The sequence below is a fragment of the Jaculus jaculus genome, chromosome 12 (genome assembly GCF_020740685.1).
Source record: "Jaculus jaculus isolate mJacJac1 chromosome 12, mJacJac1.mat.Y.cur, whole genome shotgun sequence".
Taxonomy (NCBI): domain Eukaryota; kingdom Metazoa; phylum Chordata; class Mammalia; order Rodentia; family Dipodidae; genus Jaculus; species Jaculus jaculus.
Genome location: NC_059113.1, coordinates 18,376,239 through 18,664,596, shown reverse-complemented (window position 1 = coordinate 18,664,596; position 288,358 = coordinate 18,376,239). Strand labels below are relative to the sequence as shown.

General features: G+C 45.2%; 2 protein-coding genes across 2 annotated transcripts; one reads left to right on the top strand and one right to left on the bottom strand.

The window, feature by feature from the left end:
- Positions 1 to 134,786: 134,786 nt before the first annotated feature.
- Positions 134,787 to 211,010, bottom strand: Elp3 (elongator acetyltransferase complex subunit 3). The gene is made up of 15 exons (XM_045131243.1): positions 210,896 to 211,010; positions 206,515 to 206,614; positions 202,869 to 203,007; positions 199,756 to 199,826; positions 198,458 to 198,521; positions 196,990 to 197,058; positions 193,374 to 193,528; positions 181,663 to 181,824; positions 177,907 to 178,033; positions 172,620 to 172,813; positions 163,319 to 163,409; positions 160,959 to 161,024; positions 159,282 to 159,509; positions 158,485 to 158,566; positions 134,787 to 137,726 (listed from the first exon to the last, which is right to left on the bottom strand). The coding sequence occupies exons 1-15, from the start codon at positions 210,912 to 210,914 to the stop codon at positions 137,650 to 137,652; spliced, it is 1,644 nt and encodes a 547-aa protein (XP_044987178.1). The 5' UTR covers positions 210,915 to 211,010; the 3' UTR covers positions 134,787 to 137,649.
- Positions 211,011 to 226,289: 15,279 nt separating this feature from the next.
- Positions 226,290 to 280,864, top strand: Nuggc (nuclear GTPase, germinal center associated). The gene is made up of 20 exons (XM_045130544.1): positions 226,290 to 226,401; positions 227,717 to 227,804; positions 232,143 to 232,247; positions 233,075 to 233,183; positions 234,739 to 234,961; positions 235,325 to 235,555; positions 239,953 to 240,162; positions 248,629 to 248,804; positions 250,249 to 250,267; positions 250,817 to 250,906; positions 256,545 to 256,650; positions 258,660 to 258,793; positions 265,273 to 265,437; positions 270,951 to 271,108; positions 271,414 to 271,419; positions 273,378 to 273,510; positions 274,352 to 274,460; positions 275,171 to 275,307; positions 277,174 to 277,264; positions 280,692 to 280,864. The coding sequence occupies exons 1-20, from the start codon at positions 226,345 to 226,347 to the stop codon at positions 280,862 to 280,864; spliced, it is 2,520 nt and encodes an 839-aa protein (XP_044986479.1). The 5' UTR covers positions 226,290 to 226,344.
- Positions 280,865 to 288,358: the final 7,494 nt, after the last annotated feature.

Below are 288,358 nucleotides of genomic sequence, written 5' to 3'. Positions count from 1 at the left end.
GAACCTGGGTCCTTAGTTTTTGCAGGCAAGCACCTTAACCACTAAGCCATCACTCCAGCCTCAATATGGAATAGTTACAAGTGGCTGGGACAGAAGAGAGCAAACAGGTGTGCCTCTGTATGGGGTTGGCTCCATGGGGCTGCCTGGAGCCTCAGAGACCACTAGAAATGGGCAAATAGTCACACAATGATACTGAAAGATTTCTATTCCCCCCCAGCAAATAGTATTGCATGGAAGTCTCTTAATGTCTTGACATTTCCTATTTCTAGATCAGGAAAGGGCTCTCATCTCCAATCTCCTCTTCACCACCACGGGAGGCGTGACAGCCAGCTTCAGTGGAAACGAGCCCCTTGCCTTCCCTCTCCCCTGCCTCACATCAAACAGTGGTTGCCTTAGAGCTTGTAGCATGCCATTTCACGAAATTGTGTTGTTCATGTGAGATGACTATCTTCCCAAAGCTATTTCCTGGTTCTGAAGAAGAAAATAAATACATTTTCTTTGGGAGAAATAGAGTGGTTTTAGTCCTTTGCAAAATAAAACAATGGATCTCCAAGTCCATTTTATTTTCACCAATTAAAACTATGACGTCAGCATCTTATTGTGACGTTCTTGTGGCTCCATGGTCTCTCTCTTACTCGGGGCATCTGCTGACTCTACAAACACAGAGACCCAGACACACAGACATATAGACCCGTCATTTCAGTTACAGAGCATTTGTCACACATTGGAATTATCCATGAAACCTAATGGAAACATGCAAGCCCAGAACCATCTGAAACCAAATGGCTGGCTAAGACAACAAGGTTGTCCTCTGAGGAAAAGGAGGGTCACTACGTCTTGTGTCCTATGCAACACAGCTCAGTGCCAGCTCCGGGCCAGAACTTTCCCAGAAGCCCTGGGGGCTCGTCAAAACTCAGTGTTGCCTTTCCAGTGTCTTCGCCCTCCAAGAGAGTCGAGTTCCCCAGGTCTGGCCCTGGGGGACCAGGCTCCTACCGAACTACAGAGAGGACTCACTGAGAGCAACGTTTCCTCCTGAGGAAGTGCATCTGTATTCCCGGCTGTCACATAGCCTCCAATGGGGCTGCATCCAGGACCCGAATGAATGTTTGATTGAACCATTAATAGTGAATTTTCTGCTTGAATTCCCCGCTGCTTAGAGACAAAAGGCACCAGAGGGCTCTGGGCCTGGGCTCCGGGTTGGGGTGGGAATATTCTGATTTGCATTTCATAGCTTCCTGTGCGTGTATACTCTCAGTAAGACACAAGCCGGCCCGTCTTCCCAGTACAGCTCTGCATGATCTCATAGTCCTGATATGCATATGTGGAGAAGGCATGCCTGGTGCCAGGCACGGTGCCCAGGACTGTACACACAGACCGAACGAGACAGGACCCCGTCTGTGACACCCCGGAGTCCTCCGAGTTTGAACGATGCACTTTGTATGAACACAAAGCAGGACACACCCAAGTACGAATAGGGTGCAGATGGTCTTAAATGAATCAAGCACAGATTCAGAGGAGGCCAGTAAAAGCAAGGTCAGCTGCTAACAGCTGGGTGCAAATTTACAGATGTGCACTGGTGGGTGGCAACAGAGAAAGCATCTGTGTGGTGGTCTTGTCAAAACTGTAGTTCATATCACTGGAGTAATATTTATGCCATAAAACAGGGGGAAATGGCAAGGGCAGCTGAAAGGACTTTCCAAATACAGCCAGTGTTTATGAGCAACACAGTATTTTCTCATACTGAAACATTTGCTGAATGAGTAAGTGACCTAATAGTGTCCTGAGCTGGAAAGATCACTTACAGAGCAGCAACTGGTATTTTCTCCCCCAACTGAGAATTTTCTTCCCCTCACTATAGAGACAGTAAGAAAGGAATTCAGAGTATACAAAACTTATAAAACGGGGCTGGAGAGATGGCTTAGTGGTTAAGGCATTTGCCCTCAAGGCTTAAGGATCCATGTTCTACCCTCCAGGTCCCATGAAGGCCAGATGCAAGTGCACAAGGTGGCACATGTGTGTGGAGTTTGATTACGGTGGTTAGAGGCCTTGGCACTCTGCTCTCTCTTTCTGTCTCACTCTCTTGCATAAAAGCAAACAAACAAAAAGGCCAGTTTGTTGGGCTTGCTTCAAAAAAAAAAAAAAAAGTATAGGGTGGTGTGTGGGTGGGAATAAAAAAATAAAAAAGTTATAAAAAATGAAAATAAAATCATATGGACCTTTATCTCAGAGGTCGCTGCCATTACTATTTGGCCATATTGAGTCAAAAGTTTAAAAATACTGTATCTCTATTTCAAATTCTACCACCATGGTCACAGCAGCGCTTTTCACAATGGCCAAAGGCTGATCACAGCTCAGGTGTCTGATGTGGGCTAGATGGAGAAACAGAATGATGTCTATCAACACAATGAGGTGGTATGAAGCCTTAACAAGGAAGGGACACTGTGTCAGTTACCTTCTTGTTGCAAGGGAAAAACACCTGGCCAGGGCTATCTTGAGGAAAGAAGGGATTATTTCGGCTTGCGCTATCACGGTGGCGAATGGCGGTGGGTGGAGCTTGAGTGAGGCAGCTGGTCACATTCCGTCGACAGTGAGGAAGCAGAGTGATGAGCAGTGATGCTCAGCCAGTTCTCCATTTTTATTTATTCATTTGCAAGGAGAAAGAGGGAGAAGGAGAGATAGAGAATGCTAGGGCCTCTTGCCACTGCGAACGAACTCCAGATGCATGCACTACTTTGTGCATCTGGTTTCACGTGGGTACAGGGGAATTGGACCCCGGCTGGCAGGCTTTGCAAGAAGGTGCCTTTAACCTCTGAGCCATCTCCCCAGCTGTTCCCCTTCTTTTATGTAGTCCAGAACCCCAGCCCACAGAATGGTGCTGCCCACAGTTAGGTGGGTCTTCCCATTTCAATTAACTTGATCAAAATAATCTCTCATAGACATTCCCAGAAGCTAGTTTTCTTTATTTAAAAATACTTCTTAATATTTTATTTATTTATTTATTCAGAAAGAGAGAGAGAGAGAGAGAGAGAGAGAGAGAATGGGCATGGCAGGGCCTCGAGCCATTGCAAATGAACTCCAGACACATGTGCCACCTTGTGCATCCGGCTTACTGGGTACTGGGGAATCAAATCTGGGTCCTCAGGCTTCCCAGGCAAACGCCTTAACTGCTAAGCCATCTCTCTAGCCCAGTTTTCTTTATTTTTTTTCAAATATTTTTCTTTGTTTATTTGTAAGCACACACACACACACACACACACAGAGAGAGAGAGAGAGAGAGAGAGAGAACGAGCGTGAGCACTTCAGGGCCTCCAGCCACTGCAAACAAACTCCAGACGCATGCACTACTTTGTGCATCTGGCTTTAGGTGAGTACTGGGGAACTGAACCCTGGTCATTAGGCTTTGAAGGCAAGTGCTTTAACTGGTAAGCCATCTCTCCAACCCTAGAAGCTAGTTTTACAGGTGATTCTTGGTCCTGTCAAAATCAGTCAATATAAACCATCACAGATGCTGACACATGCTACTGTATGAATGATATTTGAGTGAAATAAGCCAGTCATGTGAGGACATGTGCTTACCTGAGGTCAAATCCATGGAGTTAGCAGGTAGATGAAGGTTTCCAGATATGGGGAGGGGGGAGAGGAAGTGTTTAATGGCTGCTGAGTTTCAGTTGGGGAAGATGAGAAGGTTCTGGAGAGAGTTGGAGGTGATGATTGTATAATGATGTGACTATACATATATACATATATTGTATTTGATATGCTAGTGAGCTCTGTACACTTGAAGACAGTTGACATGGTTTATGTGTGTGTGTGTGTGTGTGTGTATTTGTCACAATGAAACAAATGTACAATTATTTCTAAAAAACAAACAAACAAACCAGGGACAGGAGAGATGGCTCAGTGGGTAAAGTGATTGGCATGTAAGCACGAAGACCCAAGTTCAGATCCCCAGCACCCATGTAAAATGTTGGGTGTGGTGATGTGTGCCTGGAATTCCAGGGCTGTGGGTGGAGATCTGGCTAGTTTAGCCTAATCAGTGAGCTCTGGGTTCAGTGAGAAAACATTTCGACCAACTAAGATTGAGTAAGACACCTGACATGTCTTACTTACCCCTGACCTCCACGTGCACACATGTATGAATGCATCTGCACCACGCAGAGGGGCACAACACACACCCAAGTACACCACACACACGGACACATGCAAAGAAACAATCCCTCAGCCAACCAAACCCTGCCATCTTTCCCTCAACACACTTTCATAACTTGGTTGTAAGAAACAGAACAATTCATACAAACTAACTTGAGCTAAAAGGGGGCTTTTTATCCCCCTGTAAACTCTTTGTTTCATTTTTTCAAATTTTTATTCACAACTTCCATTATTACAAGAAATACTCCATGGTAATACCCTCCCCCCCACCCCCCACTCTCCTCTTTGAAACTCCATTCTCCATCATATCCCCTCCCCCTGTCAATCAGTCTCTCTTTTATTTTGATGTCATCATCTTTTCCTCCTCTTATGATGGTCTTGTGTAAGTAGTGTTAGGCACTGTGAGGTCATGGATATCCAGGCCATTTAGTGTCTGGAGGGAGCACAATGTAAGGAGTCCTACCCTTCCTTTGGCTCTTACATTCTTTCCGCCACCACTTCTGCATTAGGTCCTGAGCCTTGGAAGGTGATTGAGATATTACAATACTGAGCACTCCTCTGTCACTTCTTTGCAGCACCATGATACCTTCTGAGTCATCCCAAGGTCACTGCCATCTGAAAAGAGAAGATTCTCTACCAAAAGTGAGAGTTGCATTAATGTAAGGGTACGGACATTAAGAGAAGTGCTTACTGGGCTGTTTGGTGTGCATAGTATATACATTTAGCCAGACAACAGCAGATGTTACACTCCTAGGGCTCATGACTACCCCTGTTTTAAATTTTCAGTATCAGGGATGTATTCTCTCCCATGGAGCAGGCCTCCAGTCTAATTAGAGCGCAGTTGGTTTCCACCATGATAAAAGGGGGATTTTAAATCTAGGAGCATCTAGAACCTGGCCTGACATGCTTCCCACAGGTTGACTGGATCCATCTCTGCTCTGTCTCCTGCTTTGCGGCTTGGCAGCGTTCTGTGTGTCTGTCTCCCAGTCCTGGTTGCATTTCTTGGCTTTTCCAGGCATATGGAGGGAGGGGGCTGCTCATTGTGCTAAGCTGGAATGGCTTTTGTCCCCAATTGCCAACGTTCAGGCAAGGGATTAGAAAGAAATGCTCCTACGTGATGTCCAGTCCATAGGAGAATGGATGGGACGGTGAGCCTCAATGGACTCACCAGTTGCTGGCACCTAGACATACTCACATGTTCTCCCCCATTCCGCCTCCTACACTTGCTTTCTGGTGGGATCGTGAAAGTTGAGTTAGACCTAACATTTCCTTGGTATGAGTCAACTTAAACTAAGGGTGGGCTTCTTCTCACTTCCATATCCTTATCATTTTTAGGAAAGTTAATCACGATTCAACATTATCTAATAGCCAGCATGTATTCACAACTTCCCAAGGATCTCCAAATTTTTAAAAAAGTTTTTTAAAATATTTTACTTTTATTTATTTATTTATTTGACAGAGAAAGAGGGAGAGAGAGAGAATGGGTGCACCAGGGCCTCTAGCCACTGCAAAAGAACTCCAGACACATGTGCTTTTAGCTTACTTGGATCCTGGGGAATCGAACCTGGCTCCTTTGGCTTTGCAGGCAAGTACCTTAACGGCTAAGCCATCTCTCTAGGCCCCACATAATTTTCTTAATCCAGGATCTAATCAAGGTTTACATATTGCCCTTTGGGGCCATGTGTTTAATCATCTAAACCCTGGGCAACACCCCATGCTCTGTGTGTGTGTGTGTGTGTGTGTGTGTGTGTGTGTGTGTGTGTGTGCGCGCGCGCATATGTGTGTATGCGTGGTGCCACGGTGTTCATGTGAAGGTCAATTCTCCCTTCTCCCCTTTCTCCCTCATTTGATGTAGTTTTTCTCTCCGTTGTTGTTATTCTTTGGCATGCTTGCCACAAGCTTCTGGGAGACTCTCCTGTCTCCATCTCCCGTGTTCCTGACAGGTGCTGAGGCCCAGAGGCTGCCGTGACTTCCCGTTTTCTATTCTGGCTCTGCCTGGGGTCCGAGGATTGAACTCCAGGACTCTGGCTTGAGCGGGGAGTGCATTATCCCCTGAGCCATCCCCCCCAGCCTCTTCTGTGTTTCTTGATAGAAACTTTTTTGATGCCTCCTACCTGGGTTGCCTTGTAGAATGCTCATTACTCTGGGTCTCTCTAGTGTTACTTTATGACTAGATTCCGATTAATTTTTTTTCCTTTGGCAAAGCAATTATGGGAGTGACGCTGTGCGTTTCTGTATACCAGCACATCAGGAAGCAGCTGCCAGTGAGACTAGGTTTGATTACTCGGTAGAGATGGTAGCTGACACATCTTTCCATTGTGATGAAACACTGCCTTTGTAGTCAATTAGAAATCTGTGAGGTGTTAACTTTGAGGCTATGCACACGTTCTGTTTTCCTATAACTCTGTACCCAGTGTTTTACCTTACCTCAATCAATGGTTATTCTGGAGTTGCAACATGGTGATTTTCTATCACTCTTTTTTTTTTTTTTCAATTTTTATTGATTTCTTCCCCTCTCCCCTCTTTCTATTTTTCTCTCTCTTACAAGCACTCATGTATTTATTTTGCTTGATTGTTTTGCAGTGTTGGGAATAGAGGCCAATGTGATGCCCAGATCACGGAGTCCCCAGAGACCACCAAGAGAGGTGGACACGCATGCAGCAGCAAAGAGCTTTATTTTGGGTTTAAGCTCAGGTTCCAGACTTTACCAACGCAGTGGGTCTGTCCGAGAGCCCTGAATGGCATCCGGGAGGAGCTTTTATTAGGTTCAAACAAAGAAAAGGGGAATTTCCAACGTAGCAGTTACGTGATTGGTTGACATTTAGCAAGAGTATACATGTTGCAAGCTGATTGGTTACATAGTAGTTGAGGACCGTTAAGCAAACTTATCTATAGTCACAAGAGCCAAGTAATGTATAACATCACTTGGCCCTTTTTGACTGGCCCATTACAGGGATTATTTTGGGTCCTGAGCAGTTTGTGGTTGTTTCTCCCAGTAATTGCAAAGTACTGTGTCAGTAATTTGGGCCCTGCAGGGAAACAGAAATTTAGGCCGATTACTACCTTTGAAGCCTGTCATGGCGTTACTTTGGTTTGGGCTCTTCAGCCAAGACCTTGCACATGCTGTGAAGCACTTGACCACTGAGCTACATCTCCAGCCCTTGATGAGCACTACAGATGAATAGATAATAGGTGGAGGAAATTACTCAACAGAAGCAGGTGTGAAGCCCTGGGCTTGGTCTCTACAGCAAACAACCAACCAACCCACATCCTTAACAAGTCATAAACACTTTACTACGAGTATTCTCTTTTGATATTCAAATTGTTCCAAATGTGGCCAATGTCTCCTGTGTCCTGATGCATCACTGTTGGTTAGCTAGGGACCCTCTGGTCTCTGCTTCTATAGCGCTGGGATTACGGGCACATGCTGCTACGCCCAGCTCTTCCAGGGGTGCTGGCCATCTGAACTCGGGACCTCACGTTTATGCCACAAGCACTTTACTCATTGAACAATCTCCTCAGCCTCTGGGCTGACTTTTGTCTTCCCACCAATTCACATGCTGAAGCTCCAGCCTCCAATATGATTGTATTGGAGATGGGGCATTTCAAGGAAGAAGGGAGGTAAAAAGAGGTCACATAGGCAGACCGCAATATAATAGAACAGGGAATACACAGAGGAAGGTCATGAAGACATACCAAGAGGGCCTGTAAGCCCAAAAGAGATGTTGGGAAAAACCAGGCCCACTGACACTTCGATCTTGGATATCCAGCCTTCTCAATGATAAGAAAATGAGTAAATGTCTGTTGTTTCAGCTGCCCAGTTTGAAGTACTGTTGTGGTGACCCTCGCAAACTAATGCACATCCTCCAGAAGAGGAAACAGCACAGGTATTTCTCAGGAAAGGGCTCAACTCACCCAGCTGAAGAACATTTCCAAGATCTACAGACAGGAAGTGGCATTGGTACAATGCAGACTCGGGTCTAGTCACACTAAAGTCCTGACAGCTTTTTTTTTAAAAAAAATTAATTTGTGGTGTATGTGTGTGTGTGTGTGTGTGTGTGTGTGTGTGTGTGTGCGCGCGCGCGCACGTGTACATGTGTGCATGCTGTGGCATGTGTGTGAAGGTCAGAGAGCAACTTCGAGTGTCTATGCTCCACCTTTCTTTGAGAAAGTCTCTTGCTGCTGCAAATGCATTGCTAGATTGCATAGGCATGTCAAACTACTGGTGGATTCTCCTGGCTCTGCCTCCCATTCCCATAGGTGTGCTGGGATCACAGATGCATGGGTAACTTTGCATCTGGCTTTACGTGAGTGATGGGGAATTGAACCCAGGCCAGCAGGCTTTGCAAGCAAGTGTCTTTAACTGCTAAGCCATCTCCCCAGCCATGAGTTATTATTATTATTTTAAAAATATTATTTAATTACTTTTTATTTATTTATGAGAGCAAGAAAGAGGCAGATAGAGAGAGAATGGGTGCTCCGGGGCCTCTTAGCCATTGCAAACGAACTTCAGACACATGCGCCAACTTGTGCATCTGGCTTACGTGGGTACTGGGGAATCAAACCTAGGACCTTTGGCTTTGCAGGCAAGCACCTTATCCACCAACATCCAGCCCCTATTATTGATTTTTTTAAAAAATTATTTATTTATTTATTTGAGAGCGACAGACACAGAGAGAAAGACAGATAGAGGGAGAGAGAGAGAATGGGCACGCCAGGGCTTCCAGCTTCTGCAAACGAACTCCAGACACGTGAGCCCCCTTGTGCATCTGGCTAACGTGGGACCTGGGGAACCGAGCCTCGAACCAGGGCCCTTAGGCTTCACAGGCAAGCGCTTAACCGCTAAGCCATCTCTCCAGCCCTATTATTGATTTTTTTGATGGGCCTCCTTTGATCTGCTTCTGCCACTGCCACCAGTGAGGTTCTTGATAAACACTTCCTGGGTCGGGATGAGGTCTTTTTTTGTTTTTTGCAATCCTCCTATCTCTGCCTATCTCTCCCGAGAGCTGGGATTAAAGGTGTGTGCCACCATGCCCGCCTGTGGGATGATGTCTTTTTTCCCACCGTTGTGTCACCGTCTCAGCAGTGCCTAATGTTTGTTGAATGACAATCTTTGCCCCCCAAGAGCCTTATTATTTGGTTTAGATGAGAAACCAAGCAAATACATAGCCTACCTTACCGGGCTGTTCTTAAAAATCAAGGAGGGAAAGTTCTAGGTAGATCAGAACAGCGAGATAAAATAGCAGCACTCCACCTGGACTTTACCTCTCGAGGTACTGCCATTTGCCATCAGGGCTCACTGGATTATTTGCTTACTTTTCTACTTTATGTCATTCTATGAACATTTAAAAATACACTTATTTATTCATTTGAGAGAGAGAGAGAGAGAGACAGAGAAGCCGAGATAAAGAGAGTGTCTTGACAGTTCCTATTTCTTACAGACACAGAGTCTGGTGTATTCATGACCTCACAGCAGATTCCATTACCTGCAACAAGACTCCCATATTATTTGGCCATCGACAGATTGTCACAGATGATGGAGAAGTGGGGAAGAAAAGACATTTAAAAAGAAGAGGAGGGGGCTGGAGAGATGGCTTAGCGGTTATGTGCTTGCCTGTGAAGCCTAAGGAACCCGGTTCGAGGCTCGGTTCCCCAGGTCCCACATTAGCCAGATGCACAAGGGGGCGCACGCGTCTGGAGTTCGTTTGCAGAGGCTGGAAGCCTTGGCATGCCCATTCTCTCTCTCTCCCTCTATCTGTCTTTCTCTCTGTGTCTGTTGCTCTCAAATAAATAAATAAAAAATTAAAAAAAAAAAAGAGGAGGGCCTGGAGAGATGGCTTAGTGGTTAAGGCACTTGCCAGCAAAGCCAAAGGACCCAGGTTTCATTCCCCAGTGCCCACATAATGCCAGATGCACAAGTTGGCACAAGCATCTGGAGTTAAAAAAAAAAGAGGAAATAGTAGGAAAGAAGAGAGAGTTCAGTGGAGGGAGAGGTGAGATACAAGAGGATGGTAGGGAAGAATTATGTAAATTATTGAATAAAGTTATTTTAATTTTTTAAAAATAATTTTTTGGGGGCTGGAGAGATAGTTAAGTGCTTGCCTGTGAAGCCTAAGGACCCTGGTTTGAGGCTCGATTCCCCAGGACCCATGTAAGCCTGACACACAAGGGGGCGTATGCATCTGGAGTCCGTTTGCAGTGGCTGGAAGCCCTGGTGCGCCCATTCTCTCTGTCTCTGTCTCTCTATCTGCCTCTTTCTCTCTCTGTCTGTTGCTCTCAAACAAACAAAAATAAATTTTAAAAAATGTTTCATAGCACCTTCTTGAAACTCACACTCCCTTTCTTCCACATTAGCAAAAGAGAAAGGAAGGGAGAGCAAAAAAGACATTTTGATAAAATCCAAGTATATCAAGTCTCATAGGATCAAGTGAATTTTTTTGTTTGTTTGTTTGTTTGTTTTTCGAGGTAGGGTCTCACTCTAGCTCAGGCTGACCTGGAATTCACTATGGAGTCTCAGGGTGGCCTCAAACTCACGGCGATCCTCCTACCTCTGCCTCTGGGGTGCTGGGATTAAAGGCGTGCGCCACCACGCCCAGTCTTTCAAGTGAATTTTGATCTGCCAATAGCACCTAAAATGAAACAGTGTTGTCACATGGACTTTTAGGAAGGTGAAGTGGTTTAGGTTCTTGTCCCAAATTATGGTGCAATGAAGCCCTTCCTGTTGTTTGACTAACGGGGAGAAAAACAGCATAATTCCCCCTTTCTCCTCAGACATGCATTGTTCCCACACTAATTCTTAAGTCGGAGAGAATTCACTCCGGGTGGTGTCATCTGAGGCCTGAAGTCTGAGATCTCACTTGCCGAGTGAGTGCCTTTTTGCCGTCATGATTAGGATCCAGAGTGCTGCACCCCGTTTCTCTTCCTCTCGCCTGAGAATTTGAAAGGTATCTCTCTGTCCATTTTCTTTCCCTCACCTTCTTTCAAGGTGGAAAAAAATGAAAAAATTCGGAATTGTTAATTATTCAGTGAGGGATAAAAGCAGGCTGCAAAGGCGGTATTTCCTGCCTGCTTTCAACCCCCCCTGGACGATGATGTCATTCTCCTGTCTATAAGAGACCGGATGCCGGATGCTTCCCCAACTATTTTACCACCTTCCCAGGTAATGCTATCATCTTTCCATTCTCCCATCTGATTTTTTTTTTTTTTTTTTTTTGCTGTTTGGCATAGTTGGGAACAATCAGTGAGTAACCACGAAGAACACCGATTCCCAGGGTAACAAAATAGTAAGATGTTCCAAGACACAGGAACAATAAGCTCCCCATGATTTCTTAGGTATATTGTCCTGGAATAAAATGGGTTACAATGCAATGTTAGGATAATTGCAAGATAAAATAAGTTCTATTAAAAACTGCCTGGGTAAATGTTGTTTTCTTTGGAGAAAAAAAAAAAAATCTCTAAGAAAGGAGAAAAGTAAAAATTATGAGTCCTTATGACAAATTAGAGTTCAAAATAAGAAACACATCAGGGGTTGTACAGGAGTGGGTGGACAGATGGGCACACAGATGTGTGGGGCAGGGTGGGCAAGCGTGTGTGGCATGGAAAGGCAATGAGGCACACCTGTATGGGAGTTAAAGGTGACTCTGATTTCTCCTTTTTTTTTTTTTTGCAGGGAGGTAGGGACTGATGAGGTTAGGGGTGTGATAATGATTATCTGTCGACCTGAGCAGCACGAACTCTCTCCCGGAGGACTCTTCAGCCTTTCTGGAAGGTTCTGAGCAGGGGTGGTGTGATGCATTGATGTACGTAAACATGTTGTCTCCTATGATTGTGGTGCTTTATTTCCAAGGGGGGGGGGAGAGAAATAGCTCTTAATGTGTCACAGAAATAATGCATAAAAATCTTACTGCTCAATTCAAAGCATTTTGTATTTATTCAAAAAGACTTCAGAAGGTCCTACGTTCAGGGGAACAAATAAAGCCCACACGCTGTTATCAAAGCCGATTAAGATGCACCATGTTAACACACAGGAGATTTGGTTAAATCCCACGGCCCTGGAAGTTCACACTTGAAGCTCTTGGGTGGCACTCTGTTCCTCCATCATGGGTGAGATGTCTCAGTCAGCAGAGGCGGCACTGAGGCACAAATGCCATCACTGTGTCGGAACTGGCAAGTGAAGGGATACAGTGGATAGATGTTTATTTGCTTTTCAAGTTCTGGAAGGATTTTGTGGAGAGGGAGCCGAGAGAAGCTTTATTTCAAGAGGTCGGTGGTTTCTGAATAACCGATTTTCCAGATTAAGATGAAGGTGGAGATGACAGTTATTAATTGGATATTATGCGCTGTGGGTGGCCTGCTCGTAGAGGCCATGGTCAGGGCCACTCACTTCCAGCTTCCTGGGTGCAGAGGCACACCCACCGTGGTCCTTCCTACATTCTCGGGAGGCTGTGTGCTCCAAGAGGAGCCTCTTGTTTTCAGAACACATCCCACTGGCTGGCTTGCTTTCCTTCCTTCATTCCTTCCTTCCTTCATTGGTCCGTTCCTTCCTTTCTCTTTCTGGTGAAGATACCTTTCTTTTTTATTTTTAAGACAGAGAGAGGGAGGAGGCAGAGACACACACACACAGAGAAAGAGATAGAGAGAGAGAGACAGAATTGGCATGCCAGGGCTTCCAGCCACTGCAAAATGAACTCCAGATGCATGTACCACCTTGTGCAGCTGGCTTATGTGGGTACTGAGGAATTGAACGTGGGTCCTTAGGCTTTGCAGGCAAATGCCTTAACCACTAAGCCACGTCTCCATCCCTATTTTATTTTTTTTTAACTTTTATTTTTGTTTTATTTTATTTTTGAGACACAGCGAGGGAGTAGAGGGCAGAGACAGAGAGAGAATGGGCCCGCCAGGGCCTTTCAGCCGCAGTGAACGAACTCCAGATGAGTGCGCCCCCTTGGGCCCATGTGTGACATTGCATGCTTGAGTCACTTTTGCGTCTGGCTATGCATGGGACCCAGAGATTCGAAGGAGCTGAGCGTTCTTAAGCTTCACAGGCAAGCACCTTAACGGCTAACGCATCTCTCCAGCCTGTCTACTGGCTTGCTTTGTTTGTTGCTGGTTGGGTTTGATGAGCACCTCGTCCCCTGGCTTCTTTGAGATAGCTGCTGTCATCCCAGTCTCCATCTCGGTGGATTCTATTTGTGTCAGCCTCCTTGGGGGTGGGGACCAGATACTTAACCCTTGGCCTGTCCCTTGTGACATGGGCTTCATCACAACATGGCAACTGGAACTGAAGGACCAGCATCCCAGGAGAGAGTGCCAAACTAAATTACTTTTCATCATTATGCCATGGAGGTCACATGATGCCATTCATGCTATTATTCTGTCAAAATCATGTCCTTAAACATAACCCAATTCAAAAGGGCTGAAGGGATGGCTTACCAGTTAAGGCACTTGCCTGCAAAGCCAAAGGACCCAGGTTCGATCCCCCAGGACCCACATAAGCCTGATGCACAAGGTGGCACATGCATCTGGAGTTTGTTTGCAGTGGTGGAAGGCCCTGGCGTGCCCATTCTCTGTCCCTCTATCTGCCTCTCTCTTTAAAATAAATAAATAAAGTTCCTTAAAAATAAAAAATTAGGGCTGGAGAGATGGCCTAGCGGTTAAGCGCTTGCCTGTGAAGCCTAAGGACCCCGGTTCAAGGCTCGGTTCCCCAGGTCCCACGTTAGCCAGATACACAAGGGGGCGCACGCATCTGGAGTCGTTTGCAGAGGCTGGAAGCCCTGGCGCGCCTGTTCTCTCTCTCTCCCTCTATCTGTCTTTCTCTCTGTGTCTGTTGCTCTCAAATAAATAAATAAATAATAAAAAAAATTAAAAATATTTATTTATTTGCAAGGAAAGAGAGAAAAAGAGAGACAGAGAGAGAATGAATGGGTACATCAAAGCCTTTAGCCACTGCAAACAAACTCCAGATGCATGCATCACTTCGTGCATCTGTCTTTGGAATCATACTTGGGTTGTGAGGCATTGCAGGCAAGTGTCTTAGCCACTGAGCCATCGCTCCAGCTCCCCCTAAAAAAACTTAAAAAAATTTTTTTTTTTTGGTTTATTTTTATTTATTTATTTGAGAGTGACAGACAGAGAGAGAAAGAGGCAGATAGAAAGAGAGAGAATGGGTGCGCCAGGGCCTCCAGCCACTGCAAATGAACTCCAGACGCGTGCGCCCCCTTGTGCATCTGGCTAACGTGGGTCCTGGGGAATCGAGCCTCGAACCGGGGTCCTTAGGCTTCACAGGCAAGTGCTTAACCTCTAAGCCATCTCTCCAGCCCCTAAAAAAGTTTTTATTGACAACATCCATCCATATGTATGTATGTATGTGTGTGTGTGTATATATATATATATACACACACACACACACACACACACACACACACACACACACACACACCTCTTTTGTCCTCTCTCCTGTCCCTCCTTCACTGAATCCTTTCTGTTCTGTTACTCTTCTGTTTTGTTGTAATTGTTTTCCTCCTCATGTGGGTTGGGGTTGAGGTCCTGAATGCCATGGGCACTTTACTTTTGAGAAAGAGTATTCCAAAACCCTCCTCCCCTTCTTTTGGCTCTGACATTATTTCCACCCCATTTCCCATAATGGTCACTGAGCCTTGGAGGCGGTGTGTGATAGAGATAGCTCTCAGTGCTGAACACTCCACTGTCACTTCTGAGCACTTTGATGAGTTTTGAGTCTCCTCAGTGGTCACTGCTATCTGAAAAGGACAAGCTTTTCTACCTGAAAGCAAGAGTAGGATTAATATATAGACATAAACATAAATATTTAGAGGGCAATTTGCTGGGCATCATATATCAATTTAGTCAAACAGCTATGATAGATTTCCCCCAGGGCTTATAACTTCCCTAGCTATAGGTGTTTCAATAGGTTTTCAGTATCCAGCATGAATTCCCTCGATGGAATGGGTCTTAGATCCAATCAGAGAGTACTTGGCTTTCTCATAACATACATGCCACCATTGCACCAGTTACCACATTTTGTCTGGCTGGCCAGGCTTGCAGGATCCACTGCTGGTTAAGACCTTTGATTTTTCTCCCTCAACAGTCTGCAGAGTTCTTTCCAGCAGCATGACATCTATTCAACAGTGAGGAGGCTTCCAGCTTGATTTCTCAGTGTCCTGCAGCCCAAGCATGTGGTTAGGCTCTGTCTTTTGACGAGAGAACCACAAAGTTCAAAAAAAAAGAATACCAGGTATGTAGCATAACCACATATTGATAAGCATAGCTAATGTCTATTCCATGCCACTCATTCAATAATCTAGCTGATATTAACTAGGTTAGGCATCCTGTCCCTGCTAACATTTGGATAAGGCATTACAGTTTCAACATATTTTCATATCCACTTTTTTGTTTTTTTACTTGGTATTCTCAACAACTATTCCCAAAAGGCTGGTATAGAAATTTCCTTCTTCAAAAAGGAAACGAAGAAGAAAAAAAAAGAAATTACCTTCTTGTTGCTGGGTGACTACAGGCAGCGTATGGAAGGGAAGGGTTTGTTTAGACGTAAAGTCTTGAGGGGAATTTTCTTCCTGCCATGGCAGAGCAGAGTTTGGGCATGACATCTTGCCACAGCAGCTGCGAGGTAGCAGCAAGTGTGGGCTATCTCAGGCAAAGGGAGTTTGGGTAACAGCACCCCAAAGCCTATCTTTAGCAGCATACTTCCTTCAGCAAGGCTTCAACTCCCAAATTACCATCAGCTGGGTACCAAGTATTCAAAATACATAAGGCTATGGGTGACATTCTCATTCAAACCACCACAGCTGGGCATATTTTATTACTTCCATTTTCTGATAAAGCAGTAAGATGCTAAAATGCTCACCCACACTCCTGGAGCTGGTGGCTGGAGCATCAGTCATTCAAATTTAGGCTGGCCTGGGATTGTGTGTCCTCCACTCATTACCCAGAGCTTCTTATTATATGCAAGATGGGGGATTGACAACCAGGCCCATTCTGAGTCAAGGTGGCCCCCAGGGAACAGTTGAGACACTCAGGAGCAAAGGGTGGTGCTATTATATGATATGAGGTGACAAGAACCAATTGAGGTCACCCTAGGTGTTCTCAACCTATGGTCATACTCTCCACATACTTAAATTTGTCTCAAATCCAAGTATTTGGTGTTTTTCCAGAAAATCAGGTCTTTATTTGTTAAAGTCTTTTTTTTTTTTTTTTTAATATTGTATGTATCTATTTGCGAGCAGTCAGAAAGGGAGAGATTGGATGTGCCAGGGCCTCTAGCCATTGCAAATGAGCTCTAGATGTATGCATCACTTTGTGCATCTGCCTTTACAGACTGAGAAATCAAACCTGGGTGGTTAGGCTTTGCAGACAAGCACCTTCACCACTGAGCCATCTCTACAGCCCCAGATCTTCATTTTAAAATTTCTCCTCTCTACTTTATTTATTAATTATCTTTTTTTTTAAAGGCAAGCCCAACAGGCTGGTCTTTTTCTTTTAATGCCAAAGAGCAAGAGCGAGAGCAAGCAAAAGTGAGCAAGTGAGCGAGAGAGAATTGGCACATTTGGGCCTCTAGTCAGTGCAATTAAACTTCAGACCCATGTACCACCTTATTCACATGAGCAACCTTGCACGCTTATGTCATTTTGTGCATCTGGCTTATATGGGACCTGGCGAGTCAAACATGGGTCCTTAGGCTTCACAGGCAAGTGCCCTAACTGCTAAGCCATTTCTCCAGCCTTCTACATTACTTATTATTGGTGCTGGAAATGGAGCCTAGGGCCTTATACATGTTAGGCAAGTGCTCCACTACTGAGCTATGATATTTCAGCCCCTTCCCACCTCTTTAGGAAAAAACAGAAAGTGTTAACAGAACCATAGCACACGAGTGGGCCACTCCTTGCCAGGGGAAAGCACCAGGGCAAATGTGCTCTCACATCCAACTGCGTAATGGCTTCTGAAACCCAGCTGATTCCAGGGGGACTGGAGCCTCCGTAGGGCCATGGGGTGAAGGGACAGAGGACAGTGAGGAGATGGTCCACTGTCCTAGGCATCCCAGCCCTCCTCCCCGATGGGCTGGAGCATGGGTTAAAAGATAGGAAGCTCCACTCTAGGGAAGGAGGCCGCGGAGAACACTGCAGTGCCTTTAGGGAAGAGGTGGCTGGGCCCGCCTCACTGTCCCTAAAAGGTGTGACTTTAGGTCTCTAACTGAGGCAGACCCCAGAGGAACTGAGAGCTGGTAGCTGCCCACTGCTGAGACAGCAGTCCTTCCTCAATGGGGTGGAAGAGAGCTAGATGTTACATCTCCTGTTCAGCCAGGCTGTTCTAGAAGGAGCTGGAAGATAGAAAAAGGATCATTTAAATTAGATGTGTTCTGAGCTTTAAGGGATCCAGACTTATATAGATTCTGTCTTGAGTGAGTGTGTGTGACCTGGGCTTGGGGCTCCCTTGCTGGTCTATGAGAAAGAAGGAATTGGGGGGCTGAGCTGGGGGCTGAAGAGATGGCTCAATCAGCGTAGGGCTTGCTGCACATGCATAGGCAGACCTGAGTTCCTATCCCCAACACCTAGCAGGGCATGGTGGTGTGTGCCTGTAACCCCAGTGCCGGGAGGGACAGGGACAGAGGATCCCTAGGGCTTGCTGGCTAGCCAGTCTACACCAATTGTTGAGCTACAATTTTAGCGAGGGACCCTGTGTCAAAGAACATGGTGAAGCCTGGTGTGGCAGTGCACACCTTCAATGCTAGCACTGTGGAGGCTGAGGTTTAAGGCCAGCCTGGGACTACAGAGTGAGTTCCAGGTCAGCCCGGGCTGGAGTGAGACCCCTACCTCAACAACAACCACCCCCACAACAAAAATAAGGCGGAGAGTGATGGAGAAAGACAGCCCTGGTACACACACACACACACACACACACACACACACACACACAGAGAAAGAGAGAGAGAGAGAGAGAGAGAGAGAGAGAGAGAGAGAGAGAGAGAGAGCTGTGTGAAAACTGGAGCTGGACTAGCTTGCTGCTCCATTCTGGGCTGGGTAGATCTTCTGTCTGTCAGTGTGGGCTGACAATTTCTGCTCTTGGCTGGAGACATTCATCATGGTCTGCTAGAAGGAAACCAGACCAGCCCCTAGGGAACAAGGTTTTAAAATGGAACTCCAGAGACATTTATCGTGACTGTTAAGTGGTCAAAGCACAGAACATCTCTAGGGAGGGATGGCTGTCACTTGAGCCTTTCCATTAAGGGAGAGCCCGAGCTCAGAGTTGTGGCTAATCACTGCCTCCTTAGCGTTTATGGAGAACTGTATTGCGTCTTTCCTGTTCTTGGGACTTTGTCACTTCCTTTCTAAAAACCCTTCCCTGGCCTCCTTGTGCCTTGTAAACTTGGAATGGCACATTTGATATGTGAAGTTTATTTATTTTTTTCTAAAGAAAGGGATTATCTGTAGCTTTCTATTCCTCTTATCTGCTGTTCCCAAGGTCATTAAGAGATGGCTGCCACTGAGTATAGTTTCACAGTTCAGTTATCTACAGTATTCATCATGCTCTGCATTGCTCAACATCCTCTCTTAGGTGCTGAAATCTTGGTGGCTCCCCTCTTTCTGTCAGGTGGCTGGCATCAATGACAATAGGCCAGTCTGAAATCCTCTTACCCTCTCCCCCCCACCCCCGGGGCAACTAGATCTTAGTGAGTTTGGGGTGGGAGCCCCAGTGACACGCCAGCCTATCAGAACATTCTGCCGGACTCCTCAGAACATGGGTAGAAGATAAGGGGAAGTCAGAGGCTTGGGGAGGTGGGAATCTCTCCAATAGGCAGAGTTCTGTCTTCCTGCTGTCTGCATGGAGTGACCCAGGGAGCCAGGCGCACACTAAGTAGACAGGGAAGACAGCCTTTTGGGTAGTTGGTACAACTTGAGGGTTTCCAGCTTGCAGCATTGAGACGGAAAACAGGGGAACAAGATTGAGAGGCTTGTTTGTTGGCTCATAAGTGTCAGTGAGTGTGGTAGTTATGGTAGTTTGAATTTATGTCCCCCAATAGACTCGAATGTTATTAAAAAATTAATTTTGGGCTGGAGAAATGGCTTAGTGGTTAAGGCATTTGCCTATGAAGCCAAAGGACTCAGGTTCAATTCCCCAGGACCCACGTAAGCCAGATGCACAAGGGGCACACGCATCTGGAGTTCGTTTGCGGTGGCTAGAGACCCTGGCATGCTCATTCTCTCTCTGTCTGTCTCTCCCCTCTCTCCTTGCACATAAATAAATAAAATTTAGAAAAATTAATTAATTTTTTTGAGGCAAGCCCAACAGACTGGCCCCCCTTTTTTTAATGTGAGAGTGAGAAAGAGAGAGAGAATTGGCATGCCAGGGCCTCCAGCCACTGTAATTGAACTCTGGACGCATGCGCCCCTTTGTGCACATGTGCAACCGTGCATGCTTGTGTCACTGTGCATCTGGCTTACATGGGACCTGGAGAGTAGAACATGAGTCCTTAGGCTTTACAGGCAAGCACCTTAACTGCTGAGCAATCTCTCCAGCCCTGTTTTTTTAAAAATGTATTTATTTGAGAGAGAAAGAAAGAGGAGGGAGAAAGAGAATGGGAGTATCAGGGCCTCTAGTGACTACAAACAAACTCCAGACACATGTGCAACCATGTTCATCTTGCTTACGTGGGTCCTGGAGAATTGAACATAAGTCCTTAGGCTTCGCAGGTAAGCACCTGAACCACTAAGCCATCTCTCAAATTTATTAAAAATTATTTTATTTACTTGAAAGACAGAAAAAGGAAGAGGCAGAGAGAAAGAGAGAATGGGTGAGCCATGGCCTCTAGCCACGGCAAATGAACTTCAGATGCATGCACCCCCTTGTGCATCTGGCTTATGTGGGTCCTGGGGAATTGAAGCCGGGTCCTTAGGCTTTGCAGGCAAATGCCTTAACCACTAAGCCATTTCCCCAGCCCTCAAATGTTTTCTTAAAGCTTGTAAGTTAGATTTCCAGCCACTTGGCTGGAAGAGGTGTCACTGTGGATGGTCCAGCCTAAAGGTGTTCCTGGGGGTGGATCTGATTCCAGCCTAAGGTGTACAGAGTTCTTGAGCTGTGCCTGGGGTTCCCTTCTGTTTGGCTTCCAGAGTTTTGCTCTTGCTTTTTGTGGTGCTGGTGGGGGTTGCTTTTCTCTCTGTATAGATCTGTGTAAAGATGCACCCATACTCTCTCTCTCTCTCTCTCTCTCTCTCCCTCTTTGTCTCAAATTAAAAAACAAAATAAAGCAAGAAAGAGGAGAAAATGAACTGAGCACAGGCATTCATCTCTCTGCTTCAGGACTGCTTCACGCTCCTGCTGCGGTTCCTTCTCCACCAGGATGGACTGCCTCCCCTCAAACTGTAAGTCGAACGAAAGCCTTCCTTGCTAAGTTGACTCATCTGGTCTTTAGTCACAGTGATGAGAAGAGCAGTTCATACAATGGTGACATCCCAAACAGCTCTGCCAACCTCATTGCCAGGTTTCCTGCCCTTCCTCAGTTGAGCCCCTAATGTGAACGTGGACTATCGTAGAGAGTTTCCCACCTGCTCTCATCATCATCATCTCTTCTTTTTAAAAAAATATATTTTATTTATTTATTTGAGAGATAGAAAGAGGCAGAGAGAGAGAGAGTGGGTGCGCCAGGGCCTCCAGCCACTGCAAACAACCTACAGATGCATGCGCCACCTTGTGCATCTGGCTTATGTGGATCCTGGAGAACTGAACCAGGATCCTTTGGCTTTTCAGGCAAATGCCTTAATGGCTAAGCCATCTCTGCAGCCTCTCCTTATCTTCTTATATCCTCATAACTGCTATTGGAACCTCCTGCTCTGCATGAAGGACTCTCCAAACACCCATATAAGAAAATTCCCTGGCAAGCGCTTATGCCCGTCAACTTGCTTTGCCGTTCTGATCGCTTGCATCCAATCCTATCGAAAGTCAGTTTGACTTTTGGTACTTCTGGGCCTTTATGTATAAGTTGTCCTCCAGGATTCAGATCTGCTCTTTTCTTTTTTTCCCCTCCCTTCCCTGTGGCCTTGCCATCTTGAAGGCTGACTCTAAGAAGCCTACCCAGACTTCTGGGAGCAGAATCCATCTCTTTGTAATGCTGTTCCATCAAAATTGTTTTCCCCCCACCTTCCCCATATACCTCTGGCAATGGAATGGTGAGATGGGATCTCGTGGGTCTGATAGTGCCACATAGAATCTAAATGTTCTACTACAAGTTATTAAGCCCCTGACCATAGCCTCCCTTGGAACTGGGCCGTCATCTTTTTTTTTTCATCATGTCTCTTGCTGACCCGAAACCTTTCCTCTGAGGTCCTGAGGGTGGTTCTCGAGAGAACCAATGCTGTCCGGCCTTCACCTGCTCAAATAGTTAGTGTCATCAGCAGGTAGCAGATGTTGCCACACAGGGTTGGTTCCTCTCTGCCAAGGCTCAGGGTCATGACTCACCAGTATCCTAAGGGTGGATAGCTGGGTAAATCTCAGCGTCCCATTTTTCAGATCTTCAAAATGGAGGTGAACACATAACTTGTATGGAATCCAGAGCCTTCGGCTCTATCTTGGTCAGTCAGAACGGAACACTTAGCCTCAGGAGTTGCTGGAACTTTTTGGTATAAGTATTTTAATCCATGATGGGCCTTTGCCCATTTAAGAATATTTTTGTCCATTTATTTGCAAAGGGAGAGAGAGGATGGGTGTATGGGTGTCCCAGGGCCTCTTGCCACTGCAAATAAACTCCAGACACATGCGTCACTTTGTGCACCTGGCTTTATGTGAGTGCTGAGGAACTGAACCCAGGCCAGCAGGCTTTGCAAGCAAGTGCCTTTAACTGCTGAGCCATCTCTCTAGTCTGTAATGACTCTTCTTAATTGAAGTTTAACTGAACTACGGAAGCAATTTCTTATCTTGTGGGCATAGGAGGAGCCTAGCAAGGCCTCCAGTAGCTCCTTGGTTTCTAAATTCCCTTCCAGGGTCAAAGAGATTAAATTTGATACCTTGCCATGTCTCAGTTGTCATTCATACCTGGAAGGAAATTATTTTTTTCTCCTCTTTTTCTTCCTCCTCCTTCTTCTTCTTCTTCTTCTTTTTTTTTTTTTTAGGTATGGTCTCACTCTAGCCCAGGCTGACCTGGAATTCACTATGTAGTCTCAGGCTGGCCTCAAATTCACATCGATCCTTCCACCTCTGCCTCCCTAGTCCTGGGATCAAAGGTGTGTGCCACCAAGCCTGGCTATTTTCTTCTTATTCTGACTTTAACATGTGCCCAGAGGAACCATTCTGGGTGCAGAATTTACCTTTTTTTTTTTTGGTTTTTCAAGGTAGGGTCTCTCTCTAGCCCAGGCTGACCTGGAATTCACTATGGAGTCTCAGGGTGGCCTCGAACTCACAGGAGTCATCCTACTTCTGCCTCCCGAGTGCTGGGATTAAAGGCGTGTGCCACCACACCTGGCCAGAATTTACCTTCTTGTTGCTGGGTTGAAACATCCAACCAGAAGCAGTTGATAGAAGGAAAGGGTTGATTTGGGATTTCATTTTCAAGGGGAAACTTTATCGTGGAAGCAGGACAGAGTAGGAAGCTGGCTCACATCATCACGTATCAGCAAGGAGGGACTAGAGGGAGTGGGTTGAGTTTGCTCTGGCAAAGGAGAGTTGAACTCAGCTATTCAGGTGTGAGCAGCAAGTGTTTCATCCATTGAGCCATCTCCCAAGGTCCCACAGCTAGAACTTACTTATTAAGTATTATTTATTGGATAGAGTTGGATACAGAGAGAGAGAAAGAGTTGAACCAGGGCCTGTAGCTCTGCAAATGAATGCATGCACCACCTTGTGCATCTGACTTTATGTGGATACTGGGAAAACAAACCCAGGTCCTTAGGTTTTGCAGGAGAGCATCTTAACCACCAAACCAATCTCCCCAGGCCCGTGTGCTGGAATTTTTTAAAGTGTAACCTTGACTAGCTGCACCCACTGTTTATCCTGTATGCTTAGTCTATTAATTAAAGCTTGTTAATTTAAAAAGTAGATGTCAAGAACCACTTCTCGGGGGGTTATTAAGGATAAAAATAAAGCTGCCAGTGTGAAGGAGATTTGAAAGCTCATTTTGAAACACTTGAATGATCATTACCTCATTGTTTTTCGAGGTAGGGTCTCACTCTGGCTGTGGCTCAGGCTGACCTGGAATTCACTATGGAGTCTCAGGGTGGCCTTGAACTCTTGGCGATCCTTGTACCCCTGCCTCCCGAGCACTGGGATTAGAGGTGTGCGCCACCACGCTCGGCTTCATTGTTTGATTTTTTTAATTAATTAATTAATTTATTTATTTGAGAGTGACAGACACAGAGAGAAGGACAGATTGAGGGAGAGAGAGAGAATGGGCGCGCCAGGGCTTCCAGCCTCTGCAAACGAACTCCAGATGCGTGCGCCCCCTTGTGCATCTGGCTAACGTGGGACCTGGGGAACCGAGCCTCAAACCGGGGTCCTTAGGCTTCACAGGCAAGCGTTTAACTGCTAAGCCATCTCTCCAGCCCCATTGTTTGATTTTTGGATGTTGTTGAAATATAAGTTCAACTCCATTGTGATTGATGATGTTAGAACCATGAGTTCTCAGAAACACCTGTCTGGGGGCTACAGAGATAGCTCAGTGGATCAAGTGTTTGTCTCATAAGTGTGAGGACCTGAGTTTGATCCCTAGTTCCTGTGCAAAAGGCTAGGTGTGGCAGTGTGTTTCTGTAACCCCAGTGCTGGGGAGGCAGAGACAGGCGGATCCCTGGAGCTCACAGGCAGCTGATCTAATCAAACTGGTAAGTTCCAGGCCAATGAGAGAGCCTGTCTCAGACGAGGTGGATGGTGTTCCTGGGGACCAGTATCCAAGGTTGTCCTCTAGTATACACATGCAAACATGTGCACACACACCTACACACATATGTACACCCCCACACACCTGAACATGCAACGTCATGATTTATATGGGTTGTCAACTGGACATGACCAAGAATCACCTGTAAGGAGTAAGCTAACCTTGGGATTATGTTGATTAGGTTAACTGAGGTGGGAAGACCCACCTTAACTGTGGGTGACACTATTCCATGGGCTGGCGTCCTGGACTGTGTAAAAAAGGGGAGAGCTGGCTGAGCCCCAGCATTCACCTCTCTGCTTCCTCACTGTGAGCTGGATGGGACCAGTCCCCTCAGGCGTCTGCTCCCATGCCTTCCTGCCATAGAGGACCGGACCCCGCAACTGTAAGGTGAAATAATAAGCACTTCCTTCCTTGAGCTGATTTTCATCAGGAATTTTGTCCCAGCCATGACAAAGTAACATGCACACCATGTACCATGCCAAAAAAAAAGAAAAGAAAAGAAAAAAGAAAACAGCGTATTTGTCTAACTTCATGAAGAGTGTGCAGGGCAGACAAGTAACTGGCCCAAGGTCACACGGTCAGGGGGCACCGTGTGGTGGCATTGTGCACATGGCACACTGTTAGCCCACAGACAGAAAGGAGGAAGCTCTGCTGAAAGCTTGGGATGCTGCTGCAAGTTGGGACAGACAGATCTGGCATCTTCTAAACCCATCATAAGCGAGTTGCTAAGGCCACGGCTATTGGCTAAGTGGGTCACCTGGCTCAGTCACCCATAGCTCTCTCTAAATCAACATCAGCAAGTGTCCCAGGCTCCCCCTCGGGGACGTCAGGTGACAGCCAGCTGACAAGCACTGTCACAGGAGACAAGAGCAGTGGAAACAAGATGGCCTGGAGGGCAGAAACTTTCCCGCGGGGCCAACTCAAGAGCTGCTGGGAGAACGGGAAGAGGTCACCACTGTGGAGGCCATTATACTGCACCTGAGGGGACTGTGTGTTTTATTTAATCACTGACATGGGAGCTACTTTGGCATGATCTCAGAATTTACAACTGCAAGAAGGTGTGGAAATGTTCTAGCTTAACCCCTTCAAGAAGCACTTCCTGCAAGATGGTCTAACCTTTACCACTCCACCCATGGGCTTTGGCCAGTGGGTCCAGCAGCACACGGGGATCCTGCTCAGAGGACCTAAACACACCTCGGGCATCTCTGAGCTTGGTAAAATTCTACCTTTTCCCTGGGCAAAGTGTCTTTCCCCTGATGTGCACCTCTCATTCAGGACGTGGCCTTTGGGGGCAGCATGGAGCAAGCCTTTCCTGCTTTCTCAAGGGCAGTGTTCATCCTTCAGAAGATAACCATCTTCCCTCCCCTGAGTCATCCCTCTGCCCAAGAGAGCCTGACTCCTTCAGCCACGCCCACACATCGTGACCCACGGTTTCCTGAGACTCCACGTTCCCACTTCCCTGCCTTTGGACAATTTTCAGGCTATAATTAATGCAGCCTCGCTCTAAAAGGATTAGAGTTGGTTCATGACAACAGCAAAAAATGTAGCAAGGTGAGGTTTTGTTTCTGATAAAATAGGCAGATAAGGATCAAGAAAAGAGAGGAAGCAAGTATGATAACCCTGAGGGTTAATTAATAAACTTGGTGTGATTCAGCATAGAATTTGGCTCTGAGCATCCAGAGCAGCAAAGGGAAAAAAGAGAGTCAACCATGGGTATTTCCTGTTAAAAAGGAAAGTGTGTAAAAGGCTCTAAGAAGATGTTTTTTATTCTTAGGAGGTAGAGACTTCAAAGTTCTCATGTAAAATTTTTTAGAAACAACCTTTTTTTTTTTGGTTTTGTTTTGGTTTTTCAAGGTAGGATCTTACTCTAGCCCAGGCTGACCTGGAATTCACTATGTCTCAGGGTGGCCTTGAACTCAAGGCGATCCTCCCACCTCTGCCTCCTGAGTGTTGGGATTAAAGGCGTGTGCCACCATGCCCAGCAGAAACAGCCTTTTGATCTTGTAATAATCTTAAATTTACAGAAATGTCGTAATAAGCCAGGCATGGTGGCACCCAATAATTACAGAGGATTCTACGTTCCCCACCCAATTTGCCTAATGTCGACATCTTGCATATGTAAGAAATTGACATTGATACATAATTATTAACTAAACTCCAGACTTCATTTGGCTGCCAAGATCCTTGCTGAATTTAGTTCTGTGGTCTTCCTGGTTTGTAAGTTTCTGAAGGCTTTTCCTTCACTTCGGAGTTTTATCATTATCAATAATGTTGAATAATTTCTCTTTTTTTGGGTGGTTTTTGGTGCTGGGGATCAAAGTCCGGGCCTTGGACATGCTAGGACCACTGACTCATGACCCCAGTGGAGGACGAGACCCTTGCAGTGCTGTTCAATGGCAGCTGATGCTAAACATCCCAGTGCAGGTCCAAGAAAGACGCTTCCTTGGGCACATCAGGAGAATGGAAGCCAAGTATGTAGAGCCTTCTGTGGTTTAATCTGAGCAATGAGTAGGAGAGAAGCCAGAAGTGAGGCCTTTAGGCCTTTATTCTTGAACATCTCTTCTGTTATCAGGGCTTTCAAAAGGAGCCCAATTAGGGCCTGGAGAGATGACTTAGCGGTTAAGGCACATGCCTGTGAAGCCTGAGGACCCAGGCTTGATTCTCCAGGTCTTACATAAGCCAAATGCACATGGTGGTGCACACTGTCTGGAGTTTGTTTGCAGTGGCCAGACGTCCTGGCATACTCATTTTCTCTCTCCCTCTCCCTCTTTCTCTGTCTCAAGTAAATAAATGAATAAATAAATAAATAAATAAACCTTAGAGAAAAAAAAAAGGAGCCCAGAGAGGGAGATTCAAGGTCATATTCTCAATGTCATGAAGTGGTGACATCTATATGGGCAAACAGATATCTGTTAAGGACCAATCTATCTTTTCTTAAAATTTAATTAATTAATTAATTATTATTATTATTGGTTTTTCGAGGTAGGAGTTCACTCTAGCCCAGGCTGACCTGGAATTCGTTATGTAGTCTTAGGGTGACCTTAAACTCATGGCGATCCTCTTATCTCTGCCTCCCAAGCGCTAGGGTTAAAGGTGTGCGCCACCATACCTGGCCTTTAATTAAATTTTTAAAGTTAACATACAGAGATTCAGGTATCATCCATTCTGACATTTTAAAACAGATTATTTATTTATTTATTTATTTATTATTTATGAGAGAAAGAGAGAATGGTTGTGTCAGGCCCTCTAGCCACTGCAAGCAAACTCCAGATGCATGTGCCACCTTGTGCATATGACTTTATGTGGGTACTAGGGAATTGAGCTTGGGTCCTTAAGTTTTACAGGCAAGTGCCTTAACCGCTGAGCCATCTTTCCAGCCCTCATTCTGGAATTTTAAAGTATACAACTTGTTTTAGTTCATTCTTATTCTCTTCTCCTCTCCTTAAAGCCTCTGTCCTCTCCTAGTAACCCACATGTCCTTTTGCTCTTTCCCAACCCCTCTTCCTACTTACCTCTTGATAGCCACTCTTGGTCAACATTCTGTCTTTATAGGTTTTAGGTTTTACTCAATATATATATTGATAGACATTATGAACTAGGAGCCGCATACCAGAGGGCACATGTGGTTTTCATCCTTGTGAGTTTGGGTCACTTTACTTAAGATAATTCTTTCCAAGTCTATCCAGTTTCTTGCAGATTTCATAATTTTGTTTTTCTGTACTGCTGAATAGAATTCCATTGCACACACTCCAGTCCTCACCTTTTAGGAAACAGTGATATCAGGATCTCCGAATTCCATTGTCATGCTAAAAGAAACATCCATCCTCTTTTAAAAATTTTTTTAAACATTTTGTTTATTTTTATTTATTTGAGAGTGACAGAGAGAGAAAGAGGCAGTTAGAAAGAGAGAGAGAATGGATGCGCCAGGGTCTCCAGCCACTGCAAACAAACTCCAGACGCGTGCGCCCCCTTGTGCATCTGGCTAACGTGGGTCCTGGGGAACTGAGCCTCGAACCCGGGTCCTTAGGCTTCACAGGCAAGCGCTTAACCGCTAAGCCATCTCTCCAGCCCCATCCTCTTTGTTAAGTTTGAAGATTTGCTCTGCACAAATCCTCAATCCCTCTGTGTTCTCATTTCCTTAAACTTAGTAATTGGGTCTTCTCTCAAAAAGTTACTTTATTTTTTTTCTAAAGTTGTTTTCACCTGAGTGTCTGGGAACCATGAGAACTGGGGCTAAGGGCACGGTGGCAATTACACGGTGGTGGTGATGCGACAGTTAATCAGGCCAGGTGAGAAGGGGCTGGGAAGGAAGGCTTTGTAACGGACGGGGAAATAGCATTCCTCAGAGCGACACGGTGGGTCTGGTTGAATGGATCCTCCTGGCAAAGCAGCCGCGTCTGCTGCCAGCGCAGGCTCCATCTTCTGCTAATGGCAGGGCACTGGCCAACTGCAGCGGCTGTGTTACAGGACTTTGCCACCCTGAGGACCAGCCTTCCGAACACGGAGTGAACCAGCTCTCCTGGCCTAGATCAGCAAGGGTTTTGGCTAGCGTATAATCAGCACAGTATCTTTTTTAGTTTTTCAAGGTAAGGTCTCACTTTAGCTCAGCCTGACCTAGAATTCACTATGTACTCTCAGAGTGGCCTTGAACTTATGGAGATCCTCCTACCTCTGCCTCCTGAGTGCTGGGATTAAAGGCGTGCGCCACCATGGCTGGCCAGTACAGGATCTTTTGATTGAGGTATTCCCTTTGCAGAAGCCTGAAACCAGCTGATATTCTAATCTCCAATGGCATGTGTGTGTGCATGCGTGCGTGCGTGCGTGCGTGTGTGACAAAGTCTTGTTATGTTACCAAGCCTTGTCTCAAACTCACCCTCCTCTTGCGTCAACGTCCTGAGTGCCAGGATGACAGCATCCAAGGGCTCTTGAAACCCGATATTACACGCTAAATAATGGAGCATTCTTTCTCATGTAAATTATTTTGATTTAAGTTATTAAGTAATCTTGGAACATTTGTGATGTGTGTAGAAAGACTAGCCATGCCCTATGTCTGGCAATCACACCGGAGCACAAAATTGAAGGGGAAGGGGCCAGGGCATGGATGAGCCTAACAATGGCACCAACTTGACTGTATTCATTGAGCACAAAACTAATTAAAAAAATGAATTAATAAAAGAATGAGTAAGGCAGGATCCCCAGTAACAAGCCCTACAGGCTTAGGAGGAGGGACAGCAGAAGAGAAGTTTAGTATTATGTTATTATGCGTGGTGGACATTGTGAGAGACACTCACAGAGCCCAGGGGGGAGGCCAAGGGGGCGGGTATTCAAGCAAGCTTGGGGGTTAGGGGACGGCTCCCTAAGGGAGGCTATCCCTGAGCTACGTGAAAGCATATCCGAAGAGAGACAGCTACATGAGTAAGAGGCCACCCATGTGTGACAACGATGCTGGACCCCAAGCAAGGGCGTCTATGTGGCTGAGAAGTGTGTGTTGAAGGGTGGAGCCATGAAGCGGGAAGCCAGGCTATATATGTCTAGTGTTTTCTCTTCAGGTGTCGCAGAGCACAGAGTTCTCATCAGGATGCGCCGCTTTCCTGTTTTAGGGAAATCTCTCTAGTGAGTCCTGGAAGGATTCAGTGGGAACCAGCCTGGATGCCAGAGACGCTGGGAAGACATTAGCTGGAGCGGACCGTGGGACTACACTACCATTCCCAACTTGCTAACTCTTCTCTCTGCTGGGATCATGGCTCAGGGCGACAGTGTGGCTCTGGGTGGGAGCTTGGGTCACTGAGTGTGAGACCAAGCACAGGTGCAGGCTGCAAATGGCTACACTTCTGCTTTTCTTTCTTTTCTGTACGGAGAGAAAGAAATACCATGGCCCTGGGAGGGAGGCAAGCTGTAATTTTTGTCTACTGATCCCAGGCTACTGACTATCGCCACTGGTGTTGTTGCCCTGTGGGGGAATGTTCTTGCAGGCTTGCCTTCTCTTGGAAGTGACTTAGTGGTTAAGGCATTTGCCTGCAACGTCTAAGGACCCTGGTTCGATTCCCCAGGACCCACATAACCCAGATGCACAAGGCGGGGCGCACGTGTCTGAAGTTCATTTGCAGTGGCTGGGGGCCCTGGCATGCCCAGTCTCTCTTTCTCTCTATCTGCCTCTTTCTCTCCCTCTCAAATAAATAAATAAAATATTTTTTTTAAAAAAAGAGTCCTCCATCCTGACCTGTATGAAGGGAGACAGATAAGCCAAGAAGTCCCTAAATCATTTCATGGGCTCAGTAGCTTAAAAGGAATCCTAACTGAAACCAGAAAAGGGAGTTCTAATTCAGAATTAAGAGGAAACAAGTATGAGAATACAAGAGTATTATACCAAGAGAATGGTCAAAGAACAAAAATATATAGTTCTGAAAAAAAAAGTCCACATTACAACAATGAAATATACTACCAGACAAAATGAAACAAGCATTATTGACTCGGGAACCTGGGAGATAAAAAGAGGGAGCAGATTGCTTGTGGTCTTGGTTCAGCTGCCAAGTGATTCACAGGCATTGTCAAAAGAACCACGACATTCATGTACAGATCACCCATTTGTAAGTCTAATTGTGTTGAACTGAGTTCTCCCTGTGTTGCTCTTCTCAAAGGTGGAGTGTCTGTTAGAAGAAAGGCTGTGGATATGAATTGCATTTTTCACAATGTCATCATCTGTAACATCTCAGTGAACAGAGTTCAGTTCTTCAGGACGGTGCATTTATGTCGCACCTGCAAGTCATTTGCATGGGTTGAATTTTGTACCCATCACGGTCACCTCTGCCCTGTGACTTCTGCAAAACCAGAGACAAGGAGGAGAGAACATTTCACAGGCAAGGCTACTGGAAACGTTGAAAGCAACTTTCACGGGAATATTTCCAGCTGGAAATGTGCTGTATTTTGCCAGTTTAGAAAGAAGGATAGATGGCTCAGAAGCAGTTTCTGAAGCATAAAAATAAATGCGAAAACAATGACATAGACTTTACAATTGGAACATGAAATGTGCAAGCCTGGAATGTGACTGTGTGTGGGACAAGTATAACTGCGTGGATAATAAATTGAAATTGGATGATATTGGAGACAATTCATTTTCCCCCTGGTCCATAATAGGCTTGAACATATGTCCAGTGGTGATATGGAGCCCTCCAAGTTTGTGTGCTATTCCTGCATCAGCCCACCAGCTTACCTAGAAAACCTCTACTGGACTAATTTTGATGCTAAGAATGAAGGAGCCACGGAACTCCAGAAGTGTCATTTAGAACTTCAGTCCTCATAGCAAAAGGCGGAATTGGTTATGCTACCAATGGGAATCCAAACACTGATGATGAAGGCACTGAAAGCCCAAGCAGAAAGAAAGGTCCTGAACGATCCACTGACAGATGATACTGTAACAAATGCTGATGGACATCACAGGCAACATGAGGGGCAATTACCATCATTTACTGTGTGCAGAGGTTGGATTAGCTAGTGGGATCTATGGGATGCATACACGAGGGAGGGGAATTTAGAGACATTTTGTCTTGTCTGTGTCTGCATGTATAGAGAGGCGCTGAGGAGTTGCATTAGAAGCAACTCAAAGGCAGACGGATTTACTTTGGATCGAGGTTTAAGGGGTTGCAGTCCATAATGGTGCAGAAGGGTGGCAGCTGGGACCGGCCTGGGTGGAGGCAGTGGGAACTAGTCACAGGGCTTCCTCACATCTCCCTGGATGAGGAAACAGAGAAGAGTGCTGGTACTCCTCTGGATTTCTCCTTTCCCCCCATTTCTATTCGTTCTGAGACCCAGCCTGTGGGATGACACTGACCACCTTCAGGGTGAGTCTTTCCCCCCTGCAGCAATCTCCTTTTCACTGCTGGAATAGAACACCCACAAGCAGTTTATGGGAGGAGAGGGTTTATTTTGACTTACACTTATGAGAGCCAGGGCAAGTATGGCAGAACAGGGAGCCAGGGCATCCCGTCTTACCCCAGCCACAGGAGAAAGGAGACTGAGTGAGCCAGCTCTGAACACCCAGTGGGCTGGACTATCAAATCTCAGTGTCTAGGCTGGAGAGATGGCTTAGTGGTTATTCTGCTTGCCTGCAAAGCCTAAGAACCCATGTTCAAATCTCCAGGTCCCATGGAAGCCAGACACACGGTGATGCAAGTGTGCAATATTTCACATGCACACTAGGGGGCGCACACTTCTGGAGTTCGTTCTCAGCGGCTGAAAGCCTCGGAACACCCATTCTCCCTCTCTCTGCCTCTTTTTGTCTCTCTCTCCCAAAATAAATAATTTAAAAAAAGATACATAAAATCCCAATGTCTGTCCCCAGTAAGGCTCCACTTCCCAAACACTCCACCCGCTGGTAACAAAGTACGAGGCTTAATCACAAGCACTTGAGGATCTGGGGAGGGGCATTTTTCATGCAAACCACAACATCCCCTCACTGGAAATGCCCTCACACTAATGTCCCAGGAAGTTCCTAATCCAATTAAGTTGACAATCAAGATTAATCATTGTACAGGTGCTTTGACTGGTGTTTGCTCTACACAGGGTAAGAACAATGGTAGCCAATATTAGGCATTCTAATTTTAATTCAAGTTCAGTGGAAACAGTGAAAACTGAATCCATTCCAGCTCTATACACTAGAGTTATATCCTTTTTAAATTTATTTATTTTTTTGAGGTAATGTCTCCCTCTAGCCCAGGCTGACCTGGAACTCAGTATGTAGTCTCAGACTGGCCTCAAACTCACAGCAATTCTCCTATCTCTGCCTCCCAAGTGCTGGGACTAAAGATGTGCATCAACACGCCCAGCAAGTCATACGCTTTTAACAGGATAAGTCATGAAATGGGCCCTCGTGTTAAGACTCTTCCCATTCTGAAGGGCTCTAGCTAGGAAAGAGGAAGTAGTTCTCAAGAGGTTTTGAGTCAGGGATGAAATAATAACATTTCTCTTGACACTGGAAATGTCACAAGCTCTGCTTTTGAGATGGCATGTGTTTTTCTCGGCTCGCATCTCTAGCAATGTGTTTGTTGTCTTTACAGCCTGAACCCATGGCCTCGGGGCTGAACAATCACTTGTTTTAATACCAAGGACGAGACACCAGTATTTCTGTAAGGTGCAAAATAGCCTCAGTTTCAGAAAGTTGGTCTTTTCTCCAACATTTGATCATTTTCTTCTTGGGGAGAAGGAAATCAATGATGCATTATTGGGCATATTTTTAAAATCACCTCAAAGGGCTGCAATGGAGCGTGGAAATCTACTTTCCTCAGAGTTGATTAGGACTCCATTCGGGGCTGATTCTTGAGCTCAGAGTCATTTCTCCAGCTTTTAAGTGACACACTTACTCACTTGACATCTGATGGAGGGCTGACAGATGTCTTCAGTGAGTCACTGTGACTTCCTTGTCCCTTTGCAGCCCAAATATCCAGCAGAGCCCAGGTCTTGCTGCCAAACTCAACAATTGATCACTGGGACTTCGGACCAAAGAAACCAATCAGATATTTACACAGTCTTTGATAACAACTGTGGTGGTTGGAATGTGAAATGTTACCCATAGCCTCCTGTGTTTGTGGTTAAGCCTCGTACTCAATCCCCAGCCGATGGCGGCTTGGGAACTGGAACCTTGCTGGAGGAGGCGTGTCACTCGAGGTGGGTCTTGGGGTATTACAGCCCAGCTTTCTGTTGCCCCCGCTGTCTCACTTGGACGACTTCCTTCTTGCTGCTCTGGAGATGTGACCCAGAGTTCCTGCTCAAGATTGTAGGCTGAAATAAAACACTTTACTTCTATATGCTGTTTCTGGTCAGTTGATTTGTCCCAGAAATGAGTCAGTAATTGCAATACCAACTGTGTCATCAGCCCGAGTATAAAATAGTACAAACCATCCTGATGTGGTTCACATTTAAAAATGTCCCCACCAAGCCAGGTGTGGTGGTGCATGCCTCTAATCCCAGCACTTGGGAGGCAGAGGTAGGAGGACCACCATGAGTTTGAGGCCATCCTGAGAATACAGAGTGAATTCCAGGTCAGTCTGTGCTAGAGTGAGACCCTACCTCAAAAAAAGGTGGGGGGGCTGGAGAGATGACTTAGCAGTTAAGGCATTTGCCTATAAGCCTAAGGACCCAGGTTCAATTCCCCAGTACCGACATAAGCTAGATGCACAGGGGACACATGCATCTGGAGTTCGTTTGGCTAAAGGCTAAAGGCCCTGGCGCACCATTCTCTATCTGCCTCTTTCTCGCTCTCTCACTTATACAAATTAAAATAAGTGTCTCTAACATAGGATGGAGAATGACAGAAGCAGTGAGGCAACAAAACAGAGGAACAGCTACTTTGAAAGAGGAGTCCTCAGTGAAATAGGGGTGGAGGAACAGGCAGAAGAGTATAATGTGATGGGAACATGACCAAATTACAGCATATGCACATATTAAAGTCCCTAATAACTTTTTAAAAAAATATTTTTATTTATTTATTTGAGAGTAACAGACAGAGAGAGAAAGAGGCAGAGAGAGAGAGAGACAGAGAATGGGCGCGCCAGGGGCCTCCAGCCACTGCAGACGAACTCCAGACACGTGCGCCCCCTTGTGCATCTGGCTAACGTGGGTCCTGGGGAATTGAGCCTTGAACCGAGGTCCTTAGGCTTCTCAGGAAGCGCTTAACTGCTAAGCCATCTCTCCAGCCCCCTAATAATTTTTTAAATGTCCCCTTTAACTTCATGTGCTAAGGGCTGGTGGCCAGATGGAGAGCTTTCGAGAGGTGATTGGATCATCAGGGTTAACCCATTGATGAATGCATGATTGAAGCGTCTAGAATAAGGTGAGACTTGGTTGGAGGAAGTGCATCACTGGAGGTTTGCCTTTGAAAGGGGGTGAAAGGTTTTCATCCTGGGGTTCCTTCCACTAGCTTTCTCTCTCCCCCCCCTCTCTTTCTCTCTCCTCTCTCTGCCGTGAGATGAGAAGTTTTCCTTAGCTATGATGTTTGACTCGCCTGAAAACATGAAGCAAGGTGTCCATGGACTGAAGCCTCTTTCTTTCTTTAAACTCTTCCAGCTATTTTCCATGGTGACAAAAAGTCTTACACATTGTCACTTTCATTGATACAAATTAGCATTATTTATTTGTTGTATTTTGTTAGTGTCAAAATTATGATGAATCTCTTTATAAATGACCTAATACCTTTACTTGAAATGCTCATTAACTCAGTGGGCATGAGCTGGTACAGGTAGTATTTGCCTGGTTTCTTTACTCTATGGTTATGTTTTTGCCCCTATTTTCTTTTCTTTTCTTTTCTTTTCTTTTCTTTTCTTTTCTTTTCTTTTCTTTTCTTTTCTTTTCTTTTCTTTTCTTTTCTTTTCTTTTCTTTTCTTTTCTTTCCTTTCCTTTTCTTTTCTTTTTCTTTCTTTAAAAGTTTTTTGGTAATTTTTTTATGAGAGAGAGAAAACTGGTGCACCAGGGCCTCCAGCCACCGCAATTGAACACCAAACGTGTGTGCCACCTGGTGCACATGTGTGACCTTGTGTGCTTCGGTCTCCTTGTGCATCTGGCTTACATGGGACCTGCAGAGTTGAACATGGGTCCTTAGGCTTCACAGGCAAGTGCCATAGCCACTAAGCCATCCCTCCAGCCCTAAACGTTTTTATTGGCAACTTCCATAATTATAGACAATAAACCATGATAATTCCCTCCCCTCCCCCACTTTCCCCTTCACAACTCCACTCTCCATCATATCCCCTCCCCCTCCCAATCAGTCTCCTTTTTATTTTGATGTCATCATCTTTTCCTCCTATTATGAGGGTCTCGTGTAGGTAATGCCAGGCACTGCAAGGATATAAATTTTCAGATCATTTTCTTTTTTTTAAAAAAAAATTATTTTTATTTGTTTATTATATATAGAGAGATCCAGAAAGAGAATGGACATGCCAGGGCCTCTAGCCACTGCACATGAACTTCAGATGCATGTGCCACCATGTGCATCTGGCTTAAGTAGGATCCGGGGAATTGAACCTGGGTCCTTAGGCTTCAAAAGCAAGTGCCTTAACCACTAAGCCATCTCTCCAGCCCTCCACACCACTTTCTGTCTGGAAGATTGCACTGTCAGCAGTCCTACCCTTCCTTTGGCTCTTACATTCTTTCCACCCCCTCTTCTGCAATGAACCCTGAGCCTTGAAGGTGTGATAGAGATGTTTCAGTGCTGAGCACTCCTCTGTCACTTCATTTTTTTTTTTCCGAGACAGGGTCTCACTCTGGCTCAGGCTGACCTGGAATTCACTATGTAGTCTCAGGGTGGCCTCGAACTCACAGTGATCCTCCTACCTCTGCCTCCCAAGTGTTGGGATTAAAGGCGTGCGCCACCACGCCTGGCTCCCTCTGTCACTTCTTCTTAGCATTATAGTTGGTGTCTTTTGGGTCACCCAGTGGTCACCACCATCTGAAAAGAGAAGATTCTCCAACAAAAAGTGAGAAATAGCATTAATATATGGGTATGGACATTAAGAGACATGCTTACCAGGCACTTTGATGAGCATAATATATGCGTTTAGCCAGACACCAGCAGGCGTTACACCCCTAGGGATCATGACCTTTCCTGCCATAGGCTTTTGACTATGTTTTCAATACCAGGTCCTTCCCATGGGGTGGACCTCCTGTCCAATTAGAGAATGGTTGGTTTCCCTCATAATAGACATGCCACTGTTACACCTGTTTGGTCATTTGGCCTGGATAGCCAAACTTAAGGCTTTCAGTGTCCACTGTTGTTTATCATTGCTGATGCTTTCTCTCTCTCATAGGGCTGCATGCAGTGTAGCTTTTTCCAGCTTTCTGTCAGCTGGTCTACATGGAGGATTTTTCAGCTCAGATCCAGCTGGATTTCTCAGTGACCTGCAGCCCAAGCATGTGGAGTCTTCAGCAACAGGGTCTTACCATCTATTCCTGGTGGGAAACCAAGAGCCTTGGCAATGGCCTATAATGTTTTAGAGGCATAAAGGAACTCCCTGGCGAACAGGTCACTTGAAGGTATCCCATCCCTGGCATTGAAATGTTTCTAGTAACAGTCTATGGCTTATGGATACGCCATTGTCCAAAAAAGTAGGTTTCCATACGGCTTATTCATAACATCTTAAAAAAACTTTTTTTTTTTTTTTTGGTTTTCTGAGATACGGTCTCACTCTAGCTCAGGCTGACCTGGAATTCACTGTGTAGACTCAGGGTGGCCTTGAACTCATGATGATCCTCCTACCTCTGCCTCCGGAGTACACCTGATTCCATATCTTAATTTTTAGAAAGAGAGAGAGAGAGAATGGGCACGCCAATATCTTCAGTCACTGTAAACGAACTATAGATACATGCATTTGGCTTAAGTAGGTCCTGGGGAATTGAACTTAAGTCCTTTGCTTTTGTAGGCAAGCACCTTAAACGCTAAGCCATCTCTCCAGCCCAACATCTTAAATTTTGATTAACCCTCCCCCTACACTTTACTTAATCTCTTCCCCTGACCTCACTTAGGCCATTTCACTCCCAGTTCATCTACCTACATATATACAACACCATCTCCTAAAGTCCTCCCTTCTCCTCCCTCCCTTATAGCCTCTTTCTACCTTACTGGCCTCTGGTACTGAGTTTTATTCCAACTCACATAAAAATCTATACATTTGTCCTGGGCTAAAGTGAGACCCTTGAAAAAATAAATTTTAGCCGGGCATGGTTTCACATGTCTTTAATCCCAGCTCTTGGGAGGTAGAAGTAAGAGGATCGCTGTGAGTTCAAGGCCAGCCTGGAAGTACAGAGTGGTGAGTTGCAGGTCAGCTTGGGCTAAACTGAGACCCTGCCTCAAAAAAATAAATTGTAGCTAGGATCCACATATGAAAGAGAACATGTGGCATTTGGTTTTCTGGACTTGGGTTACCTCGGTGTAATCCTTTCCAGATCCATCCATTTCTTACAAAATTTCACAATTTTATTTTCCTTTACCACTGAATAAAATTCTATTGTATAAATGTACCACATTTTAATTATCCATTCATTGGTTGAGGGACATCTAGACTGGTTCCATTTCCTAGTTATTGTGAATAGAGTGGTATTAAACATGGATGAGCAAGTATCTCTAAGGTAGTGAGAAGAGTCCTTAGAATATATGCCTATGGACTGGAGATATGGCTTAGCAGTTAAGGCATTTGCCTGCAAAGCCAAAGGACCTGGGTTCAATTCCCCAGGACCCATGTAAGCCAGATGCATAAGGTGCATGTGTCTGGAGTTCGTTTGCAGTGGCTGGAGGCCCTGGCGTGCCCATTCTCTCTCTCTGTCTCTCCCTTTCTCTCTTGCTCTGTCAGAAAATAAATAAAATATTTAAATATCAAAATATATACCTACAAGTGCCATACTGGGTTATATGGTAAATCTAGTTTTAGCTGTCTCAGGAACCTCTGCACTGATTTCCACAATAGCTATACCAGTTTACCTTCCCCCCAACACTGTAGAAGGGTTCCTTTTTGTCTGCGTCCCTGCCAGCATTTATTATTGTTTGTTTTCTTGATAACAGACATTCTGACAGAAGTGAGATAGAATCTCAAAGTAGTTTTAATTTGCATTTCCCTGATGGCTAAGGATGTAGAACATTTTTTTAGATGTTTACATGCCACCTGTATTTTTTTTTTTTTACAAATACAGGCCATGTGTACATCTTTTTACCTAAACATCGTACTTCCATTTCTCCTTTAGGGCATGGAAGACCACCCAGCAGCACAGCAAAGCAGAGCAAGCACCTTTGAGTATCCAGGCTGGTCGACTAAAGTTAAGGCCACACCTGGCTTCAGACATGAGCCAGTCAACCTCACAGGAAACCTTTACCCTTAACACTGGCCATCAGCCTTGCAATCAGAAGGCAGTGGCCCGCAGACCTTGAGTTGTGGCTCAGTTTAGGCTCTTACGACTTTCTCTAGGTGAGGAAGACCTTGCACAGAAAACATCCTTGTTCTTCAATCTTAGAACCACCTGTAATTTTTCTTTTCTTTTTTTTTTTTAAAAAAATATTTATTTAGGAGAGAAAGAGGGAGATAAATACAGAGGGAAAAAAAGAGAGAGAATGGGCACACCAGGGCCTTTAGCCACTGCAAATTAACTTCAGACACATGTGCCACCCATGTATCTGGTTCATGTGGGTACTGGAGAATTGAACCTGGGTCCTTAGGCTTCGCAGGCAAGCACCTTAACTGCTAAGCCATCTCTCCAGCCTGACATCTGTATTTTTTCTTTTGAGAACTCTATTTAGTTCCATAGCTTCCCCCTCCCCACCACTTTTTTTATTTTTGTTTTGTTTTTCAAGGTAGGGTCTTGTTCTGGCTCAGGCTGACCTGGAATTCACTATGTAGTATTCTCAGGGTGGCCTCGAATTCACAGTGATCCTGATCCTTTTATCTCTGCCTCCCAAGTGCTGGGATTACAGGCATGCACCACCAAGCCCAGCTCCATAGCCCATTTTTAATTGGGTTGTTTGATTTCTTATTATTTAGTTTTTTAAGTTCTTTCCATATCTCCAATTCTGTAGGTTGCCTCTTTGCTCTATTCACAGTGTCCTTTGTTGTACAAAAGCTTTGTAATTTCATGAGGTTCCAGTGGTTTTATTCCTTGAACAACTGGGGTTATATTCAGAAAACTGTTGCCTTTGCCAATATGTTTAAGTGTTTCCCCCTATTTTTCTCCCTAGCAATTTCAGAGTTTCAGGTCTGATGTTAAGATCTTTGATCCATTTAGACTTGATTCTTGTGCATGGTGAGAGATAAGGATCTATTTTTATCCTTCCACATATAGTATCCAGTTTTCCTAGCACCATTTGTTAAGGAGGCTGTTGTATTTTTTCAGAGCATGCATTTTATTATTTTAATTTTTATTTATTTATGAGAGAGAGAGGATGAGAATGAGAATGGGTACACTAGGGCCTCCAGCCACTGCAAACAAACTCCAGACACATATGCCACCATGTGCATCTGGCTTATGTGGGTTCTGGGGAATCAAACCTAGGTCCTTAGGCTTCACAGGCAAGTGCCTTAACTGCTAAGCCATCTCTATAGCCCCAAGCATTTGCTTCCCCCCTGTTTTTTTTTTTATTAACAACTTCCATGATTATAAAAAATATCCCATATCCCGTGGTATTGCCCTCCTGCCTCCCACTTTCCCCTTTGGAACTCCATTCTCCATCATATCTCCTCCTCCTCTCAATCAATCTCTCTTTTATTTTGATGTCATGATCTTTTCCCCCTCTTATGATGGTCTTGTGTAGGTAGTGTCAGGCACTGTGAGGTCATGCATATCCAGGCCATTTAGTGTCTGGAGGAGCCCATTGTAAGGAGTCCTACTCTTCCTTTGGTTCTTACATTCTCTCCACCACCTCTTCTGCAGTGGACCCTGAGCCTTGGAAGGTACGATAGAGATATTGCAGTGCTGAGCACTCCTGCCATTTTTTCCCAGCAACATGGTGCTTTCTGAGTCATCCCAAAGTCACTGCCATCTAAAAAGAGAAGCTTCTCTACCAAAAGTGAGAGTAGCATTAATATGTGGGCATGAACATTAAGAAAAGTGCTTACTCAGTTTACTGAACATAGTATATACATTTAGCCAGACAGCAACAGACGTTACAGCCCTAGGGCTCATGATTACCCCTGTTTTTTTTAGGTTTTCAGCATCAGAGATGTTTTCTCTCCCATGGAGTGGGCTTCCAGTCCAATTAGAGGGCAGCTGGTTTCCACCATGACAGATGTGCCACTATTGCACCTGTTGGCTCATTTGCCCTGGCTGGCAAAATATAAGGCTTGCAGTGTCCGCTGGTGATTGCTCTCTCTCTCATTGAACTGCATGCAGAATGGCTTCTTCCAGCTTTCTGTCAGCTGGTCTCCAAACATTTGCTTTTTGAGATACTGTTTTGCTATGTAACCTAGGTGGCCTCAAATTCATGATCCTCATGCCTCAGCCTCTTGAGTACTGGTATTTCAGGTATTTTCCACCATCCCCACTCTAGCACTTTGTATAAGTCTGGATTTTCTGACGGTATGTAAGATGGAAATGGTGACAGAAGTATTTTCCACACATAGCACATTTTTATGTTTTTTCTCCAGTGTGGGCTCTCTGGTGAGCCTGAAGATGTGCACTCTGACTGAACCCTTCCCACACTCTTTACATTTAAAGCATTTTTCTCTCATGTGAACACTCTGATGTATTCAAAGATATGGAGGGGGACTGAAGGCCTTCCCACACTCCTCACACTTGTGAGGTTTCTCCCCGGTGTGCACGCTGTGGTGAGGGCGAAGGTCCAGGCTCCTGCCAAAGCCTTTTCCACACTGCTCACACCTGTCAGGTTTCTCTCCACTGTGGCCCCTCTGGTGCTGTAGGAACTGTGAACTATACCTAAAGCCCTTTCCACACACTTCACAACTGTGTGGCTTCTCCCCAGTGTGGACTCTGATGAGACTGGTGGCCGGAGGACTGACTGAAGCCTTTCCCACACATGTCACATCTGTGTGGCTTCTCCCCGGTGTGGACTCTGATGAGACTGGTGGCCGGAGGACTGACTGAAGCCTTTCCCACACACGTCACATCTCTGTGACTTCTCCCCAGTGTGGACTCTGATGAGACTGGTGGCCGGAGGACTGACTGAAGCCTTTCCCACACACGTCACATCTCTGTGACTTCTCCCCAGTGTGGACTCTGATGAGACTGGTGGCCGGAGGACTGACTGAAGCCTTTCCCACACACGTCACATCTCTGTGACTTCTCCCCAGTGTGGACTCTGATGAGACTGGTGGCCGGAGGACTGACTGAAGCCTTTCCCACACACGTCACATCTCTGTGACTTCTCCCCAGTGTGGACTCTGATGAGACTGGTGGCCAGAGGACTGACTGAAGCCTTTCCCACACACGTCACATCTGTGTGGCTTCTCCCCAGTGTGGACTGTGATGAGACTGGTGGCCGGAGGACTGACTGAAGCCTTTCCCACACACGTCACATCTCTGTGGCTTCTCCCCAGTGTGGATCCTCTGATGAATCTGAAAGCCAATCACTTGAGTGAAGCTCTTGTCACACTCCTTACGTTGATAGGGTTTCTCTCCCGAGTGGACTCTCTGACGAGTGTGAAGACTTGACCTCCGACTGAAGCCCTTCCTGCACTGCTCACATTTACGTGGTTTCTCTTCTCTCCAGTATGGATTACTTGGTGACATTTAAGGTTTGAACTATAACAGAGCTCCTTAACACACACATCACACCTGTATGCTTCCTCCCACATTTCTTTGTCAGGTATTTCATCTGAATCAGTCTCAGTGGAGGTCATTTCTGATGGATTTATAATTTTTGGTAGAATTACATTATCTTGATTTTTGTGTGTTTTTCTTGTATTATAATATAGAGATTTTTTGCATCTTGGGTGCGTTTTCTAATTATCTGCAGTATTCTTAGACATGTAAATCTGATGGGTAGCTCAATGATAACTATGTTCAAAGAAATCAAAGGAATCAAAGAAGAAAACAAACTCCTGAAGGAAAAGACAGGAAACCAACTTAATGAAATAAGGAGGTCAATACAAGATGTGAGAAAGGAAATAGAAATACTGAAGAAAAACCAACCAGAAAATACTAAAAATGAAAAACATAGTAAGTCAAATAAAAAAAAAACTACAGAACATCTCACCAAGAGAATGGGTCAAGGTGAGGACAGAATATCTAAACCATAAGGCAAGTTGGCAGATCTAATACAGTCCAACAAAGAGAAAGAGAGGGAGAGGGAGGTAGGGAGAGAGAAGGAGAGACAAAGAGAGAGAGAGAGAGAATGGGTACACCAGGGACTCTAGCCACTACAAACTCCAGATGCATGTATCACCTTCTGCATCTGGCTTATGTGGGTTCTGGAAAATCGAACCTGCGTCCTTAGGCTTCACAGGCAAGTACCTTAACCACTAAGCCATCTCTCCCTGCCCTTATTTTCATGCATTGTTAGCAGGTCTTTAACCTAACCTTGGGGGATAGAGCAAAAATGTGCTAGATTAAGTTTCACCTCCTGGAGGGCAGGCAGGGGCTGGGGATCATCTACATAAATGACTTGGAATTTTTCTGTGAGGGATATTTATTTCGTCTTCCCCATTTATTTATTTATTTATGGAATCAGTTACTTGGATTATAATCCAGTTCTGGTGTTTATTGATTATTCATTTTTCTGCTTAAAAAATCGTTCCAACTTTGAGCATGTAGAACTTGCTGGGATATCGAACCCAAGTCCTTAGGCTTCTCAGGTAAGTGTCTTAATTTCTAAGCCATCTCTCCTGCCAAAAATAAAAAAATATTAAATAATGTATTCATTTACTATAAATGCAAAAGAAATATTGGAAAATCTCTCTCTTGACCATAGCCATCCACTGTCATCCTAGTACCTTTTGTATCCACATCCTTTATTTATTTTTTGCTTCTTTTATGTCCATCCAAAGATACATAGCTGCCCTTTCTGACACAGATGATATTTAGTGTCCTCCATACACTGGTATTTCACCTGCTTTAAGTCCTTTTAAATTTAACAATGTTCTTCAGAAATCTAAATTAAGAGCATTTTTAAAAATTTAATTTATTTATTTTGTTTTTTTGAAGTAGAGTCTCACTCTAGGCTGACTAGGAATTCACTATGTATTCTCAGTGTGGCCTTGAACACACAGCGATCCTCCTACTTCTGCCTCCGGAGTGCTGGAATTAAAGTTGTGTGCCACCATGCCTGTTCCAATATTTCTCTTTTATTTCCTTTTTTTTTGGTTTGTTTGTTTGTTGAGGTAGGGTCTCACTCTAGTCCAGGCTGACCTGGAATTCATTATGTAGTCTCAGCGAGGCTTCAAACACACAGTGATTCTCCTACCTCTGCATCCTGAGTGCTGGCATTAAAGGCATGTGCCACCATGCCTGGCTTTAATTCTTTTTTTATTTTAAAAAATTAATTATTTTATTAACAACTGCTATGATTGTAAACAATATCCCATGGTAATACCCTCCTGCCCTCCCCCAACTTTCCCCTTTGAAACTCCACTCTCCATAATATCCCTTCCCTGTCTCAACCAGTCTCTCTTTTATTTTGATGTCATGATCTTTTTCCTCCTATTATGATGGTCTTGTGTAGGTAGTATCAGGCACTGTGAGGTCATGGATATCCAGGCCATTTTTGTGTCTGGAGGAGCACATTTTAAGGAGTTCTACCCTTCCTTTGGCTCTTATGTTCTTTCTGCCACCTCTTCCACAATGGACCCTGAGCCTTGGAAGGTGTGATAGAGATATTGCAGTGCTGAGCACTCCTCTGTCACTTCTTCCCAGCACCATGCTGCTTTCTGAATCATCCCAAGGTCACTGCCATCTGAAGAGAAGGTTCTCTACCAAAAGTGAGAGTAGCATTAATATAAGGGTATGAACATTAAGTGAAGTGCTTACTGGGCAGTTTGATGAGCATAGTATATACCTTTAGCCAGACAGCAGCAGACGTTATAACCCTAGGGCTCATGAAGAGCATTATTTATTTATTTATTTATTTTGGTTTTTTGAGGTAGGGTCTCACTCTGGTCCAAGCTGACCTGGAATTAACTCTATAGTCTCAGGGTGGCCTTGAACTCACGGCGATCCTCCTACCTCTGCCTCCTGAGTGCTGGGATTAAAGGTGTGCACCACCATGCCCAGCATAAAGAGCATTTTTTAATAGCTCTATCAGCTATCATTGTATGGATGTACCATGCTTTATTTAACCCTCCTCATACGAATTGTCATTGAGGTGATTTCTGATCCTGAGCTTCAGAAGCACAGCTGCAGTAACACATAATTAATCTTGTAGAAACGTCATCTTTGTGTATGAATACATTCCTAGAAGTGGAGCTAGTCAAAGATACACTGCATGAGTAATGTGCATGTATATAGCCAAGTATATATAGATAGATATCTATATATACACACCTCAAAATTACTCATATATCCATGAGTAATATATTTAGCAAATTGTCCTCCATGGAAGTAGCTCCAATTATGCTTCCCTCAGCAATGCATAAGAAAGTCTGCCTGCAAACCTTGTCAGAAAGTTTTTGATCTTTTCTACTCGGATGGTGAAATATGGAGCCTGGCATTCACAAGCCTAAGAATGCACACAGTGGCCTGAGTAATGATAATGTCATTGTGTCAATAAAGCAGAAGCCATGAACACTGCTATCCTCTTTAAAAGATTTTTTATTTATCTATTTATTTATTAGAGAAAGAGAGAGGGAAAGAGAGAGAAAGATAGAGTGAGAATGGGTGCACCAGGGCCTCCAGCCATTGCAAATAAACTCCAGACGCATGCACCACCATGTGCATCTGGCTTACATGGGACCTGGAGAATCAAACCCACGTCCTTAGGCTTCATAGGCAAATGCCTTAACCTCTAAGCCATCTCTCCAGCCCTGCCATCCTCTTCAGTGTCCACCTTACAGGGGTTATGCGCATGGTGGAAAATGAAGCTCCTCCTCCCAGAGGCCAGGATGGGAGGTGAGGAGAGGCTCATTCCAAGAGCAGATCCAAGAACTACCAGGCTGGCCAACAGAGTCACTGCTGTGCCAGCCAGACCCTGCTCATTTCCCGTGGGATGTGCCCTGTGTGATATAGACTGGCTATGGCCTTGTTTTTCCTTTTCCATGTTTCTCTCTAAATATATATATATTTGGTTTTTCAAGGTAGGGTCTCACTCTAGCCCAGGCTGACCTGGAATTCACTATGGAGTCTCAGGGTGGCCTCGAACTCACGGCAATCCTCCTACCTCTGCCTCCCGAGTGCTGGGATTAAAGGCGTGTGCCACCACGCCCGGCTCTAAATATTTTTTAATATTTTATTTTTATTTATATTTGAGAGAGAAAGAGGCAGAGAGGGAGAAAATGGGCATGCCAGGGCCTTCAGCTACTGCAAACGAACTCCAGAAGCATGCCACCTTGTGCAGCTGGCTTACGTGGGTCCTGGACAATCGAACCTGGGTCTTTTAGCTTTGCAGGCCAGGGTCTTAAGCACTAAGCCATCCCTCCAGCCCTCTTTCTTCACATTTCTGAAAAACATTAGTTCTTGTAAGGTATTTTACTATTGAGTGAGTCCAGTCACGTGTTATCTTAGCTGATCCATCAGCAAATCTGAGGAAGGCACATTCGGGCCCACTATCTTGGATCTCAAATTGGATGTGGTAACTGGATGAGAGATTAGAATGTTGAGTGATCTCATGGGAAGATTGTAGCCAACACTGTTGGCTCCTTGATGAAAATTTACTCTTCTATGCCCTAGTTTTGCTGGGCAGGTGAGAATTTGTCCAGGTGCAAGGAATGAATCAGGATGGATTTAGCCCAATCTAGAAGCCACTGTGGACATGTCTTGGTTTCCTGATTAAAAACCATAGATGAAGTTAATGCCATCATTTTTTTTTGGGGGGGGGTTTGAGGTAGGGTCTCACTGTGGCTCAGTCTGTCCTAGAATTCACTATGTAGTCTCAGTGTGGCCTCGAACTCTCAGCAATCCTCCTACCTCTGCCTCCCGAGTATGGGATTAAAGGCGTGCGCCACCATGCCCAGGTTCACAACCATTTTAGAGAACATGACAGGATTTAATCAACTTGGAAATGATCATGATTGGGACTCAGTAATTCTGTTTCTCAGAATGTAACCTTCAGGGACTCTTGTACCTGCAAACCAGGAGACAGGTACAAAGAGATGCATAGTAAGTAATATTTATGTTAATGTAACATTAAAAATAATTCATACATCTGCCTACAGGCAGATGTACAAGTTGTGGTGCATTCTTTCAGTAGAATTCCATAGCACCACAGCAGCGAAAATGAATGAATGGTCACATAGATCATCCAAAAGAATCCCATAATCATAATCGTAATGCTGAATGAGAAAAGCCAGAAAGATATGTATAGCATGTCACCATTTATATGAAGTATAAGATTCTACAAGACAATTACCATCTAGTGCTTAAGGTTTCATGCATATGTAGTGAAGCATTAGAGATCTCTGGAAATGATGAAATCTGTTCAGAGCCAAGTGTTGCCTGTCTGGGGAGAGGGAGGTAGGATTTAACTAACTGACTTGTCTGTTTTGCTTCTGAGCTTTTTTTTATCTCATACACCCTCTAGGCCTTACTTTTTGCTCACGAAATTCAAACTTAAAAAAAAAATGATACTGCAGGAACACATCCCTGATACTGAAAACTTAAAACAGGAGTAGTCATGAGCCCTAGGGGTGTAACGTCTGCTGATGTTTGGAAAAATGTATATACTATGCTTATCAAACTGCCCAGTAAGCACTTCTCTTAATATTCATACCCTTATATTAACGCTACTCTCACTTTGGGTAGAGAATCTTCTCTTTTCAGATGGCAGTGACCTTGGGATGACTCAGAAGGTATCATAGTGCTGGAAAGAAGTGACTGGAGTACTGAGTAACATCTCGATCACACCACCTTCCAAGGCTCAGGGTCTAATGCGGAAGAGGTGGCGGAAAGCATGTAAGAGCCAAAGGAAGGGTAGGACTCCTTACAACAGGCTTCCTCCAGACACAAAATGGCCTGGATATCCATGACCTCACAGTGCCTGACACTACCTACACAAGACCATCCTAAGAGGAGGAAAATATCATGACATCAAAATAAAAGAGAGACTGATTGAGATGGGGAGGGGATCTGATGGAGAATGGAATTTTAAAGGGGAAAGTGGGGGGAGGGAGGGTATTACCATGGGATATTTTTTATAACATGGAAAATGTTAATAAAAATTGAGAGGGTTGGAGAGATGGCTTAGCGGTTAAGCGCTTGTCTGTGAAGCCTAAGGACCCTGGTTCAAGGCTCGATTCCCCAGGACCCACGTTAGCCAGATGCACAAAGGGGCACACGCGTCTGGAGTTTGTTTGCACTGGCTGGAGGCCCTGGCACGCCCATTCTCTCTCTCTCTGCTTCTTTCTCTCTCTCTCTGTCGCTCTCAAATAAATAAATAAAAATGAACAAAAAATTAAATTTAAAAAAAATTGAGAAAAAAAATGATACTGCAGCAGGGTAGGGAGATGACTTGGCACCATGCATGCATGAGGATCTGATTTCATATCCCTTCAACTCGTGTGAAATGTGGGCTATGGTGGCGTGCCCCTGTGGTCCAGGGCTGGGGAGGAGAGACAAGGAAGCGCTGGAGACAGCTAGCAAACTTGTCTAGCCAAATTCATAAGCTCCGGGTTCAGCAAGAAACCTGTCTCGAAGAAAACAATGGAGTACAACTGGGGAGGATTCCCAATGTCCAGCTCTGACCTCCACGTGTACACAGATGTGCCTACACATTTGTACACACATATGCACCCGTGCACATGCAAACATGCACACACAACATGCCAGTAAAAGGAAACGGATATTGCATGACAGAGGCATGGAGACCTGGGCTCTGAGGTCACCAAGCTGGGACCAACCATCGCCCCACTGAGCACTGAGTCTGCCCTGGTGGAACCGGGACCTCTGGCTCTGGACGCAGGCTGCTGTTTCCAGCGCTGACTTCTCTCTCCCTTGCTCAGTCCCTTGCTCTTAATAAGCTCCTGGCAGCATCACTTGCGCTTGCTTCATCCGCTGCCTTGTTTGCTCCTGTTTCAAAGGGAAGGTGAGTGTGTTTGGCCATCAGTACTTGGGCTGCTGGATCGTGGTCTACCTGCAGGGGATTGGGGAAAGGTGACCAGTTGCACTTTCAGCCTCTTTACTGGGAGACACACTCTGCCCCTCACTAAAATGTGTAAGACTGGAAGCACCCTAAATGTCGGTAAAAGGTTCCACATCTGTGTGTGATCTTAAGTAATAAATATGCCCATGACAAACCTCTATTACATGTGGCCAGAAAGAAGGTGTCTGGGTGCCGGGTATGGTGGTGCACGCCTTTAATCTCAGTGCTCGGGAGGCAGAGGTAGGAGGATCGCTGTGAGTCTGAGGCCACCCTGAGACTACAGAGTGAATTCCAGGTTGGCCTGGGCTAGAATGAGACACTACCTTGAAAAACCAAAGGAGGGGTGGAAGAAAAGAAGGTGTCTGGGGTAGAAAAATAGAAGATATGAAAACACTGAAGTGATGTTTTGTGAGAACACAAGAAGAAAAATGTAGATGAAATGTAGATAATGTAGATAAAAATTAAATTAAATTAAAAATTTAAATAGGGTTAACTTTTCCTGGTTAGAAAGAGTACTAAAATTTTAGTCTGTGTTCACCATTATTTCCAAATTGTTTACTACTATTTTATTATACCAAAATATTTCTTTTATTGGACCATTAGCTTCTCAGAGTTCATGACGGCCCCTTTCTTTTGAAAGATGCTGTTTGCTATGAAAATCCAGGGCACTTGGGTCAGAGGGAAGGAGCCTGACCCCTGGTCCATTACTGATCAGCTCAGTTGTGTGTGTTTGTGGTGGCATCAAGGGTTGACCTGGCACTTTTTGTTTTGTTTTGTTTTGTTTTCTGAGGTCGGGTCTCACTCTAGCTCAGGCTGACCTGGAATTCACTCTGTAGTCTCAGGGTGGCCTTGAACCTGGCACTTAAAAAAAAAACTTTTTTTTTTGTTGTTCATTTTTATTTATTTGAATGTGACAGAGAAAGAAAGAGACACAGAGAGAGAATGGGCACGCCAGGGCTTCCAGCCACTGCTAACAAATTTCAGATGCGTGTGCCCCTTGTGCATCTGGCTAACATGGGTCCTGGGGAATCAAGCCTCGAACCGGGGTCCTTAGGCTTTATAGGCAAGTGCTTAACCACTAAGCCATCTCTCCAGCCCTGACCCCAGCTCTTTGAGCATGAAAGGGATTTTATCATTGAGCTACCCACCAGTCTGATCAGCTCATCCCCAGTGGCTTTTCAGGAGGTGGAGATCACACCTGTTTCTCTGTGTGCTAAAGGCAAAAATCCAAAACCAACAAAATGAGGCAGAGACAGTCAGTAATATTTCCTTTTCTTCCTTTTCTGTTCTTTAGGCCCTAGTATTGGGCTCAGAAAGCATCTGTGGTATTTGCCCAGTGACTATACTTGGCCTCAGCATGACATTTCGCCAGACGTTGCGTTCATTTTCGTCCTTTCAAAGGGCTCTGGAACTGCCACATGTGAGCTTACTGTGTGGCAATTCTGGAAGCCAGATGCCCCTTTTCACAGACAGCCTCTAGGAGACTTTATGTGCCAGTTGGATTTCACGGTCACTGCTTTTCCACTGATGAAACATTTCGTTGAACAAATGGAACATCAGATATGAGCTCGGTTCCAGGGACAACTGACATGGATCCCACTGTCATGGCCCTGGCAGTTGCAATGGGAGGGAGAGGGTCTGTAACCCTACCTGGAAAAGTGAGGTCTACAGTGCAGGTAAGCACGGGCACTGAGCATCACTCACACAATCTGTCCCCACAGTCTAACGTCTGCCACTATCTCCTTACGCCATAGAACTCCCCAGGTCTTCTCATCAAATGAATATTCAGGCATTGATTCATTATCTTATCAGAATACTTTGAGGAAGTGACATCTCTGCCTGTATTTCCCAATATGCTCAGACCATAATTTTCCTTTGACTTCTACTCACCTCATCCCAGTGGTTTGGAGTTAGGAAATTAGTCAGGTCTCATTTCAAATTTCCGGTTTCATGTTGTTTTGAAAGCTCCATTTCCACTTTTCTCTCCCTTTCTTCCTACTGAGAAGGATCTCGACTAAAACAACTTGCACGGAGAACTCATTATGAGGATGGCAGTGAGATGATTCTATCAACAGTATCATTAATCCAACCGCTGGGGACCAACCCTGGTGGAAATTAGTCAAGGCTGTAATGGTGGAGAGCATGGGTCCACCGGAGCGCAGGAGGGATGGATGGGCCCATCTGGCTGCGGGAGCTGAGGAAGAGCTCGGGCAGGAAAAGGCGTGGGCTTCTGACTGCTGCTGGAAGGAACATGTCACAGTCAGGTTCGCTTTGCTGGTAGAAATCACCCAACCAAGAGCAGCTTGGGGGAAAGAGACGTTTGTTTTGGCTTACAGGTTCAAGGGGAAGCTCCATGATGGCAGGGGAAAATGATGGCATGAGCAGAAGGTGGACTTCACCCCCTGGCCAACATAAGGTAGACAACATGAACAGGAGAGTGTACCAGACACTGGCTATAACACCCACAAGCCTGCCTCTAGGAGGCGTTAATCCCCAAATCTCCATCAGCTGGGAACTGTTCAGAACACCTAAGTTTATGGGGGACACCTGAATCAAACCACTACAGGGGGCCATTGAATCGAGTAACTGTGAAGTAGAGCTCAAGTGTGAACAAAACCAATGTGGAGAGACCATAAAGCCATTTCCAGAGTGATTGGACTCTTGTAAGGCTCTGGTCAGGCTCAGAACAGTTCTTTATGGTATGGTTTTATGTACACACCAGAGCACTAAGACCAGAACTGCATACACATGGCCAAGTCGGAAGTTCTGGGATAGTGGCTCTCTGGGAGGCAGGTGGGGACTTGGGTATTGCAATGTTAATTCAAAGCAGGAAGATCTGAAGCCCAGGGGCTTTGGTGGGGGCGGGGGTGGGAGATGAGCAAAGACAGAAGCGCTGATGCCCACCAGCACAGCCAATGTGGCGTTGTTGGGGGGCCTTGGGTCCTTGGATGAGTTTCTTCAAACCCTTCTGGGCTTCTTCCGTAGAGCAGAGAAAAATCACATTTTGCTCTACTGTCGTGCAAGCATTTCTGTGAGAACCCTTTACTTGATGTGTGTGTCTCAATACTTCCTCATGTTGAGCATTTGCCAATAATGCTTTTTTTTTTTTTTTTTTTTTTTTTTTTTTTGAGGCAGGATCTCACTCTAGCTCAGGCTAACCTGGAATTCACTGTGTAGTCTCAGGGTGGCCTTGAACTCACGGCGATCCTACAACCTCTGCCTCCTGAGTGCTGGGATTGAAGGCATGTGCCACCATGTCCTGCTCTGATGATTTTTTAAAAATTTTTATTTATTTGAGAGAGAGAGATACAGAAATAGGTAAGGAGAGAGAAAAAGAGAGACTGTGAGAGAGAATGGGCACGCCAGGGCTTCCAGCCACTGCAAATGAACTCCAGATGCATGTGCCCACTTATGCACCTGGCTTACATGGATCCTAAGGAGTCGAACCTGGGTCCTTGGGCTTTGAAGGCAAGCGCCTTAATCACTAAGCTATCTCTCCAGCCCCCCAATGATTCTTTTCGATGAGAAACTGCTAAGCTTTAGGAGGCATGGCTGAACTTTAAAGGAGTAGGGTTAAGGTTTAGCGTGTTCAAAGTTGAAGTTAGCAGGTGTTGTTGAACATAGTTGGTATGGTTGAGCTTAGTAGGTACAGGCTTAACATAGTAGGTATGACTGAGCAAGGGAAAGAGTTAGCTGAGTTACTAGCAAGAAGGTTTCTGTGTGCATCAATACAGAGCTTAGATGAGGAAAACAAAATTGTTTAAAATAACAGGAGGGCTGGAGAGATGGCTCAGCAGTTAAGGTGCTTGCTTGCAATGCCTGATGGCCTGGGTTTGATTTCCCCAGTACCCACCTAAAGCCAGATGCATAAAGCGGAAATATATCTGGAGTTCGTTTGCAGCAGCTAGAGGCCCTGTACACCCATTATTTTCTCTCTCTCTCTCTGTACATTTGCAAATAAATAAATATTTAAAACATGTGAGTAAATATCTGGCAAACACTGTAGGAGTGTCTATAAAATGCTTCCACCAATTTCCACATTCCTCACCTTTAGGGTGCATGCATCCCTGATAGCTTTGGGTTATTTAAGGATGTGAGGATGTGTGTGCAGGTGCGTGTGGGTATACAAGTGCACATGCACGCATCTGAGTGTAGATGCAGAGGACAACCTCAGGTGTGAACCTCAGGAGTGTTCTCCACTTCTTCGGTGCGCTTCTCACTGGCCTGGGGCTCATCAGTTAGGCTAGACAGGGGCAGCCACTGAGCCCCAGGGAGCCTCCTGTCTGTGCCTTCCCAGCACTGGAAGTACAGGCAGGTGCCATCATGCTGGCATTTGACGCAAGCCAAAACTGTGGCTCAAACTCGGGTCCTCGTTGCTTGAAAGGCAAGTACTTTTCAGACTGAGCTGTCTCCCTAAGCAGCTCCTACTCCATAGCTCTTTGATTTCCCTTTGTTTAAAGAATATTTTATGTATTTGAGAGAAAGAGGCAGATAGAGCAAATGGACGCACCAGGGCTTCCAGCTACCGCAAACAAACTCCACACGCATGCACCACCTTGTGCATCTGGCTTATGTGGGTACTGGGGAATCTAACCTGGGTCCGTAGGCTTCACAGGCAAGTGCCTTAACTGTTAAGCCATCTCTCCAGCTCTCCTTTTTTTCCTTGAGGTATGGTCTTGCTCTAGCCCAGGTTGACCTGGAATTCACTATGTAGTCTCAAGCTGGCCTCAAACTCACAGCAATTCTCCCAGGATGCTGGGATTGAAGGCATGTGCCACCATACCCAGCAGAGAAGCAATGACATGCTAGGGCCTTCAGCCCCTGCGAAGGTTCTCCAGGTGCACTTGCCACTTTGTGCATTCACGTGGGTCCCAAGGAATTGAACTCAGGTCATTAGGCTTTAGGGGCAAGCACCTTAACTGCTGAGCTATCTCTTCAGTCCAAGGCTCTTACTGGAACCTTCCCAAGCGTGGTACAAGGAGGTTCCCTGGGCCAGGGGATAAAGGCAGGAGGGAGATGCCTGATGTCACCTGTGGCAAGATGGTGCCTGTCACTTATTGGCCAACTGTACCTTGAGGGCAGGAAGGATGGTGCCACATTGACTTGGCTGCAGGGCCAGAGAGCTCTGATCTTTGCCAATGGGCCTGGCTTGCTGGGAATACCCAGTGAGCTCACTCCTTAGTGACTCTTTCCTCACAACCTTCCCTTCATTGAACCTCATGCTTGTCACTGACGGTTTTGGCTAACCATTTGAGTTATTTTAAGGCAAAAAATGAAAACAAAAAGCCTCTGACATTGATTCCTTGTCTATTGAGTTTTGTGGTCTTTACTGTCTGTCTCCATTTTCTGCTTGGGATTTTTATTTTTTGCTTTTCGAGGTAGGGTTTCGCTCTAGTCCAGGCTGACCTGTAACTCACTATGCAGTCTTGGGATGGCTTTGAATTTTATTTTATTTATTTGAGAGAGCTAGAAGGAAAGAGGGAGGGGGAGAAAGAGAGAGAAAGAATGGGTGCACCAGGGCCTCCAGCCACTGCAAATAAACTCCAGATGCATGCTACCTTGTGCATCTGGCTTACATGGGTCCTGGGGAATCGAACCAAGGTCCTTTGGCGTTGCAGGAAAATTCCTTAACCACTAGGCCATCTCTCCAGCCCTCTGTTTGGGACTTTTATTCTTCTTTATATTCCTTTTTATTTTTTTGGAGACAAGGACTCAGTATGTAGCCTAGGTTGTGCTTGAACTTGCTATGTCTCCCAGGCTGCCCCTGAACTCATGATCTTCCTGTCCCCACCTCGAGTCTTGAGATGACAGATATGTGCCACCAAGCCCAGCTGTCTTAGACTTTAACTGTCTCTACTTTTTCCTTCCACGTTTTGTTTCATTTCTTCTTCTCCCCTTCATTCTCCTCCAAGCCCTACGCTGCTGTTGTCTATACAATCTCTGTCTTTCTTGGGGGGCTTTCTTCTCTCTTTTTCACGGGGGTGTATCTCTATCTGTTCCTACTTTATGTTTCTCTGGATGTTAGTTACCTGATACCTGTGGGTTGGGAACCAACAGGAAGTTTCTCTCTGTTGGGAAGGCGCCTCACCCTCACCCAAATACGTCTTCCATCTTTGTCCACAGAAACCAGTTTTGGCTTGAGCAGAGCGTGGTAGGAGAAAGGAAAAGCCAGTGAGCCAGTCTTTATTTTCCTCACGCAGGCCAGTTCTTCTGACTTCAGTGACAGCAGGCCAGTACTGATTTTCCTGGGCCACAGTTGAGAGAGTTCCTTTCGCAAAGCAAATCCCTGAGCAGGAGGTGTTGGGTGAGCGACATGACCTTGAAGCTCAGATACGCTCATACAGCGGCTTTCCGGAGAGCAATTCAGCAGAGAGAAAAACCCTCAGGTCAGGCAGTCCTCATTGCTCATGGTAGCATGTTTCTGTGGATGGTATCAAAAAGAAAAATAAACAGCAGGGGAAGAAACAACAATGGGATTTTCTCCAAAGTCTGTGTGGTCACTTTCCCAACCTGGACCCCCACTCTGAGATTGTGGAACCAGGACTGGATTTACTTAAGCTAATGGAACCTCCTGAACAACGGGTGCTACAGCAGTAAGTAGGGGTGTCCTAAGGCAGCTCTAAGTTTGCAGAGGGCACTGGGGGTGGCCAGGAAGGGTGGCTGCCTCACCTCTGGGTGTCTATGGTAACAAACACTGTGGACTCAGGACTGAGACGCTTCACCTATTGGCTCACAGCTAGGCAGGATTCTCTGGTTAGATATTCACAGCACAGCTGTGTCTGAGACCCGCTAACCTTGATTTTGAGTCAACCGTGCAGGAATTCTCCCTCCCTCCCCCCCTCTGTCTCTCTGTCTCTCTCTCTCTCTCTCTCTCTGTGTCTCTCTCACACACAAATATCCCTTATGCATGCTAACATGTAATAGTTACTTTCTTGTTGCTGGGACAAAACAATGGGAGGTGAGGGTTTATTCTGGCTTACAGTCTCGAGGGGACGTTTCATCATGGCAGAAAAGCTGGGCAGCGCAGAGGCTGGGCATCGTATAGCAGCTGGCAAGAAACAGCAAGAGGGTAGCTTAGTTGCACTGGCAAGCTGGGCTCACAGAACTCGAGGCTCGCCCCTCCTCAACAACTTTCCACCGGTCAAATTGCCCTCAGCTGGGGACTCAGTGTGAGGCTTAATCACAAACACATGAGGTATGGGGGGCGTTTTTACATTTAGACTTCCACATAACATATGCACAATGGGTGCCGTCAAGAGTGCAGACCCGTTCCACTTTCTCTTTGGAATGCCTCACCCTCAGCCCATGTCCAGGGGATTTGATTTGGTGAATGTTGCTCTTTTTTTTTTTTTTTGGTCCAATGGCCTCATACTGCCAGGTCCTGTTCCAGAGCTCCTGCTCCACCGTTTTGCTAAAAGTGCATGTGAGCTGAATCTCGAATGTGATCAGCAGTGAGTCCAGTTAGTCAAGGTCATAGAGTAATGGGATTGCGACAAAAACACATTCTAGAAAGAAGAAACATGGGTCCCATATGGAAATATCTGAAAGCTCATAGTGTGTAGGCTTCTGTGATTGAGATCAGGTCCCGGAAAGAAGGGGATAAGGTAATGAAAGTATTTTAGGCCACATTTAAGCAGCTGTATCCACATCACCTGGACATGCATTAGAAGCACAGATTGTCAGGGACCAGATAAAATGACTGAATCAGAGGCTAAGGAAGCCTTTCAGGTGATACTCATGCATTTAAAATTCAGAGAAAATTTAAAATTCAGAGAAAGGGGGAGGTAGAAAGGAGAAATCTGAAATCTTGTCACTGGGAGATAACCACTTAAATGTTTTTTATGTGTGTGTATGAGAGAGACAGAGAGAGAGAGAGAGAGAATTGGCATGCCAGGGCCTCTAGCCATTGAAATTAAACTCCAGACACATGTGCTACCTGGTGTGCATGTGTGATCTTGTGTGTTCTGGGGAGTCTAACCTGGGTCCTCAGGCTTCATGGGCAAGGGCCTTAATCATTAAGCCATCTCTAGAGATTAGCACTTTTTGTTTGTTTGTTTTTTTGAGGTAGGGTCTCACTCTAGCACAGGCTGGCCTGGAATTCACCATGTAGTCTCAGGGTGGCCTCGAACTCACAGCAATCCTAACTCTGCCTCCCGAGTGCTGCAGTTAAAGGCATGTGCCACCATGCCCAGTGAGTTAAGCACTTTTCAATCGATTATGTATATCAAGCTGTAAAATGGTGGGCTGATGTTAGTACTAAAAGCAGAAACTCTCTTGGTGATGGTGAATCCTATTTACTTGATTAGCTAGAGAAGCCCCTAGGAGATGGGTAAGGCACACCTCTAGTGAATCTGTGAAGGCATCTCAGAGAGGATTAGATTATGAGGATTCTGAGCTGATGAATGGATGGTCTCCTGATGGATTCATAATCCGATGGCATTATTGAGAGGTAGTGAAAAGTTGGTGGTGAGGCTTAGATGGAGGAAATATGTCACCAGGGGGGTGTCCTTAGGAGAAGCTGTGTCTTGCCCTGGCCCCTTCCTGTCTTCCTTCTCTACTTCTTGTCTGCCATGTGTTGAAGAGCCCCGTTCCACACCACACCCTCCCCATTGACTCATGATGGACTGACCAGGATGGACTGACCCTCTGAAGCTGTGAGCAAATGAATCCTTCCTCCTTTAAGTTGTTCTGTCAAGTATTTTTTCCACGGTAAATAGAAAAGTAATGACTGTAGTTAGTATCATTACAGGTGAAAAAATATATATATATAAAATACAGGATAATAATAGGATAATACAGGAGATGGAGGTGAGGTCAAAGGGGGCCTTCTCAGAGGAGGTCTTGAATCATTCTAGATCGCTTCCTCATCCCTCTTCCTACCATCCCAGTTCCATATCTTCCACCCCAGCTCTCCTGGTCCCTTCTCTACTACTTATATTATTCCTGCTTAGAAAAATAAGCTTCAACCAAAGAGCGACTTTATTGAGTCAAGCTTACAGATATGAAAAAAGAATCATAGGATGCACATCGCCCACAGACAATTACCCAGTTTCATCAAATCTCAATATGGAGCCTCACTGGCCTTAACATTCTTTAAAAGAATCTACTTAGAACCAATATGACTGAGGCCTCCTGTGTGCCCTTCACAGATCTTTTCCTCTCCCTGCATCTCCCCAGGGTGAGGGGCATGCTCACGAAGTCTGCTTTTATCAGTCCCACGCACGTCTGTACATTTTTATGTTGCATGTGCTGTGTTTCCATAAAAAATGTAATGCATTGTTTTGCCCGTCTTAAGTTTTATGCCAATGGTATTCTGTTGTAAATGTCCCACTGCATCTTCATTCTCCCACTCAGCATTGTTTTGGAGCGTTACTCACAGTTGATAAATGCAGGTCCAGTGCTTTCAGGTTTGAATGCCACCTGGCGTTCCAGAGTCTGACAATGGTACAGTTTACTGACCCACTCTCTTGGGGATGGGTATCAGGTTACTTGCATGCTGTTTGTGGGAGACTTGTGTTTTGCTTTTATTATATATGATCAACATTCTTTGTGTGTGTGTGAGGGGGGTTGCATGTATGTAGGCGCCTGTGCATGGGTATGCACACATGTGGGAGCCAGAGGACAAGCTTGGGTGTCATAACTATGGACCCTGTCCGCCTCCTTTGAGACAGGATCTCTCATTGGCTGGAGTTTGCCAATTAGGATAGATTAGTTGGCCCACAAGCCCTGGGGAGGCTGCTGTGTCAGCCTCCCTAGTGTTGAGATTATAGGCACACATCACCATGACGAGTATTTTATGTGGGTTCTGGGGACAATTCAGTCTCTCATACTTTCAAAGCAAGCACTTTACCAACTGAGCTATCTCTTCAATCCCCAGTGTGCATGTCTTTTGGTGTATGTGCGTAAGCATTTCTTTAGGGAATTTGTAGGTTTTGAACTGACAGGTCAGAGGCAGCACAATTTTCAGCTGAACTACAGGCGACCACAACATTTTCCCATTATAGCTGCTTACATCTCTGTGGGATTTCCCGTTTCCCTTCATCTCTGCTGACCTTTCCTTGTTCAGATTCCCAGTGTTGGCCACCCCATGGGTGTGAGAGTGCCGCATTGCTGATTTCCTCTGTATTTCTTCATTACTAGAGACATGGCCCATCTTTTCACAGTTCTATTGGCTTCTTCAGTTTTTGCTCCTGGAAAAGGTTCATATTTATCAATTTTCCCTCTTGAATGTCACTACTATCTTGCCAGTGAGAAAGAGAGGAGGTAACCATGGCACTCAGGAGCTGTCTGGGCACTACCAGGGAGGCCTGGTACTTTCCTGGTGATCATTTAAATTTGGTATGGCATCAGAGTCCGAGAAGGCCACTGTGTAGCGTTGGAAGATTGAGATCTGGATTAGTTATTATTATTTTTTTCAATTGCTGGAACAAAATCCTGACAAAAGCAATTTAAGGAAAGAAGGGCTCTTTCTGGCTCACAGTTCTAGGGGATACAGTCCATGGTGGTGGCAGAAGCTTGAGATGAGGGGTCACGTGGAGTCCACAGTGAGGAAGCAGAACGTGATGAATGCTGGGCCTCACCCAGCTCTCTCCTGCTATACAGTGCAGGACCCCAAGGACAGTGACACCCATAGTTGCGGGGGAGGTGGTTCTTTCCATCTCAGTTAACCTAGAGGACCCTGGCAACCAGCTCGGACAGGCATCTCAGGCCCAGAGGACAAAGTGCTGAGCTGGAGGCCTGAGCTCTGAAAGTGGCTTAAGCAAACACCTGCCAGGTGATGCAACTGCTTCTGGGCATCTTAGTGTTTTCATCAGTGGAATGTGAAGGTGGGTGCAGGACCTCTGGGTGGCTGTATGATGAGGAGAACTCTGGTGTCGGGCAGCCCTCGGTTTAATCTCCACTCTTTCCTAACGAGCCACGGGTAGAGTTAATTCCTATCTTCCTAGACTTTGATTGCTTGGTGTCTAACATGGAACTAGCAATTAAAACAGGTTTGGTGTGAGGATTCAATCAAAGATAAATCTCTTGAACTACACAGGTCTCAATATTATGTATAATTGAAAGGTATACACAATTTATAGCAGTAAAAAGGTATTTTGATTGTAGAGAGTACTCATATTAACTAACACTTGTCTTGAACACCTGAACAGTCAGCTGATAAAAATACCTCCCAGCAACTCGATGCCACTGTGGTCCAGTGACTTTCAAGCATCATTACCACCCAAAAGTCACTATGTATTATTCTACCAGGAAATTCTGGCTGAAATTCCCAGAAAACATTCCTTCTTCATTTACTCCTCCTACTAGGATTTTTGGCTTACGTCCTAAGAGATAGACTTGTAACCTTTGTTCATGCGAATGAAAGTGGCTCATATTTCGCATCACTGGCTTCCCGCACACACACACCTGTGGAATCTCACCTGCTTTGGACCTCTGGGAGCCTTCATATCTATAGCTCATTAAGCCCTTCTGATTCATTTCTGCGGCAGGAGGCCCTTCCCTTCTGTCTCCTAGGGACTGTCTGGAGGACACGGGCACAACTGAATTGGATCATGGCTCACAGAACCATGGCTTTACTCTGGATTCTGCTCACATGCTTGGAGCCCTGCCAGAGGGGGCTGCTCCCCACACCATCTCACACCAAGGAGAGGTTTCTTTTAGAGCCTTGGCTCTGTCTGTGAAGTAAGAAGAGTCTCAGAGCAGTGCACTCACTTATCGTGGACCCTCTGCGGAATGTCCACCATAGTCTCATGGGGTTGTGAGTACGCCTCATACTTAATCCTCAGCTGGTGCCGTCTGCGGGAGGTGGAGCCTTGTTGGAGGAGGTGTGTCACTGGAGGTGAACTTTGAGGTTTGTTAGTTCAGCCACACTGGGTAGATCTTCCCTCTTGACTGATGTTGATTTTCATTGGTCTGCTCTACCACGCTGCCTCCTCCTCCATGATGAAGCTTCCTCTCAAAACTGTAAGCCCAAACAAATCTCCTTCCACCGGCTGTTTCTGGTCAGCTGTTTTGTCCCAGCCATGAGAAGCTGAATGCAGCATTCTTCCAAAAGATTGCCACCGAGATGCCCAGGCTCAGGTGACTTGGATGAAATGCCACCTGTTCCAAGTTCAGCTCACTTGTCTAAACTTGTATTTGGTTCCGCCAGAGAAGCATAACCGATAGATAGATTGATTGATTGGAATTAGCTCATGTCTTTATGGAAGCTAAGGAAGCAGAAAGCCAGAGGTCTGGGAGGCAGTAAATTAGCTCTGGTCTGAGTCTGAGAGTCTGAGACCCAGGAAGGCCAATGGTGTGGGTCCCACCCGAGGCAGAAGGGACTAACATCCCGACCCATGCAGTCAGGCAGAGATAACAAGGAGTGGAAAAGAGAGAAGAGGAGAGCATGAATTTTTTTTTTCTTTTTCTTACCCTGTGTGGTCCCATATACTCAGGTCTGAAACTGGAGTCTCCAGTGAGCTGAGCCCTGCTAGAGAAGGGAGATGGTTCTATTAGGTGTGTTCAGTGCAATTTGAGCTCTAGCTCTTTTTGTGTTGTATGTTTGCTGGTCTTGCTCCCCCATCCCCCCCCCCGTGTGTGTGTGTGTGTGTGTTGTGATGTGTACTGGAGCAAGCCAGCTTCTTCTGCCATGATGGAGCTTCCCCTGGATTCTGTAAGCCTGACATAAACCCTTTCCTCCCATAAGCTGTGTCTGGTTGGAAGTGTGTCCCAGCAATGAGGAGCTGACTGCAACACGCTGCCTTTGCTCTATTCAGGCCCTCAAGGGATTGTGTGACACCCAACTACACTGGGGAGGAAAAGCTGCTTTACTCAGTCTCATCCAGAAAAGCCTTGTTTCAGTTCATTTGTGCTGCTATAACAACATATCCCAAACTGGGTAAACTTACAAAGAACAGAAATTCATTTCATTACAGTTTTGGAGACTGGGAAGCTCAAAATCAAGGCACCGGCAAGTTCAGTGTCTGGTGAGGGATTTTGTTTTTCCTTCTAAAATGGCACCTTGCTATTGCGCCCTCACACGGCAGAAAGGCACACAGGGGCTAGAATGTTCCCTTCAACATCCTTTATCAGAGCATAAATCCATGACTTAATCATTCCTTAAAGACCTTACCTCATAATACCATCATCTTGGGGTTTAAGTCCTGACATGAATTTTGGAGGGACACATTGCAACCTTCACAGACAAATGAGATGATGATTAATGAAATATCTGGATTCCTGGTGGCCCAGTCAAGCTGACACACAAAATCAACCACCACAAACCTGTCCTTTGTCCGTCTCGATAATCTCTCCACTTCCCTGAAAATTGTCTTCTGTTGAATAATTCTGAGTCTTCAGACCTATGCTTGAATCTCAGTCACTAACAATTTATTATATTGAAACCTGAGCATCTCTATGCATCAGGCATTAGGTTAGGTGCTTGGGAAAAGAGATCACGTTACTGTTGCCTGGAGGCCTCCACGGCAATAGGGAGAATCTCAATGAGTGAGTACAAGAATTAGCAATGTGGGCTGGAGAGATGGCTTAGCGGTTAAGCGCTTGCCTGTGAAGCCTAAGGACCCCAGTTCGAGGCTTGATTCCCCAGGACCCATGTTAGCCAGATGCACAAGGGGGCACACGCGTCTGGAGTTCGTTTGTAGTGGCTAGAAGCCCTGGCATGCCCATTCTCTCTCTCCCCCTCTTTCTCTCTCTGTCTGTTGCTCTCAAATAAAAAAAAAAAAAGAATTAGCAATGTAATTACAGAATGCGCTTGATACCAAGGATGAAATAACCGGGGGAGGGAGCTACAGGGAATGAGGTAATCACTGGAGAGCTAGTAACTAGGTGTGAACTTCCTGGGGCCATACAGAGAGGGTGGATATGATAGGGTGCCTATGATAGGGTGCCATGCTTGCAGGCAGGGGAGGTGCCAGATCATGCAAGGTCCACATATGAGTCAGCTAGGGCTGTCACCCAGTGCCGCAGGTCTGGTGGCTTGAACAGCAGTCATTTTACTTCCTCATTGATATGGAAGCTGGACATCCAAGAGCAAAGTATTGGCGAGTTTGATCTTGGCTGAGACCTGTGTTCTTGGCTAAGGAAGGGCCATTTTCTCCCCATGTCTACTGTGTTCTGACCTTGCCGTGTAGACTATTTCAAACCTCTTATTGCCATGGCACAGTCATTTTGGATTAGGACTTACCTTAACAGCCTTATTCTAATTTAATGAGCCTGTATTTAAAGCCCTATCTCTAAACATAGTCCATACAAAGCACTTGCAGTACAATGTCTGCTAAAGGACTTTAAGGCCCGTAGGCTTTGACCAAAGAAGTGCTTGGATTTTGCTGCACGCATATCTGGAAGATGCTAGAAGAATCTGTCTAGCTGTCCAGTCAAAGAAGGGAAAGTTTTGAGGGCAAGGGACTGGTCTGGTAGTCTCCACATTTTATTCTTTCTTGATGCTTTAGAGAAAAACACACCTTTTTTTAAGTTTTATAAGACTTCTTTAAAAAAAAAAACAACTTATTAAAAGTTTAATTTGTGAGCTAGGGGAAAAAATACTTTACCTGCCAACTTGAGTAGCTGAGGTTAGATCCCCAGACCCCACGACTTCTGTAATGCTACTATGGTAGCAAAATGGAAGGCAGAAGCAGGAGAATTTCCCAATAGCTCACGGACCCAGCTGTGAAAATATGGTGACAAGAGACCTTGCCTCAAACAAGATGGAAAGTGAGGATGGATCCCAAATGTTGTCCTCTGACCTTCACGTGTGGGTTGTGGCATGTGGGTGCCCCCCCCCCACCACATGCACACACCTGGAAAAAAAAGTATTTGTTCTCAGGAGTCACTGATGACCAGAAAGTATATCCCATTCTTGAAGTAAAGGCTTAGACTAAGATTTGGGGAGATTTGATGATGAGAGGGAACTTGTCAGGAGACCTGAGCTCAGAATTCTGGCTCAGCTACCAAGGACTGTAAGTTAATTGAGCGGAAACAATGACTTAGTCAATTGTCATTCGAGTCAGACCATACGTCTGCCACACTATATCATCAAAGCCAAGGCATTCTGGGAAAGAATGATTATCCTTGTTCATTATGCGCAGAGTCTAAAGACACTTGAAAAACGCTAGATTACAAAGTCGCTGGGGCAGAACCTGGAAAAGATAAAGTTATAATTGAAAGCTACTTCCGTGATATATTTTCAATGTGTTCCACTCTTCTACTTCCAGGCACGTTAAGAAATCTCAAATAATTGTTTTTGGCCGGAGCTAAATTTAGAGCCTTGGAGATGGATGGCACTGTCAGGCTCTTGCTGACGTTGTGTTAATGGTTTCCTGTTGCTTAATACATGCCACCACTGAGCCACTGCGCACCTACTGTGTGCATGCCGCTGACAGCCTCTTTTCAGCGTCTTCCTTAGTCCGGGCTTATGGCTGCCAAACTTAGGGGGGAAAAAAATTCCAGCGTGCCCAACTACATTTGAACCTCATATAAATAATAAAAATTGAAAAGTAGAAAGATTTTCAGATAGTGTATCAGACAAATGTATACTAAAAAGATTGTTGATATGTGTCTGGAGAGATGGCTTAGCGGTTAAGGTGTTTGCCTGCCAAGCCAGAGGATCCCGGTTTGATTCTCCATGACCCATGTAAGCCAGATGCACAAAGGGGTGTATGCATCTGGAGTTTGTTTGCAGTGGCTGGGGGCCCTGGTATGTCCATTCTTTCTCTCTCTCTCTCTACCTCTTTCTCTCTCTTTCAAATAAATAAATAAAATATTTAAAAAATTTTAAAAAAGATTGTTGATCTGAACTCTGAATGCAAATGAGTACTTTGTTCTCTCTGCTAACCCACCTGAGAAGGAGGCGGCACCATTCCCAATTTTTAGACTCTAGGGAGTCTTTCATGGGTTTTGCTGCTAGGAAGGACTCAGGGTTAGTATGCCATCTTCCATAGTTCAAAGTTCCGGGAGCTGGGGACATAGCTGAGTGGGTGAAATGCTTGTCTTGCAAGCATGAGGACCTGAGTTCAACCCCCAGAATTTCAAGCTGGGTGTGGTGGTGCAAGTTTGTAATTCTAGCACTGGGGAGGCTGTGATATGGAGAATTCCTGGGATTTGCTAACCAAACAACTTAGTCTAGGTCAATGTGAGACCCTTCCTTCTTGAAAAAAAGAAAAAAAAAAGAAAAGAAAAGAAAAGAAAAAGAAAGAAAGAAAAAGAAAAAAAAAAGGTGGATGGTGTGTCTGAGGAATGATCCCTGGAGGGATGGCTTAGCTGTTAAGGCCTTTGCCTACAAAGCCAAAGGACCCAGGTTCAATTCCCCAGGACGCACGTTAGCCAGATGCTCAAGGAGGTGCACATGTCTGGAGTTCGTTTGCAGTGGCTGGAGGCCTGGCGTGCCCATTTTCTCTCCCTCCCCTTTTCTTTGTCAAATAAATAAATTAAATTAAAAGAAAAATCTTAAAAAAAAAAAAAAGTATCAAAGTTCCTGTCTTGCCAGCGTGGGGTACTGCCGCATGCTTCCTCCTGTTCTCTAGAAGCTCCTGGCTAACAGAACCACAGACTGGGTCATCTATTTTGGGTCTGTAGATAATGAGGCTCTTCTTGCTGTGCATAGTAGGATGGAAGGTATCACGTGGCAATTAGTCATTTAAAAGTGACTTTTCTGTTTGTTTGTTTTTTGTTTTTCAAGGTAGGGTTTCACTTAAGTCCAGGTTGACCTGGAATTCACTATGTAGTCTCAGGGTGGTCTCAAACTCAAGGTGATCCTCCTACCTCTGCCTCCTGAGTGCTGGGATTAAAAGCATGCACCACCATGCCTGGCTGTTTTTTTTGTTTTGTTTGAGATAGGGTCTTGCTCTAGCCCAGGCTGACCTGGCATTCACTATGTAGTCTCAGGGTGGCCTTGAACTCATGGCAATCCTCCTACCTCTACCTCCCGAGTGCTGGGATTAAAGGTGTGTGCCACCATGCCCAGTGAAAAGTTGTTGTTGTTTTTTTTAATTATAAACAACGACATGTTTATTTGCAAAACTTCGGGGAAAAATATCATTCCCATTTCTTTCCAAACAAATTCATTACTTTTTTTTTAAACTCTAAAATAATTTCTTCCCTGATGTTGCTTCCAGTTTAGATTGACTCAAAATGCAAATATCCCCAGCTTATCTGAGCGAATGTGACTCTTTTTCTTTTCCAGAACAGACTTGAATTAATGAGCTGGTTTAAATTACGTTCAGCCCAGCAAGTATCTGTTGAATGCCTGCCACACGTGTGGTCCTGACTTAGAGCCTGTGGGGGTTACAAAGCTTAGTAAACCGGCCCTTGGCTTGAGCAGGGTAGAGCAGCGAGGGAGGCGGACCTGCGTAGACCAGGGTAGAGGCAGAAGCCGGTGCCCGCTGATGGGTGGAGGTGGTGCAGAGAGCAGGGAAGGAGGGTTCGTGGGTGTCACATCTGAGCTGGAGCTGAAACGAAGGACATGGGTGCAAACGCCAATGGCACTTGGCCGTACAGTCTGCAGGACAGGAAGCAAGGCGTGGAACTACGCGGGCCTGGTCTTGGCAAGGGTGGCACTTGGGACTTGGGCACCTGGCAGAGTGAAGAGCTGGCTCGTGAGAATTTGAACTAGCTCTTCAGGGCAGGAGAAGGAGGATCCGGAATGGAAAAGAGGCTGTGCTTCGAAAGAGACTTTGGAGAGCAGGGAGTCCTTGCCGTGCAGATGCTAGCCAGTGACAGAGGAGCGTGTGGAGTGTGACGTGGTAGAGGAGGGAAACGTGCTTGTGTGTGTGTGTGTGTGTGTGTGTGTGTGTGTGTGTGCACACGCGCGCGCGCATGCATTCTATATGTATGGGCTCATGTGGAGGCATATGTACATAGATTCATGCCCACATGCGTGTACGCTTGCATGCGTGCATGTGTGTGCCAATACATATATATGCATATACGTGAAAATGTGTATATGTCTGTGTGTGGAGAGAGATAGAATGACTTTTGGCAGTTGCTGTTAGTGAAAAACATTTGATAAAAAGATTCTAGGGTTGGAGAGATGGCTTAGTGGTTAAGGCATTTGCCTGCAAAAGACCAAAGGAACCAGGTTCAGATCCCCAGTATCGGCATAAAGCCAGATGCACAAGATGGTGCATGTTTCTGGAGTTCAACTGAAGTGGCTAAAGGCCCCAGTATGCCCATTCTCTCTATTTATATCTGTCTCTTTCTCTCTCGCATATATAAATATTTTTTAAAAATTTCTTAAGTGGATTCAAGGATGTTTTCTATAGGATTTCCTGTAAAGTTTGTAAATCTCTTTTACTTTTTTTTATTTTTTATTTTTTGAGGTAGGGTCTTTATCTAGCTCAGGCTGGCCTGGAATTTACTGTGTAGTCTAAGGGTGGCCTCAAACTCATGGTGATTCTTCTATCTCTGTCTCCTGAGCACTGGGGTTAAAGGTGTGCGCCACCACACCTGGTTCTCTCTCGCTTTTAAATCATTCTCTTTTTTTCACAAATGCATGTGTGTGGTGAGCATGTGTGTGTGTGTGTGTGTGTGTGTATTTATTCATATATGTGTGAGGGTACACATGCACGTGTGTGCATGTGGAGGCTAGAGGTATATATCAGAGGTCTTCCTCAATTACTCTCCATCTTATTTTTTTCTTTTCAATTTTTTTTAGTAACAACTTTCATGACTATAAAAAAAATTCCATGGTAATGCCCTCCCTCCACCCACTTTCCCCTTTGAAACTCCATTCTCCATCATATCTCCTCCCCATCTCAATCATTCTCTTTTATTTTGTCCATCTTATTTTTCAAATATATTTTATTTTTATTTATTTGACAGAAAGAGAGAGAGAGAGAATGGGCTTGCCAGGGCCTCCAGCTGATGCAAACAAACTCCAGATGCATGTGCCACCTTGTGTATCTAGCTCATGTGGGTCTTGGGGAGTAGAACATGGATCCTTTGGCTTTGCAAGCAAGCACCTTAATCACTAAGCCATCCTTCCAGCCCTCCATCTTTTTTTTTTTTTTTTTTTTTGAGGTAGGGTCTTGTTCTAACTCAGGCTGACCTGGAATTCACTATGTAGTCTCAGGTTGGCTTTGAACTCACGGCGATCCTCCTGCCTCTGCCTCCTGAGTGCTGGGATTAAAGGCGTGCTCCACCACACCCGGCATCCATCTTGTTTTTTGAGACATGTTCTTTCACTGAGCCCCCAGCTTCACTGATTAGGCTCGTCTAACTTGCCAGCTTGCCCTGGGATCTGCCTGTCTTCATCCTAAGCTCTGGGCTTGCAGGTACATGTCCCCATGCCCTGCATTTATGTGGGTGTGAGATATCTGAACTCGGATCCTGATCCTTGCACAGCAAGAACTTTACTGACTGAGCGATTGCTCCTTCTTCAAGATTATCCTTGAAGAAGCTGGTGTCAGTTTGCTGGGGTTTAGGGGTGGGGTAGGGTAAGGATGAGTTAGCATGTAGTGTCAGATGGCCCAGTGTAGACCTAGCTTCCTGCACAATTTTTAATACTGGTCCCTGAAAACTTTTAATGAATGGGGACCTCCCCCTACCAAGACATAGCTGAATGAATTTTGTGTTATCACCTGGCTTAAATTTTTTTGTTGTTGTTTAGGCCTGGAAAGATGGTTTAGCAGTTAAGGCACTTGTCTGTGAAGTCTAAGGACCCAGGTTTGATTCCCCAGTCCCCATGTAAGCCACATCTGGCTTTTGTTTGTAGGGGCTAGAGGCCCTGATGTGCCCATTCTCTCTCTGTCTCCCAAATAAATTAATTAAAAAATTTTTTACTTATCTGTTTGCAAGCAAAAAGAGATAGAGGGAAAAAAGAGAGAGAGTGGGCACACCAGGGCTTCCAGCTGCTGCAAACAAACTCCAAATGCATGTGCCACTTTGAGCATCTGGCTTTATGTGGCTACTGGAGAATTGAACTCAGGCGGTTAGGCTTTGCATGCAAGTACCTTAACTGCTAAGCCATCTCTCCAGCCCTTAATTTTTTAAACTTATTTGAGAGAGAGAGACTATGGGCACATCAGGACCACTTGCCACTACAAGTGAACTCTGGACGCATATGCCATTTTGTGCATCTAGCTTTATGTGGGTACTAGAGAACTGAACCTGAGCTGGCAGGTTTTGCAAGCAAGTACCTTTAGTGGCCGAGTCATTGCCTGTCTTTTAGACAGGGTCTGCTGCATAGGCGGGCATCTCAGACATCATTCTGCTACTTCTGGTTAGATGTGTGCGGTCTGACCTTGATCAGTGGTAGACACTAGACCGGTCTACCCAGTGCCCCAGGAGCTGTCCTTCCTTCTACAGACCAGCACACAGAGCTGGCTTCCATTTCCTTCCTAAGGAAGGCATGTCCTCTCCATCTTCCACATCTTTGTAGCCCACAGACAACGCTGAAAAGATGGCGTGGAACTCAGGACCGTCAGCACAAGTTCTCACACAAGGTATACGGGCAGAGATGAGTGCGGCCCACGGGCCAGCATCTCTCCACAGGAATTTAAGTAACATCAAACCAGCCAGTGGGCTGAGAGTTTAGTTGGAGACCCAGGACCCATGTAAGCAAGCTGATCTTGTGACTGCAGAGATACACGGATGCAGGTAGAGTTGAGGAAGATGTGACCTGCGTGGACAGGGCAGGGCAGACCTCTCCAAGCGAAGGCTCTGGGGCAAAACACAGTGCAGGTTCAGGGGACAGCCTGAGCACTGGCTCAGTGGCAGGAACAAGTCTGGGGCAGAGTGAGAGCTGGGGACCATTGTGCCTGGAGGAAAAACACTGGCGACCAGAGTCTGTATTTCTATAGGTGCAACTCCCAGAGCTTAAACCTGGGTGTGAGTATCGGATTTGCATTTTTACCAGCTCCCTGGGCTACTGACCAGGAGGAGTCAGAGCGGCTCCTTTAATCAGTGACAACCCCTCACTGTTTCTGATTGAATTCTTAATCTGCCAGCTCAATCTGACAGCCAGTGGGCTTTGGCTTCCACAGTCTCAGAATTAAAACTGACTTTTAAATTGGATCACTGATGTCGCCTGCCGTTTCTGCTGTAAGCCCTCGGCGTTCCTTATCTGTCTGCTGTCCTCTTGTCAGGCCGCTTGTGGAGGCTTGTTCGAATTGGTCCAGTGAGGATCCCAACCTCAGGGGTAGCACTGCAAACTCCATTAGGGAGGAAAAGACGAGCAGATCAAACCCTTGTGGCGCTAAGCCTTTGAACCCAGGGATAAGTTACATCGCACTTGGCTAGGTGCTTTCTCCAAAGGGGAAGAAAGCTCATTGCTTAGTTCTTTGCAAGCAGAGAGAAGTGGTGAGCTTGGCTCTATACATCTGCTCTGAGATCTCGGTTTGGATTGATTCACAGGATTTGTGGTGGATGCCATGTCATCAAGGACAGGCCAGCCCTAAGCTGTGAATTTCTTTGAGGCTTCACATTGAGCTTAAAGCACATATGACAGGGCTGGAGAGATGGCTTGGTGGTTAAGGCACTTGCCTGAGAAGCTAAGGACTCAGGTTCAATTCTCCAGGTCCCATGTAAGCCAGATGCATATGGTGGCTCATGTGTCTGGAGTTCATTTGCAGTGGCTAGAGGCCCTGGCGCATGCATTCTTACTCTCTCCTTCTCCCTGTCTCAAATAAAAAAAAAAATAAAACAAATCAGAAAAGAAAATGTGTATTAAAAAATACATATGACAGATTTTTCACATGCTGCCCAGATGTATGTGTGTGTGTGACACATGTATGTATGTGTGTAACATGCATGCCTATGTGTATACATGCTCATGTGTGTGGGGGTTACTGCTTGTACGGGTCACACGCTTGTATGTGTGTGTGTGTGTGGAGATCAGTGGTCAACATCAGGTGTCTTTCTAAGTAGGTCACTGTGGTTTGTTTTTGGTTTTTCGAGAAAGGGTTTTGCTCTAGCCTAGGCTGATCTGGAATTCATTACAAAGTCTCAGGGTGGCCTCGAACTCATGGCGATCCTCCTACCTCTGCCTCCCGAGTGCTAGGATTAAAGGCGTGTGCCACCACGCCCCACTTTTGTAAGTCACTATTGTAGTTACCTTCACGTTGCTGGACAGACACCTGACCAGAAGCAGCTTATGGGAGGACAGGGTTTATTTCAGGCTCCCAGATCCCAGGGGAAGCTCCATCATGGCGGGAGAAGCTGGCTCCCTTCCTCATACCTCCGTAGCAGAGACAGAAAAGCCAGCACCAGCAAGCACAAGCTGCCAGAGCGCAAGCTGGCTCCCAGCACTCCTCTTGGGGCTGGACTCAAGGTCCACCGTCAGTGACACACCTAATTCGCCAGGCTGCACCTGCTGAAGACTAAGAAGGAAGCTTAATCAAAACTACCTGAAGGGGCTGGAGAGACGGCTTAGCGGTTAAGGCGCTTGCCTGCGAAGCCTAAAGGACGCACGTTTGACTCTCCAGATCCTATAAAGCCAGATGCACAAAGGTGAGGCAAGTGCAATGTTGCACTTGCCCACTAGGTGGTACAAGCATTTGGAGTTTGATTGCAGTGGCTGAAGCCCTGGCATGCCAATTCTCTCTCTCTCTTTCTCTAAAAATAAAATATTAAAAAAATACTTGAGGGCTGGAGAGATTGCTCAGTGGTTAAGGCGCTTGCCTGCAAAGGCTAAGGACTCATGTTTGACTCTCCAGGTCCCACGTAAGCCAGACGCACAAAGTGATGCAAGGACAAAAGCAGGTGCGTGCATCAAATTCGATTGCAGTGGCTAAAGGCCCTGGCATGCCAATTCTCTCTCTCTGGCTTTTTCACATAAAAATTTTAAAAGGCCATGATGGGCTTGCCTCAAAAAAAAAAACAAACCAAAACTTGAGTTTGGGGCTGGAGAGTTGGCTCAGCAGTTAAGGCACTTACCTGCAAAGCCTAAAGACCCGAGATTGATTCCCCAGTACCCACGTAAAGCCAGGTGCATAAAGTGGTGCATGTGTTTAGTTAGTTTGCAGTGGCTAGAGGCCCTGGTATGCCCATCCTCTTTCTCTCTCTCTCATAAATAAATAAATCAATAAGCCTGAATTATTCTAGTTTTATGTCTATGTCCCTGATGTTTGCTACCATATATATTTATCTGGAGTTGATCCCAGTTAGGATGTGCATGTGGGAGAGAACATTGTGGAAGAGAGCACCAGAAGATTGTAAGAGCTTTAAGGTGGTTAGAAACATCCTGAGGCATAGTTGTGCCCGCCCCCACCCTCAAACACTAAGACCTACTTACTCAACAGTGAACACCAGTAATGGCATGAAGAACCCTTGGGGAAGGCGGGAGTGGAATTGGGGGAGAATGGACACAAGACCGCACCCTCTATAAAAACATGAAAATTAAAAAAAAAATCTGAATAATCACGGTGTTGTGGTGTATACCTTTAAACCCAGCACTCAGAAAGCAGAGTTAGGAGGATTGCTATGAGCTTCAGGCCAGCCTGGACTAGAATGAGACTTTACCTTGGAAAATAAAACCAAAAACCCAAGTGAATCTATGAGGGACATACATTTACATTCAAACCACTACAGGGCTGGAAAGGTGGCTTTAGCTGTGAAGGTGCTTAAGACCAAGGTTCAATCCCCCAGGACCCATGTAAGCCAGATGCACATGGTGGCACATGCATCTGGAGTTTGTTTGCAGTGGCTAGGGCCCTGGAGCACACCCATTCTCAATCTCTCACTCTCTCTCTCTACCTCTTTCTCTCTCCAATAAGTAAGTAAAAATAAGACATTTTACAACGAAACTACCACCCTCACTCTCCACCTTGTTCCTTGAGATAGGGTCTCCCACTGAATATGGGGACTCACCAATTCTATGAGACAAGCTAATCAGGAAGCCTGGGAATCCTCCTGCCTCTGCATCCCTGGCACTGGAATTACAGGTACAACACCATGCCTGGCTGGTGCAACAAGCACTTTACCCATGAGCCAGCTTCCCAGCCCCATGCTGTATTTTTATATAAATAAACTTCAAGTCAGATCTCTAGAGTGAGATGGCCCTGTGAGTCGTTGACTTTGGCCACCTGGGCCATGTGAGGTGTCCACGCCTCTGCCAGCCAGGGCCTCTTTCTCCTTCCCAGAAGTGCCACACTCTTTCCCCACAGCCATCCTCTTTGTCCTTTCTTTAGCCTGGCAGGCAGCCTACCCACCACACACTCCAACTTGTCTACGTCTCCCTTCTTTTATGTTCGTTCTAGAAGCATCCCCCTTCCGTTCACTCTGGCCCGCCAGGAGCTCCTCTGCACTTCTCTCTTCTAACACCAGACACGATTTTTCTGGTTTAATGTCTGCCTTCTTTATCATACAAAAGCTCTAGGAGCATGGGGTGTTTTGTTCACTCTTGATTATCCCCTGAAAGTCTTCTGTCATCAAATAAAATGGCCTTATTATCAGCTGTTTTGAGAGACAGTCTCTCATTAGTCTGGAGATTACCAATTAGGCTAGACTGGCAGCCTATTGAACCCCAATAATTCTCTTGTGTCCACTTCTCTAGGACTGGGATTAAAGGTGTGTGCCACCATGCCTGGCATTTCTATATGGGTTCTGGGGATCAAGTTCAGGTCTTCATGCTTACAAGGCAAGTACTTTACCAAGTGAGCTATCTCGCTAAGCCACTCTCGTGATCATTTTTGTTTCTCAATTTTATTTATAATTGAAAGAAGAAAATACAGAGAGAGAATGGGCATACTAGGGCCTTTAGCCACTTTACAAACTTGCACCACCTTGTGCATCTGGCTTATGTGGGTACTGGGGAATCAAACCTGGGTCCTTAGGCTTTGCAGGCAAATGCCTTAACCACTAAGCCATCCCTCCAGTCCTGTGATCACTTTTGCTTATCATCTTAGGTTCTCATCTCTCTTCTCTATCCCGACCCCCAGCACCTAACATGGCCCCAGCACAGAGTAGCCACCTTCTGACGCTGTGAGTGAGGGCTTGGGCGGGGTGGGACTGTGCATGCGGAAGATCACATTTACCTGTAGTTGACCTCCAGCTCCCTTCCAACAATTTGTATGATTTTAAAAAATTCCTTGGCTGGGAGAAAACTCAGCACTTAAAGGTGCTAAACCCAGATGTACAAAAGTGGTTCACACACCTGGAGTTTGTTTGTAGTGGCAAGAAGTTCTGGCATGCCCATTCTCTCTCTCTCTTTCTAATAAATATAATAACAATAGTTTTGAATTAAAATATTTTTATTAGAGAGAGAGAGAGAGAAATAGGCAGATATATAGAAAGAATGGGCATGCCAGGGCCTCTAGCCACTGCAAACAAACTCCAGAAGCTTGTGCCACCGTGTGCATCTATCATCATTTATTTATCTGTCTGTCCATCTTCCACCAATAATCCGGCCATCTATCTACCATCTGTCAATCATCATGACCTATCAATTTTCTATTCATCACCTATCAACTCATCTATCTATTGTGTATCTGATTATCCATTATCTATCATTTATGTATCATTTATACATATATCATCTAGTCATTACCTATCATCCATATGTTATCTGTCATATATCATCCATTTATTTATCATTATCATCTATCTACTCATGTATCCATCTTCTTGTTATTATTTACTTTATTTCATTTATTTGAGAGAGAAATAGATAAGGAGGGAGAGAGAAAGAATGGGCACAGCCGGGCCTTCAGCCACTACAAACAAACTCCAGACATATGCGCCCCCTTGTGAGCATGTGTGACATTGCATGCTTAGGTCACTGCATCTGGCTCATGTGGTACCTGGAGATTTGAACATGAGTTCTTAGGTTTCACAGGCAAGCACCTTAACCACTAAGCCATCCCTCCAGCCCCATCCATCTCGTATGTATCAGCTATCACCTATTATCCTGTGAGCTGTCTACCTCTGCATCAAAGGAATGGCTTACACGGCTGCAGTGAAGGCAAGTCTGCTCTGGGCAGGTTGGCAGGCTGTAATGACAGGTGAAAGCTGATTCTGAATTCTGCAGGTGGCAGGTTAGAAATTCAGATAAGGTTTTCCATGTTGAAGTCTTCCTTCTTCTTGAAAAAAAAAATTTTTGCTTGGAAAGCCTTAAACCGTTGGGATGAGGCCCACCATGTTAGGGAGGGTTATCTGTTTAACTCAAAGTCCACTGTACTCTCATCTGAGAAATGACTTCACAGCAACATCCAGATTGGTGTTTGGCCAAACAACCAGGCACCAGAGCATAACCAAACATTCACACACATCAAGTTAAACATCCAAAGAGAACGTGGGGCGCTGTCAGCCCCCTGTCTGATGTCTGCATTAGCCCCTGGTCCCCTGTGCACTCCTGAAACTTCCACTCATTCCAATGACTCGTTACTTTCTCTTTTCCTTCCAAAACAACAGTGAGCATTGTCTCTGGCTGCCCACTCCCCACCTAGGAGCTCCAGGACCTCTCTGAAATATGAATCAGATTGTTTTGAATCCTTCTATCTGCTACATCCATTCAAACTTTCCTAACAAATGGTAAGAGACTCTGCCCCTCCAAATCATTTTTGCAAAACTTGGGCAAATGCCAAGAAGGCAAGGAAATATTAACACCTATTAGATGGTTACAATTACTATGACGTCATGTATCACTTACAGATAAAAGCCACAATCGAGTAGAAATGTACATTCGCGCTTATCAGTGTACAATAGTGCCTCTGTTTTAGCCAGAATGAACTGTATATTTATGATGCATTTGAGATAATTCTTAGATTTTTCTTGTAATAATTTAGGAGTTATTTTACAGATGGGAGATCTTTGCTTTCCGCATATTTATGATGTTTTATCATTTTCCATGTTCCATTGTGGGGTATAATCACTATTGCCACCAGGAATCTGTCCATTCTGACGGACTTCTTTATAGAATAGTTTCCCAGAGCTCATCTTACAGTCGCTCTTCTGTCACTGACCTTGGAATCCTTCCCCTTACTGTCCCTGAGGGCTCTGGTATTGCTGGAGGCTGGTTCCCTGCCACCTCTGGTATAAAGAGCGAGAACTACAGCGTCCTGAGAAGGAGGTCAAAAGCACACACACAAAAAAATGGATGTTTGTCTTGTAAGAAAAATTTCTTTCTTCTTCTTTTTTTTTTTTTTTTTTCTGTTTGGCTTTTAGAAGGAGCCTCAAGCTATCATCCCTGTACATTATTTTTAATGGAAAAAAAAAAAAAAGAGTCTTCAAACAGAACCTCTGATTCAACTTTCAAGAAAAAGCCTCTGGATCCATGCTTGATAATTGAATTTGAAGAAGAAAATTTCCATTCAGGAGGATCGTTCGGAGGCTTCCGGCTGGGATGAATCCTCTTTCCTGAACTTTCTCAATCCTGGAGATGGGTAGAGAGTGGCTGAGAGGCTGGGGGAAAGGTTAGAGATGAATTGTGCAATGAAATGAGGGCCTGGGGGGCTTTGGCAGCATAAAAACATTGGGAAGTGGCTGGAGAGATGGCTTAGCAGTTAGGCACTTGCCTGTGAAGCCTAAGGACCCCGGTTTGAGACTTGATTCCCCAGGACCCACGTTAGCCAGATGCACAAGGGGGCGCACCAATCTGGAGTTTGTTTGCAGTGGCTGGAGGCCCTGGCACGCCCATTCTCTCTCTCGCTCTCTCTGTCTGTCTGTTGCTCTCAAATAAATAAATAAAAGTAACAAAAAATTAAAATAAAAGATATATATTTTTTAAAATAATTTTTTATTTATTTGACAGAGAAAGAGAGAGAATAGGAGGGCCAGTGCTTCCAGCCAATGCAAATGAACTCCAGACGTGTGCACCCCCTTGTTAGCATCTGGCTAACATGGGTCCTGGGGAATAGAACTTGGGTCTTTTGGCTTTGCAGGCAAATACCTTAACCACTAAGCCATCCCTCCAGCCCATTTTTTTTTTTTTAATTGGGAAAGAAGAGGGCCGCCATGCCTGGGAACCTTGGGCTGGAGAGCCTGGTAGGTAGAGGGCAGGTGCAACAGCTTGAAGGAGGAAGTGAGTGTGGCCAGAGCTGGGAGCTGAGATATGAGCCCATGAAATTGAGGGGCTCGTGGGTAAGGTGGGACAGGAGGGTGAGGTTGACCTTGGAGAGGGATGAAAGGCAAATGGAAAAAATTGTATAGAATCTCTTTCAAAATGTGGAGAGGAGGATTCAGAAGGTTCTGAGAGAGCTGAAAAGGTAGAATGAATGCTGTGCTTGGGAAGAAAGAGTTTGGGGGGGGGGCTTGAAGGGGTGGCAAAGATACCTGGCAGAGCTTAGCCGTTGTGATTGCGATCGCTCAGTCTCACTGGTGACCTGAAAAAGGCCTACTTGGGCCAGAACGGGGACCTGGACTCCTGTTATGGTTCTGTTAGCCACGTGACAAGGGTTGCTCTGTTTTGATTGGGAAGGTTGGAAGGGGGAGGGCAGTTCCCCATCCCCAGGGACTTGGCTGGCTTCTACTCCAAGCAAGGTGAGTGTGGAGAAGGATTATTCCCCCTTTCAGCTTTAGGATATGGCTTCCTTCCTTCGACTAAGGCTTGCATTAGAATTAGAGATATACTCCTGGAGGACACTTCATTTATTCCAGGATCTCTCTTCCTTTGCAGAAGCAAAAATATCATTTGAGAGTTGGAGAGATGGCTCAGAGATTAAAGGCACTTATTTGCAAAGCCTGTTGGCTTGGGTTTGATTCCCCAGTACTCATGTAAAGCCAGATACACCAAGAGGCACATGCATCTGGAATTTGTTTGCCGTGGCTAGAGGCTCTAGCATGCCCATTTTCTTGCTCTCTCTCTCTCTTTCTCACTCTCTCTTCCTTCCTCTCTCTGCCTACAAATAAATAATACATATTTTAAAAAATGAATCACTTGCCAGGCGTGGTGGTGCACACCTTTAATCCCAGCACTAGGGAGGCAGAGGTAGGAGGATCGCAGTGAGTTCAAGGCCACATACTGAATTCTAGGTCAGTCTGTGCTAGAGTGAGACCCTATCTCATAGAAACCAAAAACACAATAATAATAATAATAAGAAGAAGAAGAATCACTTGAATAAAACAGTTGAGACGTGAGTAAGATGGCTAATCTCTGGTTGTCAATTTAACAAGCTTCAAAATCACCATGGAGATAAATCTCTGGTCATGTTTAGATTATGGTAAGTGAAGCAAGGGGACCCACCCTAATGGTGGGTGGCTCTATCCCATGGGCTGGGTTCTTGGACTGTGTAGAAATGAGCAAGCTAGCTGAGCATCCCACATACCTCACCCCCTGCTTCCTCCTGACTGATGTGACCATGTGATGGCTGCCTGGTGACAAGGGGGCAATAATAAATCAACGCGTTGGACTCTTCTGAAGCTGCAGATAAAGTCGATATCAACATGTGGAAATGTGTCTGAAAATGACCACGTGATGGACTGCCCTCGAAATTGTAAACTGAAAAAAAGTCCTTTCTTTCCTGAAGCTGCCTCTGGTCAGGTATTTTCTCCTGGTGACCAGAAAACAATGGTTACAGCAACGTACTGAAAACTGAAATTATGGAGGATATACATATAGATAGATAGATAGATAGATAGATAGATAGATAGATAGATAGGGCTGAGCTGAGATTGTATATTCTCCACAGTGCCACATATCTTACCAGTTTATCCATTGTATCAGGGTGTCTTCATTTTTCACATAAAGAAATGGAAACTTTAACATTTGTTTTGGAACCCACTTAGGAATCTTGGCCACGAGTCAAACCAAGAAAATTCAGATTCGGGATTCAGATTCTCCAGGTCTATTATCTCTGCACGGGGAGGGAAATCTATGCAGACTCTACTCCAGTTCTCCAGCATATTTAAATACGTTTATTTTTCTTTCTTTCTTTTTTTTTTTTTTTTTTTTGGTTTTATGAGGTAAGGTCTCACTTTAGCTCAGGCTGACCTGGAATTCTCTATGTAGTCTCAGGGTGGCCTCGAACTCACAGTGATCCTCCTACCTCTGCCTCCTAAGTGCTGGGATTAAAGGCGTGCGCCACCATGCCCGGCTAAATACATTTATTTTTCTTACAATATTTTATTTTATTTGTTTGAGGTGGGGAATAGGCACACCAGTGCCTCTTTAAAAAAAAAAAAATATTTATTTGAGAGAGAGAGAGAATGGGCGCACCAGGGCCTCTAGTCACTGCAAACAAACACCAGATGCACGCACCACCTTGTGCTTATGTGGCTCCTGGGGAATTGAACTGAGGTCCTTTGGCTTTGCAGGCAGGCGCCTTAACTGCTAAGCCATCTCTCCAGCCCCACCAGTGCCTCTTACCAATGCAAACAAACTCCAGATGTACGCACCACTTTGTGTATTAGGCTTTACAAGGGTCCTGGGGAATTGAACCAGGGCCCGGAGGCTTTTTAAGCAAGCACCTCCAACCACTGCACATCTCCCAGCCCTGTACTTGCCTTTCGTTCAGACACATTTCCACATGCTGATATCGACCTTAGCCGCAGCTTCAGAAGAGCCCAGCGCGTTGATTTATTACCACCCCCTCGTCACCTCCCTCGTTGAGGACGGGAGGGGTGGCACATGCCCAGGGTGGTGTTTTGCGTGATTCTCAAACTTCCCATGCTGTGTGGCAGAACATCTTGAAGGTCTTAGTACATATTAACTATTTTTCCCTTGGGTTTGGTTTTTTTTTTTTTTTAGAGGTTTTTATTAGGGGTCAAACGCTCTCACAGCTCTTTTTGTGTTCGGTATTTTGTAAAGCTCACTTTCATCATTTCTTTTTCCCTTTCTCCATCCAACTGTAGAAATTTTGTTCTAGAGGAGGACAGCTTCATTCCACACTGGGAACTTCCATATTTCTAGTCAGAGCAAAGGCAGAAGCCTGCATTATAGCCTTCTCTCCCTTTAGCTCTGTATCCCATCCGCACCACTTTGGCTCTCTCAAATGAAGTAAATGATGATCAGTCAAGTTAAACATCAGATGAAAATATGAAGATGTGTAAAAGTACCAAGAACTCTGCAAGTTAGGGTAGTATCAATTTTTCTAGGGAGACATAATAATTACGATAAGGGGAAGTGAGCTAAAATGCATGCTGTGGGCCTGGAGAGATAGCTCAGTTGGAAAGTCCTTGCTGTGTAAGCACGAGGACCCGAGTTCAAATCCCCAGCATCCACATAAAAGCAGGCACGGTGGTGCACGCCTATCATCTTAGTGCTGGGGAGGCAGAGACAAGGAGAATGCCTGAGGCTGGCTAGCAGCTGGTCCAATTGAACTGATGAGTTCTAAGTTCCATGAGAGACCTTGTCTCAAGTACCAAGGCAGAGAGTGACTGAGGAAGATGCCTGATGTCAGCCTCTGGTCTCCATATACACCTGCTCACACATGCACATGCGCCTGTGCATATATGCACCCGTAACCCATATGAAGATGCATGCAGACACATGCGCATACCACGCATACACAAATGAGAAAAAGGATCACACTGCCTCCCCCACCCCCCACGCTCATGCGGGTTGTGTGTGTCACAGACGTCCCTTCAGTTTAGCCAGCCTCACTGCATCCTTACTTCACCTTGTGAGGTAGGATCTGTTCTTAGGCTGGAAGAACTCAAGGTGCAGAGGCAAAAATCAGTTTACAAAACAGACAGCTTTAGCTGGGCGTGGTGGCGCACGCCTTTAATCCCAGCACTCGGGAGGCAGAGGTAGGAGGATCGCCGTGAGTTCAAGGCCACCCTGAGACTACAGAGTTAATTCCAGGTCAGCCTGGACCAGAGTGAGACCCTACCTCGAAAAACAAAACAAAACAAAACAAAACAAAACAAAACAAAACAAAACAAAACAAAACAAAACAAAGACAGCTGGGAAATGGCTGACACAGAATTCAACCAGTTTGCTTTGAGTCCCAGGCCAGCCCACATCCCATGTTAGGATACTGGGGGAACTGATATTGGCCGTCACTATCTTTCCACTGGACAGACAGACATAGCTGTATTAGGTTGTCGGAAGTACCAAGTCTGGATAGCTTAAACAACAGACGTGTATTTTCTCCCTGTTCTGGACTCTCGAGATCTGAGTCAAGGTGCCAACAGGGTGGCTTTTCTTGAGTCTTCTCTTGGCTTGTAGGTGACTTCATCCCTCTGTATCCTCAGACGTTTCTCTGTGGATCTCTTCTTTAAAAAAAAAAAAAAAAGTTTTTAAAAATTTTTTAAATTTAATTAATTAATTTATTTGAGAGAGTGAGAGATAACGAGGGAGAGAGAGAATGGGTGCTTCAGGGCCTCGAGCCACTGGAAGCAAACTCCTGACGCATGTACCACCTTGTGTATCTGGCTTACGTGGGTCCTGGGGAACTGAACTGAGGTTCTTTGGCTTTGCAGGCAAACACCTTAGCTGCTAAGCCATCTCTCCAGCCCTCTGTGGATCTCTTCCCAGTTGAATGAGCGCTCACTCTCCTGTCTTCCTTTTACCTTAATTGCCTCCGTAGAGGCCCCCGTGTCTAATTTCAGTCACAAGCTGGAGTAGTGACGGGTGGTATTTCAACATACCAATTTGAGGGAGACACAGCTCATTCTATAACAGACGACTAATTCCTTGCTCCAATCAAGCTTGGTCAACAAATCCTGAAAATCGAATATTTAAAATGGAGGCGACTTTGCGGTCAGGCACTACATTGGATTTACGATGGAACTGTAAATTGAAGGCATCTCACCAATTCTCTTTTTGTTACATGTGTATGTGTGTTTAATACATGTGCATGTGTTTATGTGTTCAAATGTATGTGTGTGTACATGTGTGTGCATGTGTGTGTAAAGACCAGAGGTCAACATTTGGTCTTCCTCTATTGAGCTATACCATATTTATTTATTTATTTATTTTTGAGATAGGGTCTCTTTCTGAGCCTAGAGCTTACTAATTTGATTTGTCTAGACAGGGTAGCTAGCATGCCCAAGGGATCCTGTTGTCTTGGTCTCATCAGCACTGGGTGCTGAAGATCAGAACTCAGGTCCTCATGGTTGGGTGGTGATAAGCCCTTTCCTCACTGGACCATCTCCCCAGCCTCACACCTCACCACTTTGAACTTCCTTTAACAATGTGGTGAGGTACAAAGAGGAGAGATGTGATGAAACTTCCAAAGAAATCAGGGCCCTGGGGCTGGAGAGATGGCTTAGCAGTTAAGGCACTTGCCTGAAAAGCCTAACAACCCAAGTTTGATTCCCCAGTAATCATGTAAAGTCAGGTGCGCAAGGTGGCACGTGTGTCTGGAGATCATTTGTAGCAGCTGGCGCCCATTCTCTCTGTCTGTCTCTCATCTCTCTATATTTCTATGCTTTCAAATGAATAAATAACAATATTAAAAAAGAAAGGGGGTGCTGGAGGGATGGCTTAGCAGGTAAGGCACTTGCCTGCAAAGCCAAAGGACTCATGTTTGACTCCCTAGGACTCATGTAAGCCAGATGCACAAGGTGGCACATGTGTCTGGAGTTTGTTTGTAGGGGCTGGAGGCCCTGGTGTGCCCATTTTCTCTCTCTGTCTCTCCCTCTCGCTCCCAAACAAATAAATAAAAATAATTTAAAAATCTTTAAAAAATAGAAATAGGGGCTCAGAGATTTCATATGACTCATTGATGAGCAGAATAAAGTGAGTGTCATTTTGTTACTTTTGCAATAAGAAGTAAAACCTAGTATCTGCACATAATGGTGAAGAAATAGTGAGCCATTAAGTTAATCATGCATCTTGCTTTGCAGTTACAATAATGTAATTTTTATTGTGTCTATAATTTACACTGGTATATTGTCTATTACCTTCCTTCATATCAAATATTTTTAAAAAAGGAAACTACAAGCAAATTTCAATGATATAATATAATGAACCAGTTAGTTTTCTTCTCATCTGCCTATTAAGTTAGTTTTTAAAAAAAATATATTTATTTATTGAGGAGGGAGAGAAAGTGAGATAAAGAATATGGATTCACCAGGGTCTCTTGCCATTGCAAGTAAACTCCAGACTCATGCACCATTTTATGCATCTAGCTTTATGTGGATGCTGAGGAATTGAATCCAGGCTATCAGGCTTTGTAAGCAAGTATCTTTAACCACTAAACCTTCTCCCCAGCCCTAAAACTAGTTTCAGCAACTATAAAAACAAAAGAAGGGCTGGAGAAATGGCTCAGCAGTTAAGGTGCTTGCCTGCAATGCCTAATGACCTGAGTTCAATTCCTCAGTTCCTACGTAAAACCAGGTGCATAAAGTGCTGCATGCATCTGGAGTTCATTTGCAGTGGCTAGAGGCCCTGACACACCCATTCTTTCCCTCTCTCTCTCTTCTTGCAAATGAATAAAATACTTTTTTTTTTTAAAAAAGAAAGAAATTGTTACAGTGTTCTCTTGAATATCTTAGACAGATTATTGGATAAAATGAAATAATAATAATCTTAGATTTTGGAAAAATAAATTCTCTATGATTCTACCCTAAATACTGAGACTTCTAGTTTTGTACACTGTGCAGTCTTTGCCTCCACTTTTACACAGTTCCATAGTATTTTGTGTTTATCCTGCATTTTAAAATTTATTTTGAGATAATTATAGATTTGCATGCAGTTGGAAATAATACACAAAGATTCCATGTTCCCTTTATTCAGTTTTCCCCAGTGGCCACATCTTATAAAATTATAGTACAGTCCTCTTCCCAGGACATGGACGTTAATATATACATATACTCAAGGTACAGAACATTTCCATTCCAACAAGGATCTCTTAAGCAGCCCTTTTATAGCCAACCTGCTCCCACTAATCACATCGCATTTCCATAATTTTATCATTTCAACAACATTGTACAAGTGGATCATACAACATGGAAAGACATTGAGTTTAGCTTTTCCCACACAACCTAATGTTCTCTGAATATTCATCCAGGTTGTCATCAGTAGTTATCAAAGCTTATGATTGTTATTGTCTAACAGTATTCCGTTGAATGGATGCATCACTGATATGTACCATTCACTTGCTGAAAGACACGAGTTGTTTGATAATAAAAAACATGTCCTGGAATGGAGTTACTGTATGGTGATTGTTTAGCTGTTTAAGAAACTGTCACACTGCCTTCTAAAGTACCTATGTTGGGCTGGAGGGATAGCTCAGCAGTTAAGGTTAACATGACCTCGATTCCCCAATACCCATGTGAAGACAGATACACAAAGTGGCACATGTGTCTGGAGTTTGTTTGCAGCAGCTGGAGGCCCTGACACTCCCATTCTCTCCCTTTCTCATTCTCTCTGTGCTGAGCATGGTGGAGCATGCCTTTAATCCCAGCACGTGGGCGGCAGAGGTAGGAGGATCGCTGTGAGTTTGAGGCTAGCCTGAGACTATATAGTGAGTTCCAGGTCAGTTTGGGCTAGAGCAAGCCCTATCTCAACAAAGGAAGGAAGGAAGGAAGGAAGGAAGGAAGGAAGGAAGGAAGGAAGGAAGGAAGGAAGGAAGGAAGGAAGGAAGTTAGCTATGTTGTTTTCCACTCCCAACAGCCATATCCACATGATCAATTTTCACTAGGTGTCTTTCTTAATCAAGCTTCATTGTGGTTGTTACTGTAACAGACACCTGAGAAAAACAATTCAAATGAAGAAAGCTTTCTTCTGGCTCATGGTTTCGGAGGTTTCAGCCCAGACACGGCTGGATCCATTGCTTTGGGTTTGAGGCAGAATGCCATAGCCATAGGAGTGTGTGGAGGGGCTGCTCACAAGGTGACCAGGACAGAAGTGGGGCAGAGGGCTGGGGACAAGATATGACCTTCAAAAGTCCGCTCTCAGTGACATTCTTCTTCTAGCTATGCCCTTCCCTTGAATGCCTCTACCACCTCCCGGAAGAGCATCACCAGCTGAGGACCAAACCTGCAACACGTGAACCTGTGGGGACATCTCACAGTCACAGCATTATTGTTTCTATTTTGGTCATTTAATAGATGTGTCCTGATAAAGTCATTGTGTGATTCTATTTTGCATTTTCCTTATGAGTTATAATGTTGAACATATTTTCATTTGCCATATGTAGCAAATACATTCATATGGTGCATATCTATATGAACAAAATGGTTTTGCCCATTTTCTTTTTTAAAATTTTTTTGTCTATTTTTATTTATTTATTTGAGAGTGACTGACAGAGAGAGAAAGAGGCAGAGAGAGAGAGAGAGAATGGGCGCCCCAGGGCCTCCAGCCACTGCATACAAACTCCAGATGAATGCGCCACCTTATGCATCTGGCTTATGTGGGTCCTGCGGAATTGGGCCTCGAACCAAAGTCCTTAGGCTTCACAGACAAGCATTTAACCACTAAGCCATCTCTCCAGCCCTTGCCCATCTTCTGATTGTATTGTTTTGGTAAATTTTATTGTACTTTGTTGTTGTCTACTGCCATACCGCCCTAAATGTCGGATCTTGGAGTTTGTCATTGTTTATATATTTTAGACTAAGCTGGGCGTGGTGGCACACGCCCTTAATCCCAGCACTCGGGAGGCAGAGGTAGGAGGATTGCCATGAGTTCGAGGCCACCCTCAGATTTCATAGTGAATTCCAGGTCAGCCTGGGCTAGAGTGAGACCCTACCTCAAAAAACCAAAATAAATAAATAAATAAATAAATATATTTTAGACTAGTTATTCATTAGATATTTGTTTACAACCCTTTTTTCTTTTCAGTGCTGGGAACTGAACCCAGAGCCTTTGGCTTACTAGGCAAGCGCTTTACCAAAGAGTTAAATCTACAACCCAATAAAACTTTTCCCCTAGTGTATTACTTGTCTGTTTACCTCCTTTATTTTATTTATTTGAGAATGAGTAAAAGAGGCAGAGAGAGAGAGAGAGAGAGAGAGAGAGAGAGAGAGAGAGAGAATGGGCACATCAGGGCCTCTAGCCACTGCAAACAAACTCCAGATGCATGTACCACCTCATGATTCCTCAGGATCTATGTAAGCCAGATGCACAAGGTGGTGCATGTATCTGGAGTTCATTTATAGCAGCTGGAGACCCTGGCATGCCAATTCTCTCCCTTTCCCCCTCTTTTTCACTGTCAAATAAATAAATAAATACAAATAAATAAAATACATTAAAAAAGAATTCATTGTCAAAAGACTGAAGATTTTCTCCTACTTTAAGAGTTTTATATCATACATTTATGTTGTGATCCTTTTTTTTTTTTTTGGTTTTTCGAGGCAGGGTCTCACTCTAGCCCAGGCTGACCTGGAATTCACTATGTAGTCTCAGAGTGGCCTCAAACTTGCGGCAATCCTCCTACTTCTGCCACCAGAGTTCTGGGATTAAAGAAGTACCACCATGCTCAATTTTGTGATCCATTTTGAATAAATTTTGTATAAGGTATGGGGATTAAGCCAAAGTACCTGGATATCTAATTACTTCCAGGCCCATGTTGAAAATGTGGGCCAGGGCTGGAGAGATGGCTTAGCGGTTAAGCGCTTGCCTGTGAAGCCTAAGGACCCAGGTTCGAGGCTCGGTTCCCCAGGTCCCACGTTAGCCAGATGCACAAGGGGGCGCACGCGTCTGGAGTTCGTTTGCAGAGGCTGGAAGCCCTGGCGCACCCATTCTCTCTCTCTCCCTCTACCTGTATTTCCCTCTGTGTCTGTCGCTCTCAAATAAATAAATTTTAAAAAAAAGAAAAGAAGAAGAAAATGTGGGCCATCCTCTGTTGTATCCATTTTACATAGGTCTTCTTTGGTCTCATCAGCATTTTGAATTTTCAGTATATAATATCTGCACATTTTGTTAGATTTACACCTATTTCACTTCTGACTGATTGTAAACGGCATTGCATTTTAAATTTTGATACCTACCCATGTGTAAATTGCTGTCATGCAAAATTACCATTTATTTGTGTATGTTTATCTTGTATCCTATAACCTTGCTGAACTTACTTATTAGGTCTAGGAACTTTGTTTCTTCATCTGTTTCTTTAAAAAAATATATTTTTGGGCTGGAGAGATGACTTAGCAGTTAAGGTGTTTGCCTGCGAAGCCAAAGAACCCAGGTTCGATTCCCCAGGACCCATGTAAGCCAGGTGTACAAGGGGCACAGGCATCTGGAGTTTGTTTGCCGTGGCTGGAGGCTCTGGCATGCCCATTCTCTCTCTGTTTCTGCTTGCAACATACACACACACACACACACACACACACACACACATATATATATTCTTTCTTTATTTATTTATTACAGAGAGTGGACGGACAGAGAATGGGCATGCCAGGGCCTCCAGCCACTACAAATGAACTTCAGATGCAGTGTACCACCATATGCATCTGGCTTATGTGGATACTGGGGAATCACTTTGTCTGTTTCTTTAAAAGTTCTGTAAGTTTGTCTCAAGTTGACTGGACATCAACACCCATCAGACTGACAACGATAATCATGCCATCTTGCAAACAGAGTTTTATTGTAGGACTGACTTCCTTTTCTTACCGTATTGCCTTGGCTAGCACCTCTAGAACTATGTTGAGTAAGAGGGGGAGAGTAGATCTGTTTGCGATCCTAGGGTGAAAAGCTCTGCCATTAGGTTAATGGCATGCTTTTACCAGTAAGTATGTTAGCTGCAGAGTTTTTTGTAGGTATTTGTTGTAGTTAGCTCCACGTTTCTGGGATGAATATTCAACTAGACAGTTTATGGGAGGAAGGGATTTATTTCAGCTTACAAAGTCCATCAACGGTGGAAGAAGCTTGCTCCCTTTCACTGATCCAAGCAGAGAGAGACAACCAAACAGCCAGTGTACACCAAAAAGCAGCAAGCATGAACCTCCAGGACTCAAACTTCTCTCACACACCTTTGGGCTGGAATTCAGATCTTTGCCCAAACACACCTTAGGGCTGGACTCCAAGACCTGTTCCCAGTGACATCTCCTCCAGCCAGGCAGCTGGAGACCCAAGTTGCAAGTTTAATTTTACTAAAATACCTCTGTCTATGGGGGCCATACATTTACACTATCACATTCAAGCTCCCACAGTATTCTTCACCTAGTTGAGGAATTTCCCCCCTTCCAGTTTTTCTGAGCGATTTCAAAGTCATGACTGAGTATTGAATTATTGAATTTTGTGAAATACATTTTTCTAAATGAATCTGGTCTTATTTTCTTTGTTATTCTAATAGTGTGAATAATATTGATTTAGCTTTGACTACTGCAACTGCTTTGAATCATTGTTGAAATAAACCTCATGGTGTCTCAGTGTATACTTTTGTTTTCTTTTAAAAAATGGTGTTTTGGCCTGGAGAGATGGCTTAGTGGTTAAAGTGCTTGCCTGTGAAGCCTAAGGATCCAGGTTCAATTCTTCAGGTCCCATGTAAGCCAGATTTGCAAGATGGCACATGCATCTAGAGTTCATTTGCTGTGGCTAGATGCCCTGGCGTGCTCATTCCTCCCCATCTGCCTCTTTCTCTCCCTCAAATAAGTAGATAAAAAGGCTGTCAACATATTAAAAAATGGTGATTTAGCCGTGTGTGGTGGTACACGTCTTTAATCCCAGTACTAGGGAGGCAGAGGTAGGAGGATCGCTGTTTGAGAACACCCTGAGACTACATAGTGAATTCCAGGTCAGCCTGGGCTAGAGTGAGACCCTACCTCAAAAAACAAACAAACAAAAAAAAGTGGTGATTTAAAAATATCTTTTATTTATTTATTTGCCAGGAGAGAGAGAGAGAGAGAGAGAGGAAAAAATGGGCTACTCCATGGCCTCTTGCCACTGTAGATGCATGTGCCACCTTGCGCATCTGTCTTTAAGTGGGCACTGAGGAATAGAACCCAGGTTGGCAGGCTTTGTAAGCAAATGCCTTTAACTGCCGAACCATCCCTCTGGGCCTAAAAATTGTTTTTATTGGCAATTTCAATTTATGTCTATAATGTATTTTGAATCATAATCACCTTCCATTACTTTCTTTTGTGACTCCCTCACCTCTCTCAGCCTCCTTCCACTGAACCCCATTTTCTTTTCAACTAGGCCCTGCTTTATTTTGATGTTATATTTTGCCCTCCTGCACCATCCATGTCAAAATGTTTGATGGGCCCGATATTGTATGGAGTTTGTGCAGACAACAACCACGGTGAGGTTATGAATGCAAATTCGTGTGTGGAATAATGCTATTTTATATCAACGCAGTTTTATTTTATTTTGTCTTATTTTCAGATAGGAGCTTGTTAGGTTGCCCAGGTTGGCCTTGAACTCACTACTTAGCCTACACTGACCTCAGACCTGTGATCCTCCTTTCTCTGTCTCGACCGTACTGAGATTATATCACAGAAGGCTCTAATATTGCTAATATTCCATTAAGAATTTTTTTAACCTATATCAATAGGGGTATCGACTTGTCATTTTCTTTTGCTCAGTAGCTAAAATCACAACCTAAGAAAAATGAGTTAGGGAATATCTTATTTTATTTCCAAGAATAATTTGTAGAAAATTGGCTTTAAGATTTTAAAAGATGTTTTGGAATTTTTTTCTAATAAAACATCTGGTCCTAGATGTTTGTTAGGAGATTTTAAATAATGAACCTATTCTTCCTTAATGTTTATAAAGCCATTCAAATGATCTTTTTATTTCCTACTGGGTGAGTTGTAGTTTTCCATGATCTTCCAATAGCGCCCCCTTCTCCAACCTCTTAAAACCTCATTTGGCCATCTGTAAATGGGGATGCTGCTGCCTGACCCCCAGGACTGTTGGGAGGGATAATTGACATATTATTTATCTCTTCCCACTTGTCTTCCGTGCAGCCTTGGCACTAAGCACTTTGCAACAACTTGGGAGATTTCTCCAAGGCCTAAAAACGAAAAAGAAAAAAGCCAATATTCTTTATTGATTTCTTTATCCCCACCTTTACTTGCCCTCCAACACCCAAGAGAGAAGATGCTGAGGTTTGGGGCTCCTCAGGCTCCCCTGAGAAGTTCCTGCACATTCACTGATAAGACAGAGCTGCTCTGTGTGCTCCCAGAGGGGAGAGAAAACAATAGCCCGCACACACAATGTGGCTGTCAGACCCACGTTGTGAAATAAACCTCCTCTCACTCTCAAGGAAAATCTCCTTGACTTTCTTTCTAAGTGTTCCTTTCCTTACTCAGACCTCCTTTCCAGAGTATTAACACTTTTTACAGAAAACAGAAATTACAAGAGGAAAGAGAGGGGACTCATTCCCAGCCTGGTGCGCACCCGTCTCGTGTCATGAAATAATGAATGGTTTTCTTTTTATTTTGTTATCACAATGCTAGTAAGATCAATGCTTTAGATCTAAGGCCAACTGTCTGTGGGTTTTAAAGTTGTTTGACCTTGAAGCATAGCTGCAGCTGAAATAGGTTTGAGATGTAAAAATCTATGTATCTCCCTCCCTAGGCATTCTCAGGAGAGCAGGTATAATTTACACTCACGGGAGGATCAATACTCCCGTGTCTACAACTGTGGGCAGTGTTTATGCAGCAGACATGCCCGTGGAGAAGTCATGCTGTTCCACTCTGCCTGTGTTAGTTGAGAGGTGAATCTGTATGCCCTACAGATTCATCCTATGTAGAAAGTAGTATGGATGGGTTAGCGTCCTGTGGCTGCCATAACAAAGCACTGTAAATTTAGTGTCTTTAAAACACCCAGCTTTGGGGCTGGGGAGATAGCTTAGCAGTTAAGGTGCTTGCTTGCAAAGCCAAAGGACCAACGTTTGATTCCCTAGGTCCCACGTAAGCCAGATGCACAAGGTGGCAAGTGCATTTGGAGTTCATTTGCAGTGAATGGGGCATACCCATTCTCTCTCTCTCTCTCTGCCTCTTTCTCTCCCAAACAAATAAAATATTAATAATAATAAAATTGGAGAAAACAACACTCTGCGTTGTTCTTTCATGGTTCTGGAAGCCAGAACTCCAAACTCCAGCAAGGCTGTTCTCCCTGTGGGATGTTGGAAGCAATCCATTCCTGCTTCTTCCGGATTCCAGCTGCTGGTAGCCGTCCCACATCCTGGGCTCCCTCCAGCCTCATGTCACCTTCTTCTCGATGAGTCTGTCTACCCCTCTTGCCTGTCTCACCGACCCTCTCTTTTCTTGCAAGGACACTTGTCATTGGATTTAGGGCCTACCTGGGTAATCCTCCTGTCAAGATCCTTAACTTAATCGCATCAGCAGAAATCCCTTTTCCAAATACCGTCTCAGTCACTGTTTGGAGATTTGATGGGGAGGGATATTGCCACAGAGAATGAGAATGACTTAGTTGGAAGACTTGTAGATATTTTCTCTTTAGCCCCATGTTTTAATGTTTGGAACTATAGAAATATTTTTATAGACTTGCCTACCAGATAGCTTCTGGAAAAATATAGGACCCTTAAGTGTCAAAATCCTGCATCCTCCTAAAAGCGCTCCCCACGCTCCTTAAAAGAGCGTGCAGGGGCTGGAGAGATGGCTTAGTGGTTAAGTGCTTGCCTGTAAAGCCTAGGGACTCCGGTTCGAGGCTCTTATTCCCCAGGACCCACGTTAGCCAGATGCACAAGGGGGTGCACGTGTCTGGAGTTCGTTTGCAGTGGCTGGAAGCCCTGGTGTGTCCATTCTGTGTGTGTGTGTGTGTATCTCTCTCTCTCTCTCTCTCTCTCTCTCTGTCTGTCACTCTCATATAAATAAATAAGAATGAACAAAATTTTTAAAAAGAGCATATGGAATACAAGAGCAGATCTGACAGCTTTTTAAAGATTAAATATTTTTGTTCTTATAAAAGATGGTAAACATGCATTTATGGTCTGTTATATGGTCATATAACAGTTCTGGACATCTCGTTTAAACACGTATATATTTCCTAGCTAGTCAGAATTGTGTAACATAATTTAGATTTTGAGACTATACTCAAAATTCAGTAAGTACTTTATTTATGAGTCAGGCTGTGCTGGGTTCAGCAGGGTCTAATTTAGGCCCCATGTTCAACAGTTCAAATTAAAAATGAGTAATTCAGCTTGCAAAAAAGATATTTCCATCTCAGCCTTTTACATTATAGCTCCCTTCCTCCCTCCCTCCCTCTCTCTCTCTTTCTGTGTGTGTGTGTGTGTGAAATTTTAAAGTAAACTCACTCCAGTACCCAAGTAACTATTTTATAAAGAAAATATAATAAGGCACAAAAATGTGATAAATACTAGTGATTACGATTAATTGCTTAGTTTATTAGCTGTTTTAATGAAGTAAAATGTCATGGTGAAAATAATGTACTAGAAATAGGTTTATAAAAGCTTTTCAGATGGCATGCTTACATAATGACAATGTGGGTGAAAAGTCCTCGGTGATGGCACTGTGGTAAACAAGTTTCCTGAGGGAAGCTGAACCCCCGAGAAACAGGCTGGCCACTTACAGCTCCCTGCTTAGCGCCGTGGAGGATCTCTGCTTCGGAAGTGGGCCACATTGCTTGTTGGCTACTACAGGTCTCAGTAATAGTGCAAAAATTCCATTTTACCAGCTATTTTAAAGTTCTGGCTTGTAAATTCCTTTGACATTTACTCCAATTCTATCCCCTCCTCTCCTTCCTATCTATCTATCTATCTATCTATCTATCTATCTATCTATCTATCTATCTATCATCTATCTGTCTTTTGTTTATTTACAGACTGGCAAACTTGCAATTCCTGCCCTCCCAAGGGCTGGAATTACAGACTTGTGCTATCATACCCAATTCCCCAATGCCTTATGACACGTGTGTGTTTGTGTAGCATGCGTGGTGTGGTGCATGTATGTATATAGTATATGTACAGATTTGTGTGGCAGAGGCCGGAAGAGAAGGTCGGGTGTCTTCCTTTGCTGATCTGCTTATTTCCCTTGAGATGGGAGTCTCTGACTGAACCTAGAGCTATCAGTTTTTCAGTCATGAGATGACCAGCAGACCTTAGCAACTCTACCTCTGTCCCCCAACAGAACTGGGTTATGGGTATGTGTGGCCATGCCTGGCTTCTTACATGGGTGCTGGGGATTGAACTAAGGGTGTCTCAAACCCTCACACTTGCACAGCAAGCTCTCTTACCCACTAAGCTGTTTCCTCAGTCCTGAGTGTCCTGGTTTTTTTAAAAAAAATTTTTATAAAGCTTTTTAAAAATTATTTATTTATTTATTCATTCATTTATTTGAGACAGAGGGGGAGAGATAAGCAGATAGAGGGAATAGGTGTACCAGGGCCTCTACAAATGAACTCTGGACGCATGCACCACCTTGTGCATCTGTCTTTGCGTGGGTACTGGGGAATTGAACCTGGGTTCCTAGGCTTCATAGGCAGGTGCCTTAACTGCTAAGCTATCTCTCTAGTCCTTAAAAAATATTTTTATTTATTTGCAAGCAAAAACAGAGAGAGGGGGAAGAAAGAGAGAGAATGGGCATACGAGGGTCTCTAGCTGCTGCAAATGAACTCCAGTCTCATGTGTCACGTTGTGCATCTGGCTTTATGTGGTACTGAGGAATTGAACCTGGGTTTTTAGGCTATGCAGACAAGTGCTTTAACCACTGAGCGATCTCTGATGCCTCTTAATGCTCTCAGATGGGCTTCGTGTGTCTTTCATTCATCACATTATACAGTGCTTTTATTAGAAATTGTCATGGGAAGTACTCTGCTTTGAATGTAAACTGCCCCTCACAATCTCCTGGGTTTAAACACTTGGTTCCCAGTTGTTTGAGCTGTCTGGGGAGGTTCTGAACCCTTTATGTGATAGGACTGGGGGATTTAGACCCCTGGGGGTAGGTTGTGAGAGTTACAGGTCTGCCCGGCTTCCTGTTGTCTCTATACGCCCTGATGTGCGAAGATGCGACAAGCAGCCGCTTCGCGCTCCCGCTCACGTGGGGCCCCTCCCCCACACTGGACTGTTCCCTCAGAATCACCACCCCAGAAACACACCTCTCCTCCCCCAAGCTGCTACTGCCAGGCACTGTTACAGCAGTGAGAAACGTAAGTAATATGAGGAGGCTGTCAACGTGGGATGTTTTGTGCCGGCCTGGTGGGGTAGCCGTGGTGTTCATTGTGACTGCCCACACTCAGCAAGTAAATCCAGAGGTCCGTCCACAACACAGTCAGTGTGAAAGCCCGGAGAGAACACGCAGTGTTTCAGCTGTCAAGTGCTCCAAGATCAGGTGCAGACCTAGTTGAGGTAAGGATGTCACTATTACGTGCAGACTGTATTCATCCCAAGTCTCATCTGGGTTTGCAGCCAATTTTGGAACAATTGACAGTGATCTGGGCTCCACTGGAGGTGGGTTGCTGGGTAGGAGGGCTTTCTGAGTAAGCATGAGACCCTGGGCTCCCTCCACCCTTAGCACCCAGGTGAAAAGCCAAGCATGGATACACACGCCTGCACAGTGCTGAAGTTGGGCAGAGACAAGAGAATCTCTGGGACTACGGTCAGCCAGTCTCACCAAAGATCAGTGGCCTGTAGGCTCAATGAGAGACCCCGTCTCAAGGAAATAAAGCAGAAAAGGGATACAGGGGACTGTGTGACGTCCTCCTCTGGCCTCTGCTTATGTGCACCCAGGGCACGTGTATCCACACACCTGTATACACACATGTCATAAACGACACACACACACATTATAATGAATCTTTTATCGTGCGGAGCAGAGCAATTGTTTAGTGTTTTTAACTACTGTGCTAAAGAGGTATCAAGATTTTATGGTTTGGACAAATGTCAAGGCCTTTCTTTTTTTTTTTTTTTTAATATTTTATTTATTTGTTTATTTGAGAGCAACAGACACAGAGAGAAAGGCAGATAGAGGGAGAGAGAGAATGGGCGCGCCAGGGCTTCCAGCCTCTGCAAACGAACTCCAGACGCGTGCGCCCCCTTGTGCATCTGGCTAACGTGGGACCTGGGGAACCGAGCCTTGAACCAGGGTCCTTAGGCTTCACAGGCAAGCACTTAACCGCTAAGCCATCTCTCCAGCCCCGAATCTTACATTCTTGAGAGATTTTGAAAACCCAGAATCAGCAATGGGTATTGAAATTTCTTGCTGAGTTATATTTGGGGAAGGGCTAAGCTTTATTTTACAGTCACAAGCTCTTAAGAATTGGCCCCAAACCAGGTGTGACCATGTGTGACTGTAACCCCAGTTCTGTGGAGGGGCCATGTCAGAGACAAGAAAATCACCGGCACTCTCTGGTCAGCCAGTCTGACTGAAATAAAATAACAACAGAAACAACAACAAAAATACCTGGCAGCCAGGGCTTGAGTGAGTGATCTTACTTCACGAAAATATACAGGAGCCCAGAGGGGTGGCTCACGCCTTTAATCCCAGCACTGGGGAGGTGGAGGTAGGAGGATCACCATGAGTTCAAACCTACTCTGAGACTACGTAGTGAATTCCAGGTCAGCCTGAGATGGAGTGAGACCCTACCTCAAAAAAAAAAAAAAAAAAACACCTGAAAAAGAAGAGAAAACATACAGAAAGGCAACAAAGGAAGGATTCCCAGTGTTCTCCTCTGTCCTTTGAACATATTCATTATGATTTGTGTGTGTGGTACACGGCATGTGTGTATACAGGTGTGTGCATATAAGCAGAGGCCAGAGGAGGACATCACATGCGCTGGGGCCCGCATATCTGTACACATACACATGTATGTATTATGCATACACCACACACATTCCCTACCACATGTACCAGGCAAACACACAGGCACTAAAAGATGACACCCAAATTATTTTTTCTGGAGGTAATTCAATTGCAAAATATCACCACGCCCGTGAAAATGATAGCAGACACTAAAAGTCATCAAGGAGGTGTTTCACACCTGTCACACAGGCTGGTGTTTAATATTCTCTTAAAATGCATCTGATGCACAAGGGGGCGCATGCGTCTGGAGTTCGTTTGCAGTGGCTGGAAGCCCTGGCGCGCCCATTCTCTCTCTCTCCCTCTATCTGTCTTTCTCTCTGTGTCTGTCACTCTCAAATAAATAAATAAAAAAAAATTTAAAAAACAATTAAAAAAATGCATCTGAATTCAGACTACCATGTTTTTTTTTAAAGTATTTATATTTATTTGTGTCAGAGACAGAGGGAGAGAGAGAAAGAGAAAGAGAAAGAGAATGGGATCGTCAAGACCTCTAACACTGCAAACGAACTCCAGACACCTGTGCCACCTTGTGCATCTGGCTTATGTGGGACCTGGAGAGTCAAACCTGGGTCCTTAGGCTTTGAAAGCAAGTGCCTTAGCCACTGAGCCATCTCTCCAGCCCCAGACTCCCATGTTTTGATGCTCATCTTCCCCGCCATTTCTCCAGCCGGCCTTCTTTGTTGGGGGGGGGGAGGTCTCAGCTTGAGTTTAAAGGGAACTTCTGTGTAAACAGCACTCTGAGCCTGATCATAGCTGTGCAAGAGACCCTCTGAGTAATTACGAGGTCCTGGCAAACTGTTTAAATATTTGGTCCTTTGTATTTATGCCTTACGTTATTTCATCATCTCTTTCCCACACATTTTTGTCTATACTCAGTTCTTTTTTTTTTTTAAACTGAGAGCAACAGAGAGAGAGAGAGAGAGAGAGGGAGGGAGGGAGGGAGGGAGGGAGAGGGAGAGGGAGAGAGAGAGAGAGAGAATGGGCACGTCAGGGCCTCCAGCCACTGCAAACAAACTCCAGACGCATGCACCCCCTTGTGCATCTGGCTAACGTGGGTCCTGGGGAATCAAGCTTCGAACCGGGATCCTTAGGCTTCTCAGGCAAGCGCTTAACTGCTAAGCCATCTCTCCAGCCCAATACTCAGTTCTTTTTAACACCTGCCAAATGCAGCAAGTGAGAGCTGAGATACAATAATACTGGCCAAGCCAGTCATTTTCCTTAGAGCTATAGGCTCTGCTGGGCTTGTGGCCCAGCTTCAAGTTACTGCAAGTGATAGTTTTGCTAATGTTGGCTTGGCCTACAAAATCTATTTTTCTTTTCTTTTTATTTTTTATATTTTTTTATATATTTATTTATTTATTTAAGGGGGTGCAGGCAGATAGACAGAGAATGGCCATGTTGGGGTTTCTAGCTGCTGCAAACAAACTCCAGATATATGTGCATGTGCCACCTTGTGCCTCTGGCTTACATGGGTATTGGGGAATTGAACATGGGTTCTTAGGTTTTGCAGGCAAGGGCCTTAACCACTAAACCATCTCTCCAGCCCTCTTTTTTTTTAAAAAAAAATTTTATTAGCATTTTCCATTATTATAAAAAAAATATGTTAATTCCCTCCCTCCCCTCCACACTTTCCCCTTTGAAATTCCATTCTCCATCATATTACCTCTCCATCACAATCATTGTACTTACATATATACAATATCAACCTAAATCTATTTTTTTAATTTATTTGAGAGGCAGAAGGAGAGAGAGAGAAAGGGTACTCCAAGGCTTTTAGCCACTGCAAATGAGGTCCAGACACATGGGCCATATTGTGCATCTGGCTTTATGTGGATACTGGGGAATTGAATCTGCCAGCAAGTGCCTTAACCATTAAGCCATCTCTCCATCCCCAAATCTATTTTTTCACAGCTGTCCTTTAACTATCAAATTTTCATCACCTGTTCTTGGCTTTATTATGGAAGTACTCACTTCAAAATAGCAATGTCTGTTGGGTGTAGTGGTACATGTCTTTAGTTCCAGCAGTCAGCAGGACGATTGCTGGGAGTTTGAGGCCAGCTTGGGGCTACAGAGTGAGTTCCAGATCAGCCTGGGCTAGAGTGAGACCCTGCCTGGAAGAAAAGAAAATGGCAATGTTTTATGAGCCGGGCATGGTGGCACACGCCTTTAATCCCAGCACTCGGGAGGCAGAGGTAGGAGGATTGCTGTGAGTTCGAGGCCACCCTGAGACTCCATAGTGAATTCCAGGTCAGCCTGGGCTAGAGTAGGACCCTACCTTGAACCCCCCCCCCAAAAATGGCAATGTTTGATTTAGGATAATGCTAGCAGCAAAAACAAATTTACTCTCAACTTTCCATGGTTTTATCTAGTCAATCAGAGCTTATTTTTTGCTCTGTAAGAATCCACTTGGTGGTGATCATGTGTCATTTTTCTATAAGTATGTGACCCCCAAGGCCTTGCAGGTCTGCATTCAGCCAGTGGGCAGAGAGAGTAGAGATGTGAGGATTCACTAAGACCTTTGGCCTGAGATTATGCACATTGCCTCTGCTCACATAGCACTGGGTAAGAATAAATGTAATTCTGATACACTAGGTGGCCCAGCATCCAGCATGGGACAATGTCAGCATAGTATCAAAACAAAATGCTTTCTTAAAATTGGTTGCAACTTTTAGAGTAAGCATATCAATCAGAAATAGTTGAACAGAGCTGTAGAAATTGCTTAGTGGTTAAGGCCCTTGCCTGCAAAGCCTAAGGACCCAGGTTTGATTCCCCAGTACCCATGTAAACCGGATGCACAAGGTGGTGCATGTGTCTGAAGTTGGTTTGCTGTGGCTGGAGGACCTGGTGTGCCCATTCCCTCTATCTGCCTCTCTCTCTCTCTCTCTCATACATAAATAAATAAAACATTTAAAAAAGAAATAGTTGAACAGAGGTGGAAATAATAAGCCTTGAAAATACAACAAGTAAAAATATATAACATGGGCTGGAGAGATGGCTTAGTGGTTAAGTGCTTGCCTGTGAAACCTAAGGGCCCTGGTTCGAGGCTGGATTCCCCAGGACCCATGTTAGCCAGATGCACAAGGGGGTGCATGCGTCTGGAGTTAGTTTGCAGTGGCTGGAGGCCCTGACGCGCCCATTTTCTCTCTCTCTCTCTGCCTCTTTCTCTCTGTCTGTTGCTCTCAAATAAGTAAATAAAAATAAATGAAAAAATAATTTAAAAATATTTATTAAAATATATATATATATCATGCATCTGTGTATATATGTCCATGTTTCCTCAGGATCAATTCCTGATGGTGGGGTAGCTGTTGATCTGGTGTGCACATTTATGGTTAATAAACTGTCAAATCACTCTTTGGAAAAGCGTGCCAGTTTAACCCTCCAGTCTGTTTCCCTATCTGCTTGGTTCTTCTGAATGTCCTCAGAACTTCCGCCCATTTATGATAGCGTTCATCATTCTCCACTGTCCAGTTCAGCTCCTGGTCTTTATCGGATCATTTCAAAGGATGTTTCACACTGGAGTGGAGAGAAAGCATGTGCCCTCAAATTTATCACCTTGAAACTGAGGGTCTCTTGCTAGGTTTATTTGTTTTGTTTTGTTTTTGATTTTTTTTTTCCCTGAGGTAAGGTCTCACACTAGCCCAGGCTGACTTGGAATTCACTCTGTAGTCTCAGGGTGGCCTCGAACTCACAGCGATCCTCCTACCTCTGCCTCCTGAATGTTGGGATTAAAGGTGTGCACCGCTACGCCCGGCCTGTTTTTGTTTTTTTCTTTTTTCAAAAACATATTTTATTTATTTATTTGAGAGAAAATGAGGCCAAGAGAAATAGAGAGAGAGAGAGAGAGAGAGGTGCACCAGGCCACTGCAAATGAGCCGTAGATGCATGCACCACCTTATGCACCTGGCTAAAGGGGGGACTAAGGAATCAAACCTGAGTCCTTAGGCTTTACAGGCAAGCGACTCAACCAGTAAGGCATCTCTCCAACCCCTGTTTTTGTTTTTTGAGGTAGGGTCTCGCTGTAGTCCAGGCTGACCTGGAATCACTATGTAGTCTCAGGGTGGCCTTGAACACACAGGGATCCTGCTACCTTGGCCTCCCTAGTGCTGGGACTAAAGGTGTGCGCCACCACACCTGGCTCCTGCTAGGTTTTTAAACTGTTTTCTCTCTTGTTCATGAAAGTAAAGTAATGCACACCCACTATAGAAATGATGCAAAGCAGGCTGGAAAGGGGGCTTAGCAGTCAAATTCTTGCCTGTGAAGCCTAAGGACCCGGGTTCGAGGCTCGGTTCCCCAGGAACCACGTTAGCCAGATGCCCAAGGGGGTGCACGCGTCTGGAGTTCGTTTGCAGTGGCTGGAGATCCTGGTGTTCCCTTTCTCTCTCTCTCAAGCTGCCTCTTTCTCTCTCTGTCTATCGCTCTCAAATAAATAACAATAACAGAAAATTAAAAACAAATGGTACAAAACCAAAGAAAATCATACACTATCCACTGGCTTTGGCCAAGGATAGGTGTTTGAGAACATGGGCCAGAGCCCTTCAGTACCTCATCTGCCAGGATTGAGGGATGGAAGACAATGGTGTTAGCTATTTAATTAAGTAATTAAATAATAATTGATTACAAATAATTAAGTTAATTAATTAATTAGCTGTTTAAGAGACAGGGATCACTGGCTTTGCTTGCTGGCTTCCCGCAAATGGAGAAACAGGCCTTCACCGGAGCGTGTGTGCTGTCTGGCTCGCTCCCATCTCACTGTCTTTGAGCATCTCTCCTCACCTCACTTCTGCTGTTGAACATCCAGTCGCCCCGAAACCCACTGCGTCCTGCTTCTTCAAGCCGTGAACTCAGCCAGCTGCTTAATTCGGAACTGTTAATGACTTAAAGATCTGTGGGAAATGTATGCGCCGCCCATGCTGCATCAGCCTGTTCCACTTGATTGCCCCCAGCATGGGGGGACGAAGGAGCACGGCAAAGTCATTTCAATCTGGCTTGTAAACACCGGATGTCACTGGCGGGGGGGGGGGCTCCTGCACCCCTGGAAAGTTGGCTGAACTTAGCTCAAACTCCCTTCCATAGTCGGGGATGCTGCAAAGGGCTTCCCGTCCCTGTCTGTCCCTGATCTTTGTGTGGCTTTCTTCTCTGTTCCTACTTCCATGTCAGTCGGTCACCCTGCTTCACGGGGTGGTGAATGTGGTAATGGAAGAGCCCCAGGGTGGGGTCATCTCGGGCCTTCTGTCCTGTCTCTGGTTCCGCCACCTGTGACGCCCCTCTTGGATAAGTACAGCCACCTGTACCCAGGACTTGAGAGGTGGGTTCCTTCAGGCTCCTGCAAAGGCTTTTGGGAGCAACAGCCCCTCATGACATCATTGCCAGTACCCGAGGTCCCAGGAAATTTATAAAGTAAAGGCCTTTGTCCTGTTATTGCACTTTCTGGGGGACATCAGAACTCTCCTGTCAATGGGGCAACTCCATAGCACCAAATTATTTCACCAGGTATGATACTAGGTACTGGGTGTTGGGGGAGACTTTTGACATTTTTACTAATTTATTTGCAAGCAGAGAGAGACAGAGAGAATGGACATTCTAGCTGCTGCAAACAAACTCCAGATGCGTGCGCCTACCTTGTGCACCTGGCTTTACATGGGTACCGGGGAATCGAACCTATGTCATTAGGCTTTGCAGGCAAGCACCTTAACCACGGAGGTATTTTGTAGGCTTGGTCAATATCTGTCATCAGTTGGCTTTATTAATACACTTGAGATGCCAGGAATTGAACCCAGGGCTTCATGTGTGCATGATAGGCAAACACCCTGCCATGAGCTAGAGTCCCCGCCCTATAGTCAGCTGACTTCAAGTAAAGGAAATTATATTTGATAATGGGTGGACTTTATCCAATCAGTTGAAGGCCTTAAGAGAAGAAGTGAAGCTTCCCAGGGAAGAGGAAATTTTGCCTCATGACAAGGAACCAACCCCTTGTCTGAGTTTCCAGGCTGCTGGCCCATGTTTTTGGATTTTGGATTTGCCAGCCACACAGTCTTATGAACCAATTCCTTAAAATAAATCTCACCACACATGTTTATACACATATAGACCCAAATGCATGTATGTGTATATAACCTTTGGTTCTCTCAGTTTAGATAAATAAGAAGCCAAGACAGGGAAGTCAGCTTTCCTAGCCCAACACAGTCAGTTGATAACAGATCAAGGCTTAGAACCCAGTTTTCAGAACTGTGCTTTCAGATGGCTGGATTCTACCCACTTGATGCTGAATTTTATTTCTGGAAAGTTCTATGCTATACATAGTTCTATACTTATCCATAATTCTTTCAGCTTGTCAAAAGCCAACAGTGTTTTGTAAATGCCACCCCAGAGCATTTTCCCCTCTGAAACCAGCCCAGCCATGAATGAATTTTACTTTATTTTTTACCTTTTTTTTTTTAAAGGCATGTGCCACCATGCCCAGCTTATTGCTTTTTGTTGTTGTTGTTTTGTTTTTAATTTTTATTTATTTTGAGAGGGAGAGTGGGAGAGAATAGGTATGCCAGGGCCTTCAGCACTTGCAAACTCCAGACTTATGTGCTACCTTGTACATCTGGCTTACGTGGGTTCTGGGGAATTGAATTGGGGTCCTTTGGTTTTGTAGGCAAACTCCTTAACTGATAAGCCACCTCTCTAGCCCATTTTGACTTTTTTTGTTTTTAATGAGGGAGAGAGAGAGAATGGGCATGCCAGGGCCTCTGGCCACTGCAATTGAACTCCAGACGCATGTGCCTCTTGTGCGCATGTGCAACCTTGTATGCTTGCATCATCTTGTGCGTCTGGCTTATATGGGATCTGGAGAGTAGAGCATGGGTCCTTAGGCTTCTCAGGCAAGTATCTTAACCACTAAGCCATCTCTCCGGTCCTTGTTTGACTTTTTTTTTTTTTTTTTTTTTTTGGGTTTTCAAGAATTCACTATGGAGTCTCAGTGTGGCTTCAAACTCACAGCGATCCTCCTACCTCTGCCTCCCGAGTGCTGTGATTAAAGATGTGTGCGCCACCACGCCCGGCCTTGTTTGACTTTTGGATGAGATGAACCACCCTGCATATAACATACACACTTGTCACGAAACCAGTGTTTAGGGACACTGAACTCAGGAAGAGGAGTGATTATTCACAGAAACACGTGTCTATTCTATTTGGATCACAGGTGTGGTGATATGTGTGCAGCCCTTTTCTCCAGGTCAGATGTGACCATCGCCATCTTGAATCCAAGCAGCTGTGACCATCCATTAGGGCTGTGGCAAAAACTGGGCCTGTTAACACTCCTTCACGGAGGGAGGAAGGAGGCAATTAGGGTTCCTGAGACTCAAAATCTTCCTGAGGTCTTCATTAGCCCTCCCAACCCACCTACTCAACATAGGCTGGGATGGGGCTTTTGTGTGTGTCAGTTCCCATTTGTTTTTGCTTCTTGGGGGTAGGAAAAAAAATAAAGGTGGGAGCAGAATGATAATAGCAAAAAGATATTGCAGAGCTGGGGAGATGGCTCAGTAATTAAAAGTGCTCGGTGGAGGGGCTGGAGGGATGGCTTAGTGGTTAAGGTGTTTGCCTGCAAAGCCAAAGGACCCAGGTTTGATTCCCCAGGACCTATGGTAGCCAGATGCACAAGAGGAGGCAGACATGTGTCTGGAGTTTGTTTGCAGTGGCTGAAGGCCTTGGCGCACCCATTCTCTCTCTATCTCCCCCTTTACCTCTGTCAAATAAATAAATAAATAAAAAGAAAGTATTTTTTTAAAAAGTACTTGGTGGGAAGCTTGCATGTCTTGGTTCGATTCCCTGATACCCACATAAAGCCGGATGCACAAAGTGACTTGTGCATCTGGAGTTCATTTGCAGCAGCAAGAAGCCCTTTCTTTTCTTCTCTCCCAAATAAATAAATACATAAATAATTTTTCAAAATAAAGTTTAAAAATTATTTATTTATTTGAGAGAGGAAGAGAAAGAGGCAGACACACACATACAGAGAGAAAGAGAAAGGGAGAGAGAGAGAGAATGCATGTGTCAGGGCCTCCAGCCACTGCAAACAAACTCTAGACACCTGTGTCTCCTTGTGCATCTGGCTTACGTGAGTCCTGGGGAATCGAACCAAGGTCTTTGGGCTTTGCAGGCAAGTGCCTTAACTGCTAAGCCATCTCTCTAGCCATATGTCAGCTGGGCATGGTGACACACGCCTTTAATCCCAGCATGCGGGAAGCAGAGGTAGGTGGATTGCCGTGAGTTCAAGGCCACTCTGAGAATATGTAGTGAATTATTTTACAGGTCAGCCTGATCTAGAGTGAGATCCTACCTCAAAAATAAATAAATAAATAAATAAGGGCCATAGATTTCTTTGTATTGGACTTTTTCTGGGTGGATGTGAAGAAATGTCTGTCTACCTCAAATAGAAAGGGCATTGGCAGAACAAAGAAAGGATTCCATCGAGTCTAGCTTGGTGAACTGATGAGGTTTTTTTTTTTTTTTCTGTGTGTGGGGGGGAGACTTAACATAAGCATGAGAGACTCTTGGGTGCTTGAATCACCCCAAAGTCCGCCTGGCTAATAATGGGCAGCTACACCACAGAGAAGTCCCACCCCATAAATAGTGCCTAACACATAAGTAGGCACTCAATGAATAGTTGTAAGTTTCTCCTCTCTCTTTCCACTTTGGAAAATGTAGAATTCTGCCATTCTCGGTTACCCCGTATTTCCTTCTGACACCCACTTCTCCAGGAGCCTCAGCCTCCTTCCTCCACATCCCATAAGGAGCCAGCCTGGTGCTGAAGACCCAGATAGTGGATGCTATCCCAAACTGACAAGGGGAAGAGGTGGCAGGGAGAAGGCATTGAGGAAGAGGGTGGGGTTTTCAACCCAGGACAGTTTTGCAGAGGGAATTCAACCAAGGCTTTTGTGGTGGTGTGATTCAGGTGTCCCCCATAAACTTAGGTGTTCTGAATGCTAGGTTCCCAGCTGATGGAGATTTGGAAATTAACGCTGCCTGGAGGTGAGGTATTGTTGGGGGCGGGCTTATGGGTGTCATAGCCAGTTTCTTCATGCCAGTGTTCAGCACACTCTCCTGTTGCTGTTGTCCACCTGATGTTGTCAAGGGGTGATGTCCACCCTCTGCTCGTGCCATTTTCCCCTGCCACCATGGAGCTTCCCCTCGAGTCTGTAAGCCAAAAATAAACTGTTTTCCCCCCACAAGCTGCTCTCGGTTGGGTGTTTTCTGCCAGCAATGCGAACCTGACGGCAACACTTTAGAAATCCCACTTTCCAAGTGCTTCTCTGCCCCATCTCCCAGCCTCATGAGAGACATTAGCAGTATAATCCCAGTTTACAGTCTTCCATTCGGGCTGCCCTAAGCCTTCAATGTTTTTAGAGGGGTCTGCCCCATTCCTTAACCTCCCACAGCAGATTCCTTTCTTCCTCCTGTCCAAAGAAAGACCTGTGTGGAGGGGCAGAGCCTTGGTCTGGACCTCCTGAAACCTGCCACTCCACTTTTTCTCCATTCTGAAAGGATAATACCTGTGACCCATGGAAAGGTGTCTGCTGACTCTTAGATGATTAAGTCACACCCCAGATGAGAGGTCACAACACCCTCCATCCTTGCAGTATTTTTAAATTTTATTTATATGGGCTGGAGAGATGGCTTAGCACTTAAGGCACTTGCCTGCAAAGCCCAAAGACCTTGGTTCGATTCCCCAGGACTCACGTAAGCCAGATGCACAAGGGGGCGCAGGTGTCTAGAGTTTGCAGTGGCTGGAGGCCCTGACACACACATTTATAACAGACAACATATTTTGAACAGTAGGAAGAAAATAAATGATATGTAGCTATGTGTTCCAACCATGGCTACTATGCATTCTTGGAAATTAACTTCCAGGGTTTTATATATCTAGGTCCTATAATAATAGAAAGTTATAATTAGAACCTCCATGCATTATTTGCCTTAACATCACACTATAGAAACTATATGTGTTGGCACATTACTTTAATAAACATAACTTTGAAATGCATAGTATGCCATCATATTAACATGGCAGTTGAGCACACACTGCCATTAATTGACACATGGCTGCTTCTGTTTTTTTTTTTTTTTTTTTTTTTTAAAGGGCACACTTCCTGCAAGTGAAAATTGTGGGAAATATGTTAAGTGAATGTGGTCAGGGTTTACTGTCAGCCTAGGTAGGAACAGAAGAGATTCCTCTCAAATGGCCATATGATGAGAACTGGGGAGACAGCATTTCAAGGCTAATGTATATTGGTAGATCTGGGCTACACTTCAGCTTAACAGACAGATAATTGCCAGCAGGAAGATAATCAGGATAACTCTAACCTGTCAACACTCATGTGCTATTTGAAGGGGGAACTCTTTGCGTGCCTGTATTGGTTTAATCAAAGGCTTTGAAAGAGGTCATGCTTTCTGTATGTTGAATTTGTCTGACCCTTGAGAAGCCAATCAAGCTTCTGTCTTTCCTTTTTACCTAATTAAATCACCTGCTGTGGTGGTTCGACTGTGGAGTGGCCACCCCCACAGCCTCACGTGTTTATGATTAAGTCTCATACTCAATCCCAGCTGGTAGCAATTTGGAGATGCGTTGCCTGGGGGAGAGAGCTCGAGGTTTATTTGCCCAGCCCTACTGGGTGTTCCCTGGCTCTCTTGAAGTTTTCCCCAAGCTGACATGACAAGATGTGATGCCCAGCCTCTGTTCTCTGCCATGATTTCCCTGCCATCATGAAATTTCCCCTTGACACTGTAAGCCAAAATAAACTCGTTCCTTCTAGGTGCCGCTTTTGGCTGGCTGCTGCTGCTGGTGGGTTTTCTTTTGTTGTTGTTGTTGTGGTGGTGGTGGTTGTTTGTTTTTTCCCTAGCAACAAGAAGGTAACTGTTGCACTTAGAAAGCACATCAAAATTCAGATTCCAGCTGGGCGTAGTGACACACACCTTTAATCCCCGCACTCAGGAGGCAGAGGTAGATGGATCGCCCTGAGTTTGAGGCTGCCCTGAGACTACATAGTGAATTCTAGGTCAGCCTGGGCTAGAGTGAGACCCTACCTCAAAAAACCAAAAAAAAAAAAAAAAAAAAAAAAAATTGAGATTCCTAGTCCCACCTGCAGACAGGATTTGAGAATATTAATTCTTTTTAAAGTATATTTTCATTTATTATTTATTTGCAAGCAAAGATGAGAGAGAGAGAGAGAGGATGGGTGTACTAGGGCATCTTGCCACTGCACATGAACTACAGATGCATGCATCTGGTTTTACATGGATACTGGAAATCAAACCTGGGCCATCAGGCTTGGAAAGCAAATCCCTTTAACTGCTGAGCCATCTCTCCAACCTAGAATATGAATTCCTTTTTTTTTTCTTTTTGTTTTTTTGAGGTAGGGTCTCACCCTAGCCCAGGCTGACCTGAGATTCATTATGGAGTATCAGGGTGGTCTTGAACTCACGGAAAACCTCCTACCTCTGCCTCCCAAGTGCTTCTGTCTCTTGGGTATAATTTTTTTTAACTTAAAAAATCCCTCCCAAGGGATTAAAGGGTGCGCCACCATGCCTAGCTAGAATATGAAATCTTTTTTTTTTAATTTTTATTAACATTTTCCATGATTATAAAATATATCCCATGGTAATTCCCTCCCGCCCCACCCCCACACTTTCCCATTTGAAATTCCATTCTCCATCATATTACCTCCCCATTACAATCATTGTAATTACATATATACAATATCAACCTATTAAGTATCCTCCTTCCTTCCTTTCTCTACCTTTTATGTCTCCTTTTTACCTTACTGGCCTCTGCTACTAAGTATTTTCATAGAATATGAAATCTTAACCAGCATCCAGTTGGGTCTATGTAAGTTGGGTCTGTGAAGTTTATTCCAAGGCACAGGAATCTTCATAATGGGGCAGGTGGCAGAGTGTGGTAGTTAACGTGGTCAGCTTGATGCTAGGATTTAGAATCAGCATACTGGTAGTCTGGATGTCTGATGCCTTATTATAATTGACCTTACAACTGTCGTTTGTAGTGGGGCAGATTCCTGCTAGAAAGGCTGTGTCCCTAGGCAACTCGGAATTGTACCTCAAAGCTGCATAGCCAGGAGTTGGAACTCTGGCTGGTTCACGCAGGCTCTGGTTCACATTTGCTTGGTGTGGCTGTTTCCCTCTGCTTGGATGGAAATAGTTTCTTCGCCATTGATGGAACGCCCCTGGGCTTGTAAGCCTGAAATAAACTCCTTCCTCCCAAAAACGGTCTGGAAGCTCATCTCAGCAGTGAGGAGCTGACTGCAACATGCATGTGAACAAATCTCTGAGCATGTTTGTTGGACGTTGCTAGATTAGGGTCCCCGAGGACTCATGCTAAAAGTTGGTGGCACCATTCCACAGGCTGGAGCCCTTGACTGCAGACAAGGAGCAAGTGTCCACCAGGATTCATCTCTCCACTTTCTGATGGCAGATGTAATGTGAGCAGCAGCCGCATGCTCCTGTGACCGTGGCTTCATCTCCACAGTGGGCTGCGTCTCAAACTGTGAGCCAAAATAAGTTCCCTACATCGCTTTGTCAGGCATTTTCTTACAGTGGAAGAGGTGACCGAAACCGTGGGTACAGGACCTACATTCAATTCTATTCTCTCTGATGTTTGAGAAGCTCATGATGAGTCACCCGACTTCCCCCCGCCCCCCATAGACTTCTCCGGAGCTGACTGTCTATAAAGCAAGAGTAGGTTGTACATGACATCAAAAATTACTGGTCACCTCTCTCTTGGGTATAATTTTTTAACTTAAATTTTTTTTTTTACTTTATGGAAAGGGAAGGTTTACGACCTTTTACTTTATAAAATTAATGCTAATCTCTCTTGCATCAAACTCTATTGAAGCAGCAATTGTGCTCTGATTGTATCTGGTGCACAGAGTGAATATTGATCTTCACTCTGTGTCTCCAAATGACATAAGAATGACAGAGCTTGTATTTAAGGACCACAGAGCAATGCCCTGTAGCGGTTCTGTCCAAGCTAGAGGATCCGTCTCGCTCGGTCACAAGAGTGGGGACATGAAGGTGAACCGCCATGTCAGGACCTTCCTCATTGGTACTGGCAACTGGATGGAAACCATTTGTTGAGGAAAACAAAAAAACTGACTCAGGCTGGAGAGAAAGCTTAGCGGTTAAGAGTTTGCCTGTGAAGCCTAAGGACCCAGTTCAAGGCTAGATTCCCCAGGACCCGTGTTAGCCAGATGCATAAGGGGGTGCATGATTCTGGAGTTCTTTTGCAATAGCTGGAGACACTGGAATGCCCATTCTCTCCCTTCCTCTCTCTATAAGCCTCTTTATCTCTCTGTCTGTCACTCTCAAACAAATAAATAAATAAAACTAAACAACAAAAAAAATTGACTCTGCAAAAGAAAAAACCAGTTAAAAATGGGCAAATAGACATTTTTCCAAAGAAGCTAACAAGAACAAGAGGAGGTACCCAACACCTTAGATATTGGGTACACACACACTGGAGCCAAAAGAAGAAACCATTTACTGACCACAAACATGGCTGTGATTATTACAGAGATGGAGGAGAAGATCATGCATGGGTGAGGACTTGGAGAAATTAGAACTCATTGCTATGGAAATGTGCCATGTGGAAGGCAGTTTAGTCATTCCTCAAAGGCTAATTATAGTGCTGGAGACATGGCTTAGTGGCTAAGGCTTTTGCCTATGAAGCCTAAGTACCTGGGTTCAATTCCCCAGGACCCATGTAAGCCAGATGCACAAGGCGGCACAAGCTTTTGGATTCATTTGCAGTGGCTGGAGGCCCTGGCACACCCATTCTTTCTATCTGCCTCCTTCTCTATCTCTCTCAAATAAATAAAAAATAAATACTTCTTTTTTTTTTTTTAAAGCTAACTATAGAATCAATATACAACCCAGCAGTCCCACTTCTAGGTACATTCCCTAAAGAATTGAAAACACAGATTTACCCAGCACTTTTATGCCAGTGTTCATACAATGGCCAAATTATGAAACCAACCCAGTGTCAATGAAGGATAAATGGGTAAAAAATGTATGTATACATTATTTACTCCATTTATTTGTTTTGCAAGGGTATATGTAATATGTGTGTTGTGTATGTATATATAATTCATGCATTTGTGTGTGCAAGTGTGTACACCCCATTCCCATACATGTGGAGGCTAGAAGAGAAATTCCCTCTTTCACTCTTTTAGTTTCCTTGTGATGGAGTCTCTCGCTGAACCTGGAGCTGCTATTTTTAGTCAGACTGGCTGATCAGGATGTCCCTGCAATTTTATCTCTGTTCCCCCTAGGACTAGGGTTATAGGCATGTGTGACAGTGACCAGCTTTTTACATGAATGCCCTGGCTGGGAATCGGGCTCACATGGTCTTAGGGTCTCAGGATCTCTCAGGTCCTCATGCTGCCATGGCAAGCACTCTTACCCACTGGGCCATTTCCCCAGCCCATATATTCCGTTTACACAAAACAGCCGGACTTGTCAGATTCATAGAGACAAACACAGATTCATTCTTGCTTAGAGCTTATAGGGATCAAGGGATATGGACGTTAGCTAAAGGGTACGGGGTTTCTGTCTGCAGAAACAAAGACATTTTAAGCCTATTGTGCTGACGGCTATACACTTCTCTGAATATACTGAAAACCAGTGGGCTGTGTTCCTCAAGTGAGTGACTTGCATGGCAGGTGAATTACATCCCAATAAAGCTGTTTTTTTTTGTTGTTGTTTTGTTTTGTGTTTTTACAAAAATAACAAAAGATTAAAAGCCTGGTATGGTGGCTCAAGCCTTTAATCCCAGCACTCAGGAGGCAGAGGTAAGAGGATTGCTGTGAGTTTAGGCCACCCTGAGACTACCTAGTGAATTCCAGGTCAGCCTGAGCTAGAGTGAAACCCTACCTCAAAAAACAAAACAAAACAAAACAAAAATAATATAAATGCATTTATAGCTTGCAGATTCAGAGGGATTCAAGCTAATTGTTGACGTGGAACTCTGAATAATTCCACAAGTAACAAGAGATACTTTTTTTTTTTATTTTGCTTTTTCGAGGTAGGGTCTCACTCTGGCCCAGGATGACTTGTAATTCACTATGAAGTCTCAGCGTGGCCTCGAACTCTCGGCCATCTTCCTACCACCTCTGCCTCCTGAATGCTGGGATTAAAGGTTTGCACCACCACGCCTGGCTTTTTTTTTTTTTGAACAACAGATACTTTGAGAAAATGGAACAAGAGAAACCTTGCACTAGAGAGTCACTTATCCTCTGAGAAGTCGACCAGCTGGCACTGTGTGGCAGTCACTTGACTCTTTAATATTCATGTGATGACAGCCAGTATGAAAAAAGAAAGTACTCGGTGGGATGTGGTGGACTATACTCCCAGCACTTGGGAGGCTGAGGTAGGAGGATTGCCAAGGGTTTGAGGACAGCCTGGGGTACAGAGTGAGTCCCAGTCAGCAGCAAGGGCTACAGTGAGACCCTGTCTCAACACACGCACACACACACATCAAAAAGAAAAAAGAAAGAAAGAAAAGAAAAATATTTTGCCTAAAGGAACATACCAAGAAGAACCCTTTCTATTTACATTCTGAGTATGTATGTACCCATGTATGTGTTTTCACACACGTCATGCATGTATAACCCAAGATGCATGCTGATATGTGCCTACATGTCTGACTTGTTATTTGCAGTCATGCATCTATGTGTTCTACTGGACAGATGCTTTTCCAACTCCTCCAGGTTGCCCTCCTTCTCCTTCTCTTTACTTGCATTTTTTTAAAAATCTATTTATTTGAGAGACAAAGAAGCAGAGGGAGAGGCAGATAGAGAATGGGGTACACCAAGGTCTCCAACAACTGCATATGAACTCCAGACATGTGTGCCGCCTTGTTCATCAGGCTTATGTGGGCCCTGGGGAATTGAACCTGGGTCCTTAGGCTTTGCAGGCAAGCGCCTTAACTCTAAGCCATTTTTCTCCAGCCCCTCTTTATTTGCCCTGATTGTGCGAACAATTATGGTGGTTTGATTCAGGTGTCCCCCACAAACTTATGTGTTCTGAATGCTAGGTTCCCAGCTGATGGACATTTGGCAATCAACGCCTCCTGGAGGCAGTGTATTGTTGGGGACAGGCTTATGGGTGTTATAGCCTGTTTCTCCTTGCCAGTCTTTGGCACACTTTTCTATTGCTATTGTCCACCTTATGTTGGCCAGGGGGTGATGTCCACCCTTTACTCATGCCATAGTTTCCCCCTGCCATCATGGAGCTTCCCCTTAAGTCTGTAAGCCAAAATAAACCTTTTTCTCCCAAAGCTGCTCTTGACAATAATGCGAACCTGACCGCAACAACGATCCATGCCTGACTTTGCAGAGATGAGCAGCTCCCCAGTGATTCTAAAGTAGGGCACTGGTGGGAATCACCGGCTCCTGTGGCCTTGGGTGTCCTCGAAGATGAGAGCCCCCCCCCCCACTGTTCCTTGTGCTCAGCATGCCATGCCCGTGGGTTACGTCTTCCATAATGTCTCCCACAGTGTGGCCAATCCACTTACTAACTCAACCAAAAACCAGTGATAAAACTTTACACCCTGAGACCAAGAACGGGGCTCACAGCCCTGAGGGAAGAACAGGAAGAAATGTGAGGAGAAAAGAAACTTTTCAAAAACAATGCCTGGGTGGCATGTTGAAGGTTTGGTTTAAAAGGCTGGGGCAGGGGGTGGAGAGATGGCTTAGTGGTTAAGCGCTTGCCTGTGAAGCCTAAGGACCCCCGTTCGAGGCTTGATTCCCCAGAACCCACGTTAGCCAGATGCACAAGGGGGCGCACGCATCTGGAGTTCGTTTGCAGTGGCTGGAAGCCCTGGCGCACCCATTCTCTCTCTCTGTCTCTCTCTGCCTCTCTCTGTGTGTCTGTCGCTGTGAAGTAAATAAATAAATTTTAAAAAAAAGGCTGGGGCAGAACACACACACACACACACACACACACACACACACACACACACACATTTCCACAGAACGGACAGTGAACACAGCCTGGTTTATGTGGAGAAAGTCTGAAGGGTTTATGTGACCATCTACCCCAGGGGCACACAATTGTTTGTTGCTGTTGTGTCTAGTACACTCACTCTTCCACTAAACATGGAACGCTCACGGGGGTCTTTTCAACCCCTCCTGGAACTGTTGGGTACCCTCCCCTCCCCCAACCTCTCATTCACTGAGCATGTTTTTACATGACCTTGAGTGATAATTTGTTCTGAAAAAGCGTTTCCCCTTTGGAGTTTTAAAATAGGCATCATTTTCTAGTCCTTCTTTATTTTCTGATATTTTCGCTCTGCTGGGGATTGGACATTATTCGTGTGTGTGTGTGTGTGATGCAAATGCGGGAAGGACAACCTCTCTAGCTGGCCTGTGAGTTTCAGATTCTTTTGGCTCCACCTCCCATTTCTGAAGATGCTTTCGCATTACAGACGCATGCATGCTCTACTTTGCTTCTCACTTTACCTGCAAGTTGGGGAAGCTCGAACTGGAGTCAGCAGGCTTGGCAAGAAAGTACCTTTAACCCTGAGCCATCTCCCCAGCCTCTGAGCATTATTTACTTAGAGTAGCTTCAGGCTCATAGCAAAACTGAACAAAACTATGGTCCCAACACATGCAGCCTTTCCTATTGTCTACACCCCACCACTGGAATGGTACATTTGTTGTTTAAATTTTTACCATTAAAAAAATTACCTTAGGGCTGGGGAGATGGCTTAGTAGTTAAGGCACTTGTCTGCAAAGCCAAAGGACCAAGGTTTGATTCTCCAGGACCCATGTAAGCCAGTTGCACAAGGTGGAGTATGCATCTGGAGTTTCTTTACAGTGGCTGGAGACCCTAGCATGCCCATTCTTTTTCTATCTGACTCTTTCTCTTAAATAAATAAGTAAATACTATTTAAAAAGTTAAAAGAAAAAGAAACCAGAAGTTAAAAGGATATTTTATTTATTTATTTAAATATTTTATTTATTTATTTGTTTGATGAGAGAAAGAGGGAGAGAGAGAGAAAATGGGCATGCCAGGGCCTCCAGCTACTGCAAACAAACTCCAGACACATACACCACCTTGTGCATATGGCTAACATGGGTCCTGGGGAATCGAACCTGGGTCCTTTGGCTTTGCAGGCAAACGCCTTAACCACTAAGCCATTCCTCTAGCCCCCAAAAGATATTTTATTTATTTATTTACAAGCAAAGAGAGAGAGATTGAGAGAAGACAGAGAGAATGGGCAGGGCATCCAGCTGCTGCAAAGGAACTATAGATGCACATGTCACTTTGTGTATCTGGCTTTATGTGGGTATCAAACCTGGGCCATTTGGCTTTGCAGACAAATGCTTTAATAGCTGAGCAATCTCTCCAACCCATTTTATGCCATTTTTGTGTGTATGATGCATGTATGGGCATGCACATGCCACTGCACATGTGTGGATAGTAAGGAATAACCTCAGGTTATTGGTCCTCTTCTTCTGCCTTGTTTGAGACAGAGTCTCTCACATAGTTTGCTTCTGGGAAGACCAAACTAGCTATAGGTGCATTGGGATTAGAGCATCCAACTTTACATGGGTGCTGGGTATCTGACCTCAGGTGTGCAGGCTTGCAGAGTAAATACCTTGAACCACTGAGCCATCTTTCCAGCCCAACATCTGTGCGGGGGGGTTATGCATATGTGTGCATGTGATGGTCAGAGGACAACCTTGGGTGTCGTCCCCAAGAGTGCTTTCATTTCTTACAGTCCAGGAGCCTCCTCTGACATGCCATCATCCCCCAGAATTCACAGTTTAGGGTTCACTCTTGGTGTACATCTGTGGGTCAGATAAATATCTAACGGCATGCGCCTTCTGTTACACAGCCCACAGAACAATTTATTGCCTGTAAAAAGCCCTCTGTGCTCTCCTTACTCATTCCTCCCACACCTTGATCCTTGGCAACCCTGGTCCTTTCACTGTCTCTGTAGATCTATCTGCCTTTGCCCGAGTGTCCTGAGGTTGGACCCATACCTGGCAGCTCTGCGCTTAGCTTTATAACAGTGCCCGCATCATTTTGCAGCCCTGCCAGCAGTGACACGCACTTCCATTGTTCCTTGTCTTCATGGACATGGGCCATGAAAGTGCTTTGGATTTGGGCCAGGTTCATGGGTATGTGGTGGGATCTCATTGTTGTTTTGATTTGATTTGCAGTGCCCCAAGGACTTAGAATGTTAAACATCGTTTCACATGCTAACTTGCCATGTGTATCTTCTTTGGTGAGCTATTTTATTCAGAACTTTTGCCCACCAGTTAGTTCCCCCTGCCCCGTTTCTTTTTGGCTTTTTTGTGGTAGTGTCTTGCTGTACTCCAGGCGCACCTGGAATTCACTATGCAGTCTCAGGGTGGCATCGAACTCACAGTGATCCTCCTACCTCTGCCCACTGAGTGCAGGGATTAAAGGCCAGCCGCGCCCACCCCTTCCCCCACCTTTTAAAGGAGGCTGTTGCTTTTCTGTTACTTGTGTATTTGGATATAAGTCCCTTATCAGATATACTTTCTGGAAATATTTTCCTCTAGCCTGTCCCTTGTCTTCTTATTCTCTTGACATTATCTTTTGCAGAGCAGGAGTTTAATTTTAGAGTAGACCAGCTTATCAGTGATTTCTTTTCCGCCTGTGGGTTCACTGTTGTAGTCTAAAAGTCAGTCTTCGTCAAGGTCGTCCGAGTGTTCTTCCATTATCTTCTAGAAGTCTCACAGGCTTACAGTTCGCTCTGCAATTCATTTTAAATTCACTTTGGTGAACTTAAGGCCCGTGTCTAGATTCAGTTGTTTGCATGTGGATTGCTGATTTTTAATTTTTTTTGTTTTGTTTTTCAGAAGAAAACAATTCTACAAGGAGTGGTACATTTCTTCTTTGTGTGGGCATTTTTAAAGTCACGCACTTCAAAAATCGGTCTTAACCAGTTTTCAAACAGTTCGGGGAGAGGATTTTCTTTCTTTTCTTTTTCCCCAGCCTCTCAGTTGGGGGCATGAACTTCTGGCTTATCTGGAGAAACTGTGTGGGCCCGAGCCCAGTCCAGACCTGTTCTCTTGTTGATCTGCTTTTCTTTGCTTCTTTTCACCTTGCTTAGTAGCATGACATTTATCAGTGACAGCCCCCGTCAGGTAAACAATGAGTTGGGGAAAAGGCTAGTGATGGTCTTGGTTGGTGTCGCAGCTGGTGATGGCAGAAACAGATCCCAAAGTGTCTCTGGGAGGGGGAATAAGGGCAGAAGACGCTGACCGTCTAGGAGGGCATCTGGGTGAGTCAGGGTTTTATGGCTCCTTCCCTGTGAGTCATCACAGAAACCATTTTCCCCAGGAGATGGCGAGGACTGGTTAAACAGGGCCCCGGAAGGTCAAGCTGAGCCGAGTTCGGCAGAGTTGAGTGAAGCCTGGGGAAGGTGAGCCAGGCTCTGGGGTGTGGCTCGGACCCCAGCAGAGAGCACAGGACTGTCCCACGGAGGACAGGGCAGGTGTGCACCAGACCAGCAAGGCAGTCCCTGTTTCTGTTCGGTTTAGCCCCTCTCCTTGACGCCCCTCCAATCCAAGCCACTCTGTGCTCAGCGTCTCTGCTGCCCTCAACTTGGGGGTTTTGTTGGATCCCTCTCATACCACGTGACTGGGTGCCTGTATTCGGCACAGCCACTGCACCAGCACTGGGCCTGGGTGAGCAGAGGTACAGAATAGGGAAGACATTTTCTCTTTTTACAGGAGCTGAGCTGGAAGGACCGTAAATGATATAGCCACGCGTGCCACCTTGACATCAGGATGATGCCTGGGTAGGTGTGTGTGTGTGTGGGGGGGGGTGGAGGGTGAGATAGCATCTGGCTTTGTAGCCCAGGCTGGCCTCCAGGTTGACAGTCTCGCCTTAGCCTCCCACGCGCTGGGATTGTAGGCATGTACCACTGTGCCTGGCTATGAGGATTATTCTTAATATTGTGTGTGGGCCATCACCACGCCAGACAGCACATGGTTAGACTTTCATCTTTATAGAAGGCAAGCACAGGTACAGGGAGAAGGTGGCTCGGTGGGCAAGGCGCTCACCATGCAAGCATGAGAACCTGAGTTCAGATCCCCAGACCCCCATATGAAAGCAAAGCATGGTGACACATGCTTATAATCCCAGTGGTGGGTAGGCAGAGACAAGAGGATTCCTAGAGCTTGCTGGTCAGACAGCTGAATCAAAGAACTCTAAGTTCAATGAAACACAAAAAATAAGGTTGAGGGCTGGAGAGATGGCTTACCGGTTAAGGTGCATGCCTGTGAAGTCTAAGGACCCTGGTTCGATTCTCCAGGTCCCACATAAGCCAGATGCACATGGTGGCATATGCGTCTGAAATTTGTTTGCAGTGGCTAGAGGCCCTGGCATGCCCATTCTCTCTCTTTCTCTCTCCCTTTCCCTCTCCCTCTCCCCCCCTTTCTCTCTAGCTGTCTCTTAATAAATAAATAAATAATAAAAACTTTAAAAAAACTTGGGGGACTGGAGAGATGACTCATGGGTTGAAACTTGCTTGCAGAGCCTAATGACCCAGGTTTAATTTCCCAGTAGCCACCTAAGTCAGATGCACAAGGTGGTGCATGCATCTGGAATTTGGTTGCAGTGGCTAGAGGCCCTGGAGTACCCATTCTCTCTCTCTCTTTCTGTCTCTGCTGGGTGTGGTGGTGCACACTTTTAATCCCAGCAATTGGGAGGTCTAGGTAGGAGGATAGCTGTGCATTCAAGGCCAACCTGAGACTATGTAGTGAATTTCAGGTCAGTCTGGGCTAGATCAAGTTTTATTTAAAAAACAAAACTGAAAAAAATTCATTTATATTTTGATATGACTGCAGCTTGCCACCCCAACATGCCAGGCACACAATGACTTCATTAAGAGCCATGTCAGAATGGCACACCCCGCTTGCTCTCACGTGGTCCAGTAGAGCAGGCACCAGTGACACCCCTCCGCTGCTCACTAGCATTGGTGACGTCAATGACTTCGTCGCTCACATGGGTTCCGTTGAAGAACTTGCCCCTGAGAATTCGCCCAAAAGCATGCGAAACCCAAAAGTCCAGGTGTCCTATCAGTTCACTGGAAAGGGATCTGAGGAATGCAGTAAACAGGAAGAGAAAGTATGGCCTCTGAATGGATGGCACCACATGCACTTGGTCAAAGGAGAGCCCAGCGTATCCCCACCTGGCTCTGCTCATGATCTTGAACTTTGGTTTACATTTGTTCTAACGGGACTCACGGTTTTGGGCATGCTTGCTATATATGTCAGGGTTCTCCAGAGGAACAGAACAGATAGGATGAATATGTAATGAACGTGCATTATAAAGGGAGTTATGGGGTCGGGCGTGGTGACGCACGCCTTTAATCCCAGCGCTCGGGAGGCAGAGGTAGGAGGATCGCTGTGAGTTCAAGGCCACCCTGAGACTCCATAGTGAATTCCAGATCAGCCTGGGCTAGAGTGAGACCCTATCTCAAAAAAAAGAACAAAACAAGAAAAAGGGAGTTATTAGATTAGTTTACAGGATACAGGCTGGGCAGTCCAACAAGGGCTGTCTACAAGCTGGAGAGTCTGAGAATCCAGTAGCTGCTCAGTCTATGAGGCTGGATGCCTTGGTGGTCCCAGTCTGGTACTGAAGGCCTGGAACATTCCTGGGGAGAGCTGCTGGTCTTCAGTCCATGTTGGAAGGCTGACGGGGATGAATTCCAACATCCACGGAGGATGGCAGCAACAGGGTAGATGTGGGCCCCAGTGAGTGGCATGGATGGCCAGACCAAAACAAAACCAGCAACAACAACAAAGCACCCTGCGCTCGCTAGGAGCTTCTGTATGTATATGGTATAGTCGACCACCAGAAGTGCCACCCATTCGGGGAGGTCTTCCTCCATGAAGACTTCCTAGAGACATCCTTACAAATGCTCCCAAGACGCATGCCTCTTACTTGCTTCCCGATCTGACCAGGTCAACAGTAGAAATTGTGCATCACGTCTGCCACGAGAGGCCAGCCAGCAGGAGCATTGTGGATGAACAGAGTGTGCAGCAAAGCAGAGCGAGGCTGCTGCCATCTGCCACCAGCAGCCCAGCGAACGGCAGAACCAAGCTGAACTTCCCACTGCAAAACAGGCATCACGTTTGGCTGGATGGTGGCCCACAAACTAATATATATATAGATATATATATATATGTATATTTACACCTTCTCTGGGTATTTGACCCACATGCGGCACAAATGTTCCAGGTGCTTGACAGCATTAACAATAGAGACCAGGACAAGCTAGGCTGGGCCCAGAAGACAGCTGGAAGGACTGGCTGAATTGTCCCTAGGGGCTGGGCCCAGAGACTGGGATCACAGGAAGGGCAACACCAGGCATTTTTAGATACAGGAAAGGAATCTGTGCTGCTAAGGTCAGTACAGCCCTGGAGAGAGCAACGCCACTCTGTGGAGGGTGGAATTCTGCCTGTTGTCGGTAGACAATGAAGAGACCTGCTGTCATCCTACCAGGGAGTATCCAGTCCCTCAGGTGACCAGGGCGTACCATGGCCCTGGATGTGGGTTCTCAGGCAAGCTTCCGGACTTAACCTGTGCCGCACGTTTTCTCATCTGTACAATGAGAATCACAAAATGTGGGAGTGCAATGGTTACCTTCTCGATGCCAGTACAAAATACCTGACCAGAAACAGCGTATAGAAGGAAAGGGTTCATTTCCAGGTTATAGTTTTGAGGGGGGAAACTTCATGACAGTGGGGAAAAAATCCGGCAGGAACAGACAGCTAGTGTCACATCTCCACAGCAACAGGAAGAAAATGGAGAGAATGAACTCGTTAGCACTGGTCAATAGGGCTGGGCTATAAAATTCCACCACCTTCTAGCAAGGCTCCATCTCTCACAACCTTCACATCAGTCGGGGATTAAGCATTCAAACGCCTGAGCCCATGGGGGGACATTTTACGTTCGATCACCCGCAGGGTGTGTTGCTGTGAGGGCCAAGTATAAAGACGTAAAGAGCTCAGGCCAGCGCCTCGTGTGCCACAGGTTGTATTGATGCAGGATGTTCCAGAGTCACTTCCACTGCTATGACTGGCATGTTTGTCTTATAATTTCGATTAAAGGAGACAGAGGCAGCTTGAGTAGCCGGGAGGAGCAGGAGTCATTGCGTATGAAACGGAAGAGCAAGTAGCTGGAACTTTCTGGAGGGAAATCTGAGCAAAGAGCGTAACAATTTGTTCATCTCTGCAGGGCCGGGAAGGAGGGAGCAGAGCTGAGCTGCCTTCGAACTCAGGGTTGGGTGGTGGCAGGAGGGTAAGCCATTAGCAGCAGCGGGAGTCACGGAGGGCAGCGCGTTTATGGGATGGGAAGGAGCAGAGCTTAATTTTAGATGACTTTGAGGTGACAGTGGGACATCACAGTAGAAACGTCAAGTGTGCAGTTGGATATGGGTGATGGCACTTACGCTGAGGGGACACGACTGGCCTGTCGCTCACAGTCACCTTTCATTGCAGGGTGTGGGCTGTCCAGGTAGCAAGGAAGACACTTTGTGGAGGGACGGGAGAAGCAGAGGGAGGAGGGAGAAAAGGGAGAGGGGACAGAGAAGGAGGGGAGAAGGAGGAGGTGTCAGGACACTCAAGTTTGATGTCACAAAAGCCAGAAGGGGGTGGCAGGAGATGCACAAGAATCAACACCAGGAGATGGACTCTGGGTCTTAAAAATAATGATGCGTGTATGTGGAGGTCAAAGGACAACTTCTGGGTTCATCCTGGCCATTCCACCTGTTTTTAAAAAAAACTTTATTTTTATTTATTTGAGAGAGAGGGAGAGAAAGGCAGAGAGAGGGAGAGAGAGAATGGGCATGCCAGGGCCTCCAGCCACTGCAAATGAACTCCAGATGCATGTGCCCTCTTGTGCATCTGGCTTTTGTGGGTTCTGGGGAATTGAACAGAGGTCCTTTGGCTTTGCAGGCAAGTGCCATAACTGCTAAACCAACTCTCCAGCCCCATATTCCACCTCTTTTGAGGCAAGTTTTTTTTTCTGGATCTCACTCTTCACCATCAGAGTGCTGGGATTACCGAAACCCACCAAGCTTCCAGTGTTTCACGTGGCCTCTGAGGACGGGGTTCAGGTGCTCCGGCTTGAGCAACGAGCACTTTATCCACTAAATCATCTCCCCGGGTTGACACAGAGGTTTTCAGGAGCAGATCGGCATTCAATTTGAAAGCACAGTAACCTTTCCACTTATTACAGTTAAAATGAACTATTCCAGGCAAGTTACCAAATATGAAGCAGCTTTGCAGACTTTTGTGTTTGAAAGACAAAGGAACGCAGCAGCTCGAGCACAATACACGGAACTGACGGCACTCAACCCCCGTCTGACAGCCTTTCTGATTCCATAGCAGGAGAACGTGGCCCCTTCCAGATCCTTCCATTGTTACTGTCCTCCCCCAAGCCTTTCCAAAGTGCCCGCTGGGCTCCAGGGGTGGGCATGTATAGCGGTCTCATTCCTGGGACAGTGAACCTGACTAGAAGCAGGTGGTGGGGGAGGGTTTATTTCAAGCTTGAGTTTCAAATGGAAGTTTCATCAAGGTGGAGAAAAGCTTAGCAGCCTGCTCACTGAAAGACCCGGAAACCAGACTGGCGCCATGACAGTAAGGCGCTGTCCTCGCTAGGCCGAAGTTTCAAATTCCCGCTTAGGCAGAGGACCTGAGTCAGCCCCTAGACGTGTCCAGGCGTGCCCGAGACTTGCCCAAGGCTTATCCCTTCTGCCTCTCTCTGCCCCAGCCAATCAAAAGAAGACAAGTACAGTTACTGTTTGAACCCACCAATCATGTAACTGCCCTCTACTTCTTTGTTCAAATCCCTATAAAAACCCTGCCCTCCCACTACTTGGGGCTCTTGCATGGATCCACTGCGCTGGTGAAGTCAAGAGTCCGAGTTTAAGCCCGAAATAAAGCTCTTTGCCTTTGCACGCATGTTTGGTTCTCCTTGGTGATCACGGGGCACATCTTCCCATATCAGCAGGAGAGAGAGAAGGAAGAAGGGAGAGAAAGAAAGTCAAGCATGAGCTCTCAACATCCAGTAGGCAAGACGGATCATCTTCCAAGACCCCCCTCCTCCAGCAAGGTTCCATCTCCCAAAGGATGTCCACCAAAGGGGACTATGTAGGAAACTTAATCACACACACTGAGGCTGTGTGTCGCGAGCACTCTCAAAGATGATTGGTTGAGAGGATTCCGCCCACGAAGGTCAATAATACTCAGATGCTGGTGTACTCGCAAAGGAGTTTACTGGGATGAAAGTCACACACAAGCAAGTCCAAACTATCACAACTAATATTATAGCTAATATAATATATATCCAAATTATATTCATCACTACTAACACAAGAATATTTCTAATGAGTCTAAAATGTATACAACCTGATATCGCGAAACTTGGGCTCAACGTGAGACTCGGTCTGTGAGATTTCTGACGTCACAACCTGGCGACGCGGGGTCCGTGCTCCGACTTTTTCTCGGTTCGCAGTTTTCAAGGCGAGTCTCAGTCGTCTCGGTCGTTCGGACAGCGTGTCGGGCAGATGAATTCGGATCAGTGATGCGTCTCGTGGAGGTCTCAGTCCAGACCGCTGAGCAGCCGTTCAGTCAGTCATAGTGTCGGGAGGACTGGGACAACGGCTGCTAAGCAGCTGGGTTTTTTGTATTTTCCACTACTTATCTAGGGTTGCACACACACCTTCTGGTAATCTCTTACTATGTCATTGTACTCAGCTTTTTCTTAGATTTTTGCTTACAAAGGTTGACTTTGCAATTTTACTCTCACACACAAAGAAAAACAAACTTATTTATCTAAACTGTCCCTGGACCATATGCTGGTCCTTACATGCTCATAACACTGTGGAAGACATTTGACATTTAAACCACCACAAACAAGAACCACGCAAACCAGAACAAGCAAGTCCCAGACTGGAGTGGCTCCCACAGGAGCCCCGGGGCCCTTCTCTCCTGTACCCTCTGAGTAGCCTCACATGGCAAACGCCTGTGCTGGGTGAAATGTTGCGGAACGTTTCGGAAAAGATCACTCCGATGCCAGCAGGAGTGCAAATTGAGAAGTTTATTTCCCAGGCACCGAAGTTGGGATTGTGCACCAAAGCAACCTGGGTGTTGAGCTGAGATGTTACTTTCATTTCATAGTGTTCATAGCCAGGGTGGGGTCAGTGAGCACGCGGGCACCAAATCAACATGTATATGGTTTTACTCTATTTTAGTCTAAACTGTCCTTCCCTCTGATCAGTCCTCTGGGTGGCCCCTAGACAGATCTCTCTTTGGGATTCCTTCAACTACAGACAGAGAGAAGTTCAGCGCCTCAGGATTTAACTCGTAACAGTGACATCCAGCTTCCAGCTTCTTTTCCACTACACAAGTCATCCAGGTTTTAGGGCACTGCCCGCTGCTGAATGCCCTGCTAGCCCCCTTCTTCTCACACTGCTCTGTTTTGAATCTCCAGACCGAGCACTAAAGCGTCCTTTTGCCATGGGTCAGTTCAGTTCATTTCTTTCTGAAACGAGTCTGCTCACGACTCAGGGCGACAAGCCCCGTCACTCCGTGACTTGCCATCTCTGGAGCTCCCCTGCTCTCAGCCTGGGTTTCTGGGGCCATTCACCTCTGTTGTCAACTTGGCAGGATTAGAATCACCATGGAAACGAATCTCTTGGCACATTTGTTAGGATTGTTTTTCTGCATTAGATCGAAGTGGGGAGACCCATCCTACGTGTGGGTGGCATTATTCTGTGGACTGGGTTCCTAGGCTGTATGAAAAGGAGAGAGCTAGCTGAGGACCAGCTTTCATCTTCCTCTGCCTCCTCCCTGCTGATGTGATGATGTAATTAATGCTGGCTTCCTGACCCTGCCATGCTTTCCTCAGCACGATGGACCCTACCCTCTGGAATGATAAGCCCAAATAACCCCTTCCCTTCCTTAACCTGCTTCAGGTCAGGTATTTTGTCTCAGCAATGAGAAAGCAACTAATACAGGCTCTCTTTGGGGAAATCCTTGTCCTCTTTCATGGCTGTCTTGGTCTGGTTTCTGTTGCTATAACAAAATACCTGAGGCTGAACTTTTATAAAGAGGTTTGTTTAGTTCACAGTTTTGGAGGCTCAGGGATTGGGTTGTCTGATCTGTTCAGTCTGGTGAAGACTTCATGGCAGATGGCATTACCATGGTGGGAGAGTATGCAGATGAGATCACATGGTAAGATGGGAAGTAGAAAGGGCTTGGTTGTTATTATTATTTTTATAACCTTGGTTTTTTTCTTTCTTTTTTTTTTTTTTCAGTGCCATGCACATGCTAGGCAAAAAGCCATATCCCTACTACAGTCTTGTTGTTGTTGTTGTTTTTGTTTGTTTTTTCGAGGTAGGGTCTGGCTCTAGCCCAGGCTGACCTGAAATTCACTATGTAGTCTCAGGGTGGCCTCGAACTCACAGTGATCCTCCTACCTCTGCCCCCCAAGTGCTGGGATTAAAGAAGTGTGGCACCATGCCCGGCAAGTCTTAGTTTTTTAAAACATATTTTATTTATTTGGGGGGAGGGGAGAGAGAGAAAATATCAGCATTCCAGGACCTCTGGCCACTGCAAATGAACTCCAGACACATGGACCACCTTGTGCATCTGGCTTACATGGGTACTGGGGAGTTGAACCTAGGTCCTTAGGTTTCACTGGCAAGGGCCTTAATCGCTGAGCTGTCTTTCAGCACCACCCTCTGGAAGCTTATTTTTATAACGACCCATTCTTGTTCTTGCCAGAACCAACTCGGGTCCCCAGAGAACTACATTAATACCAATGGCAGGGTCCTCAATAGCTCAACTGCCTCTCACTAGTCCCTATGTGATCCAAAGGTGATACAATGAGGAACAAGGTGAATCCTCAGCTGGGGTGGCTCCCACAGGAGGGCTGGAGCCCTTCTCACCTGGACCCCTGTGTAGCCTTGTATGGCAAATACCTATGCTGGGCCGAGTAATGGAGGCTTTAGGATTCTGCCAGTTGCTGTGTGTCAACTGTACCTTTTATCTATTCACCGCTGTTTAGAATCTCTTTCTCCCTCTTGGCATTTGCATGTGGTATGTGTGGCATGTGTATGCGTATGCTTATGTAGGCACACGCATGGCTGCATGTGAGACCCAGGGGAGAACGCTGTACTCATCCTCTCTCACTCTTCCTTGCTGTTTCCTAGAGATGGAGTGAGCCTGACACTGCTGGGTTTGGTCACTCTGGCTGACTAGTGAGCGCCAGTGATTCTCCTGCTGAAACTCCCTGAAGGGCTGGGGTTACAGGTATGTGTGGCCATGTCCTGGTTTTTACATGGGAGCTGGCAGGAGATGAGCCCATTGAGCCAGCTCTCCAGCCCCTTTGTGAATCTCTTAAAGGTCCCACCATCTCTCATATTGCCAAAGTAGGGTCCACACTTCTAGCACATGAATCTTTGGGGGACACGAACCATAGCAATGGCCGCTGATGGCAGTCTTCCTGGCTCCCCCTGGAGGGTGTTCTACCAGCAGTCTATAGACCTTCTCACTGCTGTTGGTTCTGGCAATAAAAGAGAGGATTTAATAAGCCTCCATTAATCAGCTGGGTTTCCTCTTTTTGTTTACATTTTGGGGAGCTGTCTGCATGTGTGTATGCTTGTTTGTGTGGAGACATAGTTAATTTCTCACGTAAACTTCACTCATGGTGGTGGTGTTGCTAATTTCACTTCATTCATTCTTAGCTCTCCCAGGGTGGAAACGTCACCCACCCAGTATCCCCGCGTGAAGGACTGCAGGCGGGGGGTGGGGGGAGGAGGGGGTGGTTTCCTCTAGTTCTAGAAAACGAGCCACGTCAGCATCTTCTCACAGCACCAATACTAATACCTAGCTATAGAAGAATGTTTCTTCTTAAATTGGGGTGATAAATTATAAAAACAAAATTATATTTCTATATCCCATTTCCATTTTTAAAAATATGTATCGGTGTATGTATATGTTCATGTGTGTGTAGGGGGTTGCTGCGGTCTGGTTTGCATTGCTGGTAGAAATCACCCAACCAAGAGCAGCTTGTGGGAAAAAGAGGTTTATTGTGGCTTACAGGCTTGAGGGGAAGCTCCACGATGGCAGGGGAAAACGATGGCATGAGCAGAGGGTGGACATCACTGCCTGGCAACATAAGGTGGACAATAGCAACAGGAGAGTATGCCAAACACTGGCAAGGGGAAACTGGCTATAGCACCCATAAGCCCACCCCAACAATATACTTCCTCCAGGAGGCATTAATTCCCAAATCTTCATCAGCTGGGAACCTAGCATTCAGAACACCTAAGTACCCACGTTTATGGGGCTCACCTGAATCAAACCACCACAGGGAGTGTGGGTGTATGTGTGTAGGCCAGAGGACAACTTTGGGTGTCATTCTTAGGAATGCTGTCTATCTCTTTTTAAAAAATATATTTTATTTATTTATTTATTTGACAGAGAAAGAGGGAGAGACAGAAAGAGAGAATGGGTGTGCCAGGGCCTCCAGTCACTGCAAATGAACTCCAGACACATGCACCCCCTTGTGCACCTGGCTAACATGGGTCCTAGGGAATCAAACCTTGGTCTTTTGGCTTTGCGGGCAAAATCACTTGATCACTAAGCCATTCCTCCAAGCCCCTGTGTACCTCTTTTTTTTTTTAAAACGTTTTTTTTGGTTCATTTTTATTTATTTATTTGAGAGCGACAGACAAAGAGGCAGATAGAGAGAGAATGGGCGCACCAGGGCCTCCAGCCACTGCAAACGAACTCCAGACGCGTGCGCCCCCTTGTGCATCTGGCTAACGTGGGACCTGGGGAACCGAGCCTCGAACCGGGGTCCTTAGGCTTCACAGGCAAGCACTTAACCGCTAAGCCATCTCTCCAGCCCCTGTGTACCTCTTTTTGAGAGGGACAGGGTCTCTGCTTGGTCTGGAGCTCCCCAATTAGGTTAGTTCGTATGCAGTGGCTAGACGCCCTAGTGTGCCCATTCTCTCTTTCTCTTTATCTGTCTCTTTCTCTCTCATAAAAAAAAAAAAAAAAAGATAGCTGTGCTTTATGTCCCCAGCCCTGGCACAAAGACTCTGATCTCCTTGACCTGATTACACCTTTTAGATGTGACATTATTCCTTTTCTTTGAGGCCCTCACTATGATCTCCATTGACCACCCAGAAAATTCCATCCTACAGATATCCACAACTGTGTCTACTCCCTTTACCCATGAGGTCCCGTGACACTGGGTGCCAGTGTCCTTCCCAGTTGTGGGGATTGAAGGATTGGGTACAGGGGACAGAGCAAGGAAGAGTGGGAGAAGCCTTCTGAGGACAGCCTGGGCCAGACTGCATTTGTGCTCTCTGGGTCGAGCACAGGGTTTGTAGGACCAAAGGTCTTCCCCCATATGTGGATGTCCACTTATTTTTCTGCAGCCTTAGAGATTTGGGAACAAGGACTTTTAGTGTTTTTTCCCATTTGAAACCTCTTTGCCCTGTGTGAAGACCTTTTGCACAAATCCCACGTCCCACCCAGGCTGGCTGCCTGCCCACTGTGACTCCCCTTAGCTTCCTAGGAATGCTCAGCCACAGTTTCTAGACAAACCCCTGGAGCAGTCCCCCTCCTTAACCACTTTGAGTTTCCTATTCTTCCTGCTGGGTCCCTTGGAAGTCTCTCCAGAGAGGGACAACCCCGCCATTCCCTTTTGAAGAAAGGACTAAGTCTCTGGTCTGTCTAAAACTCTCCAAAGTGTCATTTTCCCAACTCTGAATGTCTGGTCTGGCTTTTGCACAGCATGGTCTTACTGAGAGGGTTAGGTTGGTCTGAGGGTCTCCAGGACTCCACTGGGAAGTGGATATAGCCTCTCTTGAGCTATTTATGGCACAGACCAGCCCAGAAAACAACTGCCTTTGCCACCACTCTTTTGTTTTGAAAATTTATTTATTTATTTTTAATTGAGAGAGAGAGAGAGAGAGGCAGATAGAGAGAGAATGGGTATGCTAGGGTATGCCAGCCACTGCAAATGAAGTCCACCTTGTGCATCCATCTTAAATGGGTCCTAGGGAATCAAATCTGGGTCCCTTGGCTTTGCAGGCAAGCGCCTTAACTGCTAAACCATCTCTGTAGCCCATCCTAACTATCTTTGCCTGACACCATTGCTGATCTTGCCTGTCCAGTTATACTCCAGACAGATCCATGACTCCCTGTTGGAGGTCTCAGAGCAGAATTGAGGCATTTAAGGGTCCACAAGGGACGCCTGTCCTCAGAAGGGCAGGGCATGGATACCTCTCACCTTCTTTTCTTTTCTCCGAGACCCTGACTCCCACCCTGTGCTCCACCAGCTGGAGGCAGCAGGGTAGTTGGTGCTGTAGGAAGGTCCCCAGGCCTCTCTCAGGAAAGTGCTTTTTCTGCATTGGAAACACAGCCTAGCAGTTAAGGCGCTTGCCTGTGATACCTAAGGACCCAGGTTCAATTCCCCAGTATCCACATAAGCCAGATGCACAAGGGGATGTAAGCATCTGGAGTTTGTTTGAAGTGGCTGGAGGGCCTGGTGTACCCATTCCCTCTCTCTCTCCATCTGCCCCCCATCTCAAATAAATATTTTTTAAAAAGGAAGTGTTTGGGTCAGAGTGAGACCCTACCTTGAAAAAACCAAAAAGAAAAAAAAAGGAAGTGCTTGTCTACAGGACCTTGCTGCTCCCTCTCCTTGCGTTGCTCATCATCTCCCTGCCCCCCGTGCCCACCTGTAACCGGAGGTTCCTCCTGCTGAGTCTGGCACTCTAGCAGACACTCCTTTGCAACAAGTGAGGTGTAGGGGTCCCAGGTCTTTGGTCTTATGACAGCGCGTGCACCCTGACCGGGTTCTCACTGCAGCCCCCATCCTCACTCCGCTGTTCCTTGGTCCCAGTGCTCTGATAGCTTCTTCATCAGCCTGTCCAGTTAGCAGGGTCCACGTGGACAAGGCTAGGTGTCTACATTAAATTTCAAAAAGTGGAGATCAGGGGGCTGAGGGAGATAGCTCAGCTGGCAAAGTTTCCACACATTTGTTACTCGGAAGCAGGTGCCAGCCGTGTCCATAGGCGTCTCTGCGTGGGGGTCTTCCCCATATTCTTTCATGGAGGTCGTCCTCGGGGTGCCTACAGCTGAGCACCTATTACCTTCCTTCGTCTTTCCCAGATGACGCAGAGGGAGCCCCTTGCCTTTCGCTCCTGTCCTCCTAGAAATTGCCTCCAAACAACTCCACTCGCCAGTCTTGTCTTTTAGGACATGAGTATCTGGAGATGGTTTATTAAACCTCCAGAACTTATTCAATCCCAAGTCCCTGTCATACCAGCTTGAGGGAGGGAGAGAGAGAGGAAGAGGGGAGAAAGAGAGAAGAGAGAGGGAGATCATGAGCTGTAGTGTCTCTTCTTTTTTTTTTTTTAAATATTTTTATTTATTTGAGAGTGACAGACAGAGAGAGAAAGAGGCAGAGAGAGAGAGAGAGAGGATGGGCGCTCCAGGGCCTCCAGCCACTGCAAACAAACTCCAGACGCGTGCGCCCCCTTGTGCATCTGGCTAACGTGGGTCCTGGGGAATTGAGCCTCGAACTGCGGTCCTTAGGCTTCTCAGGCAAGCACTTAACCGCTAAGCCATCTCTCCAGCCCGATAGTGTCTCTTCTTACAAAGACACTATTGACCAGGGTTTCCCTGACTTCATTTAACCTGCCTCCCCTCCACAGAGGTGTGTCTAAATACAGCCGTTCTGGGAGTTTGGATTCAGCATGATTTTGGGGCAGACACAGTATTGGGTTTTTATAGAGTGTGGGGCGTGAGTGTTGTCATGGCCTGTGGATTGGCTCTGGAAGAGCTGTGTGTGTGGTGATTTTAGGCCTGCCTCTGGGCTGGCCACTCTCCAGAAGATTCTATTTTGGCTTGAAAGGCAAAGTTCCCCTGCCAGCATCCGAACCCGGCTAGGGAGGCTGGAGAGCCTGGTGCGCACTCTCCCTCCGCACCGGCTCACTGATTCCAGTTCTCTTATATCCTACCTGACTCCACCTCTTCAAGATCCCCAGTCTTGATATCCCTCCTCTGCCTGCCTGTCGTTTTTCAAGGGTCGCTGGTCAGTCTGGGCCTTTCCCGGGAGTCTCCTGGACCGGGTCTGGCTGGGGTGGAGGAGGATCTTGCGTCCAGCGGTGTTCCCTGGGTGGGTCTAGGGGTGAAGAACTCTTGCTCTTTCCGAGGTAACCCTTCTCCAGCCTTCACTGTGCCGCCTGCACTCCTCAGGAAAAGATGCTGCTTTCAGGAATAAGCCTGTGGCTGTGATATTCCTCTGTAATCTGTGGGCCAGTTCATACTTCCTCTAATGCAAAGTGGTTACAGCCTCACCTGTTCTGCAGCTTTCAAACCCTCATCATTTCCCGGCCTCATCTCTGCCTCCCCTCTCTCTCATTCCGTTTTATTAAACCAACGGGGTGTGCTTTGCTCAGGAGCGAACTGTGATGTATGTATTCAATCCTCCGAGACTGTCCACAGGAGTGGCCTCGGAGTTACTCCTCCCTGTTCTGTTTGACCAGGCTGGCCACTTACCCCAGGGATTTGTTCAAAGAGGTCCTGGCAGTTAGGCCAAGTGGGGCGTGGGCAGGTAAAGCGGTGACAATCTGTTAGGCCAGTGACTTCCAGATCAGACCTTTGTAACCTCACGTTTCATGTCCCCAATTCTGCAGCCACCACTGCTCATGGGTATGGGTGTCCTTGGCGCTTTGCAAGTCTGGGAATGCCAACTCACCTCCACACCTTGCTGACTGGTTTTAGGGTCTTGGTTAACTCCCCTGTTTTTCTTTAAATTTGTGTGTGTGGGGAGGGCATGCATGTGTATGTGGTGTGCCAGGCATGCTTGTGAGCAGGCCAGAGGTAGATGGTAACAGGGTTCCTCTGCAGTCATGCTCTGTCTAATTCTCTGAATTTTCAGCTTGCTAATTTAGCTAGACTGGCTGATCAGGAAGTCTTTAGGGATTCTCCTGTCTGGGCCTCTCCAGTGTTGGGATTTCAGGTGGGTGCCACCATGCCAGGCATTTTCTGTGGGTCCTGTAAATCAAAACTCAGGTCCTTATATTTGTGGGACAATCACTTTACCCACCAGACCATCTCCAAGTCCTGCTTCCCTGTACTGATGGTGGCGTCTCATCTGTAAAAGGAGACCGTTCCTATTGCTAGGGCCATAATGTCTTGGGTTCCTGTCCTTCTCTCTCTTCAGGTGACTCAGGACCCTAGGCACGTGGTAGCTATCCAGAGCCAGACAAAGGCAGAGGCAAGCCTGAAAGCCCGTGGGTGCACACCAGGCTGCTGTTCATGGGAAGGGGTGACAGGGTCTAGGTGGTACAATCTTTCCCCCTGCCTGCCTGGGGGTGACAGTCAGTACTGTCAAATCTCCCCTGGCACTCAGATCTTCCAACCTTGCAGACGAGAGAGGGATCCTGAGACAGGACGGTGACATTCTCTGCAGGGCCACAGCTGGTGTGCAACGTGCCTCGACATGGCGCCTTACATCAGGGCGGATGAGATAAGGTGTAGTCACCTCCGACCTCAATAAAGGATGTTCATGCTCCAGTGCCTCCGGTGAACAGGCATTTTGACATTTTGTATGATGGGATTGCTCACGATCAAATGTACTGCCACCGCGGAGTGAGAAAGGCCAAACTCCAGGCAGGTCTGTTTCTCTCCTTCCTTCCAGATAGGCAGGTCGTGAATGAAGTATGGAAGAATAATGGGGGGCAGTGGAGCATGGAGGACACTTGCCTCAGATGAGGGACTACTCATCTGAAAAGCAACCCCAGCAAGCAGTGAACACATTTGAGCAGCCCCCACGCATGGCATCTGATTCTAGATACGGATGAGAATCTAAGGATATATCATTGAATAGTTAGGGGCTGGAGAGATGGCTTAGTGGTTAAGGTGCTTGCCTGCAAAGCCTAAGGACCCAGATTTGATTCCCTAGTACCCACATATGCCAGATGCACAAGGTGGAGGTGGCACATGCACCTGGAGTTTGTTTGCAGTGGCTAGAGGCTCTGTCATACCCATTCTCTCTCTCAAAGAAATATTTTTAAAAAAGATTAAATAGCTAGGCATGGTGGCACACGCCTTTAATCCCAGCACTTGGGAGGCAGAGGTAGGAGGATTGCTGGGCGTTCGAGGCCAAATTCCAGGTCAGCCAGAGCTAGAGTGAGACCCTTCCTTGCAAAACCAAAAAAAAAAAAAAAAAAAAAAGATTGAATAATTAAGAAAATCATACCATCTTGCCTGACTTTGTTTGTGATTTAGAATATTTGAGACTAGGTAATGTATAAAGAACAGAAATCTTTCATTTTTTGGTGGTGTTGGGTAAACCCAGGACCTCACAGGCACTGGGCAGCACAAGTACTTTCCCACTGAGTCACACCCAGAGATTTCTTAAGTTCTAGAGACTAGGACATCCAAGGCCAAAGAGCCTGCATCTGAGAGCCCGTTTTGCTGTGCCATCCCACAGTGGAAAGCAAAAGGGCAAGAAGCGTGTGTGTGTGTGAAAGCAGGGTGCCAAACAGCCCTTTACCAGGACCCTTTTGCATGGTAACCCACTCACTTCTCAATCAGGGCAGCTTGCAAAGCCGAGTCACCTCTTTTTTTTTTTTTTTTTTGAGGTAGGGTCTCGCTCTAGCCCAGGCTGACATGGAATTCACTATGGAGTCTCAGGGTGGCCTCGAACTCACAACAATCCTCCTACCTCAGTCTCCTGAGTGCTGGGATTAAAGGTATGCACTACCACGCCTAGCCTGAATCTTTCTTACAGGCCCCACCTCTCAATCCAGTTGCATTGAGGATTAAACTCCCATCACAAGAACTGTGGGGCCCACATGTAAACTACTGCTCCCCTGCACACAGTGGAAGATGAGGTGGCCATCACTAGGGGTGAAGGAGATGTTCTGTGACATGGGAGACACCCTCCTTCCATTGTGCTGAGTAAAAAGGTGGCAGAGCACTGTGTCCGGCCTGACCCTATCATGTAAATCTCGTGTATCCACATGCACTCACATGGAGATGGCTACAGGACGCTCTACCATGGCTGCCTCTGATGGTGGGTTTCAGGTTGCTGTTTTTATTTTATTTTTTTCATTTATTATAGTGGACAGCTGTGTTCAGAACTCCAAGTCATTTTCCAAGAGAACAAACCTTTTCCTTTGTATTCTCTCTTACTTATTTTTAATCAAGAACTTCAATGTATAAACATATTGCAAATTGGTCATTTTCTTCTCTGCCACCCCATTCCACTGAGGGCCCTTCTGGGGGGGGTGGGGGTCTTTGGTATTCACAGTGAGTCATGAATGTGTGTGTGCTCAGGGGGTGGGTGGAGTATGATGCTTCAGAAAACACCTTTCCCACCCTGTAGCTCAGAACATTCTTTCTGCCTCCTCTTCCACAATGTTACTTGAGCTTTGGAGGGTGTTTTAAGTTAGCTTCAGTTTGAGCTCTGGGCAGCCTCTAATTTTCTGCTTTGTTGTGTTTTGAGTCTTCTCGGTGTCTACTGCCATCTCCTTGGGGAGGTTCTCGGAGAGCAGCGCTCATATTTAATCTGTATTGTCTTGAAATCATCCCTTCCCCCACCCCCAGTTGTGAAAACTGGGATGGCATAGGACTTTCCTCAAGGGTTGAAGGTGAAATCATGTGAAAGCTTAGGCTTGATGTTTATAACTGTTAGCATCCTCTGACTGAAGATGTTTTCCCCCTGAAAAAAATGAGGTGTGGGACAGGAAAGGCTGAGTCACTGACTTGGGTTCAGAACTTAAATCTTACTGCCATGTTGGTGCCTGAGACCAGGTTGCGGCTACTTCATACTATATACAACATCACAGGCCCATCTACACTGTGGAAAATGGTGTGGGCTGAAGGTGAGACACCTGCCTGAGGCTTTGTGAAGTGGCAGATGATTCACCTTGGGGACACCATTGTATTTTGAGTTCCCCAGGGCAACAAGGTGAAGGGTCTATGGCAGAGCCCAGTGCATGGGCAGGTTGAGCACATTTCCATGTGGACAAGGGCATTCTCAGCCCTTCATCTACAAGATGATAAAACTGCTGCGAGGAGCTGGAGAGATGGCTCAGCAGTTAAGGCGCTTGCCAGCAAAGCCAAAGGACCCAAGTTCAATTCCCCAGTACCTATGTAAACCAGATGCACAAGGTGGTACACCCATCTGGTGTTCGTTTGCAGTGGCTAGAGGCCCTGGCATACCCATTCTCTCCTATCTACCTCTTTCAAATAAATATTTATTTAAAATTTAAAAATATTTAAAAATCGGCCCAGCGGATACAAAAAAAAGCATCCAAGTTGCTATGTTTCTGTTACTACTCAGCCCACTGTTCCTTGTGGCTTACCCCAAAAACCTGTTTTCTTCCTAATCTGGCCTAAAGGATGAATTTATTCACCACTTGCCAATCATTTCCCTGTTACTGTGGTGGCCAGCCCACATCTATCACATAGAGATGTCTGCTTTCACTAAACTCCCTTAAATAGACTCTCTAAGCGGACATACCTACCACCTTCCATGGACAACTTCCTAGGCAGCCCCCAGTGGATTTAAAAATGACTCTCTAGCCTCTTGTCCTATAAGGCATTGGGTGAATGAGACAGAAAGACTAAGCGGAGGAGGGAAGATTTTGCCTTGGAGCACCCGATAGATGCCATCTGACACTGGTTTCTAGGAAAATTCATACATTCCATCAAAACATCAGAGCATCTGGTGTCAGATGCAAAATGTCCTGAAGAAATGGGCCCAACAGCATTCCTTGCTAGATGTTAGTAATGCCAGCTGGTTCTGGTGTTTTGTCATAAAGGTCCTGTTCTAAGAGCCTGGTACATGAAGGCTCACTGAATCCTCGCAAGTGCCACTCGAGGGAGATGCATTATCCCATTACTGTCTACCTGCCCAAGGTCACAGCTGGTTGGAGAAACCACTTGATCAGAGCAGTAACTGTTCCCATAATGACCCGGGTTATGTGATGAGTCTCACAGATGACCTCATCTGGCCCTCAAGCGGACTCCCAGCCGTGGCTGTTTGGTTACTAGTGGGGCGCTGAAGTGCAAAGTATGGACGGGGCTGGCAGAGAGCCTGTCCTTCAGTGAGGCCCAGCTTCCAGAACAAGAACTTCTCCCATCAACTTGGGGCTCTGTGGGTTAAGAATAAAGTGTGCCCCCAGGCTATAGGAAGCCACTCCCTCTCCAAGCCCAGTACACCTGAATTTAGGCTCTGCCCATAGCCCTGTGACCTTTGGCCAATTGCCCAGGGAACTCCTGATCAGCCCTCACACAGCCCATCCTCCTGAGACCCTAGATCACCTGAAGCCCCCCCTCCCTGCCATTGCCAATGTGCTAATTAGTAGGCATCAGAAATAAACTTGGTATGTCCAATCGCCTTAGGACCCTTTGCTCCCCCCTCAGATGCTTATAAACCCATTTCACTGACAATAAATGGAGAGAGCTGTTCAACTTTCAAAAAAGAATGAAGTGTATTTTCACACAATCCCCCAAACATCTTTGGCAATGACAATGTACACTGTAAAAGACATTAACAAAGACCGGGCTTTGTTTGGGACTCTTGACACAGTAGGGGTGGAAAGCAGAAAAGGAGCCCATTGATTTCCCACTCTGAGAAACAATGAGCTATACCTAGCCCTCCACTTGGTGACAATGTATTTTTTTTAACTTTATTTTTATTTATTTATTTGAGAGAAAGGGGGCGGGGGAGGAGAGAGGGAGAGAGAGAATAGGCATGCACCAGGGCCTCCAGCCACTGCAAACGAACTCCAGATGCATGTGCCCCCTTGTGCATCTGGCTTACGTGGGTCCTGGGGAATCGAATCAAGGTTCTTTGGCTTTGCAGGCAAACGCCTTAACCGCTAAGCCATCTCTCCAGCCCTGTGACAATGCATTTCAATGTCTTATTTCTATTCAGATAAAGGTCAGTGTGTGTGTGATGTGGCATGAATGTTTATGTCTTCAGGTGGTTCAGCCCGAAGCTGAATTCCACAGAGCTGCCTGGCTGTGCTCAGGCTGCAGCTAAGGTGCCGCTCAGTGTGGGTCAGAAACCAAGAGGGTGAGAACAGGCCCAGCTCTCTCTTTTAAGACATGGCCTGGCCTGAACAGCACAGGTCTTGGAAGGACTGCTCCAGCCAGGATGTGGCTGTGGCCAAGTTCCACACAGGCTAAGAAGAGTTCTGACAACCTGCAGAAGCTGGGCTTCTAGTGGGAGAAAGCAATAGGCACTATGACATGTGTGGTGGTTTCGATGAAACATGCACTCCTGCCCAGCCTCATGTATTTGAATACTTTTAATCCCTAGTTAGTGCTTTTCAACAAGGCTGTGGAGCTGTTGGAAAGTGGAACCTTGCCGGAGGAAGTGTGTGGCTGGGGGCGGGCCACGCGGTGTTCGAACCTGGCTCCCTGGCCACACTGTGCTACCTCCTCTGTGCTGCGAAGATGGGACACCTTGCTGTTGGCTCCTGCCATGTTTTCCCACCATGGCGAGACTTGTCAAAACTGTAAGCCAGAAACAGATCCTTTCCTTTCATAAACTGCTTCTGGTCGTGTTTTGTCCCAGCAATGAGAAGGCAAATGGGGAATTAGTATTTGTGTGGCTGCCAGGGATGCACGCCAAGATGGGCTGAGGGTGAGCTGGGAAGGGGCCTCTCAGAACCCAGGCTGAGACACCAACTGAGATGACCATGCAAGAGGAGGGTGACAGAGATCCCGACACTTATGTTTTAGACTTTTTTGCTCAAAGCTGTCATCTTTTAAAATGAATGGTGCATGTACATATAGTTCTCTGTGACTTTGTTGTAAGCTGTGACTTTGTTGTAAGCTGTGACTTGTTTAGGGAAAGCAAGGCACGTGTGCTGGCCCGGATGGACGTGGGCGCTCCGGTCCCGCATGCCCTGTCTCCTGTACTGTGTGTGTGACTGCCAGGGCATGTATGCTTTATTAGTTTAATAGTTTTATGTTTGTAGTGAAAAAAAAATATAGCCCAGAAATAGCTAAATTCCCTTTGCTACACTCTTGGAAAGCCACTGGAGTGCCACACTGCGCCCGTAAGCCACTGCTGTTTGCCTTTCGCAGCTTAATGAAATGGCAAACGACACCCAGGAGGAAACGAACACTGTCACAGGCTGGAAAGTGAAACCTGTAAATTCACGACACTTGTCACTGATATAAGGCATCAAAAAATAAAAAATAAAAACAGCTTCAACAACTATTTTTGTAGGTTAAAGACTTTTAATTTTCCAGACCTTTGGAGGAAAGGCTTCCCTTGACCAGTGGTTGTGAACTGTGGATGCCCAGGGACCCAGGTGAGGCCAGCTCTCACTGGGGACTGACCCTCTGCAGGCTGGCTCTCCTCAGTGAACCAGGATGGTGCCAACCCAGGAAAAATCAATCTCGTTCCGATTTTTAGATCTGGACCCGTTTCCCCACTTTTTGCTTTCACTACTGGTTGAACTCCTCTTACCTGTCTCCACTTAACACATCAACGTCCACCTTACACTGTTCACATGCAAGGCTGCTTGGCTCCAGCTGTGTGCACCACCCTCTGCCTGTGCAGGACAGATGGACAGGGCAGTCTGGTGCTTACCCGGCATACCTGTGGGCACTGCCATTGCTCTGCAGGCGTCAGGGATGTGGGAAGTGCAGACAACTATGAGACGAAGGCTCTGTGACGGCCAGGCTCAAGGCAGACTTGCCACAGACGGCTGGTGATTGCTGCTGTGAAGCTTATTAACATAACCTAGACGACGCCCCTTTCCACACAGTGCTATTTCAAAACATTGGTACAGTAACCAGAACGATTTCCAGTTAAACAAAAGCTCGATTTCTTGAGGGCAAACACATATATACTTAAAAGCCAGAGCCAGGGTCAACAGCTTTCCCATACATACTTCAGCCTGGCTTTCATCCCCAGAGTTTATTTACAAATAGCTCCTGCTGAGGTTGCCCCTTGAATGAGTTACACGTCTTATTTCACGAGTGATGATGTCCAGATGAAGTGATCTGTTATTGTCACAGTGTCTGAGTCAAATGGATCAACTGCAGCCCTCATGCAGAATCTAGAATTGGGCAAATGATTTAAGCCTCAAAAACCAAAATGACTTTATGGCCACACATGGAGAGGGTGGCTACAGGCTTGGGCAGCAGTCCTGTGAACGTGGCCCAGCAGCCGCAGGGTGATGGCAAAGGTCCTCACCAGGAGACAGAGAAGGTCTGCCAGCTTGGCTCAGCATCTCTGCTGAGTGTTCAAGAAATCCTGGTTTCCTGTCTTCTGCCAGGAGGATACTGCTGAAGGACTGGCACGACCATCATTTCAGCATCTTTACCATGTATGGGCCTTGTAACCTGTAGCCGATCTTTCTGTAGTAATTCCTGGTGCCGACCCCTGTGGGAGAGTCAGAGCAAACAGTATCTAGTGAGCACGCAGGCGGCCACCGGCAATCTCAAGGCAGCGTCGGCCCCTCTCCCATTCTCACCCACAGCCAGGTTCTATTCCAGACAGCACCTCTGGTCTGCAAGTTTGGGACATTTCCATGATGCCACAGAGAAGCTGCTATGTAAGGAGACATGTCCCTTTTCTGACTGCTGACACATAAATTCTCAGGGGCCACAGCCTGTGTGCTGACAACCTACAAGTGCTGCTGAGCCCGTCTGTGCGGGCACAGGTGAAGGAGTAGGGGTTCTGTACTCCACAAGGAGCAGTGACCCACCCTGTAGTTCTCCAGAAGGATGAATGAGGATCGCTACGCATCCCTGGAAGCAGAGGCATACGCTACTGCCTGAGGTGCTGGGAGTATAGAAGGATTCACAGAAGACAACAATTTTCCTTATTGGTTACTGTCAGAAGCAGGTTTTCGGGAGTGGCCTTGGCTCACTGGACCATGTGGTTTGTAAAGAGAAAGGTGGATTTTCCCAACCACGCCATTCTCCAGGTCTCTGTGGACACCAACCATGCATGTATCCTGCAAGCTAACTCAGTTCTGATACTGGGAGTTCCAGCAGTTGCTGCTGCAGGTCAAAGGGCTCCGCCCCGCGAGGCTGCCCCAACTTCAAGCATCAGTTCCATGTCACGGGCTGCCCAGTTACTTCTACCCACGTTGACTACTCACTGAGGGTTTCCCCAGCCTCTCCTCGGGTCACACAACATGCTGTGGTGGTTCACGGAACTCCAAGGAATGTTTACCTGACATTTACTGATTCATTCTCAGTATAAATGAACAGACTAATGAAGTCCATAGGGTAGGCGTGAAGGGTCCTGAGCCTCTGTCCCATTGGAGTTGAGGATATGTCACCTTCCTGGCAAGAAGATGTCTGCTAAGGCAGAAAACTTTGAACCCAGCCATGGAGGGTTTTTCTAGAAGCTTCATCATGTGGGCACAACCAGATATTAACACGATCTCCATGCCTCTCATGGCTGAGTCCTCCCAGTGACCCATCAAGAGCTGCTTCACTAGACAAGACAGTGCTACCACCAAGGAAACCTCAGGACTTTCAGGAGATCCACGTCAGCAACTAGAGATAGGCCAGTTTTATGTTTCTTATTATAGCTCAACATCGATGGACACTGAGTTAGTTCAATTACAAATGTCCACGGCTTCTGTTTGCCTTTAAAAGGGATCTGTATCTGTACATAACTTAAATTTGGGACGCATGGCCACAACTAAGAGGCTGACCTCACTGGGCGCAGCCTGGCTCAAGAGGTGGCACACAGGAGCTGTTAGGAGGCGGCTTTGTGACCAGACGGACATGAGTCTGAGGCGCAGCCCTGCCCTTCTGCAGGCAGCACTCACCTCCTTGAGCCTGCACAGCTACAAGGCAAACAGGCTAGACAGAACCAACTGGGAAGGCCAGGGCCTGAGAGACAGGCCAATGTGATGTCTGTGAGCTCCTGCACCTTGCCTTCAACACTGCTCGCGCAGTGACTTCTGAACACCTCACTCCCTGGGTGTAGCTGGCTCTTTCTCTAGTACTCGTACATGTTACCTCCTGTGGACAGCGCTGTCACCTTCCCACCCCCGGCTACGGCCGCCCCTCGGTGGCTGCAGGCATGGGCGCGCTCCCCAAGACAGGCTGGCTGCTGCAGCGTGCTTCGACCACGGTGCCAGTGTCGTGCTCCTGTGAACTGCACCCGATAAAGGGGTGCTGAGCAAGGGCAATGGAAGGCGAGAAAGGCTCAGGCTGGAAATGAACTATTCCTTAGTGTTCTCAAGTCTACCTTAACCTTTAACCTAAACAGTCCATATTCAGGAATAGGGCTCCCCAGCATGTTCTGTTTCCTGTCCACTTCAAAATGTGAGTGTTAAGAAAACAGAACCAGAGCAGACATGATGTACCAGAGCTGTACCAGGAGGTAACAGTTTCAGAGTGTGAGAGTTAGAATGTATGTCCCCCAAGAGACTCAGGTATTTTTTTCTTTTATGAGGGAGGGAGGGAGAGAGAGAGAGAGAGAGAAAAGCGTGGGAAGGGAGAGAGAACTGGCATGCTAGGGCCTCTAGTCTCTGCAATTGAACTACAGAGACATGTGCCGTGTTGTGCACATGTGTGACCCTGTGCATCTGGCTTTTGAGGGTTCTGGGGAGTCGAACCTAGGCTTTGCAGGCAAGTGCCTTCACCACTAAGCCACCTCTCCAGCCCATCAAATGTTTTTACTAAAAGCTTGTCTCCAGCCACTTGGCTGGAGGAGGTGTCACTGGCAGTGGGTCTGATGTCCAGCCTCAAGGTATGCAAAGGACTGGAACTCTACCTGAGCACCCTGCCTGCAGCTGTGCTGGCTATTGGGTATGTCTCCCTCCTGGCTTGAATTTAGGAATGCAAGCCAGCTTCTTCTGCTATTGATGGAATTTCCCTTTATCTGTAAGCCTGAAATAAATCCTGTTCCTCCCATAAACTGTTTCAAAGTTCATCCCAGCAATGTGAAGCTGACCACAACACAGAAACTTCCTTTTTTATTTTATTTATTTTAATCCAAGGATAACTACTCACTGTCCACCTTGCACAGCTCTGCCTTGTTTGTGTTGTAACTATTACTTCTGTTTGACATAGGGTTTGGTTGTAGAGCAGGGGAAAGATAAAAACAAGAACAAATAATAGATTTTAGCAGCAACTCAGACTCAATGAACATAAGGTTTTCAAAGCCCTCAAAGTGGCACAACTGTTTCCTGTTTACATTACCTCTAAAGGTTCTTGACCCATAGGATATAGATCTGTGAGTAATTATATTCCTCAGTGAAAAGAGAAATGTTTCTATCCAACAACCCCCAATAAGAGATAACCCAAAGATCTCTCAGTAGCAGAGTGGGGATGGCTACACAAAGGAATACAATATAGTGATGAAAATGCAACTATAGCTGTCTGTATAAACATAACAGAGTCACACTGAACTAATTTTATGTGAAAGGAAGTGAATATAAAACATTCCATCTATACAACATTCAGAGACAAGAAAAGCTCATTTGATAGTTACAGGTCAGATAATGGTTACACTGAAGATGGTAAAGGGCTCAGGGGGAAGTAAGAGCATTCCAGGTAGTGGCTATATGAGACGACACTTCTGCAAATATTAACCAAGCTATCTACCTCAGGCTTTCTGCTTCACTGTGCATTTGTTCCTCCTCAATTAAAAAAAAAAACTCAAAGGTGCATCCATTTAATGCATTTCAAAGTGTTCTGAGTTGTTTGCCTGATGGTTTCAGCAGAAGTGGGATGGGGAGGAAGGCAGTTAGACCAGGATAGCCCAGATGCAGCTATGTCACACAGGGCCCGGTTGTCTCTTTCTACAGCCCCACAGATCAGAAACTCAAGTTATGAGCATCCGAAACCTAGGTGCTTTTTTTCCCCTTTCTTTCTAAATGAGAATAGGGAGTTCTAGTTTGGACTTATTCTACATAGATAAAGGACTTTCCTCTTTTATAGAAGGAACTGGCTGGGTGAAAGCTGGGCCAGGTATCACGCCTCAGGAAGTCACAGCCTAGTGTGAGCTATTCCTTATCACTGAGGTGCTGGAGGGCAGTACAAAAAGAATCCCAAGAGGTCAAGCCACCGTCAAGAATCAAAATTCAGAGTTCACAACACTAACAGCAGGCTCCACAGCTCCAAGCGCATGGTCAGAAACATACGGTTCCACAGCTCCAAGTGTGCAGTCTAAAATACAAGGTAGCTCATGCTCAACTTTTTGGCTTTAGTTCCTGCCAAAACGACACATGACATTAGAGCCCAGATTAGCAGGCGGAACTGTACCCACCTGCCACGCTGCCTACTCCACAGCCCACATCATTTGCCCTCCTGTTCTCAGCTCTGACGCAGGAGATCAAGGTTCTCCCTTGGCCATAAGGAGGCTGGAAGTAACAGTCCCTCTCTTCTGGCTAGCAGTGCAGACTTTAATCACAGTACCATTGTTTTAGTAATCGCATGCTCTATTTCACTTGCCCTTCTACCCTCCCTTCTAGAATGTCAGCTCTTAAAATTCAACAGCTTCTATCATCAAGGCTTATTACAGTGTCTGCCACATAATCGGAATGCAGTAAATGTCTGCAGCACTATTATCTGCTCGTTATTTTTATGTTGTGTACATACAGAAGTGTGACTCTGGAAGACGGATTTAAAAGACAAGAGATGGCTCACAGCTAGGAGCTGGCCTCCACACAGAAGGGTCCTGTACAGCCTACCTTGCCAAAGATCCTCTCCCTTGTGGGCTAGAAGTAGAGGCAGCTTTCTGATCTACACTATTATCTCTAGCTAATAAAAATGGCCTCCAAGTCTTTTAGAAATGCTTTCAGCGTTTAACATCTCCATTCTAGTTTTATGAGGCAGATGCCATTTTCCAGATTCTCATTCTGGAGATGTCACCTCTCAGGTTTTGGAGACTCCTCAGTTCCCACTCAGGGATGTCACAAAATGTGTGTTTTCAATCTACTCAGCTCAGTCCCTGTACACGTTTGATTTTGCTGTTTTGTACGTCCTCTGTCAAAGCACGGGGTCTTCTTTTCAGACTGAAGACATGGAGCAGGACAGAGTGCTTTCGGGTAACCCAGACTAGACAACCCAAGGACCTCCAGGAAGGTGAGTGATGGAGCAAGGCCATGATCCCAGGCATGCAGTACACACAGTGGCTTCCCTGGGGTCCAGGGAGTATTTTTCAGCAAAGATTCCGGCAGTCTCTTCTCCCAGGGCCTCTACTCTTCCCTCAGTCAGGTCCTGGAGACCATTACACAAGGTAGGAAGAGGCATTCGAGCGTCACCATGGGCCGCTCTGTCTAGTTCAGCCTTGTTATCAGGAACATGGAGCAGCCTGAGACTGAAAGCTACTGGGGACCTCCTAAAGGCTTGAAGCATTATGGGAGGAAATCCTGGCCTCTAGCAGGCTGGACTCCAATGTCTTTCTCATCTTAACAACTTCGGAACGATGTCTTCCTCCCTATATATCTCAGGCATCTTGTTTCTTTTCTCTTTCTTTCTTTCTACTTATTTATTTGACAGCTACAGACAAAGAGAGAAAGAGGCAGATAGATAGATACAGAGAGAGAGGGAGAGAGGACGGGCGCGCCAGGGCCTCCAGCCACAGCAAACGAACTCCAGACATGTGCGGCCCCCTTGTGCATCTGGCTAACGTGGGATCTGGGGAACCAAGCCTCGAACTGGGGTCCTTAGGCTTCACAGGCAAGCGCTTAACTGCTAAGCCATCTCTCCAGCCCAGGCATCTTGTTCCTTGAAATAAAGGCATGCCCATTTCTCTAATATGCAGGACAGGCTGGAGCAGGTCTTAGGCCTGTCCTTGACCAGCAGGGGAGGGAATGCGCCGCTGCCACGCTGGGTGAGGGCCCCACTCCACCCTTGTGGGGATCCAGCAAAGTCCTCCGTCACAGTAACTTTCCTTTCGTTAGTCAGCCAGGAGAAAGCAATTACCCTTCAGAGCTGACGTCAGCAGCCTCCTGGACTGCGCTGACGTGCACGGCTGTCTCGGGTCCCAGCGCAGCCGGCTGCTGCCACCTCCCCTGGAGGAGAGTGACACGGCTACGGAGAAGCCGACTTCTCCTCCCCCTGGCCTGTGTGGGCCGGTGCCAGGTCCCTGGGCTGGGAACAAGCAGGATTCAGGGATTCGGCTGCTCTTTGCTGTGGCCGTGGGGTGCGGCAGAGCCCACTGCTGTCAGCCAAGGGGGAGGAGGCACAACCCAGATACCTACAGGGTTTACCCTCCAGGCTGCCCAGCCCATGTCCAGATTCATTCATGTCTCGAGCACCTTCTTCCCCCTGCAGGCAGAAGTATTTACCTCACCATGCTTTACCAGCAATGAGTTACACGTAAAACAAGGTGAAAAAGAAAAAAAGAAAGTGTCCACAGCGGCGTCTGAGTTGTGGCTCTGGTGACCAGCCCTTACGTTCAGAGTATCATCTGAGTTCTGGCTCTGGTGGCCAGCCTGTGTGTCACCTCCCTGGCTGCCATCTCTGCCCCAGAACTCACTCTTTTTTCGGGAGAAGAAAATCAATGTGTGTATACAGACTTTACATGCTATCAAAATGGCTTTGGCTGTGTTGTTCTGAGGGAATGCTAAATTAGGTAATGGGGAAGGCTGGAGGCAGTGGGCACTGCTTGCTCTCAGATGGGGTGGGGCTGCTCAGCCTGCATCAGAAAAGCTGCTGTCCCATATGTGATTGCCAAGGCTGGCTGCCAAGAGCCACTGGCCTCCCATGGGATCTGTAACCCAGAGGAGACCAAAAGTGATGGCACCTGAGATCCTTTTCTGAACTCAAAGCCCTCAAGCCCAAAGGAGCTTCTCTCCTTTCAGAGCCCCCGCCAAGGTCGACACCAATTAGCTTAAGATCTGCTTCCTCTGGGGGAAGGAAAGGAAGCCAGTGGAGAGGCCATACCACATGGCTAGGGAAACAGGTGAACGAACTATGGTTGCTTAATGCTCTGTAATGAAAACAAAGTGTGTGACAAACCCCTAGAGTCATTAACCAAAGACACAAACAAAGAAGCCTAGTTGTGTGAGTAAGCTCTGCCCTGTTTACTTTAGAGGGGCAGTAGCAGCAGGATGGAGGTGCACCAATGTGATGGCTACACCAACGGAAAACCACACTACCACAGCTGTTATTCATGACATCAATTCAGCACCACAGAATACCAAAAATAAATATGCTTTCCTTTAAAAGAGAAAATAAATCAAGAGCAGGAAACGAACTTAAACACTATGGAGAGCTTGCGATACTGATTTCATTAAAAAAAAAAAAAAAAAACCCATAGAGGCTGGGGTGTAGCTCAGTTGGTAGAATGTTCACTTAGCAGGCATAAAGTTTCGAGTCTGATACCAGGCACTGCACACACCAGGTGTGGGGTGCACACTTGTAACCCTAGCACTTGGGAAGGGAGGAGGCGGGGCAGAAGAAGCAGGAGTTGTTCAAGGTCATCCTTGATCACACAGTGTCTGAGGCCAGCCTCTTAGAAGCCATGACAGCCTGTCTCAAAACAAAGAAACAAATCTTAAACCCAAACCAAAATTCAAACACCAAACCTCATGTGCTGGCTGAGTGACCATGAGGTATAAGGTGTAAGAGGAAGACGACCTTTCCTGAGCATCTCAATATGCCTGAGCAATGCATCTTAGAATAGTGGCTCTGTGTGCGCAACTGTTCTAGGAAGAACCAGTCAGAAAAAGGTCTGGTAATTCATTCAGGCAGTGAACTACCTTGTCAACAGGCAGAACTACTGCACAGGGGATACTTTTAGGGAACAACTTGACAAACTGTGGTCACAACTTTATGGTATGTGGAGAAAGCAAGGCAGATGAACGCTAGCTCATAGAAGAGCCCAAGGGCAGGAGAACTTATGCCTGGGTAGAAAAGATGGCTCTGGACGTGTTTCCAATGGAATGAGTCATTCAGATTAACCTTCCAGGTGACCATGGTGAAAATATATGGACAAAAGTTAAAATCCTTTAACTAACAAATCACCAAGGACCTAATAGTTATTAATTATGAGGTGGAGAGTAAGGAGAGAGTATTCATTCTAGACAACAAATCCTTATTGTAAACTGCTAGGTAGATTATCACAAGAGGTGAGAGAAAACCTGAGATAAGAAACAGGACAACATGCCTGGGGCTCTCACATGGGAGGCCATAGGACACAGACTGTGCACGAGCCCTGCTTACTATGCTTGTAGAGAAAAGCTAAATTTAAGCTTGTCTACAAACAACTGGAAACCATAGCACAAGACATTACTGAGTGGAAAAAGATGCCAGAAGCCAGGGGATTAAAGCAGGACGAGGACAAGGACAACGAACAGGCCTGGGGGCAGGTTAGACACATCAGAGTCAGCACAGTGAAGGTTAAGTCCAAAGAAAAGCCGTCAGTAAACCACAGAGAAACGACGCGATGTTGTGGGAAGACAGCATGTCTGCGATGGTACAACTGGAGTCCTAGGAAGGCTCCCCACTTTCTCCCTGGGACACGAGCAACGCGAGTTAGAGGCAGTAAATATTCAGAGCTGATTAAAACAGAAACAAAGTAAGTAAGAATCCAGTAATTGAAGCAGCTCAGTAGCTCAGTAAAGGTGAAATGGTGGTGGTAGCGCTCTAATTAGGAAACAACATGCTAAGACTATACTAAAATAAAGACAGCCTGAAAACCCTAAAGACAGCCCAAGGGAAATTCTCCCAGGCACGTGCCCTATAACATTAAAAGATATAGTCAAGGGACAGAAAGAAAATGCTTGAAACCTATTTCTATGCCACATATACAAAACTCCTTTAAAATGGGCCAAATAAAGAAATTTTCACAGAATCAAAACTAGAATAATTTCTGTCTATGAATATTACTAAATATATTAGTACTTCTGCATTTTAGGAAAATCACGGCCCCTCTCCCCTCCCAGCTATGCACTGAGAAGGGGGTGTTTACATGATTAATAACCACATGTGAAGGCCAATCACACTTGTCAGCCACTGGAGGTGTAAATTAAAACTACGAAGAAATGCCACCAGACAAACCATGGCCCAGCTGCATGATGGGATCCGTAACATTGTATCCACCACTGCTCAAGGTGGCTAGGTAGGGAAATAAAAAGCAAGGCAAAGAAACACCAGAAAAGTGAGGACGCTGGGGAGAAAGAGGGAGTCAAGAAGGGGAGGTCATACCTGGGAAGGGCTGACAGAAGCATGTCTTCGGTGCTGGCTATGTTTTGGATCTGAGTGTGGTCTAAACACGTGCCCTCTATAAATACTTATGCCCAAACTTAACCCTCAAAGAGTGGGGTGAGAGGCAAGGCTTCCAGGACCCTTACCAAAGGATCTGAGGGAGCCTGTTTGTCTTTCTGCCTTTGCCATGAGAAGACACATGGAAGTGGCATTTCAGAGGAATGACCCGCATGAGACACTGTTTGCTGCTCCTTGGTCCTGGACTTCTCAACTTCCAGAACTTAGCCAGTACATTTTTACTGCTTGCATTCTTACAGCAGCTGACAGGCTAAGACACAGAGGCAAAGCTACAGGCGTCATGGTTTTAACATGACTCGGTTTTCCTGTCTATCTGTTAAGAGTTCAGTCAATTCCTAAAAACTGAAATTTAAAAAAGGAGATGATTTGAAATCATTTCAGCTATGTGCTTTAAATGGGAAATAAGTCAATTCTTCACATCAACAGAAACACAGGAGAAGTTGGGCTGCGATCCTGGCTGGACAGAGAACAAGGACCATGCATGTGACCCGACAGAAGATGGTCTCCCTGGTGGGGTTTGCTGAGTGCACACTAGGAGCTTAGAAACCAACAAGATTCAGCTCTTGGAATTCCCCAGGGAAGGAAAAGTTTGGTCTAATGATCCAGACATTTTCATGGTGACACAGGAGGGCTCGGGAGGTGCACTCCTACCCTTCGAAGCTTCCCTCCTTGGGACACATTGTGTAATGTAAACTAGGCTGCATTAGGATTGAGCCCACATCATGCCACTCCCATAGCCAAACGTGACAAGGGAAGCACATATATGAAAGCTATCCTTTGAAACTTAAATCTGAGTTTTTAAAATTAGACATAAGACTGAGAAGATGATTCATGATCACGTAATAAAAAAATCAGTACAATAAAGATAAATCAAAAAAACTATGTTGTAATTACTTTTGGTTCAATTAGTCAACTATTTATTGAGTGCATGATATATGCCTAGCGGCATTAATATAAGGAAATATATTCATTAGTTCCATTCATTTGCTATTGAAATGAGACTTTATTACATCTCATTGATTTGCTGGAAGGATGGCAGTCTTTCATTCAACAATGCATACTGATATGGAAGCCAGGGAAAGGCTTTTATTCTCAACATTTGAAAAGGAACCAATTAACTCCATGACCCCAAATCTTTCAATTTCTCTCTTGCTTTGTAAAAAAATAAAATAAAATCTTACAAAGTTGACAAAGGTTGGCTACATAATATCACAGCTCTTCAGAGTAGCTGGCTAGTGCAAGCCATTAGTATGTTATTCTCCATCACCCTGGAAAGACAAGAATCTGAGAAGACTGCTTTGAAAGCTTCCGCTATACATTATGAAGGGGCTTTTCGAAGATACCATCACAGTAAAAATGAACCAAGAATCAAATCTAAAGAGAAGTTACCATGGTAACATACAGGTGGGTTATCTTATTGGTCTTAGCTTTTCTTAAGAGGGAGTTTGACCGGGTGAGCCTAAGTCATCCAATACAAAGGTGGAGCGGCTGTTGGCACCAAGGCAGAACTTGGCTTCGGCACAGACCATTCTCATTTACCTTCTCATGTTCCAAACCACTAGTGTCTCCAAGAAGGCAGGGATGGTGAGAAGTTATAATCTGAGAGGAAGGGGGTCTTTTCTGTAGACAGCAGAGTAGGAGGTTCCAGAAATCAGCCCCTCCTCTGAAACAGCCACTGCTCTGTCATGCTGGAACTCAACGGCACACAGGAGAGAGGGGACTGCTGGGTGAGGAGGCCGCCCCCTGCTTGGGGCAGACACAACCTTTAAAGCAGTAGGAGAGGTGTAGTAACGTGAAGCATGCAAGGGATCTTTAGTGAAACTGACAGCTGACAGCAGACAACACAGAGGTCAGAAGTGGGGGATAATACATTCAGAGTGTGGAAGGAGAAACAATCCAGGCAACCAAGAATCTGACAAAACAACTTTTAAGGATAAAGGAGAAATCAAGACTTTGCCAGATGAACACAAGCAAGGCAGTCTGTTACCATCAGGCTTGCCTTGTAAGAAATGTTGCAGGAGCCCCTCAGGTCTGGAGTTAGAGGCCATGCCCAGTAGCTTGGATCCCTTTGAAGAATGGTAAAGGTGATCACATAAGTGAACAGAAAAGTCATGATATAATTTAACCTGTAATTCTTTTTTCCTATGTACTTTGACAGACAAATTAAAAAACAATTGCTCTGGCAATCACAAGGGGGATGGGGAGGTAGCACATGGAGGAGCAGAGTGCCTGCACGCTCTCCAGAACGCCGTGCCAACAGCGGAATAAACATGTTCACATGTGCACACAGAGCGTGTCTGGGAAATCAGGTCAGGCCTAAGAAGAGTCTTAATAAACTGTAGAACACTGAAACCAGAACAAATACTCTTTCCAGTCACAGCAGGATACAGCACAAGTCAGTGACAGCTGGGAGAGATGCTAGAGTATATAGGAAGTAGAGGGTTAGCTCAAAGTGGGTGTCCATGATAGAGGTGTGAGGCCGCTGTCCCGGGTCATCGGCACGCCTCCCAGCCATTGCAGGGCCTCAGCGTTCATGCACTGGTGAGGCTTGCGGCTACACTGAACACCTCTTAGTATACTGACTTCTCTGCACTTACCAGAGGGTTCCTCTACTTTGGCCAAGTTGGCACTTCATTTCTGAGCCAAGAGATGTTCATTTCACATTGTAGTAGATTCTAGAAGATATTTATGTGCACTTTCTTCCTACCATTACCAGGACTTGACACCATTTGCATATTTTCAGTAGATGTGGACAAGTACTTCTGAGACAGAATATGTTTTATTATTTTATACATATAAAAACAGATGATAGAAACTGGGAAACTTATATAAATGTGTGGAAAATTAAACTATACTCTTATACAGCCAACGGGCCAAACCAAAAACAAACAACAAAAAACCTTAAACCAAACCAAACTGAAATACAAATAGTGAAACCACAGCATGCTAAGACTCACTGGACAAAGTGTCAGCAGTGCTAAGGGGGACAGCTGTATCTATAACTGCTTATACTGAAAAGAGAAAGGAGCTCCTGAAGAACGCCCTCGCTACACCTGACGTGCTAGAAAATGAGCAGATGCAACTCAAAGCTAGTGGAAGAAAGGCACCAACAGAGACTAGAGATAAATACTGAACAGAAAACAACAGGGGAAATAAAATAAAAATTCCTAACAAAACTGGACAACTTTTACCTTAGAGAAAATCTACCACTAAAATAGAACTACAGAAGAGGAGTCATTACTACTGAGTTTACAGAAAGTAAGGATTTATAAAGGAATACTGCAGGGCTGGAGAGATGGGGCAGTGGTTACGGTGCTTGCTTATAAAGCCTAGTGGCCTGGGTTTGATTCCCCGGTACCCACATAAAGCCAGATACACAAAGTAGTCATACATCTGGAGTTTGTTTGTAGTGGCAAGTGGCCCTGGTGTGCCTATTCTCTCTCTCTCTGCTTGAAAACAAAACAAACAAACAAAAAAAAAAATTAAAGGAATAGTCCCCCCCCCAAAAAAAAAACCACAATATTAAACTAAACCAACACATTGGATCACCTCCCTGAGATGCACCCATTCTTGAGAAAACATAGACTATAAAAGATGAAGGAGTGCCAAGATCCAAACAGACTAGGTAATAAAACCTTCAAATAGGGGGTGAAAGTGGGGCAGCTAGGATCAAATGGCTTTAAGAAAATGCTATCTACTCAGCAGTTAAAGACACTTGCTGGTAAGACAGAAGCAAAGTGGCACACATGCCTGTAATCCCAACACACCCATGGCACTGTGAGGCAGAGCCAGGAGACTCCTGAAGCTCACAGGCAGCAGTGGCAAGAGAGAAGAAACAACTTGGGGATGTCCTCTGACCTCTCCATGCCTGCTGTAGCCAGAATGGGCTCTCTCACACATCATGCACACACATACAAATAAAAAAAAATTAATACCAATTTTCCCTCAGTACTTCCAAAAATAGAAAAGGAAGGACCTTCCATTCTCTATTCTGGCTAGTGGGGACACATGGAGAACCAAGGTGCTCACGCTGACAGTCCCACCCCAGCTGAGACCCTCAAAAGCATGGACCAGAACAAAGGCACCTCTATGCTCCACTCAAGTTCTCGCCCACAGAATCACTAACAAATAGTTGCTGATTTATCCACTGAATTTTGGGAGGTTGTGTTTTCTACAACCCAAACCACCAGGATTGGGTATGTGATTTGCAGAGGCCGTGGGGCACTGGTCCGGGATGTGGATAGGCGATGGGCATTTATCAGCAAGGACAAACCAGACAACTGTCAGCATAGGGAGAACTACAACTTCCATCTTAAATCGAAACTCAACTGCGCTGCCTTGGATGTGCAGGCACTTGGATAAGAGACCACACTCCGGTCCAGGCTGCTGGCGGAGTACAAGGTCTCTAGGTGTGTCTCCTGCCAGAAGCAGACTGACAGGCTAGGCTCTACAAAACGGCCACTGCAGGAAGTTATAGAAGCAGCACCGGTGTGTTCAGCACTTAATTACCCACTTGTAAAACAGAAAAGCTCCACTAGAATGAATCGGTTAAACCAATGTCCAATGTTAATAAAGAACAAACAATAAGCATTCCAGAAGGAGTTAACACAGGAATCAACCACTAAAATGGAACTGATAGATGCTGTGCTGCTCTGACTGTGACTCCCCATAGCCTCAGGGATTTTGATTAGGTTAAGCTTCCTACTTAAGTCTCCAGCTGGAGGAGGTGTCCCTGGAGAAGGATCTTGTAGTCCAGCCCTCAGGTGTGTGCTGGCTGTTTGGTGGTGTCTCTGTGTCAGACACCTATGGAAGTGAGTTAGCTTCTGCCACTGATAGGGTTTGCCCTGGAACCTGTAAGTCTGAAAGAAACCCTTTCCTCCCATAAGCTGTTTCTGGTCAGGTGTTTGTCCCAGCGACGAGAAAGTAACTGCAACAGATGGGGTAGTGAGGGTAGGTGAGACTTCTTTTTGGACAGGGCTCCCAGATCTTTTATGAATATTAGCACCCATCATAAGATACAGGCCTACTTCTCCTAAGCAAAGGCATACAACATCTGCCAATATTTACAAGCCCAGAGGAACAGGAATAGGGAGAAGTCTAATGCCTTTGGGACATGGGAGGGCACTGCTCTGAAATTAAGAGGTTAGATAGTATGGGCCCAGGATTCACCATGTGGTCCTCTTAGTGTGGACAGGCTAGCACAGATCAGTACCACTGGCCTCCACTGAAAAAGTTGCATGCAACCTTCAGATACCTACGAGATCTATGTGGTAGGAACTCGTGGTGGTCTACTAAGCAATACTGGAAACATAGGCACCAACAAAGAGTCACATGTTGCCATGTGAGGGATGGCTGGATGAACTAGACATTGAAAGTGCTACAAATGGGTACCTGATTCATTTACAAATGAATGAATATCAAGTAGGGGGGAATACAAATTCCTGGACTGACCATGCAACAATACCTCCAAATCTGGGCTGCAACACAGATGCCAATTAGCAAACACCAGGCTCATGAGTTATCTGGCTAAGTAGCATTCTGTACCATCAATGGTAGCCTGACTGCTGCTGCTGCTGACAGGAACAGAGCACTTGCAGTAAAGCAGTGTTCTTTGTTGAGTCCACTGTCTTTTAAAAAATATTTATTTATTGGGGAGGGGTTCAGATAGAGAGAATGGGTGTGTCAGGATCTCTAGCCACTGCAAACGAACTCCAGAAGCATGTGCTAGCTTGTGCATCTGGCTTATGTGGGTACTGGGGAATCAAACCTGAGTCCTTAGGCTTCACAGGCAAGTGCCTTATGCACTAAGCCATTTCTCCAGCCCCAAGTCTATTGTCTTTAAAAATGGTCCTAATGATACAGAATTCCTACTGAAGCCCACATCAGAAAGAAACACACATGCTCACAGGGAGACTACCAAAGTGGAAGAAGAGCACACAGAAACTAGGGAACATGCACTTAATTAGGGGCTGTTTAGAGGGTAATTTATTTAAGAGATAGATTAGGTGAAGGGCTGACGAAAAGTGCACAAAAGAGGAGACTTTCCCTGTCCTCTCTGAGGCGGCCTGTATGAACACACACATGCGCACACACTAGTTCACTTTTGGCAGGCATCCTACGTCCATTAGCAAACGGCTACCCATAATGAAGAAAAGCTCTTCCAGGCACTTCGGTAAGGATTATGAGTCCATTATCAGACAAAGTAGCACAAATGACCTGCTTTTCAACGAGACCATAATGTGAAGAATAAAACAACCTTCACCTGAGGCTGAGGGAGATGTGTAGCTGTCTGGGATACAGGCAAACTTCCTGGGGCCAGGAAGGAGAGCTTAGTCATTTGCAGATTAAGGAACAAGACAACTGCTATTTTCTGCCCACATGACTTGGTTAATCAGTGACTCTGGGCACATGCCCATTGATTTCAGTCCTAGGACACCATGCCAGATTATATAAGGCACAGGCACGTTGATTTTTTGACTACTGGGAACCCTACACACAGCACTGGGTCGTATAGCTCTGAGTGCCATGATAATGAGTGATCTCATCTCCACGGTGACTTGTTTAATCACTCTGGATTTAAATTCTCCTCCCCTCCCCTTGTCATAGGCTTTGTAATAGATTTAAACAAAATGGCCATCAGGCTCTGACTCCAGTGATTTCTGTCATCAACCATTCAGACATTTTCCTTGTTTCTCACCACCACTGTGTGATCTATCAGCCTTGTACAGTTCTTGGCCAATGGCCATATTAATTTTCTACTTGAAAGAACACAAATAGAATACTGCTTATGACGAAGGTAGTAGGGGAGCTTGGGGAATAGTTGTTCGTCTTACTGCATAGCAATTAGCTTGGCAAATTGAAACAGTAACATGATTAAATCTGATACCTAGCCAAAATTGCCAAAAGGAAAAAAAAAATTCATTTTGTTGGAGGTGTTAAATGGCTTTTTAAACAGTGGCTGTTGACAGTTATATTTGCCCTTGTAGAAATGGTATGGGCAGTGTGACATCAGAGATTTCCGGTTTCCATGGTGATTATTAGTGATGGCATTTGAAATGTTGTGGTTAGGGCTGCGGTGTAAGTCGTGGCACCTACCCCTACATGAGGGGAGAGAAAAGCTGTTTCATCTTGACATGTTTGAAGGATACTGCTGGTTATGCAGGCAGGCAAACACCATGGGTTTTAAGTAAATGAAATTTGTTCCTCTTAAACACTGCTGGAAAAGATGCAGCAGTATGAAAGACGCGAGAGCACTTGGACTTAACGGGGCTAATTCATTGCTTTTGAAATTCAGGAACAGTTAATGGTTACTTCCTGCCTATACATTATTTTATAAACTGGTTGTTTTTAGAACATCAATTTACCCATTTTTATAAGCAGAAAGACTATTTTTTTTTACTCTGAAGCAATTAGTCCTGGGTGGAGCAACAGTCTAAGCCTGAGGAGGGAGAAGACCTGCCCTCCCCTGCAGATGGGGACAATTAACAGGTGGAGCTTGCTGCCCATCCAAGCATTCCTAGAAAGCTGCCCAACATCTCTCTACTTTTTCTTTTTTGAGTCAGGGTCTTACTTTCAGCCCAGTCTAGCAGTGATTTCATAGCAATCCCCCTGCCTCTGACTCCTGAATGCTGGGACTGCAGACCTCTTCTTTGTCCCCTTTGACACACCTGCTGGTTTTGATAATGCTGAATCCACATTTTCATTTTGCTTTGTTTAATAATTTTTGCACTTAAAGGTGATGGTTAACTTTAAAAACCAGTTTAAAAAACAATTATGTACTTCAAAAAAATGAAGAGACTTAAAAGCCTTTGAAAGGTAGTATTTCATTTAGCTGGGCGTAGTAGCACATGCCTTTAATCCCAGCACACAGGAGGCAAAGGTAGGAGGATCGCCATGAGTTTGAGGCCAGCCTGAGACTACATAGTGAACTCCAGGTCAGCCTGTGCTATAGTAAAACTCTACCTCAGCCTCCCCCCCCAAAAAAACAAAGGGTTTCATTTGACTGATGAATGAAGATATTTTCAATTTTTCTCATGTGGTTGCAGTAGTGTTAAGTTACTAAATACACAGTGTATACTTTTCAATAAAACACACTGAGGTAACAATAAAGTAAGTTTGAGAGAAGGGATTACTAGACTTTGAACCCAGGGTCCCACAATGCACGGCGAGCACTGTACCACTGAGCCACATCACCAGCCCAACAATTTGTTTCCTTACAGGAAGATGAGCACACACAGACTCTTTCTGAGTAGTGATTCAAGTCAGATCTACTGTGTAGTTACTAATGCTATAGAGAGTAGAAGCAAAGATCATATATCTACGTTAAGAAAGAAAATCTGCTGGCAAGATGCAGGAAAGTCATAATGAATCAGAATGTAATTTTTAAAAGTTCTACAGAAATGTATTCCTCTCATAAGCTAGAGTCACTAAAATGATGAATGACCATCTCTCCCCCATTCAAGTTACTAGCGATGCCAGGACAGAACCTCTGTACATGACTTACAGAAAAGCCTATTAATGGACCCATCAGGAGGCTGCACTTACAAACTAAGGACAAGGGTGACAAAAACGCAGGACATCCTGGTTTAGAGTAGCATCAGCTGTGATCCAAGTCATGCATCCACAACGTAGGGCTGGGATTAATGGCTTGTGGAAAACCTTCTCATCATCACATTGCTCATCAAACACCTAGCCTACAATGAGAATGAGATCCACTCAAAAAGTTAACAGTCAACTGTGGTCAGAAAAAGGGCTAGGAAAACGTAAGTCATGTTGAGAACTAAAGAAGTTAGCTAGAACTGTGCAGGATAAGCTGATTGACTTGGTTTTAGTAAGTAAAGCCCTGTGGACATGAAGTGAAATAAAACCCCAGGTCACAAGGAGAGCTACTGGCTCCCTGCACACCCACCAGCCAGGTCCTCTCCTAGGCTATGTCTAAGGGAGTGTTGTTAGTGACATGTAGCCCACAAACACCCGTATTATCACCTAGAGATCTGTTGTTTTAAGGATCATTATACAAAGAGTCTTCATACACTTAACTCTTTGACTTGCTACAATATCCAGTTAAAATGTGTGTGTATGCACACACACATCCACCCTCCCCCACTGTAGTTAAATCACAGAGAGAGACCAAAGCCAAAGTGAACAAATGTGGAAGGAAAAAGTAACACTACAACATGGTAAAATCATAAGCCCCTGACAACTACTCTCGCTCAAGTTGTGAATAACAGATCTCAGGTTTCCAATTCAAAATCTTTAATAGAGTAACTTACTGCTAAGCCACAGATATAATCCGTCAGCCACACTGAGAACGTGTTTAGGGCTTGCATGGGAAGGGTGATGAAAGCGTGAGTAAACAGAAGGCCAAGGAGGTCCTACGTGGTGGGCATCCCCCACAGGAACAGTGTAGGGGCTCTCAGGATAGAGGGTAGGAAATAATGTTCACCAGTCCCTTGTCCCAAAGAATTCACTTTAGTCCCAAGAAGGCCTTCCAGGGCTGTTCCTATAGAAACCCAGAGGTCAGAAGAAACTCCCTGTAGGGCGTCAGTGTAGGAGACCTAGCATACCAGCAACAGAGAAATGTTCTCGCCTGCTACTCTGAGCAAGTCTCTTCTTGGCATTTCAGAAAGCCTCTATGCAGATGATCGAAAATTGAGCTATCACTTAGATTACAACAAAAAGCAGGAAGGAGAACAGATGCTGATTTCCACTAGAAAGACACCCTGCTCAGAAAAAGCAGACCCAGAGGCTCTTATGAGCAATTGGATTTGACCTTAGGCAAGCCAGGGGCCCTCTGTGGGCAGCATTTCTGAGGGAAGATAGATGTCAGAAAGGTAGTGATGGAACATAGAAGCTCTGCACTTTGAAACCTGATTAGGGTCCTACAGGCATCAAAGTCATGTGACTGGATGCCAGACTCTGGGAGGGCAGGGCTGCCAGGGCAGACAGTTACCATTAGCTTAATGACTGGGAAGAGAATGGGACACGTGGAAGATGATACTGAAGCCCAGCTACTCAACTGTGGTCTGAAGACAGTCAGGATGGGACAGGCATCCCGGGAGCTCTTGGCCCCACCTAGACCCAGTGAATCAGAATCCATGCTGACAAGCTCTGCAAGGTAGTCCTAAGCACCTCAGCGTCAGAAGTTCTCCCTTGAGGATCTGGCAGTGCTGGTGAAAGGGGTGAGGGGTTCCAGGTGCTATCAGCCCTGCAGAGATGCACATGTAGGATGGGGCTAGAGACAGGCTGGCCAACTACACAGCAGGACAGAGGAAACACCTTCCTACATAGACATCAGTACCAGGCAGGTAAGTCTCAGCCAGGCTTCCCACTTTTTGTGGGATTAAAGATAACAATGAGTGCTGGAGAGATGGCTTAGTGGTTAAGGCACTTGCCTGCGAGACCTAAGGACCCTGGTTTGATTCTCCAGGACCCACATAAGCCAGATGCACAAGGGGGTGTGTGCATCTGGAGTTTGTTTGCAGTGTCTGGAGGCCCTGGAGTGCCCATTCTCAATCTCTCCTCTCTCAAATAAATAAATAAATAAAATATTAAAAAAGATAACAATGAAAAATATACAAAGCTGGGCATGAAGAAATGCTTCATTAATCTAGGTAACACCAAAGCCCATAGCCAGGCTAAATGATTAAGTGAACCTGTGTGATTATAGTTTCATAATTATAATCATTAAAAGCTGGGCATGAGTATTGATTTATTGACTGGCAACTTCTTATTGATTTTCTTTTAGAAACCTCATTTCAGCTTTCATTTTCAGAAAATATTATTTTCTCCGAAGGTAGTGATTAAGCTTTGGGGATGTAGTAATCAAATGGGAAAACAAACACATTCTGGGAATCAACCTGAACTCCGTCCCTGGCTGGCTCTCACCACCATAGCTTTCTTACAAGGGTTTAGTCATTTCTTCTGCAAGGTTACAACACTGGAGAATAGGAGCAGAAAGGTACAGCCATCATTTTCTGCCTTCTTCCCCCACTATATGATGTCCCCAGTAAGGAAGGGGAAACTCTGATGGGATTCAGAATGCACAACCCCAAGATGGATGCCTCCGTGGCCTGGCAAAAACTGAAGGAATCTGAGAACACAGCTCTCTGCCTTCCCTTCCCTTCTCTGGAAGCAGGCAGTTAAGAGTCCCCTGTGAGAGGTCACCGCCCTGTCCTGATGAGAAGGAGCACTCTCCACTCTGAAGATGACACACACCAGGAGGAACTGGAACAATCAGGTCCCGCGGTGTCTCTGGTTTGTTATCCCAGCGCATACACCTTTGCCTATTCTGCTCTCTTTCTTTCCATGCTTCACCACACCGGGCATTAAAATGCTCAGGTTTCACTGCTTCTTTGGATCTTCCTTTCCTTATGAAGGCTGCTATATTGCACATATTTAAACTAATCCGAATTCTTTTTCCCTGTTAGTTTGTCTTTGCCAGTTTAATTTTCAGTCCTACAAGCGACTCTTCAAGAGAGCTAAAATTCCTTTCTTCCCTGAGCCCCCTCCCCCAAGTGGGAAACCCAGTCCCAAGTAGCAAAGGGAGGAGAGCACCATCAAAGGAGCAAGAACTCTGCCCCCATCACTCTGTAACGACACTGAGCGACAGTGATAATTTTCATATTTGCTTATGTTTTCTTGGGCCTGTCCATCACATTTCCAGTTTCACAGGCAAAGCAGATGACCACAAAGACTAATTGACGGCCAGTAGAAAAGAAAAGCCACAGGTTAGCTACTGGTTAGCACTTTAGAGGGACGGTGCTTCTGGATGGTCTAGTCCGCCCCACTGCTCTCAAAAATGAGAGCACAAGCCCTTCACTAGCAGCGTGGACTGATTCCAAACACAGCAATCATAAACAGAGGCAAGAGGGATCTCATCTGTAGTACCAAGTTCAAGATGCGAATGAATCATGAACTTCCTTCTCCCCACTTACCTGATATAACTGCAATCTTCCCAGAGCCATGTTCTTCCCGAGCTATTCTTTCTGCTTCTTCCATCAGCAGCATGCCAAATCCCTGTAAGAATAATACAGGGTTGGGGGTTAAGAAGGGCAGGAAAGGCTGGTGAGATGGCTCAGTGGTTAAAGGCACCTACTTGCAAAAGACAAATGGCCCTGGTTTGATTCCTCAGTACCCATGTAAAGCCAGATGCACAAACTGGTGCTCATGCACTTGGAGTTTCTTTGCAATGGCAAGGGGCCCTGCCACACTCAAACACACTCTCTGCTTGCTAATAAAAAAGGGAAGGAGCCAGAGATGGTTCAGCAGTAAGGTGCTTGTCTGCAAAACCTAATGACCTGGGTTCGATTCCGCAGTGCCCAGGTAAAGCCAGATGCACAGAGGCACATACATCTGGAGGTCATCTGCAGTGGCTGGTGGGGTTAGACTAGGGTCTCTGTATAAATGACACAACTTGCACCTATGAAGCGCATTAAGTTTTGTCTAAGTACTTTCATATATCTTTCGTCATGTGATTCCAGTCAGCTGACCCATATCAATTGCAGTTTCAACCCAATACATTCTGCTGAAGCGACTCTGTTCCCTGCTCTGTTCCCATGGGCACAGTGTGGAGACAGACCCTGTCTGAACAGTTACAATATGACTCTGTCCTTATGCCTTCTTTTCCCCTTGCGTTTCCTCGCTCCTCTTCACCCCACCGCTTTTTCTCTCCTCTTTTCCTGTTCTGGATACTTTCTTCACCCAGGCCAAATGCCAACACAGCACACGATACCTGATGCTGGAATTTCGTGGGATCCCGGCTGCTCACAGGGACCACACTGCCATACACGTGTAGCTCACGGACTATGGACACCCCGCCACCTAACTCGAAGCGGAAGGTTTCCTCTGAGCACTTCCGTAGCCGCAGGAGGCCAATCAGAATGTCCTGATCAGGATCTTCGTAGGACAGGAAGGTTTCCCAGCCACCATTTGCAACATAATCTCTCCTTACCAACTCAACCTAGTGGACAAAAGGCCACAAAATATCTCTTTCAAAATTAAAGAACCAAGCTCATTTTTGTAATTGTACATATTTATTTAGGCTAATGTTCAGCCACGAACAAAGACTGAATCATCACTAATTATGTTTCTTTTTACTTCCTCTCAAGTAGCAACAAGATTAAAGAAGGGTTCATGTCTTGTTCATGGACTATTATAAATGAAGAATTTTACAAATATTTGAACTTAATTAACCTTGAGATTTTCAGTGAATGCTTTTATGTAAATCTTTGATCTTCTATGAATAGTCTCTATGATAAAACTACAGATGACTACACAGGTGTAGCTAAGAGGAACATCCCCTTTTTGCTCCCAAATTGTCACGTATTCAACAGCTTAATTTTCGAGATCTTACTTCCTATGTTAAAATCTGTTTGGGGGAGGGTATGAGATTGGTCCCTTTTCCCATATGGGATTTAAGAAAGTATGGCATTCCACAGGGTTCTTGAAATATTATGCCTAGTTGTACAATGTACATTAAAGTTTACTCTTTGGAGAGTAGTTACTGAGGGTAGAAAAACAGAATTTTTCAGTAGTAATCTACCTAGATTTTAGACTCTTCAATTCATTGTAAAATGGTCCTGGCACTTTGCATAAAAATGAATAGTACGGTACAATGTGTAAGCATAGACAATTCTACATCAGTGGGTATGGATATAAGAGATTGTATCTAACACGAAGTAACCAAATCTCAGTTTAACATCTGGCAAATGACTAGATTACACAAGAGTTTGGCAAAATAACTTTCAGATTTTTTTTTTTATCTTGAAATGCCCAACTGTGTAAAATGTTAGTTAAACAATCCATGCTAAGAACAGAAACATCAATGTATAAATCTCTTTCCTAGCCTTCCTCAAATGGGGTTCTGTAAGAATTACACACCACAGAAAATTTGTCCAAGTTACACATTACAGATGTGTATGAAGTATGCATCGTGAAGGCCCTGGGACATTGCACTTAGTTTCTGTGGAGCTATGTTAAGTCTTGCCATCTACTCACTTGATTATCAACAAGGGACAAGAACTGAACAGTTATGTAAAGATATTAGCAGATAAGCTCTACTGGAGGGATGCCACTAGTCATATACATCTGAATTTGTTAATATTAAATAAAGTGACAGCCTCATGTGTGCTAGCCACATTTCAAATGCTTGAGAGTCACAGGAAAGTAGCATCTCAGACTGCAGCAGACTTTCCTCATTGAGAACTCTGCTGGGCAGGGCTAATCTAGACTTGGTTCGATCCCACCTGGCTCTGCCGTAGCTCCATGGCTCTCATGGCTGGCTTTCCTGGCTTGCTATCTGCACCTAAACTTCAGCTCCTCTCTGGTCTGCTCCCAGTACTCACTGACTTCTAGAGCATGCTCTGTGGAAACGGAGTCTGGGTGTGGGAAGGACCTAAAAGAAACTGACCTGGTATGGCCGCACTTTGTGATGAATTTCTTGGATTCCAACCTCTCTGGTTCTCACATCTCGACACTGCCAAAAGAATTAAAATGGTGACTCATCCAACCTCTTTTTTATTTGAACCAAATACTGGGCTCAAAATTAAGTTTAAAGACAATTTACATTGAGATAAAAGAATAAAGTTTCCAAAATCCATCTTTAGTAAGTTTGAGGATTGAGAAAACAAATTAGTAAAGTTTTATTGTTTTGTTTTTAAGGTAAAGTTAAGAAATAAAAAAAGACCAATAGGTACAATATTTGGCAATAAACAGCCCAAGTAATAAAGTTAGAAAATAGTTTTCTTCAGGGGATAGAACTATCTGAAAGTAAAATCCCAACTTAAGTACACAGATGCATAAAGAATTCTTTCTTAAAAACATTTTTATTTTTGAGAGAGCAAAATATGGCGAGAGAGAGAGAGAGAATGGGCATGCCAAGGCCTCTAGCCACTGCAAATGAAGTCTAGATGCATGTGCCATCTTGTGCATCTGGCTTACATGGGTCCTGGGGAATTGAACCTGGGTCCTTTGGCTTTGCAGGCAAGGGCCTTAATTGCTAAGCTATTTTACGACATTATTTTTTTATTACCATACTGATCCCATTTTAGACATGTCAAAAAGATACATGTTAAAGATAGTCTTTCTGTATATGTGTGTGGTATGTGTGCTACAGGTTCATTTGTGTATGGTGTACTTGTACATGCACACGTGTGCATGTGCACATGGAGTCCAGAGGACAACCTTGGGTGTTATCCCCAAGAACACTGCCCATCTCTTTTTATAGACCGGGCCTCTCATTAGTCTGGAGCTCACCAATTAGGCTAGACTGGTTGGACAGTGAGCCCCTGGGCTCCTCCCATTTCTTCCTCCCCAGTGCTGAGATTACAGGCATGTCTACCATGCTTAATATTTTTACATTGGTTACTAGGGATGGAATTCAGTGATTGCTAGACAAGCACTTTCCCACTGTTAAAAAAAAGAAAAAAGAAAAAAAAAAGGCACTGTTGAAAAAAGTGGGAAGGAACCTAGATTCATATATCACACAAGCTGAACTCCAATCACAATGGCACTCTAACCACGTGCAGGAGGCAAGCTGCCTGCAAACAGGCTACCACAATGCCTAGTATGCATGGCCAAGCATCTGCAAGTATCCCTCCCCTCTATTCCTCAACCCATGCACATGCTACGTGACCTGACATTTATAATTACAAAATCCTTACATTACTCAGTATGTCCTTGTGTGTATTTTACCTTGTAAAATAATCATAAACACATTTTTTTACCAGTCAGAAAAGATCACACTAGGAGATCTGACAATGACAACATACACGAGGGGCTGAGGATGTAGCTCAGTGGTAGGGCACTTGCCTAGCATGTGGAAGGCCCTAGGTTCAATCCCCAGTACTGGAGGAAAAATACATGAATCAACTACATGGAATTCCAAGAAAAATAAAAGCTCATTATTTAATTTTGCAAGAAACACAGTTATTTCCATGCCCCAAGAACCACACCAGCCCAGCATATTCTTGGCTGATGTACCTGCAAAGTAAACCAGGGTTACCAAGCCTGGCAATTATTTATCTACTAGGTCCCATGCCACACAGCCCTGACACGACACTAGTAGTCACGTGCTCTCAATGACCACCTGCTTCTTTCTCTTCCTTTCTTGGTGAGGGCATGGCTTTTCTAAAGGTAGGGGTGTGTCCTGAAGTTTTAGTGAAGACAGACACGGCCTATGGGACTTGGATGTCCTCTGTCTGTGAAGAAATGCTGGTCTTCAGGTTTACACCACAGACCGACAGACAGGAAGACTGTTGGTGACCAGGCATGGCAGTCCCTTCAGAAGAGGAATCCTCAGAGGTCAGAGAAGATGAAGAATGAGGACAGCAGAGAGGTAAACCCATTAACGTGTGGCCCTTGGAACCGTATCTCAAAACACAGTCCATGCTTGGACACCACAGACATACAGTACAACAAATGGCCCGGCCAGATCCTAACCGACTAAAGGGGACTGTCTGAAAGCAGAGCCCAGCCAGTGTCACACACCTCTCCTGGCGCATCTCTTCAGAAGCTCTGCAAACTCCTCTGTTACCGGCAGAGATTGTTACTTTAGCAGCTGCTTTGTTCTTCTGGGACCATCAGAGAGGAAAGGCTTAGGAGTTATGTATAATGCAAAAAGAGGACTTGGTCAGCAGGTTGCAGAAGAAATGAGAAGCCCATAAAGGGACAGAACGCAGCATCTCCTACTGTTTGCTTCTGCCCCGACCAGCCCAGCAGCAGGAGTGCGTCAGTGGTGAGGTCACTTTTCTGAGAGCCACGCTTACTTACCTGTATCCCAAGGTCTTTCATTCTTGCGAACGCCAGCTCTCTCAAGTTGCCATGCTCTACTCCTGAGCTGACCAAAGGCATCGGAATGTCTCTGCAAGAGAAAAGCACCAGCTACGGCAAAACAGAAGGCACTCTCCGCAGCCATAAGGCAGAATTTTTAAAAAATGGAAAAGAAATGAAGAGTGATACAACTCTGAAGCAGATAAAAGCAGCAGCCGAGCATCCTAATGGCAGCTGGGGATTTAGCTCAATGGAAGAGTGCTTGCCTAGCAATCACTAGGTGCCGGGTTCAGTCCTCAGTATTAGAAAGAAAAAAAGAAAGTAGAAAGAAAAAAACTGGGATCTCATCAGGAATATCCTAACAGGAGGCAAGGTTCAGAGCTTCGCTGTGCCTCAGTTTTTTATCTACAAAACTGATTTCTACTGACCTCTCAGGGTATTTGTTAGTGACATCTAATGGAAATCACTTCACAAAGTTACAAAGCACCAAATCTATACCCAAATGCTCAGCAGCCATTACTAAGGGTTACTGACTTTATAAACATCTGCACTAGATGAAACAAGATTTTCTGTGTGTGTATGTAGGGTGCACATGTGTGTGGAGACCCAAGGTTGACATGTGAAATGCCCTCCTCAATTGCTCTCCATCGTACTTACAAAGGCAGGACGTCTCACGTGAGTTCAGAGCTCACGAATTCTGCAGGTTTAGCAGGCCAGCTTGCTCTAAGGATCCAGCTCTCTCTGCTTCCTAAGCACTGGGAATACAGGCCGACAGACCAGCACTCCTGCCTGGCATTTACGTGGGTGCTGGAGCTCAAACTCACATCCTCATACTTGTGCCACAAGCGCTTTACCAGCACAGCCATCTTCCCAGCCCCAAGAATATAAAAACTCAACTTCAAGTTATTTAATGGGGATAAATGATTTAGATTAACACACCGCTTTCAGGCTCATATTTTCTTGTACATTAGTAAAATGGACCTGGCTAACAACAGGTCCCAAAGACCACACCCCAGTCCAGTTCCCAGAGATCTAAATTAGAATTTAGTCTGCATTAGGGGCATGATAGCTTGCCTAAAGACGTGAGAAGATACATTTTATTTCTTAGCATTGAAACAGCGCAAAGTGCCAGGCATCAAGGAGCTCCTAATCAAAAGTCGAGGTTAGGAATTCTACTGTAGCAGTCCTTAAACCTTCCTTCAAGAAAAACGATAATCTAAAGCTCTGTATCAAAGCATGAACACTAAAAACAGCAGCAAGTCTGAAGACAGACAATCAGCATACGTGCCTCAGGTGCAGACAAACCTCCCTTGCTTCGTCTACTTCCTTGTTGACCAGAAGAAAGATGTGCAGAACAGGCAATGAGTGCGTGCTCTCACCCTGTCTTTCCCTCTCTTTTCAGCACAAGCAGCTAATTTGTTTGATTCTACTAAGATATTCTCGCTCAAAAGTATAGAGCCAATCAATCAGCATCAAGAGCCACAACCCAGTAGTGTTAGGAGCCAGCAGTTTCCACAAGGACACTATGAAGAGAGACACACCAGGGGCTCAAATATTAACAATGTTATGTTTAGGGCTGGAGAGATGGCCTAGCAGGTTAGGTGCTCACCTGTGAAGCCTATGGACCCAGGTTTGATTCCCCAGGACCCACATAAGCCAGAGGTACAAGGTGGGGCATGTGTCCGGAGTTTGTTTACAGTGGCTAGAGGCCCTGCCTTGCCCACTCTCTCCTTCCCCCCCTCAAATAAATAAATAAATTGCATATAAAAAAAGTTTTAGACTGACTTAAGAATTAGCATATGTGGTTTACTTATAGTTTTAGTTAATTTCTAACTTTAGAATTTTAATTCCTTAAAATCAAATATATTTTAAAGTAACCAGATCAAACTGAATGAAAAAAATATAAGCAATGAGCACATGTATGTATGTGTATAGATACATACATATCTTACTGTTCATATTACATAAGCCAAAGGCAAAATCTGCCAAGTGTTCCTTTTTGCCCTATATTTTATAAATAATTCACAAGCATAAAAAAATCTATGACTATATCTTACATCTATATAAATGAACATATAAATCAATCTTACAACTTAAAAATAAATTTTCATATAATATTATACATGGCATGAAATTAATCTGACAAAGCTAATGGCAACCATATTTGACAAACATGTCATCTGATTTGCAGTAGTTAGGTCCTATCAGTGGCCGTGAATAGTGAGTTAGAAAACACTAAGGTTCTGCTCTGCTCCCAGGAGATGTACAGTGTTAAGCTTCCACAGGCCCCTGACACTGTCTTCGGCTATGTAACCTTGCTTCATGTGTGTATGAAATATATGACAGCATTACTAGCAGGCTTTACTACAGTGTGTGGGACCCGGCACAAAATGAGAACATGTGGCCTTTTCATATGGAATTAATTGCAAGATGGTGACAGCAGCAGAAAGATGACTACCGCGCAACATGCGACTGCACAGGCTGCGTGTCCTGGAGCTGGCCCCAATTACCAGACAGGCCTGGTACCACTACGGGGGCTGACAGCTCACAAACGTCCTCAACTCTGTCACTACAAAAATGAAACATGGCTTTAATGGTCTTTGGCAAGGGCATGCCTGAAACACTGCAGATATTAAGGAACAGAAATGTAAAAGTTACCTCCATCAGTGATGAAGCCCTTTTCACGAAGACTGAGGAATAACTCTACATAAGCTAGATATCACCTTTTATGTGCGGAGTGTGTGAAGGGATCTCAATGGCAAACACAGACCTGGGTACAAGCCTGTAGGTCCTCAAAACCGAGACCAGACAGTTGAGCACTTGAACTTGCTACACTCACCTAACTAGGAGTTCTAATTATTTAGCCAGTCTCTCTTGTCTTAAAGATAGAGTGCATGTGAAAATATTCACTTATTTCAAAAGGTAATATTTCAAGCTCAGAGGTGCTAATATTTGCAATTTGCTCATCAAAAACCTTTCAAAGTGATGTCCAGAGCTGTTTCTGTCTGAAGTTTCTCACGCTTTACGAGCACGCTTGGGTTGCAAATTGTTATTTCTGTTCTGCCGCCTCACCACGACTTAATATCGTATCAAGTCAGACAGCTGTCAAATAGCCTGTGGGCAGCACTCTAATGCAAATCCCATCATGTGCTGACAGAATTTTACACTTAATCATTGACTACACTCTTCAGGGCTGGGATACAGAATCTTCCATCAGGATGCCCACCACTGCAAGCTTCTACTGACTTGACTGTCATACGTATAAATCAGTTTCGAAAGGGGAAAGGGACAGGGTGTGGAAAACCACCACTTAAAAATATCAAGTAGGGCTGGAGAGAAATGACCAAAATTCTATTTCCCAGTACCCATGTAAAGCTAGATGCACAAAGTGGTGCATGCATTTGGACTTCATATGCAGTGGTTAGAGGCCCTGACCCAGCAACATATAATATATATAAATCAAGTAATCTATCAGTAAAATATACAAACAAATCCATGTAAAACAGTCACTTGATTCACTTCCCTTCCTTGGTTTCTACAGATATCTGCTTAAAAAATAGTTCCTAAAATCTTTTTTTGCATGTGGGGTATGTGCATATGTGTATGCATATTCACACATGTGGGCACGTGTGTGTGGGTGAGTATGTATGTGGAGGTTAGAGGTTGATACTGGGTGCCTTTCTCAATAGCTCTTTACCATTTATTTATTTATTCATTTATTTATTTTCCAAGGTAGGGGTCTCACTCTAGCCCAGGCTGTCCTCAAACTCACTCTGTAGTCCCAGGCTGGCCTCAAATTCACAGAGCTCTTCCTACCTTAGCCTCCCGAGTGCTGGGATTAAAGGCGTGCACTACCATGCCCAGCCTGTTTTGTTTTATTGAGACAGTCTCTTACTTGAACTTAGAGCTGACAGATTCAGCTAGTCTACAAGCCAGCTCGTCGCAGGATGCCCTGCCTCTGTCTCTAGGATGCTGGGATTGGAGTTAGACCCACGCAGCATCTCTGTAGGTGCCAAGGATCCAAACTCAAGTCCTCATGCATGCATGGCAAGTGCTTCACTAACTGCCATCTCCCTAGCCCTGAACCCTTTTAGTCACATAAACTGTGGAAGTTTAGCTTCACAAGCCAACAGTAGTCACTGGGATTTAGAAGTAGCATCTTCTACCAGTTATAGGCAACATGGTTACTCTTGGCATACATAGGCTAGCAGCAGTTTCCATATTCTCAGCATTAGTCTTAAACTTTAGGACTGAAGCCTGAAGAAACATGCCAAGTAAAATAGCCCATGGTTCTCTTTCTCCATTCAGTTCTCAGCCTGTGAACAGTGCTGAACACTTGGTCTTCTTCCTCAACACCTCTGTGAGGTTGATGTGGTCCAGTAACTCTGTCATTTGACCTTCTCTTACCCAGCTCTTAATACAAGTTTTGTTCTAGAGGCTCATACATAACAAAGTACCTGCACTTAAACACCAATTTTAAAATACCTTGAAATGAAACACAGGGTTTTAGACAGACCTACTGCTGTCTCACTGAGAACATGGCTATCAGGAACTGATGCGCTGTATGCGCGTGAACATCCTTTTGATTCTCTCATCTCTTGTCTGATCAGGTGAGATAACATTTATGAACTTTTTTTTTGAGAAAGATTTTACTTTTATTATTAGAGTGAGTGAGTGACAGAATGGGCACGCCAGAGCCTCTAGCCACTGCAAATGAACTCCAGATGCATATGCCACCATGTGCATGTGGCTTATGTGAGCCCTGGAGAATCAAACTTGGGTCCTTTGGTTTCGCAGGCAAGCACCTTAACCACTAAGCCATCTCTCCAGCCCTATATTTATGAATTCTTGAGGTTGAGGGGCTACTTCCTTATGATCAAAATCTCATGATTTAACAAATGAGATATAAACAGACAACTGATGAAGGGACACATATGATAATCAGATACAGGAAAAACAATCTTTACTAATGAGAAATGCAAATTAATACCCTTAGTTAAATAAAAATTACAGGTATACAACTTTGTAAAGGATGTGATAAGCCAGTAATGATTTACATAAATTGGCATAATCTCTTTGGAAAACCTTATTAACCATATCACTAGACATGGCATGGCCAAAGGACCACACATTTATTTATATTCTTGCTTCAGAAAGGACTTAAAAACAATGAACAGATGCCTAGATCCTTCCCTGTGTGTAATATTCTCACAGATCGCACTACTGGACCACAGAAAAAAGATTGCTGTACATGGATTTCACTTATGGTGACGTCTAGGATAATCATTGAAATAAAAACAGAGAGAGAGAGAGAGAGAACTGAAAGCAATGTAAATACCTCCTACCAGTTACTGAGAGGAAGTATAGTGACAAGATTATGCTGTCATGAAAATTAAAACCATGAGAGGACTGGTTTAGTGGTTACAGCATTTGCCTGCAAAGCCTAAGGACCAGGGTTCGATTCCCCAGGACCCACGTTAGCCAGATACACAAGGAGGCACACGTGTCTGGAGTTCATATGCAGTGGCTAGAGGCCCTGGTGTGCCCATTCTCTCTTTCTGTCTCATAATAAATAAAATATTTAAAAAAATTAAAACCATGAAAATAATTTCAAAAGTTTCTCATTAACAAATAACAACTGTGTTCATGCAGGACCAGTGTGATGCAGACGCAGGGATATGCTATGCAATGCTGAAATTAGGGTATTGACAATATCCATTTCTTCCAACACAATTTCTTGGTGATGAGAACATTCAAAATCCTTTCTTCTTCTTTTCAAGGCAGGATCTCACTCTAGCCCAGGCTGACCTGGAATTCACTAGTCTCAGGATGGCCTCGTACTCACAGCAATCCTCCTACCTCTGCCTCCTGAGTACTGGGATTAAAGGCGTGCGCCACCACACCCGGCACCTTTCTTCTTTTATCTTGACTATGCGTGTTGTGTGTGTGTGTGTGTGTGTGTGTGTGTGTGTGTGTGTGTGTCTTACTAGAACTGAACTCAGAGTCTTCACTTGACCTGCTGACACTAAGCGATGGCCCGTCTCATTATCTTGAAATATACAAGTACAGCTATAGTCACTCTCCTGTGCAACAGAACACCAGAACACATTCCTCTAGCCAACTGTAAATCTGTTCCAACCGATCGCTGTTTCTGCTCTGCCCTCAAGACCCCCAACCTCTGGTATCAACTATGCTATTACACATGTGAGGCAACAGCATCACTTCAAAGCCTGAAAAGCCCTCCTTTGCACACACTTTAGAGATGAGGTCTGCTGCCCGTGTTCCTCCAAGTCCTTATTTTTCTGTTGGTAGCAGCCAATGACCCACAGTGACATTTCATAAAGTTCAAGAAATTAAACTTTTCATGTTATACCAGCATTTTTGATGCTCCAGTTACAGAAGGAAGAGTTTCCAGCAGAAGACAACAGGGAGAGGTATCATCTGATAGCTACTTCTCATTAAAAGACAGCATGGCTCTCTTCTGAGGGCTGCCTTAGAAGTAGGAAGATATCTCACTGTTCATGGTGTCCAAGTCATTAGACACCAAAGACCTTCTCCTGGTATGTGAAGAAACTCCTCAACTGTAAACGCTCAGTTCCTGTTATGTTAGTCAGTAAACAATCAATAGATAATTGTTCTTCAAAGTCCCCACCAACACTGAGATTGTGATCCTAGAGCCACTGCACCCATGGAAAATACAGGGCTAGGCTGCTGTGAGCCTTTCACACAGTATTTTTTAAAATTAATTAATTAACTAATTTGAGAGTGACAGACAAAGAGGCAGATAGAGATAGATAGAGAATGGGCACGCCAGGGCCTCCAGCCACTGCAAACGAACTCCAGACATGTGTGTCCCCTTGTGCATCTAGCTAACGTGGGTCCTGGGGAGTTGAGCCTCGAACCGGGGTCCTTAGGCTTCATAGGCAAGCACTCAACCACTAAGCCATCTTTTCAGCCCTCACACAGTATTTTTGTCAGCCATCAGCAGGTAACCTTGCTTTATGTGTGTTTCTGTTTAAAGACGCCTTAATGTATCCATACATACACTTGAGTCATTCACGCTGATCTCATGGCCGGGCGTCCTCTTCCATCTTCTCAATAAAGGTTCCCAGTGCACACAATTTTCTCCATCAGCACATGGCAACCTCCAGCACTTAGGAGCAATTGACAGTGTGTCAGCTGTGTTTGGAGGTCATTTTACACAGCCTAACCAACTGACAAGAATTTGAAAAATGTAGCATTAAGTAGACGGATAAAAAGGACACTTGTTTACAGTGTGAAGGTTTGAAAAAAGGGAGAGTGTCACTTTCTTTTATCTCAGCTAAGAACAAATGTGTGTGGGCGATTCGAATTTTTTACTATTTAAGAATGATCTGTGATAAAAGTGCCACAAGTATTGGTTTTGAGCCACAGATTTTTCAAGTAGGTAAATTTGCAAATACAAAATCTGCTTACAATGATGTAATGTTTTTGAGTCATTCATAATTTACTGGCCTAATCATGATCATCAGTATGGACGCACAGATCCTTATTTTCTTCATTTGGTTGCAATCTGTTAACAGCAATATTTATTTTGATGTTCAAATCATCCCATATTTAGCCAAGAGACCCTCCGAGTAGTTCTCCACATCTTTCCTCAAACACTTCCTACTTTCAAGCAGGTTGTGGCCTCTTCTGTTTCTGCCACCTTAGGTCTGCAACCAGCCATTCCTCCAAGCAGTCCTGGTTCCCTGCAGCGGAAGAGGGCCGCGGTGCTTAATCTTAGTTGTCTCTTGGGCTGCAATGACAAGCACCTGGATCAGTGAAGCACTGTGTGTGAGGATGCTTCCAGAGAGGACTGATAAAGGAAGGAGACCTGCTGAGTGTGTGTGGTATCATCCCCTAGGTATGGACACAGAAGGAATAAAGGGAAAATAGAAAGTCTATAATGGAGGCATTTTCTCTTTCGGTTTCCTGGCTGCCATGAGCTCAGCTACGACCACGTCTTCAATCTGTGATGGACTGAAACCTCTGACATCAGCAGTAAATAAGTCCTTCATCCCTAAAAGTGTTCTAGCAGGTATTTTGTCAAAGCAACGGGTTAGTGACTAAGCAAAAACCGAGATGTAGAGACTAGCAATGATTACTGTTGTAACCCTTTCCCTCCAAGTTACATCTACATTTATTTCTCCATCTGTACTCTGAACTGAAAATCATGAGTTCACAGTAGTATTTTCTTTTCCAAAACATTACAGCATTCCCTTTATAAGCATGTGCTTTAATAGCTACGCCATCTCCCATCGCCTGTGCTTCCCACATTTGCAGCTGCCCTCTTGAGGTTACAAACCCACACCCACACATGCACCATCAATAATCTCTAACATATCTACTGATTAGATCAGCTCCCTTTGGGTAACAATCTTTTATCCTGTCCCTTCTTTTCTGTCCCCTTCCTCAACCAAAGACATCCTCTACACCGTGCTCCTCTCTTAGACCTGTATTAGAGCAGCTCTCCATAGGAATGAATGTTCTGTTCACACATTCAGGCTCCCAGAGACTACATCACACCACTGCCTCCTCCATAGGTGTGACTGCTCATGCGGGGCCCCGCAGCTCCCGATATTCCTCATATGGAAGAAGGGGCACTACTCAGTCCCGTCTGGCCTGAAGTGCTGCACTTAAGGCACCTGCCTGCAAAGCCAAAGGAACCAGGTTTGATTTGTCAGAACCCACATAAAGCCAGATGCACAAGGTGGTGCATGCATTTGGAGTTCGTTTCATTCTCATTCGCCCCATCTCTGCCTTTCAAATAAATAAATATTACAAAGAACAAATAAGATCTTACTTTTCTTAGGCAGAAAATGTTTTACTATCTTCGTGCCATCAGGAATATGCTGTTCATTTCCACATGTACATGAACATCTACCAAGAATGATTTTACAATTCCTTTTGTTTTGGGGGCTTCAGAGCAGGGACAAGACACGTGGCTCTACTTCCTGCTCTCAGTGCCACGACTGTACCTAGACTGCACTCAGGCCTGCTGCAGAAGATCCAAGGCCTTAGAAGCAAGCCCACGTCTATCTGCTGTCATGACCACGTCTCCCAGCTCAGGAACAAAGGACAGATGAAGACATACGACATTGACAGAGGCTTGGACACGCTCTCCTAGGTTCCTCTTTGCTTATACACAGTATTCTGGACACTATTTTTAATTAAAAAATTTGAAACCCTCAATATGAAACCAGACGATCCCCACTGCAAATGACACAGAGAGACTGATGCCAACTGCCAGGGGAAGAGAAGGTGACACACGACACACTACCTCTGTACTCGGTATACTCGCGTCCACGGAGGCACAAGGGCTAGGATCCGAGCCACCAGTTCGATCAGGTCACTAGGAGAGTAGCTCTTGTATCTTCCTGATTTCCAAAGCTCATACAACCCGGTTCCACGAATCACCAGAGTTGGGTAGAGCTTTAAACCATCAGGGCGAAAAGCAGGATTCTCAAAAAACTCCTGTGGGAAGAGAACAGAGTATTACTTCTTCATGAGTCCTGACTCCATGGCAAAGGATCCATCCCATGCCGGCTTATTTCACACCTGCAGCAGGCCCTACATATGGGGAGGACAGGGAGTCATTGTTTTGTAGCCTCATGCTGTGTGGCACTGAAATGCCCTCTCCATGCAGCCCCACCTATGGCTGCCAGCCCATTCCCCTCCCGCACCCTGCCCTTCCACCCTTGCAAAGGCTATTTCCTCAGCCAGAAAAGGCAGCTTCCCTCCAGCTCAATCTTTGGGTCTCTGGCTGAGGCCGCTCTTCACAGGGGCCTTCCAGGCCTTAGATGCGCACGCCTGCCACAGCAGATCCTGGTCTAATTTCTAGAGACAACATCCTTTCATAATGAATATATTTAATTGCTTAAACTTTTAAAAGTTGAGAAAGAAAGAAACAGCAAAAGGTCGCATCAAAGCCCGGCATGGTGGCGCACGTCTTTAATCCCGGCACTTGGGAGGCAATGGTAGGAGGATCGCTGCGAGTTAAGAGACCACGCTGAGACTATACGGTCAATTCCAGGTCAGCCTGGGTTAGACAAAGAGCCTACCTGGAAAAACAAAAACAAACAGAATAAAGGTCTCATAGAAACCTACAATGCTTACTATGTTGCCCTTTACAGGATGCCGTCATTTTGTCCCCTGGCCAACTGGCACCAGATGACCGGGATACGTACGATTTGTTATGTGGACACCAAGCAATACATCAAACACATCTACTTCTGGCGCAGTCATTTTCTGTGTCCCATCATCCCTGCTGGCTGCCTTACTTCATTATCTGGCATGCAGCAAGGGGGGAGCAGGCACTGTCCTTGCCACGACTCTGTGCTAATCACCTGCTGTATCATGCTTTTGCATCTTTGTACCAGATCCTCAAGCTCATTCTGCTCCTTCTTTTCCTACCATAGTCTTTAGACCTGCCCATCCAGCATGCTCTATCTTACTCTACCTTAGGAATACAGAAATGCTTTTTAAAAATCTGCTATACTCTGTGGTCAGAACTTTCCCTTGTTTAACCTGCGTTTCACAGGAATGTAACCACAGGGTTTCATCCTCATTGATTTGTCACCTCCGCCAAGGCTATGTTCCTTCTGTGCCAGGTGGTCTACAGATACTCTTTTGTAAGTATGGAATACTCCAGTAGCATTCATATTTTAAAGATTTATTAGGTCTTTGATAAATATTCTGGCCATCCATAAACAGCATGCATGCAGGCCTTTTTCTACCTAGCCTGAATCGACATTTCAGCATGAGATTCCAGAAAGATACTTCTGGTTCAAATACACTTCTTTTGTCAAAGTAAAGATAAATGGAATTGGTCCTGGACCTGTGGTTAAACATGGAGATTAAAGTATGGGTTTCTCTTCTTTCCCCCAAAACTACAATAAAATAAGAGGAAGTTTCTAAAGAGGTATAAACTTAGTAGAACAAAGAGAATAAGAAAGGAGATAAGGAGGTCAGACGGACAACGGACGGCAGCAGAACAGAAAACAGACTGGAGACTGGTAAACAAGCTTAAAGTGAAGACTGCCAAAGGAGAGACTAATGGAGGCCACCTGGGTCACACACACTCCTAGAAGGGCTCACAGAACCCAGAAACTGGACAGGATGAATGAGCCATGGAGCTAAGATGAGGGACTGATCCCTTCTTCCTGCGCTGGCTGAGAAGAACTCTGCAATCCTGGCACAAAGTCACGATGGGCGGGCCCTGGGCTCTGCTCCCTAGATGGCAGCAGACAACTGCCGTGGGGTCATTTGCTTGTGGAAACCCAAACCTGAGGGAACGGCTCCATCACTGTCCCACCTGGTCTTGTTCTGAGCCAAGTGTCCTTTTATTAATTCCAGGGCTGTGAAGATTTTCAGGTCTCAGCTACCCTGCAGGACTGAGGTTACAGGTAGTTGTAGCCGTCATGCCTGTGCAGGAAGGGCACTTAACCACTGAGCCACCTCTCTAGCCCCAAAGTATTTCTATTCTTGAAGTAATTTAATACTGTCATTCTCTACTCTACTCTACAATATACTTTTCTGGGCTGGAGAGATGGTTTAGTGGTTAAGACGCATGCCTGCAAAGCCTAAGGACCCTGGTTAGATTCTCCAGGTCCCATGTAAGCCAGATGCACATGGTGGTGCATGCATCGGGAGTTCATTTGCAGTGGCTAGAGGCCCTGGTATGACCATTTTCACTCTCTCTCTCTGTGTCTCTAATAATTAATTAATTAAAATATACTTTCCCTACACAACACTTTGTAACAAACAGAAACAAAGAGCCTAACCCAAACACACAGCTAGCAATTTTTCAAGACAAAACTAGCATTGATCTAGCTTTGAAAAGAAACTGCAAGGAGTAGACACACCAACCAATCAGCCTCAGAGTTCCAGCCAGGTGTTAAAATTCAAAGAACAGAAAACTAGAAGGAAACAGAAAGGCAGTCTAGGCTTAGGAAAAAAAAATCTAAATAAATTAAACACGGGCTGGAGAGACGGCTCAGTAGTTAAGGCACTTGCCTACAAAGCCTAACGACCTGGGTTTGATACTCTATGACCCATGTAAAGGCAGATGCACAAACTGATACATGTGTCTGGAGCTTGTTTGCAGTGGCTAGCAGCCTTGTACACCCATATTCTCTCTCTCCTTGCTTGTAAATAAATAAATTTTAAAAACATTATATAAAAAAACAGAAAAGTAAAAATAATATGCCACAAATATGAACAAAAATATGAGCCCACTTCTGGCCAAGATGGCGACCACCTAGCTGCACTGCAAATCCCCGGAAAAGAAAGATGCAGATCCTAAGGGAGAGCCACCCCATCATACCTCAAAAGGGCCCCCGCTGAAACTAAGGAAAATTGGTGAAACAAGCAAGGGTGCTGTTTTCCTGATGAACCGGATACCAGCACAAGGGGGAAGGAGACCAACACAGAGAAAAATCAACGACTACCAAATCAGAGAGCCAGAGCCCCAGAGGGCCCCAACACCTCATCACTGAAGCAGACCAAAAATGAACCCAACATGGCTCAGGGAAATTTTGCGGAAGAGGGGGCGGAAAGAATGTCAGAGCCACATGTTGGGTCATGACATGCAGACACATTTATCGTACCAATAACTGTGGGCTAACTCCACAATGCACGACCCATATACCTCAACAAGGAGGGGCCAATGGGGAGGGGGTTGGTCACGGATGAGCCTAATACTGGTACCAAACTGCCTGTATTTGCTGAATACAAAACTAATAAAAAAAAAATATGAGTCCACAATACCCTTATCTAAAAGTCTGTGTAAATTAATATTAAAATATTCTTATCCCAGTAGTGTAACTGGTTACAGGTCAAAAACTTTTATTTTTTTTTTTCAAGGTAGGGTCTCACTCTAGCTCAGGCTGACCTGGAATTCACTGTCTAGTCTCAGGGTGGCCTCGAACTCATGGTGATCTTCCTATCTCTTCCTCCCCAGTGCTGGGATTAAAGGCGTGCGCTACCACGCCTGGCTCAAAAACTTAATTTTTTAAAAAAATATTATTTTATTTATTTATTTGAGAGAGAGAGAAAAAGGGGGGGGGGAGAGGAGACAATGGGTGCACCAGAGCCTCCAGGCACTGCAAATGAACTCCAGATACATGTGCCTCCTTGTGCATCTGGCTTACGTGGGTCCTGGAAAGCAGAACTAGGATTCTTTGGCTTTGCAGACAAATGCCTTAACTGCTAAGCCATCTCTCCAGTTCCAAAAACTCAATTTTAAAACATTACAGACTATAACTTGTAAATAATGACAATTTTAAAATGCAATTTAAAAAAGTGGCACTTTTTTAGCAATTTAAGCAAAACTAAAATTCTATATGTGTATAGTATGTACATATGTATGCATAAACATACATAGAAAATAAACAGAAAAAAATTATTTAGGAGAAAAAAACTCTACTGAAAGGAGCATAAATTGTTACCAATCTCTGAAAAGCAACTTAGTAACATAGTGAGATTCTTACAATGTTTATCTGTTTTCCAGATCTTTCTACTATGAGGAACTTATCAACAAAGAAATCAACCTGAATACGATGAAATGCTATAGGAATAAAAATGTTCATCCAAGTGCTATTTGCAGTAACAAAACCTTGGGCTGGGAAGATGGCTCAGTATGAAAGGTGAATGCTTGCAAAGACTGTCAGCATAGCGTTCAATATACAAGCTATTCCCATAAAACAGCTGCAAAAAATGGCTCAATAATCTAGTGTTGGTTGCATAGAGGCCCAAGGCCCTGGTGTGTACACACACACACACCCACACACTTCTTAAAAAACCTTATAATAAAGCCAGGCATGGTGGCGCACGCCTTTAATACCAGCACTCGGGAGGCAGAGGTAGGAGGATTGCCATGAGTTCAAGGCCACCCTGAGATGACAGAGTTAATTCCAGGTCAGCCTGGACCAGAGTGAGACCCTACCTCGAAAAACCAAAAAAAAAAACTTATAATATCCAAACTCTGAACAATCCAAAAGTAGTCATGTATGACAAACTAACCAGTGAGCAGGTCACAGTACACACACCTGCAAACTCAACACCTGGGAGGCTAAGAACATAGGATAAAAACAAGGCTGACTTGAGCTAAACAGTGAGAGCTTGACTCAAGGAACAAAAGCCAAAACCACAGATAGAATCTGGGTACCACCTGTTAATGGAAGGCTGCAACATGGGCCAAGGTCTAGGGTGACAGAAGCAATGTGCCACCACATACCACACGCGGAATCCATGTTTGCCACACTTGACGTGCCGAAGCTAAGGAAAGACATGCCCCACTGATGCCGTGTTACATGTGCAGGTGCAACTTCAATTCTCCAAAGTCCAAGCGCGTGCGCACACGCACACACACACACACACACACACACACACACACACACACACACAAAACCTGAAAAGAATTATTGAAATGTTTTCTCTGACATTTTAATACCTTTAATATCACATAATGAGGATGTACTGCTTTACACATTCAGAAGATCAACAGTAAACACACAAGAGTAGAGAGGCTGCAAAGAGGCATCAGCCTGGCCTAAGGCAACACTTACTATAAACTGCTCAATGTCTCGTTCTAGTCCCACGTTTGGCAGATCAGGCATCATATGAGCCACAACTTTGAAACCAGAATCCTTGGCCAGGTGGAATGATTCACATACTGCCTTCACAGTGTGGCCCCTGGGGAGAGAAAACCATTACCTGTTAGACAAATAAATGGATATCCAAGTTCATACAGGAGGGGAAGAAAACAAGACCAAGAATCATAGGGTTGGGGAAACAAAATCTCACCAAGTAATTTTTCACATCCTTTTGTGGAGGCTGGAAAGTAAGTCATTTTGATTCTGAGACATTTTTTGGAAATTTCTTTATGCACCTACTCAATGTCCCAGAAGTGCTGGGGTAACTCGAATGTACACCTGGTTTGGTATCATCAGTCAAGACAAGCTTACTACTGTAAACATCTATGCTAAACAAGAACTGTGCAAAGGAAGCCAGGCCTGGCGATACACACCTGTAATCCCAGCACTTGGGAAGTAGAAGCAAAAGGATGTTAAGTTCAAGGTCATCCTTGGCTACATACTGAGTCTGAGGTCAGCCTGGGGCCCAAAAACAAACAAAACAAAAAACAGGGAAGCTGAAAATTACTATATCCTTTCATTTAGAAATATTATGCAATAGTGGTAGAGAGAAAGGAAGAGTAAAATGTACAATACAGGGCTGGGGAGATGGGTTAGCGGTTAAGACACTTGCCTGCAAAGCCAAAGGACCCAGGTTCAATTCCCCAGGATCCACATAAGCCAGATGCACAAGGTAGAGCATGTGTCTGGAGTTTGTTTGCAGTGGCTGAAGGCCCTGGCATGCCCATTCTCTCATGTACTCACTCTCTCTCTCTCTGACCCTGGCATGTTCTCTTTCTCTGCCTCTCCTCAAATAAATAAATAAATAAAAATGTACACTACAAAGTAGGTTTCTCTGGTGCATCTGGAGGCCATTAAGAGAATGGTATGGTGAGGAGGCAGATCCTTTGCAGGACATGTACACGTGAATCAGTCTGTTAATACTCTTGTGCCACATCCAACCAGGAAGCAAGCCTTAGCAATGGGTCAACTGACAACCGGACCCTTGTATCATCAGACCCTTCTACCACCAAGATGTTCCCACTCACCAAAGAATAATCTCAGAAGCCATAGACTATGACATTCCTGTGGCTGTTGCCATCTCTTTCCATAGCTTCTACTTCTAATCCAGTTTTACTAGTGACTTCCACAGTTTTACAATGAGGTTAGGCCAGGCCTCTCTCTTGAATTCTACACTCAAATCCTCTATGTCCAAGTGACTATAGAATGGGGCTACTACTAGATATATGGTGGCTTTTAAAATTACTTCCATGAGGGCTGGAGAGACAGTTTAGTGGCTAAGGCGCTTGCTTGCAAAGCCAAAGGACCCAGGTTCAATTCCCCAGTACCCACGTAAAGCCAGATGCAAAAGGTGGCACAAGCATCTGGAGTTCGTTTGCAGTGGCTAGAGGCCCTGGCACACCCATTCTCTCTATATATACCTCTCAATTACTTCCGTGCATTGAAAGGAAGCATTCTGTCCCTTGCGTGCACTAACACACTGGACAGGGCAGGGATGGAGTATTTTGATCCTTGCAGATTGTTCTTTTGGCTAGCCCAGCTCTGAAATAAACCTAGAGTTCCATAAATATCAGAACTCGGTGTCTCCAGAATGAAACAAATCTTCTCTCCATGACTCCTAGACTTCCCATTCTTCTCTACCTTCGCTTCTGAGCACTCACTTAACAGCCCTTTCCAGAATGCCAGCACGCTGTGTTGTTACCCCAGCAGCAGCACGACTGCTCTGTCCTCCCTTTAGCCTCTTCTTCTCTAAGCCAGCTCCCATAGCAGAGGCAGGAGCTCTCTAAAGTGCACATGCGCTCCATTAGCTCACTGGCTACCTTTGACTTAAACCCAATGTTCCCATCCTAAGGGGCGGGGTACTGACGTCTATGGCCCCTCATAATCCATCCCTCTGGCTGCCACATGCTCTCATCCTCATGAAATTGCTGTATTTTCCATCTTCCTCTTGTGCAGCTAAGTGACTCCTTTCCTTTAAGCCTCAGCTTAGGCATCACACGCTTCAGAAAGCTTCCCTGACCATCTTCACGTGACTTCTCTAGCAGAGCCCATGATTACCACAGCACTTCACCTTCAACCAGCTCTGCTGCTGTCTTTCCCTAGAGGAGCACACTCTTCCTCAGGTATGAGACCCTTAAATTCTTCCTCAGGCTCAGAAATCTCCCGTAGAGCTCTACTGCTGCCAATAGGAAATCTCCCAGCCGGTCTTCCCACTTGCTTGTTTCTAAGCTGTAGACCAGTGTCAACTGTCCTAGTTCCCTTTTCACGTCCTTCTGCTACACATCCTGTCATGTCCATGCCACCCCAGGCAAGTGGAGTAGACTTCGGGGTCCAACTCAACACACCTTCCTTCTGCAGCCTGCCTTTGCCATTCTGGGCCAGTGGTTCCTGCTGCCAATGAACTCCTGACTCCCCATCCCCCCCACTGAGGTGGAAGTTATTATAGAGTTTCTTTCTCTTTGTTTAGAGGGAGGGAGGGGGAGAAAGAGAGAGAGAGAGAGAGAGAGAGAGAGAGAGAGTGTGAGACTTGGCATGCCAGGGCCTCAGCCACTATAATCAAACTCCAGAGGCTTGCACCATCTAGTGATAATGTACAACCTTGCACTTGCCTCACTTTTGTGTCTCTGGCTAATGTGGGACCTGGAGAGTCCAATGTGGGTCCTTAGGCTTCACAGGCAGGTACCTTAACCACTAAGCCATCTCTCCAGCCCTATTAAAGAGTTTCTTATACACCCAACTTTGTCTTGGTATCTTCTCTTTTCAACTCAGTGATATATATATGTATATTTTTTAAATTGTATTTTCATTTACTTATTTATTTGACAGAGAAAGAGGGAGAGAGAGAGAAAGAATGGGCACACCACGGCTTCCAGCCACTGCAAATGAACTCCAGATGTGTGTGCCCCCTTGTGCATCTGGCTAACATGGGTCCTGGGGAATCGAACCAGGGTCCTTTGGCTTTGCTGGCAAATGCCTTAACTGTTAAGCCGTCCCTCCAGCCCTCATCGATATATTTTTAGAGGGAAAAAAGAATTCAGATGACTGTACCAACCCTTAACTCTTTCTTCTATTATACATCCTAGTTTCTCCAAGTAAACCTATCATCATACCCATCACCTGACCAAACCTTCTCCCAGTTCCCTGTCACTGAACTCTGCTTCACAAAACTACTTGTCCCCCACCCTCCCCGAGGTAGGGTCTCACTCTAGCTCAGGCTGACCTGAAATTCACTATGGAGTCTCAGGGTGGCCTTGAACTCATGGTGATCCTCCTACCTCTGCCTCCCGAGCTGGGATTAAAGGCGTGCGCCGCCACACCCGACCAAAGCTACTCTTTTAAGTCTTACCCTGACTTCCTTCATCTCCAAATCTTTTCTCTATGCCATGTTCACTGGCTTTCTCTCTTGCCTTATACTGCAGACCTTGAGTCCTGTTTCCTGCTTCTTACATACGGAACAGGTTGCAATGACCAGGACAGGCAGTGGTGTGAGAAAGGGTCCGTACAGAAAGGCTGAAAATGAAGGCAGGAGCAGATGGGATGAAGGGCGTGCACACAAGCAGAAAGTCCAACCTTGTTCTCTGGGCCTGGCTACAAAGGAAGGTGGATATGAACACTGAGAAAGCCAGAGGGACAGAGACGCTTGTGCACCTTCACCCGTCACCTTCTCACCTGTTGGTATCTCTGGCCACATCTTCGTAGACACTCTGCACCCCAATCTCTAGCCTTGTGCAGCCATAGGTCAGCATGTCGCTTAGGTGCCGCTTCATGCAGTAGTCTGGTCTGGTCTCAATAGTGATTCCAATACACTTTGTGAGGCTCCTCTCCGAATACCTGTGAAGCACATCTACAAATAACAAACCTGCCATAGTTTTGGGTTATTTCCTCCCAATTTAAGGACTGCCTTCTCTTAGTCCTACCCAGATGGTAGATAAGGGTGTGGGCTCTGGAGCCAAGCTAAGTTCAAGTCCTGGCCCCACTTCTTTCCCACCAAGCGATGGTGACATTAGCCTCTCCACACTCTGGCTTCTCTATCTACAAGATGACAATAGTCATTGCACGTACCGACGTGACTGAGCCCTACATGGCAATGCCATCATCATCACCATCATTACCCTCATGCAGTCTGCTGCAACATTATCTTCTTGAAAGCAGTGATTTCAACTGTGAAAACCTATTTTTCACATTTTTTTAGACAAGCAGAAACCATCTGCATTATTTACTTCCCACTCTGTATTTTATAGTCTTTTAAATAAAAGAGGGGGAGGGGAAACGTGTAATGACTGCAGGAACAATTCAGATGAAATGTCTGTTACTTTTACCACAGTCTTCCTACTGAGCCTGCTGATCACATCAATAATTTATACAATAAGAAGCATTTTTGTCTTTATTAAGTCTAGATATCAGAATAATGAACATCATTTTATGTAGATTTACCTGAATTCATAGCCTTTCTTCTTGACCCAGACACTCAGAGGTGATACCACTTGCCCAAGGGGGTTGGTGGCTGCAAGGCGATGGGAACTCACTGCCAGAGGCCACAGCAGCCAAGCACTGGCCCACTGACAACAGCCACCAACCAATGCAAGTGTTTCCTCATGCCCCGTTTTGCAAATGAGGACATAGAAGTTCAAAGAGAATAACAGCATGCCTGGGAGCACAGAGCTAAAAAGAATCCACTAGGAGCTGAGGTTGGATCTAACTTTAAAAGCCTTTGCCGCACAGACAACATGGCCTGAAACGTTGATTTTTCTCGTAACATTTTTAACTTCTTGGAAAATTTGGCCTGGCATGTTAGACTTCTCTACTTCCAACACTTGTAACAGAAGTTAGAGCGCAATCAATCTTTTCAGCACACCTTCCCACAACTTTTCAAGTTAGGAGAGGGGAAGGGCTTGAGGGAAATCTTGTTTTACCATTTATTTTCTTCTTTCTACACAGTTTATAGCTTTGTGAAAAGCAAAAATCATTATAACGCCCCATAATTTTGTAATTTCCAGAGTAGGCTCATTTTTCTATTGTTAATTGTCAATAAGACTGATTTATTTAGTATAATAATAACTATTAAGCATATTGAGAATCGCTGAAGTACAAGGCTCATTTCAGAGCCTCGTTCAACATAAACTCTCCTATACTATTTATTTCTGTATTCCATGAAATTTTATACCAGAGGCAACACAATAAAAAGTAAACGGCTATGGCAAGTCAATAAAGATGAATTATAAGACAAGAAAAGGTTCACATCTGATGCGTAAAGCTAGGACAATAAACACACTTGGCTTCCCTGAAACAAGAGTAACGGAGAACCATATGCGTACTCAATAGGCAGGTACTAAGTCACTGATGACAGGAGGTAAGTAAACAATGTCAGGCTGGAGAGATTGCTTAGTGGGTAAGGTGCTAGCCTGCAAAGCCAAAGAGCCCAGTTTGATTCCCCAGGACCCACATGAGACAAGGTGGCATATGTGTCTGGAGTTCACTGTAGTGGTGGAAGGCTCTGCTGCACCCATTCTCTCTATCTACCCCCCATAAATAAATAAATAAACAAACAAACAAAAGCAAAAAAATCCCAACAATGTCACAGGGTGGAAACTCCCTGGCTTCTAACAGCAGTTTCCGGGACTGAGGGAAAAAACGTTGTGTGTATGTGCCAGTATATGTACACGTCTGTGCTTATGCGTGTGGAAGCCAGAGGACAATTTCAGGTATCATTCCTCAGGAATACTTCCTACTTTCTTCCTTTTTTTTTTTTTTTTTTTTTTTAAGTAGGGTCGTGTTGGCCTGGAGTCAGCCAAGCAGGTGAAAGTGGCTGACCAGCCATCCCCAGGGATCTGTCTACCTTCCCAGTATCTAGGACTATAACAATATGCCACTATGCCTGGCATCTATGTGGGTGCTGGGGACTGACCTCAGGGCCTTATGCTTGCATAGCAAGCACCTCACAGACCATGTCATCTCCCTAGCCTGGAAACTATTCTGCAATTAATGTACATATTTATCAATCAGGGGAAAAGCACACTATATGAAGACTGACACACAACTCTAAGAGTGCACTTTGAAGAGTAAGTAAAACCATCCTAGAAGCCGAGACTCTGAAACTGCATTACAAACCCCAACAACCAATATTTCTAAAAGCAATGCCCGAGGCAAGGCTGCCTGGTGCACAGTAATAGATGGCATCACTGGGAGGAATGGGAGGGTGGGCAACTGTGCTGGTGGGAATTGGTCTAGAGGGAAGGGAAAATGTAAGAGCTAATCTTCCCGCGGCATAGGGTACCCAAGGCCCAAAGAGGCCATGCAGAGGAGGTTGCTACAAGCATGATAAGGTCACTTCATAAATCACAATACAGCACAAAACCCAGAGGCAAATCTTATTCCCAAAAACTTTTAACTCCATTTCAAAAATGTCTTTTCTCTGGAAGGAACACATGGAAGAAGAGAAAAAAAAATAGTTTAAATTTTAAGTAGTCAATATTTTGGATTTCCTTCCACAACTGTAATTTCATCTGAAAAGCAATTAAGTAGAAATGCTTATCAAATCTGAACAATAAAACAATAAACAGTATTATTCATGCCTCCCATAAGCTCACTTTGTCTTTCTGTGTGAGTTTTGTTACTGCTGTATGCAGCCTTGCATGGTATTATATCTGCTGTATCCTTTAAAGATGCAAAGATAAGATAAACTGGGTGTGGTGGCACCTGCTGAGGTAGGAGGATTGCTGTGAGTTCAAGGCCACCTTGAGACTACATAGTAAATCCAGGCCAGCCTGGGCTAGAGCAAGACCCTGCCTTGAAAACCCAAAACCAAAACAAAACAAATAAACAAAGGATATCAATGCAAGTATGTATGTGAATCCAGCGTGCTAATGCGAGCTCACATTTCATTGCTTGCTGATATCTAAGCCTCCACTTCAGTTAGACAGCCACCCAACAGTACAGCTCTCTCGTAGCACCTCGGCCAAGCTTCATACCTCACAGAGGCCACAGGACTGCCTCTTGGGTCTGGAGACAAAGCCAGGCCTGGCGCCTGAGCCTTCTCCAATGTCACTGTTCTTTTCAAGGCACTACAGGGTCATCTTAGGAGGGACTGCACACCCCTGCCACGGGCACTATTCCCATAGGATGGGTACAACTATAAAAGAAGCTATAGTTCTCTGGGAACCACAACTTAAGTCAGTAATTAATTTATGGTGACAGGAGTTTTTAATATTATTATTATTATTATTATATTTATTTGACAGAGAGAAAGAGGGGCACAGAAAGATTGAGAATGGGAGCTCCAGGGCCTCCAGCCACTGCAAACAAATGCTAGACACATATGCCACCTTGTGCATCTGGCTAATGTGGGTCCTCATAAAATACCAAACAAACCTAGTGGTTCTAGTTGTTACTTAACAGCCACACATACACACACCCAGACACAGACTTACATGAGAATGTTCCATTCATCACAGCTGCAAACTGGGAACAGCCCCATACCCATCAATAGAAAGAATGATTAACCCAACTGTGGTCTTTGGAAAGAACAGGATACTGCTTAGCACTGAGAAGTTAAGCAAGTAGTGACATCCCTACGCACACTGTGAATCTCAAGGTATCACTCTCAGTGAAAGAAGCCTCGCCCAACAAACGAGATAGTGGGCAGTGCCATTTACACAGAGTCCTACAAAGGCCATCTCGTCTACAGTGGGGGAAATTCAGAAGTGTGGCCTCTGGAAGGAGGACATTTCCTGGGAAGAGGTGTTAAGTAATTTCTAGGGATAACGTTAATTTCTCCTCTCTCTCTCTCTCTCTCTCTCTCTCTGTCTTTTCTTTCTTTTTCTTTTTTGGAGACAGGGTCTTGCTATGGAGCCCAGGCTCGCATAGAATTTGAGCTATTCCCGCTTCCATTTTCCAAGTGCTGGGATTACACCACACCTGACAATGTGAACCCCCTCCACTTTTTTTAATGTGCTTCTGTAAAACTAATTTATTTGCATGTGCATCATGTATAGATATTCCAGGGCTTCTTTCTGCCACAAACAAACAATAGATGCTTGTATCACTTTTTGCTCCTGATTTACATGAGTTGAACCTGGGCTGGTAGCCTTTACAAGCAAGTGCCTTTAACTGTTAATCCATCTTCCCAGGCCTTCTATGTCTACTTTTTTTTTTTTTGCTGGTTTTTTGAGGTCTTACTTTGGCCCAGGCTGAACTGGAATTAACTATGTAGTCTCGGGATGGCCTCCAACTTACGGCGATCCTTCTACCTCTGCCTCCCGAGTGCTAGGACTAAAGGTGTGCGCCACTATACCCAGCTACTATGTCTATTTTTTTAAATTTTATTTGAGAGAGAGGAAGAGAGAGAGAAGGGGGGAGAGAGAATGGGCACAACAGGGCCTCAAGCCACTGCAAACGAACTCCAAATGCAAGTGCCACCTTGTGCATATGGCTTACGTGGGTCCTGGGGAACTGAACCTGAGTCCTTAGGCTTTGTAGGCAAGCGCCTTAACTGCTAAGCCATCTCTCCAGCCCTGTCTTTTTTTTTTTAAGATATTTTATGTGTGTGTGTGTGTGTGTGTGCGTGTGCATATGGGTACACATGCCACAGTGCACAAATGTCACAGGAAAATGCAAAGGGCTTGTGCTCTACCTTCTTTGAGACAGGATCTCTTGCTGCTGCAAATAAACTGCCAGACTGCAAATGAAGGTCAGCCTAGCTAGCCTGCAAGCTCTGGGCTCTTCTGGCTCTGTTTGTCATAGGTACACTGAGATCACAGATGCATGTGCCACTTTGCATACGGCTTTATGTCAATGCTGGGGAATTGAACTTGGGCCAGTAGGCTTTGCAAGCAAGCACCTTTAGCCATTAAGCCTCCCCAGCCCACTGTTCTATATCTTAATAGGGTTTTGCTGCATAAGTCTATTAAAAATAATAATAATATAGCCGGGCGTGGTGGTGCACACCTTTAATCCCAGCACTCAGGAGGCAGAGGTAGAAGGATCGCCATGAGTTCAAGGCCACCCTGAGTTCGAGGCTGCCCTGAGACTACATAGTGAATTCCAGGTTAGCCTGGGCTAGAGTGAAACCCTACCTCAGAAAACCAATAATAATAATAATAAGTTTAAGGAATGTGCATTTGGACAGGAAAGTTGGTTTGGTGGATCAAGTGTGAGTATCCAACACCCGAAGGCATCTTCTGACCTCCATACATACACAGAGATATGCATGTGCCACTTACACTCATACACACTCACACAGAAAAGGTCTGTGCGTTTCACTGTGTATAAACTTACCTCAAGAGAAAAACAGTGAACATTAGTTAATAATGTGCCTGACAAGGTATCTGGGGAAACCTGCAAAAGCATGCAGCTTTTAAATGCACTAAAAGAAAATGACTGCTGAATGGGCATGGGAGGGAAGGACAGCCATGTTAAACATCTGCTGCAGAATCTAGGTGAGAGGTATGCAGGTACTCACTGGGCGTGTGTTTCAAACACAATGCTGGGAGTAAAACAATTAGCACCAATCTCTTTCAAGATGACTACAATCCTAGGTTGACCAGCCAGTGCGAAGGACCCTAATCCTTTCTCTGAAAAGCAAGGAGGCCAAAGACAGAAATCAAGCAGTCAGCACACTAAAGTGAGAGGTAGGGACTGCAGAGTCCAAGCTCAGATGCAAGATATTGAGGGCCTGCCTGAAACAGGGCCCAGGCCAGCAAAGCTACAGGTGGCCGGTCCTTTTCAAGCCTCCTTCGCAGCGCAGCAAGTGTATGAACTAGCTTTGAGATCTGGTATCCGGCACTACCTAGTGCACCAACTTTTCTAAGACACATAAGGACACATTTGAAGGATTTAAAGCCCCTGGTGGGAAGGGGAGGAGAGAAAGGAACGGAAATGAATTAAAAATTCCATGGGGAGAAAGTGTGACTCACTCCCTTCTTGATGGGTAACTACCCTTTTAAATTGCATCTTGTGAAAACAGCCGAAGAGCATTAAAGATTGAATGTACAACTGCTTCTGGGCAGAGCTGATTAAAAAGGAATAAAACTCCTTTAAAAGGTTGTTTTGAGTTACTTGACAACATTCACATGCTGTTGAATGGGTGACTCAGATCCCACTGACAGTTGTCTCCAGAGCTATGATTCTTAGAGGATGACAGTCACCGGTAATTATTGCTCTCGAGACTCCTGAAGACGCTCAGCCTCGCTGATAGTCACGAGTGATTAGCAGCAGCCTGACTCGATGGGCCTTCGCAGAGGCCACACCTCTTTGTTCCCGAACAGATCTTTACTGGTTCTATTTCTGCTCACTACTAACTTGCCACAAGTAATACCAGGCTCTCCTTGTTGGGGAGTTTCCTTACCCAATGCCAACCTTCCACACTACTGACTCATCTGCCATAGCTGGAACGTTTACCCTAGATTAAAATTAACCCTGAGGGCTGCAGAGATGGCTCAGAGGTTAAGGCACTTGCCCACAAAGCCTAATGACTCAGGTTCGATTTTCTAGTGCTCACATAAAGCCAGATGCAGATACTGGTGCATAAGTCTGGAGTTTGTAGTGGCTAGAAGCCCTCGCATGACCATTCTTTCTCTCTCTTCTCCCTGCTTGTAAATAAGTAAATATTTAAAAAAAAATAGAAGTCAGTGTCCTGTGTAGTTAGCAAGAGACAACTACTAGTACCAACTGGTAGGGGAGGCCGCTCTCTGTGAACCAACTACTTTTCTTTGGACACCCTCAGTACAAGGTAGCAGAGACAAAAGCAGGTGAAGCCTTAAGGGAAGAACACATTATGCCACAAACAGTTTTTTTCTGGGCTGCACTTTCACTCACAATGGTGTTAACAATTGAAAACCTGTCTCCAGACTACTACTACTTCAAGTAACACAAATTTCCCTAACTGCTGTATTATACGGAGTTAAGATTTACTCAACAAAGCAAAGAAGGGTCCATAAACCAGCCTTTTCACATTTTCTCATACACAGAAAGAGAAACCAGAATACAGCACGCCATGAGCAGAGCAGGCGGGCAGAACCGTGCGCAACTTCCAAGGACAGCTTGATGGCTTCCAGACTGCACTTACATTGCTTCCTAAGTCATTCATGAGATCTGTTGCAATGAAGATTCGAATCAAATATAATTCTTTTTAAAATCTAAAAGCAGTGTCTGTTGCCCTCTTGAGGCAAATTCAAGAATAGAAACAAAATGATGTTGGTTCTGCCAAGTCCATTATCAAAACACTCAATACTCGTTTCTCTCTCCAGGGCTTTCTGGACAGATACATCGTGATCTGAAGCCAGCTAGTTTTCATACAAAACCTTATTCTCACCACAAAAACAGACAACTTATAGTCCAACACCACTAGACACCAAGACAATTCTGCAAATAAAACTTCACATCAAGAATATAGTAAGATCTGAGCTGGGGAGATAGCTTTGTTGGAAAGCGTTTGCTTCGTTAAGTGTGAGGACCTGAGTTCCTATCCACAGACCCCATATAAAATGCAGGGTAGACGTGTAGCCACCTGGTAACTCAGAGCCTGGGTCATTGGAACAGGGTCCCTGGGGCAGGTGGCTAGCTGCACTAGCCAAATTGGCAAGCTCTAGTTTATGTGAAAAGCCATTTCATTAAATAAGGTAGAGAATGATCAAGGAAGACAGCTGGTGTTAACCTCTGCACAGGCATACACACACACGAGACCACAGCAAGACTGTGAGTTTGTGCTGATGAAAGTGTCAAACTAGCTGCATCCTAGAAATTCATCACACAGATTCCATTCGGCCTGTTCCATAGATCACAGGGGCCCGAACTGTAGGATGAATTCTGTGGAAAACTTTATAGAGAGAGGCATGCCTAAGATAACTACAGTCCAATTCCATGTACCTTGTAATACATGTGTGTGCATGCGCACGCATGCGTGTCAGTCTGTATGTATTTAATACAAGAAACCTGCATCCAGGAAGGGGTATGTGTGTACACAGGCTTGGCAAGAAAGATTTAGTGGTCCCGACAAGACTCCTATGCTAGGGAATTTTAAGAGTTGAGTGAATTTCAGCTAGTCACCTTCTGATAGTGCTGTCAATATCTTTGGGCTTTGAACTTACTAAGGTCACTCCCCAAAATCATATTTTACCTAGGTCATAGTGTGATTTTTCAGCATTAAGAGGAGTTGGATTACATCATTACTCCTCTGAAGTTTAAAAACTTTAGCATTTTACTAAGCATGACTCATCTTCTTGAATGATCAGGTTTTGAAGGAGCAGTAAAAATAGACATTGTCTCATCCAGCTGCTGAGGCCCCTTTATGCACAAGTCACACGGCTGAAAGTCAAATTCACCTGTCACATTCCAGTCAATCGCACAAAAGTAGCTGCTCAGCACACACTCTTTCCCAGCAGCTGAATCCTTTGCCCAGCCCCTTGAGCTATCCCTGACTGTATTTAAATTTCTGAAAACGTCCCTCTTATTCTTTTCATTTTCACAGACCCAAAGAATGGTAATAGCAAAGCAGGCATCCAATGTCCTGATTCCTTCAGCAGACCATCATATCAAGGTCATTTCTGTCAATATTTAATAGCTCAGATTGACCATTTGTTCAAAGTCCCTTTACTTAGGCTTACTATGTGACAAGAACTGCTTCAGCTACAGGGAATAAAGCCACTTAGGTCCATTCAAAATCAAGTAGTACTTATCGCCATGTAAGAAACTCTTAAGAGGTGGCACCATTTGCATCATGTAACTAGCTGTATAAAGTCTGTCTCTTCCCCTTTCACAAAAGCCGGAGAAAAGCCTGGAGGTGGTGAGGTGAACTAACATTCCTCTCAATACTTTCAAGTTTGATGACATATACCATGTGTACACACACACATTCTCTCTCCAATTTTCACACCTGGAGCAGGGTATAGCATCATAGCAAAGTTCAGCCTCTGAACAAAGGTGGCCTGGGCTTTATGCTCCAAAGCTACCTTCAACTACCTGAAGATGTCGCTTTGTTTCTCTGAGCCTTAGTGTCCTTAGATATAAAACAGAGATAATCTGAATAGTAAGCTCAAAGGCTTACTGTGTTAAGTAAGTGAATCATAACACACGGCAAATGTAAACATTCTCCGTTACTCCCGGGTCCCTTCTTCCTCAGCTCTAACTTAAGCCTGTGGTGACCACTGTGTTTTCTTTCCCTCTGTGTGTGTGTTTGTGTGTTTCTATCTGTCTCCATCTCTCTCCTCCCTCTCACCCATTCTCCCTCCCTCCCCCTCCATACACACACACACACACACACACACACAATTTCACAGATAGAGGTATATACACAGATGAGATCTGTATACATAAATAATGGAACCATATGGTGGGAATTGCTTTAAGCGTTGCTTTTTCATTCAGCATGCCTTGGAAAACTCTCCCATGAGATGATCTCATCCACTTATGTGCTGTAAACATCACCTACAGCCAAACTTGACCACTCAACCTTCTCTCTTCTCCCTCATCACCACCGCCACCACCCTTGTCTGAGCCAAGGCAGATATACTCGGATGGTCCGATCAGCTTCCTGGTTTCACTGCTGCATCCCTCTAATCTATTAGTAAAAAAATGGCCATAATAACCTACCTATTAATAAGAATATGCCAGTCCTAACTTAAAATCTTTCATCTATGAGACAGAGAGAAAACCTGGGCTCACAGAGGTACCCTGCTGGGGTGGAGAAAGCTGTACGACTTAGGTTCTTGCAGGTAAATCCCAGTGCCACAGATGAGTCTCTTACCCAGTAAGTTATTGGTCAGACAGGCCCACGAGGCCCCCAAAACAATATAAGCTATTGCCAGTGCTTCTCTATGGAGATGGTAGTAGACAATGAGGAGACTCAAAATTCATCAAAGCTGAAATATGAAGCTACTGAGAGTTCAACACTAAACAGACATCTCTATTATGCTCTCCAAGGCTCAGGGAACAATGCAGACGAGGGGGTGGAAAGAACGTAAGAGCCACAGGGGTGGGAGGGAACATTTTGAGGCACTGTTCCCCTGACATGAACTGGTGCATTCATGAGCTGACAGTGGTGTCACAAAATCTGTTCAAGTCTGAGTTCACCAACATTTTGTCATGGAGGACAGAGGACAAAAAGAATGAGATATCAGACATCAAAGGACAACTGGGAAAGAGGGTGCTCAGTAACATTGAGCTGGGGGAGGGGAATAGGGTAATTGGACAGGAATACGATCAAAGTATAATATGTCCATGTATTACAATTATCAATAAAAATGTTTCAAAACAACCTCAATACTTCAAACTCACCTCAGGGTACTGTTTTCCTTGCTCACTTGAGCCTAACCACAGCGGCCTCCTCTGCTCCTGGACAGCCGTGAGCTGATCCCTACCTCCATGCCTATATTTTAATCTTTCTGCTCACTATCCCTCTAAGGGCCAGGTCTTCTGTCACAGTAGTTCTTTTCCATGACAGTCCTACTGTCTTGTTTACCAAGGTGTTCCCAGGGCCTGTAACTGCATATATGGTACACAATGTGACCTCAAACACACTTGATAAATAAAACAGCGCATAAGTAATTGTCCAGGTATTCCCAAAATTTCTGAAAACAAGTATTATTTTACAACTTCCTTCAATCTCTGAGCTGTATATACTGTCTTAGTACTTTCCTGATAAAATGTAACATACCAGGTATCAAAAAGTTCCTAATGACTGGCTTTATCAGTAAGAATTCAAAATGAGCCAATCCTGCTGTGGCTGAAATGTCTGCTCCCTTTAAGCCCCATGTTGAATTTACTTCCACTTTAAGGGTACTGAGTTTTAACCTTGAAAAGTAGTTGAACGTATATAAAAGGATGAGTTATACCTCATTCTGCCTCATTTACCCTCCGGCCTTCCCCATGTGGTGGCAAGGAAGCTCTTGCCAAATGGCAGACCTGTGCGACTTGACCGCCCGCCCTCTACAACCACGAGCCAGTAAGTCTCTGTTCACGATAAATGGCTCAGGCTTAGGTGGTATGTTACAGCAGCACCAAACAGGCTGAGACAGAGATCATTCATAATCAGAAACTACCTGATAGTTCTGGTCAGTGGTAAATTAGGTTTGTCAGTGACAGCCACATGTTTTATTTACATCAGCTAAGTGTTTCTGACACAGTACCCAGTCCTATCCTCAGGTGGGCCAACAGCCTAACTATACCCCACATCTACTCAATCTATTTGAGAAGACTATTACGATAATACATAAGATTTGTTTCTTTTAAAAGGATTATTTCAATAAAAAGAATTGTTTCCCACAAAACAGGAAAGAGTACAAATCAGAATATGGTTGTGGAACAGAAGGAATCCATCTTCCCAGGCTGCTGCTATGAGGATAAACAGGAAACAGCTTTGCAGTGTGTGATAAAACAGGGTTTCTTACCTGACTGCCTCGTAAATGTTGCTGGAAGTATGTCCTGATAAGGCATCGTGTAAGTTTCGAATGAAATAATCTCTGTATTCTTCTGGGAGGGCCATAAATGTTCCACCCATCACAATGAACTCCACTTTATCCACACTGTGACCAAGTTGTTTTAACTGAAAGAAACATATTCACCAGTATTAGGTACAAGAAGCTACTCAACGACCACACTGAAAAACTTCTATATGCATTTCCAGTTTCACTACCATAGTTTAAAAATGAGAAGCGAGTAAATATATTTCACTAATTCTGTAGATTTAAAAAGAAGAATGGTTTGGCAGTTATACTCACCAACTCACAGTAGCTGTGGTTTCCAGCACAAGCTTGAGCCTGTCAATACTTGGGGGGAAGATGCATGAGACCCCATACTTCCCAGACTTCTACTGGTTGCTGGGAGAGGGGGAGTCAAGCTCATCAGTGGTACAGCCACTGGTAAATTGCACATTCCACAGTAAACCCATGATCATGCAAGTAATCCTAATTCAACTCAATGGGTTAAAAGGCATGAGAGTAAGATAGGGTGAATGGAGCAAAAGAAGGATCTTAATGGAAGAAGGGGGATAACAGGGGTAATTGGGGGGAACAAGATCAAAATACATTATATATATGGAAAAATACAATGAAATGCCTGAAGAAATAAAACACTGCTCATATAAGGAGGGCAAGAATTAAAACTAAACCAGGCCAGGCATAGTGGCACACACCTGTAATCCCAGCACTCGGGAGGCAGAGGTAGGAGGATCACCATGAGTTCGAGGCCATCCTGAGACTACATAATGAATTTCAGGTCAACCTGGGCTAGAGTGAGACACTACTTAAAAAAAAAAAAAAAAATATATATATATATATATATATACACACATATACATACATATATACATATATATATATATATATATATATACATACTATAAAACAACATAATATATGTGATATAGTAAACATTTCTGATTATATATTTTATATCTCCAGACTTTGTGGTTAAAAAGATAATTTGTGATTATAAAATAGTTACACATGCATGATTATATAGCAAAATATAGCATAATCTAGACTATGCACTGAGAGAAAAAAGAATATGGTCACCAACAGCATGAATAAGCAGACACACTTGTGCAATAATAGCATACAGCCTATGAGGGTAACTAACTATTCTCTGATTGGACATGAGGCCCATTCAGTGGGAGAAAACTCATGTCTAGTAATGGGAACCAAGTCAGAATCCCACGGCAGAGAAAATGGAGGAGAGCCATCCATATAACAAGAAAAGATAACCGACTACCCACCAGGAGACATGCCAGCTCTACCACATCTGTCAGGTTCCAGAAAAATTGCAGAAGAAACCTTGGCACAAGTGCTGCTCTCTCTGCTAGCCTGACAATCAGCTCCAGGGCAATGCTGAGAGATACTGTGGTCACTCAAAGCTCATCAAAGCAGATAGCCAGAGAATATAGAGAACTCAACACTAAATCAGACTGCTAAAAGGCCTTCCATGGCTCAGGGAACATTGTGGAAGAGGGTGTAGAAAGATTGTAAGAACCAGAGTGGCTAGGAATGCCCTGATGCATGGTCCTCCACAGAGAAAGACTAAGGCCTTCATGACCTCACAGTGAATACCATAACCCCACTGAGGAGAGTCCCCAAGGAAATGGAGCAGAGACAAGAAGATAAAAGGACATAACCTTTTGTAAAAATAAAATTTAATTCAAAAATACTACAATTTAAAAATGCAAAATTAATAATGTATCTTAAAACTAATTATAGACCACAGGTAGCCCCTCAAGCCTCCTTTCTGAGAAAAAAAAATGAAATGTTTGATTGTTAAGAAATGACATACTACATCTGCTCTACTAGTGGATAAAATGACACATGTCTTTCATTCTGTAAAATATAGCAAGCCAAGATTCTAAATTTTAAAACCAAGCATTTAAATTTATTGCTGCTATGCTTGAGAAAACCAGGGTAAAATAGCAAATTGTGACTAGCATTATCATGCATGTAAAGTACTAGCCATAGCCAGAAGTTCAAGCTGTTTAAAATGATAGTTTCTGAAAAGTGGCAGGTAACTACTTATACTATCACAAGTGTGGTACATGTTTTACATCAAAGCTAAGAGAATATGTCTGTCTACAGTCGTTATAAGAGGTATTCATCAAAACTATCCTGGTGGGCTAGAGATGGCTCAGTGGTTAAAGGTGCTTGCCTGCAGAGCCTGAGAGCCTGAGTTCAATTCCCCAGTACCCATGTAAAGCCAGATACACAAAGTGGTGCATATGTCTGGAGTTTGTCTGTGGTGGCAAGAGGCCCTGGTGTGCCCATCTATCCGCTTTCAAAACAAAACTACTCTGGTAACTTTTTTAGCCTCTCTTACAGGGATTCTCAAGTAGATCTCACCAGCATCTCCAGAGGTGGAGATCTGCCCCATGTCTGGGAGGTCACTCAGATGATTCCACTGCACTTGATTTCAAAACAATCTTTATTCTATGGCACTTTCCTCAACTCCAAGCCTAGGCTCTTTTTGTTGGTGAACACAGTTGGAACACAGTTCTACATCTTAAATGAGCTGTTATATATCATGGCTGAGGAAAAAGAACTGAACTAAACTAAAGCCAAGTTCAGTTTAGAATATAACTTTCCAAGTTATGTGGGCTTCCTAGCTGGGGTCCTCTCTTATTGCTGACAAGCAGTTGTACAGATGCTTGAGTGACAGTGAACATTAGAACTGAGTGGTATTCACTAAAACAGTTACATAAGGGCAGAAGAAATTTACTTACTACACTATATACTATTTTCTATCTTAAATATTATATTTGCCTTACCATACATTACTTATTGTTAATAGCCATGAATGGTGCTTACATTTTAAAAGTTGGACAAGCTTAAAATAAACTTGTAAACAATTTCAGTCACCTCTATTCATGTTCAGATGTTTTGAAAAGTTTAGTCACTTACATAGTACTTTCACTCTGTAGCCCAGGCTGACCTCAAATTCATGGTGATCCTCCTACTTCAGTCACTCAAGTGTTGGGATTAAAGGTATGAGCCACCATGCCTAGCTTACTTTTTCTGAAAGGGTGCATTCTGCTAAATATTTAGAGTTATGTAACCCCATCACCACAGGCATGATGCACAACCACCAACCCCTGAGTCCCCCAAATGCCCTCTACCACCTTGCCATCTATTCCCTACTCTCACTGGGCAAATAAGTTCTCTTACCTCTTCTCTGGCTGATGGAAGCTAACATTTAACCTCTTCATCTACTGTGTATGAACCTCCAACACACATTCCTAAGGTACTTTCTTCAAGACGGAAGAAGTTTAAAGACTATAAAACACTTAAAGGAAATAATTCAGTCTCTAAAGAAGGTATATGTGTGTGTGTGTGTGTGTGTGTGTGTGTGTGTGTGTGTGTGTGTATTTTTTTTTTAACATGCTAGGCACTACGAAAGTGTCACCCCCTCAGACAAATCTCAAGGGGGAACATATACTTTTAGTTATTTCATACTGACTCCAAATCAAGTAACAACACTTTCTTAGTAAATATCCCATAATGTAAAATAACCCTTTTCTACATGTACCTGTTCTAGCCGGTGTCTTGTCTGTAGATAAGGGTCATATCTAGCACGGATAGCTCGCATGGAGGTTGGCTAAGAGAAAAACAAAACACATTTTGTTATATCCACATCAAATTTAAAGCAAAAAGTAGCTCTGAAGAGCTATATTTAAGTTCTCCACAGTTTTAAATATTAAAAGCTTGCCCTGTATCCCATCTTTGTTTCTTACTCTTGTCAAAGTTCTAAGCATCTAGCTAGTGCTACCTCCACTGTCATGAAAAAGTAGGTCTCTTCAGGGTCACCAAAGTGTTCTATCATGCACACTAACGGGCTCACACACTCAACAGCTATGTAGCAAAAATGATCTTCAAGCAAGATCCTTAATTTGTAAAGATTCACAAACAGCCCTGATGATACCCACGGTGAAATAATCTACAGCCACTGTACTAACCTAGAAGGTTCTTCGAGACACGATATGAAGGAAAAGGGTGAGGTGAGAACACTGTTCCGGAATACTGTCTGGTATGTAAAAAGCAGGGCAAACAGCAGGAATGTGAAAAGGTAGCCAGGACTAAATGATGTAGGGAGAAGGAGAAAGGGGCAGCCTGAAGTTAGGAAGGAGAAGAAATTTTCAGTGAATAATTTCTTTTATATTTTCAAAAATTTGAACCGCGGATAACAGGAAAAAAATGGAAGTTATATGAGAAGAAAAGAAAAGCCGCATGGCTTGCTGGCTTTTGGTGTCTTCTGAAGTGGGTGACTTCTGAACCTGCTCTGTACTCTAGTCTTTTCGCCACATGGTTATCAGAACGGCTCCTTGCTGTAGGCATGTCCAACCTGTGGCCTACAGGCTGCATGTGACCAAGGACAGCCATGAATGAGGCCCAACATAAAATCACAAACTTACTTAGATCATGAGATTATTTTGTAACTCGAGTGAAGATTTTGCACTTTGTAGATGACGTCATATTGCAATGTCAAAAGGTCGGACAGGTCAGCGCCCTACTGGCTTCTCCAGATGCCACCTCTGATGAAGAAAGACTCCTCTCCTGGATTACACATCCCTCCCTCAGCTGGGCCCCACCATGCTCCTTCCAGGGGCCTGGTCCATTCTCCACTGCTCACACGGGGTGAGAGGAGGGCAAGGCTGGTGCTCACAGAGCGGGTCTCTGGGCCTCTATTTAAGCCTCTAGATCTCAGTTTACTCATTTATAAAACTGGGATAATTCTCTTTGTCAGCCACGGCTGCACTCCAAGGTTCAAAGCACTGAGGACCGTGGCTGGGACATCAAAGCAGTAAGAGCTCTTCCCGTGACTGGAGTAACACACGGCACGGGCACGCACAGAGAGCGGGCACTCGGTAACTACACAGCTTTACAACATGAAAAAAAAGAGTGAGAGCTACACCTCGTAACGAGACTAGGATTAGAAATGCCACTCTATGGGTGAAATACGATGTACCCCTTCAGTGCAGCACTGCAGAGGACTTTACCTCGTATCCGGTATATGACTGGGTTGAATACTCGAAGTCAGAATCAGGTCCTCCGGGGCAGTACCTGTGGTGAGGAAGAACAGGAGGGAGACGCAGGCTTAGTTCCGCGTGTGGGCAGTCTCTCCAAGCCTGCTAGCAGAAGGGCTTCGCTACCAGGTTCAAACAGAACAGGGTGCTTTCCAGTATCAGCAAGGAATGTATTTTCTACCAACAAGCAAACAAGATGACTGCAGAAAGGAACACGATTATAGTCATTTGCAAAACACTGCAGTCACAGCTATTTTCCAGGTTTGAGCTGTCAGGGTATATAAGAGCAGCCAGGCTTTCCTGTCTGCACTGAGACACGGCTTTGCTGGCTGGGAGTCTTTCTCGGGAAATCGCCCTCCCCTGAAACCTTCCTCCCTGAAGTCTTGCATATTCCTCCAATCCTTCCAAATACCTGTGTGGGGGTTTGATTCAGATGTCCCCCATAAACTTAGGTTCCCAGCTTGTGGAGATTTGGGAATGATGAGATTTGCCTCCCGGCGGCAGAGTATTGCTAGGGGCGGGCTTATGGGTGTTGTAGCCAGTGTCCCCTTGCCAGAGTTTGGCACACTCTCCTGTTGCTGTTGTCCACCTTATGTTGGCCACAGGGCAATGTCCACAATCTGCTCATGTCATTGCTTTTCCCCTGCCTTAGTGGAACTTCCCCTCGAGCCTATAAGCCAAAATAAACCTTTTTTTCCCACAAGCTGCTCTTGGTCAGGTGATTTCTGCCAGCAATGTGAACCTGACTTCAACAACCTGAATTTAAGAAATCTATCAGCTTCTACAGGAATATTTTTTTAAATTTTGATATTTCTGGTCCAAATTCATTTCAAATTTGAAGGAATTTAGGCAACTCTTATTCCCACATTTCTTATCCAACAACAGAGTGTTTGCTGGGCTCCTTAAGACTTATGTTTTTTTTTTGTTTTTGGTATTTTCAATTTTTTGAGATAGGGTCTTGCTCTAGCCCAAGCCGACCTGGAATTCACTATGTAGTCTCAGGGTGGCCTCGAACTTATGGAGATCCTCTTATCTCTGCCTACTCAAGTGCTGGAATTAAAGGCATGTGTCACCACGCCTGGCCTATGCATCTTTTTAACACTGCAACATGATCTGTCCCACCTTAAATGCACTGGAGTATCTTGCCAATGGGTCCTTCAGAGAACTAACTTATGAATCTACTTAATCAGTCAGCCTGTACTGACCAAGACATTAAAGAATTTACTTCGTAGGTTAACTAAAATAAACACACTTGTGAAAATCATACTTACACACATATATTTCCTGTAAAACTGATGTGTGGACACCTGTGGGGTTTGCACATCACAGCCACAACCGCAATCTATAAAAGAAAAATTAATTATAAATAAAACTGGAGGTGCTGGGGCAATGGCCCAATGGATAAAGTATTTAGTATTCAACCTGAGTGCCTCAGCTTGATCCTCAGACCCCACCCAAAAAAGCATGACACTGTGGCAGGCTTCTGTAAACCCAGCACGCTAACTCTGAGAGTGGAGGCGGAGATGGGAGAATGTCCCAGCAGCTCGAGGCTATGGTACCAAAGAACAACAGCTGAGTGAGATCCACAGGACTCCTGCCTCAAGCGAAGTGGAACGGTGAGGAATGACTCCAAAGGTTATATTGTCTGACCACACACATGAACATGCACATACATGTATACATACAAAATTAAAAAAAAATAATTAAAAAAGTATAGACAGTGATTACTCCTCAGTAGTTAGTTAAGGAATACAACCAGAGTGGAACACAGGGGGTCTTAAAGGGATAGATAATGCTACAGTCTTAAGCTGGGCACAATATAATAATTTTTAAGTGTATATATGAATTGTATGCACTATTTTATAAGTATACAATTAAGGAATTATTATCTTTTTGTGGGATTTACAATATGCTATGCTAGGCAAGTGCTCTACCACTAAGCTATGCCCTTGCCCTAAGAATTAAGCTGGGCGTGGTGGCGCACGCCTTTAATCTCAGCATTTGGAAGGCAGAGGTATAAGGATTACCTCAAGTTCAAAGCTACCCTAAGACTACCTAGTGAATTCCAAGTCAGCCTGGGCTAGAGTGAGACCCTACCTTGAAAATAAATAAATACATAAATAAATAAATAAATAGAATTAATTTTTAAAGTCACAGCGATTCTCTAATGGTTTTTCTAAGACAGTATATGTACAAAAAGGTCACTTTATGTAAGTTTAGAAAATTATATCTAAATCTTTTTTTTTTTTTTTTGAGAAAGGGTCTCATGTAGCCCAGGCTGGCCTTGAACTCACTATGTAGCTGAGGATGACTTTGAACTTCTGATCCCCTTGCCTCTTCTTCCCAAGTGCTGGAATTACAGGTATGCACACCATGCCTGGCTTATGCAGCACTGGGGATTGAACCCAGAGTTTCATGCGTTCTAGCCAACTACTCTACCAGCCCAGCCCGGCCCTGAGAAGCCTCATCATTGCCACTCAAACGCATCACGGACACTCACTTTACCTTTCCCAGTGGTGAGCCCGTGTAGAATGCTTAGAGCTCAAAGTTCAGCACCTGGCTACGCAGGGTGCTGCTTAGGTATGTGGGAAGAATGCTAGAGTTAAAAGCGGTTGCCCAGAGGAAACAAGGGGGGGAGGGGAGGCACTGCTCTTTAGAATCTTACATTATTACCACCTTTGTGTGCATGTGTTTGTGTGTGTGAGCACGAGCACACGCATGCCATGACATGTGTGGGGTGAGAGGACAAGCCAAAGTGTTGGCCTTTGCCTTCTACCTTGTTGGAAGCAGGCTCTCTGTGCTGTTTCACTACAGGGAAAGCCAGGCTGGCTGGCCCGAAGGCTCTGGGATTCTCTGTCTCGGCCTCCCGTTTCGCTATAGGAGGACGGGGATTAGAGATGCATGCTACCGTGTCTGACTTTACAAGGGTTCTGGGGATCTGAACTCAGGGCCTTATGCTTATGCAGCAAGCACTTTACCCACTGAGTGACACTGTTCTTGAACACACAAAACCAAACCAAAATTAGTAAGGACAAAGAAGAGGACCCCAGGCTTGGTGGTACAATGGACACTGTGGGGTTTAATTGCACACAAATGTCAGAATCCAGAGCAGAAGGTCATTGAAATAGCCAACACAAGTGACTAGCAGTTTATCTTGATCCAAACAACAGACTGAACACGTTCAATCATTCACTCTGGGGACCACATTTCAAGAAGTCCCGAGATCCTGCCAATATCCCCTGGTCTTTGACACTTAACCTTTGACTCCTAGAGACTCTGTCCTAATGAGGCCCTTGATGCTACCATGAAGGCTCACTCTAGTCTGTTTCCCAGCTACCAGGCATGCAGCATGCATGGATCTTTTCAAGACCTACTGTGTTCATATTACTGCCCTTCACAGACACTTTTTAAGTTTTCTATTACTTGGTTTCTTTGCCAGACATTTAAGTTCTTTTACAGGCTGATCCTAAGCTAATGTCGATTTTTTTTTTTTTCTCAAATAAACTCAGCACATGGGTGGCTAAGGCAGGAGTACAAGTTTCAGGCTAACTTGGTACAGACTGAGACTGTTGTTTCAAAAAAAAATAAAAGAGCTGGGCGTGGTGGTACATGCCTTTAATCCCAGCATTCAGGAGGCAGAGGTAGGAGGATTGCCATGAGTTCGAGGCCCCCCTGAGACTTCTATAGTGAATTTCAGGTCAGCCTGGACTAGAGTGAGACCCTACCTCGAAAAACAAAAAACAAAAAAAAAAGGAAAGAAAAACAAAAAAAACCAAACAAAAAACCTCACAGTAACCAAATGAACTCTCGGCTCCTATGAATCTGGAAGTCCAGTGTAGTCACTGTATCCACACACACCACACCACACCCTCCGTGTCACTGCTACCTCTGCCTCTCCGTTTCCGTGCCCTGCTCCCAGCGCGCTTGGCACCTGCCCCTTTCTGATAAACAAGCAGTGCTACTTACAGTCAGGCAAGCACCATGCCTTCTTCTGGACTCATCTAGCTCTGTGATGCAGATACACCTCCATTTCCTGGACACCCAGGGTTCCCTGCATCGTGTCAATCACTCACAATCATCACACACAGAACTACTTCCATCATCATCCACCTTCTAACAGTACATTTTGTAAGTATCGGCTGGAAGCTATCAACTCAAGAGGGTCAACGTTTACCATACTGTGAGTCATCAAGCTTCAATCTTTATTTTGAAAGAAATCAAAACGTCACCTCCCCCTTGAAGAACAACTAACTGGGCTCCTCCTCCTGACACTACGCACATGCCTCCACTCCAGCACACAGTATGACAGAGGGGCTGTCGCACTCTGAGTCCCCCTCTTCCGCCTGACCACCTCTATCAATAGTTCACCTGTTGAAGCACTCACCCCACTGGCAGTCCTGATGGGCTTTGCCTTCAACTTGGGGACCAGGACCTTTCTGTACTGAGGTGGGACTGCAGCAATGATATCCACCAGGCGCGGCTGTGCTGACAGGCCATATTTGGCAGCTGTCTTGGTTTTCACCCTGAAAGCAAAGCATGCTGGCATTATCAAGACCCCAGAATTCAAACACAGGCTACAAGGATGATGTGGATACAACATCATTGCTCCTACAAGCCTTCCACCAGGTGAATACAGTGGCTTAAGATCTGCAAATAGCAAGGGGTTAAGAGGAACAAAATTTGTTGGTGGGCAACTTGCTCTTCTCACATTTGAGCACCAAAAGAAAACTAGGACCACGGGGCGTGGTGGCGCACGCCTTTAATCCCAGCACTTGGGAGGCAGAGGTAGGAAGATCACCGTGAGATCGAGGCCACCCTGAGACTCCATAGTGAATTCCAGGTCAGCCTGAGCTGCTACAGTGAGACCCTACCTTGGAAAAACCAAAAAAAAAAACCAAACAACTAGGACTGTGCAGGTGAGGCCCACAAGACAGCACCATGTTGGTCTCGTTCCAAACACTGCTCCAGCTTCCACGCTCCAGAACTAATTTGACTCCCCTCTTCTCCATCTCAGCACTGAAGCTGGGGACTCTGGATGGCTGTCAGGAGTGTCCTTGGCCTCTAGCCCTCTTCATACTGTAACCACCCCTAGACACTGCCGAGTGTCTCCTAGGGAGGAAATCACCCTAACACCGAACCATGTTCTTAGGTAAAATAATATCCATAAAAATATGAATATGGGGCTGGAGAGATGGCTTAGCGGTTAAGCGCTTGCCTGTGAAGCCTAAGGACCCCGGTTCGAGGCTCAGCTCCCCAGGTCCCACGTTAGCCAGATGCACAAGGGGGCACACGCGTCTGGAGTTCGTTTGCAGAGGCTGGAAGCCCAGGCGCGCCCATTCTCTCTCTCTCCCTCTATCTGTCTTTCTCTCTGTGTCTGTCGCTCTCAAATAAATAAGTAAATAAATAAATAAATAAATTTTAAAAAATATATGAATATGAATATAATTTAACAACTATAAAACCATCACTTCTGTATGCCCCTTCCTAGCTATAATCCTATACCTGACAAATAATTACTTTAATCTGCCCCTTTCTTTTGTTTCTGCAGTCCAAGGTGGCCTCTAACTCTCAATTCTATTTCTACCCCCAAGGAAGTACTGAAATTATTGAATGCCCACCTTGTTCCTTTGATTTTTCCCTGTAATTTTACCAGCTTTTCTTTTATTTGTGTCTGGTAGGCAAATCCTAACAGTCATTGGTTTCTAAGTAATCCAACCAGAAATATCTGTGAGGTGCTCACACTATTTTTAACAAATGTTAACTCAGTACTAGCATGCATAAGATACTACCTAGGTACTTGGTATGTCAGGTGGAAGGTATAATTCTTTCATGTTAGCACTGTGATTAACCCACCCACATCGCTCAAGAAGGGCTGACTCCAGAATGCAGAAAGAACTTAAATGTGTGCTGGGTAGACAGTCATAGAAAATAAGCCCTGGAGAAAAGTGGGCCTCAGGTAGACAGTACAGACACAGAGTTGGCACTGCAGACAGACAGGCTGGCTTACACTAAGTTGCAAACACAGGATGTACATGTTTTAAGAACAGACCAGAGGACAGAGAGATGGCTTAGTGGTTACAGCACTTGACTGCAAAGCCTAAGGACTCATGTTCGACTCTCCAGGTCCCACATAAGCCAGATGCAGTGACACAAATGCACAAGGTTGTACACATACACAAGGGAGCATATGTTGGAGTTTGACTGCAGTGGATGAAGACCCTGGCATGCCAATTCTCTCTCTCTCCCCCTCTTGCATTAAAAAAAGAAAGAAAAAAGCAGTCTGCTGGACTTGCCTCAAAAAATAAAAAGAAGAAAGAAAAATAAAAGAATAGTCCAGGGGCTGGAGAGATGGTTTAGCAGTTAAGGCACTTGCCTTCAAAGCCTAAGGAATCAGGTTTGATTCCCAGTACCCACATACCAGATGAACAAGGTGGAGCATGTGTCTGGAGTTCATCTGCAGTGGCTGGAGGCCCTGGTACGCCCATTCTCACTCTTTCTCAAATAAATAAATAAATAAATAAATAAAATATTTTTTAAAAGACCAACTTAATACTAAGCTGGAGACTTTCGATGTAAAAGGAAGAAGTTTAAAGGTTGAAGAAGCCAGACTGAGAGGTCTCACATACTAGGCTGGGGACAGGATTTAAGGCAGCCTTAGCTTTAGACATACTCAATTGAGTGAAAGACAAAATTATGTAAGCAAAAACATTCACCAAAGAAATGAAGTATGCATAACCAGGGGTGTAACCAACAAAAGCAGAAGAAAAACTGCTAAAGACACTAGAAAAATCAATAAAATACAATGCTTCAGAGTCTAAAGTGGGTAATTATTTAGTTACTTCTTCCTTTAGCAAGTGTTTTTTTTTTTTTAATTTTTATTTATTTGAGAGCGACAGACACAGAGAGAAAGACAGATAGAGGGAGAGAGAGAGAGAATGGGCGCGCCAGGGCTTCCAGCCTCTGCAAACAAACTCCAGATGCGTGCGCCCCCTTGTGCATCTGGCTAACGTGGGACCTGGGGAACCGAGCCTCGAACCAGGGTCCTTAGGCTTCACAGGCAAGCGCTTAACCGCTAAGCCATCTCTTCAGCCCGTAAGTGTTTTTTAATTGTGTTGTTCAGGGAAGGGGTCAACTATTGCAGCATCTTAAAAAACAGAAATGGATCTAAAAAAGATCATGAAGGGCCTGGGGTCACAGGACCCTTTCTTTATGGCCTATCTACCTATCAATGTTCTACATACAGAGTGAGCACACACTTAAGAAAATGAGGTGCAGACATGAACGATGGCTTTCACTCGAGCGTGTGGTGAAAAACAAGCCGGACATGATCACCCAAAGGTAGAGGCACGTGTCTCAGAGGCTCTCAAGTCGAGGTGGGCTAATGAGGTCAAAGGTCCTGGCTGAGCTGCTGCTTGCACACACACAGGAGGAGAGAGAAAGGATGTCAAGTGCAGCACAGAAGGACGTGATGGCCTGATTCCATACCCTACTCATCCCTGGACAGATCAACTTACCCTCCTCATGTGCTCGAGCGCCATCTAGTAAATGAGGCAACACCGTACCCACCTTGACCGACTTTGAGGGGGTTAACTGAGCTAGTGCATGCAGGACATCCACCGCAGTGTCAGAGGAACTGCTAAGTGCCCCATAAATGTTGGAAGCTGTCAGCAGTATGAGCCCATCAGGCAATTTTTACCATAGTAAAACAAGTGACAGGGTAGGCAGGAGGCTGAAATTCTCAATCAAAAAAATAAGACACAAGCTAGAAAACAAGTAGCAGTGGATCATTCCATAAGACAGATTTACTGCCAGGCATGGAGGCACAACCTGTAATCCCAGCTCTCAGAAGGCTGGGACAGAAGGACTGCCTTGAGTTTGTGGCTAGTCTGGGCTACATAGTGAGACCATGTCTCCAAAGACGGGGAGAGAGGGAGAGGAGAGGGAGGGAAGAAGGAAAAAACAGGGAGAGGAAGAAACAGATCCATCTTCTACCTAAACCAAAACTATGCTCTCTCTGTGGGTGCACTTACTTATTTAAATCGATGTCTTTCCCCTGCTCGTGGGCTTCGATCAGCTGCTTTATGACGTCTCCTATAGTTAGCATCATCAGCTCAGCAGGACTGAGGTCTCCTGGAAAGACAATATTCAACATTTTTCAACACCAGTAGAAATCCCATTGTCCAATAAGGATTTTAAATTTTTATTTACTTTCAGTCTTCCTTCCAAAATCATGTCAAATATGCCAAATGACTATCTCAAATTCAAAAGACACTAAGCTTCTGTTGTTCACAGTCTGACTGTATCGTTCTTATCTTCAATTACAAAAACAAACAAACAAACAAAAACCCCACAGAACTGGCTTTACCTCAAAGTGAGAAAAGCTCCCTTTAGAAGCACAGAATATTGTGAGAAAATTATAGGTAATAAAACTGTAGAAACAAACACGAGGCAAAAAAACAAAACAAAACAGACAAACAGAAAAGTACCAATGTAAAGTTGCCTTTAACTCCAGACAGTAATTATGAATACCTGCATACTTTAGAATTCAGAGACATTTAGACACACTTGATTCTACAGATTCTAAGACCAGATTAAGGCAAATGGAACAATGACACTTATCCCACAGAGGTGTTATCAAGGGTCCCTGGCATCTTGAGACTGGGTCTCATGATACAGCTCAGGCTGGCCTGGAACTTGGTACTTAGTGAAGTCTGATTTTTTTTTCTTTTTTTTGGGGGGGGGGGGCGGTGTTTCAAGGTAGGGTCTCACTCTAGCCCAGGCTGACCTGGAATTCACTATGGAGTCTCAGGATGGCCTTGAACTCATGGCAATCCTCCTACCTCTGCCTCCCAAGTGCTGGGATTAAAGGCGTGTGCCACCATGCCTGGCTTCTAGTCTGGTTTTGAACTTAAGATTATTTTTCAAGTGTTGCGATTACAGTCATGCACCACTTCCCCTGGCCTGTCCAAAGATCTGGACACACTTCTAAAATACTGTTCACTGGCATGACCTTCTCCTGACAAATGCAGCTCCCCTTCTCATCCAAAGGCATAGCAGATGCTGTGATGTCTTTATATGGCCCTTTCCCCTAAATTTCAACCAACCTGTTCAAGGATGAGCACCTATTCAAGTCAGGCAAATCTGAGTTATTTCCTCAAGGCAAAAAAAAAAAAAAAAAAAAAAAGCAAGTCTTTTTTCCCAGCTAACAGCTGTGGGGCATTAGCATCAGTGTGGGTGATGTCAGCAAGCACACCTTCTGACAGCTGTTAGAGAAACAGGCCATGAGGAAGTATGGAAGAGAAAGCCCTGGAAGTTAGGTCTTTTCATGTACTTCAATCCCATTTGAAACCTCACAATAAAGTAAGACTGCATGGTGGGCACTATTATCCCATTTTACAAAAAAATGGGGCAAATCCATGTTAAGACTCCATTGTAAATGGCAGTTAAGTCTCAAAGCCAGGCTTTTTTTTTTTTAATCATAACTTCTAGACTTTTCATTGTGCCACACTGCCACTGACTTAATGAGGCAAGGCTATCTTGTAGCGACAACTAAGTGAAAAGTCTGTTCAAAATCTCATAACCCAGCATGTCTAAGTTCTAAAGGAACATGCCTCATGGGCCATGAGACAGAGGTGGACTGGGGGGGGGGGAGGAGACAGAAGATGGTGGAACCCCACCCCTCACCCAGTTCTGGCTCTCTTTCTACTACAGCCCAGCAGCAGCTCCGCTTTCACATTTTATGAATGAAGGTTTTGAGTAGATTTCATTTGGAGAGCAAGAGGAGGTTGGGCTGGGAAAAATAAAGATCTGAAATTACCTGAATCGGAATAAACTAGAGAGAAATGCTTTGTGGAAGAAATGGCCCAAGAGTCATTTTAAAGCAAAGGCAGGATGTGGACCAGAGGGCAAGCAAGATGTAAGGTCAGGCATAAAAACTGCCTTGACGGAAGGAGCTCCGGCTAACTTGATTACAGGCTGCCTCACGGGGCTCAGCAAACAACAGACGGTGCGGAGTAGTGCACTGGCCCCTAGGCAAAGGCATTCAAATGAAATGCAATAAGCAGTGGAGAATTACATATGGAAATAAAAAAAGGTGAAAGTCGGATTGGAGAGATAACCAGTGATTAAGGTGCTTGCTACAATGCCTAACTGATGATCCAGGTTCAATTCTCTACCCACGAACAGCCAGATGCACAAAGTGGCGCATGCATCTGGAATTTTTTAAAATAATTTTTATTTTTATTTACTTATTTGAGAGAAGGAAAGAAGGAGAGGGAGAGAGAGAGAAAGAATGGGGGCGCCAGGGCTTCCAGCCACTGCAAATGAACTCCAGGTGCATGCGCCACCTTGTACATCTGGCTTATATGGGTCCTGGGGAACTGAACCAAGGTCCTTTGGCTTTGCAGCCAAGCACCTTAACTGCTAAGCTATCTGTCCAGCCCAGCATCTGGAATTTATTCGCAGTGGCTAGAGACCCTGGTGCACCCATTCCATTTTTCCTTGCAAATAAACAAAAATATATTTTTTAAGGTGAAAGCTTTTTTTAAAATTTTTTTGAGGGGGATGATTTTTTAAAAATTTGAGAGAGAGCGTGAGAGAGAATATGGACACCCCAGAGCCTCTAACCACTGCAAACAAACTCCAGATGTATGCACCACCTTGTACATCTGGCTTACATAGGTCCTGAGGAATTGAACCTAAGACCTTTGGCCCTGAAAGAAAACACCTTAATTGCTAAACCATTCCTCCAACCCGTGAAAGTAGTTGTAGAGTGAGGTTATCAATATAAATGAGTGATATGAAAATGATATATTTAATTTGGATGCTAAACAAAAGGCTTTTGAAAAGTGCATTAAAAAGACTCAAAACAATCATATTAAGACAGGATCTAGTCCCAATCCCCCTACTGTGTTGCATACAAATCTCTTAAGACCAAAATTAGGAATCAACTGAAGAAGGGTGTGGTGGAACACACCTTTAATGCAGGACTGAGGAGGCAGAGGTAGGAGGATCGCTGTGGAGTTCAAGGCCAGCCTAAGACTACGTAAGACTACATTTCAGGTCAGCCAGGGCTAGAGCGAGACCCTATCTCAAAAACCAAAACCAACCAACCAAACAAACAAACAACACCCCCCCCAAAAAATGCAACTGAAGTAAAGTATATGAAAACCAAAACACTATTTGTATTTTATTGATGAAAGAGGGAATGAATGACCGAGAATAATAACAAGCAATTTTAAGAGGCGAGCAAGAACTAATAAGCTAGGTGTGGCGGTGCATGCCTTAATTCCCAGCACTTGGGAGGCTGAGGCAGGAGGAGTGCCACTGAGTCAGAGGCTAACCTAAGACTACAAAGTAAATTGCAGGTCACCCTGGGATGGAGTAAGACACTACCTCGAGAAACCGAAAGGAACTAATGGATTGGTGACAGATGAAGCAAAAAGAGTAAACATCCTATGACCTGATAAATTTCAGAACAAACTAGTTAAAATGAGAAAAAGGCAAATTAATCTAGAGCATGTTGAGTTTGATGTGACAAGACAAGAGGGGACACTTGGAGCTGTGACTTAAGGCAGATGTAGTGGTGCATGCCTTTAATCCCCAACTTTGGGAGGCAGAGGTAGGAGGATCACCATGAGTTCGAGGCCACCCTGAGACTACATAGTGAATTCCAGGTCAGCCTCAGTTAGTGACACTCTACTTCGGAAAACCAGAAAAACTACACACCCACATACATACATACATGCATACATACATGGACACACACACACACATATGCAGCAGCTCTGGTGCTTTGAGGATTACAGATGCATCCTGACCAATCAGCTCCACCTCCTAATTATAATTTGGGGCTGGAGAAGTTAATTAACTCAGTTCTTCCTGCACAAAGTGGAGATGGTCACCGCCTTCAAAACGACGAGTTAAGGCTCAATAAATAACAGCTATCCTTATGACAGACACCGGTAACAGAGCAACTGCTCAAGCAAATATACAGGGATAAGACTAGAAGCTATGAAAAATTATATTTAAGACTTTGACTATATGCTGTTGAAAACACTAGACAGAAGAACTGCTCCAGGCTCACTCATCAGGCCAAAGAAATGGGAGCAAAGCCCTTGCCTAACTGTTCCACAGACTCCACGGTCAACTCCAGACTTTTCCTATTTTAAGCCCTTTTGTTAGTCCGGGAAGGCGTAGCATCCATCACCCTCGGCGACCAGCCTATCTCGGCACGGATGGGGAAGAGAGCGCGGAGCCCGCTCGGAGGGACTCGGGCGGCCGGGGTCCCGCAGCACATGCCCGTGGGAAAGCTGGGTTCGGTCTGTGACCGTGACACGATCATCCGCTCCCTTTCCCCTCCTGCGCCCCCCGCCCCCTTTATCTTTTTTTTTTTTTTTTTTTCTTTTGCACCTTTCCGTTTCTGCCTCATTTCGGCGCCGTCGCAGCAGACTGCCACCACAATGCGTCTGCCTCAGACCGCGGAGAAAGTTAGAAGCCGTAAAGCAGCTCCGGTCCGTCGCAAAAGGACGACCTCTGTGTCGTAAAGCTCTGCCCCCAGAAGACAGCGCGCGGAGCCCCGCCTAGCGTGGCCTTTCTGCAGCGCTGTTTCTTGTTTCTATAGTAGTGTGGAGGAACAGTTTGGAGATTGTCTGTCTGTCTGTCTGTCTGTCTGTCTGTCTGTCTGTCTGTCTGTCTCTAATGTGACCACTTTGGGAAGAGAAAGAGATAAAGGGGTCCGATGACTCTAGGTCCTCTTTTAGATACTGATATGTGACTTAGATTTAAGTAAAGAATGAATTCGGGGCGGGGGGAGGATGCAAGAGAAGTATTGGTAATTAAGGAGTCCGGGTCGAGGTGTGGCCAGGTGGATCATTGTCTCAGCGCTGGTTCTAGTTGGTCAAAGTCCCTGTGGCTGTCAGCACTTTGGGGGATCTATGTGCCCCAGGGTGTGGCCTTGCTAGCATGGATCATTGTCCTCAATCTCGGGTGGGCTCTGGCCTGTGAGGTTTTCTTCAATAATTTGTCAGCCAAAGTAAAGGAGACAGGCACAAAATGAAGGCAAAGTTGTCAAGCTTTTATCTTGCGTTTAGTTGCTACCTTGTGGGCCCAAGTGAAAAGACAATGCTTTTTAGTAAAAGCAGGGTCTAAGTGCCTTCTTCAGGAGCATGGACGTAGGTAGTCTCTGGATGGGAGAGGCTGGGCAGAACATTAGTGAGACACAACCCCATGAGATGAACCTTCCAGTGTGATGAAAGCTAAATTCTGAGCTGCCTGAAAGAGGCTATGCAAAACAAAATAACCAACCCCACACATACATAAAAGTTTTTGCAGAATCTAGAAGCAGGATATGGTATGACTTTTTCTTAGGTATGCCTGCAATCTCCTTTGTATGCAGACCAGAATTAAGAATCCTCCATGTTACTAAAGACAGGAAAATGTGATGTCTCCAGTTCCTTACTTTCCACTAAGATTGAGGTAGCCCTGTACTGGTTAAGCTTTGTGACTTTTCATTTTGCTAAATTAGTGATAATCATCTGTCCCTAAAGTGTCATCCTACTACCAAGGAACGTAAATTAGTTTTCTTGAACCTATTTTGGGATAAGCTTCCCCTGCTGTTGATGTTTCCTCTATTCTTTCCAGTCTCTTGTAGATTTCTTTGTCTCGTCTCAAAATATGGGTGCTCTGCAGGGGTCAGTTGATTTTGTCTTTCCCAAGGTGATTTCAAGAGCACCATGGTTCTAAAAACCATCTCTCTGCTCCCAGATTTATAGTCCAGCCTCAACTTCTCCCCTATTTGACATCTTGTTAGATTTTTGTGCCTAATCGGCATCTCAAATTTAATATGTTTAAAGCAGAAATCTGTTTCACCTTCAAATCTGCTCTTTCCACACTCTTTTTTGTCTAGAGTCACCATCATCTGCCTCATCACTCAGAGGTTGGTATGTAGTACAATTGAAATTTAAATAAATGTAGAGGCAGTCCTTACTGAGCATGTGACATCTGAACTAACATTTGGTATGCAGACAGTGTGGAGAGGATATCTCAGGTAGAAAAAATGGAGTGCAAAGGTCTTAGAAGAATGCCTGGGATATTCACGTACAGAAGTAGTGTAAACAGAGCACTGAGTGAGTAAAGTGCAAGAGAAGTCAGAGAAGTGGAGGGGTACAAGAGGGGAGACAATATAGATCATGTAAGACCCTGCAAGCTACTGAAAAGCCTTGGATATTTATACTAATATTTGGAACCATTGGGCTTTCTAGCAGGGAAATAATATACTTCATCTTAAAGCTATGCCCAGTTTCTGGGTTGAGACTAGACTTTGAGGGAAGTAGAAGGGACATCTGGAGAGCAATGAAAAGCCTGGTGATGGTCTCATCCCATACTATTAAACTGAGATAGCAAGAAGTGAGATCCAGGCATAAATGTGTTTAAAAAATCTTGATGGTTTCAATATATAGCAAAGTTTGGGAACCATTAAATGAAGAAGAGATTGTTATCACTCAAATTGGACTAGTAATCAGTGGTGAGAAGTGTTCGTATTCTGAATATATTTGAATGGTTTCAACAAGACTTCCATCAGATGGGGCATGTGGGAGAAAATCAGACATTGAGCGGAAGACCAGAGCTGTGGCATTAAGGAACTGGAATAATGCATGTGTCGTTAATTGATAGGAGGAAAGCTATAGGTCTTGGGGTCCTTCAGAGGGTTTGGTTTTGAAACTGTTGTATTTAACATGCTTAGTAAATGGTAAACCATGAAAGAGTTTAGGGCTAGAAATTTAGTCAAGAGTCACGGCGGGGAATCGGGGTCTGGGAGTTGGCTCAGTAGATAAAGTGCTTGCCATGCAAACATGAATACTTGAGTTCAGATACTCAGACCTCATGTGAAAGCTCAGGTGGGCTTCTGTAATCCCAGCACACCTATGGTGAGAGGGGAGGTGGAGATAGAAGAATGGTTGAGGATCAAGTAACCTGGCAAATGGATCAATGAGCAATGAGGGATCATGCCCTAAAATGAAGTGGAAAGCAAGGACTGATCCCCAAAAAGTTATCCTCTGACTTCCACACACATGCTATGGCACGTGATGCCAGCTCATGCATTCATACACACACACCACATATATACACAACCGCATGGGTGGTTTTTAAAGTTGTGAAATACGGTGGATGTGGAAAGAAGAGACGAATGTCTAATCCCTGGGATCTTCTATTACTAACAGATTGGGGACAAGAGGAATAGCCAGCATGGAACCTGCATCCAGGGAGACAGGAAGAAAACTTGGAGAATGTAAGAACCTAGAGGGCAAGTGAGGAAAGAATGTCAGCGAAGAGGGAGTGGTCAATGGGAATGGACAACGCTGATGTGTCTAGGAAGTTGAAGTTTGCATCGCTCAGGATTACTGGAAACTGACCAGAGCAGTTCTAGGTAATGAGTAAGGGTGACCGTTTGACTGTATGTAAGTTTAGATAATTCCTTGAGGAATTTTGTCATAAAGAAGTATAGATAGGTCCCAGATCCCCTGCGCTGGAGGACATACACGCTGAGTGAGTAGCCAGAACTCTCAAAGGTAGTGAGACACGAGGAGATAAACCACTCCTCACATCCCAGTCAAGCCCAGATAAAACCACAGAGGAATTGGGGAGATGAGCAAGAGGGCTGCTTCCATGGTGGACCTGACAATCAGCGCCAAGGTGAAGGCAACGGACGCTGAGGATACTTAACACTTACCAAAGCAGAGATCTAGAGGCTCCTGAGAGCTCATCACTGAAGTAGACTTAAAACTCACCAGGCTGAAGAGATGGCTTAGCAGTTAAGTGCTTGCCTGTGAAGCCTAAGAACCCCGGTTCGAGGCTTGATTCCCCAGGACCCACGTAAACCAGATGCACAAGGTGTCGCACGCGTCTGGAGCTCGTTTGCAGTGGCTGGAGGCCCTGGCGCGCCCATTCTCTCTCTTATCTATCTGCTTCTTTCTCTCTGTCTGTCACTCTCAAATAAATAAATAAAAATAAACAAAAAAGTTTTAAAAAGGGTTAAAAAAAAAACCCTCATCCACCATGGCTCAGGAAATTTTGCGAAAGAGGGGGGCAGAAAGATGGTAAGAGCCTAAGGGAAGGGACATCATACCCAGAGGCTTTGACTCCCCCCAATAACTGACTTCTCCCAAGAGTATTCCCTATGGGGAATACCAGCAACCCTACTGAGGAGGGTGCCCAGTGGAATAGGGGCATGGAGGAGGGAAAAGTTGGAAACAACACATAATGTATCCATACAAAGTATGTTCTTGGGGCTGGAGAGATGGCTTAGCAGTTAAGCTCTTGCCTGTGAAGGACCTCGGTTCGAGGCTGGATTCCCCAGGACCCACGTAAACCAGATGCACAAGGGGGCGCACGCATCTGGAGTTCGTTTGCAGTGGCTGGAGGCCCTGGCGCACCCATTCTCTCTCTCTCTCACTTGCTCTCTCTGCCTCTTTCTCTGTCTGTCACTCTCAAATAAATAAATAAAAATGAACAAAATATTAAAAAAAATCAAATGAAGCAGTAGCATTTTAAAAATATGTTCTTAATTTAATAAAAAGTATATATAGATATGTAGGAAAATTGAAGTCAAAGGGAGTATGTGTAAAAGGGAATAAATAGCATGGAGTTGACATGCCCATCCGGTGGAGGATGAAAACGAACATGGAAAGAGGAAGAAATGCGTGATTTAATCCTTTCATTGGGGAGAGGTGGGATCTGGCATAGAAGAGAAGAGTGTTTGCTGGACACATGGGCACCCATCTATGAACAGGCTGGAGGGCCGAGCGATGATTGGGGTAGGGTGTGATGGTGGTCTCAGTAGGAATTATCTCTCAGTTGCTTCAGTGTTTTAGTTGAATTCAGTGGGGATTTAGCCTGGCATAGTGGCTGGACTTCTAATGGGTCTAGCAGTCAGGTGTTATAAAGAGCATAGGAAGCTTTCAAAACATTGCAAACTCATTTTATTTATTTGCAAGCAGAGAGAGAGAGTAAGAATAAGAGAGAAAGAGTGGGATTGGGCACGCCAGGGCCTCCCTACACCTCAGATGAACTCCAGATGCATGTGCCACTTTGCGCATCTGGCCTTACGTGGGCACTGGGGAATTGAACCCAGACCGTCAAGCTTTATACGCAAGCACCTTTAACCCCAAACGAATTTTAGTTTATAAAGTTGACTGTTGCAGCAAAGCAAACACAAGTTCCACCAGTAGAGGGCGAGCTAAGCACATGTCGTGTGAATGCAAACAGCGCCTTTGCCCCAAGAACTGAGTAAATGATCTACCGCTAATGATCTCCATGTCGATTGTCCTTGTTTTGAAATTTATATTGGCAAAAACACAAGAATAAAAAGTGCTGAAACTTATGTTGGCATTTCGGTAATTTTCTTATGGTGGAGCCACATTATCTCGCTGGACGATAAAGCAGTTAGGACCACAATCCAAACAATTTTCCAACATTTTGATTTCAGGACTTCTCCAAACGTTACTTTGGACTAAGCACGCACCTAGAGTACCTGAGGGTTGCCCTGGCGAGGATGTGATTGGTATTCAGAGGTGACATTTCCGTACTCGATGTGCATGGGTTCACAGGAGGTTAAGTCTCTTCCCTACGGGGTGGCAGATTAATTAATTAATAAGGATCTTGTGAGTTCGAGACCAGCTTGGTCGACACAACACTATCTGTCTCAAAAAAAAAAAAACAAAAAAAAACTTTTAAAACCTTTTCGTGGTGGTTTGAATGTGCAGGGTCCCCCAAAGCGTCATAGGTTTTGAATACTTGGTCCCTAACTAGCGGCAATTTGGGAAAGTTGTGGAGCCTTTAGGAGCCTTGCTGCACGAGGTGTATTGCTGAGGTTAGTCCAGCTAATGAGGTGTTCAGAGCTAGCTCACTCTTGCTGCTTTCTGTCAGCTGATGTGACATCCTGGCTATCTGCTTTCCCTGCCAGGAAGAAATGTCCCCTCAAAACTATAAGCAGAAATAAACTGTTTTTATCCACAAGCTGCCTCTGGTCAGGTGTTTTGTCCCAACAATTAGAAGATATACCTTTTGAATAAAATTAAAAGAGCTACACCCTTTAAATAAAATTAAGGATCTAAAATTTAAGTTCCAGAAGGCCTTCTTTAAAGCTACAGTCCACTGATTTCTACAATCAAACAGCCCAATATTATTTTTATTATTATTATTATTTTGTTGTTTTGAGGTGGGGTTTCACTCTAGTCCAGGCTGACCTGGAATTCATTATGTATTCTCGGGGTGGTCTCGAACTCATGGTGATCCTCCTACCTCTGCCTCCCAAGTGTTGGGATTGAAGGCATAATTTTGATAGACATGACTATGGATGAATGTTAAGAATTTGTGTCAACCATCCGCTTACACTGTCTCTTATCCTCGCTCTGTCTTCACCACATCTCATATTACATTTGAGTGTCAGGGTACCAGCCAAATTTTTGCTCAGAGGAAAGGTGCTGCTGAGGTCTGCATGCAAGAGAAAAGTGGCCCAGACTTGCCTGCTTGTCAGAAGACAACAGAGAGGTGGGTGAGTCCCAGTTCGTGTTCAGCTTAAGTTTAAGTGAAAAGAGAGAACAGCATGTCTGTGTATCCGGAGGAGGAGATTGGGGCAAATACCCCCCCACCCGTGGTTAGTTTCACTTCCACTATGTAAATGTGGTGTCATGAGCTGTGGCCACTAATGGCCCTATATAACAGGTTCCTAATATCTCTACCTATGCAGACGTGTCCGCGCCGTGCACCACCTCCTACGTGAACTCCTGGAACAGAAGCAGAAATTGCTGTTTTGTATTTTTTTTCCTGTTTGGCCACATCCAGTAAGTTATTTCTCTTATGTAATTTATGCTATAATTTGGGCGTGCCAGGGCCTCCTACACTGCAGATGAACAAATAAAGAGTAGTTTTAGCCTTGCAGAAGAGAGATTTCTCATACAATCTGAGCACTCTTACATCAGAATGGCACAGTTATAATGCGTGAACTAAGCAAAGCCTGTGTGTTATTTGAGGTTCTTAGTTTATATCCAATGTCAGTGTTCTAATGTAGGATGCAGTCCAGAATGCCACATATCTAGCTGCTATGTCTCCATATGTTCTTTCTGGCTGTCACTTTTCTGAGACTCTCCTTGTTTTTGATGACTTAGACAGTTTTTGTTTGTTTGTTTGTTTTCGAGGTAGGGTCTCACTCTAGCCCAGGCTGACCTGGAATTCACTAGGAAGTCTCAGGGTGGCCTTGAACTCATGGTGATCCTTCTACCTCTGCCTCCTGAGTGCTGGGATTAAAGTGTGCGCCACCATGCCTGGCAACTTTGACAGTTTTGAAGGGAACTTCTTAGGCATTCTGTGGGATCCTGTTGGCGTTTAACTCATGGTTATGTTGGGGTTAGGGGTAGGGGAGGAAGATTCCAGAGCTAAAGTCCTCCTGACCACAGGTGCTGGGAGTACATACCGTCACCCTGAGCTGTGGCTGTGATGTTGGCCTGGGTCTTCTGACTAAGGTAGTGCTCAGCACGTGACTTCTTTCCCCCTAATTTTCACACTACACTCTCTGGAAGGAAGTCACCCTGCGCAAAGCGGCCAAGGAGTGGGGTGTCACGATCCCATCCTTGAGGGAAGAAGAGCCGTGTACATGCATGGAATTATTCTATGTGAAAGGTTTGTCTCCCTGAACAGACTGATGTTCTTACAGCCAGTGATTTCTTGAGTGAAAGTAAATTTTGCCTTTCTGTTTCTGTGAGTGAATTTTGTCTTATTTTGTTGGTTTTGGTTTTTCAAGGTAGAGTCTCACTCTAGCCCAGGCTGACCTGGAATTTACTATATAACCTCAGGCTGGCCTTGAACTCCCAGCAATCCTCTGACCTCTGCCTCCCAAATGCCATAGGATTAGAAATGAAGAGATTCCCTTTTAGTTTTATTTTTTCTATTTTATTATTTATTTGCTTATGTCTATGTGTATAATGTGAGTGCATGTATATGTGCATGTGTATGGTGTATGTTGTGATGAGTGATATATGAGCTTATGCACACCGTGACATGTGTCTGGTCACAGGACAACTCTGAGGTATTTCTTCATTCCTTCCACCTTCTTTAGATGAAGTTTGTCTTGCCACCTCAGCTCACAAGCTTCTGGATTCTCTCGGCCCCGCCTCCTATTGCTATAGGGATTAGAGATGAGCTCCACTTTGCACCCCACTTCCTGTGGCAATGGTAGCGAACTCAGGCTGGTGGCAGGCTTGTAAGCAAGCACCTGTAGTCACTGAGACATCAGCTCAGCTGTGTGTGTGTGTGTGTGTGTTTACGTGTGTGCAGGTGGAGGTCAGAGGACAGCCTTGGGTGTTATCCTCATCTCCTTTGAGACAGGAGCTCTCTTTGTTCTGGATCTCACCAATCAAGCTATGGATGGACAGCAAGCTCCAAAGATCCCTCTGTCTGCATTTCCCCAGCTCTGGGATTGCAGATGTGTGCCACCACACCCAGCATTTTTTTACATGGGTACTGGGCATTGAACTCAGGTTCTCCCACTTGGGAGGCAAGTACTTTACTGACTGAGCTATGTCTAGTTTGCTCTTTTAAAACACTATCATCTTGGGCCCGGTGTGGCGCACACCTTTAATCTCAGCACTCGGAAGGCAGAGGTAGGAGGATCGCAGTGAGTTCAAGGCCACCTTGAGATTACCAAGTGAATTCCTGGTCAGTCTGGGCTAGAGTGAGACCCTACCTCCAAAAACACTAAAGCAAATAAATAAAATGAAATAAAATAAAATAAAACACTATCATCTTGGGCAAGTCATTGATCATTTTTTTTTCACAAAAGAAAATAGCATTGTTGGGGTTGTATGGATTTTTGGTAAGGAGATGTTACTTTATGCCTCCTTAGCTTTGATAAGCTTGTAGGAACAACACTAAAGGTTATAGTTTATTTCATTAGACTACGATCACATGTGTTATGTAGATATTTGTTTTTCCTCACCAATTCAGGGTAAAAAAGAAGTTAGAGAAAAAATAAGTCACCCTAATACCGCTTCTGCCATGACCGCCTCTGGACTCTCTGGCTGGCGTATTAATGCTGACAACACACCTCTTTTCCTTCAGAGTGTGAGGGCCCTTGTTTCACCCTTTTCTTTTGTGCTCATGTGCTTTCATTGTTCCTTTGGGTCACCCTGAGTTGGGACGAGCACAGCAATGTCTACTAGGTGGTTAGAAAATGTTGTCAACAGCAAAGATGCCAAAGCCAAACAGACACTCAAATATTTATTGAACAAATGAATCAAATGCATGTGATCCTACTATTACGAATCTTACCATCTAAGACATACTTTAAAATGATTTTCATTCATTTAACAAATATTTATTCAGTGCTTACTATGTAACAAACATTTCCCAGATTTGTTGAAAGCAGGGAATAAACGAACGCTAACGATCAAAATGCCCCCTAAGGAACGTCACACATTTATGCATTTAACTTTTTTCTTTTCAATTAGTTATATATTCGGGGCAGGGGTGAAAATGAAAAGCATACAAGAATAACGTCAGGGGGAGTTGATGATGCAGGTTAATGGGGGGGGTGAGATGGAATTTTGTGCAAAGGAGAAGTAGGAGGAAAGAACAGGAGAGCTAAGATGTGTAACACACTTGGCTGAGCAACTAACACAGAACAAATACAGTAAAAGAATTTTACTATATTTGTATGAGCTGGGGAGATGGTTTAGTGATTAAAGGCGCTTGTTTGTAAAGTGTGTGGGCTGGAGTTTGATTCCTCAACACCCACATAAAACCAGATGCAAAGTGGCACATTTATCTGGCATGTGTCTGGGGTTCATTTACAGTAGCAAGAGACATTGGTGCACACACATGCATGCACACACACACATGTTCAAACAAATAAAATAAAATAAATGAATGCAGTAAAAGTGAACTTCCCTAACTCATTTCCTCTTTCCCCTCCTCTCTGTCTACCTATCTACCTATCATTTATCAATCATCTATCTACCTCTACCTTTATTCATATCTCAATTTCTAGCCTCTCTATCTCCCTCTCCCCTCTCCTTGCTTGTTTTACTGGAAGGTCACCTTAGATTTTGTAAGCAGTAGCTCCAGTTCGAGTTTGAATCCCTTGGTATAAGTTTTCTAAGTTACTTTGCTCCCTCTGACTCAACAGCCTCCCTTCCCAAGAAATGTCTTAGTGATGCACTTGAGAGAACATTTTTGGTGGCCATGCCCAAATTCCAAAAGGTTAAGTAGTATCTATTCCAGGTGCTTAGTGTAGTGCAAAGAACATTGAACTTGCTGTGAGGAGACCTGAGTTTGAATACTCATTGCCACTATGCAGGCACCATAAGGTAACAAACTATGTGACTTCAGCCAAGTTTCTTCCCCTCTTTGGGTTTTGGTCTCACTCATAAAAGAAAGGGTGGGGCACTTTTTGTTTGTTTGTTTGTTTTTCAAGGTAGTCTCACTGTAATTCAGGCTGACCTGGAATTCACTATGTAACCGCAGGGTGGCCGCGAACTCACGGCAGTCCTCCTACCTCTGCCTCCCAAGTGCTGGGATCCAAGGTGTCCATCACTACGCCTGGGTACTATTGTTTAATTTCAGTACGTGCACCTCTTCTGGTACAGGAATGACTGTTAAGTTTGTATCACTTCTGTTATTTTCCTGTAGAAAAAAAAAACACGTAGTAAGCAAACACAAACAAAAGAAGGGAGAGCGGGGCGTGGTGGCGCACGCCTTGAATCCCAGCACTCAGGAGGCAGAGGTAGGAGGATCGCCATGAGTTCAAGGCCACCCTGAGAGACTGTACGGTGAGTTCTAGGTCCACCTGAGCTAGAGTGAAATCTTACCTCGAGCAAAAAGAAGGGGAGGGGGTGGAGAGTGAGAGGAGTAGAATAACTGTCAGAGGTCACACTCTTAACAGGAAATCAGTTCTGTGCAACCTTTCCATATCTAGCGACATGCTCAGTCTCATTTGAAAGGTTATTCTTGGGCTCAGTGCACATGAATGTAAATAACCTGTCCAAGCAGGACATGAGAGCTAACCACACGCTGAGGTCCATGTGCGGTGAGCCACGCATGCAGAACCTGGCTTGTCTGTGCAGCAAATTGAACTGTTTTTAACTGCTTCTTACACGGAAGCCAGACTTCCGCGACATACTCGGCCATGACTGCCTCCCCTCAGGGGTGGGCGGCCGAGGGGGACTCCAGCGTCATGTGAGGAAGGTGGCTTTCTCTTCGAGACATTGAATTTGACAGCAGCACAAACTTCTCAGTCATGCTGCTTTTACCACACAGGAGCTCTGATCATTGGCAGATTGTTGGTGACATTTCAGTATGGGGATTTTCATTCTTTTTTTTAAAAAAAATTATTATTTTATTTATTTATTTGCAAGCAGAGAGAGAGGAGAGAGAAAGATAGAATGGGTGCACTAGAGCCTCTAGCTGCTGCAAACGAACTCCAGATGCATGTGCCACTTTGTGCATCTGGCTTTTACCTATTGAAAAAAAAAATTAGTCTACAGTCATACCACCCTGAATGCGCCGATCTCATCTCATCTGATCTCAGAAACTAAGCAGGGGTCGGGCCTGGTTAGTACTTGTAGTGGGAGACTGCCTGGGAATACGGTGCTGTAGGCTTAGAAAACAATTATTTATTTCCTTTCACATATGTGGGGGCAAGGAGACACCAGGGCTTCCTGTCACTTTTTTATTTTTTCCCCAGGTAGAGTCTCACTCTAGCTCAGGCTGACCTAGAATTTGCTCTGTACTATCAGGGTAGCCTCAAACTCATGGCGATCCTCCTACCTCTGCCTCCGAGTGCTGGGATTAAAGGCCTGTACCATCACGCCCAGCTCCTGTCACTTTTTGTGTCTGGCTTATGTTTATGGCTTGGGAATCAAACCTGGGATAGCAAGCTTTGAAAGCAGGTGCTTTTAACTATGGGCCCAGTGCAGCCCCTGCATAGGTGTGTCTCTGAGACAGGGTATTGTTCTGTAGCCCAGAACCCACAGTCCTTTAGCCTCAGCCTCCCATGTACTGGGATTTTCACTGTAGCATTTTGCCTGCCCCTGTTTGGTCCTCCTCCTCCTCCTCCTCCTCCTCCTCCTCTTCCTCCTCCTCCTTCTTCTTCTTCTTCTCTTCCTCCTCCTCCTCCCCCCTCCTCTTCTTCCTCCTCTTTTTAGAGAGAGATTTGATGTGCCAGGGCCTCAGCCACTGCAATTGAACTCCAGACGCTGGTGCCACCTAGTGGGATTTTCATTCTTTTAGCATCCATTAAGTCAGAGGACACTCACAACTTTCATTTACAGATGGAAAGCCCAAGGCCCAGAGTGGTACAGTGATTTATCTAAAGTCCTGGCAGAAAAAGAAGTAGCGTGGTCCTTCCCACTGTATGGTTCAGTTCAGTATAGATCATCTGAACCAGCACCAACACACCCTAGGTTGGGTCCTACTTTAGCTCAGGCTGACCTGGAATTCACGATGTATTCTCAGGGTGGCCTCAAACTCACGGCGATCCTTCTACTACCTCTGCCTCCCCCTGAGTGCTGGGATTAAATGCGTGCGCCACCACACTTGGCAGGTTTTCCTTCTTAGGTGCATGGTGTTTATTTCTTTCTACCTCTTTACCCTTAAAATTTTATTTATTTATTTGAGAGAGAGAGAGGGAGAATGGGCATGCCAAGGCCTTCATGCACTGCAGACAAACTCCAGATTCTCACGCCCCCTTGTGGGCACGTGCGACATTGCGTGCTTGTGTCACTGTGCATCTGGCTTACGTGGGACCTGGAGATTTGAACACGTGTTCTTAGACTTCACAGGAAAGCTGCTTAACCGCTAAGCCATCTGTCCATCTCTTTTTAGCCATTTTTTTAAAAAAATATTTTTATCTATTTATTTTCAGCAGAGAGAGAGGGTAGCAAGATACAGAGAGAATGGGCATGCCAGAACCTCCAGCAGCTGCAAACGAACTCCAGATGCTTGTGCCACTGCACATCTAGCTTTATGTGGGTACTAAGAAATCGACCCCAAGATGTTAAGCTTTGCAGGCAAGCACCTTAACCACCGGCCAATCTCTCCAGCCCCCTCCTTACATTTTTAAATAAAGGATGCCAGCCCGTTTTCCTGTGGTTTAGTTTGTCAGCCAAATGGTCGCTTCCTGCCAGACTTTGAACTTGGCAGAAGGAATATGAGGCCCAGTGCTCTGCGACCCCCTTTCAGATAATTCCCATTATCTCCATATTTGAGTGAAAGCTCACTTATTCCCTGTGGGTGGCTCATCGTTTGGTGTGTCCATTGATGCAGTTAAGCTCAGTCCCTGGATAGTTACATGCAAACAGCTTTTTCTGGACATTGTGCACTGTTGATTTGGTAAATGAGGTCAGATAAACTCTGTGACCTTGAGAGAATCCCAAGCTGCCACCCACATTCCAGAATTCTGTCAGCACAGCCTGCCTCTCCTCCGGACTCTTAGGTACCGTTTACATGTGCTTCGACTCACAGCCCTTTCAGATTAGTCTCAAAATGATTTTGTTTTTGTTTTTGTTTTTCATTTTTCAGGGTAGGTTCTCTCTCTAGCCCAGGCTGATCTGGAATTCACTATGGAGTCTCAGCGTGGCCTTGAACTCATTGCGACCCTCCTACCTCTGCCTCCCCCCGAGTGCTGGGATTAAACGTGTGCACCACCATGCCTGGCTTTTTACAAAATGAATTTTAAGGCATCTTCAAACCTCAAGTCCAATGAAAGTAGGGTGGTGATGCTTTTGCTTTGAGGATATTTTGTTTCCTGGCTTTGTTTTGTTAATGGTTTGTTTTATTTATTTACTTATTTATTTATTAGAGAGAGAGAGAAAGAGACAGATAGAGTGCGAATGGGCATGCCAGGGCCTCTAGCCACAGCAAACAAACTCCAGACGCGTGTGCCACCTTGTACATCTGGCTTATGTGGATACTGGGGAATCAAACCTGGGTCGTCAGGCTTCACAGGCAAGTGCCTTAACTGCTAAGCCATCACTCCAGCCTCCTTTAGGTTTTGTGAACTATTATTATTATTATTATTATTATTATTATTATTTATTAATATTATTATTGCCTGAAATTTGAATTCCAGAACACAAGTTGTCCTGGAGATTGGTAGAATTTTGTTCACTGTTAGGGCTAAATTAAATGGTTTCCTTGGCCTTAAGTGCCCACAACGGTGATATGGGGAATTGATCATACCACCCAGTATAGTGTGCCACTTGAAACTCAAGCATTGCTTATTTCTGAAATCTTCCATTTCTGGCAGTGGCTGAGTGAGGGTAATTGAAACCATGTTAAAGGAAACAACAGCCAAGGGGCACAGCCAGGCTTGGGAATGTTACACCAAGATGCTTTCCTGAACCTTGCAGCTCAGTGGTCTAGTTCTGCCTGGAAACAGAAGATACACAACCGTCTCACCTCTCCTTCATATGCAGCTTTAAGTCCTGTTTTTGAAGCTGCAATGACGTCCCAAGCTCGTCCCCTTGCCTGTCTTCCCTCCCTCCAGTCAAGCACTCAGTTCTTTGGAGCAGTCTCCCGATTAACTCTGCCCATTTTCACCCTTCCTGCTTGTTCCTGATGTCTGTTTTACTCTTTAGGCAGGACTCATTAAACTCTTCCTACTACCCATTCTTCCATTCGTTCAGTGAACATTCACTGTCTGTCGTTACACTTCTTTATAGAAATGTTATGGTGAACAAGATGCTGCTCCTTGACCTTGAAGCGCTCGTAGTTAAATGAGGAGGAGGAAGGAGTAGATGTAAAGAAACCATCGCCCCTGAGAGGGGCATGGCGGTGCATGCATGCAATCACAAAACCCTGGAAATTGAAGCAAGAGGGTTGCAAGTTCAAGGCCAGTCTGGCTCTAGGTCTCATGGAAAGATACTGTGTCAAAGAGTGAAGGAAGGAAGAAAGGAAGGAGAGAAAGAAAGAAAAAAGAAAAAGGAAGAAAGGAAGGAAGGGAAGAGGAAAGGAAGGAAAGAGAGAAGGAAGGAAGAAAAGCCAAAAAAGAAAAAGGAAGAAAGGAAAAAAGGAAGGGAGGAAGGAGGGAAGGAAGGGAATAGAGAAAGGAAGGAAGGAAGGCAAAAAAATAAAAAGAAAAGAAAAAGGGAGGAAGAAAGAAAGGAAGGAAGGAGGGAAGGAAGGAAGGTAGTCAGTTGGTTACATCTTACAACAGAGGCTTGCATAGTCAGGACTTGAGAGGGAATGAACTAGGAATCCAGGCACCCTATCACAAAGTAAATGAAAGAGTAGAAGTTCACAAGGAAGAAGAGGAGCGGGGCACCCCAATGTGTGTGGTGCACAGGAATTCATGGCCACATCTTGCCCAGGAGAACCACAGGGGCCTGGGGTGGCCTGCGAGCAGGCTGTAAGAGGGAGAATCTCTAGGGAGCTGGAGTTCTACTTAAGGCTTGGGACCTTGCATAGTTCAGGGTCCTCACCACATTCAACCAACCATGTAGGCCATTCAATCAGTTCAAATCTGACCGCGAAACTAAGAATAGTCTGTTTCAACTGACAGTTGCGATTTAAACGTGGAGGTAATATGCAAGAGAGGTGCAGACTTTCTCATTTAGGGCCTATGGGACTAGTGGAGGTTGACATATCAGGGAGGTTTTGCATATTTTAAAAGGGCCGGTGACTTTGTTTTTTAAAATGCATGGCAGAGAGCGCTCTGCCAGCAACAACAGTAGATAAGGAGAGGAAGAACTCTGGGTGCACATCACGTTCCCCATCTTCTCTGTAGGCGAGGAAAAAGAAGCGCCCAGATGTGCCTCCTCTGTGCAGCGTCCTCTGTTCTGAGCCGCCATGGGTCCTTGGATGTTTGTATGCCCGCCCTCCCTGTCTGGCAGTCAACAGCTGGCTCTGCATCTCCCTTTGGAAAGGTCCTCCTACTCCCCGCCCCCACTTGCAGAGGGTTCATCCTTCGGGGCTGGTGTTCTCCTGATGAATAGGGGATGGGATGTGAGGATGGGTCAGAAAACTGAGTGACGACACCTCTCCTTCCCCACTCAGTTGCCAGCTAAGGAACCCCAACCGTGGGAATACTGTGTGCTCCAGCCACCTCCCAGCTTCGTGCTGAGTTGCCATAACTAAATACCATCGGCCCAGAGTGTATAGCTCACCTAAGTGGGGGAACTGACCTTGCTCAAAGCAACCAAGCTATTTATACCCTGACCTGCCATAGCTCTGGCCACCAGAGCTTATTCTCATCTCATAGTGAGTAATCTCTTTTTTAAAAAAATATATTTTTGAGAGAGAGAGAGAGAGAGACAGAAAGAAAGAGGCAGACAGAGAGAATTCCAATTGCAGGTGCCATTTTGTGCATCTGGCATTATGTAGGTACGGGGAATCGAACTTGGGACATAAGGCTTTGCAAGCAAGCACCTTTAACTGCTGAAGCATCTCTCTAGCCCAGAGAGAGAGTTATCTGAAAGATCTCAGGAAGTATCAGTTTAAGCCTCCCTAGATACAAATATAATACAGAACCAATGCTCACACATTGATTTTATTTTTATCATACTTAAGTAGTGCAGTGGGCATTGTGAGGGCCTCAAAGAGAAGCAATAATGCTTGCAGATGTTGGAATCTAGTGGTGGATACAAAACACAATCAGATTTATGCATCATCAGTTTTTGGTGTTTGTATTGTGCATACAGTTGTGTGTGTGTGTGTGTGTGTGTGTGATGCATGTATGCATGTAGTTTGTATGTGTGTGGACGCACATGTGTATGTAGGTGTGTGTGTGCATGTGTGTTGATATGCACATGGAGGCCAGAGGACAGTCTTGGTCCCTCAGTCACTCCTCACCTTATTTTTTGAGGCAGCGTCTCGCATGGAACCTATGGCTCACTGATTCTGCTAGACCATCTAGCCAATCAGCCTCAGGGATTCCCCCCTGTCTACCTCCCCAGCGCTGAGGTTACAGGTGTATGCCACCATGCCCAGCATTTTACATGGGTGCTGGGGATCTGAACTCAGGACCTCATGCTTGCATAGCAGAGCATGCTACCCACCAGGCCATCTCCCTTACTGTTATTAGTATGTAATGAGTCGGGGGAGGGTCTTGCTGTGTAGCCCAGGTTGGCCTGAAACTCAAGCGCCTTTTCTCTCAGTCTTTCAAGTTCTGAGATCGCTACCACACTCAGCTGCCTTTTGTATGCGTCACCTCTCCCCCTTGTACTTTGTATGTCCTTTCAGCCTGGTTCTCCTGAGTGGACAAACGACACAGTTCACATCCAGGAAATGGCAGAAATGGAGGCTTTGATGGGACTGGAGCCACACTCAGGTAACACCCTTATAATGATCTCTTCTGATGGAGGGAGCTGACAGATCACTGGGTACTGATTGGAGGTTGACATTGTAACCATGGCCACCATTCCTTGTTCTGTCACATGCTGTTCTCAGGTCCAGTTGTAATAGTTGTAATAGGGGTATCAATTATTTCAACCATAACTAAAAGCGTCTACTCATAACAAAATGAATTGACTGGCCATCAATTCTGTATGTGAGGTTTCCTCTCTTTTTAAGAAAAGACTTCCGGAAAATCAGTTTGGACTCTGTTAAGTTCTAGTGCGAAGGGTAAGATCCTTGGATGGCGTGCTTTAGAAGGAGACATGTAGGCCTGTGAAGTGCCTCTCTGAAGAATGTTGGTGATCTCCCCCACACCCCGGGGACCACATTAAGAGCCCTGGCAGGGAGGATGCAAGGAAGTAACCCCCACATACAGGAATACAGATGTAGTACACCCTTGTTTCCAGAATTAATGAGGAAATGCTCCCGACCTTCCCATAAAAGGATTCCTGTAGGGAAAAGGGAAGTAGTTTTTCCAGGTCAGTGGGATAGTAGTGGCCAGCACCCAGAAGCACACCAGGTCTGCAAATGGAAAGAACTGGAACTCCTGGGTCCCTTTGGCAGTGCGTAGTCCAAGATGCATGATTTTTGTGTTTAGAAAGTGTGGTGGTCTCCAGCTGTGCACGGCATGTCCATCAGGCTGTGGGTGAGCACTTTTCAAAAGTAACACCTTGGGCTGGAGAGATGGCTCAGCGGTGTAGGTGTTTGCCTGTGGAAACTAATGACCCAGGTTTGGTTCTACAGTGCACACATAGAGCCAGATGCAGAGTGCGGCACATGCATCTGCAGTTTGTTTGCAGTGGCTGGATGCCCTGGAGTGCACATTCTCTCTCGATCCCTCTCTCTTCTCTCTGTCTCTCTCTGCTTGCAAATAAATAAGTTAGATTTTTTTTAAAGTCACAATAATTTAATTCTGACTAGAATGTAGGCATGTAGAACATGTGTATTTTTTTAAATTTAATTTATCAGTTTTCTTTTCAGTAAATATAGGCAGTTTGGTACCATTATTTAGGCTCATCTGTGATCTACCCCCTCCCATTAGACCCTCCTTGTTAATGAAAATGGGTCGTGCATTGTGGAGTTAGCCCCCAGTTATTGGTATGATAAATGTCTCTGAAAATCATGACCCAACATGTAACTCTGACATTCTTTCCTCCCCCTCTTCCGCAAGATTTCCCTGAGCCATGTTGGGTTCATTTTTGGTCTGCTTCAGTGCTGAGGTGTTGGGGGCCTCTGAGGCTTTGGCTCTCTGATTTGGTAGGAGTTGATTTTTCTCTGCGTTGATCTCCTTCCCCTTTGTGCTGGTATCCAGTTCACAGGAAAACATCACCCTTGCTTATTTCGCCAGTTGTCCTTAGTTTCAGTTGGGCCCCTTTTGAGGTATGTTGGGGCAGCTCTCTTCTTAGGATCTGCATCTATCTGGAAAAGAGAAGCAGATTCTCCAACGGAGAGTAAGTTAGCACCCGGAAAATTGAGATAACACTTACTTTTTTGATAGACAGTTTGATAGGTGTAGGCCCTCTTATACCCCGTGATTGATGGTAGCTTGATATTGTAGAATGGGCTTGTGTTTGGGTATGGTTCTGACTTGTTTCCCAGCTCCAGCTAAGGGTCTAGTACCACTGAGTGGATCAGTTAGCCAAATCAAGAGCAATTGATTCCTCACCATGGCTGTGTACCACTATTGCACTTGTGTGGGCATCACATCCGGTTATTTGTTGCTAATTAGGTTAAACAATGTGTTGCTTGGACAGATCTTGGTCATTTCCCCCAGTCGCCTATGTAGCGCCTTCTGGCACTAGACACGCTGACTGTCTGGGGACTGACTCCTGGTTTCCAGTCATGTCATTCCATTTTACGCGTCAGCTGCGTATGGAGTCTTCAGCAATAGGGTCTTACCACTGGCCTTTGGTGGGTCATCAAGTACTCTGACAGAAGTCTGTCATTGTTTTGGGAAACCTTGTAGGTTTCTCTGACCAAAAGCTCATTGTGGATGGTAGGCCCAAGCAAGATTTTTTTTAAAGTGACACCTTGTGGTAGCAAGAGTGAACAGCCAGTAGTAGACTTCTTTTTTTTTTTTTTTTTTTCCCATTCTCCATCCACCTCTTGCTCTTTCCTAGGAAAACTCAGCTTAGAATGCTGAGAAAGGCACGAGTGCCTGAGCCATTGAAAGCCGTAATAGGAACTATGATGCAAGTCCAGGCCAGTTCATTCAAGCTGTAAAGTTAATATACCCACACATGGTATAAGCCCAAGATGGAATATTTTATCCTTTCCAGGTGGTTTTTCATTTTGGAAATAATAATAATAAAAAAGGAATGTTAAACCCTGCTGTTTTATCCGAGTTGTTATGCTTTGCTTGAGTGAGAAATAAGCTCCCAGTCTCTTATCATATTGATTGCCAGGTTGAACTAAGGGCCCTCCTGGGTAGATGAATTTGTCCCTTGGCTCACACATGTGGCTAAGACGCTGTGCTGTGCGCACATTGCTTACCCAAGAGCTGCCAAGTTACAAAAGTGGACATGCTTTTACATTCTTTTTTTTTTAATTTTTTAAATTTTTATTAACATTTTCCATGATTATAAAATATATCCCATGGTGCTTTTACATTCTTTGATGGACAGGTTGTAGAGGCATCCTGGCACTCTGGGATGCCACTGGGCACAGTGGCTTGCCCTTTTCTTCTCTACCTCTTCCTCCCCAGCCATGGCTCAGAGCCAACCACTGCCTGGCATTTCATTCTAGTGCAGTCCTGACTGTGAGCCAGGATGGATGCTTCTAGTTGAGCTCAGTCATTTCCTGTGATAGACCCACCGTGCACACCTTTTCATCTGTCACTGTGCGAGCATGAGGTGGCAAAGGTTCAGGCTGTGGCAGATGCAGGACGGCGCTGGAATATTCTATGAGGTGTGAGCTGGCTCCGGGAAACAGAAGAATCTGCTGAACAGGGTGGGCAGCTGCTCACGCTGTCTGGGAGGCCAACATCTGGAGCCCATTGGCAGAGCCTGCCTGGTCCTTCTACTTGGACTGCCACCCTGGATCCAGCTGTGACGCTCCTTCTCAGGGGCTTTTCAAGGAAGATGGCCTTCTTAAGTCACACTCGCTTTGGGGGCCTCCGAGCCTCTGTATATAAACTTAGACTAATATTTCTTGGACCAACTCCTGGAGCTGCTGGCACCAGGAGCAGCGGGTTAGGACCATTTCTAACAACCTTTGCCCCAAGGATCCAGCTGTTGCCCTTTTATAGCTAGGTGAATACCACCAAGGGATGTTTTCTAAAATCCATCCGAAGTACACCTTTGGGATTATACCCTATTCTTACGTTTATGGGCCCTGCTCGCCTGTCACCTTGTAGCCGTGGGAAATCATTTCATGACTTTGCAGAATGCAAAGATCTGCTTCTCTTGACTTCTCTCCTTGCCCGTGGTGTAAGGAAGCAGCTTTTAAGTGCTTGTCAGTGAAAAGGGGGAGGGAGCATTTCCTTTACTACATCTCCAGAAGGCATTGTTTTTATTATCATTATTATTATTATTATTTGCCGTAGGGCCTCACACATGCTAGCTGAGCACTGTACCATTGAGCTGTATCTCCAGCCCCTTTTTGCTGCAATTTCAGTTTGAGATGAGATTGTGCCAAGTATCTCCAGTTAGCCTCGAAATTGTGTAATCCTCCTGTCCCAGCATCCCAAGAAGTTAGGAAAACAGGCTTATACCACCAAACCCAGATTTATCTCAGAGGGCACCTTCCAAAACTTTTACAGTAGTTCTGTTTTCATCAGGCCTCTCATTGTACAAAGACTCCAAGGTGCAGTAGAAGTGGCTTGCTCTGGCTATGTGGCCCGTCGCCCCCAGAAACAGAACCCTGCTCTGATCAAGTTCTTTTCTTCATCTGCTAAGCCCATCTGCTCCCTACACCAAGCACTGCTTGGGGGGTTTCCTTCCCCACTGGGTCATTTTCTTAAACCTTTTTTTGCCTGGTGAAGAATGTCTAGCTACTTTGGCTTCTGAGGGCTTACAAATAGAAACTTTGTCTCCGTGGGGACATGATGGAAACAAATGCACAAAGCCTTGACAACTAGAACCCAAACTGGGGTGCTCCCACAGTGCTGTTTTCTGAGCAAGTGTCTTTAGCCACTGAGCCAGCCTGAGTGCTATTTTCCAAAGGAGCTTGCAGGCAGGCAGAACTGGCCAGAGTGCTCTGAGTGAATTGGTAAGGGTGAGGCAAAGATGTGGTGCCCACACCTATAATTCCATATGTCTCTGTTTATCTGAAGTTGATCATGACCTACGTAAGGAACTCATGAAGAAAAGACGGCGGTCGGATCAAGAGCGGAGATTCCGAGTGTTCCCCTCCATGGAGCAAAGTGCTCTGAAGGAATGTGAGTGCCGTGAAATGGTGGTACGCCTTATTTCAACACAGCTGTATCATTTCCAACTGTGTTCAGATGCTCAGAAGAGTCACTTCCCTCATTGCTGAGATAAAACTCCCAATCAGAGGCAGCTTCAGAAAGGAAAATGTTTATTTCGGCCTATAGTTTCAAAGGGGAAATGTCTACCATGGCCAGGAAAACATGGTGGGAGAGAGAGCTGGTGCCACATCGTCACATCAGCATGGAGGAAGGAGAAATGCCAAGAGCACCAAGGGGGGCCAGGCAGTAACACCTCAAGGCCCGCCCCCAGTGACACAAGTCCTCACTAAGACTTTATCTCCTAGACTTTTCCAAACAGCGCCACCAACTGGGGATTAAATATTCAAATGCCCAAGTCAATGGGGGACATAAGGTTAAATTCTGAAGCTGGACGGGACATCTTTAAAGCGCACCTGCTCCTCAAATTCTCTGCAGAGATAACGTAATTTGACCATTTCTCTCCAGGCTGCACTGAGCAGGATGGATGTTACCAAAACAACTTATTCCTGATGAGAAGACAGTCTAGAAGGGCTTAGTTTGATTTCTTAGTGGTATTTCTATGGTGTCTACAAGAGAGAAGAGTCTAGAAGGGATAAAGCCTGTGACAATACAGGGGCTGAGTTCTGTTATACACGGAGGGTCAGAATCAACACTGCTGTCTGGAGAGCAGTTATCTGCAGGGCACGTGGCTCGCTCCCTAGTTGAACTCACTTCATGTCTTCTCCTCGGTCTTCAGCTTTGGAGCTTGGGGGATCTTGCCAGGAGCATCCCAGCTAACGCATGTCTGTTGATTCCAGATGAAAAACTGGAGTCTCGGACCAGAAGGGTTTTGAGCAATACATATCAGAAAATGATTCATTCAGTCTTCCTAGATGACTGCATTCCCAGCGGAGTCAAGTATCTCATGTGAGTCTGAGATCCACACCCTCCAGTCTTCCCTGGGTGGTTGTGGGTGCTCCTTCCCCCTACAGCGAAAAAAGAAAAAAGGAAAAAAAAATAGCTTTGATTCGAATTGAGCATAGAAGGATGCTGAAACCTCCGCAGCCATGAGCCATTATTCTTCTCACTGATAGTGCGGTGACTATTGTCCGCCAATCTGCTGAGGGCTTCACAGATACCAAGTTTCATGTCACCCTCTCTACATGCCTCTATAGGAGGAGCTGATGTGATGTCCCATTTTACTGACTGGTGCTCAAAGAGGCCAGGGCGTCAAACAAAGTCATACTGTTGATAAGTGGAAAGGTCCAAACCCCAGTGTGACTATGAGCCTGTGTGTGTTGAGCTGACAAGGCTACAGTTTGTCGTTTTCAGGAGACCATAGCTGCTTCCTGTACTGTTTTATCATGAGTTTTATCATGGATAAGAATGTGCGATTTCTGTTATGGAGATGGTTCCGCAGTTAAAGGTGCTGGCTTGCAACACTGGCCAGCCTTAGCCGGGCGTGGTGGCACACGCCTTTAATCCCAGCACTCGGGAGGCAGAGATAGGAAGATCGCTGTGAATTCCAGGTCAGCCTGGGCTAGAGCGAGACCCTACCTCAAAAAAACAAAAACAAACAAACAAAAAGCTGGCTAGCCTGGGGTTGATTCCCCAGTGCCCATGTAAAGCCAAAAGCACAAAATGGTGCAAATGTCTGGAGTTTGTTTTCATCCTCTCTCTCTTCCCTCATAAAAAAAAATGAGGGGTGGAGAGATGGCTTAGCATTTAAGATGTTTGCCTGCAAAGCCAAAGGATCCTGGTCCAATTCTCCGGGCCCCACATAAGCCAGATGCACAAGGGTACATGCATCTAGAGTTCATTTGCAGTGGCTGGAGGCACTGGCATGCCCATTCTCCCTCTCCCTCCCTCTCTCTATCTTTTTCTCTCTTTCTTTATAAGTCTTTCTCTCTCTCAAGTAAATAAATAAAATATATTTAACACAAAAAAAGATAATCCTAAACCACTAAATACCTTCAATGACTACAGAACAGGGTATGCACCACAAAAACTCTTAACTAAAAATAAAAAATATTCCTTGAAAAAAGAATATGCAATCTCCATAGAACACAAGCAAGGATGGTTCATGTTTGTATGGACAGTACAGGGTTCATGGAGAATTATCCTGACCAAGTATTTTTGCATAGTCCCATTTGCTTCCTAGCCCAACTCTGTATAGCAAATGGAATAAGAAACCTCTTTGATCAAGGAGAGAGTACAGAGTTGGAAGGATGTAGAGACATGTCAGGATCAAAACTCAGTTTCTTAACTGGGCATGGCGATGCATGCCTTCAATCCCAGCACCTGGGAGGCAAAGATAGGAGAATTACTGAAGGTTCAAGGCCACCCTGAGACTACAAAGTGAGTTCTAGGTCAGCCTGAGCTACAGTGAGACTCTACCTCAAAAAAACAAAGTTCAGTTTCTTTGCAGTCTGTTCTAATAGTCTTCCTTCTCTACTTACTGCATATTTTAAAATTAATGTAGAAACAGGCTTCTTGCCTTGATTGAAAAGCCATCACTGGACCCCATCTACATTGGATTATTGGGAAGCACTGGAGCTGGGAAGAGCTCCTTAATCAATGCCATTATCCAGCAAGCCATGTTCCTACCAGTGTCTGGAGAAAACACCTGTACTTCGTGCATCGTGCAAGTGAGCTCTGGCTGTTGTGAGTGCTTTGAGGCCAAAATCCACCTGCTCTCTGACCAGGTAAACAGGAACCTCATACCCCCCTCCTTCTCATGTTTCCTTCCTTTTCTCCTGTTGTTTCCTGACTCATGTCTCTTCTCACTCTCAGAGATAATATTACATTCCTTATAAACAGAGCGTGTGCCTTTGTTGAAGGAAAAGAAAACACTTCAAAATTGCAGAACACAGGAGAATAGGATGGAGGGTGTTAGCCTCGGTTCTGTCCCGGGGCTCTGGGCCAGCCGCTTCCTCCTTTGAGCCCCTGTTTCCTCTTTTACAAAACAAGGAGGGCGAAGTAGCAGACTGTAGGTGCTCTCTGCACCCCCTTTTGCTATCGTTCCCACCTTCTGTGTCCTGGGACATGGCTCTGCTCTGCCTTGGCAGGAATGGAAGGAGGAACTGCGGAACCTGACCATGCTCCTGCACAGGACCCAGGAGCTCCGCGGGGAAGAGGCGGGTGACGGGGACAGCGATGACGCAGTGGAAGAAGCCACCTGGAGACTACAGATGGTCTATGGACCGGGGGCGGAGAGGAGGCGCTATGAGGACTTACTAAGGACGAAGCCCAAAGGGAAGATTCCCACCTCGAGAGTCATCACTCTCAAGGCAGAAGAGGTGACAGCAAGATTGTTCTCTTTATTTTGTTATGCATATTTATGATTTCACTAAGTTGAACGTATTTTCATGGGAATCACCCAACGTGCAGTGTTTTTATTAGAAATAAGTTGGTATCCAGACCAAGATTCCCTGTGACCCAAGTTACTTAAAAATTTTTTTTTGTTTATTTTTATTTATTTATTTGAGAGCAACAGACAGAGAAAGGGGGGCAGGGAGAGAGAGAGAGAGAGAGAATGGGCACGCCAAGGCTTCCAGCCACCGCAAACGAACTCCAGATGCATGCGCCCCCTTGTGCATCTGGCTAATGTGGTCCTGGGGAGTCGAGCCTTGAACCAGGGTCCTTAGGCTTCACAGGCAAGCGCTTAACCGCTAAGCCATCTCTCCTGCCCCCAAGTTACTTTTTATTTATGGCTGTCAAATAGGACATTTTAGTGCTTAAGTACAGCTTTTATACACAGAAAGACTAAGAAAGACTAGTTAGTTGAGGATTCATTTGGGAGGTTTGGCTTCAAATGATAAAAGAAATAACAGCATGTGGAGGCCTAAGTAAACAGAAGTTCGTTCATGTTCTCGTATAAGACATTTGGAAGCAGTAGGGTCTTAAGTTGATTTAGTGGCTCAACCATGTCGAGACCACCGTCTCCCCAGCCCCCTTGGCAACTCCGTCACACTTGTCACCTCCTAGTGACAGAGCTGCCATTGCTGCTGAATCTTCGACTTTGCATCTAACCTCGTGGAAAGAAGTGCATACATGTTGGCACCAATCACACCCATCCTTTTTTGTAAGTAAAAACTTCCCCAGCAAACAGCCTTGCTAAATTTGCGCATGGATTTCATTGCACAGGACTGGGCAGTGTGGTCGTTCCCAGAGAAGGTAGCAAGCAGACCTGGTTAGACAGGCTCAGCCTTGCTCCCAGTGCCTCCCAAACGAGGATCAGAAAGGATTTCGCTAGTCTGGGTCTGGACGGACGCTGATTGGCAGCTCGTAGGGCAAGACTCTGCCTGTTTTCAGATCAGCATTCATGTGATTAAGTTGAAATTTATTAAGACAAAATGTTTGTGGAACCAACATTCTGTTTATGAAATTTGCACATTAAAAGCAGTTTCCCTTGCTTCTTGGAGTTAATTTTTAAAATGCTGTTCTTTTATTTATAAGTTTGACAGGTTTTGCACAAATTAAGATCAGTTGATTACACTTCTCCAGGATGGTAATACCGTTACCCCTGATCAACAAAGCAAATCCTTCTTAAATGTTCAGTGTTACTCATGTAATTCAATGTCCTTGGACTTCTTCATGTTATAAAGTTGAGTATGTTTGTTTCTCTCAACATGTTTCACACCCCGAGGCAGGCATGGTTCTGCACACCTGCAGTGCCAACAGTTAGGAGGCTGAGAAAGGAGGATCACAAGTTGGAGATCAATTTGGGCTACAGAGATCCTGTCTCTTAAAAAGTCAAATTCTTGGGCTGCAGAGATACAGTCTCTTGGAAAGTCAAATTCTTGGGCTTAAGAGATGGCTTGGTGGTTAAAGCGCTTGTTTGCAAAACCTAAGGACTCATGTTTGACTCTCCAGGTCCCACGTAAGCCAGGCTCACAATGTGACGCAAGTGTGCCAGGTCGCCCATGCACACAAGATGGCTAGAGTTCGATTGCAGTGGCTGGAGGCCCTGACATGCCAGTTATCTCCACCTCCTTGCTCTTTCTCTGATAAAATAATAAGAATAATAATAATAAAGGGGGAAAAAGTCAATACTTGATGGGAGCACTTAGACACCCAGTGAATGAACCCTTTCCATTCCCTTTAATATTTGTATAAAATCAAACAAATATAGTAGCCATTTCTTTCATTTATTTATTTTATTTATTCGAGAGAGAAAGAGGCAAATAAAGAGAGTGAGAGAATGGCACTCCAGGGCCTTCAGCTGCTGCAAACGAGCTCCAGACGTATGCACCACCTTGCGTATCTGGCTTACATGGGTCCTGGGGAATCAAACCAGGGTCCTTTACCTTTGCAGGCAAGCACCTTAGCTGCCAAGCTGTCTCTTCAGCCTTATAGTAGCCAGTTCTAATATGTAAAGGATATTACTATTAAAATGATTATATTTTGGGGTTTTAAAATCAGACTGAACATTATTCAGAGACACACAATGATGACAGTTATAAACTGGTTATATTACGTAAATACACACAATTTACACAAAGGTCTCAAGACAGCATTCACCATTCACCAAGTCGGTATGCAGATCTTTATCCATAGAAACAGGAGAGGAAGAGGCACCGCGTCTGTGAGTGAGAGTAAACAGGTTCCACTGGGGAATTGCACTGAGCCGAGGGAATGAATGCTCACCTTCCACAGCGGTTTTCCCAGAGCTCCAGTGTAGACAAAGGCTTGCCAAGCCCTTGGCTCTTCCTACTCTGTGTCTCTTAAGGAGCTTTGTACTATCTCCACTTCCACTATTTGTCTGGTTCATTGGAGCTGATGAAATTTGCCATTCTACACCCAGGCTGTCACAAATCCCACCGATTTAGCTTAAACTCACCTAAGAACTCCTGGGATTGCGGGTGTAACTCAGTTGGTAGAACATCTGCCTGACACGCCCAAGGCCCTGCATTCAGTCCTTACCGCTGTATAAAAGCTGGCTGTTGTGACACTCACTTGTAATCACAGCACTCAGGACAGGAGGATCATAGATCTAAAGTCCTTCTCAGAGACACAGTGAGGCCATCCTGGGGCTAAATGTGACCCTGCCTGAAAAAAAATAATTACATTCATTCCTTTCTCTTGGGATCATTCCATAGATATATATTAGCAATGGCTACCACCTATCCAAACCCTTCTGTGGGCTGAAGTGCCCAGAGATTCCCTGCCGTAGCTGCAGGCACAAACATGTCATTGTCCTCAGATGTGTCTAAGCAGAAGCAGGAGACTGGAAGCTTTCCCACTCACTATTGTTGAAATGTCTTGGAAAAGCTTACATCTAAAGGTACTTTTTACACTTGTTTCATACATTTTAAAACCCTTTTAAAAAACAGTTTTATTTATTTGCTTATTTATCTATTTATTTATTTGAGAGAGAACGAGAAAAAGAAAGAGCCAGATACAGAAAAAGAGAAGGGTCACACCAGAGCCTCTAGCCACTGCAAACGAACTCCAGACACATGTGCCTCCTTGTGCATCTGGATTATGTGGATCCTGGGGAATTGAACCAGGGTCCTTTGGCTTTGCAGGCAACTGCCTTAACTGCTTGAAGCCATCTCTTCATCCCTTAAAACCCCTTTTTTAAAAAATAATTTTTTAAGTCAATTTTCAGTTTGGAAAATATGGTCACCATACTATGATTGGTTTCCTATAATCATTTGCCAGCTTTCTAGTTGATTGAAATATTCACATTTTCCATGTGGGAAGCATTTGCTATAAGCAAAATTTAGCAAGTTGTGTTAATTTTAGAATCGACTGGAATTTGGGAGATAAATTTAGTACTCAGTGATGCTATAAGTGAGCTACGGTCCCCTTCCAGCCAAGTTGGGCTTCTTCATGTGCAAGTTAAGGAAGCTTTTCTTTATATATATATATATATTTATTTATTTATTAATTTTATTTATTTGCAAGTAGAGAGAGAGAGAGAAAGAGATAGAAGAAAGATAGACAGAGAGAGAGAATGGGCATGTCAGGGCCTCTAGCCACTGCAAATGAACTCCAGATGCATGTGCCCCTTGTGCATATGGCTTACATGGGTCCTGGGGAATCAAACCTGGGTCCTTTGGCTTTGCAGGCAAATGCCTTAACTGCCAAGCCATCTCTCCAGCCCAGGAAGACCCTTTTGAAAGGGTCTCGGGTAGCCCACCCAGGCTGTGCTTGTTATGTAGCTGAGGATGTCCTTGAACTCCTGTTCCTTCTGTGTGTACTCCTAAGTGCTGGAGTCACAGGCATGTACCCCTACCTCCTAGTTTATGTGGTGCAGGGGACCAAACCCAGGCCTTAGTGAGCGCTAAGCAAGCACTCTGCCAACTGAGCTACTCCTCTGGCCCCCACTAAGTTAAGGAGTTTGGACTTGCTGAGATTCTAGGTCCTCTTGGCTCTCAAGGTCTTGGTCCTTGCAAAGACTACCCTGACACATTGTCAAGGCACTTTTTTTTTTTTCGGGGTAGGGTCTCACTCTAGTCCAGGCTGACCTGGAATTCACTCTGTAGTCTCAGGGTGGCCTCAAATTCACGGTGATCCTCCTACCTCTGCCTCCCTATCGCTGGGATTAAAGGCGTGCGCCACCATGCCCGGCATGTCCAGGCACTTTCACCATCCCTCAGCATGCCTTTGATGAGTCTGCATCACAGCGAACCCAGGGTTAGCAGCTGTGAAGATAGCTGGCACATGTGACTTTGTCCTCCTTCCTCAGGCAGAAGAGCTGTCTGTCAAGCTGGACCCTTACATCCGGACCCCAAGCAGAGAGCAGGGTGGAGAATCAGCTGAGACACGAATCTGGCCCTTGATCAAACATGTGGAAGTGACTCTTCCCAAATCGGCACTGATTCCAGAAGGGGTTGTACTGGTGGACATTCCGGGCACAGGGGACTTCAACAGCAAGCGGGACGAAGTGTGGAAAAAGGTGATCCTGTTTTACAGGACTTCTTCTTCTTCTTTTTTTGTTGTTGTTTTTTATCAAGATAGGGTCTCACTCTAGCCCAGGCTGACCTGGAATTCACTATGGAGTCTCAGGGTGGCCTCAAACTCACGGTGATCCTCCTACCTCTGCCTCCCGAGTTCTGGGATTAAAGGTGTGCGCCACCACATCCGGCTTTCATTTCTTCTTCACTCAATGCTTCCACCTTTTCAAGGCACAAGGAATGTTCTCTCAAATCAAGGGATTTTATGAGCTCACTAAAGTTAAGTTATTTCTCTTTCTATGCTCTGGCATTGAACAGGGCACATATGGGTGGTCACAGAAATTGGAGGAGAGAGGAAATGACAGCTAGAACTAGAGTGTGTGACCTACAAGAAGGGGCAGCAGTAGAGATGCCTGGAGGGAAGTGGAGTATACCAGGGGAGAGTGGTTTGGGAAGGCTGGGAGAGCCAAGGATGCTAAGATACAACGCACAGTAGTCATTCACAAAGAATGCAAAGACTGTGTCTGTGTTTGTTGTAAGAGAAGCCCACAGAATTACTTCTGCATTTCTGTAACCAAAACGTGACAAAAACAGCTTAGAAGGAGAAGGATTATGTTGGCTCATAGTTTCAGAAGGTTCAATTCATCGTGGTGTGAGGGGCCTGGCAGAGCAGAGCAGCCCATCTCATGTGGCCAGGAAGCAGAAAAAAGGGACTGTAGGGCCAGGTGTGGTGGAGCACACCTTTAATCCCAGCACTTGGGAGGCAGAGGTAGGAGGATCTCCGTGAGTTCGAGGCCACCCTGAGATGACATAGTGAATTCCAGGTCAGCCTGGGCTAGAGTGAAACTCTACCTGGAAAAAAAAAAAAAAAAGAAAGTAAAGGGAATATATGAAGGAGCCAGGGCAAGATAGACATGCCCCCAGTGACCTACTTCCTCCAGCTAAGTCTCACCTTCTACCTTTCACCCCCTCCCAATAATGCTATCCTATTCTGAATCAATTAAGGGGTTAATCCATTCATTATGTTAGAGGGCTCATAATGTAATCTCTGGAAACACCATCACAAACACCCCAGAAGTGTGCTTTTTTTTTTTAAATCTAGGCATTTTTTTTTTAACCCAGTCAATTCAATATCGAAATTAACTCTCACACACAGTCAGGCATTACCTAGCAGTGACAGGTAGCAATGAGTCTCAGGGCCGCTTCCCAGGATTGCATCAGCTCTTCCCACCCCCTCCCGCCTCGATCCCTTGAGCTCCTGCTTGCCTTGGCACGTCTCTCCATGAAGCTCTGCCTTGCTCATAGCTTTCTCAGCCATTACGATCCACACGCTGCCACTTTAGCCCTGTAACCGAGGGACTTTGGGGTTCCTGGACCTAACCCTATCTCTTACAGTCTTTGTAACTTTTAGCTCAAATTCCCAGGAGGAAAACCTGGTAGACGGCTCCAGCTAGCGGAGTTCATTCCCTCCGGATCAGGTATCCATCTAGCTCCAGTGGCGGTGGAGGGGCTGCGTGGAGGGTCTGTCCCCACAGCCAAGACGAGCTCGAGCGGGAGTTGAGCTTGCAGTAACGGAAGATCGGGCACTTCCCAGGGGTGAGCGGAACCGGCGGCCTCCAGCCCTGCGAGCCGCCAGAGCTGAGCGGGAGGGGAGTCGGGTCTGCGTCTGGGGACTGGCGGTTGCGGTGTCTCTTTTTGTCCATTTATGAAGCCCACGTGAGGTCCTGAGTACCGAGGATGCACAGATGACAGGGAGGCACGCTCATTGCCTTCACTCTGTCAGCAGCTGTTTGAAGTGAAGATACTTGCACTTTATAAAACTAAGATTTCATCCCTGGCAAGATGCCTTGGGAGCATCGCTTCTCTTCATTAACTCCTGCTATATCCCTCATGATAAAAGCAAAACTCAATGAAAAGTAGATGGGAACATGCAGAGCCGAGCGTCCCACAGAGCCAACCTTTGGTATCCACAAAGAGCTGGGCCAGGGCCCCCTGTGAATGCCCAAATCCTTAGATGCTCAAGTCCCTTAGAATATTTGCGTATAACCTGCCCTTCCATAGGTATCAAATACTTCAGATCACCTCTTGATGACTTGTGCCTAGTACAGTGTAAATAACTATCATATTTTATTATTAGGGGATTAAATACCAAGAAAAGTACATACTTAGTACAAAATAATTTTTTATTAACATCTGTTTTGATTCACTTCTTTTCTTAATATTTTATTTATTTATTTGGATTTTCAAGGTAGGGTCTCACTCTAGCTGAGGCTGACCTGGAATTCACTATGTAGTCTCAGGGTGGCCTTGAACTCACAGCAATCCTCCTACCTCTACCTCCCAAGTGCTGGGATTAAAGGTGTGCACCACCATGCCTGGCTGCATTTTATTTATTTATTTTTTAAGTGAGAGAGAAAGAGAGAGAGAGAGAGAGACAGAAAATGGGTGTACCAGGGTCTCTAGCCATTGCAAATGAACTCCAGACGCATGCACCACCTTGTGTATCTGGCTTAGGTGGGTACTGGGGGATCGAACCTGGGTCCTCAGGCTTAACAGGCAAGTTGCCTTAACTGCTAAGCCATATTTCCAGCCCACATAAGCAATTTTTAAAAATATTCTCCATTCATGGTTGATTGAATCAGTGGGTACAGAACCCACAGGTATGGAGGGCTGCTGGTATGTGTGTATACATGTGTATGTGTGTGTGCATGTGTGTGTGTGTGTGTGTGTGTGTGTGTGTGTGTATGTAATGCCTGTAAGTGCACAGCAGAAGGAAGACTTGGCCTTCTGGGAGGAAACACCCAACTGCTAAGAGCATTCTCTCTATTCACTCTCCTCTCTGCTCACTCCTTACACTTCTGCTGTGCTTGTATATTTTGCATGAACCTCTTACGCTTGTACAAGAAAAACGTTGAAAGCAAATAGAAACAAGGCCAAAAAAGAAGCATGGTCTTCTCACATGGGCCTTAGAGTCACAAAGGAAAGAGAACATATACAGACGGAGTTAATGACAGGTATGAGAAGTGCAAGGGACTAGGAACACCCCGAAGGATAAATGAGCTCCAATGACTCATCTCTTGCCTCTAATACCTTTTTTTAAAATTCAATTTTTTATCTTTTCACAATTTTTATTAACTTTTATTAATTTTTATTTTTATTATTTCCCATGATCTAATACCTTTTGAACATTTGCTCAGTTGTAGTACGTTCTGGCTGGATGAGGCCCCTACCCCTGGGGTTTCTTGGTACATACTACTTAAGAGCCATATCTTGCCATAGGAGGACACAGAGAGGTTAATTTCTGTTTGGTGGCGAACGGGGCTTCCAAGAGGACTGGGAAGAGCATTGAACGTGGAGCCTCTGAGCACCACCCACGTCTCACACTGTAGCGTGAGCCTAGGTCCAGAGGGCTGAGGGAGCTGGTGTGTGTGTGTGTGTGTGTGTGTGTGTGTGCTGCTCTTCCCAGTGGCTGAAGGGAAGGGTTAGAAGTTGTGCACAGGCAGAAGATAAGCCTGGAAAGGTTGAGCTTGGATGCTTGAGTTTGCTTTCGCTGGGAACCCAGAAGCATAGAGAGTGTGGGGCATTAATCAAGAACACAAAGGCATGGGGCTGAAGGAGCTCCGGGACAGACACAAGTGGAAACCCAGAAGTATAACACCCCCCACTCTAAGCTGGATGGGGACATGGAGGGACAGCCAGTGTCATGAGCTGTTAAATAGCACAACTACTATTGCAAGATTTTTTTTTTTTTTTTTTTTTTTTTTTTTTTTTTTTTAGTTTTGGAGGTAGGGTCTCACTCTAGCCCAGGCTGACCTGGAATTCACTATGGAGTCTCAGGGTGGCTTTGAACCCATGGCAATCCTCCTACCTCTGCCTCCTGAGTGTTGGTATTAAAGGCATGCACCACCGTGCCCAGCTCTTTTTTTTAATGAGAGAGAGAGAGAGAGAATTGGTGTGCCGGAGCCTCTAGCCACTGCATTTGAACCCCAGATACATGTGCACAAGGCGCATACGTGACCTTACGTATGCTTCACCTTGTGAGTCTGGCTTACATAGGATCTGGGGAGTCAAACATGGGTCCTTAAGGCTGCTTCGCAGGCAAGCCCCTTAACTGTTAAGCCATCTCTCCAGCCCAGGAAGTGGGTTCTTTTGAGTCTGTCGATGGATGTCCCCTTTATGACATCATGAGCCCAGGCTGCACCGCGACTTCACGGATGAAGCAATACAAGCTTAGAGAAAGCAAGCAATCGCCCGAGACCACACAGCCGATGAGTGACAGGCGTTATGAAAAGCTGGCAGACTTCTGAACCATACCGCTGGGACCCTCTCTGCCACCCCTCACTCCACGCAGCCTTTTTCCTTGAAGGCATGCCCGGTGTCCTTTGCTTTCTTCAGCCCAGCTCAGGACGAGCCAGGTGAGCCTCAGTTTCCACGAGGTCTCAGCTCTAGCAGTAAATCACTGACCTCACTTGGCTCCAGGCCAGTCGGAGGGAGTGACAGCTGGCGAGGGGCCAGCTCCTTCCCCACATGGAGCAAGGTTGTAGTTCATTTCAGATCTGCTGGGAAGCTTATCAAAGCCAGCAGATCTGGCTTGGCTCGCTCCGAGGATGTTGGCTGGAGCAAGGGGACTGTTCCCAGTGTGCTCTGCTTGGCCTCGCTCCCCCACATTCCTGTGGTTTCTAGACAGTCTCTCACAGGCAGTTACTAAAACCTGCCTTCTTCCCAGGGACAACAGGGCTCTCCGGCTGGCAGCTTTGCCTTTCCTATAAACGGTAACAAAGTCAGTGTTTGGGCATTTAGACATGATCTTGGGACTTTGGACATTGTCACCTGATCCTCTGAGGCCCATTTTCACCCTGGGGAGGAATGGAGGCAGGGATGGCAGACCTCCATCCCCACATGGAGGTCAAGTTGGTCTTGTCTTATGGACTTGCTTTTGTCGTTGTCGAATCTTCCCCAACTTGAACTGTCAAAATCCTGCCAGCCAGGAGCTTTGTGTAGGGCCTGGTATTTAAGCACTGCCACCTTTATGACTGACGTCATTCTCCCCGCTGCTTACCAAACCATGGGGAAGACAAGACCCCACCTGGAGGGGTTCATAGCCTACTGTCTTTCAATATTCCATACCCAAGTGAATGATGATTATCCATCACAGACACCAAAGACCGCAAACTGTCTCTAAGTTGGTTATAATTCGGGAACTTGGAGAGTGATTATTCTTATTTTCTTGTTTAAATGTATGTCTACTCCGAAGAGATGGGGAGCAGGACCCAAAGCTATGTGGCTCTGAGTGACCACTTTACCTATGTGCCTGTTTTGCTTTGCCATAATCCCCCAAGACCTTTGTCTGACTCATGGAATGAATGCCTTTGCTTATTTTATTTTATTTTATTTTATTTTATTTTATTTTATTTTATTTTATTTTATTTTATTTTTTGGTGTTTCAAGGTCGGGTCTCATTCTAGCCCAGGCTGACTTGGAATTTACTATGTAGTCTCAAGGTGGTCTTAAACTCACTGCAATCCTCCTACCTCTGCTTCCTGAGTGCTGGGATTAAAGGCGTGCATCACCATGCCCAGCTGAATGCGTTTAAAACTGTGATCTATGGAGCCAAAAGGCAAGAGGACAGAGAGACGAAGGGGGCCATTGAGTAGACGGTGCCAGATCTGCTGCTCCCACTCACCCGGAGCAGCCCCGTGTCTGCGTCGGGCATGATTCTCTAGAGGAATGGAACTGATAGAACTGATAGAGTATGTGTTATAAAGGGGATTAATTAGATTAGCTGACAGAATACAGGCCAGGAAGTCCAACTCTGGCTGTCTACAGGCTGGAGAGGCAGAGAACCCGGTACCTGCTCAGTCCACGAGACTGGATGTCTCAGCAGTCCCAGTCTGACACTGAAGCCTTGAAGATTCCTGAAGAGATGCTGCTCTTCAGCTCATGTTGGAAGGCCAGTGAACATGGATTGTGGGGCCGGAGAGATGGCTTAGTAGTTAAGGCTCTTGCCTGCAAAGCCTAAAGGACCCAGGTTCAATTCCCCAAGACTCACATGGGCCAGATGCACAAGGTGGCGCATGCATCTGGGGTTCATTTGCAGTGGCTGGAAGCCCTGGTGTGCCCTCCCTCCCTTCCTCCCTCCCTCCCTCCTTCCCTTCCTCCCTTCCTTCCTTCCTTCCTTTTTTCTTTCTCTCTTTCTCTCTTTCTCCTTCTCTCTCTCAAATAAATAAATAAGTAAATAAAAATAAAATATTTTAAAGAAAGAAAATGGGTTTTCATGTTCATGAAGGATGGCAGCCGCAGAGTAAGTCGATGTGTGCACTGGCCAGTAGCAAGGACAATGGACACAAGGCCCTGTGCTCTCCTGAAGCTACTTTGTACATAGTCCCCCACTGGAAGCAGCGCCCGCTCTGGAGGAAGGTCTTCCTCCCTCCATCAGCGCTTCCTGAAAATGCTCCGAAAGACCTGCCCGAGAGGCATGGCTGCTACTGGATTTCTACCTTACAGAATTTAACCATCACAGTGTTCAAAAAGCATTTCTATGAACTAGAGACTGATTGAGGGAAGGATGCTAGGGCTGCCTTGTTATAAAGGAGGCAGAGGACTGGGGAGATGGCTTAGCCAATAAGGCACTTACCTGCGAAGCCTAAGGACCCAGGTTTGGTGCCCCCGGACCCACAAACCAGATGCATAAGGTGGCACATGTGTCTGGATTTTGTTTGCAGTAGCTGGAGGCGCTGGTGCACCCATTTTTTTTTCTCTCTCTCTCTCAAATAAATAATTAAAATAAAAAATGTTAAATTTCATTTAAAGAAAAGAGGCAGATAAAAGGGACCGTCTGGAGGGGTGAGGGATTGGTAGATAGATACCCCCACCCCAGTGGGCAAAACTACTAGTGAAAATTCTTCTACTCACCAGCTATGTGTTGTCTTGGGCAAAACAAGTTTGAAACTTATTGTTGTAGACCATGGTCTCTCAATCCTATGGCATTTGGGACTAGATAATTCTTTATTTTGAGGGCTGTCTTTAGCATTATAGAGCATTTAGCTTATCCTTATCCACCAGTACCCCAAGTTGTACCAATTAGAAATGTCTCTAGATATTGCCAGATATCCTCTGGGGGAACAAATTCTCTAGTCTTTAAAATAATTGGTGTGAAGCAAAATAATGATTTAATTACCAAGCAATAAACTTGTCCTACTTTTTAATTTTTAATTTTATTTGTTTATTAGACAGAGAAAGAGGAATTGAGAGAAAGAGAGAGATGGAGGCAATGGGCACATTAGGGCCTCCAGCCACCACGAAGGAACTTGGCATGTGCCCCCTTGTGCATCTGGCTTACGTGGGTCCTGGGGAATCGAACTGGGATTCTTTGGCTTTACAGGCAAACGCCTTAACTGCTAAGCCATCCCTCCAGCCCTTGTCCTATTTTTTATTATTTTATTTTTAGTTATTTATTTGAGAGAGAGAGAGAGAGAATGGGTGCACCAGGGTTTCTAGCCATTGCAAATAAACTCGAGATGCATGCACCACCTTGTGCATCTGGCTTACGTGGGTCCTGAAGAATCAAAACTGGGTCCTTTGGCTTTGCAGGCAAGGGCCTTAACCACTAAGCCATCCATCTCTCCAGTGCAAACCTGTCCTATTTTTATGTGCAAAGTACTGTCATGAGGACCTACAAATAGACTTGATCCCTAAGCTGGGCCAAGATTTCAAAGAGATGAGTCAAGCCAACAACACCGTAAGAGAGATATCACAGGGCCAGACATGATTGTCACACAGAAGTTGCATATTTAATGAAGCAAGTTGATGCTATTAAGCATGTCATGGCCACTGGCCTTTGTAATTTGAATTATATGGTGTCTGGCTCCCTGCTGGCAATGCAGTTGTTCTAAATATACAGGGATAGTCAAACATCAAGATGATGCCATGAGTGATGGCCTTAAGTGTGCCCAAAGGCAGTTCTGGAAAAAAAAAACAAAAAACAGTTATCTCCTCTAGAGGATAAATGAGTGATTCAAGTGACTAATGGATCTGTGGCTGGAAGACTGATTTCTAGAACTCTCTTACAATCATATGACAGGCAGCTAGGAAGCTTTGGTGAGCCAAGCCCTTGTGGTGGTGTAAACTCCAAGATGCAAGGCAAAAAATAGCCTCTCCCCTTTAGAGGAGACAAGGCTGCTTGCATGGTCTAAGAGGTTCTATAGTAGGAAGTTGGGGTGTACAGGATACTCAGGAGAGGCAGCTTGCCCATCTACAGTGCTCTGTGCACAATCTTGAAGGACAAATGGCAGCTAAGCAGAGTGTGGGACACGTGCAGCGGCTCTGGGACTTAAAAGCACAGGCACGTGAGAGCCTGCAAGTCACGTAGTCTGGCTGGTGCGGAGAGCAGAATGGGGAGTGGGGTGAAAGTGAGCCTTCACTGAATCACATCCTCCAGAACTCAGCTCCGCTGTGGGCATGTTCCGTAGACCATTGACAAGTGCTCTGTGATCTGGGTGGTCAGCGACATAGAGAGCGCCGCCGGGGGACGAGCCCATGAAGACCTTCTGAACGAGAGCCTCAGAGCCTGCCAGCGTGGCTTCTGCAGGGACATCGCCCTGGTGGTCACTAAGACGGACAAACTGCACCTGACGGAATATCTGAGGTATTGTGCTAAGTTTTCTAGGATGTGGGTCCCCGTTGGGGACTTTCTTTCCTTGGGGTCCTGTCTATGACAACGACAATGTGACTTCACCTCAGGCTTCTGGAAATGACTTCTGGGGATGAAAGAGAATTCTGGGTGACTTCCTGGGATGTTAGGATGCCTGGGTGAGTTGTCTTGGGAGTCTGACACCCCTTTTGGATGTTCACAGAATACAAATAGTGCCTCCTGTCCCCACAGATATGGAAGTGTCCCGTGACTCGGAGGAACATGCTACACAACTGTGTTGTTAATGCAGCTTCCAAGTGTCTGGTTTTGTTTCAGAATTATTTAGTCCTGAGGTTTTGGGTTTTTTTTGAGACAAGCCTAACAGACTGGCCTCTTCTTTTGGTGAGAGAGCAAGAGGGAAAGACAGAGAGAATGCATTGGTATGCCAGGGCCTCAAGCCGCTGCAATCCAACTCCAGATGTGTGTGCCCCCTTGTGCACATGTGTGACCTTGTGTCACTGTGCATGTGACTTACATGGGACCTGGAGAATCAAACATGAGTCCTTAGGCTTCGCAGGCAAGCACCTGAACCACTAAGCCCAGTCCTGAGATTTGTTTTTCAACCTATTAGGAAAGCTCCTAAAGATTTAGGATTTGGGCCCAAAGTAAAAGTCAAAATTTTTAGAGTCACCATCTAATGACTAAGAATAAAAGGTGTGCATTGGAGAGCTTGGTGGACTTTTGTTAATACTGGTTTCCATGCAGTTCCCCCAACAACTAGGAAGAAATAGAACTTATCTTGCATATATCTACCTTTGAGAGTAGAAGGGGTCCGTTGGGGTTGGGCACACACTGAACGGTCACAGGAGGCAGTGGGGATGCCACCGACGCGTCTCTGCTCTCAACAAGAACTTCCCCACCTTGTCCCCTCGGGATGACAAAAGCTCAGGTCTGACTGTGGTCTCCAGGAAGTCATTTATGCTCATAGTCTGGGTCAGAATTTCAGCTTCATCTCCTCACCCTCCAGTTTCTTCTGGCCCTACTCCCTACCACAGAATTGAATCTCAAGCTCACCATATCCAATGCCCATGCTGAGCCAAACATGAACTCTTCCAGGGGCTGAGGAATGCCTAGCATCTGAGTCCATAGCTGCAAGAAGGTTAAGTTTGTATGAGATGGACAGCAAAGAGCTACGGGTACCTAGGCCAAGAGGGTGGCCTTCTGACTGGGACATGGAGTGAGGTCACAGGAATGGCTCACTATTGACAAATAGAGACCCTTGTTTTTCAAATGGATGCCAGAAGTGGATCAAAAGAGAACGACTCATTAAAGAAGGTCTTATGCAAAGGCCAGGGACATGGCATTCTATGCCGCTTTTAGGCAAAGCTGGAAAATTGCCAAGACACAAAATGAAAGTCAGTATTTGTGACTTATTTTTTTTCTTCAAATTTTATTTCAGGGAAAGAAAGATGGGGAATGTAAGTATGGATCAGTTATTATTATCTCTGCTTGGGTGCGTCCAAGTGCTTGGTGTGGTGGGGTACGGTGTATGCGTGTGTGTGTCTTTGCAGCGCCCCACACTTGCCTCTGGTGTTCAGAGCCAAACAGTGGGGATCCCGCTCCATTGCTCTCCTGCCTGGTCCTGCTTGGAGCTGGAGTCTCCTTACTGACTCCAGGGTTTTCGGGGCTCTGTTGATTCTTGGGTCTCAGCTTCCCTGCGGGGCTGGGGTTACAGGTTTTGGCCATGCCCAGCTGCATACTGGGATCTGAAGATTAGGACTCCAGCAGTCCCAAGGCCCCTTCAGGCCCCCACGGCAGTGCAGGAAGCTCACTTAACCCGTCAGCCATCTCCCTAGCCCTGGGCTAGTTATTTCAAAGCTACGCTTTTTATGATTGCTACTACATATTGCTAATGTACGTAAACTTGGCTTCCTGGACCAAATGCAGATGGGTGAAATGATGCGTCGCCGTCGCTTACGCTACTGGTAACCCAGACCGTCTTGTACGCTTTTTTCTTTCCTGTCTAGCAAGATGTACGAAGTCAGCACGAGGCTGTTTTTCAAAGAAATGAAATGGTGAAACTCCAAAGGAGGAGAATTCTTCAAGAGAAGCTGAAGGTGAGCCTGTCAGTTTTCCTGTGACTTTCTACTCAGCCTCCAGGTATTAAGAATCGGGGTCATGTTCCGTCTTTTGTGGTAGCAAGGACAAAACCTTGGGAATGGACAGCATAGACTTAACTCAGTCCTGCTGTTTAATACCTCGGCGACCTTAGGCAGGTTACCGTCCCTATTTAGGCCTCGATTTTCTCATCTGTTACATGGGGAGCCAGTGGGGACTTAGTGGTTCCAAGGCACTTGCTTGGAAAACCTGATGGTGGATTCAGTTCCCCAGTACCCACGTAAAGCCAGGTGCACAAAGTGGCACGTGTGTCTGGAGTCTGCTCACAGCAGCAAGAAGCTCCAGCCATGCTCATACTTTCTCTCTGAAAAATAAAGAAATAGAAATCCTTTTGAAAGTGGGGAGCTAGTGATAGCTGCCTCCTGATTGTGGGAAGGGTTGAATGAGGGTGTGGACTGCTGAGAAAGATTCCCAGGTAAGCCAGACTGACTGCGCAGCATGATGGTGCTAAATCACAGTGAGCGGTGGGAACCAGTCCTGCCCACAGCAGTGAGAGGCAGACCTGAGAGGTTCAGGGAAAACCCCCACTTCTTGGGAAGATTGTTAAAGAGTCTTTAGTGAGCAGAAGTAGGGGAAGAGGTAGTCAGGGCAGAGGCAAAAATACAACGAAGCAGGAGGCCGTGGGGCAAGAGCATTTTGGCAGACTCGACACAATCTGGCCTGAGCCTCCCCAGCCACCCTGTGGGAATCAGGGTTTTCTTCAGTTATTTTCACCATTTTGTCAACAAAATAGCACAAGCATAAACTTACTCTAGTAGTTTCGTGTGACTATAAAACAGAAACCACTTTTAAGGTGAAATAGAAACAAAATGACCTAAGTGACGTGTCAAAATAAGTAAGCTGTGATGGATAGCGAGGTTTTTTTTTTGCCAAAACTTAAATCTTCCACGCTGGCTTCAGTGGGAACAATATCTGGCCCAGGTCCAGTGCATCCACTAGCTTTTTATAGTTTTGACTTCTATAATCGGGAGCGGAAAATGTTGTAGTCTGTGGGATTGAGAATGTCAAAGCTTTCATTGCTAGTTCGGGATGATCAGGCCCGGTGCTTCTGCCAAGCCATCCACCACGCGGCCCAACGCCGGCTTTCACGAGGCGATAACTCAGTAAAGCTGGTCTTAATCTCTTGAATTGCTCTTGTTGCCATCCAAGAAAGATGTGTTTAACGAGGTCCTAATCATATTATTTCGGGAACTGGAAACACGTACAACTTCAGTACACAATTCACATCCACGTTTCTCGCTAATAAACGTGGCAAATTGGTTTGCATGAGTTGGGGGTCTGGGCAGCAGCATGCCGGCTTGCAGGGGTGCTATACTTCTTACGGGTGGGGGGTCCAGTTCTTTTCAGTTTGCATCTCATACCTCTGACGGAGAAAAGTTATGCAGAAATTCTCCAACTTTTTGCATGGCGAAGCAGGGTCTTGCTCTAGCCAAGGCTGACCTGAAATTCACTATGGAGTCTCAGGGTGGCCTCGAACTCAGTTATCCTCCTACCTCTGCCTCCCGAAATGCTGAGATTAAAGGTGTGCGCCACCATACCCAGTCACTGTGTTTGTTTGAATGATCACGAAATCTTCACTTGTATGACAGCCTTCGTTCAAAATTATTTATTTATTTATTTATGTGTGTGTGCGCGCCCGGGTCTCTTGCCACTGAAAATAAATGACCATCCGACACTACATGGGTGGCTGTGGAATTGAACCCGAGCTGGCACTCTTGGCAAATGAGCACCTGTAACAGTTGAGCCCATCTTCTCAGCCCCTGACACATTGAATTTTAGTCACAGAAAACATGAAGTTAAAATTAACTACAAGCGGGCTGGAGAGATGGCTTAGCGGTTAAACACTTGCCTGTAGAGCCTAAGGACCCCAGTTTGAGGCTCGGTTCCCCATGTCCCACGTTAGCCAGATGCACAAGGGGGCGCATGCGTCTGGAATTCGTTTGCAGAGGCTGGAAGCCCTGGCACGCCCATTCTCTCTCTCTCCCTCTATCTGTCTTTCTCCCTGTGTCTGTGGCTCTCAAATAAATAAATAAAAAATAAACAAAAAATATTTAAAAAAAATTAACTACAAGGTATTTATTCATAGAGCTATGGGTCAGTGGTGTTTGGAAAAAAAAAAAAACTAAGTAAAGATAAAAATTAGGAAAAGTAAGGAGAAAGAATCTAGAGAAATGGAACCAGGACTAGGAAGGTGTCATAAGAGGAAGAACGAGGTCAGAGAAAATTGAGGAGAAGAGAGTTAGGAAGGGGGTGCGCACAGTAGTCTCAAAGCTGCAGAGTTTGATAAGAAGGGCTAATGGGTGCTCAGGAGCAAGTTAGGCAGTCTTTCCTGAACGGTCTTCAGCATAAGGAGCTACGGGAATCTGCATTGCTGAGCGAGCATCATACCAGCTCTGCTCGAGAAGCTGGGACGCTCGCCTTATTCTGTTCCTTTCCCTCCCGCTGTTCAAGAAGCACTTATCACGAGTACTGAGTAGAAAGAGTTGAGAAAGGGCGCTTGATTAAAGTGTTTGCATCTTCTCATCCTCTCTCCAAACCTTGTGAAACTCACCTCCTGTCTTTGTCCAACTGGGCTATGATGACAAAACCACCATGGAGCAGGTGACATGAACAGCAGAATCTGAAATCAAGGGGCTGGCGCATTTGGTGTCTGGGGATTGCTCACTTCGTGGTTCACAGAGGGATGAGCATCGTCTGGTCATGTCCTCACGTGGTGGAAAGGCTGTGGGCTCTGAAGCTTTCTAAGCAGGGTTCTAACTCCATCCATAATGGTTCCACCTGAAAGTTGTCCTATGTCTTAAAACTATCACTCTGGGGACAGGATTTCAACATGTGGGTTTTAGAAGGACACAGCTTCAGTCCACAACATCTTAAATGATGTTTAATTTTATCAAGAAAACTTGTTTTCCTGATAACAATTTGATTGAGAAGTTACGTTAGTAAGGAAAAATAATAGTTTTTAAAAAAGGAAAATGATGGTGATTGTGGTATACTGTCCATATTTATGGAAGCTGTCAATAAAATGTTTAAATAAAAACCCACAATGGTAGGGTTTAACATTATCATTTGTCAGATAAAGACACCTTTCCCAACTCTAAGAAAATAGGCCTCTGAATTTTTCCTAGTTTGTAAAATATAATGTCCATTATTAGCCTTGCTAGTGCATTTAAGAGATAACTGAGAAATGAAGACAGCATTTTCTTTTTTTCTTTTTATTAATTTTTTTAAATTTTTTTATTTTTTTGGTTTTTTGAGGTAGGGTCTCACTCTGGCTCAGGCTGACCTGGAATTTACTATGTAATCTCAGGGTGGTCTCGAACTCTCGGCGATCCTCCTACCTCTGCCTCCGGAGTGCTGGGATTAAAGGCATGCGCCACCATGCCCGGCTCCATTTTCTTTTTTTAAAAAAAAATATTTATTTATTTGGAAGGAGAGAGAGTGAGAGAGAAAGTGCGAGTGAGAGCGAGAGTGAGAGAGAGAGAGCTAGAGATAGAAAGAAGAGAGACAGACAGAGAGGAAATGGGATGCCAGGCCTTTAGCGATTGAAAACGAACTCCAGACACATGTGCCCCTTGTGCATCTGGCTTACATGGGTCCTGGGGAATTGAACATGGGTCCTTTGGCTTCACAGGCAAACTCCTTAAATGCTAAGTCATTTCTCCAGCCCGAAGACAGCATTCTCTAATGTGTTATGAGACAGTGGAGAAACTCAAAGCATGCATATGCTCTGGTGCTTGCTGGCCCACGGCAGTTTCTGAGGCTTCCGTGCACACAGCTGGCTTTTGGTCACACCCAGAACAGCCCATGTTGTCGTGAAAAGAACTGGGGACTGTGCAGAAGTGAGGCATTGCCTGACTGAAGTCATTTTTATTTAAACTGTAAAAATATTAGTAGCTTTTGAGCTCAGTTTATAAACCTTATTTGCTTACAACACAGCAGTTTTGTGCTAAAACTCTTTCATTTTGATTAATGCTTTGTTAGGATATGGAGTTGCCAGACTCGATTGCTTCATGGCATGATATTACCAAGCCACATCCCACTCTGTTTCTGTGAGCCCTTAAAACTGCAGCCATGAACCTTCGTACTTCAAATACCCATGAAACTAGAAGTGCCGGGCAGGAAAGAGTTTCTAACATGGCATAAGATAGTATATGCAGGGGCTGGAGAGATGGCTTAGCGGTTAAGCGCTTGCCTGTGAAGCCTAAGGACCCCGGTTCGAGGCTCGGTTCCCCAGGTCCCATGTTAGCCAGATGCACAAGGGGGCGCACGCGTCTGGAGTTCGTTTGCAGAGGCTGGAAGCCCTGGCGCGCCCATTCTCTCTCTCTCTCCCTCTATCTGTCTTTCTCTCTGTGTCTGTCGCTCTCAAATAAATAAATAAAAAATTTTTAAAAAGATAGTAAATGCAGTAGGCTGCATTCATTTCATTATTGCTTTATTTAGTTCAATTTTAAAATTAAAAAAAGTTAAAAATTTTTCATGAGCCTCCCCTGTTTAAATGTGTGTGTGTGTGTGTGAAAGAGAGAGAGAGAGAAAGAGAGAGAGAAGAGTGTGTGTCGTGTGCATGTATGTGTGTCCTTGAGGCACCCGTGTGCTCACCTGCAGAGGAAGGCTGGGTGTCCAGCTCCATTACTCCTTTGCCCAGTCTCGTTTTGACCTGGAGTCTCCTTTTACTAATTCCAGAACCTGCGGCGCTGCTTGGGTATCTGCTCCTCACTGTGGGACTGGGGTGATAGGCATGCATAGACATACCCAGCTGCTTTATATGGGACCTAGCTTTGAACCTGGGTAGTCTTAGGCACCCTCTGGCCCTCATGCATGTGCAGGAAACACATTTAGCGGCTGCATCATCCTCCCAGCTCTTCCTAGTGCTTTTAGTACTGTTGACGCCTCCTGTGGCTGCCGAGGCGAGAAACAAATGCTTCATCCTTCAAAGAGTCTAATGCGCCGTCAATTTCAAGGCGTACCCCCATTTTATATCTCCCAAGAAAAGAAAAATGGGGGCTGGAGAGATGGCTCAACGTTTAAGGCATTTGCCTGCAAAGCCTCAACCCAGGTTTGATCCCCCAGGACCCACATAAGGCCAGATGCACAAAGTGGCACATGTGTTTGGAGTTCGTTTGCAGCAGCTGGAGGCCCTGGTGTGCCCATTCTCTCTGTCTGTCTCTCTTCTCTCTATCTTCCTCTTCTTGCAAATAAATAAATAAAACTTAAAAAGGAAAAATAGTGCTTCCAATTAAGCTAGGATATGTGCTTTCTAATCGGAGTTTTAATCTTAATCTTATATTATTATCTGAGTAGTGTTAAATGTCTTAAACATGAAATTGTAAAAATCACATTCAAAAAGGCTACAAGAGGGCCAGTCAAGTGCTTGCTACACAAACAAAGACCTGAGTTTGGATCACCAGCACCCATGTAAGGGCCAGGCGTGGCACACACTTGGACATTCAGGAAGCAGAGACAGGAGGACCCCTAGGGTCCACAGACTAGATGCTCTGGCCAAATTTGGCGAGCTCCAGGTCCGGTAAGAGAGCCTGTCTCAACAAAACAAAGAATGACTGTGTGCCTCTCTTATTTCAGAGAAAACTGTCAGCTGACTCCAAGGTTCTGGAAGCTTCGGATCTAGTGTACACAGTCAGCGCCCAGGAGTACTGGCAGCAGACTCTCCTCACTGAGGAGGAAACTGGTAATTCTGTGTCTTTCTTCATTCTCTCACATTCTCAACACTAAGTTTGACTCTCAAGTATCCTGTTCTAGAACTTTCTGTGCTACGGGAAAGTTGTCTTCCAGCTTGTCACAGTTTATTTTATTTTAATGTTTTTTTTTCTACATTATTATGGTGCCTGAGACCAGAATGCCCTGTCCTTCAAATCTCACCAGGAATTGGAAAAGGTCACAGCATTGGGCTGTCATTTCCTTAGAGTTTGGCTTGTGATTTCTCACATACCCAACTGCACCAGGCCCAGTTTCTGGGTGTGCATTGCATGCTTGGCATGTGAGACAGAATAGATAGATGTGTGGCCCCTTCCATACAGAACTTGACATCTGGATGAGGAGCCAGTACTAAGTCTTGTGCAAATATGAAAGAAAAGTCAGGCTTAGCGGGTACTATGAGTGTGGTAGGAAGACAGAGAATCCTGAAGCCCAGGAGCACTTGAAGGCCCTGGCATAACAGTAAAGATCCAAGCTGTATCTTTTTTTTTAAAAAAAATTATTGACAACTTCTATACTTGCAGACAATAAACCATGATATTTCCCTCCTCTCCCCCACTTTCCCCTTCACAACTCAGCTCTCCATCATGTCCCCTCCCTCTCTCTATTATTCTCTCTTTTATTTTGATGTCATCATCTTTTCCTCCTATCATGAGGGTCTTGTATTGCTAGGCATTGTGAGGTCATGGATATTGAGGTCAATTTCTGTCTGGACAGTTGCATGTAAGGAGGGGTACCCTTCCTTTGGCTCTTATATTCTTTCCGCCACCTCTTCCGCAATGGACCCTGAACCTTGGAAGGTGTGATAGAGATATTTCAGTGCTGGACACTCCTCTGTCACTTCTTCTGAGCACTATGTTGCTCTTTGGGTCATCCCAGTGGTCATAACCATCTGAAAAGAGAAGCTTCTATAACTAAAAGTGAGAGTAGCATTCATATATGAATATGAACATTAAGTGTAGTGCTTTCAGGGCAATTTGGTAAGAGTAATATATGCACTTATGCAGATAAGAGCAGGCTGTATGCCCCTAAGGCTCATGACCTCCCTTGCCATAGGCTTTTGATTAGGTTTTCAGTACCAGGCATGTATTCCCTCCCATAGGGCGGGCCTCCAGCCCAATTAGAGAGCAGTTGGTTTCCCCAGAACAGACATACCACTATTGCACCTGTTCAGTCATTTGGCCTGTCTGGCCAAACTTGAGGCTTGCAGTGTCCACTGTTTTCACCGCTGATGACTTCTGTCTCCCATAGGGCTGCATACAGTGTAGCTTTTCCCAGCTTTCAGTTGGCTGGGCTACGGGGAGGAGGTTTTTCAACTCAGCACCACCAAGCTGGATCTTAACCTGAGCCTAACAGAGCTTACATCATGTATGTCTTTTAGCAGACATGAGTAGATGTGAAGGAGGTTAAGGAGCAGACTCATGCCATGCTCCCAGAATCAGGGCATCTACTTGGACAGGGTATATGGGGTATGTGAGGAATAATTCCCACAAGAAGGAATAATGAGTAAAACTAGGGTGATGTGTATCATCTCACTAACAAAGGGCAAGGGTGAAGGCAGCTTTGATATAGAATCTCACACCAGAGGCTCTTGTTTTCGCCACAGCAAGCATGAGCTATCCTATAAGGGTCACTTAACAAAGGGGACCAAACACCCAGGACAGTAAAATGAACCTCTTTGCCCATTTATTTTGTAATAAGGACAACCCAAAAGGAAACTGTTCTTTTAAACCCAACCTCTACTCTTCCGTATATTGTCTTTTGCACAGCTAAATAAAAATAGTAACATTCAACATTGAGGATCTAGTGTTCATTGTTGTTAATTCTAGACGCGAGATAAATGTCTTTCAGAAAGCTGGTGTAGTGGGCAGCCAGCCCACATGGGGTTCCTTTACACCATCATCCCGATTGTTGTAAGTTTATGATTCTACTGCTATCAACATCGAGTCTTTTAACATTGTTTGCGCTGCCTGTGAATTCCAGAAATACCGAAGTTAAGAGAATATATCAGGAAAAGGCTGCTGGATAAGAAGAGAAGGGCAGTGACCAAATATGTCATTGAAGCCTTCGGCCTGTTGCTTCTCACAGACAGTTTCAACTTGGCAGAGAGCCTGTCGGTAAGCTTCCCTTTAGCATGTCAGAAAAATCAATAGTTAGTATTTTCCCTCTTCCCCTCAAAGCAAGATACAAAGCCCAGAGATTCTAAGAGGTAAACAGCTAAGGAAGCTGGGCATGATGGCTCACGCCTATTATCCTAGCTCTCGGGAGGGTGAGGTGGGAAGATCAGGAGCTCAGGGCCAGCTTGGGCTACATGTGAGTCTGGCTCCAATACTAAAAACAAAACAAAAATTCAAAATTTTAAAAACAAACAAAAAACGAGCCAGGTGTGGTGGCACATGCCTTTCATCCCAGCACTTGGGAGGCAGAGGTGGTTGGATCTGTGAGTTTGAGGCCAGCCTGAGACTATAGAGTGAGTTCCAGACCAGCCTGGGCTAGAGTGAGACTCTACCTCAAAAAAAAAAAAAAAAAGATAATAAAAAATGTCAAATCATAACATCCGAGTGAAAGGGGAAGGAATGTGACTTTACTTGGACAGATGGGCCTAGAGGAAAACATAAAAATATTCAACGAATATTTTGTATTTCTCCTGAGACTTGAGGAAGATGGAATGTGTTTAAACATGATGGCTTGATTTACTTCTAGTGGACAGTCCTTGGCATCTTGAAAAACAGGGGTTTTTGCCCGAAATCAAAAAAAAAAAAAAAAAAAAAAGCCACACCAGTTCATGGGTTTCTTGGTTATCTCAGAACCTCGCAGTCAGAGGAGCAGTGTGTCAGTTACTTGTCATGTGAAAGGTACCCGACAGAAACGAAGGAAGGGAGGAAAGGCCGACTCTGGCGAGCAGTTCAGGAGATGTGGCCCATCGTGGTGCGGAGGGCTTGCGACTGTGGTGGCGGGAGCCTGCAGCTGAGCTTGCTGAATTTGGCTGAGCCCTGGGAGGAGTTGAGGCAGGCTTTTAACTCCCAAGGCTTTCCTCTACGGCCCTAGGTCCAAGCCTCCCCAAACAGCGTTACTAGCTGGGGACCAGCCATTCAAACACCTGCGTCTATGAGGGTATTTCACCTTCACGCCACAGACATGGTAGAAAAAAGCAGCGAGAGAGGAAGAAAACTGGAGGGAAGCAATTCCAGCCCAATTTTTAAATATTTAATCCTCCTTTTGATTTATTTATTTATTTGTTAGAGAGAGAATGGGCATGCCAGGTCTTCTAGCCACTGCAAATGAACTCCAGATGCATGCGCTACTATGAGCATCTGGCTTATGTGGGACCTGGACAATCAAACCTGGGTCCTTAGGCCACAGACATGCGCTTTAACCACTACGCCATCTCTCCAGCCCTGTAAATATTTAATCTTCTAATGCAAGCCTTTTAATTGTATTTCACTGGGGCTACATGTTAGACATAAGTCTGTGGTCTGAGGGTGACCACACAATCCAAAGCAGATTGGCAAGGCAGTGCTTATTTCCACAGAAGGGTGCCTGGCCAGGAGGAAGTCCAGGCAGGCAAAGCTCATCGTGAAGTCTGTGAGCTTTTTAGTCCTTCATGCATGTGGGGTCCTGGGCCTTACTCTGCATCAGAGTTTGGCCTCACAATCTCATGTGATTGGCTAAAATATAAAAATGGCACAGTTTCCACAATGATGATAATGTGGTTCAGCAGCCTTGACACTGATGAGCAATCAGAAAGCATTCATTCATCTCTGATGCTTTAAAAAAAAAAAGGCACAGTTTTAGGGGAGATCTAAATAAATGGAAGATCTAGGGACCTTTTGTCAAAGGTAAATACAAGCTGTGGTTTCAAAGATTAACTCTTCTGGTCTCAGGAAGGAGGGCTTCCCACAGAATGACGTCCATCCAGAATGGAGTGTCTCCATCTTCTTAACCCTTTTACAGAAAAGACAGTCTCTCTTCTTACACAGGGATGTAGTTTAGTTGGTAGAGTGTTTACCTGGCACCTAGCATTCATGAAGTCCTAGATTGAGTCCCCAGCACCAAGGCGGGGTGGCTCATGTTTGTAATCCCGTGATTTGGGAGGTAGGGGCAGGAAAATCACAAGTTCAAGGTCATCCACAGCTACATGGCAAGTTTGAAGTTAGCCTGGACTACATGAGACTCAGACTCATAAAATTATGTTTCCTCATAGACATGGACAAACTTCTCTCTTTGATAGATGGCGCTTTCCCCTACGCTAATAGAAAAAGAATAAGCTGCTAAGTTAGCAGCGGGGGAAAGAAAAATCGGTTCTTTTGTTCAACTACCAACTGCTTTGCTTCTTAGATTGAGTATCCAAACAACAGCCAGGCTATATACTTATATATAACAGAACGCAGTCATATAACCTACTCTAAGCTGTCCAGCAGTCAGACCTCGACCCAGTTCAGAAAGCCAGTCTTACAACTTCTAGGAGATCAGACTGTCATGTCCAATAACAGTCTAGGAAGTCAGACAATAACTTCTGGAATCATCAGCCTCAAATGGCTAAGACTCGGCTAATAGCTTCCCTGACCTTCGTCTGCCTTTGGCAATCAGCCAGAGGAAGCCACATAGGCATCCCTAATCAATCACACTGCTTGCTTCACTTTCTGTTAGCCTGATGCCAGCAGCCCAGGCCCATAGCCCCCACTCAGGGCACACCGCTGCAGGAGCTTTCTCCTTCTGCTGTCTGCTTTTGGGTCTCTTCCAAATTCAAGTGACCCTGGCTGGCTGATTGAAAGTTCTCACTAGGAGCTGGAGAGATGGCTTAGCAGTTAAGCACTTGCCTGTGAAGCCTAAGGACCCCTGTTCAAGGCTTGATTCCCCAGGACCCATGTAAGCCAGATGCACAAGGTGGTGCATGCATCTGAGATTCGTTTGCAGTGACTGGAGGCCCTGGTGTGCCCATTCTCTCCCTCTCTCTCAAATAAATAAATAAATAAAAATACTAAAAAATGAGAAAGTTCTGAGTAAATAGCTTTTGCTTTTTTCCACATGGTTAACCTTTGTTTTGTCACTTGCTTATACCCATCAGGTTTTTCTGGTCAAGTTGTCAGACTTCTTGTTATGCCAGAACAGAGAAAGGCTGAGAAAGTTCATCAGTACACTCTGGGAGAGGTCCTAGGGCTGGTTCTAGAATGGGGAAAGTGAGGCAAGGATGAACCTCAGTGGTGGCGAGGAGAGGCAGAGATGGGAACCATCTGACCTCAGTGCAAAAAGAAGCAAGCTACAAGCTAGCAGATTGGCCAAGTATCTACATTTGAAAGATATTGTAAGAAAGTGGTGTATCTTTTTCTTCCTACTTCTTAAGGCTTTGCTTTGGTTTAGATTCATGAGACAAAAAAAAAAAAAAAAAAAAAAAAAAACCGAGATAAAAAACAAAACCCCAGGAATCTTAGATTTTCTGATTTAATTTTTGTCCTCTGAAATAGTTGGGGAAGGGTTTGACCTTCCAACTTCCTGAAAAAGTTCTTCAGGGTGAAATTTGCCTCTCTGCCCAACGCAAGATTGCTTTTGGAAGCATTCATGGAAAATGAATCAGATGTGGAGCTGTGTGTGGTTGGTTTATTTTACAAGCACAGGAACAAGGCATTTTGGAAGTGTCTGTCCCCGTTTACTCTTCTTTGCCAGCTCTGAGGTGCAGCCCCAAGGGGCTCCGTCCCACCCTCGCCCCCAGACTTAAGCCATAGAAGACTCAGTGAGGAGGCGACCGAGGAATATCCTTGATGGCATCTAAGCGAGTCACAGTAGCTTTCCTCAGAATTCCTTGGCCTCTGATATTGGTCTTAGTTCTTTGATGGAAAGTTGGAAGACAAAAGTTTTTTTTTTTTTTTTTTTTTTTTTTGTCAGTGCCTCTGAATTCTTAAAAAAGAAATTGAACCTAAAATGTGTGTGTTTGATCATTTTTGTTTCAAGATTGTGCTTTCAGCTAAAAATTTAGATTTTTCAGATAGTTACTGATTTTAAATGGATACTCATTATTTTCAAAGACCCGGGGAGCTGGGGAGGTGGCTTAGTGGACAAAGTGTTTGCTGTGCAAGAATGAGGACCAGGGTCTAGACCCCTCACGCCTACATCGATGCTGAGAGGGCACAGCGGCTGTCTGCACCCAGTACTTGGGAGGTAGAGGCACAGGCTCCCCCAGCACAAGCTGACGAGCAAGACCAGCTGAATGGGTGAGCTCTGGCCTCAAGCGAGAGGCCTTTCTTCAGGAAATGAAAGCGGACAGCAATCAAGCAACTCAGTGTCAGCCTCTGGCCTCCACAATGTGCACCCACACACATTCCTGCACGAGCACCCCCACACCCGTGCATCTACGTGCAGGAGCGCACACACAAATACACAAACCACACACACATATAAATGCACAAAAGAGAACCAACGTGATGTTGATTATAACATTTCAATGTCAAGTCGGCCTGTGTCTATTCATAGTGCATTCTAGCTTTCTCCCCGTTATTGTTCTTTTATATCCAGCTCTTAGCAACAGGGATATGTTCTGAGAGATGTATCCTTAGCCAAGTGTGTCATTGTGTGAATGGCAGAGAGTGTATTCTAGAAGAGACAGCTTACCACACACTTAGGCTGTATCATTGCCATCGTGTTTTGAGGTCACTGTCACATATAAAGTCCATATTACTGAAATCTCACAATGCAGTGCAGGATGTATTTTTCTCTCTGACTCAGATGTATTTTTTTTTCTGTGAAGAAGGAACCGTGGCTTTATTTCTGTGGTCCAGTATCTTTGTAGTTAGAAGCATAGCTCAGGGCCCAGCAGACCAACTCACCTAGAGGCTGGCTAGTACTTCAAAGTTTCAAGACCTCTGGGAGATGTGGACACACACTAAGTCTGAGAAACACGACCCTCCACAAGTGCTGTGGCAGTTATCACAGTGTTTCTGTGTCTGGACTCCGGAAACATGTTCACACACAAGGGTGTAACACCTTCTCTAACGAGGGGAAAGCATGGGCTCCTTGTGGAACTTTCGATTCCATGGCTGGGACTAAGAAAGCACAAGACGAGGCTAGAATATGTTCAACTGAGAAAATGAAAAAAAAAAAAAAAAAAAAGCCAGGCATGGTGGCACACACCTTTAATCCCAGCACTCGGGAGGCAGAAGTAGGAGGATTGTTGTGAGTTCAAGGCCACCCTGAGATTACCTAGTGAATTCCAGGTCAGCCTGGGCCAGAGTGAGACCCTACTTCAATAAACCAAAAATAAATAAATAAATAAATAAATAAATAAATAAATAAATGGAAGAAAGAAAATGGTCATACTCAGCTCTTCCATGGCAGTGAGGGGAAAGGAGTGTCCTCTGTTAAAATCTTCCATGTGAGTCAGAGGAAAAGGTGCCCTCTGACCAAATGTGACAATGGAGTGTTCCCAGGATAGTAATGGACTGTGATACTTTGAGTGACGCATGAGTTCATTGTTGATATTAAGAGAAAATGGAGGCCAGAAAGTTGGAAAAGAAGATGGATGGATGGATGGATGGATGGGAAGAAGGAAGGAAGGAAAGAGGGTGAGAGGAGGGGAGAGAGGGATAGGATAGCCAAAGAAAGGGGAGAGGAGGACAAGGAGAAAGGGGAGGAAGGAGAGGAGGAGAGAGGGAAGAAACTTCCCTTTAGAGTCAAGTAATCAATTGAAAATAAAGAAGTAAGGTTGAAATTATAAAATTAGCATTTGGGAGTTCTCAACGTCATAATTATTTCAGGCAAGAGTCATCTACAGATGTTACAGGGGTGAAAGTTTGAAGAATCAGAAGACATTTGTATCAAAATCTCTCATAACAAGATAGCTACTGAATATAAAGCAGAAATAGTAAAGTGACATTGAGATTCATAAAAGGTGCCTCCCTGAATGTCCCAAGCTAACACTCGCAGGTGGGATGCATCCACATCAAGTGTCATCTGATATGTGATGTGCAGAGAAGTGATCTCTGCCCAAAGTGCCCAATTACTAAAAAAATAAAATCACAGGACCTCAAAATAAGCACTCTACAAAATAAATGGCCTGTATTTTTAAGTAAATGTCATGAAGTAGAATCACTGTGGGACCATTCCTAATTAAAAGGGCCTGATGCAACATGACGATTGGGTGTGATGTGTGGTGCGTGACTCAGGACTTTGACTCTAAAATACAGCATTGGAGCCATATGTAAAACCTAAACGAAGTTCGTGCACTATATAAAAGAAATGTCTATGCGCCAAGTCAGAGACTGTTACATGTTTATCAATGTAGAAATCACTGGGAACATTTGTTTTCATAACTATTGCTTTCCTATTTGGTGAAAGGTGAAAGGTTTCTGCAATATGAAGAGAACCCAGAGTCTGGATAGAAACGAAATGCCTGATTTTACACCCCACATAAGTCGCAAAGGGCATCTTTCTTCTATTCTCGAGGCCCAAGAGGTCTGTGCACCGAGGGTGCCATTTCAGGACGGTGAGGCTAAGTCTGTTCTGGTGGTCGCTGCAAGCGGGTGCTTGTGCAGGCTTCATGGAAGCAAGGCGGAAGGAGAAGGTGCCTTTAGGACGCTGATGCTCTTGTGGCTCTCCTCCCTAGAATGAACACTTGACCATGAGTGGTCTGCGCCAATTTGTGGAGCGGAAGACGGAGCTGTTGGAAAAGGCCATAGAGCAGTGCTTTGCCCACATCGAGCGCCCCCTGCAAGAAGGGGTTCAGGTGGCCAGGACTTCCTACCGACGCATTCTAGGGGCCTGCCTGGTGGTAAGTGGCCCTCTGTGCTATTTGGCAAGGTCAGCCTGATCTACAAATGTCTTTTTTGCTATCTCCTTGCTTTTTTGCTCAACAAGCTGGCCTTTCTAAAAAAACAAATGAGAGAGAGAGAGAGAATGAATTGGCACGCCAGGCCTCCAGCCACTGCAATCGAACTCCAGACATGTGCGCCCCCTTGTGTGCATGTGCGACCTTGCATGCTTGCATCACTGTGCATCTGGCTGATGTGGGACCTGGAGAATCGAACACGAGTCCTTGGGCTTCTCAGACAAGGGCCTCAACCGCAAAGCCATCTCTCTAGCCTTCTCCTTGCTTTTTATAAAGAACTAGAAGAAGGCTAGGTGTGATGGCTCATAACTGTAATTCCACCACTTGGGAGGTTGAGGCAGGAGGTCTGTTTTGAGTTCCAGGCCAGCCTGGGCTACAGAATGAGACCCTCTTCTGAAAACAAGCAAACCAAAACAACTAGGTGAGTAAAAGTTGAGTGCAAACAACAAATTCTCCATTTGTGCCTTGCGGGGACCAAGGCAAGTGTGTGGTTCAGTAGATGCTTAGTTGAGATTCAGATTGAAGCATCTTGGTTGAGAGCCATTGCCACCCAATATCCACAGGGGCCTTGGCAAAAGTATGGAGGAGGTGTGACTCTTATTGGATTTCTAATCTGGTCAAGTGGAGAACAAAACTTAACTGTCACTAAAACATTTAAGGCCTTAAGCTCATTTAGAGATATTGTGTGTGTGTGTGTGTGTGTGTGTGTGTATGTGTGTGTGTGTATATGTGAGAGAGAGAGAGAGAGAGAGAGAGGGAGGGAGAGAGAGATAGCACATGTAGTGGCTAGAGGTCAATTTGTGTGTCTTCCCCAGTCACTCCCCATGTTATTTGTTTTTCATAGATACTTATTTATTTTTATTTTGTTAGAGAGAGAATGGGCCTCTAGGCATTGCAAATGGATTCCAGACACATGCACCACCATGTGCATCTGTCTTACGTGGGTTCTGGAGAGTCAAACCTGGGTCCTTGGGCTTCACAGGCAAGTACCTTAACCGCTAAGCCATCCCTCCAGCAGCCCCCCACACACACCTTATTCTTTGAGATAGGGTGTTTCACTGAACCTGGAATGCACCAGCAAGCCCCAGGCATCCCGGTCCCTGCCTCTCCAGTGCTGGGATTACAAACTCTTACCACTATGCCCAGCTTTTATGTGGGCGCTGGGGATCTGATCTCAGGTCTTCACCCTTGCACAGTAAGCACTTTACTGGCTGAGCCACCTCCCCCACCCCACCCCTTCTGCCTATTTAGTGACTTCTTGACTTTCTCCTCTGAAGAATGAAGGGTGGGGCTGCTCAGCATCTGGCTCACTCACCTCGCAGCGTTGGTATTGGCATCGGTTCTGTTATACCACAAAAGAACCTCTTGTAGCCTCTTGCTTGGCATGCAAATCGTTTTCTTTACTAATCAGCTGTACAGGGCTTCTGAGGGATAAAAACGGACAAGGCAGAATTATCTAAGACCAAGGGATGAAAGAAAAGCTCCACTGTGTCAGCTTGCTCAGGCAGCCTTGATAAGATAGCAACAGGCACAGTGGGTGACTTGAACAATGGGCACTCATTTTCCCACGCTCCAGGGTGCTGGGCGTCCAAGATCAAGATGTTGGCAGGGTCAGTCTCTTCTGAGGACCTCTCTCCTTGACTGGCAGATAGAGGCCTTGTCGCTATGTCGTCACATGGTCTTTTCTCCTGTGGGGCATATGTGCGGTGTGACAGGCATCTGTGTATGCACGCACTCCCGGGGTCTCTTTTTCAAGTTAGTGTCTCACTTTAGCTCAGGCTGACCTGGATTCACTATGTAGTCTCAGGGTGGCCTCAAACTCATGGTGATCCTCCTACCTCTGTCTCCCAAGTGCTGGGACTACAGGTATATACTGTCATGCCTGGCAAATATTTTATTTTTATTTATTTAATAGAGAGAGCAAGAGGGAGGGAGAGAGAGAGAGAGAATGAGTGCATCAGGGCCTCCAGACACAGCAGATGAACTCCAGATGCATGTGCTACCTTGTACATCAGGCTTACATGGGTCCTGGGGAATCAAACCTGGGTCCTTCATTGCTCTCTTCTTATAAGGACACCCAGCTTATTGAACCAAAGTTCTGCCTCTATGACCTCACTTAGCCTTCATTACCTCCTTAAAGGCCCAGTCCCCAAATACAGTAATATTGAGGACTAGGGCTTCAATGTAAAACCTTAGGAAGACATGACTCAGACAGGAATGCCCACTAAGTACAGGGTGAGGTTTTCTTTACTAATGTCAATATGATATAGAAATTTCTGGGAGTAGGCATAGACAGGGCATTGTAGCTGTTTTTAATATGAGTTTGAAAGTTGCAACATCAGCAGTGGAAAGTGTGTGAAAGAATTGTGTGTGGTGGAGCTCTCATTTTTCTGTAAGATTTTTTATATGCCTGAGTGACAGCTTTCCAGCACATGGACTCTTCTGGGTGCATTTCCTTGCGTGTTGTGAAAGCTTGATTTCATGTCTAGATTGATAGGTAGATAACCACAACTGGGACATCTTCTTCACCGGCAATGCCTGCCAGTACTTCTAGAGTAAGACAGAGAATAAATGCTCAAAAAAAGCTAAAAGAGTAATTGCACTGGGATGATTCTAGGGCCAGTGGGGAGACTACAGGGGACTGGACATAGTGACTGTTAGCATGTCTTAGGGGTGGTGTCTGAGCCAACACACACGTATGTGTGTATGAAGTCATTCATTTAGCAAATGTGAGCAAAATGCTCTGTCTGGTCCCAGGCACTGTGACTTCTGTTAGGCAATTCTCACTACAATTCTGTGTGCAAACACCCTTGTAATTTGATTTTATAGCCTTAGAGAGGCTGGATGTCACTGACAGATCGGTGCTGTTTCCATAGAGGAGTGGAGAGGAAGATCAGGTATTGCCAATGAGGAAGGACAAAATGAACCTGTGAGCACGTAGCTGGACCCCAAATGAAAGCTTAGCTCTTGCGTTCCTATCAGAAAATTAAGAAGAACATCTGCAGATGCTCCTCAGGGTTCTGAATTTGGCATTGAAGGGTGGGTGGCATTGTGACATGACAGTAGAGCATTGTGATGTGACAGAGAGGATTGTGAGGTCATAGTATGGCATTATGATGTGACAGTGAGGATGGTGATGTCACAGTGGGTGATGTCATAGTGTGGCATTGTGATATCACAGGGGGTGATGTCATAGTACGGCATTGTGATGTGACAGTGGAGTGTTGCAGTGTCACACTGGAACATTGCTACATCACAGTGGGATGTTGTGATATCATAGTGGGCTTTTCTAGTGTCATGGTGGAGCATTAGGATGTGATAGTGGGTATTGTGATGTGGCAGTGGGACAATGTGATGTCAAAGTGAGATGCTGAGTGTCACAGTGGAGCACTATGATATCACAGTGGGACATTATGATGCCACAGGAGGGCATTGTGATATCACAGTGGGGCAATGTAATGTCACCATGGTAAAGTGAATCATTCTGAATGCACATATTATATATCCTGGTATATTAATTACTTGTTGCCCTGATAACATACTTGAAAAGCAACTTTAAAGAGGTGTTGATTTGGTGGGCTGGAGAGATGGCTTAGCGGTTAAGCGCTTGCCTGTGAAGCCTAAGGACCCCGGTTCGAGGCTCGGTTCCCCAGGTCCCATGTTAGCCAAGATGCACAAGGGGCGCACGTGTCTGGAGTTCATTTGCAGAGGCTGGAAGCCCTGGCGCGCCCATTCTCTCTCTCTCCCTCTGTCTGTCTTTCTCTCTGTGTCTGTCGCTCTCAAATAAATAAATAAAAAATTTAAAAAAAAAAAAGAGATGTTGATTTGGTTTATACATTATGCAGTCCACCATGGCAGGGAAGCCTTGGAGGTGGGCAGCTCTGGCGCTGGCGGCAGAGAAGCTTGGGGCTTGGCTTATTCACATTTTGGTGGACCAGGAAGCAGAGGGAGGGCTTGGTCCGTAACCAGAGACAGAAGCTGCCTTTCAAGTCTGGCCACAGCCACTTGTTTCTGCCAGCTGAGCCACTATCTCAGAGGTTCCACATCTGCCCTAAGCAACAGTGCCAGCTAGACACCAAGAAATCTAGACGCAAGTTAGCCCGTGGTGGACATTTCCCATTCAAATCATAGCACATGGTTATTAAAGTGATTTTCTAAATGGACTTACACTGGTTGGAGGGCATGCTTGGGTATAATATCAAGTGAAGAGAGGGAGGGAGAGGCAAAAAGAGGATCACACCAGATGCAGCATGCTATGTTGCTATTCCCCTAAGACACATATGATTGGCTAAAAGTATGACGTATCACATCACATGTCACTGATTACAGATCACAAAGCTCTTTACTAACTTTTCAGCAAATATATTTTTATTCTCCTTACTAGTTGGAAAAAATTGATTAATGCCTCTCATAGCTGTAACTTTATAAAACATCCCTCTCGGATTTGTGAATTTATTTCCCTGGTTAAAATATTACCAAAATAATGCAAATCAAATTGTATTTCATTAAGTATTTAAAAGTATACAAAATTTTGACCGTCCTTAGGAAACCCAAGACAGATGCTTGCTATCAGGCCATGGAACATTTTCCTATTTAACTATTTAAGTTAATCATTTGAATAACCATGTGTTGTTGTGATGTCGCAGTGTGGCATCGGGATGTCAGAGTGGGGCACTTGAATGAATTTGAGTGGGGACTGTCCACTCTGGGCTCTCTTGTATAAAGGCCTGGTCTCCAGATGGCTGTGATGTTTGGGGTGGCCATGGAACCTTTGGGACATGTGACCCAGCCAGCAGAGATGAGTGACTTGTGGCCAGGTGTGGAAGGTAATTTCTGCTTCTGGTTGTGGCTCTCTGCTTGCTGGTCCACCACGATGTGACTAAGCCATGGCTGACTTAGGACGCGCAGAGCAGAGCAGACGCAGAGCGCGTGAAGATGAGGAGCTGCCAGGCCCAAGCTCGACCGGCTGGTGTTCTGGCACTGGAGACTGACAAGTGAGCAAATCTGGGGAACAGAGGAGATGGCACAGTGGTTAAAGGTGTCTGACAGCAAAGCTTCCTGGCCTGGGGTTTGACCCCTTAGTACTCATGTAAAGCCCGATGCACAAAGTGGTGCAGGAAACTGGAGTTTGTTTGCAGCAGCAGGAGACCCTAGCAGGCCCAAACACACACACGCATACACTCCCTCAAATAATTTTTAAAAATCATCTGGGGAGGGTTGTGATCAGCGTGATCCCAGGGCACTTTGGAAGCATGGGGCAGGGGCACCCGGCCAGCCTGGAAGACGTGACCATCATCTCCCCTGCCTGGCTTTATGATATTTTTAAAGGCCATGTTGTCTCTACTCCATCCTGAGATTCTTGGTGATAATCTCTGGCCAAAAACAATGCACATCTGACCCCGAGACTTTCTAGTTAACGCCTACTAACTCAGCAAATTCATCGTTTCATTGACTAGAGGAGCCGAGGGAACCAAGGGCTTCACCAGACACTGAAAGCTGTTTGTTTGAACAATGGCGTCTATGCCTCCAGGACACTGGCCAGGATTGACCTGAACGAAGCCATCTCTCAGCCCATCTATGACCAGATTGACCCTGTATTTGGAGGAATTTTCAGGTAAAGAATTTTTCAGCTTGCTCCGCTGTGAACAAACATCCGCAGAATGTCAGGCCAGAGGCTCCGATTTAAGAATTTATGCTTTGGATCTGAAAGTGTAAAGAGTAGCTGGTTACTCAAGAAGGAAAACTTAGCCTTTGGCAAAACACAAAAGCTTTCTTGGTTTGGTTTACTCAAAAACTTTCCCATGGTGACCTGGAGTACAGATGGAGATGTTGCTTTCAGACTAATATTATGATTCCCATTATTTTTCAAATATCTCCTACATACAGCAGGGATCCGTTTTCTTAGGGATCTATGCCCAGGACAGGGTATTTTGATTGGAGAGCATTGAGCTAAGCAAACATAAGGCCTCCAGAACATTCTCTGAATGCTAAAAGAAAAGGTGTCGCCCTGAGGATGCTGTTGTGGGCATGCTCATAAGCATGCCATGAGTTGGGGGCAGGGCACCTTCTCCATGGTCCCTCATTCTCTGATTTCCAGGTCTTTCCTCTATCAACAGAAAGAGGCTATACTAACCCTTAGTGCAGCAGCCCATCACAGCCGTTCTGCCGCCCCCATCTTCATCCTTTCTCTGCCTCCCCCTTTCTTCAACCACATTTTAGGTCACATCATTCCGTCCCCATGCCACTGACAACTGTGGAATAAACGCCATCTCCTTAGCATGGTGCTCGACATAGCCAACGTTCTCCAGTTCACTGTAGTGTGCGTCAGAGAGAGCAGAGGGCGACTGGGATGTCCCAGGCATTGATTGGCGTGCATCATGGAGTGCTCCCGGCAGCTCTCCTAAGTGAATTCTGAAATGCCACTTGTATCTAGTGGGGATGAATTCCCCCTTCTTTTCATTTCCTCAAATTACACCTTTCTTTTTTTTTCTTTTCTTTTCTGTTGATTAAAAACAACTTTTATTAGCTTACAAAAAAAATTAGATTTCACTGTGGCATTTTGTTTCTCTTTCCCCTTGTGTCTCCCTCTCCAACCGAGCCATCTTTCTGCGTCCATACTGCATAGCTCCTTGGGTTCTCTCCTCAGCACCTCCTGCTTCCCTCTTGTAGCCTCCATCTAGATTCATAACCCATATTCAGTCTCACATCTCCTTCCTTGCATACGTACAAACATTAAAAGTTAGGACCTGGGCTGGTGAGATGGCTTACCGGTTAAGTACTTGCCTGTGAAGCCTAAGGACCCCGGTTCGAGGCTCGGTTCCCCAGGTCCCACGTTAGCCAGATGCACAAGGGGGCGCACGCGTCTGGAGTTCGTTTGCAGAGGCTGGAAGCCCTGGCGTGCCCATTCTCTCTCTCTCCCTCTATCTATCTTTCTCTCTGTGTCTGTCGCTCTCAAATAAATAAATAAATAATTTAAAAAAAAAAGTTAGGACCTGTCTTTTAAGGTATAGTTGAAGTCTCACCCTTCCCAGTGCAAACACTTTAGCAGTAGGCAGACAATGAGTTGTGAGATGAAAGGAGTGTTCAAAGCCTGGCTCTGCCTTTTGACAGCTGTGTGACCTTGGACCTGTCAACCATCCTCTCTGAACCTCAGTTTTCTCATCTGTAAAATGAGCACCATCATATTGACATGCTGACTTCATACATAGGTTTTTTGTTTGTTTGTTTGTTTGTTTGTTTTCCTTAGAGACAGAGGGAGAGAGAGAGATAATTGGCATGCCAGGGCCTCAGCCATTGCAATTGAGCTCCAGACCCTTTTCACCACCTGGTGGGCATGTGCGACCTTATGTTTGCCTCACCTTTGTGCGTCTGGCTAATGTGGGATCTGGAGAATAGAATCTGGGTCCTTAGGCTTTGTAGGCAAGTGCTTGAACTGCTGAGCCATCTTTCCAGCCCCTGCATAGGTTTTAATGTCTAAGGCCTGGAACAGCCCAGTGCCTGGCACAGTATAGGTAGTGGTAACTTAGCTCTCACTAGGTGTCTATTTAAAGTGAATAGAGGGCTGGAGGGATGGCTTAGCGATTAAGGTGCTTGCCTGCAAAGCCAAAGGACCCAGGTTCAATTCCCCAGGACCCACGTTGGCCAGATGCACAAGGGGGTGCACATGTCTGGAATTCGTATGCAGTGGCTAGAGGCCCTAATGCGCCCATTCTCTCTCTCTCTCTCCCTCTTTCTCTGTCAAATAAATAAATAAATAAATAAATAAAAAATAAAATATTTTAAAGTTAATAGAAGGACATTAGCTAGTTTTATGCTCTCTTAGTCCTACAGAGCCACCATTATTATTTCTTGGCCCTTTACTTTGCTTCCTTTCATAGTGACAGGAAGCCAACAGGCTGTGCTCTGATGCCTCATATAGACGCCTTTCAGTACTCCCTGCAGGAGAAGATGGCAGAGATAGGAACAAGACATGGCTGGAAACATGACAGCTACAAGAAAAGTTTCCTGATTCAGGAAGTAAGTTCCTTATAAAGGTGAAGAGGATGGGGACGTTGGATCATAGCTTCCCCTCCCACACAGGATTTAGAAATTACCTGTTTCTCATACCCCTTGAGTACCCAGACTGTAGATGTACCTCTTGGAGGACCTATGCAGTGTGGAACACCATGGGGTGGGGACAAGAGGAGTCCTAAGGTCACCATGGAAGCGTGAGATGCTGAGGCAAGCTTTGTTCCATGAGGAAGCAACTCACAGGGCATCCAAGGAGGTGAAGTTGACTCAGACCCCAGAATCTTCCCAGAATACTTCAGTGTACAAAATCTACGACCCCTGGTAACATTGCCAATGACTTGTCAACCATTTTTGTTCTTTTGGTTTTTTTTGCCAATATTATGAAGCAGTACCCAGGAAACAAAGCTTAAAGAGGTCAGACATGCTCCTTTTCATGGATCATTTATTAGTTTTGAGGACTCTACACTCTAGTCTGTGACTCTTTTTTTTTTTTTTTTTTTCCAGGGCCAGCCCAAGTCATATGGCAATGCTAGAAATTAAGCTCGCAACTCCCTGGCTTGCCAAATAGGACCCATTGAAGGGCCTTACCTGGGCCTGCCCTGAAGTCAGCATATGCCTAATGAGTGGTTTGTAGGACCCAGGCACGGGGGGAAGTAATCTGGGGCACATGGATACTAGGGACAAAGTGCTCGCCTACAAGGGTACTCACAACTGAATTGTGATGGTGATATACAGATGGCCAAGCGTAACGGGAGGCAGAGGCATGGGGTGAACAAGCACAAGCGCATTTGAGTGCCTCTGTCAAAGGCATTGTCCCACACGAGCTTGTGATCATGTGACTTCTCAGATCAGTGCCATCCTGGGAGACCTGGAGGGCTACATTCTACGAAGGAAGAGGAGGATTTACCAGGCTGTCACCAGCTCCGTCCAGAACGACCTGAAATCCTGTTACGAAGGTGGGCTCCAGGAGAGACACGTCCTGTTTCTGTCCCTCTATTCGCTTCCTGTCCTGCTGCTTTCCCTGCAAGCCCTTGCCCTCTCTCATCCTAAATCCTTGTAGTACTCAAGCTACACACTGAAATAGTTGCAGGATGTGGGGAAGAGAATTGAGGGACCTCTTTGGGTGTTACCCTGAGCCCCATGCTGCACCTCAGTACCCAGATCTCACTTGTACTTTCTTTTATTTTAATTAATTAATTTTTTTAAGAGAGAGACAGAGACAGAGGAAGAGAGAGAGTTGGCATGCCAGGGCCTCATTCACTGCAATCAAACTCCAGATGCTTGCACCACCTAGTGGGCATGTGCACCTTTGCGCTTGCCTCACCTTTGTGCGTCTGGTTAACGTGGGATCTGGAGAGTAGAAATGGATCCTTAGGCTTTGCAGGCAAGCGCCTTAACTGCTAAACCATTTCTCCAGCCCACTTGTACCTTTAAATGTGCCCGGATCTGCTTTCAGGCTCCATTTTGGCTGCACTGATTTGATGATCTGCTCAATTTACTCATTAGGGTTTCTGAATGATCGTTATTCAAGTATTGGATGTTTCATGTAAGTGTCATATGTATGTTTGCGGATGCGTGCATTTTTCTTTTGGCTTGCTTGCGTGTCTGTTATCTTTCTCTAAGCAAGTCCTTGCCGCGGTGTGACTGTTGCCATCATTTTTGTCAGAGGCAGCTCAGATCACTGGCAAGAAAGCCTGCGAGAGAATGAAGGATGTCATCAGAAGAGGGGTGGAGCGGCAGGTGGCCGAGGGCATGTTCGAAAGGGCTCAAGAGAGGATGCAGCACCAGTTTCAACAGCTGAAGGTACTCTATACCTGCAGTGGGCGTCCTAGCCCAGGGAGGAGGAATCGGGGAACCAGGACAGTACGTGGAAGAAATGGTAGGCATCTGTGCCCCAGGGGAACTGGATGCCTTCTGCCCAGTGGGTCCAGCCAGTGCGCTCAGTGCTCCAGCTTCTTCCTTCCCGCAACTCAAGACTAAGGTTGGCTCCCTTGTGGGGGTGTGGTTTCAGAAATGCAGTTCCCTCCTGCATCCTTCCTCCGTAAGTCCTCCGTAGAACAAGGGCAGTAATAACTGGGCAGGTGCTCAGCTCTTTAATGCCCTGGATCATTGAATCTCCCAGCAGGTCTGAGATGGGTGCCCTTGTTTCTCTCTATGCAGCAGCAAACCCAGGCACAAGAAGGGGGTCAGGTGGCCACACGGCTAATGAGATGTAGAGCTGGAGCTTAGGACTCCGTTCCAGCATCTTTAACAGTAACACCATCAGAAGCTTGTGTTGTGTGTGTGTGTGTGTAGGTGTGTGTATGTGTAATGTGTGTGTATAGGTGTGTGTATGTGTAATGTGGTGTGTGTGTGTTTGTGTGGGTGCATATATGTGTAATATGGTGTGTGTGTTTGTGTAGGTAAATGTATGTGTAATGCACTGTGTGTGTGTGTGTTTGAGTATGTGCATGTATGTGTAATGTGGTGCACGTGTGTTTGTATAGGTGTGTGTATGTGTAATGTGGTGCATGTGTATTTGTGTGGGTGTGTGTATGTCTAATGTGGTGCATGTGTGTTTGTGTGGGTGCGTATATGTGTAATGTGTGTGTGTTGGTGTTTGTGTAGGGGTGTGTATGTGTAATATGGTATGTGTGTGTGTGTTTGTGTAGGTGCATGTATGTGTAATGTGGCGTGTGTGTGGTGAATGTGCCCTTGCAGTGCCTGCCCGTGGTGCTGGGTGCTGCCTGCAGCGGCCAGAACAGGACGTCGGGCGGCCCACTCCACCGCGCTTCCCCTGTTCTTGCTGGAGCAGGAGTCTCTTGCTGATACTGGAGCTGCTTTTTGTGAGCCGGGGTGATTCCCTGGTCTCTGCGCCCTTTTGCAGGTCTGGGGTTACAGACGCGTGTGGCCATGCCCAGCTGTTTATATGAGCTCTGAAAACTCAAGCCTGGGCAGTTTCAGGTCCGCCCAGGCCCTCATGTTGTGCAGGAGGCACATGTAACCACTGCACCATTTCTCCAGCCCCCACCCCCACTTTGAAAGAGAAAAATGACCCAGTTACATGAGTTGCCAGTGTCGGCGTAATATCAGAGGACAATTAGAAACACTACTTTGTTTTTTCAAAGATCTATTTTTTTTTAATTTTTATTTTATTTTATTTATTTATTTGAGAGCGACAGAGAAAGAGAGAAAGACAGATAGAGGGAAAGAGAGAGAATGGACGCGCCAGGGCTTCCAGCCTCTGCAAACGAACTCCAGACGCGTGCGCCCCCTTGTGCATCTGGCTAACGTGGGACCTGGGGAACCGAGCCTTGAACCGGGGTCCTTAGGCTTCACAGGCAAGCGCTTAACCGCTAAGCCATCTCTCCAGCCCTCAAAGATCTATTTTTATTTGTCTCCTAATTGCTTGTAGTCAAGGTGACAATGGAGTTTCATCACTAGTCCCCATGTGTGTTCGTAGGCAGGAAGGGAGCAGCAGAGGCAGGCGGGTGTCCACGGGAACGCGGTCATGGTGACACTTGGGTCACTTGATGCACTTCAGAGTGTTTCATCCTTGGCTCTGATTTGACCTTGGAAACCCCATTCTGTATCGTCTCCAGGCTGAGGTTTGGGGTGAGGTTCCTTTTATGCAATTCGCTTTCCCGTAGGCTGTGTCCCCCTAATGGATTGAATGTCCTTGTCACGTAGCATGGAATCACTGAGAAGGTGAAGGGCAGTATCGCCACCATGTTGACCCTTGCTTCATCCCAGGGTGATGGTCTCTACAAGGAGCTTGCAGGTAAATATGCAAAACCTTTGCCTGAAAGGTGAGTGCGTAGTCACCCCGGTTGTGGTTACTCCCAAGTGAATTTAATGAAATCAAGGTAAGAAAGAACAAGTAGTAGAGATTGATGATGGTGGATTGTAATAACTGCTCCACTCTGCTCACAGCCTGACACAGATCAAGGGCTGTGCCCAGGCGTCGTGGGCGCTGATCCATGAACTTCTCACATTAGTTCTCGGAGAGAGATGCTATTGCCCATTTCACAGATAAAGAACTATAGAGACTCAGATCGGACCATGTGCCCAAGTTTCCATAGCTGGCAAGTTGCCAACTGCAAGCCACAATCCCATCCTGGTGTCTCCATAAATATTTCTTCAAAGTTGGATCCTCTTTAGGAAAAAAAAAAGACATTTCCTGGTGGTAGTTGTATCATGCCAGGACCCTGGGAAAGCCACACCCTGGCACCCTTGCCCACCAAGAGCTGCACCAGGGTGCCAGAGATAGCAGGAAAGTCGTGAGAAAAGCAACTGGGAAATCTCTAGAATAGTTAAAAATGCGCTTATCCTTTGGCTCAACACCCTAGGAATGTAGGATTTTATCCTCTTACTATCCTCATGCATGGGCAAAATGGCATACGGATAAGATTATTTGAGTAGCCCTGTTTATAACGTCATAAACCGGTGACGTATATCATTAGAACGCTGGTTAGATTAGATACGTGGCTAGTAGAGGATTGTGTGACAGTTAAAAGGAACGAAGCACGTTTACTTGGGACATAGCAGCAAGAAACTGTCTCCAGCACGTGTGGAAAGAAGAAAAGGGGAAAGGGAAAAGTAAGTGTGACACGTACCATCTGTGAGAGAGTGTGTCTTCCCAAAGATTTATTTTTTTTTAATTATTATTTTTTGTTATTTTTATTTATTTATTTGAGAGCTACAGACAGAGAAAGAGGCAGAGAGAGAGAGAGAGAGAGAGAGAGAATGGATGCGCCAGGGCTTCCAGCCACTGCAAACGAACTCCCGATGCGTGCGCCCCCTTGTGCATCTGGCTAACGTGGGTCCTGGGGAGTTGAACCTCGAACCGGGGTCCTTAGGCTTCACAGGCAAGCGCTTAACCGCTAAGCCATCTCTCCAGCCCTTCCCAAAGATTTAAATGACAGTGACCCGATGTGTCATCTCTGAAAAAGTGTTACCTGCCAAACGTCTTCCAGGTCTTGTAGGCAAAGAATTTCCTCTAAGTTTGACACAAATTGCATCTTCTTAGTTTAAGCTCATTTCCTTTTCTTTATTCTTCATCATCAACAAATGCACCGTGTGAAGAGATACCGCCAAAAATGGAGGTTACGAAGAGGGCCAAACAACAATCAATGTGTTCAGGCCTCACCTGGGTGGTCAGAACAGGAACCCCCAGACTGGAGAGCATTCATTCACTCACTGAGTGTTTACAGTCCTATCCCAAGGGGCCCAGCGGCATCCAAAGGGCTGCAAAACCAGAAGTGACCGAGTCAGACTAAAGACCACCTTCCTGGAGCTCCCAGTGGGCGAGAGACAGGAAGTAGGAAACTAGCAAGTGGAATATGTGCCAGTGAACACGGGCCAAGGACAGTCTCACCAGGGACGTAACCCTTGAGTGGATATCTGAGGGCAGGGACCCACACAGGTGGCAGATGGCCACTTGCCCAGTTGAAACGGCAGGGACGGTCCAGCGCTGGGCACCGGGGAAGCAGCGTTAGCTGAGTCCTACAGGGTAGTATGGATAGGCTGGAGGAATGAGGCAGCCAGGGGGAGAGCAGTTTTCTACATACACAGCAAGAAAGCCTTGGGTTCCATTTTCCCATCTGTCACAGGTCCCAAAGCAGGCCAGGCTCAGAGCAAGCTCACCTGCTTGTCACCATCTGGGACTTGGTGAGCCAAGCAGGACAGCACAGCCCAAGCCAGCCCCAAGGTCTTTCCAAAGGGGGCAGAGCCCGCAGGACCTGTGTGGACATACGAGAGGTCTGTTTCGGGAGTTGACACGTGTAAATGTGGAAGTTAGGTGAATCCAAAACCTCCAGTGGGCGGAGATTCTAGGAAGAGCATCAGCTGGAGTCCAAAGGCAGTCTCTGCAAAAGCAGAGAGCTGATGGTGTAGGGGAAGGCTGAAGGCCGCCTGGAGAATCCCTTCCTCTCTATGGCCATGCTACCCTGAATGCGCCATCTCATCTGATCTCAGAAGGTAGGCAGGGTTGAGCCTGGTCAGTACTTGGGCAGGAGAATCCCTTCTTGTTTAGCCTTCAGTGGATGGAACAAGGCCCACCCCTTTAGGGAGAGATAGCTGCTTTAACACAAGGTCTTCTGATCTGAAAGTAGATCTTATCCTCATAGAAACGTGCAGAATAGCACTCGACCACATGTCTGGGAATGGTATAGGTTGTCATAAAATTTGCCATCGTAGTCAGGTGTGGTGGTACATGCTTGCAATCCCAGCGTTTGGGAGGCCGAGGCAGGAGGTTTGCCTGGGCTACACAGGGACAACCTATCTCAAAACAAAACAACAACAACCAAAAAGAAATGGCCAAAACAAAAAAATAAAATGGAAATAAAAAAAACACAAAATTAAAAAAAATCTAATCACCGTGAGGAAATAATTAGATCTCGAGAGACAGTTCAGTGGTTAAGGGCTTGTGTTTGCAGAGCCTGATGGCCTGAGTTCAATTCCCAGGACCCATGTAAAGCCAGAGGCATAACATAACACACGTGTCTGGAGTTTGTTTGCAGTGGAGGGAGGCTCTGGCATGCCTGTACATTCTCATAAATAAATAAACAGCAGACTGTGGGATGAACGAAAGACAGCGAGTTCACTTAGAATGGGGGCTGGGTGAGAAGAGAGACTTAGGGACAAGAGAGGCCTGGAGATGAAGGGGTGCTGGTCCTATCAGGTGCTGTGGTTTTTGTTTCCTTCCACCAAGCTTTGTGGACACCTAAAGTGAGGACACAGTGGGTTTTCAGGGGCGTAGCTTTAAGGGTGATCCTATGCCAAGGTAAGCGTTTGGGTAAGAAAGAGACTACCTGACTTGATCCCAGTTATTTATTTATAGAAAAAAGAGATAGGCTTTCTGATTTAATTATTTATTTATTTATTTATGAGAGAGAAAGAGAGAGAGAAAGGGAGAGAGAGAGAATGGGCGCACCAGGGCCTCCAGCCACTGCAAACAAACTCCAGATGCATGCGCCCCCTTGTGCATCTGGCTTATGTGGGTCCTGGGGAATCGAACCGGGATCCTTTGGCTTTTCAGGCAAATGCCTTAACTGGAAGCCATCTCTCCAGCCCCCTCTCTCTGATTTCTAAGCACCATCCCAAACCTCATATTGTGGAGCCAGCAGCAGGATTGCCGGGGGCCATTTCTGGGGGACAGTGGGGAAGAGGTTCCTAACTGCCCATGCTCGCTCTCTGCTCCTCCGCAGACATCAGCAGTGAGTACAAGGCCATGGAGAGGCTCCACAGAAGCCTGGCGGAGGTGGCTGAGAACGCACAGCTGCGGAGGAGCATGCAGGATTTCCTCCTGGGGAGGTCCCCCAACAAAGCGGCACCCCCAGAACAGAACTTGAATCCTTGGGGCTTAGCTCTAAGGGGTTGAGAATAAGACTGGAGCCAAGGAATCAGACTTCTGCTTGGTTTTGTTTTTCTGAAACCTAATAAAGAACACTTCTCAACTGTTTCAGCTTTATGTGTACTATAAACCAGTATATCACTGTTTCTGGTATAATTTTATTTTACAGCCAAAAACGTGTCATCTCGAATTCCTAATAGAGCTCTATGAACAAGGAACTTATGGTTCGCTGAAAACAAATATCTAAACACTGAAAAGCTTAGGTGTTAGAAGAAGAGTTGTCACATTCTGCTTAAGGGACCCAGTTCTACCTCCCTTTTTAATAGTGGTGAGATTTTTAAAAAATATTTTATTTTCACTTAATTTATTTATTTGACAGAGAAAGAGGGAGGGAGGGAGAGACAGAGAGAGGCAGAGAGAGAGAGAGAGGGAGAGAATAGGCGCGCCAGGGCTTCTGGCCACTGCAAACAAACTCCAGACACGTGCGCCCCTTTGTGCATCTGGCTAACGTGGGTCCTGGGGAGTAGAACCTGGGTCCTTTGGCTTTGCAGGCAAATTCCCTAACTGCTAAGCCACCCCTCCAACCCTAGTGGTGAGATTTTTTTTGTGAAAGGAGGCAATGTTGTCCCATGAGGGGAAAAAAAACTGCGGTGGGGAACCACAGGGACATGAGACCTGGTTTTATGGCATTCAGCATTTATTTAAGGTCTAGGTTTCACAACCTGGGCTGTAAAGGACCCCAAACTGCTTTGGTTGGGATGGGAGTGTGGCCCTGTGGAAGAGCACTGGCCCTGACTGTGGGAGCTTGATCCCCCAAAGAACTTTTGTTTATAAACTCATCACTGCTAACATCTATAACATTTTTGTGAAAAAGAAAAAAATCTGTGTCCCCCAAAATAATGAGCAGGGTGGCATTGCTTTTGTGCTTTTGCAAATCTCCTTATTTTCTGGCTAAACATAAATAGTACTATGTCTTGATGGTTGGTGTAGATGAAGAAAGTTCAGTTTCATGCAGATAGTTTTGAATATAGTTGCTGGGTGTTTGAGCACGATCTTAAAGAATGGTAGTTTCTCTCCCTCCCTCCATCTATCTATCTTCCTTTGAGGTTCTCACTGTAGTTCAGGCTGACCTAGAACTCACTCTGTAGCCAGCTTCCTATTTCCTGAATGCTATCATAAAAAGCCTATACCACCACACCCAGCTTGAATGGTAGTTTCTTAAAGGTTAGTTACTGTGTAGAATACGACACCACATCAGTGACCTTTTTAAAAACGCCATTAAAATTTATTGGTCTATCATATACCTTTTTAAAATATTTTATTTATTTATTTATGAGGGAGAGAGAGAAAGGATAAGTGAATGGGCACACTAGAGCCTCCAGCCACTGCAAATGAACTCCAGATGTATGCAGCACCTTGTGCATCTGGCTTTACATGGGTACTGGGGAACTGAACTAGGGTTGTTAGGCTTTGTAGTGCCTTAACCACTGAGCCATTTCTCTAGCCCTGTCTTATACTTTTTTGAAAAAAAAAAATCAGGCTTTTCTTTTTCTTTTTCTTTTTTTATACAGGGTCTTGCTATGTAGCCCAGGATAGCCTCAAATGTACTATTCTCTTGCCTCAGCCTCCCAAATTACTATGATTACATTTTCAAAATATTTGTTTACTGGGTTAAACAGGTATTCTAAGTGCTTTACCATTTCATTGTACAACCCCATAATATCTTTTTCCACGTTATTGGGTAAGTTTTAAAGTACTGGGAAGTTGTTGAGCTCCCAGTAGTGAGTACAAATTTAATAAAACTTTTAGTTTCTCCCTAAAAGCTCATCTTCTCATTGGTCACAAATACTGTTTGCTGTTTTCTGTAAAGCACAAAGTTTATTTTTAAGAAAATGCCCACTGGATAGTCATTTGTGATCAGCCATAGCATTGTGGTCACCTTCTCATTGCTGGCTGAAAGCACCCAACCAAAATCAACTGAAGGGAGGAAAGGGTTTATTTTGGTTTACGGACTCAAGGGGAAGCACCATGATGGCTGAGAAAACGCAGCCTGAGCAGAGGCTGAGTATCACACTGCCTCCAGGAGGCTCCATTTCCCAAATTGCCACCAGCTAGGGACACCGCGTTCAGAACTCAGAAGTTTATGGGAGACACCCAAAATCAAACCACCGCACACAGATTGTTAGTCATTATTTCAGGCAACAGTGGTATTTGTAGAGATAGATTTGTGAATAAAGCACTCACTATTCAAGCCGGAGGTTGATTCTCAGACTGCTACATAAAAATACCAAAGCCATGGTGGGCTTCTGCAATTCCTGCCCTCCAATAGGAAGATGGGAGGCAGAGACAGGAGAATTGTCCAGAATCTCTTAGCAACTATAGCACAAAGAACAATAGCAGAGTGAGATAGAGAGAAACTGTACCTCAAATGAGGTAGACCAGCAAGGATAGACCCAAAAGTTGTCCTCTGAGCTGCACACATGTATACACACACACACACACACACACACACGGGGCGAGGGGGAATGAAGTAAAACATGATATTAATGAAAAAAGCAAGAAGTTCAGTTTGCAACTCAGTCACCCAAATACTTGACCTTGAAGCCACAGAAGAGTTTTGATCTGTGGTTGTTTAAATCACATGTCCCCCCATGAACTCCTGTGTTCTGAATGCTTGGTCCCCAGCTGGAGGCAATTTGGGAGGTGGAGCCTTGCTGGAGGAGGTGTGTTGTTGGAGCTGGGCTTCGGAATGTTATAGAGAGCTCCTCCTCGCCAGAGCTCAGTTCACTCTTTTCTTCTTGAGGCAAGCCCAATAGACTGGGCTTTTTTAAATGTGTGTGTGTGTGAGAGAGAGAGAGAGAGAGAGAATTGGTGCTCCAGGGCCTTTAGCCACTGTAATTGAATGCAGATGTGCACTCCCTTGTACACACGTGTGACCTTGTGTGCGTGCATCACTGCATCTAGCTTATGTGGGATGTGGAGAGTGCAACATGAGTCACTGGGCTTTGCAGGCAAAGGCCTCAACTGCTAAGCCATCTCTCCAGCCCTCAGTTCAGTCTTTTGCTGCCGTTTTTCCACCTGCTGTGGTGATTAGTGATGTCCAGTCACTGCTCATGCCATGCTTTCCCCTGCCATCATGAAGCTCCCCCCCCCCCACACAAGACTATAAGCCATCATTGGTGTATTATCTGCTTTGGTTGCTGTTAAGGTGCAGGTGGTTCTCATGACCTTTTCTGCGAGTGCTAAAAAGCCAAACAACTTCCCTTGGTCCCTTACTTCTCTCCAAAAGCTGAACAACCCCCTTGGTCCCTTACTTCTCTACATGTTACAAGTAGAGTCACGTGATGTTTGTTGCAGTCAGCTCCTCCAACCAGACAGAACATGTGGGAAGAAGGGGGTTTATTTCAGGCTTACAGAGTCCAGGGGAATTTCATCAATGGTGGAAAAGCACAAATAGCCAGGGCTTAAACTGCTGTCTCCACACCTTCAAGCTGGACTCCAGGATCTGCTCCCCACCCCCCCAGTGACACCCCTTTCCTGAGTAGGGCTCTGTGCACTGGAGACTTAACATTCAAGCCTGAGTCTATGGGGTAATGTAGTCAAACTGCCACAATACTATATACAGCCATGTGACACTTCAGCTATGTAACATTACTTGGGGGTGTAGTATAAGTTAGGGACATATACTAAAAACACTAGAGCATTGGAGAGATTGCTCAGTAGCTAAGGCGCTTGCCTACACAGCCTAATGACCTGGGTTCAATTCCCAGTACCCACATAAAACCCCATGAACAAAGTGACACGTATCTGGAGTTTGTTGCAGTGGCTAGAGACCCTGCTGGTATGCTGTTTTCCCTTTCTCTCTGTGTCTGTCTTTCTGTCTCTCCCTCTGTTTGCAAGTAAATAAATAAAATATTTTTAAAAACACTAGAGCACAGCCAGGCATGGTAGCGTATGCCTTTAATCCCAGCACTTGGGAGGCAGAGGTAGGTAGATTGCCGTGAGTTCGAGGCCACCCTGAGACTACATAGTGAGTTCCAGGTCAGCCAAAGAGTTGGGGGGGGGTATAAGAAAAAGAGAACTAAAAAGCTACTAGAAAAGATAAAATAGAAGATTTAAAATGCTCCAATATAGGGCTGTAGAGATGGTTTAGCAGCTAAAGTGCTTGCCTGTGAAGCTTAAGGAACTGTGTTTGACTCTCCAGGTCCCACATAAACCAGACCCACAATGTGATGTAAGCGCCCAAGGTCACATATGCACACAAGATGGCATACACATCTGGAGTTCAACTACAGTGGCTGAAGGCCCTGATGTGCCAATTGTCTCTCTTGCTCTAATTAAATTTTTTTTTTAATGTTCAAATAACCTAAAACAAGCTGGGAAAATGGAGAATGAATATCATAAGGTATAAATAAAAAATAGATGATAGATTTAACCATAATCACATAAATAAACACATTAAGTGTAATAGTTTAAAACATTAATTCAAAGGCAGCGATTACTAGATAAGTTTGTTTTTAATAAGCCCCATGTATAAACACAATAAATCCACTTAAAATGTAAAGATATAAGTAGGCTGAAAGTGAAAAAAAGTGTTATATATACACTCAAATACTGAGAACAGAGTGTATACATTTTAGAGCAAGGGAAATCATAGAGACAAAAGGGTCATTGAGTAGTGATAAAATGGGTACTTCATCGAGACATCATAAAATCCTAGTTTTGCATGAAGCTTCGAGCACAAAAAGCCAAAGTAGAACTCAGTAGAAATAGCCAAATCCACAAATATAATTAGAAATTTTAATATCCCACCTTGATAGTAAACAGAGCAAGCAGAGAAACTCAGCAAGAATGCAGAAGGCTTGAATAACTCAACTAACTTCACTCAGTTAAGATGTTTTTTAAAATTCTTTTACACATCAAAATACACATTCATTTCTTGTGAACCTGGAACATTACCAAGATAGACTGTATCTTGGGTTATAAAATAAACCTCAATGAAATTTGAAAGACAGAAATCATATAGTGCATATTCTCAGAGCACATTAGACATTAAAAATCAGTAACAGAAATCTGGAAAATCTCCAAATATTTGGAAGCTAAACAACATACTTCTTCTTCTTTTTTTTTTTTTTCTGAGGTAGGGTCTCACTCTAGCCCCGGCTGACCTGGAATTCACTATGGAGTCTCAGGGTGGCCTTGAACTCACAGTAATCCTCCTACCTCTGCCTCCCGAGTGCTGGGATTAAAGGCGTGCCAGGCGTTTTTTTTGTTTTTGTTGTTTGTTTGTTTTTCAAGGTAGGGTCTCACTCTAGCTCAGGCTGACCTGGAAATTACGATGTAGTCTCAGGGTGGCCTTGAACTGACAGCGATCCTCCTACCTCTGCCTCCCAAGTGCTGGGATAAAAGACATGCTCCTCCATGCCCAGTTTAACAACATACTTCTTAATGTGATGGCTGTGGTCTGATCTTGTTAGTTACCTCTCCTTTTTCCTCCAAATCTTTTTCTTTCTTTTTTTTTTTTTTTACCAGTTAAATTGATCTCATTGAAAGCCAGAGGTTGTGGCACACTCCTCCAACCCCAGCACACAGGAGGCGGAGGTAGGAGTATTGCCCTGAGTTTGAGGGTAGCCTGGGGCTACAGAGTGAGATTAAGTACCAGAGGGATGGAGGGAGAGAGAATGGGTATACAAGGGACTCCAGCCACTGCAAACGAACTCTAGATGCATATACCACCTTGTGCATCAGGCTTATGTGGGTACTGGGAAATCGAACCTGGGTCCTTAGGCCTCTCACGCAAGTGCCTTAACTGCTAAGCCATCTCTCCAGCCCACTGGTTTTGTTTGTTTGTTTGTTTGTTTTGAGACTCTTTCTCTCATTGGCCTGGAACTCACCAAGTAAGCTAGTTGACTGGCCAGCACATCCCTGCTTCCCTAGCACTGGAATTACAAGTGCATGTGTTACCGTGCCCAGAATTTTACCTGCATTCTGGGAAACAAACTCAGGTAATTATGCTTACAATGCAAGCACTATTATACCCACGGAGTGGTCTCCCTAGCCTGCTACCCAGTATTTTCATGTATAGCTTTACTATCACTTATTTAACTGTTACCCTAAGTTTTGACATTTATATAATAATATTTTCTCCATTGTGAGTAACAGCAGAAAGAATACTGTTGCATATAGATCTATGCCCTCGTCTGATTTTTTTTTTTTTTAGGGGATACACTTTTAAAGAATTCTGTCATGGGCTGGAGAGATGGCTTAGCGGTTAAGTGCTTGTCTGTGAAGCCTTAGGACCCCGGTTTGAGGCTTGATTCCCCAGGACCCACGTTAGCCAGATGCACATGCGGGCGCACACATCTGGAGTTCGTTTGCAGTGGCTGGAGGCCCTGGCGCGCCCATTCTCTCTCTCTCTCTCTTTATCTGCCTCTTTCTCTCTCTCTGTCACTCTCAAAAAAATAAATAAAAATGAACAACAACAAAAAAAAGAATTCTGTCATAATGGGACTAGAGAGATGGCTTAACAGTTAAGGCGCTTGCCTACAAAGCTTAAAGACCCAGGTTTGATTCCCCTGTACCCACATAAGCCAGATGCACCAAATGGTGCATGTATCTGGAGTTTGCCCACCCATGATCTCTCCCTGTTTGCCTCTTTCTGTCTCTCTCTCTCTCTCTCTCTCTCAAGTAAATAAATAAAATATTAAAATGAAAGAATTCTGTTATAACATGTGTGTTGTAGTCTGGGTCGCATTGCTGTTAGAAATCACCCAACCAAGAGTAGCTTCTGGGAAAAAGAGGTTTATTTTGGCTTACAGGCTTGAGGGGAAGCTCCACGATGGCAGGGGGAAACGATGGCATGAGCAGAGGGTGGACATCACCCCCTGGCCAACATAAGATGGAACACAGCAACAGGAGGGTGTGCCAAACACTGGCAAGGGGAAACTGGCTATAAAGCCCATAAGCCCGCCCCCAACAATACACTCCCTCCAGGAGGCATTAATTCCCAAATATCCATCAGCTGGGAACCTAGCATTCAGAACACCTAAGTTTATGGGGGACACCTGAATCAAACCACCACAATGTGTTAGTCGGTTTTCCATCTATCAAACAGATAATTGAGATAATCGAGCTCAGAGGAAAGGTTTGCTCTGGCTCACCGGTTGGAGGTTCCAGTCTGTGACTGGGCAGACCCAGTACTTTTAGGCCTCTGATGGCAGAGGCAGCTCATCGTGGTGGAGGCACATGGAGGGGCTGAGCTGCTTACCTGCCACCAGGGAACAGGAGACGAAGAGGCATGCCTCCAGGCGCCTGAAATCCTCCCACTCGGCCCCACTTCCTGCCCCTCCCCCCCACCACCAATATGGCAAGATGGAAGCCAAGTCTTCAGCACATGGGCTTTAAAGGGACGTTCCAGACCCAAACCACAGCACAAGAACACGGGATCAGAGCATTTTAAAGTCTCGCATGCTGTTTCGGAAACACTGTCCACTTGCTAGCAGAGGGGAATGTTCGCGGAAC

Bases quoted from the DNA above. Each gene is read 5' to 3' on its own strand.
- Elp3 (XM_045131243.1), bottom strand. The intron at 193,529-196,989 runs GTACATGTAGAA...TGTTTCTTTCAG, and splicing joins CAAGACACCGGCTAGAACAG to TTAAAACAACTTGGTCACAG. The intron at 159,510-160,958 runs GTCAGTTTCTTT...TTTGTCCACTAG, and splicing joins ACAAAGTGCGGCCATACCAG to GTTGAGTTGGTAAGGAGAGA.
- Nuggc (XM_045130544.1), top strand. From the start codon at position 226,345: ATGCCCGCCCTCCCTGTCTGGCAGTCAACAGCTGGCTCTGCATCTCCC. The intron at 233,184-234,738 runs GTGAGTCTGAGA...AAATTAATGTAG, and splicing joins AGCGGAGTCAAGTATCTCAT to AAACAGGCTTCTTGCCTTGA. The intron at 274,461-275,170 runs GTGGGCTCCAGG...CATTTTTGTCAG, and splicing joins CCTGAAATCCTGTTACGAAG to AGGCAGCTCAGATCACTGGC.